Source organism: Aplidium turbinatum, chromosome 17, assembly GCF_918807975.1.
Source record: "Aplidium turbinatum chromosome 17, kaAplTurb1.1, whole genome shotgun sequence".
Lineage (NCBI taxonomy): Eukaryota > Metazoa > Chordata > Ascidiacea > Aplousobranchia > Polyclinidae > Aplidium > Aplidium turbinatum.
Genome location: NC_137488.1, coordinates 13,912,274 through 14,163,338, shown reverse-complemented (window position 1 = coordinate 14,163,338; position 251,065 = coordinate 13,912,274). Strand labels below are relative to the sequence as shown.

The 251,065-nt window shown below is 37.6% G+C and overlaps 12 protein-coding genes, 1 long non-coding RNA gene and 1 other non-coding gene across 15 annotated transcripts in view; 7 read left to right on the top strand and 7 right to left on the bottom strand.

The window, feature by feature from the left end:
* The first annotated feature begins 4,663 nt into the window (after positions 1-4,663).
* LOC145786627 (NADH dehydrogenase [ubiquinone] 1 beta subcomplex subunit 9-like) lies at positions 4,664-6,691 on the top strand. The gene is made up of 4 exons (XM_082598318.1): positions 4,664-4,788; positions 5,311-5,503; positions 5,873-6,028; positions 6,258-6,691. The coding sequence occupies exons 1-4, from the start codon at positions 4,670-4,672 to the stop codon at positions 6,393-6,395; spliced, it is 606 nt and encodes a 201-aa protein (XP_082454444.1). The 5' UTR covers positions 4,664-4,669; the 3' UTR covers positions 6,396-6,691.
* Positions 6,692-8,146: 1,455 nt separating this feature from the next.
* On the bottom strand, positions 8,147-15,445 carry LOC145786217 (interferon regulatory factor 5-like). The gene is made up of 7 exons (XM_082597862.1): positions 15,266-15,445; positions 14,180-14,375; positions 13,185-13,283; positions 12,656-12,735; positions 11,909-12,215; positions 11,522-11,632; positions 8,147-10,866 (listed from the first exon to the last, which is right to left on the bottom strand). The coding sequence occupies exons 1-7, from the start codon at positions 15,443-15,445 to the stop codon at positions 10,229-10,231; spliced, it is 1,611 nt and encodes a 536-aa protein (XP_082453988.1). The 3' UTR covers positions 8,147-10,228.
* A 21,188-nt stretch (positions 15,446-36,633) lies between these two features.
* On the top strand, positions 36,634-72,138 carry LOC145786216 (E3 ubiquitin-protein ligase HECW2-like). Its single transcript, XM_082597861.1, has 31 exons — positions 36,634-36,730; positions 39,692-39,855; positions 40,491-40,630; positions 41,304-41,386; positions 41,740-41,922; positions 42,890-43,006; positions 43,331-43,433; positions 43,598-44,333; positions 50,238-50,333; positions 50,796-50,999; positions 53,132-53,249; positions 53,863-54,046; positions 54,882-54,931; positions 55,416-55,656; positions 55,777-55,931; positions 58,228-58,433; positions 58,749-58,870; positions 60,052-60,165; positions 63,284-63,329; positions 63,699-63,926; positions 65,632-65,759; positions 66,212-66,287; positions 66,851-66,935; positions 67,290-67,404; positions 67,500-67,625; positions 68,641-68,781; positions 69,070-69,298; positions 69,796-69,929; positions 70,169-70,296; positions 70,735-70,933; positions 71,634-72,138. Exons 1-31 carry the CDS (start codon positions 36,658-36,660, stop codon positions 71,743-71,745), a joined length of 4,836 nt encoding a protein of 1,611 aa, XP_082453987.1. The 5' UTR covers positions 36,634-36,657; the 3' UTR covers positions 71,746-72,138.
* Positions 72,139-76,965: 4,827 nt separating this feature from the next.
* Positions 76,966-91,583, top strand: LOC145786215 (uncharacterized). Its single transcript, XM_082597860.1, has 5 exons — positions 76,966-77,063; positions 77,357-77,501; positions 87,815-87,886; positions 90,817-90,927; positions 91,473-91,583. Exons 2-5 carry the CDS (start codon positions 77,409-77,411, stop codon positions 91,581-91,583), a joined length of 387 nt encoding a protein of 128 aa, XP_082453986.1. The 5' UTR covers positions 76,966-77,063; positions 77,357-77,408.
* A 7,028-nt stretch (positions 91,584-98,611) lies between these two features.
* Positions 98,612-115,810, bottom strand: LOC145786127 (DNA-directed RNA polymerase III subunit RPC2-like). The gene is made up of 24 exons (XM_082597778.1): positions 115,660-115,810; positions 114,425-114,599; positions 112,760-112,916; positions 109,648-109,771; positions 109,090-109,284; positions 108,482-108,586; positions 108,102-108,266; positions 107,510-107,620; positions 106,820-106,981; positions 106,278-106,485; positions 105,753-105,863; positions 105,375-105,573; positions 104,680-104,853; positions 103,679-103,806; positions 103,374-103,438; positions 102,853-102,997; positions 102,388-102,569; positions 101,834-101,950; positions 101,235-101,343; positions 100,650-100,790; positions 100,030-100,159; positions 99,701-99,814; positions 99,313-99,442; positions 98,612-98,898 (listed from the first exon to the last, which is right to left on the bottom strand). Exons 1-24 carry the CDS (start codon positions 115,741-115,743, stop codon positions 98,722-98,724), a joined length of 3,408 nt encoding a protein of 1,135 aa, XP_082453904.1. The 5' UTR covers positions 115,744-115,810; the 3' UTR covers positions 98,612-98,721.
* A 6,312-nt stretch (positions 115,811-122,122) lies between these two features.
* Positions 122,123-128,626, top strand: LOC145786677 (protein O-mannose kinase-like). The gene is made up of 6 exons (XM_082598388.1): positions 122,123-122,233; positions 125,109-125,336; positions 125,685-125,845; positions 126,457-126,626; positions 127,742-127,890; positions 128,066-128,626. The coding sequence occupies exons 1-6, from the start codon at positions 122,132-122,134 to the stop codon at positions 128,462-128,464; spliced, it is 1,209 nt and encodes a 402-aa protein (XP_082454514.1). The 5' UTR covers positions 122,123-122,131; the 3' UTR covers positions 128,465-128,626.
* A 29-nt stretch (positions 128,627-128,655) lies between these two features.
* LOC145786678 (uncharacterized) lies at positions 128,656-134,065 on the bottom strand. The gene is made up of 5 exons (XM_082598389.1): positions 133,942-134,065; positions 133,266-133,472; positions 132,543-132,652; positions 131,801-131,966; positions 128,656-130,019 (listed from the first exon to the last, which is right to left on the bottom strand). The coding sequence occupies exons 1-5, from the start codon at positions 134,038-134,040 to the stop codon at positions 129,600-129,602; spliced, it is 1,002 nt and encodes a 333-aa protein (XP_082454515.1). The 5' UTR covers positions 134,041-134,065; the 3' UTR covers positions 128,656-129,599.
* Positions 134,066-136,636: 2,571 nt separating this feature from the next.
* On the bottom strand, positions 136,637-136,821 carry LOC145787035 (U2 spliceosomal RNA). Its single transcript, XR_014291355.1, has one exon. It is a non-coding gene; the product is annotated as a U2 spliceosomal RNA (small nuclear RNA).
* A 616-nt stretch (positions 136,822-137,437) lies between these two features.
* On the bottom strand, positions 137,438-143,539 carry LOC145786394 (MAP3K12-binding inhibitory protein 1-like). Its single transcript, XM_082598040.1, has 7 exons — positions 143,425-143,539; positions 142,322-142,435; positions 141,367-141,447; positions 140,733-140,827; positions 139,030-139,100; positions 138,462-138,626; positions 137,438-138,041 (listed from the first exon to the last, which is right to left on the bottom strand). The coding sequence occupies exons 1-7, from the start codon at positions 143,482-143,484 to the stop codon at positions 137,815-137,817; spliced, it is 813 nt and encodes a 270-aa protein (XP_082454166.1). The 5' UTR covers positions 143,485-143,539; the 3' UTR covers positions 137,438-137,814.
* Positions 143,505-145,630, bottom strand: LOC145786395 (proteasome subunit beta type-3-like). The gene has a single exon (XM_082598041.1). It carries the CDS (start codon positions 145,515-145,517, stop codon positions 144,900-144,902), a length of 618 nt encoding a protein of 205 aa, XP_082454167.1. The 5' UTR covers positions 145,518-145,630; the 3' UTR covers positions 143,505-144,899.
* A 15,772-nt stretch (positions 145,631-161,402) lies between these two features.
* LOC145786214 (52 kDa repressor of the inhibitor of the protein kinase-like) lies at positions 161,403-162,704 on the top strand. The gene has a single exon (XM_082597859.1). It carries the CDS (start codon positions 161,403-161,405, stop codon positions 162,702-162,704), a length of 1,302 nt encoding a protein of 433 aa, XP_082453985.1.
* Positions 162,705-166,740: 4,036 nt separating this feature from the next.
* Positions 166,741-198,195, top strand: LOC145786730 (cysteine-rich motor neuron 1 protein-like). Its single transcript, XM_082598457.1, has 17 exons — positions 166,741-166,832; positions 168,061-168,206; positions 171,375-171,536; positions 181,324-181,569; positions 181,914-182,040; positions 186,271-186,392; positions 186,820-187,023; positions 187,734-187,886; positions 189,688-189,813; positions 190,145-190,295; positions 190,703-190,827; positions 191,014-191,238; positions 191,712-191,921; positions 192,177-192,303; positions 192,413-192,495; positions 192,772-193,139; positions 193,573-198,195. The coding sequence occupies exons 2-17, from the start codon at positions 168,107-168,109 to the stop codon at positions 193,720-193,722; spliced, it is 2,679 nt and encodes an 892-aa protein (XP_082454583.1). The 5' UTR covers positions 166,741-166,832; positions 168,061-168,106; the 3' UTR covers positions 193,723-198,195.
* Positions 198,196-213,283: 15,088 nt separating this feature from the next.
* Positions 213,284-226,952, bottom strand: LOC145786737 (uncharacterized). The gene is made up of 3 exons (XR_014291311.1): positions 226,860-226,952; positions 216,156-216,363; positions 213,284-215,042 (listed from the first exon to the last, which is right to left on the bottom strand). It is a non-coding gene; the product is annotated as an uncharacterized LOC145786737 (long non-coding RNA).
* A 19,853-nt stretch (positions 226,953-246,805) lies between these two features.
* Positions 246,806-251,065, top strand: part of LOC145786909 (uncharacterized) — a 24,631-nt gene continuing 20,371 nt past the window's right edge. For both annotated transcript variants that reach the window (XM_082598649.1, XM_082598648.1), the window contains exons 1-8: positions 246,806-247,278; positions 247,914-248,045; positions 248,404-248,505; positions 248,847-248,924; positions 249,131-249,238; positions 249,384-250,328; positions 250,480-250,614; positions 251,062-251,065. The exon at positions 251,062-251,065 is cut by the window's right edge and continues 176 nt beyond it. In XM_082598649.1, the coding sequence (XP_082454775.1) occupies positions 246,831-247,278; positions 247,914-248,045; positions 248,404-248,505; positions 248,847-248,924; positions 249,131-249,238; positions 249,384-250,328; positions 250,480-250,614; positions 251,062-251,065 (1,952 nt within the window). In that variant the 5' untranslated portion in view covers positions 246,806-246,830. The remainder of the gene's footprint in view (positions 247,279-247,913; positions 248,046-248,403; positions 248,506-248,846; positions 248,925-249,130; positions 249,239-249,383; positions 250,329-250,479; positions 250,615-251,061) is intronic.

Genomic DNA, 251,065 nt, shown 5'->3' with positions numbered 1-251,065 from the left:
ATTAATTACGTTACAAAAAATTAAAAAAAAAAGACGCCGACGAGAATTTGCTCAACTCGTTCAATGCAAAAACGTAGTGTAGCGTAGCCTAGTGCCGTGGAAGTCTATCACTGAAAGGAGCACAAAGGTTTTATGGGTGACACAAAATTAAAAAAAAAATATTTAACCTAGTTCTATTAACAATGATTTCAAATACTGTAAAACTATATTGTTTTCTCAAAATATGTAAGCTACGATAAGCTGAAACAGAACCAAGAAAGTTAGCGCCAAAATAAAACTTTTTTTCCTCTTAATTTTTTTTGTTTCAATAAAGCACACCGAAACCTCAAACCTCTTTCAAAAGAATAGGACTCAAGGCAACGACACGGCCATTTTGTTTGAAACCAAAGATTTGTTCATTTTGAAATGTTTTGTTTTGCTTCAACGCTAAATTTTTGGCCTAATCCAATTTTTAAAAAAAGAGATTTTTTTTCGTTCTGAATTTTCAGTTCAATTCAGTTGTTTTTATTTCTGACTATCACAGCAAAAACACGTCAACATAGCAATTAAGGTATAGAAAAAACTAGAAGCGACAAAGCGCGAACGTTAAAACGTGCTTGAGACCGAAATAAGTTGGCCTATTAAGTTGAAAGAAAATTGGCACGGTCGCAACACCTTCAGAAAATTTTAAGATAAAAAATCAAATAATAACTAAAAACCAAACTTAAAACAACAATATATATTCAGAGAAGCTATTTTGATAGATAGGCTACGTAGCCATGGGTGGCTTACATTTAATGTTTAAGGGCAGAAACTAGGGATTGCCGAAACTAAGCTTTAGACTTGTAAAGGTCTCGTCTGTAAAATAGTGACCAGACCGCAGGCACATGACAAGGTAGGCTACCCTCCATGAATCCTATCTGGCGACCACAGTGATCTTTTCTGAAATTTGCAAAATAAAACACTCGGCTATTAAAATAAAGTAGGCCTATCAATAAGCTATATGAACTATAAACCGTGAGTAGGCCTATCTAGAAAGAAAGTTTTAGGGGGGGGAAAACAAGTTTTGGGAGGCAAACATCATTCCACATGCATTAGCCTACAACGTTGTAATAGTATTATGACCTTTTTTGAAGGGAGGGGGTGAAGATATTTGGGAGGGTGGGGTGATTGCCTCCTATCAAGGCTACGTTTCTGACACTATTATGTTGCTACTCACTATTTTTATACAAGCTATTGTTGGCCTGGGCAATTTCAAACCGACAGTCTCAGCTAGGCTATCATGCAAGCAACAATCAACAAAGTAGCATAGGCTAGCCTAGGCTACTTCAGTTATGTTATTTCACAAAAACTGCCACTTCTGAAGTTACAATTACAATAATAAAAATAAAGTCGGTGAGACCCGCCAGTCAATTTTTTAACACAGCTGTTTGTAGTAAGGCTGTGCCGACTGCAACTGCAGTCGGCCATGTTATTGCTTTTTAGCCTATAACATAAGCTGTAGCCTACGTAGCCTAATCCAGTTTTGCACCAGCCTACGGCCGAAACGTAACTGCAAGAAAGCAAACTTAGATAACTCAGTTGGATCTGCGCCGGACTTTGTAAACGCAAAACCGTAAAGATCAAGCTGCGCTAAATTAACTTGCTGGGTGTTCATCTGAGCACAACCCATTTAAAGAAAATCTCTCCCTTCAACTGCAACGAGTGGGAAGAATAAATTTTTCAGACAACCCATCAACCAGAAAAACTTCACTCAGTCAATCTCAATGCCCGGACCTGCTTCAGCGATACAACTACAAAATAATATGCCTCTACCCTTTGCAAGCATCTAGCCCTCGATAGGCCTACTGCCATGTTCCAACTTCCAAATAGGCTTTTTTAGACCTTCTGAATATTTCAGAAAAAAAAGAGAAAGAATTGAAAGATGTTTTAGTATTAAGAATTAAATTTAAAACCATAACTTGTAAATAAATAAAAATTTAAGTGCAAAAAGTGCTTTTTTTAATTTATTGCAAACTAAACATTTTTCGTAAACAGAACAAAATGGCTGAGAGTATTTTGGTTGTTGATTATAATCAGTTCAACTTACAAAAGTTTTTTTGAAAGTGTAACGGCAACATTAATTTCAAGGAGAGTTTCCAAAGGTGATATAAAAGTTTTCAATCAACCTGATTCTGCTGCAGGCCAGTGACTACCGTATGTGTGGTATAACTGTACCACTTCATCTGAAGTCGGGATATTAATTTCAGTTTTTTTGGTATAATCTAGACCAGGGTGGGCAAAGTTGTTCAAAGAAAGAGCCGATTACGGATGAACCATAAATACCGTACCAGCGAGCCGCAAAATCAGTTGACACAAAATAACATAACAGCAATAAAAACACAATGATTGTTCATCCATATCAGTTTCATACTTGACTCGCTAATTTCTGAAAATTTGGACGATAAGTTGTTAATGCTGTGCGAATTAATTCTTTTAAGTGTTCATTTTGAAGTTAGGTAAAAGTACGGTACCGTACGTATATTCATAAAACACAGCTTGTGAAGTTATGAATGAACCTCAAGACTTCAGACTGCTAAAATGCTAGGCAGCGCCAGCACAGCACATAAAAATAAATCATACCTAGCGTAATTTTTGGTCTCCAAATTTCATGCTTATAGGCTCAATAATAATGTCCACCGCGGTAGCTCAGTTGGTTAATGTGTGACTTCTGGAACAAAGAAGCTTCAAGATCAAGCCGTGCTGGTTTGGACTCTTCGGGTGTGCGCTTGAGCAACGCACGTTATGGACTGCTCTCCATTCAGCGGCATTTAATGGATGGAATAATTCCCCGGCAACAAGACTTCAACAATCGGAAACTTCACTTTGTCAATCTCAGTGACCGGGCCTGTGTCAGTGATTAAAAGCCTGTACAAGTATGCAAAACTGCCAGGATTAAGCACTGCGAGAAGCTTTTCCAGTCCGAGGATAAAGATTCAATCATCATCATCACTTTAATGCTAATTTCTTCCTAGAACAGACTGAGTGCTCTGATCAGGTCAAATTGAGGTTTTCCAACTTCCAATTGTTGTTGACTGAACGCAAAATGAGCCAGGACAGGAGAGGCACAATGTTGCTAATTGCAACGTCACAATTGCATTGTTTAACAATGGCTACATTAAAAGAGAGACTCCTTTTTGATCTTTGAATTGTATTACAGTAGGCGCAAATTAGATTTTGAAGAAAGTGTAAGTCACAAATTTTAATTTTCAATAAACGATTTTTGTACCCCTATCAATGTGGTGCCCATGGCTTGAGCCATGACTGCCATACTTTAGGTATGCCACTGCTTGGTTGACAGCACGAGATAACATATTTATATATATTGTATAATCTCAATTTTTTTGTAATATTACGATTCAATACAAGAGCCACAAAATTTATATTAAATCCAATTAGGGTGCAACCTAATTCGTACCATGAACATTGAACAATTTGTACCGCCAGTTCGTACCTTGAAAAGATCGAGAAAAATTTTTTAAAAAAGCTGAAATCGCTGATCGCAGTTTCCGCAAACATTTGACACACACAAACAAACTGAAAAGATCCAGAGAAAAAAAATAGAACATCACTGATCGCAGTTTCCGTTTTTCCGCAAACATTTTATAATTTCCAGTAATGATCCTAAGAGTTTGCCGAAGTCGCTGATCGCAGTTTCCGCAAACATTTTAAAAGGAGGGTTAGGGTTGATCGGAGTTTCCGCAACCATTTTAAAAGGGTTAGAGTGTTTCTGCAAACAAACTAAAAAGATCGAGAGAAAAAAATAGAACAAAGCCGAAGTCGCTGATCGCAGTTTCCGCAAACATTTTAAAATTTCCGGTAATGATTCTAAGAGTTTGCCGAAGTCGCTGCTCGCAGTTTCCGTAAACATTTTAAAAAGGTTAAGGTTGATCGAAGTTTCCGCAAACATTTTAAAAGGGTTAGGGTTGATCGGAGTTTCCGCAAACAATTTGAAATTTCTGGTAATAATCATACGCGTTTTTATTTGTTTGCGGAAACTGCGATCAGCGACTTCGGCTTTTTTTAATTTTTTCTCTCAATCTTTTCAAGGTACGAACTGACGGTATGAATTGTTCATGGTACGAATTAGGTTGCATCCTACAACCCTGCTAGGATGCAACCTAATTAGCATAACTTCGCCACAGACTGGATAGCCACATTGACAAAAACCATAATGTATACTTGGTGTATTTTGTTGGAACAGCAGCGTTGGCCATTGTTATGTAGTAGTGGTGGTGAAAGCATTTATAAGAGAGTGATGCTGATTTGTATTTTCTCCATTAGTTTTGTCATACTTAGTTATTTTTCTTGCATTTGAGGCCGCCGCAGGATATGTTATTAAATCCAAGCTCAGCAGCCAATGGATCATGTGTTTATCAAGCGCTTTTAGGTCCACATATCTACTCTTGGGTCAGTATATACAGGACATTGGTAGATTATGTGATATGCTGATTGAAAATCTGAGCCACATGCACAAGATGGTGAGTCGGCGAGGCCCCATTGAAACATGTTACTATACTTCTTAGTTAATACGGCAGCAGTGATCTTAATTGTTTGTTTTAGAGTTCCAAAATTATTTGGATTTCAAACTCAAAAAAAGAGCAGTGCATTTTTTGTTACATTTTGTTTTTTCATTTACAGAAAAGATAGGATGGCAAATGTTGTTCCTGCTGGGAGTTTGTACAAATTTCTTTCACATAAGCGAAAAGTTTTAGCATTGTACAAGAAATCAATGCGTCATCTTGAAAATCATTGCTTTCCTTCTGGACGGTAATATTTGCTTATGATTTTTATGAACAGTGAATAACCCAGTTAATAAGTTTAGGATGAAAAGTTTCTCCGCACGATTTATGACAAACCTTCACAAACCTATCAAGCAAAGAATCTGATTACTTTAAGCCACATGGTTTAAGCCTATCTTTAAGCCTATACTTTAAGCCTATCATCTGATTACTTTAAGCCACATGGTACAGTATAGTCAGTATATGCATCATTCCTCTGCTATTAGTTGAAGGATCATAACAATTTATTTCACACCAGTTAGGTGCAAAGTAGCATCATCAAGGCAGATATTTTTATCATTAGCATTAAAAATATACAGAGCATACAAAATGATATTACACTTTTTGTGCTATTTTCCATCTTACTTTTTCAATGTATGAAAATATCTGCACTTTGCAGAAACATTTTGAGACTGAAGATGCTATTGTAGCGAAATCGACTCCTCATCGTTAAAATGAGGCTGGTTAACTGCTGTTGTGTCATTAGCAATACATCATACACACTTTGCAGAAACGTATATGCATATGAACGCACGCTTCTTCGGGAGAGATTTAATCGTTACAAAGATGAACCTGACTTCACAAAAGCTACACAGCTTCTTCGATTAGGTGAAGAAGAGTTCTGGGAAAATCAATACCCCAATCCATATGTCTTTCCCAATGAACCAGATGGTGTTGTATATCAAAGATACTGGTCCAATCAGGTATATATGCTTCTACTCAAGTTTGAATGAACAACCAATATTTTTATGGATAAATGAGGATGTAGACGTCATCGCCTAGCGGCTAGCCCTATACCAATGTAGGACAGTGATGAATGGATAGATGTTTATTGGTGATTGGCAAACACGGGTAGTTTTCTTGGCTGAGATAAAATCAAAATTTCTGGGTGTAATTTTGAGAGTTCAAGTTAGCATGCATTAGTTGCATTACAGAAAACATTTTTGGAATAATGTTAAACAACATCCATTTACCTGGCACGTTTTATTTGTTGAAATAGTAACTCATAGTAAAAATCTTGCAGTTGTTACCATGATCCTTGTTTGATATTCCTTCAATAAATCTTGTTTTAGCTTCCAGAAACATTGTTAGATGATTGGGAGCCTGAGACCAAGGCTATGTTTCCTGATTATTTCACCAACCGTGAGAAGTGGTACAAAATACGGAGGAAAACCTGGTCTGAAGAAATGACATGGCTGCAAGAATGGGACAGGAAGAATGAAGAAGCGGTAAGCAACTTAAGAACCCTTTGAGATCTCTGATGTTTTAAAGGCATAGCTGGGCATTACGTAAAATGCAGGGAAGTATCCCAGACAGCAAATCAACCATTTTTTACATTGATTCAACGTCTGTCAATGCAAAAATGGTTAATTTGCTGTCTGGGCAATAAGCTCAGTTGTTGTTTCTATGCTCGCCAATGAATGTTGCATTGCGCTTACTCGAATAATTTGTGTCTAGAATGTACCACTCAGTGATGCTCTGCCTGCAGCTAAGGAAAAGGATGGATATCCTCCGTTTTGGTGGAAGACAGTTACAAGACCACTTGAAAGACCGAAACTCATGGACTGGTGGCCTAATAACGACGATGCGTTTTAATTTTGCGTTTCTCCAAAATTATATGAATTTTATTGTGTTTTTTTTGCATTTCAAAAGTCTTTTGACTCCACGCGGCTTGGTCATGGTAAAACTCTGCTAAACATAATCTTTTGTAATCACTTTTGTTTCCAACTTCAGATTCGATTTGTACTTGTTGGCAAATTATTTCTGATTGAAAATGTACCGAATTTGCTTGTAGACCACGCAATGACTGTCAGCAAGGATCAACAGTATACCAGCGTTGGCAGAACATGTTGCTTCGAACCTGTGAAAAATGAATGTCTTGAATCTTTGCATTTCTGCGTAATTGATTGAGAGCTCAGCTAGGTAGCATGCCGTTGCCTTTTGTAGCGACTGAGTTGCAAAACACGTGTTAAGTTCGTTTATCAACTGTCTCTTCGCCGGTCGGCAGGTTGTTTGCCATGTCATGTTTTCCCAAGAAACAAAAGTCAGATAGCCTTGACTGAGAGAATGCTGGCAAAGCGTATTTCTAAATTTATTTCGCAATGTAGCATCGGTGCTGCAACGAACCAGTGTCAAAACCAAGTCAGTTTCGCTACACTGCCTCTTTTATTCAGGTGTAGGTAAAAGCAATTACTTTTATTGCAATTTTTGACATGGCTTAGTTGGCCTACCCTTTACCAGCATTGTGCTTGAGTATGTTTCCGACAGTATTCAACAATTCATTGGCAATGCAGTCCCCAGAGGACACGATTTATTTTGTCAAGTAATAATTTGTAAGTTACTAAAAAGAATTATTTGGTTTTGGTAAAACTCATCATCATCATCAACCAATTTTGATTATACAGGCCATGAATTAATCCTCATGTCGAGGGTGTGGCCTGTCTGTCGAGAACGAAGTCTTCCCCTCCACACCTCATTTATTGGGTTGGCAGAGTCCATGTTCAGGGCTACAAAGTCACGTTTTGCAAGTTCTTCCCAAGAAAGTTTCAATGGTCTACCTTGACCCCGCTGTGCTGCGATGTTGACACATCTGACCTGTGAGATCCAGCTTGAGCTGCGCTCAACGTGACCAAGCCATCTCAGTCTGCCTAATTGGAGGACTTCACTGATGTCTTTTAATTTGAGCTTTAATAGCAGAGTCTCAAACTGGATATAGTCTTCAGGTTTTAGGCAGGTCCATCTTACCATCAAACTGTCAAACAATTATTTTGTAGCTCTTTTCGTATACAATTATGCAATTTTTATGTACCAGTATCCACTCAGTGAAGTAGACGGAACGAAGAGCTTTTTCAATTTCGAAAATTTTTTCACTCGAAATAAACATCGAAGGCCTGATAAAATTAACCATGGCATTCTTATGAAGTTTCAACCAAGGCTCAGAAACATTTACGCGCATTGTCTGACAGAACAAAGCTTCAGCACTGAATCATAAGCGGACGAAAGCAAGGTTTTTGTATTTTCGTTGCGATGCAGAGGACCGACCTTCATTGTTGGGCTGGGTAAAAAGGGCTACAAAACAACCTGGTAGACCAATCATTGGTTTCCATATTGAAAAGAAGCAATCGTGATAGGCAATAGTTGCCACTCAGACGGAAACAAGTCAACCACTGCCTGTATTGGGAGTTGGGACTGGTCAAAACGAAAATGCTTTGACGTAAAATTATCTGTTTTTGCTTCATTTTATAAGAGAAGCAATTTAGTTGCGAATTCAACAAAGACGATTTTCCAGTTACTCAATTTTATGAGAACTACAATAGTTCGCTTCGTTGCAAAAGGAATTGCGTTAAAGAAGTTCGTTTCGAATGAAAAAAAGATCGTTTCGAACATCTCCTTCTTGCAGACATAATAAGTAGCCGATACAAGTTTTGTCAAACAGAAAAAAAGGCTGCTGCGAAAACCGTAAAACCAATCAGCATAACTTCGCCACAGACTGGATAGCCACATTGACAAAAACCATAATACTCGGTGTATTTTGTTGGAACAGCAGCATTGGTCATTGTTATGTAATAGTGGTGGTGAAAGCATTTATAAGGGAGTGATGCTGATTATGGTTACTAACCATTCGAACAATGACAGCAAGTTTATGACTAGGTGCTCATATTATTATGCAACGTGGGCCTACCTACAAAGTATGAACACAGATTTACACAACCAGGCTGGAATTACACCGGGACTGTTTCCAAATCTGGTACACGTCTGGCTTTAATCAAATACACATAATCTGAGTAGCAGAATTGCTAGTAGAAGCCTTGGAAAAGAATAAATTTCAAATATTTCGGCTACTAACAAAAAAATCGTGGCAAGCGCAGCAAAGAAAAAATATACATTACAAGCCGGTAGCCGAGCTACGATATGACGAAAAAGCACAAACTATAACGTACATAACGGCTATGTCTTTGAAACACGCACATGTAAAAACTTAGCTTACAGTACGTTTTCGGACATGCGTTGAGGCAGTCGTGATTCACCCAAAATGCCATTATTTGGCTAGTATTATGACTGCATTTTATAGGCAAGAAAACACCCAATACAATTTTTAAAAAAAACTACAAATTTGCAATTGATTTGCTCTCCAATAACTTCACTGTTAATAGTATTCTAATATTTTGTGATAACGAGGAAAACAACAGTCTAGTACTGAAAAATTCATATGACACATTAGCGTTTGATATCACAGCTACTTATAAAACGTGGGAAAATTAACAAAAACATCTTCACTTCATCTGTGTTCACACACAATACGTTGGGATTCTGTAAACCATTTCATCAACAGGGGTGGTGGAATCAAGCAGCTGAAGTGTTAAATCAATACATGTTTACAATTCCTTTCAAAATTGGAACGAGAAAAATAAAATGCTCTTGCAACGTTATAATTTTAGAATGAAAAAAATCCATTTTGAGGTAGATTGAATTTACACAGCGCGACCTTAAAACGGGAACATCTATAAATCCAGGGTTAGAAACTCAAGCTGCATCAAGAGGGTCATCAAGTAGCTCAAGCTATCGGCAGAACAAGGACTTATATAATGCCGGTTGTGACGACAAATGCATAAAGAATATGTATAGTATGATTTCAAAATAATAATAATGTCGAAACTGGATTGCTTGCGGTATTACCTAAGGTCGCAGCAGGCTATTAGTTGGTTTATGAACCTTCACTGGTGGATCTTTCAACCGGCTGACGGCAGTTTAACCGCTTTAATTCTAGATGATATTTAGCATTGCGGTGAAAGACAAGACATGGCGGTAGCTACCCAGAAACCACTCAGACTGAAAAATGACGGATTTTGCTGTCTGGACATTGATCCTGTTGATGTAAGTTACTGTATACAGCGGTTTCAAGGCCAGAGTTTCTAATCCTGAAGTTGTAGATCACTGTCTTAAAACAATGAGTCAATTTTATGATTGCATGAACCTAGTTTTAAAGACATGTTTTCTTAATTTTCAGAAACAAGCCCAGTCAAAAATATTCTGGTTATCTGTTGTCATAAAATCAGTTTAAAAATTCACGTTTCAAAAGTGGCTGACAAATGAAATAATATTGTAACCACTACTAGCCGTTCAGGCTGACTGAGCGGTAGGTATTGTGGAAAAGCGTACCGATACTTTCACTTGAAAATGCAGCAGCAATCATAGTGTTAAAGATATCCACCTTGTCGTACAGGAAATGTTATTAATTGATAAAGCATTGATTTTTTGAAGCAATTCATAAATAGTGTCAACGAAAATACAGCAGTTTCATGTCTTAAAGTAAAAAATATGGTGTTTTGTTGAGTTTATAAAGCGAACCTAACGCAATGTCACTAAGTCGAAAGTTGGTTTCGTGATCTGGGCCAGATGTGTGCGGAGCGCACGTCATTGTCACGTGATCAGGGCAAATCCGGGTTAAAAAGTCTGAGCACATTGTCCAACATCACATCGTCCATGTTTTCAGAAATTCTTTGCAGCATTGTTTCTGCTGCTTTCGGTATAAGGGTTAAGGCAACGAAAACCCGGTTGTGGCGATGCTTAATCTTTTTACCAAAAGCCAAGTTAATTTCATGGTTCGGTTTCGGGGAGCCGTCGATCAAAAACCGGTGCCAATCTCTCAAGAAGTTCTTGTACGAAAACAAAACAGTCTCACTGTTTCTCGGCATAAGGAGCGGTTCGAGATCGGCATCCACCTCTCCGTACGCGGTGAAGGCATAAACCCGACTCATACAGAGCCTCTTCGATCGCAGTGTGTATTGGCTATCAGATTTAACAATAAGTCCCGCGTCTATGTTCTTCAGAACTGTGTATAGGGAGTTTCCCGGGGGGACTTTCGACTCGGGGAGCGTGATAGGGGTCCGAGCGAAGTCTTCAATTAGCTCCTTCCTCGGTTGAAATCGCTCGATGAAGTTTTTCTGCACAGTGTGATTTCCATAGTGAATTCTGTACCCGTAGCTCATGTCGTTGAGCAATACATTTTCCAACACCTTCCGGGTTTCGTAGCGAGCGTGCATTACGTAAGTGAAAAGTTCTTCAGCTAAACATAAAGTCAATGTCATGAAAATAGTACTTTTGTGCGATCTGATCACCGACATAAAACACAAATATCACACCATATCCATCCACCAATATCAACAACATTTACCTTGTAAAACATTCCAAATTTTAAATTTTTGATGCAGTTGGCCCTCGACCATTCGCGGTTTCAACTATTCTCGTTTTTGTTGTTGTCGGGATTTAACGTTACAATTAGGTCTAGTTTTAAGACATTTTAAAGTACAATTACGACACATAATTTTGAATTGAAATTTGTACTTTGAAAACACGTGTACAAACTCGTATTCTTTGCTATAGGAAGCGCTTCGTGACCAAAATAAGCAGTCACACAGCATTTTACGACGGTTCCAAGTATTCCTGGTACGGCTCGGCCTTTAACCCTCGCGAATATCGGGAGCCGGATCGGAGAGTCTACTGCACTTAACAATTTTGTAGCACCAAGTGTTTCAATAGATATTGCCATTAAAATACTTACTGGTATTTTTTTCATAGAACAAGTAACTTTGAACTGGGGCAAAAATATTAAATTTGTCAGCCAAGGACTAAACTTTCCAGTTCAGTAAAGGATACAACAATGTATTTAACTTAAAAACTAGCAATTATAAACAAGGAAGGGGTTTCCTACTAGCACTCACGTGGAATCTTCAGCTCCATCAAAACATCAACCACGGAGGGAGCTAACTTCTTGACCGGAGCTGCAACTTCTGCGCAAGCATCTGAGTCGCTAATTTCACACTGCAATGGATCTACACATAAGTAGATTCTGTAAAATAGCTGGGACACATATTATATATACAATTATACATACACATAGGTTATATACATCGTTTTAGAGATCGTGGTTGTATGAAGTCACTTCAAAGCCGATAAGTTTAATGTGAAATCGTGTTTGTTGATATCCCGCACTTCATCGTAAATACACCTCAAAAGTTTGATACAATCTATTGCTTACAGCAAAGCAGAAGACAACTCCTAGCTAGGCAGACGATCAGCAAATTTGACGAAACGTTTAGGCATTTTACCTTCGGCCAACTGGGCAGCATCTAAAAGCATTTGAAAGCCATGCAAGTTGTTTGAAAGGGATGGCTCTGAGTCCAGACTTGGAGGTTCTTGCTTTATTTCAGTTTGTGTCGCAATAGCTGAGTTCTGGAATTTGTCTTCTGTGTTCACTATGACATTTATACACGCTCCCAGACCATTCACGGTCGCGTTCATTTCTTGTGGCTCTTTTGCTTCTTCAAAAGCAGCAGGTTCAAAAAGAAATTCAGCATCCGGGACTTCTGAGCAGTCTTCTGGAACAGTTTGTGTTGATATTGTCCTCATTGTACCCTGGAAAAGACGAATTAAAACTTAGCGGTTGAATCTGGTATCACAAGATTATGTAAGATAGCAGACCAAACGCAAACTCAAATGAAAAATAAAGTAAACAATATCACACCAAATCAGAAGAATCGGTTTACTTAAATACAGAGCTTTCGCCACACAAGGGTGGCTTCATCAGTATAAACTGCAACAATAATAAAGAATGATATACTATTAAAATGATTATAATATTTAATGAAAGTATAAGCTTGTAAATAACGATTTAGAGAACAAATATTTCTTATGACAAGCAAAAACAATTTACAATCGCAAAAAGGATTGTCAATACATACTTTTCTTCCTTTTTGGCCAGTTTACATAAAAGACACTGTTTAAAAAAATTGTAGTTGATCACCAGTAACGTGACAAGAATGAATTTTGTACGCCAAAGAAAACTATTTTCTTACATTTTCAACTTTACATTTCTCAGATTTCAACGCGGTGGACTTTGCTGAACTATCCCTTTTTCTGATTTTAGCAGGTCTTCCTAAATGCATGACAAAATGTTTCAGTACCGACCTAAGTCTTTTTGCATCGATATTGCACAAATGCACAAACATAAAATTCGGTCGTCCATGCTTCAAATAAATTCCCATTTGAGTCCTTGTCGTTTTCAGCTCACAAGATGCTACAACTGTAATTCAGGATCAGTGCAACAGCCATCGAATTAACAAATACAGGCTTCCGCCAGCAGCGGCAGCATGATCAGTTAAAGATGATGATGATGATTCAAACAGAAAGGTCGAAATCGGAAATAATCAGTGCAAAGCACCGAGTTGTTTTGCGTTTATGTATCAACAAAACAAATGCTCAATTCCGAAAGCGTGTGATTCAACATAGCCATGCTTGGGTATGCAATTTGCGCTGAAAAAGGCAAAGATATTCTAACTCTAATAGGTGACGCGGATTCACATTGCAATTGCAGCATACAGCTACCTCTGCCATGGTATACAGCTTCCCCATTAACAGTTGTTGCAAGTCTGAGTGTTGCTTTCAATGCCTGTTTCTTCTGTACGTGAAGGGCTTTTCGCTTGGCTGCAAAGTCACAATTTAGTTTTCATACATATTAAAATTTAGTGTACTTTGCTGTGCATGCAAAGAAATATAACAACACATGTTTAAAAATATAAACCATCTAACTCTATGAGAATCTTTCAAAGTTGCCTCACAAAGCAGAAAAAATTTACTGAAAACCGGTGGTAAAACCGTTAGTAGTATGAAAAGTATGATCCAAGTTCTTCAAACGTGCTTTCAGTACTGCAGATTCACAACATGTCTTAAAAGTTAAAAAGTAACTACGTGATATTATAAAAACAATCATATTTCAGTTCAAAACAAACTGCACTCTTCTAGGAAAAGTCCTAAATTTTATAGGTGGAAAGTTGTATCTGTTGAAAGAAGCACCGAGCAAGAAATGTAGACTTGGATTGAAAGGATTACAGATTCCAAGAGATAAATTAGATAATCACCATTTGTAAATCACATAAATGTAACACAACTAAGTATTGACTTTATTTATCCATCTAACATTCTCCGTTGTCCGCTTACTGACAGTTTGAATAAATGTTTTAAAAAAAATATTTTCTCTTCTTTAATTGCCTACAGCAGGTGACATGAGCTTTCGTAAGATTACCAGGCTGCAGTAAAAGATGAGGAAATGTATATAACTTTTCAAAACTTTAATCAGACTGTTAGTGTTAGCAACAAACGGCAATACCTCAAAATAATCAGGATTAACCTCTTGAAAACGTTTTATTTCAGTCATAGAAGAAAAACATAAATAAAGTAAGTAATCTAATTATTATGTTTTTTCATACAAATTTTAATTCAAAATGTAAAATGTAAAAATATTTTGACACAGAATTAGAGAACCCTTCATTTTCTTCTTCCTTTATCATTTGTTTTTAATATTGAGGAAATTAAACGCTTACACATGCTTTCTTCGGGTGAAAGTATTCTGTACACTTTGTAATTTCCCATCTGCAGCCCCAGTTGATGGCTCCCTTCCACTTCTTCAATTTCAACACATTTTCTCAAAATGGTGCGAAAGTTACTCTTGATTTGGCTATAAGACTGCTCCATTTTCCCAGAGGAACTTACACTTTTCCCTCTATGGATGGCCCAGGCCTGAAAAAGTCATCTTATAAAAAGTGTAGCTCTGCCTACGCCACAAACTATGGATGTAATTTGGAAGTTTTGACAATCCAATTTGCCAAAATGTGATCACTGAATCTCAAATCAATGCAAAACTCCTAACTTTACGTTTAAAAAATGGCTAATTTTTTCCAATTGCCAGTGTTGCCAGATGCTTTTTGGATATCCAGCACAAGTGTTAAAATGTGGCCCGTTATTTAAATGATAGAAATAGCACAAAAGTAACTCAAAACCACACAAAATATACAAAGACTATAGTTGCTAACAAATACTGAAACTATCAACTTATACCAGCGATTTTGGCAACTAACAGATCAGTCTTCAGTCAAAGTTTAAGCTGGGCGTTGTCATATATAAAGGTCGCCATGGCTGACAACAACAGCCAAAAACGTGAATAGAAATTATTATCAGCTCAAGTTATCTGATATGTGCTCATGATCCTTCAAATGTGATGCTAATCTCAATATTTGATATAATTTATGTCAAAGTTGATTGTTGCCTATAATTTAACGATTATTCTGTAATTACAAAGTCTTAGTTTTAACATTACATTCTCAGAAATAATTAAAATATTTTTGTTTTGTTTCAAAAATCATCATAAACCTTACCGTACTACTAAAAACAATGCTACTTGTTTTTACCCATTAATTGGTTTTGTTTGCAATTGCTGCCGTCCATTTTAAGCACATTATCATTAACCTAAAAGTTACAATAGATAGTACTGACACCACAAAAATAGTGACCAATACCAGGCATAACGCAGAGAGCCATTTCAAATAAAATCACCGGAGACCATGAAATATATAACTATTAAAATGCAATACTGGATTTCACTAATATGCAGCATTTTTCACAAACCATACCTGAAATATCTTGTGGTGTTCTTCCCACATCGGATAGTTCACTTTGGTCCATGGGATCTTAAACATAGTCATCTGTTCGCCATCCACCCATTCTAATCCAAGATATTTCCCGCTTGATATTTGTGTCATAAGCCACGGACCAAATTGCAGATGCATAGAAGGTGGCATGTTCAGAGCCATTGTGAAAAGTTTATATACAATACAGAAAAAAAATCAAAGTTAATAATTAAATTGAGAAACCGCTGCATTGTAATAAGAATAAAAAATGGTAAAGTGCTAAAAAACGTAAGTTTTCTGGACTCAGTCAAATGCAAAGTTTTAAACACCATCATAGAAAAGACATCCAGAAACACTTAGCGAACTGTAATTGGTAGTCACAATCAATTGTCTTTCTGAAAATTATTCCTCAAAAGCAAAAAAAAATATATTTTTACAGCAGTTATAAAATGTATCCAGCACAAATTTTATAGTGTCATTGAACGATTAAAATAATATAAAAGCTTCTATAACTTTAAAAAAAGTTCAAAATTTAAAAAAATTCCCTTTGTTTCAAAGACTATTGCTAAAACCAAAGCAGTAAAACATCTTTTAACAAGCTCGTGCTTAACGCTAATAAAATATATAAAAAACGATAAAGTTATTCTTAATCTATGTGCCATTTACAAAAATCTGATTCAATCACGATTATAGTACATATTATGATATTTTAGTTATTCAATCTTTCGAGCATTCATGGAAGATTGATAAATGGGATGAGCTTCAAATGTAGAACATGAGAGGGTATTGTAGCTGATGTGATGAAATGTACGAGAGGCATGTGAAATTGGGATGCGATGATACAGAAGTTGTTACGAAGTTCTGTTATCTTGGAGATATGTTTGTAATAGATAATTGCACCAGAAGAGCAGTGACGGCAAGGATACATGTGGGTTGGAAAAAGGAAAAAAATTGTTAAGCACACTTTGTGGCAGAATGCTTGCTCGTGTATTGAAAAGAAAGTTGTACAAAGAGTGTGTAAGAAGCGTAATGTGTTATGGAAGTGAATGCTTGGTGATAAAGAGGGCAGATATTTGGCAAATGCAAACGACAGAAATGAGGATGGCTTGTATGATGTGTGGCAAGACACTTCTCAACAAATTTAAAAATGATATCTTGAGCAAGTGGACTGATGTTGAGAATATTAAAGAGTATATACTTGCACGGTTATCGTCTGAGATGGGTTGACATCTTGAACGAACGGATGAGAACAATGTGACACAGCAAGTTTGGAATAAGGTAGTGACAAGAAAAATGGGAAAAGGAAGAGATGACATGACAAAAAAACCTGAAAATTGAAGATGCCAACAATAGAGAGAGATGGAGGGGTTGCTGCAGATAACTGGTTGACCCTGATGTTTCAGGATGAAGATCAGGCTTATTTGAATCAAAACGAATAATGATAAATTAATTAGTTATATCAGCGTGGTCCAACTACCGGCCCGCGGACCGCAAAAATTTTGGGAGCTGGTATACCAGTCCAACCGCCCCCCCTTGGCAACTCATGACAAAAAGGAATTGACCAAAACATGTGGATTGAAGTGTGTGAACAGTAAAGCAAAGGTAAAGTAGTTTCACCCTATATGTTTGGTTGAGTCCTGTCTTTGTCATGAGTTACCAAGGGGGGGGACTTGTATACCAGCTCCAAATTTTGCAGCCCGCGAGCTTTCAGTATTGATTTAATTTGTATTTATGTTGCAGAAAGTAATTTCAGTTAGAACAAGTATACCGTAGCATTTGGATAAAAAGTGTCAAAAATTTAATTCAAAGTTGTAGACAGCAGGGCCTAATGTATTTACTTGATTGTAAGCCGCGCTTGATTGTAAGCCGCCTTTGATTGTAAGCCGCATGTGATTGTGTTAAAAATTTAATGTAAGCCGCCCTTGAATGTAAGCCGCAAATACTGTTTACACGCAAAGCTGAAACTGTTTACTGTTAAGTACCATAAATAAAACTGACAACTCCCTTTTTTCTTTCGAATGCACGTCATAAATGCATGTGACCATTTAAAATGCACGTCACAGCTTCACAATTGTCGGCATCAGACAACGCAGTACGGCAAAACATCTATGGCAAAGTCGACAAGGAAAAAGGCAAAAAGAAAAAATGTAAGCTGCCCTTGATTGTAAGCCGCCCTTGAATTTAAGCCGCAAACATGGAAAAAAAACTTTATAAGCCGTGGCTTACAATCAAGTAAATACGGTATACTGTTTCAACCTATACGATGAAGAACCTATCAGGTCTCGTCAGCACAAATGGGCTTCTTAAAGACTGATATGTATCTAGTGTTCCAGACGTGTTTGTTTCCTTTAGGTATTCATTTCTTTGGTCTTTGGAAGGAAATACTATCATTTCTTCAAACAGAACAATTGGGTGAAACACAAATGTACCAAACTCAATTATGCGACAAAAACTTCCTGTGCAATCTTGCTTTCCTTACAGACATGACAATGCACTTGAATGTGTTAAACCTAAATTTGCAGGGGCGAAATCAAACTCCTTCACATTTAGTTGGGCACATTGAAGCTTTCCAGAGGAAACTGCACCTTTTTGCTATATGCTTGAAAATTAACAATCTTTCACACTTTGATTCTTTGCATTATGAAGTGGAATGCTTCCGTTTTGTGAAAGTTATTAAGGATTTATCTTGTGAATTTGAGAATAGATTTAAAGATTTTGACAGATTAAAACCTAATCTCCATTTGTATAACAATCTTATGGATGTTAATGTGGAAACACAGCTACCAGAACTTCAGCTCGAACTCTGCGAGCTTCAGTGCAACCAATTCTTTTTGTCAAAGAAAAATGAAACCTCAAAGTGCTTCTGGAAATAAGTCAGCAAGGATAGATTTCCCAAACTGAACAATTTTGAATTAAAAATGCACTCAATGTTTGGAAGCACATACATGTGTGAGAGTACATTTTCTAGAATGAAGCAAGTCAAGTCTAAAAACAGAAATCGAATCATAGACGAAACACTGGAAGATAGTCTCCGACTTGCTACCAGCACTAACATTGAAATTGATGTAGAAACGATAGTATCAGAGAAACCTCGATCACAGGCATCTCACTGATAAAGATTTGCAATAAATTTCTATTTGCTATTGTTTCACAATTTCGATTACACACTCACTATCATTTTATTGGAAATGGCTCGCAAGTTGTCACGTTTTTGTAAAGTGGCCCGTAAGTCAAAAGTAGTTGGACCACGCTGAGTTATATACTTCAGGTCTAATAACAATGTGTAATGCGTATGTGCAAAACTATTATCATACCGTACATGTTATGTTTTTCAGTTTAATAAGTCAATGCTTTCTACCTAAAAGTTTGTATTCAACAATAAAAAACAAAAAGCATAATTTGAAAAATGTATTATACTCGTACAAACACTGCAATAAAAAAAACTACTGTATTACTTAAAAAGCAATTGCGCAGCACCTAAATTGTCAATCCAAGAATAAGAATTCAAACCCAACAAACAAGTAATGCCCAGTTCCATGATTTAGCTGGCTTTGTCTACATTGTACAAGCAGCAATTATGATTTTTCAAAAATAATTTTGAGAATTGCTAGCTGTATTATTGAGCCTGTTTTTTTATGCACAGAAACTACTCTTAAAAACACAATCTGTCTGTTGTTTTTATTACTTTAATTTTTTAGTAAAATTTCAAAATAAGTGTAGCGAGTCATTAGACATTGATAGACTTTTACTATATCACTATCTATAGGTATCTACAAAGTAACTTACATAAGAGCTTCTCGAATTTATTTTTATTGTGATGCCGTTTTAAAAAATAAATTTTCATGTGACCCCATATCAATTTGACAATGTACTAAAGAAAGTTAAGACTAAACACTGTAGACTCACTTTTAATTTGTTAAAAGCCCCTACAAGTACCAACCCAAAGTTTTTGAGGAGAATTAATTTAGACCGTCTTCTCTTGTGTTGTCACTAAATATCAGGATACCTGTTGGTTAGCCACTGTTTGGTGTAATGATGTTATCATTAATAAAGACTAGGCTCTTCATACCATGAGGTGGCATGCACAGCAGCCAATCCTTTGATCATGTGGGCTGCTGTATGCATTTCACCACACTCACACAGCACTCTCATCCAAGCCCCAATGCAGCATGTCTAAACCATGGCGTCCCTCACCAGTACTGGTAAGTAAACCGTTATTCTTTGATGACTTAAGTCTACAGAGGCAATGACCCAACTGGTTTTTAGATGGATACTCAAATACTTGAAGTGGAAATGTGCTACCTGACCATGATTCACACCATGCTGCAAGGCTGCAAGTTTATCAGAGCATTCACCAGAGACTGCCAAAAAGTCTTGTGCATTGAGTACCGTACAAATGGCTTTCTTGATTTTAATCCCTGCTTCGGTGTTTTTATCAATGTGGTTGCACGTTGCAGATGGCTGAGGTTTTAGACTTTACGAGCAAGTACCCCACATGGTCATCCCCACAATTACCAACATGGGAAACTAAACTTGCTACAACTTTCACTATACAAACAAAATTTAGATCCTGATAAAAAAAAGTGTGCTATCCGCAGTCTTATGGTCTGGTTTAATTTTTTCCAGTTAACTTGGAAATAACCAAAGATCAAAATTTAAACCAAGCATTCACTTTAGGCTACTACTGAAACAAGTAGACTAATATTATCATCAAACCTGAATCTAAAATTATTATTTATTTGCATCACAGTTGCACACTTTAAAATAATCATGTCAATCGACAGCTTTGTTAATTAATATTTTTCTGTTAAAAACATAATCTTGCATAACTTACATATTGGAAATTATCAACCGCGCATCGAATCTTTGTAGATTGGTTAAGAAGTTACCTATTGTTCTAAAAGTAGCAGATATAATTCAACGTACAAGGGAAAACACCTGAAAGAAGAGAAAATGAACAAAAGTCGCCCATTTTGTTCATAGTTCTTATACGGGAATTTCCCGCAGCATGAAGCGTTGATTGGTTGAAATGTTCCAATGTTACGATTTGGCAGGGGCTCAAAATAATTTTTTTATTATGTTATTGCTATTATTAGTATTTTTGTAAAGTAGTAATTAAGTTTGTGAATTAAATTTTTGTGCCACCGAGAATAACTTCTTCACATCATTGAGCGCCCATCCAAAGATCAAGCGGTGCTGGTTGACGGTTGTGGCTATTGGCTCTCGGGTTGTGCGCTCAAGCAAAGCATTTCAGAACTGCTCTACATTCAGCGGTAGGCTACCAAGTGCATGAAAAAATTTTCCGGCAACAGCACTTCAACAACCGAAAGCTCCACTCTGTCAATCTCGGTAACCAGGCCTGGGTCAGTGGTTCAAAGGCTCTACTACAAGTATGCCAAACTGCCAAGATTGAGCTATCAAAGAAGCTTTTGTCAGATCAAATCATTCAATCAATTGTATGAACTGGAAAGTATGTAAATTTGCAACTGGGCCAACCTTTTTCCTCATTTAGCCTACCTATAACAAAAAAAAAGGATAGCCTGGCTCAAGATCACGCGGCGCTGGGTCGACTCTCGGGTTGTGTGCTTGAGCAACGCTTTTCAGGATTGCTTTCCATTCAGCGGCACCTAATGGATGGAATAATTCCCCGGCAACAACACTTCAACAATCGAAAACTTCACTTTATCAATCTTGGTATCAGGCCCTGCGTCAAAAGCTTCTACAGGTAGGCTATGCGAAACTCCCAGGAATAACCAAGACTTTTGGCTTTGTCAGTCCGAGGATAAAGATTCAAAACCAACCAACCAGCTTTGGTAGCACCACATAAATTATCAAATAAAATACTCAAAAGATTGTTGCATAAAAGCTCTATCCATATTCAAGTCATGCTATGTATTGGGGGCATCTGACTTGGGTAGCTAATTATGTGGTTGATTGTAGGCTGTCATTAAAATGTTTGTTTTTTGCAGATTGTCAGAGCTTGAACTGCTCTGCCTTTGTGTAGGCCCTATTGTATGTTTTCCTTTTGCTGTGCTGCATTTAGCCTATCCAATGTCTGTTTAAATGTTTGAGTGGCAGCTGACTTTAATGACTTTTTGCTGCCAGCCATCCTTTGTTTAGTCTATTATGTTTTGTAGGTGAGTTTGTTTTTTTTTTTTGCCAACGAAACAAACACACTAAATTGAACTATAATCCTACGCTACTCGCTATTGTTGCTGAGATCAATTTATTTCTACGGAAAATCTGTAAATAGCCTCGTCTTTGTGGTAGCCACTTTAACAAGTCGAAATTCTGCCACTGAAAATGACTAGAATGAAACCGCCAACCAATCATAAGCTACGGTTTAAGTGACGTAAAAAATGGCGAAAAGAAGATGATGGAAAGCAAATTAAGTGATGGATTTTTTTGTCAGCTGGTTGGCTTAGGGGTTAGGGCTAGAAAGTAGTCATTTCATTGACGCGGGTTCGATTCCCACCACTGCTATTGCTCTTTTTCTTCTGTAAATACCAAATAAAATTCAAAACAAGTATTAACTCTCTGGCTGAGTGCTAGAAGGGTCACAATTGGACGATAGCCTCTTATAACATGTTCTGATTGGTTGGCGGTTGCATTGTAGTCATTCGCAGTGGCAGAATTTCGACTTGTTAAAGTGGCTACCAGTCTTTGTAGGCTACTGTATCCTATAGGCTATGTTTCTCGGCAGCCGATTGTGGGCTACTGGTAAGTTTTCAGCCTTGTGCTGATAACCGGGAAGAGCGCTTATTTCTTCACTACGGTACTGTGGCCTATTATAAATCTATCTCTTTTAACTTCAATATGTGTGTAACAAATAACAATAGGTACGATAATTGTGATTTGTTTTTATGATTGTTGTTAGGTTAAGTCGTCCTTGCATTGTTTCAACAATTGACCCTCAATCTTCAGTTGTTTTAAGAATAAGCAAGCGACTGATTCTCCAACTGTTGTAGTTTATCTAGCCTACTTGTTATAAGTGTTAGGTTGGTAGGCGTGTCTAATTTATCGGTATACAGGCTACCTTGGATCATTTTTGCATGCACTTTTAATAAAACCATTACAAGTTTTGCACCTTTCTCTTTTGTTGGTTTTGTTTCCGAATTATATTTTCATAACATGGGGAGGAAGACAAGCACCTTCACGTGATCTCCCCCCCCCCCCCCCCCCGTCAGTAACATACGAAACGTATGCGAAACGAAGCTTGTCAAGCAAGAGCTAACGAGACTGTTCAGAGCAGGGTGGGTAGGGGAATGTCCTTTTCAAGGCACGGCAGTGCTCGCACTGTCGAAAAGTACCGACGACTCACCGTACTGCAGCTGAACACCGAGGGCATCACGGCCAGCAAGCTCAGCATCATCGAGCACCTGGCCACCAAGCCCTCATCATCCTCCTCCAGGAGACCCACTGCACATCTGTGGATAAGTTGGTACTAACCAACTTCACACTCGCAGGCGCAACCTGCAGCAGGAAACACGGCCTCATCACGTTTGTCCATGACCGGCTGAGCTGGTCCTTTGTTGATCAATCCCAGGCTCAATCGAAGATCGAGTGGCTTTGTGTAGATATAGCAGGCTACAACATCGTCAATTTCTACAAGCCCCCACCTACGCGGATAACATCAACAACAATCCCAGTGTTTCCGCACCCCAGCCTCTACTCTGGCGACTTTAACTGCCACCACACTGACTGGGGCTACAACTCCATCAACAACGACGGAGAAAGTCTGGCCGCTTGGGCAATCAACAACAACCTCGCCCTCTTATACGACCCTAAGGGCGCAGCGAGCTTCCTCTCCGGTCGTTATAACACTGGCACGAACCCAGACCTCGCTTTCGCAAGTGTTGATCGCCAGCCGATGATCGCCAGCCGGACAGACGTGTGCTAGAGAAGTTCCAAGGTCTTAACATAGACCCTCGCTTATCAAGTCCCCCTTGCTCGCCACACCTATTCCGAGCAAGCCTGTCAAGCGATGGAACTTCAGAAAGACCGATTGGGAATACTACAGCTTACTCACAAACGAAGCTACGCAGTACCTCCCATCCCCACACACCATCAAAGTGGACCAGGGGTTCCCAACCGGGGGTACGAGATTGAACATCAAGGGGTACGAAGATCCTTGGGCCACAGAGCAACTTTTCAAACAGATTTCACAGTGACACGAGTCACAGAATTTTTCAATCTTTTTGTGCCGAAATCGGAAATCAACACGACATTCTGCTGTACCACAATGAAGTAAGGTGGCTATCTCGAGGTCGAGTGATGTCACGATTTTTTAAACTTCAAGAAACAATCAAGTTGTATTTACAACATCGAAATTCTAATCTAGCTGCCTCACATGAAAGTGATGAATTCGTTCAAAGCGTGGCTTATATTTCTGATGTCATGCATCTCCTAAACAAGCTAAACCTGTCGCTTTAAGGTCAACAGATAAATGTGGTTATAGCTTGTGAAAAAATTCAAGCTTCCAAGCTAAAACTATCTCTGTGGTCACGAAGAATTGAAAATGTAAACCTTGCTAATTTTCATTCTCTTGATAAAATTGCAAATAACTTTTTGGTGCAAAATGTCAAAAATGAAATTAAATGAAATTATTTCCCATTTAAAGATGCTGGTTGATTCTTTCGATGGTTACTTTTCTGCTGTTGAATTGAATTATTCCCAGCATTGGATTATAGCCTAAATCCATTTCTTTTTGATTTAACAAAAATGTCGGACGAGGATAATTTGAAGAAGAACATCGTCGAAATGAAAAGCCACCAAAAATTGAAACTGCTTTTTGACAAATCAAAGAAGATTTTTGGTGTGTTGCTACGAAAGCCTTCCCAAGTCTTGCTATGGAAGCCATGACAGTGTTAATTCTCTTCTCAACAACTTATTGCTGTAAAAGTGACTTTTCGACCATGATGTAGGCTACATCAAGAATAAGTAGGCTACAGAAATCGTCTGCAACTGGAAGATGATTTACGCGTTGCCTTGAGTAAAATCGAAACATCACTTGAGCGAATTTGATCAATGAAGCAGCAACAAATATCTCACTGAGAAGTGACAATAAAATAACTGACATTTAATTTCTTTTTGTACTTTTTGCGTGAAATACCGATTTAACGTTTAACGTTTAATAGTTTACTATAAAAGCAATTTAATTTAGCAATATATGTCTGAAAAATTCAATCAGAATTTTTGGGGGTACGAAGAATGCTCTGACCTGACAAAGGGGTACGAGCAGAAAAAAAGGTTGGGAACCCCTGAAGTAGACGAAGCCTACCAGGACTTCTGTAATACAATCATATCTGCGGCAAAAGACTCCATCCTGCAAGGTCGACGGAAAAATTATAAACTTATACCTTGCTGGGATGTGGAGTGCGACAGGCTCTACCGCGATTTTTTCCGTTACCCCAGGGCACCGCCACGTCCAACTCAGCAACAGCCCTGCTGGCAAGATTGGATTCCAAGAGGAAGGAGCGCTGGACAGAAGCCATCGACTCAATCGACTTCACGCACTCCAGGGAGTCCAGCCACACAGCATGGAGTACACTCAACAGCATCACTGTCAGATCACGTGCCTCTCTCGTCGCCAATGCCCCATTTCAGCAAATGCCATCGCCTCACAACTTGTGAAAGATGGAGTGCACAGAACGAGAGACCGTGAATCAGACAAGTCCGTCCTCAAGGAAATGACGGACTTCTGGAAGGTCCCAGCACCTGTCGAGGGCAACATCTCTAGTGAGTTTACCCCAGAGGAATTTTCCTCCGCCCTCCAGCACCAAAAGTCAGGCAAATCCTCAGGCCTTGACCACCTATGCCCGGAACTAATACTTCAAGCTGCCTCCAATATGAGGTCCTGGTTAAAAGACGTCCTTTCCTGCTGCTTGCGTCACCTGCGCATCCCAAGAATCTGGAGAAGAGCTCTAGTAGTTGCAGTCCCAAAGTCGAAGAAGCCCCCAGGGAATCCGAGAAGCTACCGTCCCATCTCTCTGCTCTGTATCCCTTTTAAGATACTCGAGAGACTTATCTACGCCCGTGTCGAACCGATAATAGACCCTCAGCTCCCTCGGGAACAAGCCGGCTTTCGCCACGAAAGATCAACGGAAAAAAAGAAGGCTGGCGCCGTGTTTACAATACTGTAAACGGCTGCCTACAATACGGTATGGCACAGCGGCCTTACCTACAAACTACTCCGTCTCCTTCCTGACAGGAACATGGTCGATCATCAACAGTATCATAGCCGATGCGGCCTTTGATGAACTAGATGCTCAGTTCGTAAATTTTTCCAGTGTTCCCTTTGTCGCGCAGTGTCCCAAAGTGTTCTTGGTTGGCTGATTGATGTATTGAAATTGGATATAAATGTTGTTCGTTGTCTGCCACGAGCACGTTTCCCGAGAAGGCGGCCGCTTAGACAGAGATTTTTGAAATCTTCTTTTCTGATAATGTGACCGAGAAATTTGAGTTGCCTTTGAGTTATGTTGTTCAATAGTTCCTTGTCTTGATGTACCTGGTTTAAAACTTCTGCATTTGTGATGTGATCAGTATATGAAATCCTGAGCATTCTCCTGTAAAACCACATTTCAGCTGCTTCAATGTTACGCCTAGTTTCTGTGTTGAAGGTCCATGTTTCACAACCATACTGGAGAACAGAATACACTAACACTTTGAGAAGTTGCACCTTCAGAAGAATAGAAAGCTTGCGATCCAATAGAATAGGTCGTAGTCTATTAAAAGCGTCTTTAGCTAGGCCTATTCTTCTTCGTATCTCTCTCTTACATCGTGCGTCCGCTGTCAAGAGAGAACCAAGGTAGTTGAAAGAAGACACTTGTTCAATTGTGTTGTCTCCCTGGTGAAGTACAAAGTGGGGTTCAGGACTTTGTTTGGAGATAGTCATGCATTTTGTTTTTTTGTCATTAATTTCAATTCCATATTTTGCACTGATGTCTGAAGATATGATTATGGAACTTGTGCAAAACCGCAGCTTTACTCTTTCCACCGGTAGCGGCCGACGAAGTAGACTACATCGACTCAGGAACGGCGTCCCACAGGGATCTGTCCTAGCTCCCCACCTCTTCAACATTTACATCTATGACTTGCCTGACACCATCCCCAAGAAGTAGCCTATGCTTACGCAGACGACCTGGCTCTCCTACATCCAGCCAGAAATTGGCAGTCAATGGAGAGGAGCCTAAGCCAGGACATGTCAACTATATCAACATATCTCCAGAAATGAAAGCTAAAGCTCAGCAAGGCAAAGACAGTGTAGGCGGCCTTCCATCCAAACAACAAGGAAGCAAAACGTGAGATCTACATTACCACCAATGACGTATGCAGACATATGCAGACGTATGCAGACGTATGCAGACGTATGCAGTGCGTATGCAGACGTATGCAGACGTATGCAGACGTATGCAGACGTATGCAGACGTATGCAGACGTATGCAGACGTATGCAGACGTATGCAGACGACATGCAGACGTATGCAGACGTATGCAGACATGTGCAGATGGGGCCTGGCACCCTCACCGGGATGCGAGTGTGATGCCACAGACCAGACAGTAGACCATGTCGTCCATGACTGCCCAATCCACCAACCACCACATGGAACGCTTGGACTGAAGGCCCTGTTCCCGACAATTATTCACCAAATCAAACGTCATATAAAACCGTTATGGTCTACTTAACCTAGCTGGCATCTTACGTCATGGAAATTGCTAGAAAATGTCCAAATATTGCACCATCGGTCGTAAGACCTGATGAAATATTGCATTAGCCGCTTGAACACCTGTTCGAATGACTTCATAATTGTCTTTCATTATTGCGTCACAGTTACTGTCTACGTGCATTTGAGATATCGCAAATTATTCTGGTCATTCGTAAAATTGTTTGTTGGAAGTCAGTCGCAAGTTTAACTGTTTGCTTGGTGCTTGCTAGCTGGACAAATTTTCCGTCTTTTATCCAAGTAATCTGTTCTGTAGTGACAGTTTTAGAGGCGTACGGTGTTGCGTCCCATTTTCGATAGCCGCGGGCTAATTTTACAGGAATACACTTTTGAATAGACGTTTCAAAAGAGTGTTTATTTTTCGGTCATTACATGCAGACGAACGGATTTGGGAATCTTATGTTACAATTTTCCCACGAAGAGATTATGGTTTACCGCTGTGACCATAAATAATAAAAGACGTTTTTTTAGCTGGTAGGCCAAGAAGCACTAGAAGCACATAAAAAAATAAAAGACGTGGCTTGTTAGCTGGTAGGCCAAGAAGCACTTGAAGCACATAAAAAATAAAAGACGCTGTTGTCAGTTGGAACTTAGAAGCACAAAGAATAATAAAGAAGATCTTGTTGGTTGGTAGTCTACAGAAGCAAAGAAAATTGGAGACATTTCTTCTCGGTTGGTAGGCTACTGAAGAACTTTAAGCTAAAAAGTGAAGACATTTCTTCTCAGTTTGGTACTGAAGAAAAATAACTTTGACATTCATTGGCAAGAAAGAAGATTGAAGACAATCCATCTGTGCTTGAAGATTCAAGTGAACGAATCCAAGCAAGTTTTGTGGACTTTTGGACTTCATATACTCGTACAGCTACGGTATCGTGCATTTAAATTCTTTTTTGTATTTTACGGTCTTTGCAGTTAAGTTTTTTATAACTTAATTTTGTGTGTTTGTGTAACGTAATTTTTTTAATTGTTAATTTAGCCCCAACACTTAATATGTCTACACTCGGTGGCGACAGGGACTCGACCGCCGTCGACTCGACTGAGTTTAAGCCTGATGGTGTTCTTTGCGGTCGGGCAGGCCATTCTGGGGAGGGACCCAGTAACGATGAGGCTAAGTCAGTTCGAGAGGCCCGGCATCTTAGACGGGATATTTTGACTCAAATTGGGGAACTTTCTGTAGCCCTAGGTTCTTTGAGTGATAAGCAGGAACTGTTAATTTTTAGATCTAAGTTCTCTACTTTGGAAGAGGATTTACGGCATTTCCACGCTCTTTTGACTAAAATTTTTAACTCTGCAATCTTGGCAGAACTTCGTGATAGGGTAGATCCCGAATTTAACTCGTTAAAAAATAACTTCGAACAAAAAGAAAGTGAGTTCTCCGAAATGTTGGATGCTGACATACATCCTGAGGATAGCGCCTCAAATGTAAGCACTAGGAGGTCTAAGAGTTCGTCTCGGATAGTTGCACAAATTAACCTACAGCTAAGACGAGAGGAGCTCCAGATACAAGCTGAGGCCGAAGCAAGAGCTGCTGAGGCCATCGCGAGAGCTGAGGCCATACGAGCTGAGGCCGCCGCGAGAGCTGAGGCCGACGCGAGAGCTGCTGAGGCCGCCGCGAGAGCTGCTGAGGCCGTACGAGCAGAGGCCGCCGCGAGAGCTGAGGCCGAAGCGAGAGCTGCTGAGGCCGCCGCGAAAGCCGAAGCTAGAGCTTCTGAGTTCGCACTCAAAGACGCACAGTTGAGGGCTGAACAACGTAAAGACGTAGTTTTAGCTGAATATCGTTCAGAGTTGGGCTCCCGGCGTAGCTCTAAGAAGGGATCTTCTAGGCATTCCAGAAGTGAACATCAATCTCGGTTAAATTTAGATAACCTTTTCCAGACACCTGTTCAATCCGTAAGTGGTCCAGTCCAATCCACACGGTTTCCAGCTGTTTCAGGAGGTCTCGGGGCCGCGGCTAAGGGTCTTCCGAAGGCTGTAGAGCCAAGGCCTGCGAATTACAATGGAACTCCTCCCCCAGAGCGTACAGGTCACGGGGCCGCCATTAGCAGTAATGCTTTGCCCTCTTCACAGTTTTCTGCGCCGCTAGGTTTTAATCGCCCAGCTACACGTAATTTGGGTGGTTGTGAAAGGCGTGTCGGGTCTACTGATTTTAACGTTTGTGAGGATCTTGATCGTGCTGTGCACGTGACTGAGCCCCCTCAGCCTCTTAAGGGATATAGCTTGTCTTCTCCCGCTAAATCGAGTTCTCAACAACAGGATTGCTTTTTTGAATACCAAAATAGTAGGACGTTTTTCGATAAGGCGGCCTTGATTGATTACGATGGTAATAATATGCCATTTATCTTCTTTAAAAATCGTGTTACGGCCTTAATGGCAGCTTCGCCCTTTAAACGAACTCGTTTGACTTTGTTACAAGCAGCTTGTGTTAGAACAGCTGCGCAAACGATTGCTAATTTGGTTTCCGACACTCCTGGCTTGTCAGAGGAAGACAGGATAGAAATGTCATTAGCTCGTTGTCTCAACGTTTTGGAGTTCGTGGAGGTCTTTTCGCCGAACCGGAAATTAGGAAGTACCGCTATGGTAGCAAATTGACTTCGATCTCTTCCAGTGATTTGAAAGAGTTTAAAGATGAATTGTCGCAGTGTCTGCTTTACGCGCAAGCTTATGGTCAGCGTGACAAATTGGAAGGACGTTTTGTTTTGGATTTGGCTAAGCGACTCCCGTTTGACGCTAAGCAGCGTTATCTTGACTTTTTAGGTGATCAGTATGGCGGTACTGATGAGCCTACTTTTCAGAGTTTGTTTGATTTTGTAGTACGGGAGGAAACGCGCAAGTCGACTGATTTTAGCATTATGCTAATGGGCGATTCTGGTGAGTCGCAGCATTTTAAAAAGTTTGGCAAAGGAAAATTGCCTTCTTGTCCGGTTAGGCAGACGTCGGTAAAACCCCATCATAATGTGATGTTAGGGAGTTCGCAGTACTCGACTGCTGTTGGCGCACCGCGCGGTGGTGAAGCCAGACGTAAAAACCTACCGGCATGCATTTGTTGTTCGTCACGTGGTCAAGTTGAATATCATTTTTTGTCTAATTGTAAAGAATTTTTGCGCTTGACACCTAAAGGTCGGAGAGATGTCATTGTGAAAGCTGGCAAATGCTTGAATTGTTTGCGCCAGCATATGGTTAGGGATTGCGTTCATGCAAACAACTGTCGTAAGTGTGTCCCTAACAACGATAGGAAACACTATTTTCTTCTGCATGATTTTTATGTGACGTCACGTGATTCTCTCGATTCGATTGGCAAAGATGATGTTGGTGCCAGAGTTCCTGTGCGTAATGTTAAGATTGGAAATGTTAAAGCAGCCTTTAACCGCATTACTGCTGCTCGTGTTTTGAATCCAATAACTGGCAAATCGAAGTTGGTGTATTGTCAGCATGATCCTGGTTCGCAGTTGACGTTTGTTTCGAGTGATTTGGTGTGCGAACTTGGCGTTAAACCGTATGATAAAGCGTCGTTTAAAATGGACACTTTGGCTGGTCAGAAACCTACTTGTGCTAACCTTGTCAAACTCAACATCCAGTCGTTAGAGACAGATGAACTGTTTTGTGATATAACCTCGGTGGTTAACCCAGCTTGGGCTGACGATGTTAAAACTTTACCACATAAGCAGGATTTAAGTAGTTTCCGTCATTTTCATGACGTGAATATGTTTCATTTGAATGATTGTAGTACTGTAGAGTGTAGATGTACTGATTGGCAACGACAACGCTTATTTGATGTGTGCTAAAGAAGAGCGTGTTGGTGAGAATCGTAGTGAACCACATGCTTTGCTCACTCCTCTCGGTTGGTTGGCTTGTGGTGGTAAGTCACCCTTAGATGAAAGCGTTGCTAACGTGTGCAGAGTGCAAACGTCTTCAGAGTCGGATGTCATCTCTAGCTTTCAGCGTAAAATTGAGTCTCGTGATATGGAAATAGCAGACCTGAATAAAGTCATTCAGGATTTGACCTTGCAAAATGAAACCTGTGAATTGTCTCGCAATGATATTTTGGCTAGAGAACTTGTTGAACCGAATATTGAGTTGAAAGATGGTCGATTTGAGATACCTGTACCGTTGAAGGAAGATATTGATTTACCTAACAATTTTGTGTTGGCGTCAGATAGAGCTGCTGCTTTAAGGAAGAAGGCTTTAAAACAACCTGAACTTCGTGATTTCCTTACTGACATCATGAAAGATCTTAAATCTAATGGCTATATTGAGCGTGCTGGTGAAGCAGAAAATGTAAAAGGATTTGAATGGTATTTACCATACTTTGTGACGTCACAATTAAAAAACGTATTGCTTACGATGGCAAGTCTGAATTTCGAGGAACTTATGTTAATGATGTAATGTTTTCGTGTCTTGATTTGTTAAACACTCTGGCAGATCTCTTGGCTAGATTTCGGCTGAGTAGATTTGGTTTCGTGGCCGATATGACTAAGTACTTTTTTCACATTTTGGACTCTTCAATTCGTAAGCCCAATTTCATTGAACTGCTTACGTACACAAGCAGTGCTGTTCGGATCGTGAATGAACGCCTTTTGGTACCTTTGAGTGACGACCCTAGGGATTTTACTGTCATCACTCCTGCCTCACTTTTGACCCCATACTTAGACCCATACTGTGCTGTTGGGCAACCACATGATCGTGACCAACTAAGAAGGGATTATCGGTTCAATTTGTCACTTTCTCAGCAGTTTGGGAGCAAATGGATAGATATTTACTTGCCAGGGCTTCAGGGCCGGAAAAAATGGTTAAAAATGGCCGAGAATTTGGAGCCTGGTCAACTTGTAGTGGTGGGTTCTCTCCAAGACATTGGTAAACGTGGGAAGTATCAACTTGGGAGGGTGCTTGAGGTGGTCCCACAAATAAGGAAAGGGAAGCCTGTGGTTCGTAGAGCTAAAGTTGCCGTCTGCAACTATGATGAGAGTACGGGGAAAGTGAAAGTAGACTACGTGTTGAGGGATATTTCATGCCTCGCCCCCGTAAAGAACACCTAAGTGTTAGGGTTTGAGCCTGGTTTTGTCTGCGGTGGCCGACCCTTGTCTGAGCCCAGAACAGTCGGTTATTATCGCAACCATTGTATATAGCGTCATTTAGCATGTACCTATGGTACCACTTTCATGTATCGTCGTGTTTATTCTTATTGTTGTTCATTCTTTGCATGCCCTTTGTATTTGCGTATTAACTTAAACGTGAGTGATTCAAACAATTTGTGTATCGTGTGTTTTATTCATTGGCTCACAATTGTCGTCAATTCTTTTTTAGTTATGCCATGTCAGACTGTCATAACTAGGGGTCGCTATGTTCCCGACAATTATTCACCAAATCAAACGTCATATAAAACCGTTGTGGTCTACTTAACCTAGCTGGCATCTTACGTCATGGAAATTGCTAGAAAATGTCCAAATATTGCACCATCGGTCGTAAGACCTGATGAAATATTGCATTAGCCGCTTGAACACCTGTTCGAATGACTTCATAATTGTCTTTCATTATTGCGTCACAGTTACTGTCTACGTGCATTTGAGATATCGCAAATTATTCTGGTCATTCGTAAAATTGTTTGTTGGAAGTCAGTCGCAAGTTTAACTGTTTGCTTGGTGCTTGCTAGCTGGACAAATTTTCCGTCTTTTATCCAAGTAATCTGTTCTGTAGTGATAGTTTTAGAGGCGTACGGTGTTGCGTCCCATTTTCGATAGCCGCGGGCTAATTTTACAGGAATACACTTTTGAATAGACGTTTCAAAAGAGTGTTTATTTTTTGGTCATTACATGCAGACGAACGGATTTGGGAATCTTATGTTACAATTTTCCCACGAAGAGATTATGGTTTACCGCTGTGACCAGGCCCTGGATGACGAGACTGTCAAGTGGCTGATGACCTCATGCCCAAACGTAGGCTCTAGTCCGGAAGAAAACAGCTCATACGACGAACGACGAAGAAGAATAACATGGTTTCTTTTGCATTCCTATAAAGAAAAATAAAGTAAAATTGAAGTAAAATCTAAAATCTGCACATCAGATGACGATCAGCTTGTCACGTAGGCCTAGGCTAGAGGCCTTAAAACTTCTTCATATTTTAAATTGAGTAGGCTAATTAATTGCACCAAAACTAGCCTACCAAACGGCATAGCAAACTGAGAGTGAATTTAAGTGAGATCTGTAAGATTATGACGTCGCTGGTCACAGCGGTAAACCATAATTTCTTCGTGGGAAAATTGTAACTTAAAGTTCCCGGATCCTTTCGTCTGCATATAATGACCGAAGAAACACACACTTGAACTTCTTTTCAAAAAGTGTATTTCTGTAAAAATTAGCCCACGGCTACCGAAAACGAGGGGGTGCAACGCGTACACCACTGAAAACTGTCACTACAGAACAGATTACTTGGATAAAAGACGGAACCTTTGTCCAGCTAGCAAGCACTAAGCCAACAGTTAAATGTGCGGCCAACTTTCAAACAATCATTTTACGAATGACCAGAATAGATATCAATATCTCAAATTCACGTAGAAAGTAACTGTGACGCAATAAATGAAAGACAATTATGAAGTCATTCCAACAGGTGTTTAAAGCTGATGTAATATTTCCTGTTTAAACAGGCCCAAACAGGCCCAAACAGGTTTGACACAATTCTTATGAACGCTGGTGCAATTTTGGCACATGCTTTAGGAATTTCCATGACGTAATATTCAGTAGACTTGAACGGTTTTTATATGACGTTTGATTTGGTGAAAATTGTCGGGAACAGTCGCATCACGAGTTATTTGATTATTCATTGTGAAATGTCTTTGTGTTAAGCTTACTTAGCATTATTTTAGTAACGTTAAAATTATGGTTGATTTTTGTTACGGCTGTTAGTTCAATTGTCCTATCTGCTGAGTCAAGTTTGTTTCTTAAGTAAAAGTAATTAACAGCTTAGGCCCAGTGGTTATCTTATAGAATTTTTGGCGTTTTGGAATCCAACTGTCCTTATTATTTGTAACCCTTGTAGTCTGTCATTCTTTGTTTGTGGTAAAAATAATTTAAATTCTAATTGCCAGTTGCTTATAGCTTGTTCAGAATGCTCATCACCACATCTCCACATGCACAAATATCGGGGTAACTTTGTTACTTTGTTTAATTTCCATACACTTTTTAGCGATGCATATTTTAAACCTTTTGGTGTTGCCACCTTTTTCTTTTGTTGGTGCCAAATTCGTCTGTTAACTTAAACGTTTTTTTCATTTTGCGCCAGCAAGGAGAAATAAAAATTCAATTGAATACTTAATACTTCACACATTTTTGTGGCTGCATAATTTAAAAAAAAAGATAAGTGTAGCGTTTTTAGCCAGTTTGCTAGTAATTTTTGAGCTTTATTACAGTAAAGCTTGCAAAATTGCTAAAAAATCTGTCATTGTTCAATTTTTATCAAATTGCTAAATGCTATCGAGATAAGTGGCGGTATTTATCAACTACCGCCATCTGCTATGTTGTTGGTCGGTGTTTCTAATTTTTTTTCCGTTTTTTTTGCAGAAATATTCTAATTTTAATTTCCGCCGGATATTAAAACCATTTTTTGCCGGAAAAACATCGTCAGGTTAAGAAAGGAAACTGTTATGGAGATCGCCTTGGAACTTAGCCAACAAAATTAGCTTTGGAAAAATATTCCAATTTTAAAAGAGTTGAGGACGAAATATAGGCTGATCATATCTTGTTGCTGAAAAAAAAAACGGTAGAAGGGTGTAGGACTGTAGGAGACCCAATAATGCAATACGTACAAAGTATAAACAATAAAACATGCAAATAAATAAATAACTGACCGCATTGAGAGTTGAATTAACCGCATATGACTGCAACCAAGTCCCTTATCACCAACAGGGCTGAACGATTTAACAAGATAAAAATGTAATTTTAAATTATATTCGAAACATTAATGATGTTTTTCTTACATTGTTAAGACAGATGTTTGTCAACATTAACATTAGCTAGGCTTCTTCAGGCTGTGGCTATATTTACAGTTTTACACTATTGATTGATTGATTGAATCTTTATTCTCGGATTGGGAAAGCTTCTTGCAGAGCTATAGCTTCTCATATAGTGTAATAATAATAGCCTCAATAGTGTTGCCAGATAAGGAATTGTGCCCTAATTTGAGAAAAGTTTAAAGCTGTTGAAAATAAATATTTGGAAGTGGCTACATTTACGGCGCCGTAAATACAGCCGTTCCATGCCTTTTTTTTAAGCTTTACGTCGCTTTTACTGCGCATGCGCGCTGGTGCGTGTTTTTTCTTCTTTCTCGAAATAACAAATGAAAAAAAGTGCATATATAACTTCTAAATTCAACCGCTTTTGCCAAGTGAATCTGTGGCGCGTGCGATTTTTGTCTGGCTCGTACTCCCAAGGATATGAGTTCGATACCACCAAGAGGTGATTCTTTTTTTAAACTAAATTCGAACCCGAAGTGACTCAATCGTTAGGCTACGCATTTTTGTGGCCGTTCAGTTTGTTTTTAGTTCTGACCATCACAACGAAAAAACAGTAGCCTATATATATACGACAAACATAGCAGAGGTCTAGAAAAAGGTAGAAGCGACAAAACGCGGACGTTAAAGTGTGCATGATAGCAAAGCTGGACAATCAGTTTAAAATATGGCACGGTCGTAGCACCTAACAATTTTATGAATTTAGATTTTTTTTTTACTCATATTAATTGTTAAAGAAAAAAACTCACTAGCCTTTTTTTTTCTCTTTGTTCTCAATTTATAAAATTTTTATTAAAGGTGTTGCGACCGTGCCATATTTTGAACTGATTGTCTTGCTTTGGTATCATGCACGCTAGCCTATAACGTCCGCATTTTGTCGCTTCTACCTTACTCTGCTATGTTTGTCATACATTGTTTTTTTGTTGTGATGGTCAGAACTAAAAACAAACTAAACTGAACGGCCACAAAAATGCGTAGCTCAACAATTGAGTCACTTCGGGTTTGAATTTAGTTTAAAAAAAGAAACACCTCTTGGTGGTATCGAACTCATATCCTTGGAAGTACGAGCCAGACAAAGATCACACGCGCAACAGATTCACTTGGCAAAAGCGGTTGAATTTAGAAGTTATATATGTACTTTTTTCATTTGTTCTTTTGAGAAAGAAGAAAAAATACGCACCAGTGCGCAATCGCGCATGCGCAGTAAAAGCGACGTAAAGATTAAAAAAAAAGGCATGGAACGGCTGCATTTACGGCGCCGTAAATGTAGCCACTTCCTAAAAATTTGTATTTTGAATTTTTTTTTAGTCCTGGGGAAAGATCAAAACCCTAATCTTATTCCTAACTCTGACCCTTACATTAACCTTTCCTAATTTATCCTAACTTTGGCAACACCTGATTGTAACCATGGCATTAAGTGTGGAAAAATAGCCACTTCAATTTTTAAAATGATCTGGTTTGGTTCACTTGTTGTAAAACTTTATTTATCTTCTTTGCAAGCCATGAAATATGTTGCTTTCTACAGAAGCACCTCTTTTTTTTCTTCTAAATGGGAACTGCCTATAAAACCTGTTTAAAATTGCATATCTTGCATACACCAGACTTAGGTGAACACCAATCATGATATATATTTGTAATAATATATTTTGAATTGATGGTGGAAAATTTGTTGATATGTTAGTCATGCCTTCAACACAAGAAGAAAACAATTCTTACAGGGATAGCTACTTGTCTTTTGCCATTACAGGTACGGTAATATAACTACATTATAACGCTGTGAAATGTTAATGGCTGCTAGTTAATATCGAAGCAGTAGCATTATTTATACAGTTACAATTAATTGGAAAATAGCGTTAGGCGAGTTATTGTAATTAGTAACATTGATATAAAGCAGTGCACATATCTTTCAGTTTCTTTTATAATATCGTATAGTAAATACTCGAGTATAGGCTCACCTCATGTAAAGGTCAACCTCTATTTTTTGCTGAAAATTGGTGACATTTGTATTCCCATGTAAAAGTTGACTAGCTTATTTTTTTGCACTGTTATTCTGTAGTTCATTTAATTAAATTGACAATGGCATGCAGTGAGGAAATTTCAAAGTAGAGCAACTTAAGCTGCCCCAACCAACACAGTGTTACTAACAGCCGATAAACCACAAGCACAAAACAGAAATATCACAGTTGGCTACCGGTAAATAGTCGCCAACTACTAGGTTATTTATTGCAATAAAAAGTAAACCATATGTATAAATAATACGCACAATTTAAAACGAAGTCTTCCGCTGTGAGATCAATTATGATTCAACAGAACGGGTTGTTTTGTCATCAGATGCACAAGTAACTTGTAAACAGCAACGTTTAATAGTACAGTAGTAACCTACTTAACCAATTTTGAATTATTATATATATTATATGTGATGTTTTAGACACAAAAATTGAGCAACCTACTGTAAATAAATGTTGATAACGGCAAAGTGCTTTACATATCTTGTTAAAGCTTTGGTAGAGAGTTTGCTTTGTTGAACCATAGAGAAATAAAACAGTAACTTTAGCGGGTTTAGCATAGCCTACTTTATTTCACACAAAATATAACATAATTAAATAAAATAAACTCAAACGTTTTCGACACGTACGTGTGTCCTCATCAGGAATTAAATCTGCAATACCGTACATAAAATGAAAAATCGTAAGATAAATTTGACTATGCACTGTAACTGTAATGACACTCTGGACTGAAAGCACAAACTGAACAAATGATACAACAGTACAACAATAGTTTGTTTCAACAGATAGATGGCGTCACCATGGGTTCCCCATTGGGCCCAACAATGGCAAACTTTTTCTTGGCACACATCGAAACCAAAATATTTGAATTTTATCGGGATTTTTATCCCAAACTGTATTTACGTTATGTTGATAATATTTTCGCCATTTTTGATGATGATGAATCGTGCTCAAAATTTTTGAACCTTTTGAATTCGCAACATAAAAATATCGAATTTACACTTGAAAAATCCAATGATACCATCGCTTTTTTAGATGTTGAAATTGAAATTAAACACAATTCATTTGACACCTGGATTTGGCGAAAACGTACCAACACTGGCTTGCTTTTAAATTATAACGCTCTATGCCCTAGGAAATGGAAATCTGGTTTAATCTTGTGTCTGTTATCTCGTGCTCATTTGGTGTGTTCTGATGATCAGTTGTTTCAGAAAGAAATCAAGAAATTAAAAAACATGTTTTATTTAAATGGATATCCTTCTCACTTTTTCAATAAAGTCTTAAACACCTTCATGGCTGATGAACCAAAAGACACGCCTGAAGAAGTAGATTTTAGTTATTTCATTAATATACTCTATCTAGGAAAAGATTCAACAATTTTTGCGAAAAACCTAGCTAAACTAAAAAGAAAATTTCATGTGACATTCATCCTGTGTATAAAACATTTAAAGTGCACCAATATTTTCAATTGAAGTCGCCTACCCCCTTTGCTCTTTCTTCAAATGTTGTGTATAAATTTAGTTGTTTGCGTGACGCAAACCAGACATACATTGGTATGTCAACCAGACATTTGTTGACAAGGGCCGGGGAGCACTTAAACCCAAACCTAACAACTAAAAGTGCAATTAAAGAGCACATCGCCTCTTGTGAAACGTGCACTGACAATGTCTCGATCGACCAATTTAAAATCATCTCTTGAGGCAGATCTGATTTTCAGACTAAGATCATGGAAGCCTTAAGAATCAAACGTAACAATCCATCTCTCAACCGGCAGTTATTTGCTTGTGGCTCATCGTTCCTTTTGTGTGTGTTCTAATTGTTTTGTCCAATGCCTGTAGTCTACACCTCACGTGATCTGTTTCCCACCACATAATTTACTCGCAATCATTCTCGTATCATTTGTTCAGTTTGTGCTTTCAGTCCAGAGTGTCGTTACAGTTACAGTGCATAGTCAAATTTATCTTACAATTTTTCATTTTATGTATTGCAGATTTAATTCCTGATGAGGACACACGTACGTGTCGAAAACGTTTGAGTTTATTTTATTTTAATTATGTTATATTTTGTGTGAAATAAAGTATGCTAAACCCGCTAAAGTTACTATGTTTTATATCTTGTTGTCGTGACAAAAAATGTCATGGCAGTCTTGTCGCACATTTTACTGGCTTAGTTTTGTTTGAAATCAATGGCTTTGTTCTTTTACAGCAGCACTCTTTCAACTGTTTTAATAATAGGAACAGTAGGAACACTCATATGAAAAATTATACTTTTCATGTTGTGCCACTGGACACGCTGTTGTAATGTCGACAGACATTGAGTTAATGCAAAATATGGTTGCTTTGCTGACTGATTTTGGTAATTAACAGACTGTTAGATATTTGCACGGCACTTTTTTTGCTCAAGCAATTCATTATTTTGTTTGATCATTTCGGCAATTGCTGACGCCAACCAAAAGCGAGTGCTAAGAAGTCCTGCAAAGGAGCCGTAATGGAGACAAAACGTTGTCTCGTGTGTAGGTCGACCCCTGCTTTTTGAGGTGAAAATCACTTGCAAAACTCTCGACTCATACTCGAGTATACAAGGTACCAGTAGTTCTAATTCTTTAAAACATAATAAATAGGTTTGGCAGTTTTATTGTTTCATCACTACAGCAATGATATAGGTACCCAAGAAAAAAAGTTGATTAATAAATATCTTAATAGGTTTGTGTGGATTTAATCTAAAAAGAGGCGTGTTTTCAAATCCTGATCCATATGTCAAACTACGTGTACTACCTGGTGCTAATTGCAAAAAGCTTGCCCACCATAAGCAGAGGCATGTTACAAAGCAAGTGGAAGGAACAACGAATCCAACATGGAAAGAACAAGTAATGCCAGATTTTTCTTTATATATATTTATATTACTTCAAGAAGTTGAAATTTATTGCATTTTTTAAATATTTTCAGATTCCTGATGAGGGCTTAGGTTAAGCCGAAAACGTTCGATTGTTAAAATTATTTGTAAATATGTAAAATATATCATATTGTTGTAATGCTCAACCCTGTGGTATTATTGTGTCTTGCCTGTCTTTGGTACAAGAAAGCAAACTCTCTCCCGAAACTATATATTAATTAAAGTTATTAATATACTGTATGATATAAGACTTATATATATTGCTGTTGTTTTATGCATTACTTCACTCTTCAGCCTATCTTATTTTTCATTTGTCACCATCTATAAAACATATAATATATACTTTAATTTTTGGTTTAAGTGTACTCATGCAAAGAAAGTGTGTTTTGCTTTGAACATACCATGGTACGTACCAGTAGTTATTGACAGCAGATTGTTGTTTACAAAGAAATGTGATTGTTCTGTAACATATTATGAAACTCGATTTGAAATGTAGAAATATCATTTATGAAGTGCATTTTTATGTAGGCTATTGAATTTAAATCTTATCATTTATAGACACAAGACAAAGCAATTGGCATAGCACTATAATGTTAATTTTTTTTTCAGTTTTATATTCAAGTTTTACGTTCGGATATAATTGAACTAGAGGTGAAAGATCGATTTGATCGATCTCGACCAGTTTTACGCCGATTTCTTGGAAAATTAGATGTGCCTGTTGTTGACATTTTGGAACGCTTAAACTGCTGGTAACTTTGCAAACTTCTCTTTACATAGCAGCAATCAAATAAAACTAATTTATTTTTAACAGTTTCTTATCTTGTGAGTTCTATAAAAATGTTTATTGTCTTCATCAATATGAGTTTTTGAAGTTGATGATTTAGTTTTGCCACCTCATGTTGATGGTGTTTTACTGACTACATTGAGAGATACTGGAGAGCAGCCAGTGTTGAGTTTTTTTATCCGACAAACAGATTATGAAAGTAAAGACAATATGGTTATTGAGTGGTGAAACAGCATTAGCAATTTCGTCATAGAAGCATCTCACATATGAGTAACATACTAATTGTGGAATATTTTTCTTCAATCTTAGAAGGCTCTTCAGATGCTTTTTCAAACTGGCTGTTTTAATTCACTTTTAGATTTGGAATTAAAAGGGAAATTGTACAAAGATTGAGGTGGCAAACCTAATGCTTCCTACAATCACCTGACATACGTATCTTGCAATACAAAAATTAATATTGATTTAAGTCAGTTTGATCATGTTTAACTACCTACACTACAGCAGACATGCACAGTTTTACAAAAGGGTCATTGCATTGATCATGCTCTATATCTAAAGATGGTTGAACCTACTCAAGTAAGAATAGGTCGATTTGTATTCTATGTACAGCACCTGTAAATTGTTTTCCTCTGATACAGTGAGCAAAGGTACACAGGAGCATTGACCAAACGAACTCCTCTTGATCAAACTTCTGGAAGTCTTTCCTTTTTTGTTGGTGATGGTAAGTTTGTTGTACTCTGCTAGCTCTTTGTATTGTTGATCATTGTCACTGTGACTGATTCACCTGATTCTTAACTAGTTATTCAGACTTTTCTTCAATGTGAAAATGTAACTGATTTTGTTTTTGTGCTGTATTTTTAGATCAATCATGATTACAGCATTCTGTGGATGTAAATTTTAACACATAATTTGTTTTTTGTCATATTTGTTTATTTTACTGTCAAGACAAAAATAATAACATCACTCTTTTTAATGAACTTAAAGTATTTTTTCACAAAATTAACCTCTATATGCAATTTTAACCATGATGTACAACTACGTGCCACTTGTCTTTTCAATGTGCGTTGTGTGTAGGACGATCTTCTTTATTTGGTTCTTATCCATATGGTGGAATATCCAATGGCTATAGCGGCCTACACAGAGAAAGCGTTTCGTCCAGTGAATCAAGTACAGTTGGTGCTACAAATCCAAGCTTTGATGATGCCTTGCAACATGAGAACATGCTCAATGCACTTGAAGCTTGTATAAATACTGAAGGTTTGCATTTGCTTTAATTACCAATTATTTTGAAAACTTTTATGGGGAAATTGTTGCAAGAAAGATAGGCTTATGATAGCTTTCTAGTTGGGCTGTAAATAGACATTACCCAGGAACAAGAACAGACCAAATGTTTCACAAATTTTTGAGAAGTAGGCTAGTTGTTTTTTCAGGGTCTGCTACTATTCGGTGAGTCTGATTCGGTGAGTTCCTAACCCCTAACCCTAAAACGGCAATGATAATTAGGCTACGGTACCCGATAATTTAAAAAAAAATTGAAAAAATCCCCCGTTAAAGGATCGGGCTCACCGAAACGAGCCATTCCGGTTTTTTCAAAAATGTCTACATCTTTACTTGGCCTGTGTCACATACAATAATCGCAACAACTTGGTAGTTTTAAATTATAAGCTTTTGTGCTAATGATTTTGTACCAGTGTTCCTTAAATCATAGGCCTAGCTTCTTTCAGGTCATAACTTACAACCTAAAAGCTGTCTGCATTACACGAAAGGCCATAAGCTCGTGTAGCTTGTAAAGCTATTACAGTGTTTTGCAATTGCCTAAGTTACTCAGAATAGAAATACGTTTGACTGCCAGGAGGTGAGAATACGTAAACTAGTACCTGCAGTTTTTAAAATTTTGACCATGACTGATCAAAACTTACAAGCTGTGAGTTACAACAATAACACATTTAACAACATTCCAATTTGGAATGCTTCACTTTGGTTAACTAATGCTTAACTTAGTAACATTAAACCTTCATAGTTTAGAAGACTATGCTATTACAAAACTACATTCCCAAATCTACAATTTTTGTGTTATGTTTTACTTTTGAACATAGTTTACTGATGATTTTGATATTAGTATCAGATATATAAGTTGTCTGAGTCACGCATGGCAGCCAATCCATTCCTTTTTGATGAAATATGCCAATTTCATGGCTCATTTTTCCCATTTTTCTTTGATCAGTTTACAATGCCAATTCCGTCAGAGCCACTGCACCAAACTGCTATTTTTACGACTTTGTTGAAGACGTTCCATCTTATTTGTTTCCCTTGTTCAGAGGCTACTATCCCAAGAGAAAGGGTATTTCCCTGGGTATTTGGTGCCCATTTCTTTCAAGCTGTTCTCTTCACTACCAATTGTACATCCCTTTGCCTATGTTTGGTTCAATTGTGTTGATTTTGTATTATTAACTCGATCAAGTTCCGTATCTTATTTCTGCATTTCATTTTTTTAAACACCAGTTTCATCTGAGAATGGATTGCGTGCTCTTTGCAGCATTTAAGATCAATGCACCTGTCTAAGTGTCTGAGCTATAAATAAAATCTTGTTAATAATATATGAGCTTAATTATTTAAAGTTTATGCTTACAACAATAAACCGTTTATCCAATACAACTTTGTTAAGATGAATCTGCCGAAGCTGAAACAATCTCCGTCAACACCCCACTCGGTGAACCCCTGGAAGTCCAACCAGAGCTTGCCAATGGAGAAGCTGCGAGAATTGAAAGGTTGGTTGATGACATCCGTTTTTTGATAAATTGTATTGTCAGTTATAACAACAGGTTTTTGACACATGCTTGCTATGGTTGATAAGTTTTTATTTTTTTAAGATTTTACACATTGATAATATCATTTAAACCTGTTTGAGCAATTATTTTTGCATTTTCTTTAGTGAATTGCCAACGACGCCATTATCGGGTAGTGATGATCCTGCTGGTAATGGCAATGGCGTTACAACTGATGAAGATATAAACGGGGACAGCGCAGAAGCCGAGTCAGAGGCAGTGGTATCTATGTCGAGCCACAAACCTGACGCTACCGGCGACCACTCTCCAACAGCTGAGATGCAGAATGGTGCATTCTCGGATACGCCATTGACCGACTCTATTTCCAACAATGATTCAAGATCGACGAACGACAGCACAACTCAAAGCTTACCAGACGTTGCTATTAGTTCAGAAAGCAATCATTCCAATGCTGTTGATGCCCAAGCGACTTTAAAAAAAGAAGCTCACACCATAGCTGAGCCTCTGGAGTGCAAGGGGACAGATTTTTCGCATACTAACGAAAACAACTCACTACAAACGAATGCTAACATGCAAGCTGGTGCCCAACCTGAGATAAGCGATGAACAAGAGTCCCATTTGCTTTCAACGGCTCACACTGCTAGTAGTGCTGCCAGCTCTAGTGTGGATCATACGAGCGAACAATCACACAGCACAGAGGCTCAAACGACTTGTTTTTCTGCATGTCCAATTGCTCATGAAAACCATTCCTCCACAGCCCAAACTGCCATTAAGACCAAGACCGACAAAGAAACTCTGCTCAACCTGTTAGAGTTTGTTGCTTCAACTGAAAAAATCCGATTAAATAGTGGAGCACCCAATCAAACGGAACGCTTAGTTGAGGTGAGATTTTTTCCGGCTTTTAAACGTGCATCCTTTTCCTTAGTTTTCTTACTATAGCTCCTCATATTTTATTACGGCTTGATGGTAAACTTTCGTTTTATTATACTCATAGACTTGCGAAAAATAAATTTCCATACCAGAGACTTTCACATTTTTTTGTTTTGTTGCACTATTAAAATAAAATCATAAGCAAACAAACACACATAACAACACGGCATTTGGTATGATATAAAAGAAAACGAAAATTATAAACATTTTCGGCTATAGTATAAAGCATTCATCTGAAATGTTTGAACCATTTTTCTGCTCATAGTTTGTATTATTTAGCCTTTTTTGAGCAATGTTCATCAGTTTTTTAAACGGCTTGACAAGGGATAGATGGATGGCCGAAAACGTTTGCAAGTTTTGTTTTCTTATGGTAAATGCCGTGTTGCTCGTTGTTTTGTTTGCTCATAGTTTAAAAAATTAGCCTCTAACAAAATGATGCAATAAACATTAATCATGTTCAGTTGTAATTTAAACTAGAGATACGACCTATTATGGCTGTTGGATACATTGCAGCTTGTGCAAAGCGGTATTGAATCATGCAGCCATGTCACGTAGTTCTTCTGGCAATCTGGTGTCTAAACAGCAGTGCATACTCTTCAAAGTAGAACTTGAAATTCAGCCATGTACTCTTGCAATATAGTTTTTGTTCCGTCTTGCACTCTTGCAATATAGTTTTTGTTCCGTCTTGCATGCAATCCTTGTCGAGTCCAATTGCTAGAAAAAGTCTCGCGTTTTAGGAAAAAATTAGATCACTAAATAAAAACAACGTGTCAAGTTGGGCTATAACATTGTTTGTTCGCTTTGTCGTAGCAAAGGATTTTTCTTTGAGCTTGGGAAACGAAGTGGTTGATATGACTTTTCGTTTTTCCCAGTAGTTGTTTGTGCCTTTACACTGTTTTGTTTGTTTAAGTTTGAAATGGGCTTGTTATTTGACTCAGCGTTTCGCTTATGTGCTTCGCTAAATCATACCAACGAGTTAATTATTTGCGTTTCATAAAGTGCTGATCAATTAGTTTGTTTTTCTATGTGAGCAATATCGTCTGTAGTAGTCTGTGCCAGAAAGATGTAGATTTCCTTTGAAACAGTATGTATGTTCTTTTTGCAACCGTGATTTTGCCTTAGCCGCCACGAGTTTCCCCTGGGGCCATATATAACTGCATTTGTTTAAATGCCAACTCGATTCACGTTTGCTAATCAGAAAATAACGCAGTTCAATGAAAGATTTCTTATTTATTCGTCCGGTAAACTCGTCATGTTTATAATCTAGGCATTGTGGTCAGTCTGTTGTTTTCAAATCTCTGTGGTTTCGAGGTAGTTTGCCGTTGCGTGTTTTTCTGTAGCTTCGGTTTGCTGTTATCCGTTGAGGGTCCACGTCTTTTAGGCGCTGACAGGTAGGCGCTGGTCTAATAGGCGCGCACACTGTGGCGTCTGGATATTTAGGTGCGGAGCACTGTGGCGCCCGTTCATTTAGGTGCTATTCCTAGTAAAGTCTGTAGATTGTATCAGCTTGGCAGGTAGGGGCGTAGGGCAATGCTTTTCACACAAAATATTATATTGAACAGGAAAATATATTGTTTTGTTAATGCGTGTGCGTTGTTGGTCATGGCTTCAGTGAGTGAAGTTGCTTAAACCGCCAATGCTTTTTCACACAAAATGTTATATTCAACAGAAAAAATATATGGGTGAAGCTGCTTAAACCGGGAATGATTTTCACACAAATTGTTATATTGAAGAGAAAAATATGTCATGGCTTCAGTGAGTGAAGCTGCTTAAACCGGCAATGATTTTCACACAAAATGTTATATTGAACAGAAAAATATGTTATGGCTTCCGTGAGTGAAGCTGCTTAAACCGGCAATGATTTTCACATTAAATGTTATCTTGAACAGAAAAATATGTTGTTTTTTTAATGCGCGTGTTCAGCATTTATTTCTTGTTAGTCCAGGTTTGCGTCGGCGAAAGCTTTATCAATAAATTATTCAAGTTTCCGAACATGTATGAGTTCACTTTTAGTTAGGTCAAATAATAACTAAACATCAGAAAAAAATGTACCGTAGCCTGTATTCAACCGGGCGGTAGGCTTAAGTGAAGAGTAACTTAGTTTTCCGTCAAAACCCCGACTAGGTTTAATAACGAGCGAAGTCCCACCATTATGCTTGCAACTTGTAGCCAAGGTGTAGCCTATATGCTCTGTAGAAATGTATTCATGTGAACAGTAGTAGAGCGTCTTACGCGTTCTCGTCACATGGCCAATCCATCCCGAACAAAAGTAATTGCGAAAGATAACAGATTAAGTAAAGTTCCATCTGGCTGCAACTTGTGTTCAGGATGCATTGCAAATGTCCTGTAGAAATGTGCTAATATCAAGAGTAGTAGAGCGTTTTCACGCACCTCAACTCCACACGATCTATCCGTCTCAAGTAGAAGTAATTATTAAAGGTAACAGATTGCACAAAGCTGCGCCTTTAAACCGGCAACTTCTACTCCAGAAGTACGTGTCCTGTGGAGATCAGGTGGTCTGCTGGTCTAATTGCCCTGCATATAAGCCGATGTTGGATCTGAGCACTTCATTTGCACCGAAAAGTTTGGTAAGTTTGCCACATCATAAAGCAAAGATTGATATGGCAGCTTCGACTATTTCAAGTTCACGTAATCGTGAAAAAATTACTGCTGATGGCTTCATGTATACGTTGCAGTGTTTGATTGCGCATTTTTCGTATTTATTAATTGTTTAATAAAAATCTTCATCCTTCCACCTCGTGTAGCCAACCTTCTCAAACAAAAGAGCTTGCTGTGGCTTCTTTGCTGTAGCCTAGGCTACTTGCAAAGTCAGGCACTACACACTAAAATTTTAACCACCCGCTTCAATATAGACTAAGGTATGATTTTTTTACTGATGTTTAGTGTAGTTATTATTTGACTTAACTCTTTCGCAACCACCGAGGTCAAGACGTTTAATCTAAATAACCAGACATTTTTCACACAAATCTGTTGTATTTACGCCGTAAAAACATCTCATGTGATCGACGTAGACGCACAATCTTGACATCAAATGAAAGCATACATCTTCAGCTATCCGAAGATGCAAAGCTTTGCAATAAAATTTAAAACATTCAATGTACGACTAGCAACTTTCCATACGGTGTTTTTTCTAATTTCTAAAAAAATTAAAAATTGGCAGAAAAGTGTACTTCATTATAATCTTTACTACCCAAGCATGATAAAATAATTTGAAAATATATGTAGTTTAATCGAATGCCAAAACAATTCTGCACATGAGAAAAATTTTACTTCATTTCTGCGCGCAATGCTTTAGGACAGTGGTTCTTAACCTTTTTTCTATCAAGCCCCCCTTCAATAATGGTCATGAGCCTCGCGCCCCCCTAGACTTTAAATAAGTATCATACCAAAAAAATTGCATTTTTGTCTGTTTATTGTACACATCAGTAAGATACTTGACACTGCTTCTTAGTAACTAGATTTTTGATGCGAGGTTTAACTCCAAAGAATGAACAACGTAAGTCTCCTTCAACTCTCAACCTGTTTCTGTACTTGGTCTTGATCGCAACGAGAGCAGAAAATGCAGCTTCACAAAGATACGTGGATCCAAACATTGTTAGAATTCGAAAAGCCCTAGTTGCGATAAGAGGGTAAACAGGAAGGTAATTGGCCCAGAACGTCTCAAGTTCCAGTTCTTTGAAGTCTTCTTTAGCTGTGAAGTTGAACTTCATCTCAAGAAACTCCTCTTGTCCTTCTTCGAAAATATCAACTACTTTGCATTGAAACGGGTTTCTGATGAACTTCCAGGTTTCACGCTTCTCATCCAGATCTGGAAAGTATTTGATGAACTCCGCTTTCAATTCATTAAGATGGATTTCTATTTGTTTCTTCAACTCAGACTTAAAGTTACCATCTTTGAGAGCAGAATCCAAGTTACTGAAGCTCGCTGGATTTCCTTGTTCAATTCGACTCTTCCAGAGGTCAAGTTTAGCTATAAAAGTTCAAATGATGTCATGATGCTTAATGATGTTGATGTTTTTCCCTTGAAGCTAAAGGTTGAGAGTATTCAATGCTTTGCAGATAAATACAATAAAATACAAAATATGACAAACAGCATAGGTCCTAGGACATTAAAGTAATTAAAAAAAATTGAAATTGTTGTAGAGCTCGCGCCCCCCCTGAGAGAGGCTTCACGCCCCCCTGGGGGGGCGCGCCCCCCCGGTTAAGAACCACTGCTTTAGGAGGTACAGCAAAATAATTATGGAGAAAATTTGGAAAATTTTAAGCAAAAAGTTTACGTAATTTAGCCTACAGTCTTTTTGATCGAGAAACATTTTGTGTGAAAAGCATTGCCGGTTTAAGCAGCTTCACTCACGGAAGCCATGATATAATTTTCTGGCAAGCTGCCATGCTGATACAATCTACATACTTTACTAGGAATAGCACCTAAATGACCGGGCGCCACAGTGCTCCGCACCTAAATATCCAGACGCCACAGTGTGCGCGCCTATTAGACCAGCGCCTAACTGTCAGCGCCTAAAAGACTTGCTCCCTCCGTTGACAAGGCTTCACCATGTTTCTTTTCTTCTGCGGGACGTAGCTACTTGCGTTGTTGGCATGACAACAATGTCATCCTAGAATAGAAATGTCACCTTGCAGCATTAACCAGTAATTGCCATATTGTCACATCAGCAAATATCAAAATAAAGAAAAAAAGGTGAAGTCTATTTTTGGCAATTTTGCTACCTAATCCGTAAGATATTCTGGTGTGGAGAAAGGCAACGTGCAAGGTTTAGCTTGCCGCCACCTTTCTATTTCCTTCAGCTCTGCCGACCTGCGCAATGCGCATGTTAGCTCTTAAATACATTAAAGCCGCAGGGTTTTTAACTCAAAAGTCATGGGACCGTTACAGAAGCGCTTTTTAATGCCTCGAAAAAGATTGCTTAAAGTCAAAAATGTAGACACACCAAGCCGATACCGTATTTTTGAAACTTTTTTTTTAGTAACGAGTAGCTTTTTCAAGCAATTAAAAATTTGGATCTTTATTGCTGCATAGAGTAAATTTGCATTTCTCTGAAAATTCTTCAAGATAAAGTACAATTTGACCACAGTAAAAAAATCTGATTTAAACACCGCATCGGGATTTCTAGAAGACTATTAGGAATCCTTAGGCCCACACAACCCTCCCATAGCAGGGAAATCTCTGCTTTGAATGAACTAAAAGCACCTCATGTTGTGTTTGGCACCGATTGCCATAGCTTTAGCCTATGATGTTGTTCTCTCTTGAAGATGTCAAGATTTGAAATGACGGTACTAGTCACATAGAATTGATTATCACTTGTCTTTAATCCAGCCAAGTTAAGTTGTCATTTTGGTAACTTTTTATTCCTTTTTTTCTGACCGGGGAAGCGTGATTACCAGATCGTACAATCTTCGTGATAGCTTGCTAAGTGCTTTTGTGTTTGGTGGAAAAATTTAAGTAATGAGGTCTGTTTGAGAAGAAAATCCATCTTGAAAAATATACTCGTACATTTGGATTGCTTGAGCATGCAGTACGTGTGGAAGCTTATAATAATAATCAAAAGCTAAATTTTATGTTAAAGTGAGTTGTGTTGGCTTATAGTCCGTTCGTACAGGTCATATGACTTTTTTAAAGCTCAAAGAATTCGACAGGGTTTTGAGACAGAGTATAATGCTTTTTCTTGTTCAAATATTTCCTTGTTTAGGCTATTCATTACTTCTTCCCAACTGCACTATTCAACATCCTCAATAAGCTTTGACTTCAAAATTTCCCAATTTTTTGGAATTGTTCTATTGTATTGTAGCGGAAGTATTGAAATGTTATAATTTACACAGGTGGAAATTATTGTTCGCCGAAACGACCGAAATAGTCACATTGGGATTTACCTGCTAGGCGGTTGCGAATCTCAACACCTTATTTTACGAAAGATGGTATGTTGATAAAATTTCAATATGTTACATTTCAACATTTGATTTGTGATAAACTTTGTTTGCCAAAATATCTACCAACAAGCAAATCAGCTATTTTTACATTGATTTAACATTTGCAAAAATGAAAAGGGGCTGGCTGTTAGCTGGGTGAGAGACCGATGCAGCAATGATCCAAAGTAAAGCGAACATGTAGCTAACAGTTTTTTGCTGTCAAAACGTTATCAAAATATCAAGTTTTGTTCACTGCGTGTAGTTTCTATGACACCATTGCTGTTGTGGAGCAGGAATGACAACCAGCAATTTAAGCTCAAATTACCACCTTCCCTTATGTTATAATCATTCACAGATTTTGGGTAAATCTTATTGAAGTAACTACATCGAACACGCTTTCCATATAGCAATCAAACCCATATTTACGCGGTTTCGATTGAAAGTATTTACATGGAGTTTCTGATGTTTTAGGGAATATACATAACTCGCGTTGAGCCCCAGTCACCTGCTGACCTTGCTGGGATAAAAGTCCACGATCGACTTCTTTGCATCAACAACTTATCGATCTTAAAGACATCCCACTCCTCCGTGGAGAAGGCTCTCAAGTCCGCCGGATGTAACTTCAGAATCACAGTCGAAAGAAAAACTATGTTCCAAAACACGTCATCTGCGCAGGTATGTAGCATTGGAGATGATCATTTGACAAAACAAAGTGTGAAACCAATGGTAAAACTTGAATTCGATAAACATAGTGTGTTTTCTTTGTGATGCTTTCATCAGATTGTTTTGGTTTGAGACACGTACTGCATGTACACATTGATTTTACATTTTGAAGGTGCGCTTATAATTAGCCAGAATACTTGATGCGTAAACCATCACAACAAGGGATTTTATCTGAACTTCCCCCGATTATGGAAAACGTTAATTTATACACTGAGTTCGGTTTCAAAAACACTGAAGATGAATGCAATTTAGGTTTTCGAAACGTTTGCTGAACATGAATATAGTATCTACATTTTGGGCTTTTTTTTTATTAGAGCGCGGTTTGTCTGGTAGAAATATCGTGTTTTGAAAGTCGTTTGATTGAGTTAGAAGTGCCACTGCCAAGTGTCATTTTGCTTTCGTAAGCTTGCTTTGTTAACTTTCTCACAATGTAAACCTATTGCAACGGACTGTAAACTAAATTGCGTTTTTCTTTGTATTTGTCTTGTTGAACTGTTGTAATTTACTTGATGGATGATATACGATCATGTATTTCTTGATTTTTGTACCAGTATATTATTGGAAATAGTGGCAGAACGGGTCTGCTACTATTCGGTGAGTCCGATTCGGTGAGTCCGATTCAGTGAGTCCGATTCGGTGAGTTCCTAACCTCTAACCCCAAACCCCTAACCCTAAAACGGCAATGATAATTAGGCTACGGTCCCCAATAATTAAAAAAAAAAATTGAAAAAATCCCCCGTTAAGGGATCGGACTCACCGAATCAGACTCACCGAATCGGACTCACCGAATCGGACTCACCGAAACGGGCTATTCCGGGCAGAACACCGTTTAAGGTTTAGGCTTGCAGCTTTTGATTTTAATATTATGTAACCATCTATTTAAAATAGAATTTTTATGCGTGTTGATTAGATAACATCGGTGTTTGCTTTATATGTTCGTTTTATACGTATTTTTCAAACTTTCTTTTTCACATGTGCTAGCTGAAGATGCTATTACTATAGCGAAATCGACTCTTAAAATGAATTACACTAAGTTGTGAAAATTCTTTTCTTGATCTTAAGCATTGGCGTCATTTTTTGTTCTCTCATTAAAATCAGAAACAGAGATACGAGATTTTGATAAGTTAGTCCATCGCAATCTAACAGAAACAACATAGAAAGCACACACTTTCACTCTGTTAATGATTGATCTCATTCTGTGGGGGTTTTGCTGTGCAACAATGCCTGTTGGATAATGCACATAAAAGATACCTTTCAGCAAGTTTATTTTTCAAAAGTATTTTTTGCCAAATTATACCCTTAATACCGTTATAAGACAGAGCATTTGATTTTTTATATTGTCATTCTGATTCTGATACACATTTACAGATTTCAGCATGTAGTGTGGCTCAGTCACGTTTCAAAGTGTTCGCCTGTTCGGTTGTACAATTACATTTCTTTTTGTCTGATACAATGTCTTTCCAAGTTCTAAGTTGGTACAAAAGCTTGATCGACGTTGACTCAATGTTGAAAAGATCCGATTTTCTGGCTAGGTTCTAGTTGGGTAGAACCATTTAAGCAACCGTAATAACCCCTTGAAAGTGCAAACCACAAAATTATGCAAAATTAAAGGAGAGACATGTAACTTTTTGAATTTAAAGTTTATATCTAATTGTCAGTAAATGGTCGTCTGACTGCAACATAACAAGTTGCGTACACTTAGATGTTATGTTTATTTGTGTTGCAGTAGGTAATTTACGTGGTGATGTTGAAGCATTGGTGAAGCATTGCACCCATTCAGTACATCCGTCTCTTTTTACATTCCAGTAAATCAGTTCATTTTTTACATTGAGTCAACATCACGTCTGCAGACGTTGAATCAATGTAAAAATGAACTGGTTGCCAAGTTGGAAAATTTCCATTTTAGTTTCTTAGTATGTAAAAATGATTCATCGTATCAGTGCCTTGAAACGCTCAAGAATTATTGTCCTCAACATATGGCATGCATGTGGTACGCGGAGTACTGGTACAGTACGTTTGAATTGAACATGCTGATTTTCTTTGTCAATTTGCTGCAAGTTTTATTTTTTGATTTTTCATTACAGTCTTCTTCCTCGTCCAATCCCATTGGTGCTATATTCCGAAGAAGGTCCTCGCTTCCTGTCTCTCTTTCGAAAACCAGACTAACTTCTTCCCATAACTCTCCTATGCATCTTTCGTCAGGTAAGCAAACTCCACATCCATAGAAATTGCTATTTTTGCATCTTTTGACGACGTTGAAACGATGTAACAAAAGCAATTTTGCTGGTTGAAGCAACGAAGGGTTTTAGTAACTTACTCAATAAGTTATTTTTGTTTGAGTCAACTATTCACACGGTTGTTTCAAAAACAAAATTTTCCCATTTATTAACAATGGATTTTACAAGTGAAATTGAAACAAACTTTCCAAACGAAAATTGAAACAAAAATACATAGAAAAGATGTAAGAGGTTTGTTGTTTACAAATTAAACTTGTGGAACTGAACTAATTGAGCAGTATCCGATTGCAGCATGTGATTAACAAATTGTGCTGCATTTGAAGGTGAATAATTTATTATCTGTTAAGAAAGATGGCACTAATTGATAATGAACTGGTCAATCCACTACTAGTCATCAAATAGAAGAAACAATTCGGCATTTTGGATGTGTGGGTTGTTTTTTGCTTTGAGCTGATGGTTGTAATTCATTTGATTGCTTTTTTTTTTACAAAGAACCGCAACACAGCGTTTATCTTGTACGCTGCAGACAACCGCAAAAAAGAGTTGCATTTAACTTTTTTGCCGTAAAACAATCACAGGGCTGACACTGACGAGCTTTCCCGCCCGATCAACAGCAGCTTTCATAGAAGATGAAACGAACAAGAACAAGTTGCAAAAACGTACTCCAGCAAATTACCTAACAACTACAGACGAGGGAGTGTCTTTACCCCAAGGGTCCCGTTTGACAGGAAGCACCATACGACGACCGAGGATCACAAGCCGGTAATAACAAGCTGGCAGCCAGAAAGAGTTTCTTTTTTACGTCGTTACAAGATCACAAGGCGTTGGAACGATGTAAAAAGGCGACTTTTGCATACTGGTTGATCATTGTGTGGTGTCATTGCTAGCACCGCTAGGGTATTTTACCATTTCTTGCTTTATCAATTCAATGTATGTATCGGTATTGATGCCCAGGTAAACACTTAGAAAGTGCAACAAATCACTCAAATTTAGCATAAACAAAAGTTATGACTATTTTCACGGTAAACAGTAATAACATTTTACACAGCCACAACCACCTACACAAAGACAAGAAAGGACGTTTATTTGACGCAATTTGCCACTCTCACAAATCATACAACGCCTCAGTTGACACTTCCCGGTTAATTTCAGCAAAACAATTCCTCATCCATGCAAAAAAGAAACTTTGATAAGATTTGGTTGAGTTTGCAAGAACCTAAATTTTAACTACTGTGATAACGATCTGCACCACATGCGTGAGTTGTCGTGTCTTGACAAGGATGTTCAGTTCGTTGCACTGTGATGACAACATTATGCTGATAATTCCATCGTTAAATTGCATGGATGTGGTTACACACGCGGTGTATTGCCAGCTAAAATAGTTGTTTGGTTTTCGTCGCTTCAATGTGAACATGGTGGGAAAGACAAGTTATATTCACATCTGATTAATGTGCCAGAATTTCATGGTGACAGCTTTTCGGCGGCGAACTGAAAACAGTCGTCGTCGCCGCGTCCAATGCATTTAACACGTGACTCTGTCTTCCCACGCTGTGACCGAGGTGCGAACAGTTTTTCAATCTTGATTTTATTTGAACAGTGACTCGTCAGACATGAACGACGAACCCTCACAGGAAGGGTTGCCGCCCGGTATGTACCTGTTGAATTTTGAGTTTCAAGATGTCTGAATTATTTAACATTGAAAGTTTTATGTTTTTGAGTTACCTTATGATAACGTCAGTTTACGGCGTTGTCAAGTGTACCTTCACAACGTTCCGTGAGAGTGGTGAGACACTGTGTGCCGTTAGGTGTTTCAAACATACATTGCTCCAAAATTTCTTCAGCGGCAAGTAGTTTTTTCTGCCAATTGACTGCTGCAACATGTTTAGTTCTTATGAATTATGAATATGCTGATTCATTTGCTTTGTCTTGTTTTTGCTTGGAATACGAAGTTGGTAATAGAGTTGGCCTAAACCAAATAAACCGACAGAAAAAGAATCGTAATTGGTGTTTTGCATAAATGCAACGAAACCCAACGCAGAATCATCACATGACGTTATTTGTTGGTCAACGCAAACGTTGACTTACAGAAATACAGTTCACTGTTTTGACTCAACGATTTTGCAAATTTTAGACTGGGAAGCTTGCAGGGACAGACATGGCCGGGTATTTTACATAGACCACACCAATCATGAGACTCAGATGGAGCGTCCACAGTTCACCCAGCCAGGCAGCTCTAAAGACTCAGTTTCTCCCCCAGAGAGTGACGGTGCACTTTTGGAGGCCATGCCTCCCACAGCGACGTCAAAACTGCAGCGTCAAAGGCGCTACAACTCCGTGAAAAACGACCACAACTATGAAAGAGTCATGCGGAGGTGTGTGAACTTAACCATCAAAGTACAATTTACAAATTTTAGCCCCACTTTTAACCGTGTTGTGTCACATATTCACTTTTTTGCCTCGCTGAGTATCATAACTTGCACCGTTGCTGACAGATATCAAAGTATAAAGAGGGTCATGAGACACCATCGTGTAATAGACGAACCTGCATCTGATGGCATCAGCCGTGCTTCTGGAGAAGGCAGAGACTCTCCTGGCCCTAGTGGGTCATCTCAAGCTGCCGTGGCCACCACCTCACCTCCAACTCCAGGTAAGAAATCACAGGCTCAGAGGGTATGATGTGAAAGATGAAAGTTTATTTTTTTGCAAAACAGTTTAAAAGGTCAGGTTTTCCGTGAAAGCGGAAAACTTTCGATTTGATTTGTCGTTTGTTTACATTAAACTTAAATGTCAAGTCGTGCCATGTGTCTCAGTTTCTTGCTTGGGCTACAGCAAAGCTAACTCTCTTTTGTAAAGCCTAAGCTAGTTGTATACTGTGTTGCTGCTCACTTGCTGGCTTATATTTCTTTCCGCTCAAAGAAGAAACATTCACGACACGTATACTGTATATGCAACATAAATGCGACAAAAATGCGTTTACTTTGTAAAGAGCACGCTTAAGAGCAAGTCTACCTCCAGCCCTCCACACTATATGTAAAGTCATGGATTTCTACAGAAATAAATAACTATGCTACTGCGCCAACTAGAAGCGAATTGCAGAAACCGTTTCGTAAAATGTGTTATCAAGGAACGTAAGCGTAAGGCTCAAGTGCGGTGATCTCGACTATGCGTTTTTAGACTTTGAGGTTTTGAATGGCCTATTAAAGGTTGGTTTAACCTTCGCGATAAATTTCGTGCACATTCAAAAAGGTTTCTAGATTGGATAGTTTTCCTCTATGATTAATGGTTATAATCAGATTATGAGCTACTACCTTTCTTTTTTATGATTATTTTGGAGAGTTTTTGCAAATTATATTTGTCAAGTCAATGACGAAAGAAAAAGAATTGAATAGATAAGAAAAAAAGGATTTTCGAAAACAGAAAAACATATTCATAAATCGGTTTGGTTGGTCTTCGAGCACGTTTTTCCCATCAAATACTCATCATATGTCAAATCAGCTATTTGAGTTGTATGCAATTTTATTTAATGATTATTTACGTCCTAGTTTTCTAAACGTAACATCAACTAGCTCATAGCGGTTGCATCAGCGCTTCGTACACAATTTTCTTTCTGTTCTGGAATGTGGACCTTACATGCAGTTCAAAAATACTTGATCAAATTTAACGCTCCGTTGAAGCACGAGCTGTTTTTAGTTCCATCATCAAGGGTTGCTACGTTTAATTTCATTACCAATCCTTGCATTTGGTTCATCTATCCAATGATTCATAATAATTTTAAGCTTTTGTGCTGCTGAACAAGGACCATAGTTTGTATCTTTCTCAGCAAATCAGTCCTTTTTAACGTTGCTTTAACGTATGCAGACGTTAAATCAATGTTAAAAAAGACTAATTTGCTGGCAGGGTTAAGATGGGGTAAGCTCCTGTGAAACCGAGTCACAATGTGAATGGTTTGAGCACTTGGCTCAAATTAGCAGCAGGAAGTTGTAAGGCTGATCGCCAACATTGCGCCATGCTGCTGTTGTTGCACTGCAACAAATAACGTGATTGCCTAATTTGTTTGCTTCCGAAACAATTGCTGCTGACTTTTCAGCAATAAGCTCCATCTCACCACAAAAGGACAGCGTTCAAATTTCAATGTCTTGCTTTCAAACCACACTAACAAGAAGCTTCAGCAGCATTTATTAGCTTTCATGCTCAAGCTATGATCGACGGTTAACTTAACGTGTTTAGATTTGTTGAAAAGGAGCGATCTTCCTGGCGTCAGCACTACCTGACTACTCACTATAGAACAGCGAGCATTGTGATTCGCTAACCATACCGGTGTAGCCTCCACACTAGCCATCAAGACTTTTCCAAAAACATGTGTTGTTATTTTTTTTCCGTATAGTTTTAGTGGAAAGCAAAAGTTTACGCAAGCCTCTCACTTTGACTGGTGGTGTTGGCCATGCAATTCGTATGCTGATTTCATCAATTTATTTTTATTGCATCTTACGAGAAACATGCATTCTTTGGTAAACTTTCCACTACTCTTTGGCCGAGTGGTGAGAACGCTTACGCCACGCTCGAAAGGATGTCGGTTTAACACCACACCAGAGCACGTGGTTGTGTTTCGGCAACATACTTAACAACATACCAAAGTAACCAGGAGCAGTTGAATCAATGGCTACATGTCCCTTTTTTACTGTTTCTGGTCGCATTTTGCGTTGTGTGATTCGCAGTGCACTGTCTTGGGTCGCAGGTAACGTAAAATAAAACTGCTGTTATTTTAATATTTTATATCAGTTTGTGGGGAAAGACGTTCACGTGGAGCAAGTCTAGCATTCTCTAAAATAGACGAGATTGTCTTTTTTGCCTTCACTCGTTTAAAACATCCAGTAAGCTTAATCCTAGATTCGTTAAAAATCCAAATGCCTTTATTAAACGCATTACTTGCTTTATTTCTGCAGAAACTAAGCCAAAAATACTTCTACGTAAAGATGCGATACGCAAGTCTTCCCCCAGTCATTCGGCCAAGCCCCAAGCGGCGAGTTCAAGCGCTACCACTCAGGAAGCCAGCTCACAAAGCAACCCTCAAAGCGAAGCTTTGACTAAAACACCTGGCTTTTGCTTCATTAATCACCCTGAGTTTGTCATGAAGATAAGCACTAACGAGGCGAGTATAGACGTGTTTTCTTTTTCTTCACGCACAACCGTGATGTTTTTAATTTCGTTAAATAATAATTGAACAACAGTTTGACTAATTTTTTTTTACCAAGATCTAAACTAATTTTTAAAGTTACATGTGCACCAAGTTATTGAGGGAGGTGCAGTGGTTAAAAAATCTTAAATCCTTTACATAAATTTTATCCAAACGACTTTCCGAGTTAATTACCACCACTATTAGCGTAATTGTTTAATTATGCGTCAATAGGGTTTAAAATATGTTTTGATCTCAATTTCTGACACACTCACTATCTTCCCTTTTTAGGAAGCATACAACTTGTACATGTCAAGTTCCAGCATCAAATACATGATCGCCAAGATCAACAGAGACAAAAGCCACTTTTTTGAGTACCAACATAACAAGGATCTGGTGAAATTCATAAATTGGTAGGTTTTGATGCCGTAATCAATTTTGATTCAACGTATTCATTCAGTTACTACTTTCTAAAAACCTCTACAGTAGGGTGTTTCATTTTTTCCACACTTTTAAAATTAAAAACGTTCGGGTTTGCGTATGATGGGATTTTGGACACTGATTTGAAAAATGTAATTTTTATTCCATTATGACGTCATTTAGATGTGGCACCGCGTGGTCGAAACTCGTGTGGGGCTAAAAATAGGGCATTTTCCGTAACTCGGTAACGGAATATGGTAGAGAGACGAAATTGGTGTCAAAATGCGCAGAAGGGCGCTTTCCTATACCTTCTTAAGAGACTTCATTGCCGTATCTTCCTCGCAAAGCGAATTATATAAAAAAAAAAACGATATTTCGCATGCACATTGAGGTGTTGCTATAAGTTCAGTTTTTTCCGTCAGTAGAGCTGTTGCTGCAAATTTACCTTGCATTACTACTACAAAGCTAAGAAAAGTAAAAATAATGAAAGTTGAGAATGAGACCCATTTGGCTAACTTGGAAAGTTCCGACGAAGACGAAACAAGGGCCGTTTTCTTATACCTTCTTAAGAGACTTCATTGCCGTATCTTCTCCACAAAACGAATTATATCAAAAAAAACGTTTTTTTTTTAGTTTTAGTTTTTTTTTAGTTTTAGTTTTTTTTTATAACGTTTTTTTTTTCAAAAAACGTTTTAGAGTCTACAGCCTGTTTTACCTTTATATGCAAAAATAATAAATCGGAAATACTTGAAAATAGTATTAATGGCATTTTACTGATTTATTTGCATATTTTTCATGACCTTCTGCTTCTGATGATCCCCAGCAGGGATGAAACAGGATATAGAGGTTTTTAAAAAGTAGTCACTGAGTTTGATGTAATTTGCTCTGCTTGGCTTTTTTGCTTGGCATTGAGAACTTTTTGTGGTATTAATAGCATTTATTGTTTATTCATCTTTTGCCATTGAACGACGCAATTTGCATGAATCTTTACACTTATTGTTCAATGCTAAATGACTCAGACAGCAAATCAGTCGTTTTTTTACGTTTTGCTTTTGGGTGATGGCAATAATTGAGTATTTTTTTGGTTTAAGACATTGTCACAACGTCTAGGGACGAAGAAATGATAAAAAATGCCAATTCTTGCTCGTCGGATAATGATATCTTTTCGTTCCAGTTTCCGGGATACTTCAAAGCCTCTGCCGAAAGGCTGGGAAATGAAGACGGACACCAAGGGAAGTTCATATTTCGTGGACCACAATCTCCGTCTAACCACTTTCTTTGATCCAAGGTTAGTTGTCCCTCTCTTAAAAAACGTAAAACTATTTTAATTTACGTTCGTTTTCGGTCATTAATTTGCCCTGATAAAGAATTTACCTTCCCCGTATCCCAGCCAGCAAATCAATGTTTTTTTTACATTGATTCAACGTCTGCAGACGTTAAATCAATGTAAGAAAGGACAGATTTGCTGTCTGGGATACCCCCTTGCTTCAACTTGCCGAAATCGAAACATTTTTAAAGTCTGCAGTGACTTGAATAATTTTACGCCTGACAACATTGTCCCAATGCTAAAGCAACATTGTCGTTTGCGTATGAATTTCCCCCTGTGTTTATCTAGTTCTTCTTAATTCTTGTACAAATATACCCACTCGACGTATCTTTGTTTTTCTTTTTACTTGAGTAAGTTTACACTTTTCAACCATTAATAAATAATAGTCAGCGAGCGACACACATGTGTGTTGGATAGGGTAGCCAGTTGTTGATGTATGGCTGATGCCAGACAGTGTCCGCAGACGTTGAATCAAAGTAAAAAACGACTGATTTGCTGTCTGGGATAAACAAAAATTAACTTCAAAAAGAACTTTTCTCCCCAACTCGTGAGTGATTGAAATTGTCACTCTGACGTTTGTTTACACAAATTACAGACGATCAATTAATGCGATTTGATTTAGTGATAATAAACGTAAAAAAAACGTAGTTCCCGGTGTTTTATCATTGCAATCACACTGATAACAGAACAGCGGCTTGTCAGGTATGATTACAACATCTTCCAAAATGTCTCGGCCAGACAAAAATAGCCAAATTTTACATCATTGCAACTTCGATATACGTTGCTGTGTTGTTACAACCGAATTATCATTGATAAGCCCAGTCGTTGCCAAAGTGGGTTTTGTAAAAAAAAACAAAAAAACGAAGGCTCTCGCCAGATGTGGTTCCGCGAAGACATGGCCACCTGGAGATGCGGCCTGATTTGTCACATTTTGAAGATTTTGATTACCGCTACTACTAGTGTCTGACTGACATTTTATGAGATTTTTTTTCTTTTTGCTGTGTCGTAATAATATGAAAGCTTTTTGTGGCCTTGGGAAAGCAGTAGAAAATGAGAAAAAGTAAGTTGAAAAGCGCTCAATCAGACTGTTGTTGAGAAAGTAATAGTCTCGCTGAAATTTTCGAAATTAAATTGTCTTTGTTTTTCAACATCTGATGATGTTAAAACCCATTGTGTCATCTGGGGAAGACAGAAAAGAAGGCGTAAAAATATAATTTTTAGAAAAATTCATTCAAACAATCGCCAAAAGTTGGAAAAATCTGCCAAATGTGACAGATCTGGCCGTATCTCTAGGTAGCCATGGCGAAGAATATAAAGTTCCTACATGCTGTAGCCATGTAGCCTACTACCAAACCCACGTCTCATATGCCCATGCTCGACTTGTAAGACAATAACAAGTTGCCCACCTCGATTTACTGAGCACTATCTGAGGGGAGATGCGCTATTTGCTATGATCTTGCTTTTCATTATTTCCTGTGATAGTTTTTGTGGGTCATTGAAACTTTATTGTATTATTTCCGCACTGTGTCGTCTGCATAGCTCCAGCAAAGCGTGTCAACTGTTACAAGGTGGCGACGTTTTGCCTGATCAGTTGCGTATGTGTGCCACAATCCAGACAGCAAATCAGTTGGTTTTTACATTGATTCAACGTCTGCAGATGTTGAATCAATGTAAAAAAAACGACTGATTTGCTATTTGGTAAGGCATTCGTTGCTTCACTCGCGGAAATATTTGGTAACAAAATTATTCACGCAAAAGTGGGATAGTTGACTGTCAAAATGTCGTATTTGGATGAGAATAACTTTCTTGAATGGAGAAGAGAATGTACATTTCTGTCTACGGGCTTCAGCTTTTTTAAAATCGCTGTACCGGTACTGATTTTCCACTCTGAACCCTCACAGTCTTTGGCCAGTTCACTTGTCATGCCCAGAATCGCCGTGTCGCCCACCCGACCATACTCAGACGCTTCTAATTTGTAATTTTCCTGAAGTAGTCATATCTTCCTTTCTGAAAACCAGAGCTGTGGAGTCGGGTGAAAAATAAACGATTCCGACTCCTCGGTTTGTAACTGGCCGACTCCGCACACCCCAGACGCAAATCAATCATTTTTTACATTGATTAAACGTCTGCGTCTGCAAAATGTAAAAAACGGTTGATTTGCTGTCTGGGACGCCACAAACTCTTCGACTCCACAGCCTTGCCTGAGACATGTCTAAACCGTCGCTTTTAACTAATTCTTTGACAAAAATTCCGTTTGTTCGAAAGCTAGAATGTGGAAAAGTTTCTAAAACTTGTGCATTTTCCTGATGCCGCCACTGCCACTGCACGATATGAAAGAACTATCCATTTTTCAAACTCAAAACAAAATGACATCAGTCGCAAGAACTACAACTCTGAACGTTAGATGTTAAGATAAAAGATTACAGCCGCTATTCTCTTTTTCATGTTCAGACAATTAACAGAACTTCCAAGACAATGTTGCCAGTCAGCAAACACAGTTTCTTGATTTTCTGCCTGGGTTGTCAGTCAACGTTATCACCTGGAGTTTCAATTGTTTTACTGAATCATTTACAGAGTGAGATTTTTTACTTGGTATCATTCGCGATAGGCAACAGCAGCAATCTACGAACGTTTAATAGATCCTGTCAATTGAAAGCAAAGTCTTTGATATTTAGTCTAAAAATTGAAGAATTTGAGATATTATTCAGTTGTGCCAAAGCTGTTGCCCGAAGCAGCGACACATTTACGCACATGAAGGTTTTTTCCGATATATCTGTTGCCAGGCTGAGGGTTTAATTTAAAGCATAGCTTTATAAACAACGAGTTTTTTTTTCATTTGTGTGGTGTAAAAATGTAATGCACTAACAGAGTTCAAGTCCAAGACCCTTAAATTTAACGTCTCCAGTCGTTACAGGGTCGATGAAAGTGAAGTAGATTACAATTTTGACAATTTCTAATCAGCGCAAAGCCTGGGAGCGTTGAAGAAATGCAGATGACAACTGTGTTCTTTGAACATCTGTTGCTATCGGCAACTAATCAATGAACTCCATACGTTAAACTGACGTTCTCCTACATTTAGGCTTCCGTTTTACGAAGAAGCAACGTCGTCGTCGACGCAGTCACAGGTAAATTCCTTTTTTTTCAAAGCCAGCAAATCAGTTCTTTTACTGATTTTCTGGCTTGTTAAGATTTGTTATGGTTTTGGTACCCCGGCTAGCAAGTTGCGTTATTTTTACATTTATTCAATCTATATAAACATTAAATAATGTGAAAAAAACGTTATTTTTCTAACAGAAGTGTCTTCAAATTTTTCTCTGTCACTCAAGCAACGGTGTTTTAAAATTTGATTAAAAATGTCCATGATCTGAAAAATCATAAAAGATGATAAGAATGTCTAACGACGTTAAAACAATGTAAATATAGAACTTGTGTCGGCAATCTCAGTCTTCTGCTTCTTAATCATTTGCTTATGGAGTGCGCTTTGTATTTATTAGCCTGGCTCTTCTACATCGACGGAGACTACTGATGGAGAACGCTTGCCGGTGCAGTCCCCGTTGCCTGGCGACGCCCCCTCCGTGGCTCGTAGACCTGACAACACCCTGTCCGCACGGTCCAGCGTGATAGGCGAACCTTTAGCAAGCGAACTCTCACTCACGACGTCTGCGGGATTGGAGAATCTCACCGTTGAAGAAGAGAACATTGTAACTTACAATGAGAAAGTGGTGAGTATTTTTGAAAGGAATCGAGCTCAAGATAATTGCTTTAGCTTTCAAACCTCCCTGTATGGTCGTATGAAGAAGGTGTTCAACGTTCAAGAGACACCGGTTCGACTCATCCTGGGAGCGTGCCACATTGTCGTTACCGCCAGTGAATGGCATGCTTGAAGGTGGACACGAAGATTAGCTTTCTTGCTTTCTATATCATTTAATCCACATGTTCAACTTTACAAGCTTGAATATAACAGAAAATTTAAACAGGCTAAAGAGTTTTCATTATGCACTTTTTGTGTAACAATTTTTCCAAAACTGTGTAACTTCATTATAAATGCATGTACGAATTTAACACGCCAAGGGTACATTTTATCTCCTTCTCTATTTAATATGAGCTAGAGCTAGACAGAAATGGTCATGAGGAGAGCAGGGTTGAATAATTCCAATATAGGAGTGAAAATCGGTGGCAGAATTATAAACAACTTGAGATATGCAGATGACACTACCCTTTTGTTCGAGAACGCACAAGATCTTGAAGACTTAATCATCAAAGTGAAAAGGAAAGTGAAAGGGCTGGATTGAAACTCAACATCAAAAAAACAAAAATTATAACAACTGGTAAAGCAGATAACATAAATATCAAGATCGAAAATCAAGAAATTGAAACAGTGAATGAATTCACATTTCTAGGCTCAAAAATAAGCTGGGACTCTAATAACTCACCAGAGATAAGGAGAAGAATAGCGCTGGGAAGAGATGCATTTGTTGGAATGAATAGCATTTGGAAGAGCAAGGATATAAAATTAGAAACAAAAAAGAAGCTGATCAAAACTATTATATTCCCAATTGCAACTTACGGATGCGAAACATGGACAATGAACAAAACAGACAGAAGAAAGATTGACGCATTTGAATTGTTGTGTTGGAGAAGATTACTGCGTGTTCCTTGGACACTGGACAGCCAAAATAACAAATGAGAAAATTCTCGAACAAATTAAACCGGACATATCCCTAGAAGCTAGAATCGTCAGGCAGAAACTTTCATATTTTGGCCACATAATGAGAAGCAAATCAATGGAAAAAGACATCATCCTTGGTTTGGTCAGCGGAGGAAGAGGAAGGGGGCGCCCAAAAACAAGATGGCTTGACACAATTGTAAATGACAGTGTTATGGGAGTGCATGAATTGAAGGAGGCTGCGTGGGATCGAGAGATGTGGAGAAAGATGACGTATAGACATAGAGTGACCGAGAGTCGTAAACGACTGAATGGATGAAGATGAAGAACGAATTTAAACCCAAAGCCAATCTTAATTAATAGTTATGCAGGCGTTGAAACGGTGGAAGAATTACTCCATTTAACGAAGAAAGATGTATGTTTTAGCCAGAAGACCCAGCCCTTATTTAACATTGTTGTTTCAACCTTTCCTGGCACCGACAGAGGTAAACGTGAGCAACCAATAACGCGAAATAAAATCAACCAGATCGTGAAGACCTTCAATAAACGGCCTACAAACGTTGAATCAATGCAAAAAGGACTGATTCACTGACTGGCCCAGACAACAAAATCTGTTGTTTTTACAATGATACAACGTCTGCAGACGTTGACTCAATGCAAAAAGCGACATTGCTGTCGCTGTGGCTTTTAAGGCGGTAAAAAGCGATTTTCCTGTCTGGGAGAAGCGATCATTTGCGGGTGTTTGTAAACCCTATTTTCAGGTTGCCTTTCTGAAGCAACCCAATATCATGGACATTCTCAAGGAGCGATACCCAGCTGTTGCTACAAGTCAGTCGCTCAAACACAAGATCAACACCATACGAACTGATGAACTGTCAGCTTTGGAAAGGTAAACATTTTGCTTGCTTTGTCAATACCATTTCAAACGCAGTTAGGTTAGCTTGTACTGCCCAGTTTTTGATCTTAATGACAGACTTATTAATGTATTGCTATTTGATTTTACTGATTTGGAAATAAAAGTATTCCAATTATACCTGAAAAAATATACTTACGGCATTAAAATATACTTAGTATTTACGGCGTAGTGTCTTGCTTTTAGTTGGGCCTAAGGTGGGAGCCCTTAAATCTACTTTGGACAAAACTGTCGCTCACTTAACTTACTCAGCAATCAAAACCGGCTCATTTTGCATTGATAGAATGTCATCAGGCGTCGTATCATTGTAAAAAGAGTTACTTTATCTTGCTGTGAAAACGTAGAAAGTTGTGGTATCCTTGTCCACCGGGACTTCTAACACGGGAGCTGTTGATTGACTCAAACTGAACGCGGTTTCTTATCGTCAGGTACGGAAACAGCATGCAGCTCAATATCATGCTGAGTTTGTTCGAGAGTGAGATTATGACGTTTGTTGTCCCTCAGGTGAGTGACGTCTGTTCCATTGCCGGTCATGGGCGTAGGTGACGGGTTTATATTCTTCCTGCCATTCGTATTCGATCAATGAATTGCTTTGTATTCATTCTTTGCTAAGTTACGTTAAATCGCTGCAACAGTGTTGGTTTTTCCAGCCGGCAATCGGGCATACCGTATTTACAGTAGTGGTGAATTTTCAAATTATTATTATTATAACACGTTGCTAACACGTCTAATCACCTGCTTTTCTGATTGAAGTTGCTACACCATTTTATATCAACACTTTATAAGCTAAAATAACATTTTCCTGCGCATGACTGGTATTCACCTTTTCTGTACTTTGAAGGTTTCAATGTGTGTGTGTGTGTGTGTGTGCGTGTGTGTGTGTGTATTTTTTATATAATATTTTCGTGCATTTGTATTTTAAATTCTATCTATCTAATCTTTGACTACAAAAATATAGTTTTAAAATTTTCTGCTAAATGATGACGTTATGTTCTGGCGGTACACCATTGGGAGAGGTTACATAGACCAACTTTACGAAAGTGATCAGTGTTGCTTGTACATTGCAGGAGCAACACGCGTCAGTGTTGGCTGAACGGCACACACTTGCAGACAGCCACACCCCGAGGAATAATTCACCAAGTTCTTCACCAGGTATTCATGGAATTACGGCTACTTTAACATCCCAGACAGTAAAATCCGTCAGTTTTGGTGTCTGGGATTAACGCTTCTCCGCTTTCGTATTGTCACGTTAGGTATCAGAGTACCCGTTGCTTAGCGATTGTTTGGAATCTTCATCCATAGAAGTCAAGTCGTTTATACCATGGTGTGGTTTTTCTGTAGCGCAAGCCATGACTTACTATTGTTCTTGATTCCGTGCTCGAAATGTCGTAATATAAACGGACTTTGGGTGCATCTTCTGAGTTATATAGATCTACTGTTTTTAGCGGCTTGTATATCAGCTGATGTTGAAAGCAGTGCTCAAGTAAAGTTTTTATTCTCATGCAGCTATCGGCCGCATGCGGGCCGCTACCCCCCTCCTACGCAACTTCGACTCCAAACTGAGAAACTTTTACCGAAAACTAGAACAGAAAGGATACGGGCAAGGTCCTGGAAAAATCAAGTGAGTTTCTTTCGAATTTGTTTTAAGCGTAATGCGAATCTCACTGATTGTATTTCATTTTTCCGCTGTATTTAATTGTAAATATTTATTCTCAGATTGTCCATTCATCGTGAAACTTTGTTAGAAGAAGCATTCCGAAAGGTCATGGCTTTTGAACGAAAAGAATTACAGAGAAATAAGCTCTTCATCTCCTTTGTCGGAGAAGAAGGTCTGGATTACAGGTATATGGGCCAAAAGTTATGATATTGACATGATGCTTTGATGACCTTAATATATAAATACTAGAGTAAACTTGACTCTGTTTTGGATATTTTGTCCAACCTCCGTCAGTATTCACACAGTTGTTGAACTAGTTAAAGTCATACTAAAGGAAAAACCCAACTTGGCGATTTTCCACGTTCTTTGTGTTTAACATGCTACCATAAAACAATTTTGAAAAAAATTTGGCCCCATTGCGGTCTGATCACCATTTCACGCGTGCTTTTGTCTGAGCTTTCAAAACGGGAATGGGCTTGAAAAGCGAAGCGTGCGATTATGCAGTCTACGTCACCGGCGACTAGCAATCAGCTGATCGGGCAAGAGTTTTTACTGCGTGAGTTTCAAATGGCAGATCTTGTTCTTCAAACAGTAAATCAACCTCTTTCACATAGATTTAACGTATTCAGGCCTTCAATCAATGTAAAAAAAAGCAAGTTTTTGAAGGCAAATTCTACAAAGGCATGTGAAACGATTTCAGCTAGGCAATTCAGAAGGCGTGGAGTAATCAGCATTTTTTACATGGATTCAACGTGTCCAGGCCTTGAATCAATGTGAAAATTCTTGGAACGCAACACCTCTGAACTTTCCAACCAACGCGCGAAAAGACTTTTGATATCGCTACAGCTACTGCTAGTCGCTGGTGACGTATTCTCGAGCAGTTTTTCCACTTCTTGATCATTTTGCAAAAAAATAAATGAAACACTGGAGTTTGCGCCTTGCCAGCGCCATTGAAAACAATTTTTTTTCATTAATTTTTTATGAAATGTATTCTTGAGTGTTCAGTTTACGCATTTTAATGCTTAATTCCCGTTTGAAATTTTCATTTAGTAGGCCTTTAATACTTCTGTTAATCGAGTAGCAGCTGTATTGTAGTTTTTCATATAAAAATGTATATTTTTCAAGCATTACTCGTGTTTTATTTTTTTTATGAGACTACAGAATGCTTTGGCATTAATAAAATTCCGGTCTTCATTGCAGTGGCCCTTCTCGAGAGTTCTTCTTCCTCATATCACGAGAGCTGTTCAATCCCTATTATGGTTTATTCGAATATTCCGCTGTGGACACATACACTGTACAAATCAACCCACTGTCTGCCTTTGTTGATCACCCGAGAGAATGGTGAGTTTATCGTTTCGTTATCCAGCCTGCAAACCAGTATTTTTTTTACACTGATTTAACGTCTGCAGACGTTTTTCTGGTGGTTGCCACTTAAATGTTTGTCTATGTCGTTCGATTTTCCACCGAAACACTTTTTTATCTTTAATTCATTTTACTGTTGAAAGCGAATTTTAAAGTTTTTTCACCACAACATTCTTAGATCGTAAACCGACATAATTTGGCACTCATCCAAATAAAAAAAAAAAATGACTTGAGTGGTTATTGAACTAAGGTCTTTCGTTCTCTTAGGTTTCGCTTCGCCGGTCGCATCATCGGCCTGTGTCTCATCCATCACTGCCTACTCGACGCCTTCTTCACCCGGCCGCTGTACAAGATGCTGCTCCGATCTCGATGTGACCTGTCTGATCTCCGCTACGTTGACGAACAGTTCTACCAGTCCATGGTCTGGATGCGAGATAATGACATCACGGACATTCTTGACTTGACGTTTTCTGTCGACGAGGAAATGTTTGGGAAGGTGGGCACAGAAAAGATCGAGCTCACAAAGCCATACGGGCCGTCGTAGCTAATGCTTTCTACAATAAAATAAAGTGCACAAAAAAATCAGTAACCACATCTGTGTAGCCTCCTCTAGCCAGTGGATAGTCAATCCACTCTAGAAAATGTTTCTCAGTAGTTGTATGTGTCGCGAGAACTGACAGCTTTCGATCCACTTGGTACTGTGTAGTGGTCTAATTAAGCCTTTGTGGCATCAATCAGCAGTGCTGCTGCCAGCCTCATGGCCGAAACATCGGTGTCCAAACCTTGGTATGCTTGGGTGCCGAAAAACAATTATTTTCTGTTTTATTTGTCTAGATGTGGATTCAAAATTATTTCACCATCTTTTTTGGTTTGCGTGTGTTGATAGGTCAAGCTGGGCAACTCTGATGACTCCGGATAATGACCCTTGTCAGCAAAAATTGATGAAGGATCAACTTTTGTGTTCTCCTTATATGACTGCAACTTTGTTTTCAGATCGAAGAGATCGATTTGAAACCGAATGGCAAGAATGTAGTAGTGACCGAAAAGAACAAGAAAGAATATATAGATCGGATGGTGAAGTGGAGAATTACACGAGGAACCAGCGATCAAACCAATATGTTGATCAGGTTGCGTTTGCTGACGTTACTTTGATGTTTTTTTTTCTTTCAATTTGCCATTTAATTCTTTTGCATTTGAATTAACCTTTATGACAAAAAATTACAGTCGTTTTCGGCCATACATCTAGCACTCGTCAACAATTCCAACTTACGCTATTTTGGTTTCTTTTATCATGTTAAAGACCTTGTTGTTGCTTATAGTTTGAATCAGTAACTTCTCCACCAAAACGGTTGCTGACTATTTGCAGAGGATTCAACGAAGTAATCGATCTCCGTTACGTTTCCGTGTTTGACGCGCAAGAGCTCGAGCTGGTCATTTGCGGGACGGCTGAGATTGATCTCAAAGACTGGAGACAACACACAGAATACAGAGGAGGTGTGGTGATGTTGAAAAGAATTTTCACCTCCAAATCATACTCATAAATTCTGTCCTGCTATGATGCCATCACATTTTATCACATTTGTGAAAATACATCTCCGAACCAAAATTTGGTGTGGCTTGACGTTTATTCTGTGTGGTTTCAATGTATTGTATATTGAGTAGAGGAAGAAGCTTTTTCGGTCATTTTAAAAATTCAGAATCGACTTTTTTGTGAAGCATTCTTTTTTTTAATTTGTTTAACTAAAGAAAGCATGCCTTTCTTTGTGAAACCCTGAAGCATTGCACAAGCGAAGTATAGCAAACAGTTTTCCAATCTTCAACAACCCAGACATCAAATCAACCGCTTTTTATATTCTGAAGTCGTTGAATCAATGTAAAAAATGATTGATTTGCTGTCAGGAAAGCCATCACATTCAACAATGGCCACTTTAGGTTACTACGACCTACACCCGGTAATCCAGTGGTTCTGGCTGGCAATTGAGAAGTTCGACAACGAGCGCAGGTTACGATTGCTTCAATTCGTCACTGGCACCAGCAGCATCCCATACGAAGGATTCGCTGCCTTGAGGGGACCCAACGGCCCAAAGAGATTCTGCATCGAGAAATGGGGCAAAGGAGACTGCTTGCCAAGGTAATTTGGGGTATACGTGAATAAAGTTCCATCTGTAAGTTATACTTCAATTTTTTTTTTTTTTTTTTGCAGTGGAAACTTCTGGTGGATATTTCTTACTGTTTTTTGCATGTCAGAAATAAAAATCTTTGATTTTGCTTAAAATAATTACTACGGCAAGTTGGAAATGTTGCAAGCATTTTCATAAGTTACAACCATTTCCCCTGGCCAACGTGCAGAAAAACGTTGAATTTGAAAAAAAAATGTTTCTCCTGTTTCAAGCGTCTTTTCAGACAAAAGATCGATTTTCAAACAACCGATATATTGCCTCACATAGTTTCGTGTTGCTGTGAACGTGTTTGCATTGAGCAACACAGACTGAGTTGCCGTGAGGTTACATGTAAACTGATTGCACCTTACAACTAATTTACATCATTCGTCAAAAGCTAGTGCAAACTGCTACTACCACAGCGAACTCGCAGCATCAGGCTAAAACTGGTCATTTGTATCTGCATTTGTGAAGCAAACAACGATCATGCTGCTAAAAGCGAAACCAACACCAGTTTGTTGTAATTTTTGCATTAGGACTAAACGACGCATTCTTTTTTCTATGCTCTTCATGAATGTCAAAGAGTTTTTAAGCAGATTCTTGTTTCTAGTTCAGAAAGCTCGAACACAACCAGCGTCATGGCTTTATGTGGATTGTTGATATTTTTTACAGAGCTCATACCTGTTTCAACCGGATCGATCTGCCTCCGTACCGCACGTTCGCAACGTTGTGGGAGAAGCTGGTCATCGCAGTTGAAGAGACCAGCACCTTTGCCATTGAGTGATCCTGCTTTGCAAATTTATGCATTTTTACTTTAAAAGTTCCTTTAAATTGATTGCTCTTTCATAGTACAATATAAGATGTCTCATTTCTATCAATGTCCAACTTTTTGCCAAATTACTACTTAACTGGTGTAAGATTAAATTAGCCTACGATGGAAGCGTACCTAAGCCTGATTAAGTTTTGATGAAGAATCAAATGAAGTTTAAAATCGAAAAAAAGTGATACCAAATCGTTTATACCTAGACACCAAAATCCCTCGTTTATACGTTAATTCTGCGAATCAATGTAAAAATGACGTATTTTGCTGTCTGGCTGAGGAAAGATTTTGACCGTGACTCCAAAGTTTGTGTGTTTTTTCACATATGTGGTCACAGGTGTCCGACGTTTTCTTCGTAAACAATTCTTCGTAAACAATTCTTCGTAAACAATTCTTCGTAAATAATTCTTCGTAAAATTAATTCTTTGTAAAACAATTCTTCCCAAAGCATTTATTCGTGCATGCAATTGAGATTTGATGTATACGAAGAAATGCTGTACGAAAAATTCTTTTACGGATTTCATTTCACCAACAACTGTTTACGAACAATTGTTTTACGAAGAATTGCTTACGAAGAATTGCTTTACGAAGAATTGTTTACGAAGAATTCGCCTATAACCGTGGTCACAAGGATAACAAAATTATGGCCATTCAAATCCGTGCCTTTGCATTGTCACTTCTGTGCCAAAAATGAGTGTTTAATTATAATTTCTATTACCAGCTCCACTCGTATATACCATTTGTGTTTTCAACGCTACGATTTCGCATTGCTATGACTCCTCTATTTTTTTAACTTCAAAAAATCTGTTGAGTTCCTGAGTTAAATTAGAAATTTTTTGTTTCTTTTGCTGAATCATTTCCCCTACGGAAGATTTGAACACACAAAACGTCAAGCTGAGTTTCATCCAATCATTATCCTGCACAGTTTCAAAACCTCAAGTCTACGTCGCCATGACTGAGAACCCATGGCCTGTTGAGAAGGAGCGATCTTCCTGGCGTCAGCACTACCTGACTACTCACTATAAAACAGCGAGCATTGTATTTCGCTAACCATACCGGTGTAGCCTCCACACTAGCCATCAAGACTTTTCCAAAAACATGTGTTTCTCCCCTTTTTTCAAAAAAAGCTTGCTGATGGCTTCATTTTTTCCATCAAATTCGTCGGCTGCATATCCGAGTGGTGAAAGCTATGGTTCCGCACTCGAAAGGGCGCCGGTTCGACACCGTTCAAGAGCATGCGGCTGTGTCTTTGGCAAGATACTTATTGGCATGCCGGAAGGTGGACACGAAGATTGGCTTCCTTGCCTTTCCATCATCATAATCCATCGTCGGTTTGTTCCCCACTAGTGGGGATGGCCGATTGTTTCCGCGCAGCAATTGTTTTAATCCCTTTTCTCCATTTCACCCTGTCCCTTGCATCTTCCTCCTTCAGTCCGACTTTTATAAATTCATCCTTCACTTGTCCTTTCCACGTTCTTCTTGGACGACCGCGTTTCCTCTTCCCATCCACCTTTAGATCTAGTGCCTTTCTAAGAAAACTTCCTTCCTCCCTCCTTATCACATGTCCATACCATCTTACTCCATTTGCCCTTGCCAGTTGGTCTATGGTCTCTCTCATCTCTAGCATATCCAACAATTCTTCAGTCCTTTTTTTCCCTTGTTTTCACCCCGCACATTGCTCTCACCATTGACCTTTCCGTTCTGCTCAGGATTGCCAGTTCACTCTCTTTCAATACCCATGTCTCGCTACCATATAGCATTGCAGGCCGCACACAGCTCCGATATACTTTTCCTTTCATCCACTTAATCAAGTCCTTACCACCAGGCGTAAACTTGGATATGACAAGAAAATTCAAATTAGCTTTATTCTATATATCGTTGTGGCATATCCGCCCAGACAGCAAAATCCGACATTTTTACATTGATTCAACGTCTGCAGACGTTGACATGTAAAAATGTCGGATTTTGTTGTCTGGGCGGTTATCCCATTAAATTCTGTTGTAAATCAGACCGTTGTAAAGCCCAACAACAGGCTGCAGCAAGAATTAAATTCCTCTATCGTGATTATTTTATCTATATCAAACAAGCTGCAATCATAACTCGACAGATAACATGGTGGTGGGCTTGGTGCTATCTCGTTCAGTGAAAATTGCCTTTTTTGACATCGTTTCAAGATGTAGCGGCGTTAAAACGATTCAAAAAATGGTAAATTTTATGGTTTGACGTCGATCGATGCAAGTTCGGTCTGCATTAATATTGCCGCCTTTCATGTCTAATGCTGCAGAAAATGTTTAAAGGAGACAGTTTCTTTTCTGACAATTGTCACTTGACAATTTGAAGCGTTTTTTTTGTAGTTTTCTTACGTTTCGTACACCAGGCCAACATACATCCTCGATGTAAAAACCGTACAAAAAATCATGGTGACGTCATATAGCTGAAAGACTGTGAAAGTAATTGTAACATTTTATTCTTCCTGAGGATGCGCGTTGTCGGAACATGCAAAACGTTAGCTTAGTAATAAACAATTAAACATACTTCATTATGCCTAGTGTTTTGTTTTGGAAATCAGATAAATATCTTCAAAAGCGAATTTTGTGCGTTGCACGTTGATCGCAGATAAACTATTTTATGAACTCTATTTCGAACGTTCAACCATGAAGCACAGTAAAGCCATAGCCTATGTTTTCTTGACTATTTCTTCGTTTGACGATTTCGAACAACTTTAGGCAAATTCAAATTACTAAAGTTTTATGGACTAAAATCTCAAAATTCTAATCATCTCCCTAAGTAGCAAAGTCGTTATGTTTGACATTTCCAGACCTTGAAACGTTGTAACAATAGCAGCATTCGCTGTCTGGGGCTGTCAGACACTTGGGTCTCCACTACCTTACGGAACAAAACCCAACTTTCTGTAGAAAGACCGTTTTTTGAAGGTATTACAATGTAAGGTTTTGCAGGTGTACAATTGTTGCTGTTTTTTTTTTTGAACGAGTGTTATTTTTTTCAATTGAATGCAGAACAAAATCTCGCTGTACTTAACTAACCCCGGTCGATAAATTGGTAGTTTATTTTCATTAAAAGTTGCACTTTTAACGTCTTTCTGACGTTCTGTTGAAAAGACGTGTCTTGTTTCGTTTAACCTTTGAACTCTCGTGTGAAGCATAAAGTTTGTCAGTTTCTGAAAGGGTTCAATCAGTCAGTTTGTGCTTGAACGTCTAATTTGTATTATTTTTGAGCCGATTAATAAAGGTCAGAATCGTCTGAATCCAGCCAGCAGATCAGTCCCTTCTAACATTGATAAAAAATGAACCCTTTTCTGATAAGAATACTGGTTTGCTGACTGGCAACATTACACGACATGTTTATGTGAGAGAAGTCATTTTTACCTGTGGTGCAATTCATCATCATTTGCATCGATGCAAAATCGACGCTGAGCGATATGACATAACAACTTAGTGCGCGCTTTTCTGTCTGTTGTACATTGCTTCTAAATTCTGTACAAGAACAATGATCTTTAACAATTCATTTTTGTTATTCGTTTTGACCAAATATTGTGAGGGTTTTTGTTTTTCGCTCTTTGTTACTTGTCAATGTTATTTCTGCCAGTGCCGGTCTTTCGGGTGTGCAAACCGTGCGATCGCACAGGGCCCGCAATTTACTCAGAAAATGCAGTAATTTTTGTCATTTTCAATGGAAGAAAATCGATTCACAAGCAAGTAGGCTACCGATATCCTTGAAGTCAGTGGCGGCTTTAGGAATTAGCAACAAGAAAACAAGGAGACTCAGCTTTATTTCCGAAAAATGCCAAAGAAAACATGATCTTATCCTTTTGCTGTGCCACCGGACAGCACCATTTTACAGTTAACATTCATACCCAAATTTTTGTTGAACATGTGCTCAGAATGCACTAAATTCAAAGTAATTTTTCAAAATTTTCTGGGGGAGGCCCCCAGACTCCATTCCGCTGGGTGTTGCCTTCGGCGAACACGCCGTCAGGCTTCGCCCGCCGGCCATCAACCCCCCCTTCCCTTTCAAAATACTTAGCTACGCTACTGAATTAGATCATTGTCATTGGGGCCCGCAAAGCACATTCCGCACAGGGCCCGAAATACCCTAAGACCGGTACTGTTTCTACACAGCAAAATTTGTCATTTTTACACTGATGCAACGTCTGCAGACGTCAACTCAGATTCAACGTCTGCAGACGTTGAATCAATGTAAATAGGAAGATCTGCTGAATGGGCAGTTTGTTGCGTTACGTACAGTCATGTGAAACTTTGTCAAAAAGAAAAGTTTTCCAGTTGATTTCCAGCCGTAATGACACGAGTGTTGTTTGTCTTATTGTATTTTCATTTCCCTCCGGTTTTCAATGTAAATTTTTACACGTTGACACATTGCAAAATGTTGCTGCCTCATCGCATACTTATTCTGTTGTGAAAATGTTTTGTTTCTAATCGGCTTTGTCTTGGAACCAAAGCAAAGAAAAGAAATGTTCTAATCAGTTCAGTTTGTTTTTATTTCTGACCATCACAACGAAAAACAATATATGACAAACATAGCAGAGGTCTAGAAAAGGGTAGAAGCGACAAAACGCGGCCAAAGCAGGACAATCTGTTTAAAATATGGTACGGTCGCAACACCTCAAGACACAATCAACAACTGGCTGTCTTAACAATATGAAGTGGTAAACTGTAGCCCATTTGATTCGAACTGGAACTTTGATAGCGGACGGCTTCACTGGGCCAGTGATATATTGCGTTAGGGGCCCTGATACTTTTCGTCTTTACTTTTATGAAAAACGGCTACGGTACTCATTTAACTGCTAGGTTAACGTTGGGACAGTACATTACGGGACACGCAACTCTGCTTTTTCGGCAACATTAGAAAGGTCAATTGCCAGTTTGATAATTTTTTTGCATCTTGCTACAAGCTTGCTTTCAACAACACCAAAAAACATAGTCAAGTTACTTAAAAACTAACTTCATCACTTTTATACAACCCATAAAAAGTACATTTTGTAAATCAGAAAAACCTTTACTCTTGTGTTGCGGACAAGCGAAAAGCGGATGTAGTTTCGCATCCCTATGGTCGAAAATCCCTTGGTGTAGGCTACGTAAAAAAGTGGTAGCTGATCAATTGACGGAAAGTCAGGTTAGTGTAGCTTCGTCCAATATTGCTCGATAGCTACCATGCATTCCATTTGGTGACACTAATATTCAAGAACGGAGTTTGTACCACATTCGCAGGCCGATGAGGTAGTCAAAGTACACTGACAGAACGAGGTAAACAGTGTAGAAATCTATATCAATCATTGTAGCCCAATATCGTAACGTGGAAACACTGTACGGGAACTCGGGTAGGCTACTGCAGGAAGCATGCAAAAGTAAACATCCTGAAAAGGCGAGCATCCGTTTTTGTTGATACCCCACCATTTGAAGCACGCCACTGTAGTTGCGCGGTTTTGTAGAAGCAGAGCGACGAAGGATTTAGTAAAAATAAATTTTAGCAAATGAATTAATAGCCTAAGTTGCATTTTGGCACAGTAGCCTACAGTTGAGTATCTGCTTACTTCTAGATTTCAAATTGTGCACTCGAACAAAGGTGTGACTTTACCTGAACAAGTGAACATGGATCAAACAGCTAAAGTGATGGCTAACAACTTTGCTGTGCACTACTACAATAAAATGAAAAATAACATAAAGGAACTGTCTGATCTTTATGTAAGTAACTTATATCTTGTTATCTTTTGCATAAGTTTGCTAGTTTAGGTGCATTATTCATTGTAACTTAAATTGTTCAGTTAAGCATTAGACTTATTTTTCCGAATGGAGTAAATGAAATGTTACAGTCACAGAGCCGGAGGGGAAAAGGAAGACTGAACAAGTGGCCTCAATACCGAGCTCATATAGGCTATGTAGCCTAACTTATTTTGTTTTAAAAAATCTTCTCACTCGCTTCGCTTCAGGGTTGCCAGACTGAAATTTGCAAAAAAGGCCAAACTCACCAAGAAAAAAGGCCAACTTAAGGCCAAATAGGTAGAAAAAAGGCCAAAAATAAGCCAAACTCAAACAAGGTAAAATAAGCATTGTAATCAGTAAGGCGATGTGAAATTTGAATGGACAAAATCGAATTATCACACAGGGTGACTACTGTTGTGTAGAGTATTTTTGTGAAGTTTTATGCAATAAAATCCAGTATCCGTAAACATGTAAGCGTTTTAAGGTTAGTATTTTCTAATTCTTGCAAGGTGATTCCACAAAAAATACTATCACAACGCATCAATCCACGTGATCCAGATAGCGCGCTCTGAATGGCTAGTTAGGGAAAACGCGTTGTGTGCCGCACACACGCGCGCGCGAGCGATTGCTGTCTGCTGCTGAGAGATTTATACCTTGAGATGCTGAATTGCTGATTATTATTGAAGATAAGGCTGCAAAATTCAGATAAGAAGTTGTGTTCAGCCGAAATGTTTGCTATGATTTTATGCTTGGTTGTTAAATAATCATTCAGGCTTCAGTTCAAAGTTAGTTTAGGCTAGGTTTTCCAAATTATGTAAAGTAGGCCTAAGAGGCAGTGTCTGTAATTATCAGGTCTTCTGGAATAAGAACTGCTTATTCAGGTGAAGTTGCTGTTTGTGGTTCTGTATTTTTTATATGTAGCTTTGAGAATGACACTAATAAAGTTCATAGTATTACGGAAGGCTCAGACAACTAAGTTTTCAGCAATTAAATTCTTAGTTCTGTGTACCGTACTGTAAGTGGGCTATGTTTTTTTTCTTCAAAAAATACATTAATCTCTTCACATATTATCTTTAGTTCATAAAGCTGACCTTGTTGTGGGTAGCATTGTTAACTGTTAAATCATGCCTAAAAGTTCTAAAAAGAGAGTAAGAAGCATGGAAAGCTCTTCTGTCATTGGACCCTCCAAGGAGCTTGCCACTGCTGATTTACCAACACTACGATATGTTCTTGCATTCTGTACTTTGTTAAAGGTGATACTCAAGTACTTTATTACTGCAAGTTTTTCTCTGACTGGGTTTAATTAAGCTTGGTAGTGACATAAAACATAGACCAACTCGTATATCTTCGTATGGATAAAGGGTAGTTGTTAAAAATACTAACATATAGCTTGCATGAATGAACAGTACACATAGGCTACAATAACCAACTAGAAGACACTTTTCAAAACCTTAATGTGTTGAAATAATTAATTGCACGTTTACAGAGACAGAGCACTCATAAGGAATTAATTTTTCAGGAAGCTGGAAAAAAGCTAACTATTCTCTTTTCAAATGAAGATCGCATTCCTAAAACAATTGAGGTTTCTCCTCTCCCAACGTTATTGTAGAGTAGAAGCACTGTTATACCAAATTGGGCCTCTTGACAAAAGGACAACGAAAACGCTTCAAAAGAGAGTTAACAAAAAGGTAAGTACTTACATACGGTATCTTTTCAAACTTTTTTGTCTAGTAATTTTCTATGAAATGTAAGGCTTTTATAAGTATATTCTTTGGTAACAGGGTCATGCATAGACATGTCCCATGTTGTGTACTGGGGTTGGTCTGTTGTTGCCATTGACATGGCTCTTCTACCAATATTTGTTGAATGGAGCCATATGAGAAGGAGAATGGGTTACTGCCAATTCTACAACCCCACTTCACCATTGCAGATGTAGTTCAAACAACTCTAGATAGTAGGTGGTTTAAGGATTTTTCGATTTCCTAAAGCATTTCCTCGTGGGAAAGTAATTCAGATGTTCTGATTTCTATATCTGTAAAGGCAGGCTTGTGCTTTCACTAAAGCTAGTCGTGCTATAGCGAGAAGATTTTTCTTGACTATCACTGATTTTTACTGCCATTTGTCCGAAAGAGTATTATTTGTTATGTTTGGCATATAGCCTATTGTTTTTCGTTGTGATAGTCAGAAATAAAAACAAACTGAACTGATTTACATGGATTATTTTGTGTTCTTTACATTTATCATTCACACAAAAAACTTGTTTTTCAAGAGCCTCAAACAACAGCGAGGAGATGATTTCGCTGCAGCAAAGAAGTCACAAGTGATAGAGGAAGAGAACTGAAAGAAACAGCAGTTTTCTGCAGCAATTGATGAAGAAATTGACTCTCCTTTCGAACCAGCTGCACCTGGTACATCTGAATGTAACAATGCTCCGGTATTCAGTGATGACCCTGCTCTGCGATCTTTTTCTGTGAACATGTTACAAAATATTCGCAAAGGCAGTAACTCTTGTGATGTTTCTGTCCGCAATTTTACCCAACCAAAATTAAATTTGGATGCCAACTCACTGTTCTCTTTGATTGGGACCATGCCACGCTTACTGAGTCTATCCTTACTTCACACTTGACCATGGATGAACTAAAGGGTTTGATAAACACAAAGTTTGAATACCCTCATTTTCCTGCCCATACTCAGGCTGTGCAGCGTCTCATTGGGAAGTCACAAACGACTGTGGAAGTGTTGCTGGCCATCAACGACGGGATGGTTTCATTCGGGCGAGAATTGCTTCGCGTAGGGTCTTGCCGAAAGCAGACACGAAATCTGACTTTCTTTCATTGGCTGCAGTATAATGTTTTGATATTCACCACTGTTTCTTGTTCATTGTCTTTATTCTTCATTCGTTTGTGCACGTTTTACAAGCACATATAAAGTTGGTTGGTTGATGTGTAAGCTACCATTGGAGAGTTGCAGTTACTATATCTGTCAAAAAACAAATGTAAATCGGCGAAAACAATCGAATATTAATGCAGTGCGTTGTGTGATTATGTAATACATATTACTACAACAAAACCAAAGTGTCATCTTATGCACAGTGCATTCCTACTCTTGCCATAGAAGTGAAAAAGGCTTTAATATCATCAGTTTTTGCTGACCAAGCAAAAATAGGGTTGCCAGGTGATTGTTTAATATCTTACCGTACACCGCCAGACTTTACCTAAAAGGGCAACTAGCAGTCGCATCATATGTAATTATTGTTGTGGTTGTTAAAGTTGGAAATTTTTACAATTTAAAAAAGATAAACAAAGTTTTTTCTTCAAAAAAATTGTACCTGGCAACTCTGTGCTGGCAACAAATGCCAAAGACAAAATCGACTACATGTTTAAGGTTACTGAATATTTTTGCGTGAAATTTTACAGAAATACTCTACATAGCAATAGTCACCCTGTGTGATAATTCGATTTTTGATTTTTTAAAATTTTTTGATTTTCACATCGCCTTAGTAATCAGGGTTGTCAGACTGTGAAAAGGTCTTAATGCCAAAATAATACAAGAAAAAAGACCAAAACAAGGAAAATATTAGATAAAAAAGGCTAAATGGATATTTACCTGTTTATATTAAAAATAATGAAATATACATAGTTACATATATTTAACAAATTTACTTATATTTTATTGGATTATTGAAGAATTTCTTCTGAATAGTTGGTTTTTTGATGAAATATACAAATTCTCACTGTTGTGCAATTCAATCATATTTGGGGTGCACTTGAAGTTTTTGCAACACATTTTTTGGTCCAACAGGTGAGAACGAATTCTTATGACAACTTCCAATAGTTGAATTTGTGTTCTGTTTCTAGGTTTTGTTTTTACAGCAATAACTAGTGAAAATGTTACCATGATACTTCTTCACATCACCAATGTGATCAATTGAGCACGCTATGGTTAAACTAAGATCCATTTCTGCTATTTTTTCTGAATCAGTGATTTCATGGACAAATTTAGTGAGAGAACTTTAAGAGGAGTTTGGTAGCCTATTTTATTTAGGTGTTTCTTGGTTTTTTCATGTGTTGAAATGTTGCTTAAATAAAATAACTTAAATACTTAAATAACTTAAATAACAATAACTATACGTGCTCCATTTTTCTTGACTTGAGTAAAGCATTTGACACTGTTGATCATGGAATTTTATTGAACAAATTGTATTGTTATGGTTTGCGTGGAAAAATATGGAACTTGATGAAGTCTTATTTAACCAACAGACAACAATGCACCAAACTTAACTCATTATCATCAAACTTTTCGACGGTCAAATGCGGCATCCCCCAAGGGTCAGTCCTTGGTCCTTTGTTATTTTTATTATATGTAAACGATCTACCTACTGCGTCCTCTTTCATGACCACTCTTTTTGCGGATGACACCAGCCTAAACATGACACACCATAATTTGACTTGCCTAGAACAACAAGCCAATGAAGAAATAAAAAAGATTGATGTATGGATGAGAACTAATAAATTATCGATTAATTACACTAAAACTAATTTTATGATCATTTGTAGAAATCCTCCTGTTGCAAAATCGTTCTCTCTCACCTTAAACGGCCAAAGCATTAACAAAACTGATCAAGTAAAATATCTTGGAGTAACGATGGACCACAGATTGAACTGGAACGCCCATATATCTGACCTTTGCACAAAATTGAGTAAAGTATGTGGCATTGCTTACAAAATCAGATACTATGTCCCAATATCCACATTACGGTTAATTTACTTTTCATTATTTCAATCAAATCTTCAATATTCAATAATTAATTGGGGTAGGGCCAACAAAACGTTAATACACAAGGTAGAAGTGATTCAGAACAAATTTATTAGAGCCTGTTTGTTTGGTGACAGGAAAACCTCGACGACCTACATGTACAGCAAATTTCAGGTATTAAAAGTGTGTGACCTTGCAAAGCTGGCATATGCACAGTTCATGTTCAAGTACGAAAATAATTTTTTGCCAGCATGTTTCTCTGGCTACTTTGTTAAACTAGACGACATACATCAACATGATACAAGACATAAGGCTAAAACCAGATTTTTTCTTCCCAGGTTTGAAACAAACTTTGGCAAAAAAACACTCCATTTCTTGTGTGTGCAAGTGTGGAGTGAAATTTCACACGATATAAAAGATTTACCGTTCCAATGCTTTAAAAAAAATGTCAAAAACCAACTGTTACATGAATATACATGCGTACCTTAAGTGCTCAATACAAAGGATAACTTACCTTTACAGTATATCATCATATCGTACTTATTAATCTTTGTTCTCTATAGTTAGTATCAAATTGCCCTGTTTTTGTATGCTTTACATAAAAATTGTTGCAATTCGGTGGTGGTATTCACGTTTTTCCCCGTTATTTCAAGAAAACTTTCGCAAGTGCTGTAGCCTATTATAGCACACAATCACTTATTGGTCGTTGGTTAATTCTTGGTCGCTGGTTTGAATCTTCATCCTCGGCTTACTCAGTTTGAGGATGCAGATTCAAACCAACAGCAGTTGTTTTTCAATTTCAGTGGCGAACCTTTTTATTCAATGAAGTAGTGTGCCTGCCTCTGCACACTATTGTGTATGAATGTGTAGTTAGATTTACTGTGACGGGGTGGTGGCTGACTAGATGACTGCTTATGGTCTTTCGCTACCATCCTGATTGCGCCATAATCTAACCAACAGTTGTACAATGCATTGTTTTGACAACTACATTTTACTCTGATTGTTTGTTAATATATGGCGCTGTTAAAACAAAATAAATTGACTTGACTTGACTTGACTTGCTTAGCTTTGGCAATATATGCACCCTGCTTGCACATTACACAGTACTCGGCTGGCAAGCCGGCGGTTGTGTTAGACCAGTGGTAGTGGGGGACCGGCAAACTTTTAAAAAAAAATTCGCGGACCGGCAACCAAAGATCGTAGTGAATAGAATGAATTTTGGGACGTTTTGTTAACCAAAGTTGTCGTTGCACACCATAATGTAAGGTTTTAGCAGATGATTTGTATTCAGGACAAAAATTGGAATAAAACGGCAATCAAATCAACTCAAACAGAAAAATGTCAATCCATTTGCATACAAAATCAATGTCAGTGGAAAAATTTCCTTCTGGTACGCTGCCAGTAGCCTATGTGAGGAAGACGAGATATCAAAGAAGTTTCTAAATCACGTAGCTCTGTTTCGGCATCCAGGCGATTTCTTTGCTTTGTTATTAAAGCTAGAGATGGAAAAAAATTGTCGTAGTTGAAACAATTACCATCAATTCGATGGCACGAATTCGTTTGCAAGAGGTATCCAAAAGTGTTACAATGATGTTTTTCAAATCTTGACTGCAAAGTAGAAGCACAACATATTGTAATTCAATCAGACTTTCTTTTTCATGAAGATTAAGGTCGCATGTGTTGACATCATTCATCGATCCATGGATTGTTTATCTAAAAGTTTCCATGTCGAGGATCTTCATTCTTCATGTTACGCAAAATGATCGTCAAAATTGTTAGCCAACTCTTTCAAGTGTTGACTCACAATGCTCAGCACCTCTTTGTACTTTTTTCACCACTCCATTTTACCAGCATTTTCCACAGCAAATCGGCTTGTATTCATTCTATTCCGAAGCGCAAATTTCCGCATAGTCTTTGAAAAACAAGATCTTTGCTTTCTCAAACTCCGGTTTTGGCAAATTTCCATTGCAGGCCTGACTATCCCGGAACTTCAAATCTATTTAATTCCAAATTTTCGTCTCCAACGACTTTAAAATTTTTTAAAATCAAGGACAAAATCCCCCATTTGGTTATGTATGTCTGTGTTTCAAAACTTTTTGAAAAGTACGCGCAATTGGTCACAAAAACATTATCAACGGCATAGAATTAGGCCATCAAAAAGTTCACCTTTATTATCAAACAATTTTACGTGGAGATATGTCAGTTTTACAGCTGTGCATATTTCACAGTGCAATCACAATTTTACAATATGCTAATGACTTCACATTAAAATAAGCTCTGCAGAAAGTAAAATCTTCTGCGGACCGGCAAAATAATTACACTGACCGGCACCGGTCCGCGGAGCGGCGGTTGAGAACCACTGTGTTAGACTACCGATCGATTGAAACGTGAACACGTTACGTTTCTGTATAGGCTACCTACTTTTGAGCGTTGACATTATACTGTAATTCCAAAATAATATCTATAACATTCATATTTATCGATATTTTATGAATTGTACCAGATTTTAATAAATTGTAGCAAAAAAAATTCTGAAATTAGCCCAAAAGGTAGCAAGTATAAAAGGACTGTAGCAGATGAGTTATAATCCGCTACAGTGGTGACATCTGGCACCACTGGCTGCCTTAGCGGGTGAGCGCAGTCTGACTCGGCGCCGGCGTCACAATACGACTATTAAACAAGCATAGAACATGTATTGAACAATGGTGAATATGATTTCATCTGGTAAGGTTACGATATATGAGAAATATTGATTATTATGCATTTTGAAGAGTAGATTTTAAAAAAAGCCAAATTTAAGGCTAAATCTAGAAAAGGCCAAATCTGGAAAAAGGCCAAACGTATAATTTCTGAGGCCAACAGACTTTAAAAAAGGCCAAATTCGAGAAATTTGGCCTTAAAAAGGCCAATCTGGCCACCCTGCTTCGCTTGCTCAATCCATCACTTTTTATTAATTCAATCAGCGGTATTGAGTTTGCCGTTAATGTTCGCATCCGCCTTGGCACCAGTAAATTTAGGGGTAGGCTAGGCCCAGGACTGTGAAGTTGGAGGGATTTTGGTGTGTCCGGAGTCGGAGTCGTTCTTTTAATGTCAACAGGCACTTTGGCATTATTGAGTAGCTCCTTTTTTGTTTCATTTCAGCCCTCCTACATCTGCCATTAAACCTTTTCTTTGGGTGACACCATGGCTACCTTGCCAGATGACGCCTGAGGTGTCTTTCTCGGCCGCTGTGAAGAATAGAATGTGAACTTCGAAACTATAGCAGCCAATCTTGTCATTGTTGCAACGCACCAAAAATTCTGGTGATGCGTAGGGTTTTTTTTAAAAACTTTTTTTACTGCAAGCCGACGTCATAAGTTAGGCCTATAAGATATCAAAAACGTCAACCGTCAAAGTCAAATCAACCGTCAACGGTTGATTTTTTGAACTTTTATTTGTCACATGGCGCTAGAGCAGCGTTTCTTAACCGGGGGTGCTAGCACCCCTTGGAGGTGCTGGAATAGACTGTAGGGAGTGCTAAATGCATGCAGTATAATAGCCTACTAAAAAATACCATTTTATTTTTCTGCGTTTTTTCATCTTTCTGCCAGTATCAGCAGTTGTCATATCAGTGATTGCTGTTTCGAAGTAGCCTACATGGTTTGCTGTTATTGTAGTCATCTCCCAGTCAAGTACTCAAATTGATCTTGAGTAGATTGTGCGAACTTACCTGGTGGGTGCTTTGTTGTAATATTGTTGCTCACCTCTCGCTTCTAGAAACCACCATGGAAAAATACTTTCCCACAAATCACCATATCCAGAGTGGAAACAGCAGCCCTTTTTGGCAGACATGAGTGATGATAATAGACTAAAGGAGGAGCTGATTGACATGCAGGTGAATCAGAGTTGTCAGACAAAATTTCGTCTTTCCGCTTGCTGATTTCTGGTGTGATCAGTTGACAGCATATCCTGCATTGGCACGAGCAACACTGGAATTGATCGTTCCATTTCCGACTATACCTACTTGTGTGAAAAGGCGTTTTCCACTATGCTCCAAATAAAAACAAAGGAATCGCCTTCAACATGGATTGCTCCACGATATGAGAGTGGTTTTGACCAACACGAAGCCTCGAATAGAGAAATTGGTCACACATAAGCAACAATAGAAATCCCATTGATACATGTGTAACTAGTTACCCAGCTGGGTAACTTAAGTATGCTTAAGTTTGTCCATGTTCTTTCACTATTCTCGGGTTTTTCTATTTCTTTTATCACTAATGACGACAGTAGTTTTGAAGATTAAACACAATGATCAATTTGTACATCGCTTTCCTTTCAATAGTGCAGGCCAAAGTTTAATAGCGGCGCCGAAATTTTGACATGGTTTTTGATCGCTGGCGATATATTTTGTATTTTTTTGTCGCCTAACAAACTGTGCTATTGTTGAGAGTTGATTCACTTATATATGATTTTAATTGAATTTCTGTTGGTGAATGAAAGTCAAATACCAAATCCGGAATCAACTTCGTTAAAACAACTGCACAGTTTGTTAAACAACAAGAGACTTCATTACAAAATATATCACCAGCGATCTGAAGGCATGTCAAAATTTCGGCCTCTGCTAAACTTTTGGACGGCACTGTAGTAATCACATGTCAACAATAGTTAGGGGGTGCTAGACTGGTCAGGCCTGTTTACAGGGGTGCTAGAGTCAGAAAAGGTTAAGAAACGCTGCGCTAGAGTATTAGGCTACTTCCCGATTCCATTGATGTTGCACTGGTCATTCTAGGCTCACCAGAAGAGATTGTACAGCACTGCAGACAGTCAAAAAGTTTTCAATTTGATTTGGGAAAGGTGTTTGGGCCTAGGTCAAACATTTGCTGATTGCTGCAATCTGAAAAGCGGTTTTGGTCTAATTTTTAGTGCAGAAATAGGAATAGCAATCTTCTTACCTGTGCCATTTCAGTTTTTGAGTTTGAGCAAATATTAGCCTGTTTTTTGTTTTTGAAATTCGTGTTTCAGGTAATATTCGTGGTTTAGGGAAATCACTATACTAGACTAAATTCTTATTTTACTTTTTGGTGGCAGAAGTGGCTATTTTACCACCAGAAAGCTGAAGTGGGCCCGGTACCCAGAAGGAGGCCCGGTACTTCACCGTCTGACGGCTGAAATGGATGTTTTAACCTATGATGGCAATTCCTTCAGATCTGATTATATTAGGATCTTGATAATGTTTGAAGTCGCGGAGAATTTTTTAAATCCAGGCCCCTTAAATATTCCGGGCCCGCGTCCAAAAGTACCACCTAGACCCCCCTGTCAACGTCCCTGTGTGTAGGTTAAAATTCAACGAATGCAGCATCAAAAAACTTAAATAAAATTAAAAAATCACATACCTCCTGTACCTAGCCTACGTCGGAAAATCGGCTATAAAAAAGAATTGGTAGGCTATGATCTTTTATAATAAACTGCATAGGCTTTTATTCAGCATAGACTATGACTTGGCTACTGTAAAAAGGAGGCCTAGTTGGTCTTACACTACTAATCAAGCTTAATATTTATAGGTAGATCAATCGTACATGTCCTTCGAAGGAGAGCTATTTTACGGCAAAGAAAACATTATGAAAAAGCTTACTGTATGTAGGTTAAGCTTAGTTTTTATTTAACATGTAGGCTATCATAGTCAGGACAGAGAAAATTTTTGTTAAATGGGTTTGGTTTATCTAGATAGAAAGCACAGATAGGAATAAAAAATGCAGAAACAAATTTAAAATACCAGAAACTGCTTCAATTCGTGGCACAGACAGGGCCGAATTTAGCTGATGGGGGGCCGGGGCACTTTTAGATCGGGAGCCCCCATGCAAAAAAATTTTCGCGCCTGCGGCGCGAAAACTGCGGAGCGAAAAAATACCTCTTCGTATACAGTAGCATTAATCCACCACTGCACAGCATTTTGTAGGGACTTCAAAGGCTGAAAGAAAAAAAAATAACACAAAATCACATTCTTCCACGTAGGGGGGGGCCTTTAAAAGTCGGGGGGCCCGGGGCACCTGCACCCTCTGCCCCCCCTAAATGCGGGCCTGGGCACAGAGGGTGGAAAAAAGGCTATAAGTCAAGTTTTTAAAACTTTTACAAAGCAGGCGTTCAGTTGTTTTAGGTGTTTTGAGCGCTGCAATTTTTGCTTATTGCTTACCATCAGGCTAGTTTAGCTTAATAAGTTATAAGTTTACTTATAAAATTGACAATATAATTACCCTATTCTATCTCTTTCAACCTTAAAAGAAACAACCGAAGTCATCATACACGTATGCTCTCGACTAACCTTTAAATAAGGCATATGCAGCTAATAAGGCCCGGCCAGTAATAAGGCCCACCCCCTGGATCTCCGTTGTTACAAACCTTTTAAACAAAATTGGAAGCTCTGATTGGTGCTATGGTGAATTGAGACTAACTGGTAAAGTTTCATAGCCTAAAGTTGAGAACTTTTTGAGTTACGGAAAGTTGAAGTTTGGGGGGACTGAAATTGAGTGGTTTTATTAATTTAGACATATTTTAGACTGTTCTGCAGTTAACAAACCGCTTTGACTTCCGTTTTTTTGCATTTTATGTGAAAGATATGTACATGCTGATGCAGTAAAACCAATAAATTTGAACTTTTTTTCTAATTAAAGCAAGACTGATAATGATGATCAGACTAAGCTAATTTTTGTAATGAGGCCCATGGGCCCCTGGGGTAACGTTGTGCACCCCTGGTTAAGAAAGTGAGGGTTAAAGACTTGAGTGACCTAAAAATTCTTGTTACACCATTAATCCAATTTGTTATTGCAATGGAAATATCATAATTTCAGAATCAAAATACTTTATCATCCCTACCATATCTAAAAACACCATGTCAATTTTTAAAAAATGGAGCATGGAGCGGGGGAAGGAATAGTTGTTTCTGTGTATTTAATTATTAGATATGTGCCTGTGTTGTTGATTAGAATTTGTTTTGTGTTGTTGTTATAGTGAAAATACACCTTTTCCATCACTTTTGGTGCTAATTCAAACCGGGCCTTATTCACAACACGTGCATCTAATAAGGCCCGCTTGAGATTTTTTTAAATTTTTTAATATTTTACAACCCCTTTTACTTAGAAACTTGTTTTATAGATATGTTGTTTAGATAGACCCAAAGTATCCTCGTTCCAAGTTTCGTTCAAAATTATGCAGTATTTATAAAAATATTGAGGTTTGAAAATTAGCGGGCCTTATTAGCTGCAGGTGCCTTATGTTATGTTGGTGGCAAGTAGCCTAATAGCCTAACCTGCCTACGACTAGTATACCATATCCCAGCAAACATTGTACCTCGGCCCAACGTAGTGTGACAGTTGGTAAAATAGTGCTCCTCTATTGACCCAACGTATCTTGCACCATTCGTCGCAGTTGGGCCAACTTATTTTAAAATCTTTTGGCCAACGTAAAAAAATTAAAGGGTTACCGTAGTTCGCCCGCAAATAATGACGTTGGCCCAACGTTCTGTACAACTGCACACCAACATTGGCGAGAACGACTTCCTAATTCTACTTTTTTGGCATTTTCATTGTCCTATTACAATTGTAAAAGGAATACCATGAAGCAAACTTAAACAATTCTTCGAAGGTATCTTCAATTAAAATATTTCAAAAGTTGGCAAAATTACACTACCCTCAGCCAACCCGAACAACCGTCAGCCAACGTTCAGCCAAGTAAAAATGTTTACTGGAATAGTAGCCTACTGTCACGTTGTGGTCAACCTTAATAAGCTTATCTTAACTTAAGCTTTTATCCGATAACGCAGTACAGGCTATTACATAATCATCTAGTCTGCTGTTTCCAATCTTGCATCACATTTAGCCAGAGATGTACGACTGTACGTATACGCCGCTTATTCTACGCCGTATACTTGCGGCGTAGACTTTTTGTTTACGTTAACGCTTACGGCCACATTATTTTGGATAGTTGTCGCTTGAGGCTACGCCGTAAAGTTTTCGCGGTTTTTTAGCGTATAGCGTCAACGTATACTTTTTAATGTCTTTTTTCGTTACAACACGCCAATACCTTCCAGCGCTGCAGTTGAAAGAATGTTTTCAATAGGCGAAGACGTATTGGAACCAAAACGCAGCAAAATGTCAAATGAACACTTTCCGACGCTTGTGTTTCTTCGTGGAAATTCAAAATAAAACTTGTTTGTCTCGAGTGGTTTAGACCGTGTGAATGTTTGGCACCTAGCAAACAAAATGAGTTTACGCTAGTGTATGCGCTGACGCCGCCACTTTTTTTACAAGTTACGTTGACGCATACGGCGTATGGCTTTTCGAACATTTGCGTTTACGCTGACGGCGTTAATATTTTTTGTATACGCGTACATCAATGCATTTAGCATGTTGCGAACACCCGTGCTCTCGCAGGGGATCGAAATAATAGCCTTCAAACCGTCGGTCAGATGACTTTACCATTCTTCTTCACTGCTTAGTCGCCAAGAACCATTTCTCTAATTTAATCCAATAAATCAAAATAAACATGCTTTCTAATATTCACTTGACAGAATTTACCATTCACCAACATTGCGCATACCACCACAACTGTAGATGCCCAGCCGTTGTTGGGTGACGCAGGTGAAGTATGTGCAGTGGTCCTAGTTAACGGACAAGTTAAGGTAGGCACTTTATTTGTAGACGTTTACTATAGAACAACTGCAATTTAAAAACTAGTAGGGCTAATTTGATAGATCGATTGTGAAAACGTTTATCCTCGGACCGAAAAAACTCTTGCAGAGCTTAATCCTGAGAGTATCGCATAGCCTACTTGTAGAGGCTTTAAACCAATGGCTTGGTCAAAGAGTTTGACAAAGTGAAGTTTCCACTTTTTGTTAAAGACTTGAAGTGATGTGGTCTGTGAATTATTCACTTGGTGCCACTGAATGGAGAGATGTCATTGGCATGCGTTGCTCAAGCGCATATTCCGAGAAGCGAAGAGGTTCAATGTGTTTTTGCCGTTTCATCTTTCATAAATTCGGGCGCTTAATCACCTGTTGAAACTGTTACCGGTATGTTATTTTAAAATGTTAAAAATTACAATAGGCTACCTGGCTATCAGTAATGTTCGTCGGAAAATTCATAAAGTTTGATAATGGCTTTGAGTAGTCTATTTACAAGTCTCGTGGTTTGACAATTTGTGATACCGTACTCATTATTTTTTCAGACTGATGATGATGCTCCTCACGGATTTTCACAATGCTTCACCTTGAGGACACAAGATAAGCATTGCTACATACTCAACGACATTTTCCGCTTAAATTTGCATCACGCTTAATACAATATCTGCCCAACTCTGAGCTACCTTGTGGTGTAACGTATTGTATATGTAGAAATAAAATGAACTAGGCTTAATAGGCTATAGTAGCCTATAGGCTATTATTAAAACTTTTAAACAGATTTTATGCTTCTTTTGTTCTACAAATTTATTGCCAGTTAATTCCTACGCGACGTCCTAACTTGATATACAATATAAACCAAAGTTGGATGGCCTACACTGTATAAATTTATGAAACAAGTTTCACATTTCTTGTTCAGTCATAGTACTTTCGATGGATGTTTGTCAAATCATCACTACTGTGTTTAGGGTGGTTGAATCAGGGCCGTAGCCAGACCGCAGAGCAAGGGGGGCCAATTTTTTTTAGAGGGGGGCCGAAAAAATTGAATCATTAATTGTAGCTGTTGCTCGAGAATGTTGGGATTTTTCCAGGGGGGCGAAATTTTTTTAGGTAGGGGGGGCCGGGCCCCCCCCCCTGGTCCCCGGATGGCTACGGGCCTGGGTTGAATATACTCCTCACGTTCACGCAACGTGTGAGCGTATCTGTGAAAGCAAAGAAGGTCGAACAAACTGATATTAGTTACCTTCTGGTGACGCACTTGCTAATGATGTTGTAATCGTCGTTGTCGTGTGAGCCTCTGGGGCCGAGGGTCTATCCTTTTACCACCCCAGAGTCACGATGTTCCCAGACTACACTGGAAGGCTACTTGAGAGCAGCCAGTCTTTGGTTTCATCATCCATGACACGCAGACCTTCCCCTCCCTTTAGGAGGCTTGAAGATGGTACAGTCATTGATGATGTGGTCTGCGGTCTGTTGCTGGGCACCACATTCACAGGAGGAGGAAGATGTCATTCCCCATTGGTACATGGTTGAACATCACATTCACAGGAGGAGATATGTTGTAGTCATAGCAGCCTAAATGTATGATGTAAACTCCATGGAGTTATAAACTATTTTCAGTGTTGTACGCGTCAATGAAGTAAATTGGCTGCCTCAGTGTTAGCGCGAATTTCCGACACACGCCCTCTCTCCGACGCCGACTCTACAAAGACGGGCATTTGTGCGTCTCAACCGTCTTCGTTCGGACGTCGAGATTTCCGCTCAACCATGTACCAATGGGGCATGACATCTTCCTCCTCCTGTGTATGTGGTGCCGAGCAACAGACCGCAGACCACCCATCAATGACTGTACCATCTTCAAGCCTCCTAAAAGGAGGGGAAGGTCTGCGTGTCATGAATAATGAAACCAAAGACTAGCTGCTCTCTAGTAGCCTTCCAGTGTAGTCTGGGAACATCGTGAATCTGGGGTGGTAAAAGGATAGACCCTCGACCCCAGAGGCTCAAACGACGATACTGTGTTATAGAAAGCCCATATCATGCTGAAGAGAGAGATACGTCTCCTACAAGACAGCAGTTGTGAACTGAGCAAACGACAACTGAGCAAGTAACAACTGAGCTAGCAACATTTCAGCAAGTGGTTGAAGTTGGTAAAAAATGAAACTGAGCAAGTAACAACACAGCAAGCCATAACTTTGCATGTCACAAGTCAGCAAAATGAATTTGACAAGCAATGACCAAGCACCTACGACGTATATTTGCTGTTATATTGCAAGTGGTAGCCTAACCTACTCTTTGTAGTTTTCGGAAAAAAAAAAATTAGAAGTAGCCGATTGTGTGCAAGGAGAAAATTAATAGAAAATCCTATTGTTAAGAACTTACTATCACATTATTATTTTAAAATCTTGTGTCCCTGAGAGGATTTGATGATCTGATTATTATCTGAGATAAGCCATAAATTACAACATTGCTACAAATTACAAGGATCAACGATGTAAAAAAAACAAAAACTAGATATGTAGTTCTTCAACATTTCGGAGCAGCGTAAAAACATTTTCTCAACTTAAACTTGAAGCAATATATTTCTGCAAATTTTTTTTGGAGAAAAAGGTCGTCTTCAAGTTGACAACTTACGGCTTACTGAGACCGGGACGAGTGCAATATGACGTCATTCCATATCGCACTCCACCTGATCTTGGCATACACGTACATGGTGAAAGCTTTTTTACTTGTCGTTATTCAAAAAATCATTCTCATCACAAGTTTAGCATATTTGTAAAATAATTGATACAGGGTTTCATTCAGAATTTCTTTCAATTACCTACAAGCTACTTTCGTTCTGCAAAGTTGTTTTGTTTTCATTTTCAGTGTTACTGAATGAAATTCAAACAGTAAACTAGAAACAAAAAATAGAAAAATTTAAACATTATAATTGATTTATAATTTAATGTATTTTAACGTTATTATTAGGCTATATATTAATATTGATAGATTATAAAACAGTAATAAATTTATAATTTTGTACAAACATAATAATTCAATTATAAAATTGACTTAATGAGACTAAATAGCACTGAAGATGAGATCAGGTTAGTTTGTGAAAGGTTTGTAGAAGATGAGTTTAGAATATACACTTTGGGATTTTTATCGTTTGATTAAATTGGCTAGGTGTTGCAGCTGTGTTGCTTCTTCGTTTTGTTCCAATTTACAACTTTATTTTACAAAATACATTTTACACCAGAAAATATAGAAGAATTGAATTAATTGCTGTTTCTAATTTTTACATGTTATGGCAGGCCATGTTCAAATTTGTCTTGTCCCTGATTTTACATCCAGTTTTGATTGGTGAAGTTTTCATAAACAGGATAAGTCGCTGATTTCGTTTGATGATAGTCATAACATTCTCAGGTCGGGACAAGTGCAATACTATAACACCACAAGTCTTTCACTTGATCCAACTAGAAAATACTACTCAAAATTTCTTTTACGCTAATCAGATTTATTTCATATTTTGACTTGGAATCAATAATTAGTAGGCTACTAGGTCTTTAAAAAATCTCTTAACTAGACTTCTTATTATGACCCGCTGGTGAAACTGTCAGAACTATATGCTGTTCAGAGAGGCTTTCACAATTTGAGGATTATTTTTGATATAGCACTTTGGTGTTCATCTTGGTACAGCTTATCTACAAACTTATACAATTCTTCTTCAATGTTGCTGAACGTAAATTTTATATTAATACAAAATAGGATCTTATAGGCTTTTTGGCAACATTGTCACTTGCCATAAGGGTCTGTATTATTAAAAGTAAATTTTACGTGGAAATTGTTCGCGTACCTTCATAAACAGCACCTCACTCTTGCTTCTCAAACTAGCTGTGTTATTGTGCAACGGTTATTCTTTGGTTTAAACTTAAATTTGGTAACAAGGCGAAGTTTTTGACCAATCAGAAAGCATCTGTGAACCAATGTAACTAAGGACTCTTGATCCGTTACTCTTTGCAACGTAGTAAAAGAAATCGTGTCAAGTTACGTACTCTTTTTCAAGACTGTATTTCAGACGTTGATTACAGTTTTGTACAGTTTGGCTTGTCAAGATTTCTATTCAGTGATTCAGCATATGGTTTGTGTCTGTTTAACGTCTGGCATAAGTAAAGTGATGTAAATGAGTTTTAATTAGTCATTTTGTACTACGTGATTGCTTTCTTTCTGTCTTGTCTCTTATTAAAACAGATGAAAGAAAATAATAGGCGGGAAACAGTTTCTTTGGAACTGAAGTAAGACAAAAGAAAGTTATCTTCTTGCGTTGTCTTCATTCGCTTGTGATATCATCTTACCAGTTTATCGCGTCAATTTGAAGGAACTTGACACCACTCTTTACTCAGTTCTCAGGCTTATCAGTGCAAGCAATATTGTCTGGACCAATTAAAAAGTCAAAACAATTCTCACAAAACTTCCTTAATGATCAATCTCTAAAAGGTTTGACATATTTACGCTAAGCCAAACAATCATTCTTTACAATTAAAATTGTGAAATTCAGTTGCTTAAAAGCATTGTGTATAGTTAAACACAATATAACAGTTCGTTAATATTCGTTAACTTTTGAAAATTCTTGAAATTCTTCTACTGATGTTAATACACACCAGCGACAACACCACTGTCTGCAGCAGGGGGGGGGGGGGCAATCTTTTTGCATGCGCTGGCCCAATGAAATAGTGATAATGCGGAGGCGTCCACAGTAATGTTCATCCAATAACAAAGAGTAGGCAAACTTAACGTCAAGTAATTTAACTCGTATTAGTTCAATATGAAACCTATTTCAGCGTCCCTTAAGCTCCCTTACATTTAGGCTACAGAGATACAGTATCTTCAATTCATTCGTCTTGTAACTATCCATAGAAAAGCTGGTAGTTGAAAATAATGGCTTTTTCTCTGAACAAACGATCTCTGCAACTGCCATTAAGTATTCCTTTATAAATTCTCCTTCCACACACGTCCTTTGCTATCAGCTTTGATACTGCGTAACTCGGTTGAATATTTCTTTTCACCTTCTGAGCCCATCCTTGTAAAAAATAAAAACTGTTGTTGGAAAGCTTTTGCTAGTCTACAAACTTTATCTTTTTTGATCTTCTGCCCACTCAGCACAACTCTATGAGACAATTCTAATGCACACACAGTTTGTAATGCAATTTTACAATACGAATTTTAATCACATAATCACTACATCTACACGTTCATAGAACTAACCACTACGTCTGTTGGCATACCAATATCAGTGTTTGGTAGTTGAAAAAGTCTTTCGTAGCCAAAAAAACACGTTGGCACATATAAGCATAAATTGCATCTGGCCGACGAGGAAAAGCATTGATTTTTGATGCACTCCCGGCCCAGATATATGGATCAGTTATGAATGTTGTCGCGGGCCGCACAAAAGCTGCACGCGGGCCGTAGGTTGCCCACTGCTGGTCTACAGATTTGGAGGGGAAAACACAATCTCTTTCAAAATTAAAATATATGCTAGTAGGCCTGAGCGAGTTGGGATAAGTTACAAATCTTTGCTTGCTGATATGTGCATGAGTTTCAAGCGCTAAATCAATGATTCACAACTGGGCTCAGTGGCGTAGCTAGGGGGGCGGCACTTTCAGACTACGATTTTTGATTTTGATTATAATCTGATTAAAAAGCGCATTTCATTTTCACATGCTTTTTCTTGAAGGCGTTGAATTCAATTGTGCTTCATATCCCCTTTTTCTTGAAGGAGCGGAAAAATCTGAATCTGCTCCGGGCGGCACATTCCCTAGCTACGCCACTGACTGGGCTTCAAAGATTCTTTGGGAATCAATGTAAGATTTCAAGGGGCTCAGGAATGCAATTAGGCCCGACTAAAAGTTTAGTAGGCCTAGCCGCCTAAAATGAACAACTTTAGTGAAACTATCAAAAACTTGGGAAATAAAAATGATTAATTTGATTTGGCATTCAAAGAATTGTGTACGAAACTAGGCTACTTTTCATTTAAATATTGTTTTAGATAAATCTTTAAAATGTTTTATTGGACTCTTTGCATCTGAATATGACAGAACAACCTATGAAAAACCTTTTGTAACCTCGATGGCATTGCTAAAACTTTGCAAAACAAGTAAAAGCTGATTCAGAAACTATTATTATTCGACAGAATGAAGTCTCCGCTTGTTGTTGCTTGTGAATTATTTCATTCGCTTGGTGCCGTTGAATGGAAACCTATTTACTCAAACCTACAGAGTTGAACCAGCGTTTCTTGATTTTGCCATTTATTTGTTCAGAAAGTAGGGCGATTATTATCCAACAGAGTTGTATGGGCAACACTTGGGATAACCGTGCAGTAGAATTTGTTTCATTTATTCAAATTGTCACTTGTAGAATTCTGACATTTTGTGTCTACATTCCAATTTGCCCAACATGTCACGTTTCCTGGAAATCTTTTGTTTGGCTGATTAGTCATTTGCAGACTTGATACCAACATTTCAGCAGGAGTTGCAACAACCTATTCGGTTACCCGCCGAACGAGCAGAGACTGTAGGTGAATTTTTATAATTCAGTAAAATATTTTATGGCCCGTTCAAATGCATATTATACTGTAGGCTCACAGCCTACCGAATAACCTACTGCTAGTCAGAAGCTGATTTAAGGAAATTAAACGTGATTACATGCCACTCATTAATCGAGAAAACGCAAATTCCAAAACAACAACTGAATTAACATATCCCGGTGAGTATAAAGGTAGCCTAGGTTTAAGTCTAGGAAATACAGTAGCTTACTTTAGTCAAAAAGAAAGCTGTTGGAACGCCGTCAAAATCCTAGCCCAGATAACAAAACCCGTCATTTTTACATTGATTCAACGTCTGCACAAGTTGAATCAATGTAAAAACGACGGATTTTAGGGTAGCCTACTAGTCAACTACTTGAAATTGAACTAATTTAAGACTGAATCAGAACTTAGACGTAATAGGTCGTAGCGTTGACAGGGGTTCAGGGGGGTACGGTACTTTTGGACCCGGGATAATTTTAGGGGCCCGGGAACCTGAAGAAACCACCGCGTATTCTATGGATATAGTGCGTTTTTTTATGAATGTCTTTATTTGGGGCCTGAAAATGTTATTGGTACCGGGCCCAAATTACCCTCTTGACTGGCCTGCTGATAGGTTACAAGCGTAAGTGGATGGTATACACTATACTTGTTAGCGGTCAGCCCAGGCCTAGGTACGGCTCACTTTTTCTTTTATATAAATCAAGGCAAGGCCAGTTTTAAACATCACCAGCCTAACTTTGTTTTGAAGCTATTAAGTAGGTTAAATAGCCTCAAACTAAACACACGAAATACAAAAGTCCGAGGCAATTACATGATGTCCATGTAGACCTAATCAAAACACAAAATTTAGATTAGACCAACAAGCAAGTAGTGAGAAGTATAATAGGTTAAGCTGGCTGGATTTTACGTTCAAGTATCCTTTATACGCAGTTTAAAAGTCGATACAGTTTAATACATCAGACAAAAATTCAAGCTATCTTAATTCATTAACTTGCGGGGCATGTGCAATTGCGAGGTTTGGATTTCGTGAAAAGCTGCTCAGTACGAAAAACCTTTCCCTCAAAAACTGTACTGTAAACAAACATTGGCTAGATTCCAACGAAACAAAAATAAACGCTTCTGAGAAAAGAATCCCGTAAAATGTATTCTTCAATAGAAAACTGATTGCAGAGTTCATAAATAAAAATATGATTGAAAAGCAAAATTTCAAGATTTTCAGACCACGGGGAGCTTAGTTAGTCTTCGTTATAGGCTTTTAATTTTAAACGCGGTACAATGTTCATTGAAGTCAGCTCTTGAAACAATAACTTGCAGGCGTAGGGTATCTTGAGGGAAGCTACGTTGCGAGAGGATCTGCAAAACTGGCACCAGCCGTCGTACCCAAGGAGACCACACACCCCACAAACATCCACCTGAGAAAGAAAAATTTTACATGTTCACAAGAAGCAAATGTTAACCAAAAATAGTTCCAAATTTTTCCAAAGAAAATCACATTGTACGATATCAAGCCGTGTGGTTGCAGTAGTCAATAGACGCTTTGGAATAATCCCAATAAAACTCTTTTTGTTGTGGAATCTAGTTTATTATGGTGCTATTTTATTCGTATAGTTTATAATTGCACCGTACTACTCTCGCATTAGATAAAATAAAAGTGCTCTCTCTCATGCAACTGTTTGTTGCTTATAATTGTAAGTCCAGTAGACAGTGAGTGTTTTATTTATAGTTAAAAAGTAACATGTGAATGTATTAAGATTAAAAATGTAAGTTTTATGTCGTCAAAAGATCCTGGCGACCGAAGACAGTCCCCATCAAAACCACGCGCCTACCTCAAATTGATCACTTGAAATCATGAGTCTTTCCAATAGCAACATGCTTGCTCCGTAACCAATCAAACAATCTCGTTCCATTTCACCCAATCGTAGACCTCCATCACGGGCACGCCCTTCTGTCGGTTGTCTGTTGACCAATAGGAATTGGACGTTGATAAAAATGTAATAGATTAAACTCAATCTAAGCTCCTGACTTCGCTTTTAGTCTCTAACAAGACTTAATCGGATAAAGCCACCCCTTCTCAGGACTTCCACTGAACTTAGAACACAGGTCAAAATTTCTTTCTATGGCAGAAAATTTATACTGTATTACGTTGATTAAATGTCAGCAAACGTGAGCCAATGTCAAAAAAGAACATTTTCCAGTTGGAGTGTCACATCTCACCTGGTTAATACTGTGATCGGTCCTCTTGCTCTTGCGTGCATTTTATCGAGCACCATATGTTTTAGCTTCTGATAGTACACAGGCCCGTGGTAGATATACGCCTCTAGGGGTTCACTGCAAAATCATATACGGGTAATAATCTTTCATGTATGTGTATGGTGAGGACCAAAGTTACCTTTTCTTACCTTTCTCTCGTTGCTGAGTTTGTCCAACAAATATGGATTTGAAAATCCAACAAGACTATGACAAACACCATCACAGGACACAAATATAACATCATTAAACGCTTTTTTGAAGTAATTATCTATGTTTACTCAAATTTAACTCACCCAGTGATCCCAGAGGTGAGACAATCTTTGCCGGCATAATTATAGCCGTGGTCGATTAGAATCTGGGAGAGGTCTTCCACTTTATCGCCACCGAATGCTGTGCCGTAGTGGAATTTGCCTTCAATTGCACCTGGAAGAATTTGTATTACTCAAAGAGTATGAAAGAATATATAACCTGTAGGGCGTGTAGGCATACGAAATTGGATAGTTATTAGGATAAACGCAACCAGCAAAAGTTGCCTTTTCAGGTTTTAACGTCGCTAGGCGTCTTTTACTGGTTGGGTGTCAAGAGACTTTAAAAAACATGACACAATCTGCAAGGCAAACATTTCAGCAAGCCGAGGATGCCTTTAGAAACGCTAGAAGACTATACTATGTCCCTTCGCCGCTTCCTGTTGTTGTGATCGCAGTGTGTTGTATCCCAGAGAGAAAAATCAATCATTTTTACATTGATTCAACATCTGCAAACGCCCACGTATGATGTTGTCGTAATGGGCACAAAATAAAAACATAACCCAAACAGAAAAATCCATCAATTTTGATAAATCAACGCCTTTTTCATAAATCGATACAAAAATGACGGATTTTACTGTCTGGGGAGATTGCTTGCTCAGAACTACCTGCTTTGCTACCAAGCAGCTCCATAAGTTTACCGACGGTCATTCTGGACGGATAACCATGAGGATTCATGATCACATCCGGACATATTCCCTGGTCGTTGAACGGCATGTCCTCCTGCTGAGCGATGAATCCAGTCACTCCTGGAAGAATCATATTTGAGTAGCATCACTTTGACAACTCGAACAGTGTCAAGATTACATGTTTGAACTAAATGATCCAAAGTGAGTAAAAAAAGATACCAAAATAATTTGAAGTTAAATAACGATTGCACAACGGCTTCTGCGTAATTTGGATGTGAAAGCACAGTGGTGGAGCAAGCTAAATAATATTTAACCTAAAGTTTAGAAAGCCTAAAGTTTAGAAAATGTAACGTTATAGACGTCATACCTCTTGATGAGATAAATAATATTTAACAGTAAAAGCAGTGCATGGCGTTGATGGATATTTAGTAAATATCCATCAACGCCATGCGCTGCTTTTACTGTATATCAGCAACAAAACACTTAGTCAACCAGCAATTCCCATAATTAGTGAACACGCCGTGACATTTCCTTTTGGTTTGCGGCTCAAATAATACAACTGACCTTTTTGTCCGTGCCTGCTGCTGAACTTGTCACCCAGCTCTGGACGTCTTGTCTGACGTAGCAACAACTTGATGAGGTAAGCTTCCTCATTGTTGGACGACACCATGGCCTTGAAATGAATAATGTCAATGTTAAACCAACTGAACTCGACTTCCGATGCAAGTCCGCTTACATGGAAGACGCCGAAAGCATTGCATCGCTTTGTTTCGATCCAAATTATCGACCAACTTTGCAAGAATAACGTTACTTGATGAAACTAAGCTAGGATTATAGTTTGCCTTAGGACAAAAAATATTAAACCAGTCTCAATGTCGGGTGTTCAATTTTTGGTCAGTGTCAATGCGAAAACAATAGTTTTGAGAATTCAGACACTTTGGTTGTTTTTTGCATTTGAAGCATTTCCAATTTTAAAATGACTTGGACGATGAAAAAAGTTGAAATTGTGGCACCTTGATAGATCAGCACCACAAAAAAAAACATGAAGATTTCTTTTTGCAAAAAGTTTCCAAAGTGACGATACACAAAGTATTGAGCATTAAAGCGAGCTCCTAGAAGAAGTATTCTAAAATGCTTTACTAAGGTACAGTCATACTACAAACCTTTTCTATCATAGACGGTATGGGACCACGGTACGAGATGGGTGTGTCTTGGTAAGATGGAGTCTGATCCTTACTTATCACGCTCGTCTGTACAGGGCAACTCTTGTTGACTAGAACCTGAAAAAATAGCTTTGTTCAGAATTCTGGAATGTACGTCAGTTTGACTTCAAATCAATGCTACAACTAGTTGGCCTCTAATTCAATCTTCGCGTCAACTTTTAGAAACACAATGCTGATACGTGACCTAGGGGAAACGCGTTGGCTTGTCGTTCAAAGCTACATCGGTTTGACAACCAACGAAAGTACATGGGCGTGTTTTGACAAAAACTAATCAAAACCTTAAAGGTGGATACGAAAATAGGGTCGTTCACCTGACATGCGAAATCTCTTCATATCCGCTGCTTTACAACAGCTGAAACGTACGTGGTGGTATCTAAGAGCCCGGGATGGTCGTTACAAGAAATCCTCTCATAATTAATAATAAGCCGCTTATCGAAACGTTTCATGTGGTTCAATGTTAAGTAACTCGATTGACGTTCAACGATAAAAGTTACCTGTTTCGGCTCGACCCTCATGCCAGGCATGGCTATCCCATCGGCATCCAATGCGTTGTGGCGGGGGATGGGTTGCTTGGTGTCCGCGTTCAAAAGCGGCCCCATAATCTTGTCGCATGTCTGGTTGGCATAGCGCTTCATCACACACTTCTGGTTGCGGTAGACCAAACAGCGACCGTATCCTGGGGAAGACGAAAGAGTCTTCGAACAATTTACTTCATAAAAAAAGAATCAGGGGATCCTAGTGAATTGGTAAACCTGGGGTAACTTGACTTACAACAACGTAGTTCATTTGTACATTGATTCAACGTCGGCAAGCGTTGAAGCAATGTAAATAAGATTAATTTCGACCTTATAACCCGTTAGAAGTGTACTTAAGTGCCATGATAAAGCATCAAAGAAAGCTTTCTTGGTTGAAAGGATAGCCTTCTCTGAGCTGATCAATTAATAAAATCAGCACATCACCTCTGTCCACTGACGCTTTATTGAGAACCAAAGCATCCTCGATGTCATAACCGCTGTAGCTCATCACCGCTATCACAGCGTTTTGTCCAGCAGGGAGTTTTTCAAAGTTGATCAGTTCAATCGTACGAGATTTGACTAAAGGCGCCTGAAATGTAAAGAATGCTCGGGTAAGCGAGCTGTTGCCGTTGCAAAAAGAATCTTTCAGCTTGTTATATCGAATCAAAATAGAAAAATGAAAAACGCTACAATGGTGAAAGTTATTGATTATTGAGTACAAGTGTTCTCATTCTTAATTGCCTACATTGGCCGGCTGTATAACCGAGTGGTGAGAGCCCTGAAACTGCAATCGAAAGGGCGCCGGTTCGACACCGCTCAAGAGCATGTGTCTGTGGCAAGACACTTAAAGCATGCCTGAAGGTAGACACGAAGATTGGCTTCCTTGCCTTCCCGTCCACTTAATCTAAAGCTTCAAAGTAGAAGACGAACTAAAGTACGAGAACCACGGCAATCGCTGCGCTCACCTGCGGATAAACAAGTAAGTACATCAAGGTATCGATCCTTTGCTGCTGGTTGTAGCCGATGGTACCTGAAAGAGAAAATGTTTACTTTCATTTGCGAAATCAGTCGTTTTTGACATCGATTCGACGTATGCTGATGCTAAATTAACATGATAAACGATAGTAATTGTGCATGTGGAGATAGTTCTGTTCAATTCTAACGATCAAAACGTGATGGAAACCAAACTGAAATGAATGAGTTTTGCCAGCAAAAGTACTTGGTATGCAATTCATCCCAAAAGTGAACCTTTCATTAAACCCCAACTTACCCATGGCCTGCTTTCCCATGGCGCACTGGTATGTATTACGTGGAGATTGATTGTGGTGAGGGTAGGGGATCAATCCTGCGCATACTCCCAATAGAGTAAAGGGTTCAATCTCCAAGTGAGTGCTTTTCCTGATTTTTTATATAGTAGACATTACTTTAAAAGTAAAGATTTGACATTTTAGCAAGTCAGCGATAGCATTTGAACGATAAAGAATCTGGAAGCAGCATGGCAACAACATGAACAACGAAGCTGTATTTAAAAAAAGTCACAGCTTAGTGCCATGCCATACATTTTAAACAGATCAATACGTTTTGTCTGAATTAGTATATCACGAACTTCTTACGACACGGTACGTTAATTTGCAATTTTTGTACAAATAATGAACATTAATATAGAGATAAGGTAACTAATGGGCTACTAAAAGCAATTTTTAGAAATGTTTGCAAAAAAAATTGGACCTAAAATGGTAACTCCACTAAAATATAAGAGCAACGGTAACGTGTGTCTAGGCCAGAGGTTTTCAACCTTTTTGGTGGAACGGAACCCAATGAAACATTCCAAAACTCGAGGAATCCCTGTTCAACAATTTAATTGCCTTATGCAAAAAACATCATTTGATTAATAAAATTAAATTAAAATACTTATGTTCCGATTTATTTATTTATTTACAATAAAAATACAAACTGTAAAAAATTATATTTATTTTCTCATAAAAAATTCAATGAGAAACTTGAGCCTGGTGTTTCTTGCACTAGTGTTTAATATTGGGCCGTATGTTTGACAAACACACACGAAGTTCATCTTCCACAGACAGCAATTGTGCTCGCTTCTTGTGCTTGATGATTATATTTAAACAATATGCATATAATAATAAAATAGACTCTCGGATTTGAATGTAAACTTGCGGAACCCCTAGACTTACTGGCGGAACCTTTGGGTTCCGCGGAACCCTGGTTGAAAACCACTGGTCTAGGCTAAGTAAGATGTTTTATAGGACCTACTTGTTAATGCATTGCTCATTCAAGCCAATGTTGCAGTCATTTTCTTCGTTCACGTCGAGAAATTCAACTAAACCAGCACGAAGAAAATCCTCGAAAGAATATAAACCACATTTCAAGTCTTCGATGTGCTTAGCCGTAACCAAGGGCTTTCCCTTTTCCACAATGATATAAGGTCTGAAAAATAATTTTGTTTCACCATACTTCAAAAACCAATTAGAACATAACCTGCCTGGATTGGCTCCAAGCTTATGGTTGAAAGTTTGGGTTAGCAGACAGGACTTCAGTGAAAAAAAGGTAGTTCCAACATTGGCATTCCTCATCATTCAGTTTCAAAAGGAAAATTAAACTGAGAAAAAAATGTCATTCATATTTGAGGATGAAGACAAGGTGGTAACAACCATACAGAACGTTTCTGAAGTTGAACGCTTTATGTAAAAAATATCCTCTAAGGTAATTATTCAGCGAGAACAAGAAAAAATTAATTATGTGACGTCACTTCAAAAATATCATGTCAAAGTGTGCCACTAGACCAAATGGAAACGTAAATTAAATGAATTAAAGCAAGCATTATACTTGACAAACACGCATTTCAAAAATTGGGTAATCCCTCGTAAAAATAAATGTCATGAAAGCATCTTAAGTTTACGGTAGATTGGCGTAATGTCGTTAAATGAAACAAAAATCAACATAAAAACCTGCATAGTCTCCCGCCATCCGATGACACATACACCGTCCGGTGCGCCCTGTTGGTCGACACTGATATGAAGTCGTTTAAGTATCCGTGCCTGCGCATCAACCGGAGTGTGGATACCAGACACTGAGGATCACGGGTCACGCCAATCACGTTCCCATTAAGGAAAACTATGTAGGAAAGCTCAGAATGGATCTCCTCGCCTGTAACGACCATTGATTTTAATAAAATTAACAAAAATATAATACTCACGAAATAACTTGCATTTAATTAGAAACAAAAAGCAAACAGAACAAAATATGTGATTTATATTAAGTTATTTGACTTTTTTTCGGTATATTTTCCTTAGGAAAGGCTTGTGAAACGCGTTATTATATCTCACCACTGAGCATGTATATATCCTCCACTCCTATGTTCAGGAGGAGCCGAATAGTTGGCTCTTCATCAACATCCACGGTGATGTGCGTCATCAGAGCTAGGTTTTTGACCAGTCCTGGCAATGTTAAATATACGTTAAAAGATGAGTCCCATACTTGATCCAAGCATAGGGGATGAGAAGATATGGTTCTCATTATACTAAGCCTTCGGCACTAACGAGAGTAGGGTGGCCAGTTCCATTCTCTCGGCCGCCTTTCCTTCAGCAACTACGCCTACCCAATTTATTACACCCTGGGTAGAGGTGAGCGGTGTTTGTCAACAACCAGCATAAGCCGGGAGTCAAACCAGAATTGCATGATTGGAAAGGTAGCGCCTTACACGCTGCGCCATCCCACCGCATACGTTAAAACGATGCGTTTATTCAAATTACACAAAACTGGGCCCAATTGGAAAACTAAGAAAATATCTCCTGAAACACTCAGTTCTTCTGACATCTGCAAAACTTGTAATCTAAAATTTAGCATCTCACCACAAGCCTCTCCTTCAGGGGTGTCGGAAGGGCACAGCATCCCCCATTGGGATGGCTGCAAAGATCGCGGCCCACTGACTTTCCGGGTCTTTTCAAACTGCGACTGAATCCTGGTCATCATGCCAAGAGCAGATATGTAGGAGAGACGAGTCAGGACCTGCGTTACACCTTTCCGTTCCATCTTGAACCTCTTCACCACCCAGTTTCCCTGTTGACAACGAAGGTCCCATAGCTTTTCAATCCAAAACGACTTCTTTTGTCTACCACAGGCGTTGAGCCATGTTTATATCACCAAAACGAAAGAAAGGAATGACATAAATGTCCAATGTTTCAAGTTTAAATTGTTTCACAGTGCCACAACATTTATTTTACAATGTACGATGCCTTTTGGTAATGGACAACAGGAAACGGACACCTTCCACAATTCACACAACGCCAACTTGATGAGCGAACTTCGTTATCCGCAATCAATCGTGCGCCGACAATCCCACAGTTTCAAAACCTTCACAAGCCTTAGACTTAGTTCATGCAAACGAACGTACCGTCGATATGGCGTTGACCAGTGAGGTAGTGATGAGATCCTGTCGCATGTGACGCACCACATCAAACTGGGCTGCTCTGGGTTTTGGAATCGTCAAGTCGGCAATCTTCTTCAATTCGGAATTAAATCGCTTGAACAAATCCTCGAACAATAGTGATACCAACTGAAGAAAAGGGTGAGCGATTTATGAGAAAAATAACATAGAGTATGTGTTATTGCAATGTGGAAGTAATCAAGGTGGCATACGATCGTTTGCAAATATCAATGCAACATTTTTTAAAAGTGTCCATGCAGTGCTACGCAAGATCAATTGAGGACTTCAGTTTGAAAATACTTTAAATCACAAAAAAGAGCTTTTGGGGAAAGGAGGGTTAAAGTTTTGTAAAGTCTGCTGAAGTTATTGTGACAAAATCAAACTGTTTAAAAATTAAACTATTAAATGGAAAACGATTTGACCAATAAACGACACAGTTTTAGCGGACACTCAAAATGGTACTTTTACATCTTAAACACAGTGTTTTTTTTTAAATGATAAAAGTTGATATGGGCCAATATTGATGTGACCACCCAGACAGCAAGTCAGTCGTTTTTTACATTGATTCAACGTCTGCAGACGTTGAATCAATGTAAAAAGCGACCGACTTGCACTCTGGGTAAGCGCTGACGCTATGTACAACCAATTGTTTCTTACTCCGCCTGCCAGCTCCATCCTCTTGTTGCCATAGTAATCCCTGTCGTCAACAGAGAGCTGTCCGAGTTGTGTGCGGATAACACGACGTATCATCAGAGCCAAGTACACAGCCTGCAAGTAGCGACATGTGGCAGTCGGTATAATGGTATATGCTGTTGTGGCTATCAATCGGTTAAACATTGGATAAAAATGACGTAAGAAACTAAAGTAGGCATGTATTGCAAAAATAGTACTACGTCCCGCGCCCCCAGAGCTATACTGGTTTTCAAGTCAGCAGCCCACACTCTAGGGTGCATCATTTCTCCCTCACTTCAGAAATTCAACATGTGCCATCGAAAAATGGTGATCATTCCAGCCAGGTCAGATTCAACCAAAAATAAGGGGTTCACCGGCCTCCCCCTACCACCACAAACGAGCTTCCACACGAGAGGGTCTACGTGAGAGAGTGCAAGAGTAATTACAAAAGAAAGTAATAAAGAAAAATGACTTACAAACACAACGGTTTTGGTGAACATGAGTTACTAAACTAAAGCACTTGGACAAGTAGCATGAAAATTACAGTATGCAGAAATCGTTGCAGAATATTATTTACCTTGGAGTGATAATTCCACTCAACCACAGGCACGTGAGCGAGCAGTGTGGTCGCCAGCCAATCTCTTGCTTCATCTGTGCGTGAGCGTCTTATCGCTCCCCACGGACCCGGTTTGCGACGTATCTTGCTACCGACGTAACGTGACGCTTGCAGTTGCGTGAAGATCTGATCACGTGACAAGAAACTTGCGTCAAGTAGCGCGTAATCACAAAAGACGTTTTTTGCCACCACGTTTTTTTATAGAATATTTTGTAGAAAACATCCCTTTCATGCTTTTTATGTCGTACACTGCCAATGCAATTTCTAAGAAATGCAACTTTCGTGAAGGTAAAAACTTTATATTACGAAAGATAAAGGACGTTCAACATGACAAAAGTCACCTCCAATTTATGGCATTCTTCAATGGACGGCGCAAATAACGACATCACTTTTTCGTCGGTTCCGATCAGTTGCATTATGGCTTGGTCACTTTCAACGCCCATTGCCTAAACAAAATTTTTAGAAGATTGTAATAATACAAGTTGGACGTCTTTGAACAGTCCAAAATTGGCTTGTATACATTTATCCTTGCTGGTCAGCAGAAGCGAATCTAGATCAATTTCGGGAGGGGGGCACCAAACTTCAGACAAAGCACGATGCAAAAGTTGAGGTTCGAAAAAGCAAAGATATTAGTTGGGGATTTGGGGGCCCTTTGAAAATTTAGACAAGTTTACTTTGCTTTGGTTGCTTTTTCTGACCCAATTATGATTCTTTCATGTACGACACACACATTGCATTTTTGAGCATAATCATCAAAGTTAGATTTCCATAAAAAAAAGGACTTATATCTTTTTCGTTTTTTTGTAGGGGGGTTGTAATCTATTGCTCTCCTTCAATCCGCGACTGCTGGTCAGCACACTGTATGCAAGTAAGCCCACTGACTAACTGAAAATAATGCAACAAAAAAAACTTTGAAAAGAAATATACTAATATCGATACTTGCACGTACTTTGAAAAGGACACAGATGGCCATATCTTCGCTAAGAGCGTTCTGCTGGAGGTAGAAGCGACCCTTCTTTTGCAGGACGTTGACACGTGTCTTTTTCTCATGCGTGGAGCTGTGAACGGAACAGGCACAGAATCCTTTCCTATCCCGCTCAACAATCATTCTGTTTTTTGACATTTGCTCTTGAATCAAGATCACCTTTAAATAAAAGTAAAATAATATTTAATAAAAATTAAAAGGAAAAAACTGATCTTGGAGGATAGAAAACATGGGGCAATTTGTTTGCATGTGATCGTGTACAATGATAAAATTAGCTTAATAATAATACACCCTCCACAGTAAACAGGAGTAAGCCCGAATTTATTTACAAAGTTTCACTTACGTCCCTTGTCAAGGTTACTACCGCACTTGTAAATACAAAGATTGCTAATTTTTATCACAAACCATTAGAATTGATAAATAAATAAAAAATCAGTCCAAGTAAAAAGTCTTTGTTTTGATGTTGTGTTGTTCAAAAACATACCAGCACAATAACAGTTGAAATAGAAAGCTAGATCTTACTTTTTCTACGCCTTTTGAAACAAAATATCCACCAGGGTCATGCGGACATTCGTTAAGCTTAGCAAGTTCAGCGGGACTTTTGCCATAGAGAATGCAATTTGAGCTTCGGAGCATAATTGGCATTCTACAAACAATGATGCATTGTATTCATTTATATCATAGGCCTACCAAAACGTTAAATATTGTATAGAATAACTTAACCATAAAGTAACTTTCTAAAACTAAAGGTTAATTGTTTCTGTGAAAATTAGCAGTAAAGTTTGTACTAATGCAAACTTGCACCACCATACCATAAATCTATGTTTTGCACAGATCAGGCCAAGCATACCATGGGTGAGAAGATTAGGATACGGTATACAAAATACAAGAACAGCTTATAAAATCCATCATGGACCAGTACTAGTAGATGTCAAATTTTATTAGCAGTGTTTCTAATGTGTTCACTGACTCTTACTTAAAATCTATCCTATTCCTAACTATATTGAATTTAAAATACCGATGGGTTTATTAAAGGGCGGGGAAACCCAAATTCACTTTTTGCGAGTTTTTTGTTTCAGCGTGATGTCATTGTGTACAACATGCGTTTTAGCAATAAAAAAGTCCAAATTTTGTTGCCCTCGTCTCGCTAAGGCCGCTTTTGTTTGATACCCGTTTGCGAGGTCTCGTTGCGCATCAAGCTGTAATTCTGTTCGCTGTGACGTCACAAGGTACATATAGTTGTGGCCAAAAATTTAAGACCAGACTTGATTTATGACAATTTTTGCATTACTTCAAAATACTGCATCATATATTGTTTCAGTTGCATCATCTTTATGCATCATCTTATATCTGATGCAGTATTTTGAAGTAATGCAAAAATCGTCATAAATCAAGTCTGGTCTTAAACTTTTGGCCACAACTATATGTACCTTGTGACGTCACAGCGAACAGAATCACAGCTTGATGCGCAACGAGACCTCGCAAACGGGTATCAAACAAAAGCGGCCTTAGCGAGACGAGGGCAACAAAATTTGGACTTTTTTATTGCTAAAACGCATGTTGTACACAATGACATCACGCTGAAACAAAAAACTCGCAAAGTTAATTTGGGTTTCCCCGCCCTTTAAGTGGCAACCATTGCACAATACATACACAATCTCAAAAATGAAAACAAAGAAATGTCAGTAATTATACGGTCAGCTACTACTCGGAGAATCCGATTCAGAGAAAGCCTTTTATCCACAGCAGCATCTGTTTATTCAAAGAAATTAGCTTATAATAGATGTTAACCAAGTAAAGTGTCAGCGAAAAAGTCTCAACTGAAGAGAAAAAAAAACAGTTAGAAATGACGTGTCATGATTAACAATAGAGGTTAACTATATAAACTCTCAGCCAAAAAAGCAGTGGTTAAACTGTAAGTAAAGTGTCAGCAAAAAGGTCTCAACTAAAGTCTCGGCAAGAAAAAAATAAACAGTTATCAAATGTTAAATGGCCTTTGAAACTACCGTGCCAGTAGGCCGGCTTCCAAAATCCAACATTTCTCCATTTCATCGGTATTTCAAATGTTTTTCTCTTCACTGGCATTTGTAATATTTTTTCATTAAGGGAAAGTATGAGCGTGGCTGTCAACCTATAAAAACTCGGACTAGCTCTACACCTCGTGAGAAGTAGTGCATTTAAATACAACTGCAAATATGTTTCAGGTCCTTGTTTGCGTTGTTTGCACACATGAAGCAAAAATTTGTTTCGATGTTCAATCAACCTCGTCTTGAGCCACTTGGTCTAGCACTTATATTATACTTGTTGCAGTCCCTCTTGCCAGCTTTGCTAATAACAAAAATTAGAGCTCGACCGATATCACTTTTGCCGATACCAATATTTATAAAATGTTTAGGCCGATACCGATATATAGGCTATCAACTACGAAAAATTTGTTACCAACAAAGTCGTCGTCGTGTGAGCGTCTGGGGCCGAGGGTCTATCCTTTTTCCACCCCAGATTCACGATGTTCCCGGACTACACTGGAAGGCTACTAGAGAGTTATTAAGCAACAAGTTATTTAGCAACAAACCAGTCCAAGAAAGTTTATTCATTGGTTGCTGTAATGGAAAAATCATTCTTAACACTAATCACAAAAAAACGCCAAATAAAAAAAAAACAACCAAATGCAATGCTGTTTTGTGTTCAATTCAATGATCAAAGTTCAACAGTTTCAAATTGTAGTTCAAAAAAATAGTTTCTCAGCATTCATGCCAAGAAGAGAACATCTTTTGTAATCGTAAATCAGTCGAACACAACACTCACGACAGGAGTTTCTGCTAGAATTCGCACAAAGACCGGTGTCACCGCCACTAGCCCGCCAAACAGAAGCAAAACCAGGCAGCACCAATTAAATAGTCGGCTACAAGAGCGCCCTTGCACGTGCACAAAACAAGACATTTGAAAGCATAAAAATGGATTGTGTGCAGCCGCGTGCATGTAATCAAAACGAGAAAGTTTAAATGTGCTCTTTACAAGCACATTTGAGCAACTTGTGTTTCTTCTAAAGGCATCAATGACTGGTTTTGAGTGTGCTTTTGCTGGCCGATGCTTATCGGCAAAAAATAGCCGATACAATATATCGGCTGCTTCTGATATCCGCCGATAAATATCGGCTGACCGATATATCGGTCGAGCTCTAACAAAATTACAGCAACTTGAAAGCTACCTTATACAGCCTAAGCTTCCAAAAACAATACTAATTTTGATCAAGCACAGCACTGATTGCGTATTAGTATTGAATTATATAGTTACTTGGACACCAAAATTACTTGGAAATGATTGCTAGTTTGTCTTAGGGTGTCTCCGAAATGGGATTTCTCCAAATTGGATTCGCTGAAATGGGCAATTTCAGCAATTATATATATCACAAAATATATCACATTTTATCAACCTGCCAATTAGATTCGTTGAAATGGGCAATTTCAGCAATTATATCACAAAATATATCACATTTTATCAACCTGCCAATTGGATTCACTGAAATGGGCAATTTCAGCAATTATATATATCACAAAATATATCACATTTTTCAACCTGCCAATTGGATTCGCTGAAATGGGCAATTTCAGCAATCATATCACATTTTATCTACCTGCCAATTGGAAGAGCTTTACGAATAATTCGTTGTTGTCCTCTGGTGTACTCAATATCAACAGTAATTGGTGCAGAGTACGTCATATCTCTCAGCCGACACTCATGAGGAGAAACCGGTCTTGTAACATTGAAGCTTTCTTCGAAATCCGGCATACCTTGAATAAATACGATCAACAGTTTAACTTAGAAAAAGAGGCTTTATACCAGGGCTTCCCAAACTTTTTTGCTCGCAACCCCTTTTAATCTCCTAAAATGTTTCGCGGCCCCTTACGATTAAAGCGACGAACAGTGCGAAATATACGTTTGTGATATTTATTGAAAAGCTTACATCAAACGAAAACCAAACACAATTTACCGGCACTCAGTTCAGTTTGTTTTTATTTATTTTTGACCATCACAAAGAAGCCTATGGGTAGCCTACTGGAAACAAAACAAAAAAGCAAACACATTTATTCAGTGTGATGGGTGTGACTGCTGCCTTCTGCTACAAAGCAAGTCCACCCGTCGCTCACTGTTAGTTAAAGCTGGTCTCAAGACGGTTTCAATGTTGTTTAGGTTGGAATGGTAGGCGAAGTGAGAACATTTCAGATAAATCATTTTGACATTTTGGTTTCCAGATGTTCAATTTTTTGATGAAGGCATCACTTTTAGATTTTAATGAAAAATATTGATGTTTACTCCTAGAAGGGACAAATTATGTTCGTTCAGTTTTTCAAGCGAATCTGACATAATTTCAAAAGCTAGATGTAGTAGTAGTCCAGGATTTTTTGGTGCATGTTTTTCTACAGGGAGCATGCCCTTGGTTACCCCCAACCTCTATTTAACGACCGGAGTTGTCTTGATGACCGAATGCCTCTGAAAATGACCGAAACCGAAAAATCACGATTTCGGTTTTCAACGTTAATTGGCTACCGTAGCCATTTTAAAGCTTTGACTTTTGAAAGCCACCTCACTTCATGATGCAATAAAAGAGTTTTTAACTCCGATTCCATTTCACCTCATAAATTTTCAAAAATACGGGCAGCCTATTGAGTGCGCAACTCTTAATAAAGTCAATAGGCTAACTGTCACAACATCTCGCACAGAAGTGTAATATGCAGTACCTTGTGCAAATTGGTATACTCTCTGCGACCCCTGAAGTTAGTTACGCGACCCCTTAGGAGGTCGTGACCCCCAGTTTGGGAAGCCCTGCTTTATACCACAAACAAGCAAATTACATAAAGGTTTCTGTGGTATTCCTGTTAAGCAAGAGAGTACAGGTCAACACATCCCGTTGAGTGTCATCAAAAATAAAAATTACGGTACCGGTAAGAGATTAAGTAATTGGTCATAGGCTAGCAAGATAGAATCAATTTACCACCTTCTGCAAAATACAAATAGAAGAAAACTGCCTTGACAACATTGGTGAAAAGTTATAAACTAATCCATAATGCAAACAATAAGTGATGATTTTAAAGTAATAACAAGAGATACCAACAAATTCTGACAATTAATAATTAGCAACATTATTAACATTGGCAATTTTTTGTGCATACAGTACTATAAACAACTTTCACATAAAAGGGTTTGCCTATGTGTTTAAGACAAAGTAAGCAAACCACTTGTGTTACCGTATGTTTAATATTTAATAGTCGGTCATTAAAATTTTAATTTAATATCTTACCAACATGTATATCCAAATATTCAAGGTACCAATTGGGATCAGCATCACTAACCACCTTTTTGTTGGCTTTTACAATGTTCTTTATGTCCACATTTATAAAGTAGTTGAATGAATCTATGTGTTGTTTGACCAATCCCTTGACTTTGAGAAACTCGGGCAGTAACAACCATTTGTCCTTTAAGAGAAATCAAATTTAGGAAACTAATAAAAAAAAGGCAGTGGCTATTTGACCGGCTCCGGTCTTTAAATCTGAAACACTATTTGACCGGTCATGACGTCACTACATAAGCGCTTTTTTCTTTTTCTCTTTCAAAGCAACAGACGAGAAGCGCCGATATAAGTTCTAACTTCAACACGTATTCTTCAACTCAGTCCGTGGCGGGTGCGATACGTCTCCGGCTGCCAATCTAGAGGGGATGAGTTCGATACTATCTGGAAGCATTCTTTTTTTTCATTTTTTTTTTATCTAAATTTTGACCCGAAGCTCATTTTTGTGGTCAATTTTTAATTTGAGTAGCCTACAGCCCATTTTTTATGTCTTTTCAAATGTGAGTAATAATGTTAGAGTTTTTTTAATTTGCTGGAATTTGAGAATTTCTCTTGGTAATTTTCCGATCGTCATAAGTGAACGTGTGTTGCCGAACAACCCTACATTTTTCTCTCAAGTTAGTTATATACAATACTTCTTTAAAAAATGGTTTTACCATTATCATTTCTTTTAAAAGAAGTATTGTATATAACTAACTTGAGAACTATACTTGAGAACTATTAACTAACTTGGACTGTAGGCTACTCAAATTAAAAATTGACCACATAAATGCGCTTCGGGTCAAAATTTAGATAAAAAAAAAATGAAAAAAAGAATGCTTCCGGATAGTATCGAACTCACCCCTCTAGATTGGCAGCCGGAGACGAACCCTACGCGCCACGAACTGAGTTGAAGAATACGTGTTGAATTTAGAACTTATGTCGGCGCTTCTCGTCTTTTGCTTTGAAAGAGAAAAAGAAAAAAGTGCTTATGCAGTGACGCCATGACCGGTCAAATAGTGTTTCAGATTCAAAGACCGGAGCCGGTCAAATAGCCACTGCCTAAAAAAAAATTGAAAAGTTTAAAACAAAAACAAGGCATGCCGGTATGAGTTATATTATGCATAACTTAGATACAGTAGGCTATCATTCCAATTATAGCGCTTTATCATGATAGATTATCTAAAAATTTATTATATTTCACTTGCCTTAATTGATGGCACAGGTTTTAGGTCATCATTGATTGTTTTTTTATCTTCGACAGAACTGTTGAAGTTGCCAGAATCTTTCATATCTCAATTTATCTTGTGATTTATCTTGAAAACCAACCTTCACATTCTTTCTCCTACTGTCGATTAGTCATCAGGACTAATAGAAGTTACATTGTAAAGTTAAGAAAAGAAATTAATAGATTTTTTCTCTACAGTCTAAACCTTCAAAACATTTGGCTAGGCTCACTCACAACAGTATTCCTTAGTATTATTCATATATCAACTTTTGGAGCTGGTATACAAGTCCCCCCCTTGGTACGGTAACTCATAACAAAGACAGGACTCAACCAAACATATAGGGTGAAACTACTTTACCTTTGCTTTACTGTTCACACACTTCAATCCACATGTTTTGGTCAATTCCACTTTGTCATGAGTTGCCAAGGGGGGGGGACTTGTATACCAGCTCCCAATTTTTTCTTAGTAATGCTAGTATTATTCACGGTAAGTGTGGCCAACAATTGAACTGTCATTTCTACGTCAACATTTCAGCACATTAGACATTCACATGCACCTATTTTCATTCACATCAAAACTTTGTGCAGGATTACGTATCGTATACCGTACCCAATCTGGAAACTGTAAACGCATTGCAGCATCTTGAATCTTGATTTATATTTTCATTTTTCATGCATGCATGTTGCTTAGTGTTGCCAGATGTCATTTGCCTAAGAACGAATTTGCCTGTTACCCCTTCTAAGCTACAATCTCTTTCACATTGTAAAATCATTACAATTTTTGTCCGCCCCGTTAGCTCAGTAGTTACGCGCCCGGCTCAAGATCACGCGGCGCTAGTTCGGCTCTCGGGGTGTTTGCTTCAGCAACGCATTTCAAGACCGCTCTCCATTCAGCGGCACCGAGTGAATGGAAAAATTCCTAACAACAACACTTCAACAATCGGAAAAGTCACTCTGCTAATCTCGATAACCGGCCCTGCGTCTACAAGTATGCGAAACTACCAGGAATAACATAACTCAAGTTATAACTAAAATCAAGTGCCTACCTGAAATAACCTATCAAGGTTTTTTCAGTCCGATGATAACGATTCAAAACCAACCAACCATGTTTTTAGATTGTTTAAAATATCCAGATGTGGATGCCCCCGGTGAATATAAGGTGTTCAAAAAGAAATTGTCGGCACATTCTCTAATTGAACTGTTTTTGCACCAGATTGTAACGTTTTAATCGCAAAATGTTTCAATGGGTCCTGCAGAATCGACATTCTGTGTAGGCTATGTGGACCAGACTTCAAGACTCACGACCAATCTACCAACCTTGAAATGGAAATACCAATTACTCAGCTCTTCATTGCAACATATTCAAATGACTGCAGCATCTGGATGTAATAATGTTATTGAAGCAACTACAGTATCTCCTGTTGGGAGTAAACAGAGGTGGGCAGTAGCGCGCTACTTTTTTGGTAAAAGTAGCGGTAGCGGCGCTACTTTTTAGTTGGAGTAGCGGCTGCAGTAGCGACGCTATTTTTTTTCCAAAGTAGCGGTAGCGGGAGAGGCGCTACTTTTTTTCAGTCGGACTCCCGCTACCGCTACTTTTTAATTTAAAGTGAAAAAAATGCTCGTTTTTTGGTCAATACTGGCGTTTTTCTGGTCAATACTGGCAAAGTTTCGATGTTGTGGGAATCTCGTTTTCTGGTGTGGAGCTGCGATCCTGCGATCAAGGTATGAAATCGATAATGTTCATTTTAATTTTAATAATAGCCGAAGTAAAGTTGTATATGGTTTATAGAATATAGACTACATTCAGTGAGCATTGCCTCATCAGTCATCACCTATGCTAAGATGTCCAAAAATAAGGTTTTATCATATTGTTTAAAGTAAAACTGTTGACAAATGGTTAGCTAAGATATTTGTTGCTGATAAAATTTTCTTACACGATGGTTTTTGTTAAAAGAAATCATAACAAGGCAATTTTGATGCCAATTCAGTTGTCATCAGCAAGATTCAGCCATTCAATTTTCATCAGCCCTGCTTACAACTTAAAAGTTACAACATAGTTTATCTTATTTCTAAAGAGCTCATTTATTTCTAGCTGACGTCAACTTTTTCGGCGAATATCTCCGTGTGATGAAGCCTATCTGTCAGGCTTTAGACATTCTCCAGGGCGAGTCCAAGGCGTATTACGGAGTCTTGTTTCCAACCATTACAATTTGCGTGAAGAAGTTGACCGAGATCAGTGATCTTGTGACCTGTGAGGAGTTGAGAGTGAAAGTCCTTGAAGGGGTGAAGAAACGATTCAACAAGTGCTTCAACGACATGAAATGCGTTATAGCATCGTGTCTTCATCCCTCCTTCAAGACGTCGTGGCTACAAGTTATGCACTACGTTTCCACGGATGATGCTGACGCACTGCGAGAAAAAGTCAAGACAGATGTAATTCGACTGTTGCGGGAGATATCAAGCCAGGTTGATACCGAGAAGAGTGACACCAACACCAGTCATGACTCCGAGGATGAACTTTTTGGTGTGTTGGCGCCATCCCGTGAAACGTCGGTGCAAAAGGAAACAGCAATTGTGGACGCCTTTTTTCGGACAGGAGCAAGTCCTTGAGCTTTTCGAATAGGCCTACCGAGTTAAAACATCTGTTCATTACATACAACACCCCCATTCCTTTCAGTGCTGCGGTAGAGAGACTTTTCTCTGTTGGAAAAGATGTGCTTAAGCCAAAGCGGGCAGGACTTAGTGACTCTCATTTTGAAATGGTCGTGTTTTTGAAAGATGCGTAACAATAAATTTCCCTTAGAATGTGTTTTTTATAACGACGTTAAAATGACAGTGTAAACTGTAAACGAATGATAACATTCGTTTTCAAGGTCATTTTTGCGTCACTATAGGGACTTGAAGAGTGTTTCCTAGTGTCATTTTAGACAAAAGTAGCGGAAGAAGTAGCGGTAGCGCGCGCTACTTTGGTCCGAGTAGCGGTAGCGGGTAGCGCGCTACTTTTGTAAGTTGGTAGCGGGTAGCGATAGCACGCGCTATTTTGGTCCAAGTAGCGGTAGCGAGTAGCGCGCTACTTTAAAAGTAGCGGGTGCCCACCTCTACATCTTACTGCCCTGTGCAAAAAGGCCTGCTTTTTTGATGATGCTTTGTAGGTAAAGTAGCATTGCCATGTTTCTTGTTAGTAGGTCTTTTCTTGCTTTTTTTCCAAGGGCTTCAAAATTTTTCTAATTACAATTTTTTGTTTAAACAACTTTGAACTTTTCTTTAAATGGCCACAGATTGGAAGTTGGGACATAAATCTTCATTTGGCAACACTTTCAAAACAAAATTAACACAGAGTTGCCCCTTGCTTTTTATCGTATTCCCATGCATGGTTTGTTGGTTTTGAATCTTTGTCCTCGGTCTGACAAAGGCTTGATTGATTATTCCTGGTAGTTTCGTATACTTGTAGAGGCTTTTGACGCAGGGCCGGTTACCGAGATTGTCAGAGTGAAGTTTTCCGATTGTTGAAGTGTTGTTGCCGGGGAATTATTCCATTCCCTAGGTGCCGCTGAATGGAGAGCAGTCCTGAAATGCGTTGCTCAAGCGCACACCCCGAGATTCGAACTTGCACCGCGTGATCTTGAGCCGGACGCGTAACCACAAGCTAACGTATAGCAGTCATGCGTGACATATGACATCACTGATGTTTGAAACCACCTCCAAGGCAGCAAATCAGTCGTTTTTTACACTGATTCAATGTCTACAGACGTTCAATGTCTACAGACAAAAAAGGACTGGTTTGCTGTCTGGGCTGTTCGCAGCCAAAGATTTTTTTTTCAAAACAAAATCAAGTGCCTACCTGTAAATTACACTGGACAACAATTGTTTTGAAAAATAATGTTTAGGCCTATTATAATTTTAGAGTGTTTTTGCAATGTCATAGGCCTAAATTATAGGCTGCTGAAATATGGTTTATCAGAAGAATGTTGAAGACTAGTTGGAAAAAATAGAAAAGTAATGACGAAGTTCTGAAATAGGCAACAAAAAAAGAGATTAATAAGAACAGTTAGAAAGTGCCAGATCGAATTTGTAGGTTATATTGACGAACATGGAGATTTGGAAAAATTAGCACTACTGGGCATGATAGGCTACAAGGAAAATGAAGCCGGGGTCGGTAAAGATTAACTTATTTAAACAGCTTGAACAGAGGCGCCGGAAGCGGGGAGGGGGGCAGGGGGGCGCAATTTTTTGTGGATGGGGGTAGGAGGGCAATGGTGCCCATTTAAGGTCATGTAAGGTACTGCCTTTGTCCTGCAGTGGAACAAAAATGGCTGACAATGATGATGATGATGATGAAGGTAGCCTACTGCACATTTTGCAATACAATATAACATTTCAGCTATTAGCTTTTAGACTAATTATAATCTTTCATTTTTGTCTCAAAATAATATTCACGACACAAAATTCTGTATCACAGTAGGCCTAGGTTAGCCTACATCATTATAACATAGAACGATGCCCTTCCCTGTCTTTATTCTTTGTACAGCCTACCGGACACTTGTATCATTATAGGCTACTCGATAATGAGCTGATAGATGAGCATTATCGCTATATCTTATTCTAAAATTTTAAAAAATTGGCCTTTCAGCAACAAAAAATCCCTTTTATCATAATCCTGCCCCCCCCTCCCCCAGTCAAAAATCGTTTCGGCGCCCCCTGAGCTTGAACCAATGGGCCACAAACACAATAGGCTAATCATAGCCTACTACCGACTTTATAAGGATGTCAAATGACAGAGAAGTTTGGAAGACAGTGGTCGCCAACGTCTGCATCAGATCAGGCACAAAAACAATCATTCGAAGCTTCGTCAAGAAGAAATCATTCTGTCTCTTGGCCGACGGGCACTGAAGCCTTATAACCACCTTCACCACAAGATCTCTGCTCCTCCAAACGAGCACCCCCGTCGACTGAAATCAAGACATCCATTGGTGCCAGGCGCTCAACTTCTGATCAACGAAGCTGATAAACAAGATATCTCGATCTGCGGCTACTTGGGCGGACCATAAATGGAATTCCGAATGGAAGACAAGTGCCACCAGACTTCATTTGTTTATCTCCGACGCCGAAACACGCCCCATCGGCCTGACACTACAAGACAGGCATGGGTGCACCTCAACCGTCTCCGTACGGGCGTTAGGCTTTTCCGCTCCATTCGTCAATGGAGAATGTTCCCTTCCTCCGACTGTGAATGTGGTGCCGAGGATCAGACCGCAGACCACATCATCAATGACTGTACCATCTCCAAGCCACCTAACCGAGTGGAAGGTCTGCGCGTCATGGATGATAAAACCAAATACTGGCTGCTCTCTAGTAGCCTTCCAGTGTAGTCCGGGAACATCGTGAATCCGGGGTGATAAAAGGATAGAAAAAGATAGATCCTCGATCCCAGAGACTCACATGACGACGACACAGTCCGAGAGTCGAACCAGCGTCGTTTGATTTTGCTGCTTTATAAAAAGTCAGGCACTCAACCAACTGAGCTATGGGGGCAAACGTTTCCATTCCAACATGACATAGATTGGAGCAGGATTTCCCAGACTATGAGTCTCGACCACAACAGTGTCGCAAATCGTTACTTAATGGCTAAAAAATTAAAATTAGGCCTACATTTAGAAGTTGACGCTGGAAACTGCCTACCAAGGTGCCGCAAAGAAAATTATTTTTTGAAATGGAGTCGCACAATGAAAAAGTTTGAGATAGGCTACCCTGGTTTAGAGCATGACATGCTTGGCAAAGGTAGGCTAAAGGACAACTGCTGTTAAGATAGTCAAGCAAGTGCGAACCAAGACAAATTCGGCTAGGGCTTTTCAAACACAACATAAAAGCTCATTACATAGTTCATAAATCATTGTTAAAAATAAATAAATTGTCTACACATGTAGGAGCATAAGAAAAAAAATGATAATACAGAATAGAGCTTTTGGTGTCGTCAATGTGAGGTGGAGCATCTTTGGTAGCGTGAGTGAGAGACAGAGTGTCTTTGGTAGGCAGTATTTTCTTTTGAATGAAAAAAATACATTTTGCAGAGTAGCCTAGCCAAGCATTAAGTTAAAACTTTAGTAGGCCCGCAACCACATTAATTTCAAGAGTGAAGTTATGTCCCTGCATTCAATCCTACACTTTTCTAATTTTACAGTAGATGCGTTTTAAAACTAAGTAATGGCCTCGGGCAATCATGACCGTTTTCATACGAAGCCAAAGCTGCTGTGCATCTTGTTAGGTTGTGTGCCTGATCTATAAACTACAAATGTTACCAACAAGTTTTAAACAATTGTTTCAAAAAATGTAGGCAAAGTCAAAACGACGAGATGCGTTTAATAAAAAAATCCAAAAATCATCAGAAGAATCATACTTCTGAAAATAAAACTTTACATTATGCGATGGTGATTTTATGTGGATTTGCAATATTTATGTGCATCAAGTGGAGAAAGTTAGCTTATAGTTCAAGATTCAAAGATAACAGTCTTCTTCAGCGTGTCCATGAACTTGATAAACATTTGTCGGAACTAGAGGTAAGTTGTAGTTTCTATTACCCTAATCTAAGTTACTGTAGCCTATGTCAGCCTTTTTGAAGAAATAAGATATAATACTTTAACTTCAAAAATGGTCCATAAAATTATGAGCAGCAGCCAGGACAAAGGGTCTAGGCTTTGGGCGTTCTATTGGACCTAAACCTAGGATGATTTTAGAATACCAGAACCTTTTTCAGGAAGACCGGAAACTTGAACAACACAGCACGGCATATTATTTTTGTATGGTGCATTTGCACCCAGTCGATTTTGTTTTTTAGATAACTTTGCTTTTTAGAAGAAAACTACCTCCTTCTATGACGACTCAGGCAATTAGTATTCTTCATTGGTACGGTATATTATATTTTTTTAAGACTTTTTTGTCGTAGGCTATCCAAGATTATTGAAGATACAAATTAAGTGGACTGAAAGGCAAGGAAGCCAATCCTCGTGTACACCCTCCGACATTTCTTTGAGACATAATGACTCTGGTTTACAAGGCCAGGTTTGCAATAGGGTATGCAAGGTGTCAGAACTTGCACCCCAATTTGTGTGTGCCAAAAGTCTCAGTACGGCAACGCGAGATGACGACGACTATGCTTTTTTTGCGAAATGTTTGAAGATGGTGACGATATGTGAGTGATCTATTCAGAGTTAGTTTTCTGCTCCAAGGTACAGTATGTAGAGTCTGGGCAAAATTACACAATCTTGTCGTCAGGGGCGCCGGAACGATTTTTGACTGGACTGGGGGGGCAAGATTACGAAAAAAGGGCACTTTTTTTAACTAAAAGGCCAATTTTTTTTCAAGTTTTAAGATAAGTTATAGCGACAATGCTAATCTATCAGCTCACTAAGTATTGAGTAATGATAGCCTACAAGTGTCCGGTATACAAAGAAGGGCATCATCCTATATTATAATGATGTCACCTACTGTCAAGCCTTAAAGCAGCCTGCGGCCATGGCCGCTAAGTAGTGCTTGAATGACCGCCGGTGCTACCTCCTCAATCGGCCAAGTTTGGTCTCTTCTAGCCAATTATTTATTTTCGCAATAGAATTATCGTGGATTAAATGTCGAAAATATGTAGTATCAAAAAGTGAAGCAAAATTAGGTCAGCCCGTCATAATCGCCACTGTTGTATTGTGTGGGAATATTTGTTATTGATGGAATATATCCATCTGCGATCACCAGCGCTGTAAGTCTTGTTTGTAATTCCCGACGTTTATTTTAACAAAGTCTTAATCCGAAGTGCTAATTTACATCGGCTGGTAATATTGTAGTTTTTATGTCGATTCGATGTTGTCGGACATTGAATCGTTGTTAAAAAGGAGAACTAGGTTAGTTGACATCCGAGGGGAAAACATTTTTTGATCATATTTTGCAAAAATTATGCTTCTTTTAGTAATGTCTTTCACATCATTAAAATACTTATTACCTTGCCGGCGTCAACACATGTCGAACGTTGTTTTTCGTTGCTAAAAAGAATTCTAGGGGAGTGGTGAACTTCTTTAAAATCAGCCACATTGGAGACACTCGTGCGAGTGTCGGTAGATGGTCCCGCAGTACTGGATTACAATCCCGATAAAGCAGTTATTGCGTGGTGCAACGATTCTATTGTAGGACGTCGCCCAGGCCCAGACTTCAACAACGCTAAGTGATCATTTTAGCATTGTTGCAAGTTTAATGCTATTTACTTGTGCTATCGTTGTTTTTATTTTGTATTTTGGCCTCCAAGCACGCAGATCTGGCCGCCGAGAAGGAGCTCCGTGTAGGCCACGATGGCTGCCGAAAAAAAACGAGTTTTAAGGCCTGAAACTGTGTTGCAAAATTTTGTGCCGTACATATTATTTTGAGGCAAAAAGGAAATATTATACTTAGGCTAAAAGCGAATAGCACAAATTGTTATATTGCAAAATGTGCAGTAGCTTACATAACTTTAAAAGGGCACCATTGCCTCCCCTGCTCCTCCATCTGCAGAAAAATTGAGGGCAGGGGGGGTATCCGCCCCCCATGCCCTCCCGCTTCCGGCGCCCTTGCTTGTTGTTGATGGTCTCTTTCAAGTCTAGTTTTGCCTCCCTGTTGTTGAGATGGAAGGCAGTCTTTACAGTTTTGCTTTAGCTGAGCTTCAATTTCAATTGATAGAGACATCCTTGTATAGTAGCAATGCCTTGGTTCAACGTCATCTCAAATGATTGCCAGTCTTTTGTAGAGTGCAAAATAGCCAGGTCATCAGCATATGCATATTAGTAAAGTAGACTACTTGTCGGATGTGGTATAGGCCTAGGCTATGGCAGAGCGTGAGTATAGTTGTTGCAGAGAAAAGGTGCCAGGACTAATTTTTGTGAGACACCGTATTTGAGACGTCGCAGTCACTGAGTTTTCCGTTTCCGTTGGTAAGGGTAAAACTACTATTGTGGACAAGTTCCATGATCATTTTGATCATGGATCTGTCCTGGAGGAGACTAGTTGGTAAAGCAAGCCACTGTGCACAATGTGTCATAGGCTACTGTCAGATCAACCAACACAACCCCTGCTAACGTTCGGTACCCGGTCATTTGGTCGACAGGACGTTTGGTCGACAGACATTTGGTCGACAGGACGTTTGGTCGACAGGACGTTAGGTCAACAAAACGATTTATTTTAGGGTTAGGGTTAGTTAACTAACCATAACCCTAATCTAACCCTGACTCTAACCCTAACCCTAACCCTAAAATAAATCGTTCTGTCGACCTAACGTCCTGTCGACCAAACGTCCTGTCGACCAAATGTCTGTCGACCAAACGACCGTGCACCCTAACGTTCCAGGCCAAAAAAAACTTTTATTGATCCGAACAAAACCATAATTTATATTTTTTTCATTTTCTTATCTTTACTTGACAGATGCGTCATGCTTCATTAGAACTTGACCAAACTTCGGTAAGAAAGAATGCTGGAAAAAGCAAATCGCAGTCCAACGAAGAAAAAATGTTAAATTTAAAATTGCCTTGCCCTAAAGGAGAATTTCAATTGCCTGGAATGAAACAGTGTCATTACATCTTAGAGTGCAACGACATTTACTCCGATGATCTTACAATGGGAGTCTATTTTGAAACAGGAAAAACAAAAAAGGTAGCTACGGTACCAAAATCAATTCTTTCTAAAACGTACCCTTACTTTACAATCAGTGATAACATCAAAAACAATGTAAAGTTGATTAAATTACGTGATTTAATTTAGTTCTCAGTTTTCGCTGCAAATGTGTGCCTTTCTGGTTAAATGATGCAGGATTTACTGAGGCAGCCACGTTAGTATTTGCTTATGCTGCTGCACGCAGTATCTCGATAATCCTCTTTGCACCAAATTAGAAATCGTTAGTTGACTCACTGGAAATAATTAGGCTCAGAAAAGAGTAGGTTACGCATTTTTTTATTTTGAATTACTGTACAAATAAATTTAAAACCTACTTCTGGATTTTAGCTACAACGAGGCACATGGAAAGGTCATGATGTTGCTCTCCACCATCCTGTTATGCAAAAAGGAAAGTCACGCATATTAGATTTTCATGAAGCAGCAAATCATCTACTGGAAATGAACAGTCCATACACAATTCAACTGGTTGGGTTTTGCAACGTTTCAAAGTACATTTAAGCCTCTTCTTTTCTTTAAAAAATTTCTACAGCAAATTGGGTATTTTAAACTCCTACTGTAATAAGTGACTTGACAGTTTTATGGACTGTTAAATGAAGTTTGTAACAATTAGCGTACACGGCATAATTACTAAATGAGTACGGTACTTTTATGGGGTCTAGTCGGTAGTCAGTTATACAGCAGTTCTGATAACTACCGGATTCAATAACTTTATCGTTTGCATCTTCTCAACCAGCTTGAAAGATCAAGAGGTTCTACCTTTCATTATACTTGGAAACAATATCATTAGGGTTGACTAAATGTTAGGCGGATGTCTAGCAACCATTGTGTTAATCACGCAGACTACAAATTCCATGTGGGTTGTTGATGATATAGATTGCGGTCTGTTACTCGTGTCACATTTATAGATTGCAGACCGAACGTTTTCGTTACGAAACCAGAACCTCCGGTTGTGTAACTAAAATTCCAGGGTCGAGCTCCAGCTGAAAACCCCCGGTAGCTAATCGAAATTGATGGTGTAGTGGGGCAAGGTTATCGATGCCAGAAAATCAGACGATGAGTGGTGCTTGGTATTTATATTTACTGTTTATATTCACTGCAGAAGTGCAACTGAATATGGAAGATCTTATATTGTCACTGATTATTACAAAAACCATGATCTCAACCGCTTCATTAAAACACAAACCCATAGAAAAAGCGACGCTGCAGCCAGATTGCGATTAGCTATTTCTTACCTCAAAGTTCTGCTTTTCCTTCATACATCTTCTGGTGGTAAGTGATATGTTTCTATCAGTACAAGCAGTATAAAATATCTGAAGATTCTTGCAAATAAATTTTAAGTTTACAGTTTGAAAGCTAATAGGTTACTGCAAAAATGATCTCCAAAAAATAGTTTAGTTTCACATAGCCTAAAGACTAGGCTATAGACCTGAGTTTGGACCGAGATAGTTCCAATAACCTTTTTTGACAATCGAGCAAAATGATTTACTATTGGCTATGTCACTCCAATGTAGCCAAAGTGAAGGAGGGCTGAGTAGGACTCCAATCTTACTCTCAGGACCCAATAACAACCCAGACAGCAAACCCCTTCCTGTTTATATTAATTTGACGTTTGTAGACGATGTATCAACGCAAAAAAGACGAATATTGCTGTCTGGGAAGTCGCGACACTGTAGGTCAGGCGTTCTTAAACTGGGGTCCGTGGACCCCCAAGGGGTACGCGGACTAGTTTTAGGGGGCCCCATGAAGACCCAATGGAAATCTTAGTGTATAATTCCAAAAATGGAATAAATTTTTCAAAAGAAAAAAGATTAAGTTGAAACAACTATCCTATCAGCCCTATCGAAGACGAAGCCACAATTTTATGTTTTTGTTGAAGACAAACAGCAGCATTTTTCACATTAATGAAATTAAATCAAAGATATTGAAAAACAATCTGCATTCGCTATTTCTTAAATTTAATAAAACATAAATCTTGTTACCAATTCATTTTAATTCTATTGCGTTATGTCCAATTCATGCTGGTCAAAAAAGTTTCTCGAACTAGGCCACAAAGGGGTCCACGCAAACCAATTTTTTTTTTAAGGGGTCCGCGATAAAAAAAAGTTTAAAAACCCCCGCTGTAAGTGAAGCACAGTAGCCTCCAGAGAGAGCACAATACGGAGGATACAATACATCATATTGCATTCAGCTTACGAACACTCGCTTATCTTTTTTTACAATAGCATTTACTATGCCGTTCATAACATGTTTTAACATTTGAAAAAATAACGCTTTCGATAAAAATTGGCGTTCGGATAAAAATGCGTTCTACTGTGCAGCTGTGCAGTGTGATCATTGCAACTACCTCAATCAAAAATAGATTAAAAATTTGGCTTTGATGACAGGTCCGAGAATTATGTGCGATTCTAACAACTTGGCTGAGACGTTGAAGCAGTACGTGGTAACTTTTGACCAACAAGTGCTTTTAGCAGACCTTGATGATCTTCCATTGGTTGATAAAGAGAAAAATTCGTCGGCTCAATGCAAGCATCAGGTACCAATTTGCTATGACGACCTTATAAAATACAGCTACAACGTTTTATTAATGTAACTATCTTATTATTACAAGCACTAGTGCAAGTCTGAAGTAGCCTAAGGTATCCAGCAAGGTTCCGTTTTGTTTTTTCAAAGCTAAAAAACAACTATTTTAGTTATTTTTGTTTTCTCAGGATGTGCTTGCTAAGAGAACGGACGTTGAGAGATCGTTTCTTGCTCCGGAACAAGAGAAAGCTATCTTCCAATACTTGCCTGAAAGCCCATTCTCCAAACGGTGGAACCAAGGCATATCTGGCAAAAATCAACCGAATGTTTTAGATTCTCAAGGCAGATTACCTCCATCTCTTGATGAAAAAGTTGATATATTTAAAATACCTAACGTCACTGAAGCTATTTTATTATTGAAAGCTCCTTACTCAATAGAAAAAGATCCTTATCAAAAGATAGGCTTGGAAATGTGGAAATCATTAGAAACAATTCATTTGCGCTGCAAGAACAAAACACCGTCTCTTCGACCAACTGTGATTGAAGTTTTAACTAGTTACAATAAGATACTTGATGCTGTGTCTTGAGTGCAACAAAACATGAATTGTGTTTTATTTAATTATTTTGTTTTAAATTGCCATTTCAACGCGGTGCCAACTTAATATTACCGATATTCATATTTTTATGGGCGTGAGAGCTGCTGAAAAGAAAGCAATAACATTAATTTTTGTAAAGTACGTATATCACTACATATTATTTCACGCGCAATGTACAGCTGACAATGTTAGTTTACTACGTATTGTGTAAGATATAGCCTACTGTAATAACCTGTGCTCTCCTACCGCTATATTGTACTTCACTTGAAGTCAATAATTATACATTATACAATATGTCAATATCTTACAATCTTACATCGTTTTGATATTGTTTCCACAGCTGCCATAGCGAATAACTAGGAAAATGAATGTAAATTGACAGAAATTTTATTTCTAATTTAAATCCCGAATTTCACACGTTTTAGAATCGGATTCAATTTCTCTGGCGATAAAGCGCCACACAGTTTGCACATGGAGGTTCAAAAAAAACTTTTGTTCAAAGACCACCACTGGTCTTTGGTTAAACCCAGTGGTTTCCATCGCAAAAATAGGTTTTCTTGAAGTCGAAAAACATACATGGGATTTACTGTGTGCTTGCTCAGACCAATAACGACAACATAGGCTACACTTTGTGAATGGTTACTCCAATAGATAACCCAGCTATTTTAAAAAAATGACCCACTTTGACCACAAGCACTCTTCCACTGTAAAATTTTAACGATAAATTTATCGCATTGAAGTGGCAACAATCAAAGCTAGAGAATATTCTTACAAATTTTGAATGGAAACGCTAGGCTTCAACAACCAACCTCTATCATAGTCGATCAGTGGTCAAATATAATTAAACACGGCTTTGCCAGATAAACATTTAATTAAATCGCAAATCATTTGTCAACAATTAATTGCTTGCCTAAACTTAAACGCCAGTCAACATTGAAATCGACTGTTTCTGGAAGTAATGATGGTAGGCTACTGTTAAACCATCTCTTGTAACAACATTCTTCCTTTTTGGAAACGTTTTATTCTTTACCAGCTTTGCAGTTGTTTCACGTTTTTCTTTATCTTGCACAGGAGATGTGGTGCAGCGTCAATTGCACAGAACTTTTGTGCTGTGGATTATTTGTTTTCACGTCAAGAAAGATGGAAGTAAATTGTCTACCACAGGGTCCTCGGCACCTTTGGCTGATAAAAGTTTACTTAGTTTAAGGCGATCTTGCTTAATTTTGTAACAATAAACCCAAGGTGCGTCTCGCTGTCTGTCACGTACCACTAAACCATTTGTTACCGCTATTTTTGCTGAATCAAGTCTTTCGTTGGAAAATGGTGATACAAAATTACTGGCATACGGTGACCGTTTCCTTCCACTGCCATTATCATTGACTGCATCTTTGAAAACTTGATCTAGCGCACTATCTTCTCCGGGTGTTTCAATGTCAAAGTGGTCCACTGCTTCGGCCGCTGGTGTGTTAAAGTGAATAGCAGATTTTCTTGACGGTGAATCAGGTTTGAAATCTGGCGAAAGCTCCAACTGATTGCCAGAAGAAATCTATGAAAAACAATTTCAAAAAATGCAAAATTTGTCAAGCAAATAACAAGTTGATATGACCCTATAAAGCAGATGCAGTGCTAAGTCACAAATGGGTTAATTTAGCAAAACACTACGTAGGCCGCAGCCCACAGTCTCATAATTTTATATCCGAGATCGGGAAACCACGGCACGCAGGCCGGATCCGGTCTACTATACAAAATCATGCGGCTATAAATTACAGTAATTATACAATCAACCAAGTGGTAGGCCTATAGTATATAGCCTAATTTACTTGATGGATAAATAATATATATTTCTATTAATAACAACAATATTATGACGACAATAACAACCGAAAAAGTTCATGTCAGATCTTGCGGAATGAGTGAATTCCTTGCCGCATGAAAAATATATAAACTAGGCCTAACTGCGCTTTCATTATGCTCTGGAAATAAGAACGTAGAGCGATTCAGAATGTAAATTTTGACTGGTTGGTACCGAGGTTGAGAAGTAAGCCCAAGCTGCAATTTGGACAAAGTTATCCGAACATGCAGCTTTTCCAAAATACACCACTAAAGTTAGGATCAGTGATGAGTACCGGTGATGCAAAAATGCACTTTCACCGATATGATTCTGTATAATAATTAATAAGCATAGCCGCTTGAACAATGTTAAAAGAAAATCTACGCAAAGTTATTTGTGCATAAAATAATTCGACTGTAAGGTGAACTTTTAGTCGTAGGCTACGTATTGTCAGGGAATCACTATGTCTTGTGTACGGATAAATGTCTTGTTTATTGTCTTGTGTTGCTTCTTTGTGTCAACTGTGTTGGTGATTGAAGATTCAATTGTTCTAATAGGTCGGATAATGTTACTTTTACTTGTTTGAGGCGTGATTACGAAACTTAATACGCATAGTTTGTTGAAGATACCAACACCAATGCACGTTCTTAAGAATAAGATAAATAGGTTGCTTCCAAGACACTGTAGGCCTATTCAATAAATGGTGAAATATTTGAGGCACGTTTTGAAATCACCAGAGGCTATTGCCACGTTTTCATCAAAACATGTTTTTAATATCTCAATTTCATTTTATTTATAAAAAAAACTTTATTTAACTTAAAATTTAATTTTATTTATAAAATAAACTTTATTTAACTTAAAATTTAATTTTATTTATAAAATAAACTTTATTTAACTTAAAATTTAATTTTATTTATAAAATAAACTTTATTTAACTTAAAATTTTATTTTATTTATAAAATAAACTTTATTTAACTTAAAATTTAATTTTATTTATAAAATAAACTTTATTTAACTTAAAATTTAATTTTATTTATAGGCAAATTTTATTTATGTGCAAACTAATTATCATGGCAGTGACAACGCTATAAAGAAAAAAATAATCATTGCATCGGCCTGATGCTAAGTTTCAAAAAAAAAAAAAAAGATAAAACTTGACGGATAACATTCATTTTGGCTTGTAGGCGACAAAGCGACTTGGAAGACCAAGGTTTCAAAAGTTTTTATAAGATAAAACACTCACAATCATCGATCAATAGTTTATTTGTCACAAACAAGAACGTAATAGGCTACATGTTTTGAGGTATGCAATTAATATACACATCACACAAAGCAAAAGTTGCACAAGTTCCCATAATGGCATGGAGACAACGAGACGACCATACGGTCTACTAGTCAATTGCCACCCTAATCATCATTACAGACCAAAATATTTGATTTCCTAAAGTTAAGTCGATATCGAAAATTACAAGTTTTGATTTAAGTACGAACAGCACCTGTCTTCTGACGCCGTAATTTTTCGAATTTCCACCTCTCAGTAACCTTGGGGTTGCAGGGAGACTTCGCCCCTTCAGTATTTCTGATTGTGACATCTCCCATTCTTTCCAGGTGGTTGAGCGCAACCCGCGTGGCGATCGTCCCGTGACAAATGCATTGTTGTAACTGAAAAATAACAGTAGCCTACATACGAAATGTTTTGTGTTTTTTGCATTCAACTTTATAATCTCAATTTAAAGTGGTAGTAACTGATTTAGCAAGCCCTTTCAAAGTATAGCGAAGCTATAAATGGGATACAGTAAAGCAGTGAAAGTTTCTATCATGAAAGTTAAATTTTAGTTGTTATAAAATTGTAGGCTAATTATTAATTACAAAACACACAAAATTGGTCGATTTTTGATTAGCAATTTCATTGTGGGAAAAAATGCACTCTAGATTAATTGCCAAGTAGAGCAAATACACTTACTACAAACCAAGTAGAGCAATTAATTTTCGTAGGATAGCCTACCCTACTCTATGATTATTATTGATTACGTCATAAAAAAAAATTTGAGAAACTTGAGCAAGATTTCAGTCATAAAAGAGATGTTTCTTTGATTGTTTCTGAATTTCACATTCAGAAAAACTAAAAAACCTATTTAAAATAATAAAATTATTTTTGCTACGGTACTAAAAATTGGTCGACCACTGAATTATTTTTTGATTTAATTCCAACAGTTGTCATCTTTTGCATCTGCTTACCGATTAAAATTAGAATCGTTCTCTTCTGGTGTCATTGACTTATGCTCAAAAGTGCTTGCATCAAACCCAACAACTTTTGCCATCATTTTTCGACTTTGAGGTAGTTTTTCCTGTAAGAGAAAATATACCTTTCAGAAGGTCCAACAACCCCCACAGTTTGTTTGATAGGTTACCTTAACAAGCTACTCTGCCAAACAAACATATTATAAAAACATTTTACACAATTTTTCCAACAGCGTAAGCTTAAAAACAATGTAGAGTACAGGAAAAGGGTGACAAATTAAAAAAAAGGGCGAAGTTAGCCCGCTTTACAATAAACTCGATATCATTGGGCCTACTAAGTTTTCAACACAGCAAACACACATAGCCTGCATAGCAGGCTAAGAGAGTGGTGCACTTCACATCATGACAGACGAGGCTAGCAAAAATTAATCTGCCAAATGCCCAAGGCATACACTAAATTACCGTACGATTTTTTTTTATCAAATTGACAAATGTAGCCTACCAACATGCCTGATAAAAACATAGTTTTCAGCTACATTTTGCGCAAGACAATTATCTAGGTCTAGGACTTAGGCAAGTGTAGGCTATGCGTTGTACAAATATGCATAGGCCTAGGCTACAACTACGCACTCTTGATCTTAATTATTATGGTTGTAGGCTATTTATTCCAGCCTTGATACCCAGGCAATAGCAATATCATTGTCTACAGAAATACTCCACCTGAGCACTTGGCAAATACGTCATGTTTGTAGGAGCCGGCACCGACTTTTGATATCGAACTATTTCGCTACTTGGTTTGTAGCCGATGTTGTAACTGGTCAATTCATGAACTGGGGGAATGCTGCGATGCAGTGCTGATCGCGAAGATGAATCTTTGCTTGTTGAAAGACGATTATGCTCTTTGAAGCTTGAGTGTGTATCCGGTTTCTAAATTAATCCCACAAATGCTAAAGTTATGCTAAGCGATTTCTAAACACATCCCAATAATTAAATATTGTCAAGTTTTCTGTGTTGACTGATAAACATTCTGGTGAACAGTCTGTTGAAGGGATAGTCTAACTTATAGGCTATCCAGTCCACGAAAACCGTGTTTGCCACTTTATAAGTTATAATCACTTATAAACTTTGCTTGTTAGCCTACAGTTTATTCTTGTAGTCATACCGGTACAATTTAATTTTAAAGTTAACTCAAGCAAACAAATTTAACATCTTTTGGTAAAACTTAGCTTTGCAACAGTTCAGTAGCCTACCAATAATTGTTTGAAATTTCATAAAAAACTACGTAGAAACCCGAAATCGTAGCCTATTACCGTAGCTATTGTTTACTCTTCAACCAACTTAAAACCATAGCCTATTAAAAATGCATAGTTTGTTTTAAAAGATACCATACTCTTACCTGAACAATTGCTTCTTTCATGCTTACTCCTGGCCTTGATGGACCACTTGTTTTCATTCGACTATTCGCCGTGGCAGGATGACTTTTAGTACTAGCCATTTAACTTTGGTTCAACAACAATTCGTTCGGGTACCATAAACAGAATTGTAGTTTGAAACAATGCCTGCGCTACATGTCCATCCCCTCAGGTAAGTGTCATACACTATTAAGTTACGAAAAAAGTTTATTACCTTGATCACAATTGCGCCACTAAGCAAATTACTTATTTTTTCTTAAGTACGCGCCATGGCGCCACACTGTTTGATCATAAAAATTCTTATCGTTGGACTGAAAAAGCCTCTAAAAGCATATTCGTGACAGTTTTGCACACTTTGAAACACTGGTAGGCTACAGGTCCAGTGACAAAGTTGGCAAAGTAATTTTTCCGCTTGTTGTTGAAGTCCGCACCGTTAGCTCAATGGTTACTCGCTCGGCTCAAGATCACGCGGCGTTGGTTCGACTCTCGGGGTGTGCGCTTGAGCAACGCATTTCAGGACCACTCTCCCTTCAGCGGCACCTAGGGAATGGAATAATTCCCCGGCAACAACGTTTCAACAATCGAAAACTTCACTCTGCCAATCTTGGTAACCGGCCCTGCATCAAAAGCCTCTTCAAGCAGGCCTATGCAAAACTACCAGGAATAGCCAGTCAAGGTTTTGGAAGTCCGAGGCTAAAGATACAAAAACCAACCAGTCGCTTGTGAATTATTATCTTATCCCCTAGATGCGTCTGAACTGAAAGTTGTCCTTGAAGAACTTCACCCAAGCCACCGATTGTTTAATTACACCATATTTCTTGTTTTAAGGAATTCGTGTTTATCTCGTGAGATATCGTATTAATCACAGAGTCTTGAAACCGCCTAATAAAAAAGATTTGAATCAAAAAAATAGTGGGAAACAAGCTGAACTTCATGTTCAACTTCGCTTGTTATTACCAAGACAGCTGCGGTGCATAGCTATGGCACTATCTCCGCCTAGGGATGACCTAACCCTCGACATTTAAACCGAATCTTACCTGCTGCAACAGTTAGTTCAAGGACTTGTGGGACAGTATGAACAAATACGGTTTTTACGTGCTATGACATATTGGGTCTTGACTCTTATGCTTGAGAATAACCGAGACGATTGAAATAGAAAACGCCGGTTGAAAAGCAATGCGTGTATGAGACAATTCCAGGGACAATTCATAAGCTCTTTTGAGTCAAAGTTTCAAGGTCTTATTCGCTTCTAAAATGATTTTATCGGTACCCATTTAATTACTGTACCGGTATTATAATTTCCACTAATTGTCACAATCAATGCGCAAAGCCTAGCGGCGGGCTACTTTGTATCTTGACCGAACGTGCTGTTTTGATTGTAAAATTTTTATGCGATATGTTATTATCGGTTACTGACCTGTAGTGACTTCTGATTGCGAAATCTTTATTATGTAATGTATTTCCAGAACATTCATTCAGAACAAACCTGGAATGTTCTTTTGTTTTTCACAATTGCCAAATGTCGTTTGTCATAAGGATGTTTACTAGTAGATCTGTGATTGCGAAATCTTTATTATGTAACGTACTTTCTAGAACCTTCTACCCTACGTGACAATCTGGAAGCTTCTTTAAACTTGCTTGCTTACGTTTAGTGCAACGTGACAGAACAATGAATCCTTATGATGTAACATTACGTAACCTTCTCGAAGTTACTAGACCGAACAACCTTCTATAAATAGTGGTGTAATTTGCGTAAATGATTATTGATGGATATTATTATCATGAGAGTTGTGGATTGGTAATAGGTGCAGAGATTATTGTTGATTGAGAGTTAAAGCAATTGAATACAAGTAGATGAGAATTGGTGCTGATATAAATTGTGTTCGAAATTAGAGTTATTTGAGAAGCCGTTCGTTAAAGTCCTTCAAGAATTTTCATTATCATTTCACCAGTAGAACTATTCGACATTTAATTGACTGCCTTTCGGTAATATCCCATTAAACTACGTCATTGAACCTTTCCAAGTCTCTTTCCTGGTAAGAGATAGAAAGAAACCGTGACACTAATATACTGCTGCTCTGCTTTCGTTTCTTAGTACGCAAGCAGTCGTATATAAATGAACAAGTTTGATTGATAACTGCAGTTTTTTCTACAATAGACCATGGCGGCAATTCCCTACCTACTCTTTCTTGAACACCGCTCCACGGGATTGGGCTACGTAGGCTACCACATAGGTTATTACTGCAGTTAAGGGCTATTCATTATTCAAACACAGTAAAATGTTGTTTTTACTACTTTCTTGTATGACGTATTTTAAACAACGCAATATGACAATTTCTCCCTGATGTATAATATTTGAAATTGAGTGGCGTAGCGGTCAGTGGAGTGGTGCCTCACTCTACCGGCCCGCGTTCAATACTCGGTGCGTCACGGGAAGCCTCACTTAACTCTTAATTGCACGTCTTAACGTCTTAAACCTGCCTTAACGTCTTAATCTGCACGTCTTAAACCATTATGGTTTTGCCACCTTTTCCTTTTGTTGGTTTTGTTACTGTATTTCTTTTTCACAATATCATTTCTTTTGTATTCTGACAAAGAAAAATAAATTGAATTGAAAAACTCTAATAATATCAGCACAACATAAAATGTGGTTATTCGTTAGCAGCGGCCATTATTTTTTTTATGTGGGCCGAAACCGGAGGTACTGCAATACCGGGACAACCCGTGGGTGCGACAAAGCGAGCTTTGAATCGACAACCCGTCTTCAAGCATACATTTAGTACAATAGCCCAGCGATGCTGGGCGTCCCAGGTATTAAACTGAGAACAAATACTACACTTGATCTTAGCTCTTGAGACAGGGATATCTAAAAAAGGGGATACGAAGGCTTTTATTACGTGTGACAATAGAAGGGCTTTTGTTTATCGTAAATAATCTTTGTATATCGTAAAATGACAATTGGCACCGATAGTAGTTTAATAAATCTTGTTATGATAACTTGCATTGCGCTATTAGAATCAGGCCTGGATATTCACAGCATGCTCATAGTTGCTTGTTAATTCAACTACCCATATACTTGCTTTACATCTAGCCTCCTGCAAAGGCTTTGTTATAAAAAACAGCTTACTGGTAACTTTTCGACTGTCTTTGTAAACAAGTATTCTTTAAATATACTCTAGGTAACATTTGCTAACTGTCTTCTGTAGGTCATTGTACCAGCTGCACTACAAAACTTTCTACGATTTTAAAAAGAACCAAATGATTAAAGCACTACAAACTACCGCCCTGGTAGTGTCATGAAAACAAGACAATCGCTGCGAGCCTTCATATCCCCTTGTCTAGATATCCCTGTCTTGACAGCCGAGAAGCGAAGTTCGAAAGAAAGCTCATACGACGAAGAAGCGGCCATTATTCAATAAACCTTACCGATACCATCGCCTTTCTTCCGAGAAACCACATACAGCAACAACCCACGCATAATGAAACGAAATAATTTAATTCATTGGAGAAAATATTCACACTGGCCCTACAAAGCAGTTAAAAAGGAACCTCTCATGCTTAATTGCTTATAAACAAAAGTTCATCCACTAGTCGTCTCTTGGTGTACTTAGAGCTGGCAATTCTGCAAAACGATAACATAGCTGATGTGGTAAAACGCATATCAGGAAGTTCACCATTAAATCTTCATTCACACAATTGAGAAGTTGAAGATGCAGAAACAACTCGCAATTTGCCGACGTGTGTTTGCCGTGTGAGAAATGAAATGACGCGAAAAAGGTTACGCGTCACCTTTAGATCCCTGGTATCAGCACCACAGTAAAAAATAAGGATATATTAGTTTTTGTTCCACCGCACAGCTATCCAGGTTTAAATTTTTTACTCAAAAGCTTTTGTTTTAAATGCCTGATTCTATCGTCTATATCAACGAGGCTGGCGTGCTGGTGTTCGTCAGAATTCGATCTTCGACCAAGCAATGACGTCTGGTTTGAATTGTCGTGGAAATATTCGGGAGACCGTGATTCCAGTTCCAGCATTCTTTCTTCAAGCACTTTCAAACGAGAGTAAACGTCTTTTGGAACAGAGGCTGAAAAAATATATCCCAGCTGGCATATCAGTCCGTCAATGTAAAAAAGACCGATTTGGAAAAAAAAGCATTCACTTGCAAGGTGAGATTCTGTCAAATCATTTGATTCTTCGTTAAAAGAAACCTTGTCACAACGTGTTTGTGTTTAACATAGGCTAAAACGCACAAAGGTATCCTACATTTTGTAAAGTTTTCTTTCATTAATGTAATGTTAATAGTGAGTGAACGTATTTTATTCTTTAAGTTAAAACTAGGGATGATAAAGTCAAACGTGTCTTAAAATCAGTACTTTTCTCATTGCATAGTTGCAGTAAAAGAAAAAAACAGTAAAAGTTTATAAAATACACCACCTATAAAGTATATCCAACTTAACAAGTATACATGAATTCTAGTTAGTGGCAAACAAATCCGACAACTCACTTTTATTTAATCTTAGGTGTGTTTCTAAATTCATCAACCGTTCTTGAGTGCTGGGCGGACAAGCTGTCTGAGCATCTAGACTTGGTTCTGACTTGACAGAGGCGCACCACCGGCCTTGGGAGTTGATTTGAGTTTGAGGACCTTCAATGTTCCTTACGCGGTTCACTGCAGCAAGAATAGAATGGAAGTGTATGGTGGAGAAGAAATTGAAACATTTCCTGTCGTTTGTCCTTACTGAGTAGCCTACTCCTGTGGAACAATCGCAGTCGTGTTTGTCACTTCTTACCAGCTAACAAATCCGTCTTTTTTTGCACTAATTCAATGTTTACAGACGTTAGATCAATGCAAAAAGGTGACTGGTTTCCCATCTAGAACGCCCCTGCGGCTGTTTACGCTATTCTGGACTGGAATTTCATTAAGTCAAACCATGGCCGTCAAACATAAAATTTAAATCTGATTCCCAGTGGTAAAAACGTAGATTTTTGAAAGTGAAGTCAATCTACGCTGTGTGTTCAGGGTCCACCTTCAAACACATCATTTAGCATCTTAAAAAGATATTTTTGCATACCTTGCATGTGTGTACGATTGGAAGCTCTTCTTCTGTAGAGAGCATGCGTTCTTGCACAACCAGTCTGCGGCCTGCAAAAAAGAAGAGTTTATTTTTGAATAAACTAATTCGAGCAAAGTGTGGCTTTCCGCAGTTTCCAAGTAATACATTGTCGAATAATAATCCATCAAACTCGTGTAATAATGTAGTATCTAATGCTGCCGAATCGTCGAAAAAAAACAAAAAACAGTAGGGTAGGTGCGGGACCCATGGGACAGATTTTTTTATTTGTTAATAACGACTCCCACATAAATGCTACGTCGCCATTTTTTCATAGTTTGTAGATCCACAGACATACGAGGTATGATGTAAAAATTATTGAAATGCAATAATTAGTTATTGAGTTATTCAACATTTTATCAATGTTGTTGGTTGTCCCATGGGTCCCATGCCTATGGGACCGATGGGACAGTGTTATGGGACCGATGGGACATATCTAAAATTGCTCAAAAGAAGTACAAAAAATGATTTTATGAACTGAAATTGGTTATTCACATTAAAAGTGAAAAATCAACATGAAAAGTCAAGTTCCTTTGTCAATGTTAGTAAGCAATTGCAATATCCATGTGTAGATTGTCTATACAGATGAAACAATCATTGAGAAACGTAGAATGCCGCTTAGGCGTGTTGTTATATTAACTGGTTGTGGCAAGGATTATTTTTTCTATATCTTTTGAGAAATTGAGGTAACATTCTCATTGTTTGGAAAGACAAATTAAAATGCCTATTTAAAATGCCCTTGTTCCATCGGTCCCGCAATCAGCAATTTTGAGAAATATTTTTCTGCTGTCCATTCTGTTGACATCTGAAACTCCATTAGTATCACAAACCTTGCTTCTTATATCACTGATTTAAAACAACTTTATTGTCAATCATTGTTATTTCTGATATTTTCCACAGATTTTTTTAATCCTATAGCTACAATTTATTTTAGGGTCTTAAAATTAATATTTTACCGCCATTGTTTACACAGTTGAGCTAGATCCTACTCCTTTCACGTGCACAACCTGAGATACATATTTCGTGTCCAAAATCAATATTGCCAAAAAATATTCACTGGAGGGCAAGATATCGCGCTGTCCCTGCGGTCCCCGTGTCCCATCGGTCCCGCACTTCCCCTACTATAGTTTTTTTTCCTCATGACTACTCTAGACAAGTTCAAGTTCTTTTAACTCCCATATCACAGCAACTTGTAGATTTTCGTTTGTTTGAAATTGCATGCCACGCACGCCCTTTCAATGTCGCGTTTGTACACAAATAATGGGCAGAACGATTTTTCGGTTCGATGCAACTTTGCAATTTCTACAAAATATCAAAAACCTTGATTTTTCGAATACGGTAATAGGAATATTCAGGGCAATGCTTGCCAGTAAAATCCCATTTAAATGCAACTGAAGCTCATTGTGCAAGAAATGTTAGCAACCACCATCAGACTTAAAATCGAAAACCTTGGAAGTGTTAAAAGACATTTTAAAAATGCATTACGAGAAAAGAAAGTGTCACTGCAGGTGCAGGCAACTGGTCAAGCTTGATGTTTCAGGATGAAGACCAGGCTTCTTTGAGGCAAAATGGAGAGAGAATTGAACTGGTGCAAGCAACAAAACCACACTAGAGAAAGCTTTCTATTTGTTTTCAACTAAAACTCGTAAAATTATAATTCTTACACATCTTCGCCGCTTCTAAGGAAAAATTCTTGTATGTTTTGGTCATCCACAGCGTTCTGAGCGTGTGAAATGAAAGCTTCTATACGTTGATCTAACTGCAATCAACATCATTAATTCACGAAAGACTTTGATGAGAAATAAAAATAAAACAATCACAACTGTAAGCTATGCAACAAGAAGTGCTTATAATGTTAAAGTAATTTTACAGCTAAATAGCTGGTGCATTTAAAACGTAAAGTGGTTAAAAAAATAACAACTTTTCAATCCGAACAATGTTATTCTTTCTCATTTTGATGCTGCTCACAGAGTTAATATGATATCGTTTAAAAATCTCTTAAAATGTCTGTTTAAGATTTATTTCTGGCGGATCAAATGGAGTTTAACATTATACAGAGCTTGTTTTTTCAAATTAAAAAAGTATTTTTGCGGACTTTATGACATTCATCAAATAACGTCAGAGATACATCCAGAACTTAGCATATCAACCGTTTTTTTACATTGATGCAACGTGTCCAGACATTGAATCAACATAAAAAACTGTTGATTTGCTGTCTGGAAATACGCTGCGAAAGTCCAACAGGAAAGCTTTACAACTTTAACGATCCCACATGCTTTACAATATTGTTCATGTTACCTGTGCCTTTGGTACTGTGATCTGTATCATATCTTTATCAAAGCACACCTTTGGCTTTTCAACGACAGTATCAGCTTTTTCCTGTATAAATATACTGTTGTAATAGCAGCTCAGAAACGTAAGATTTTTAAAAGCCACATTTTCTTTTCTTAACTACTGATGAGTGATGAGATGGTATAAACTGTAGCCTAACGACCTAAAAACACAGGCAATGCCAATTTGCAAATCTATAACATTAACAACGATTAGAAGCCGGTGCAATTTTGTTTTTAAAAATGTAATTTATATCGCTTCGAAAAATAGTTTTAAGAATGCAAAGTGTGATTACTGAATCTTAAATCATTGCAAAACTGCAAAACTTCTAGTTTCAGGTTAAAAAAACGACATTTCTAGATTTTCCTGTCACCGGTGTTGTCAAATGTTCTTTAGACTTCCAACACAAGTGGCAAAATGCAGTCCAATATTTGCATGATAAACATAGCGCAAAGTAGCTCAAAAACATATAAAATATGATAGCCTACACATTCGCGATTTTGACTTCTATCGTCACAGATCAGCCTCTAATTACATTGAAGTTTGCCTGTTGGCATGGCCTGTTTATGTATGTAGAGTAGATCAACATGGTAAAAACAAACTACGCTGATGAGTGATGGTATATCGCTAATTACTAATGGGAGGAAATATTGCTCATTAAGACTGTTTGGAAATGAGAAGGATTATGTCTCCATGAAGATTGAAGGGTTGGTCCTTGTGGTGTCAGAATCAGGTATTTCTGGTCCGACTTCACAGTTTTGTGTTTTTACTTGTGGAATAAAGGTGCCAGAAGAATTTTTGGGTCTTTCTTACCTGACTCCATGCCTACTTTCAATATATATATTTGCAATCGCAAATATCATATTGAAAAATAGCAGTAATATTCTAAGTCTATATATAGTAAATATACAATTTTATCTACCTGGAGAGACCGAGACAGCTCCTTAACAACAGTTGGAAAGTTCTTTGGCAAATTGAGATTTTCAAAATTGTTTGCATCACTGGAGATTTTCAAAATATCACACGTGAGGTTTGCCTGGAATCGTAAAGCAGATGAAAGTAAGCTTCAGTTTGATTTTAATTACCAACAAAAGCAGATTTTGACGCTGGTAGTTGTATTACATGAAAGGATAAAATCACAAACGAAGATGTACTATTTAGAATGCAAATCAATATAGAAATTCTAAAAACAAATAAAACAAGAAAATTGATGTATTTTGGCCATATGATTTGCAATAATTCTATTCAAAGACAACTGGTGGAAAGAATAGCAAATGGAAAACGAAATAAGGGCACACCAACAAGGATTCGGACTAATGATATCAAAGACTGTTCAGGCTTTGCTTACAAAACTAGTCAACAGCAACTTTTTAATCAAAAATGGCTTTGAGTGTCCCTCAACACACTTTTGGTGCTGGTTTCAGTCGATGCTGTTTTACTAGCAAATCAAGTGCTTAAAATATTACATTTTCTATTGTTAAATTTCGACCTATAACAGTTGGGAAAGGTAGATTTCATCATGTTTTTGTTGTTGTTGTTGTTGTTTCAGTCCATTGCTACAGCACACCAGTATTGTGAAGTTTTAAAATGACAATTTATGGGATATTTAAAAAAACAACAACAAAAAAAGTTTTGCTTATTCATTGATAATATCACACCCTAAAACAGACTATGGTCTTCGTGTTTTAGTGGATTTGTCTAATGGATAATATTTAGCAGTATTATCCATCAGACAAATCCAATAAAACATGAAGAAGAAGATCCCATTGTGATCACACTTTAACTCACAAATTTTAGGCAATGTTGTCAGCCCGGCAAAGTTGTGCTGTTTTACAGTACTAAAATGAAAAATGTCATAAAGCAAATATTTTTAAATCTGAAAAGGATTAAAAACACAACTGCTAATCTGGAATCAGCACAAAATTCACTTTGAAAAGTTTGCCTGTATCTCTGGTTGAAAAGTTTAGCATAAATTGGATGAATAAAGTTATTACCAACCCGAAACAAGACATGTTTTTTACTTACCTTAGTTGCAAAGTTATCTAAAATCACAATGACTTCTTTTAGCAGAACAATGTCATCCATCTTTAATTAGCTAATACTAACTTCAAAAATACAAAAACCAAAATTTACACATTAGTCTTTACAACAAATAACCAGGGTCAAAAATCTCAAATGATTGGTGAAACTTCAATGTTGGATTTAAAACATATCACAAAAAATGTGGCTATCAGCAACGTTTCAATCACAGAAATATCAATAACAGAAATATCACAAGTTTCAATAGGAGCAAGCAAGCGATTTACAGACTATTCTCTCAGCATATATTGTTATTTACTATGATGGTTGATGAATTGCTTTTGCTAGGGTCTTGTGTAGACGATAGTAAAATCTTTACCAGCTCAATAAAAAACCCAAAAGTATTTTCAAACCATGAAAAGTATTCATAAGCTAAGCAATAAGCATCATATTCATCTTTTGTTTGTCATTAATAATTATATTACTCAGAGTAATATAATTATTATTTACTCATACTAGCCTACACATGCTTAACTGAAATTATTTCCAGGATGTAGCAGCACTTTTAAAGGTAAGTAACTAATTGATAAAAAAACATTTTCAGATTAATTGCGACAAAAATAAAGAGCAAGAAAACAAAAATTAAATTTTAAAGAAACATATCAAGTTGTCGCTGCATGCAAAGCTTGCTTTTAAAACCCGAAATTTATTTCTGTGTTACATTTCATGGTCGATTCGCTGAAAGCAACAGAACTGAAAACTGGTAAAATTTTAGCAATATGTCAGAAATTATTATTTAGCTAAGGTGGTATATATATGTGATACTGTGTGTACTTAGAAACAAGCAATTTACAAATCATGCATGTGGTAAAACTTCCAATGCCATCAAGTTAGCTACGATACCGATACTGTGCATTCAAACGTTGTACTGTAGATAAAAATTTCATTTTTAAGAGTATAAGCATTGCAAGAACAAATAAACCAGTTTAATTAGGTTCCCAGGTCTGCTTTGAGAATGCTGAACAACATGTATGCTCTATAGTATCTATGCGTCATGTAATTTGCACTTTACTCTCATAATGATGCAAATTGACTCTTACTATGTCTTTTAATTTGCTATTTTACACATACTGTATTGGAATTTGAACTTTTCTGATTTTATTTTGTAAATTGCCTATTTCCCTTTGCACTTTATAAACAAATAAGATTTTTATGCTATTGACAACAGTGCCAACTTATGATTTCCACTTTCCAGAACACATCAAAAAAATTGAACAAAATAAGGAATTATCATATTTTAAAAATCAAGTTTAAACAATGCATTGATGCAAAAGGTTATGATACAGCATTAGAAATCAATTTCTTGTTTTTTACTATCTCCAGAATGAAAAGTTGCAATTAAAATAACATGTGAACAAATTCCTTGCTACATTGCTGTTAAGTGAATACACCACATACAATCTACAATTACTAGAAATTCATTAGTCCATTCTTGCTTTAAGTTTTCGTGTAGTAACTTTATCAGCTTCAATCACATGAACAACTGCACCCCAACCAGACCCCGCATCACGATCTACAGAGTTAAGCAGTGCTTGAGAAATGCATTCAAACAACTCGTCAGGTTCCATGTTAGGTCGCCACAAAGCCTCACACATTCCATACAACTGTATGGAACATGTTCCTGTTACAACAAAATCTTCTGGTTCCATTGCACATCCAATTAAGTCACATGAAGCTATAAATGGTTGAGATGTTTTTGGATCTAAACCAGCAATAACAGGTTCAATAAAATATGGGCCGAAACGCTTTTCATACAATAAGTTTGACACAACACTGAGAAAAGTCTTCGGAGACATAGGTCTGTTTTCTCTCAGTTCATACAACTTTAACTTAAATCGAAGTTTTTGTGCAACTGTTTGTACATCAGTGGCAAGACCAGTAAGTCCAATGTACAATCGGTCATTCATTGGGAATATCTTCTCAAAATCCATTCCAACAGTTTGTGCTTGAATGCCAAACCGCAAGTCAGAAGCAATTGCAACACAGCCCTTTCCTTTCATGGCTATAGCAGCCCCTCCATTATATGACATTATAGACATGTTGATGTTTAAATTAGTTTGACAATACACAAACTTTAAACACTTATTTTCTACACCTACAATGTTGAGAAGTTGCAACAACGACTTTGGCCTGGTATCAAAGAATTGTTTTATATGCACTGATTTTAACAATCATTCTTTTAATATATATTACCAGAAACACTTAACAATATTTTAACATACGGTACTGCAATGATATATAAAATAAATATAATTATATATACTACATATGTACTGAAAAGTTTGGGTGTTCATTAGGACAATTTATCATTTCCAGCACTAGTTAAAACATTCATCTGAAAAGTAAGTGAAGCAATAAATCAACCTGTTTGTCGTTGCTTTTATTTTTATCAGATGAACGTTGCAACTAGTGCTAAAAACGACGTACAAAATATATATAACAAATATGCAATATAATACAGAAGGCTAGAATCTGCCTAACTAGATGCTTTGTTTAACTTAACATTGTTTCTCTGGTCCATCACACCGTTTATGCTTTTGCATAAAACCAGGATAAGTTAGGCTACTCAATTGGACTACTAAATAACTTGATGTTTCATCTGATCACCATTTATACACTTTTTTACAAGCGAAATTTCTCAACAAGTTTAGTATGTAACTGAAAGTCATTCTGCACTTCCAAGGTGCTAATGGATTTGCAATGATATTCTTGGCAGTTAGTTTCCACATAGTTTATTTGCTTCTACGAAAAGCCCTGGTACAGTGCACGAAAGGGCATTAGGTCATTCAATACGGATGCAACCTAGTTCACACCCTGGACAGTTCGTACCCTAAAAAAATTGAGAAAAAAAATTAAAAAAAGCCGAAGTCGCTGATTGCGCTGAAATTAAGTAGGCCTAGATGAGAAAGGTAGAGAAGTCAATCTTTGCATTTACCTTCAGGTATGCCATATTTGTCTGACTAAAGACATAGCCGCAGGCGCATACTGTGAAGCTGTATTGAATGGGTGCAACCATGGCCACCTGGAGATGCGGCCTGATTTGTCACATTTTGCATATTTTGATTACAGGTACTGCTAGTGCTTGACTGACATTTTTTGAGATGAGTAATTTTTTTATAAGACAAGAAATGGTGTGTAATGCCATCTCTCAGATTTTTACAATTTTTGAATATGTGAAATAGAATGTATATACAAGGACAACAAAAAAAAAATTATCAAAATCAGAGTTGTACTTTTCAAGATGTCGCACATTAAAAATATATGATTTTTAATTGTCACGCCTGAGCGATTTCATTGATTTTTCTTTTTTCTCAAGATCTAGTAGTAGGAATACAGTGAAAATTGGTTTTCTACCATTTTCGGGGTCAAGGAATTCAAAAATGTTGTCCTTGAAATGATTAACACAAACAAAATATCAAAAAATTTGACTTTAAATTTTTTTAAGCACGCTACCACCAGGAGGCGCCCCAGGAATGGTGACAAGTAAAATCAATTTTTTTTTTTTGAAAATCAATCTTCGTTGATGTGCCATTCCAGTAAACATAAGGAAAACAAGGCCCCAGCTTGTTTTAAGGTGCTATAATGCAGAAATAATAATGATAGTAAAAAAAAAAAAAAAAATCCAGTGCCGCATCACCACAGCAAAAAATGGTAAAACACTAATTACAGATAAACATAATAGACCATATGTAAGATTCACACACACATAAGGACAAACACTACTACACAGTCTGATTACATACATATTTCCAATTAACATTTTTATATAGGTAGCTTGTAAAATTGACCTCTTGTTTGTGTTCAAGCTTTATTTTTACTGCAAAAAGTTTCTTGAGCAGATAACAACCTTATAAAACAACTATATTCAAATTAATAAGTTACAAAATGCAAATATGCACTTACTGTATTTCTAAAGTACATTTCAGGTTACAAATTAGCATGAGCTGTAGGCCTAAATCAGACATAAGTGTGTTGTCCTGACTTTCTTGATTAGGAGCATGACAGTCTAACCGGTGTTCTCTTCTAACTGCTTGCCGAAACTTCATCTTGTTTTGAAGCTCAGTTTTTCCAATCCTTTGAAGTTCTTTATTTTTTACTTGTAATTATTTTCTATTATATGAATTTCAAAAACCTCATCAGTACATGTTTACCTCAGTTGATAGTCATTTATAACTTCTCTTTACATTCGAATTGCTGCCATGTAATTCATTTCATCTTGAGTGAGTTTGTACTGCCTCCCATTGATTGTTGTTGGAACTTGCAGTTTCAGCAAAGTGCTATCCAATGGAACCCAACAAGAATCCTCTGGTATTTGCCATTGGCCAGTAAAACATCTGTGAAAGACCAATGGTGAAAGCTTCTTGTCCCATTGACAGTTTGTCCCTTGATATATCTATCTTGTAGTAGACTGCGTGTTTCTTCAATATCCGCTTTAAGAAGGAGACAAAAAGTTATCTTAGGCATTGTGTGAGAGCAGTGGTTGTATGCTGCTTCAGCAGATAAAATTTTGTTGGATGGAGATGCAGTAAGACTAGCGTTGGTCAGCTTTCGCTTCACACTACCCCCAATTCGGTCACAAGGTGACTTTCCGTGACTTCTGGCAAAGAAGGACCAAGATGCTTTTATGCCAAAGTCTGAGTGATGGTATGTCAGGTTCAGAAAGTTTTTGAAGTTTTTATACTGTCCACCACAGCCATCAGAGAAGTACTCAATATGTGTTAGTTGAGGATGTTGAAGTTTCAAATGTGTAATAAGATGTTTCTGTAGGTTGTACACAAATGATGTATCAGGTGTTAAATCATCAGACATGAAACACAAGGATTGCTCTCTGACTTGAAATATTGTTGAATCAATGTCACGAGTATAAACTGCAATGGGGTGAATTGTGCATTGTTCCTTGCACCAGTGATAACTTTGGATTTCATTTTGAACTACAAATTCATAATTTTCTGCAAAGTCTGTCAAAACAATTGCTTCATGTGGCTCCAATGTCAATTTTTGTCATTTCAAATAGTTAGCTTGTGACTTTGCAATATAAGAATGTGCTGTCAGCTTGTTGATTGCAGCAATAGTATCTTCAATGAGTTCCTCCTTAATATATACCATTGTTTTCAAATCTGATCGGTCAGTAGAAGTCCATTGTTCTACCAAAAAGGTCTCAGTCTCATCATATGTAGTCAAATTATCAAATAATTTACGTTTCAAAGCAGCCAAACCAGGACAACTTGGACAGCGATTGTTTGTCACTTCACATACAAGAACACTCATCATTTCTTTGCTTGGCAGACCACATGCTGAGGCCAAGAGCTCTGCGTTTTGATGCATGCGACAAACACATACATTGTGAGTTCCAGAAGCTCCTGGTGAAACACACCATTTAGGTTTTAAAGACCAAAATTTGGAAAAACTAATTTTCAGTGTTGGATTTTGCTCTCTAAAGATATTGTAAAGTTCCCAGCCTGACCCTAGTAACAACCATTTTTGATGATAAACATTTTTTTGTATGCTTACTTTGTCCTTCATGCCTGGCAACATACGAGATGTTTCATCAGTTTCAAAAAAATCCAAAAATTTTTGTTGTATCTCAGCTGGAGTACCAATTCTTTGTTTTCGATCATGCCGACCCAAAATTCCTTCTTTTTCAATATTTCTAGCTTTGTAGATTGAGTACGTGGAGCAACCAAAATAAGTTGATTCTTTTTCAGCAGACCAAGACTGAGGAATTAGGGTCAGAATTTGTAATTTGTCAGAAAACTTTTTTGTGTTGTGAAATTTAATCTTTAATTTTGCTATGAGACTGTTTAAATCCATGCTGTCATGTATATAGTTTTTTAACTTTGTCTCTTAGTTCAAGGTCTTGGGAGTTTGCTGTCTCTAGATCATTGGGATTCAAGCCAGACACTACAACAAATTGTGACGTTAGCTTTCTCTTGCATTTTTGCAATTTTTTGGGAACATACTATTAGTTTTTGATGCTTGGGTTTGCTGTGCAATGGCACCAGTGGAGATTCATTCAATAGTGCGAAACTGTCATTTAAGTTTGCTGTAGATGCTTCCTTTTCTGCATTGAGAACTGCACTTTGAAGTTCCTTTGTGATTGGAGATGCACTCGACTCACCTTCAAAAATGCTACTATCAAAATCAATTGCCATGTTTCCTGGTTTGGTGAAACAGCGGCTGCAAAGCTTTTGTCCTGGAACAACATTTAAGTTTCCAAAACTTCTCAGTTTTTTTGCCAATTCAAGCCCAATTGTGCGTCTACTCTGAGGAAGAGGTTTTGAAGATGCATCAACCTCATGTATTTCAAAAATGTTGCAGCATTTTTTTTAATTTATCAGAGAATTTTTTTTTAATTGCCGCATTTCATGATGTGCACAAATCACAGCATCATCAGTTCTGTCCACACCAGACCTCCACCATAGTAGCTCCTGATCTTCTTCTGACAACTCCTTTACTAGCTTCACTTCATTTTCTACCTCATCTATCTTATCTTCCACATTGCACCATTCTTTCCAAATATTTCAAAAATAGCACTTGTCATTTGATCTTAACATTTTAACTGTAATCTTAAATTAATATTGCAAATATATTTTTCATTAATAATTGCTTAGTTAGTGTACACTCTTTATCTTCTCAACCTCTCAGTTTAACAATAACTTCTTTTTTGCTGGAATCCAAACGGACATCGACAATCATTAATCATTTTTAAAGCATTTTCTAGAATGAGCTCTTTATTATCTGCTATGCAAGTTCTGCAGCTCTTCTTATCTCATAATGATCATTGTTTCCCAAAGGTGCATTCTCTGTTTGAAGCATAATGTTAATGCCAAGCAAGTCAGGTAGATACAGTCTATCTTAGAAGTCTTTCTAATTACCAAGTTACAATCTAACAGCTTATTGACTTGACTACATTGTTAACTGGGCTGAGTGAGACTCAACTCAAAGTAGGTTAAAGATGTGCATTACCAGTATATTTAAATGCTTTAGCTGTTCATGCAAATAACTTTAATTGTTGACCTTTTGCTTATCTATACTCACAGCTGAAAATTGAAAATGGTTTAACTTGCAAATATGTTGTCAGCACACAAAACAAAGGCATATATTTCCATGTATCAGTAGGCTGCACTTTAGAATTGAGTTCAAAATATACCCTGAACTCAACAGGCTTGGGGCACCTGAAAACAAGCTGGGGCCTAGTTTTCCTTATGTTTACTGGAATAGCACATCAATAAAGAATAACTTACAAAAAAAAAGTTATGATTTTACTAGTCACCATTCTTAGGGCGCCCTCTGGTGGTAGCCTACTTAAAAAAATTTAAATTCAAACTTTTCGATATTTTCTTTGTTGCAATCATTTCAGAGACAACATTTTTGAATTCCTTGACTCCTAAAATGGTAGATCACCAATTTTCACTGTTCTCCTACTACTAGATCTTAAGAAATAAGAAAAAACAATGAAATCGCTCATGCGTGACAATTAAAAAACACAAATTTTTAATGAGTGACATCTCGAGAAATACAACTCGGATTTTGATAATTTTTTTTTTATTCAGCTCCCATATACATTGTCTTTTACATATGTGGAAATCATAAAAATCTGAGAGGTGGCATTACAAAATCCTCATAAAATTTCTTGTCTTATAAAAAAATGACTCAGATGTTTTTACTTTTTGCGGTGTCCTAATGACAAAAAACTTTTTTGTTGCCTTGGGGAAGCAGTAGTAAATGAGAAAAAGTAAGTTGAAAAACGCAAAATCAGACTGTTATTGAAAATTAACAGTCTGACTAAAATCTTCGAAATCAAATTTTCTTTGTTTTTCAACATGTAAGGATGTTAAAACCTATTGTATCATCTGGGGAAAAGAGCAAAGAAAGCGTAAAATCTAATTTTTAGAAAAGTTTATTTAAACGTTCGCCCAAAGTTAGAAAAACCTGGAAATTTCTGCAAAATGTGACAAATCAGGCCGTATCTTTAGGTGGCCATGGTTGCACCCATTCAATACAGCTTCACAGTATGCGCCTGCGGCTATGTCTTTAGTCAGACAAATATGGCATACCTGAAGGTAAATGCAAAGATTGACTTCTCTACCTTTCTCATCTAGGCCTACTTAATTTAAATCTTCAATCAACATGCATAAACCTGAATGGTCAGTGAATATGACAATCACAAACTGCATGATGCACTGGCCTCAAATGTTACCAACAATAAAGTGCGCTACTCATCTACAATAGTAGAATAACTTTTTTCGTGCTGATATAGTCCACCAAAAAGCAACAACCATCATCAAGCAGAGTCATACAACACATGCACCTACGTCCTACGCTCAGGCTGCAGTGCCTGCACCTTGCCTTGCCATGACTGGTAAAATTGGAAATTGGAAACCAACTCAGTGCCAGAGTTGCCAATCTGTCTTTACCAAAAAAAGCCAGACCTAATCATAAAAAAAGCCTAAAAAAAGCCAGCAAATATCTGCAAAAGCTAAAAAAGGCCAATTAGTAATCATTAAACATACACATATAAAAAATGTACAACCAAATAATGTTCCACCGAACTTTGACTTCAGCGACAACGCAGAAACATAGTCAATGAAAAGACAAGCAACTAGAAAATTTTCTCGCTTCGGCTTCAAAACGACATTCGGTCGGACACTACACTGTACAATCAAATATAAGGTAGAAAATACTGCTCATCAGAGTCATCGGTAAAATAGAATTTAGTGACTAACCTACTGGGATGGCTAACTTACCACGACCCACGCATTTAGTACTGCGAAATGACTACACAAAGTTAACCAAACCAAAGTGCCAAACAATCAATGAAATACTATCACTAGTCATTGAAAAACATTTAGGTCAGGATTCAGAAAAATGCTGAAAAACTCAATGAAACTCACACCGATTGACCCTGACAGAATTTTTTTTCTAAAAAAAATCGAGAATGAAAAAATTAGGCCAAAAAAAGCCAATATTGTGTTGCCTTTTTATGAATCTGAAAAATAATGAAAGAAACACGAAAAAATACCAGAAAAAGCCTGATTAAAAAAAGGCTTAGGCCTAGAGAGTTAAAAAACAGTCACATTTTCAAAGTCTGGCTTCAAAAAAGACAAATTGGCAACTCTGATTAATGTTGCCAGACGCCGTCGAAAGAGTTTTTTTCGCAACAGGTTCATTATGTATTTCCATTCTAAATTGTGAGAGATAAGAAAACCTATACATTTTCGGAAAGCTTAGACCACGAGGAATCTGAAAAACGTTGATCACATTTGATGAGATGTCCGCATGGCCACCATTTTGAGGCCACCGTAAATTATACATCTTGCTCTATCTCGACTCTCACTAAACCTAGGGATGCGTCTAATGCATACCGCATCTTTTAATATTAATCCTCGTTTTAGGAAACTTTTTAAAAGTCAAAGCCAACATCAAGTTTTGCATTAAATCGCATTTCTTTTGTTGCAGCCTTGAACAAAGTTTAGGTTTCCAATTTGACCCCCATGCTGAAAAAAGGTGAAAACCACTGACTTAGACTTACATCTAAAAAATCTCGAAAGTATACAATAAAAGCAAAAAAGTTTAACGAATATCAGCAAACAGATTATTAATATTTGACTAAATATAATTAATCTGCTTAGCTGTCGCGTAAAAGACCAATAAATAGGCTGCACTAGCCTACAACGGCTATTGTCAGTAGGATTGAAAACTGAAAAAACATTTAAAACTAAAATGTTTTGGCGTTTATGTTGAAACAATCTAGGTCAGAGGTTCTCAAACTGTAAGTCGCGACGCACTGCAGCTTGATTTCAATTTTTAAAAGCTTACACAATAATTCCGCTTTATAGCCTATCTACACTTAATTGCCAGAATAAAACGCTCACAGATATTAGGCTACTATCCTCTGACATGTGCACGAAAAAACTTTTCAAAAAGCATTGCAACGCTGACGTAGCCAGCACAAATTTTGGGCGGAGAATAATTATTTTGTAGGCTACATGTTACTGTGAGTAAGCCCGGCAACGAGTCAGTGAAGGCGGAGCACCCACAGGGGTGTCTGGGGGCTCTCCCCCATGAACACTTGAAAACATGTCTTAACTTAGAATTACGCATTCTAAGAGTACTGACAGCCTACATCAATAGTAAAACTTTGTCAAATGATGCCGTCACAGAGTGCAAAATTTTTACATAAAATATTTTTGGGGAGGCAATTGCCCCCTTTGGCATTCCCTGACTACGCCCCCGGAAGGATCCAAATTGCCCCCTTTGCCATTCCCTGACTACGCCCCTTGAAGGAATGCAAACAGTGTTGTTGAAAATTCATATTATGCAATTCATATTAAAATTTTAGCCTGAACAGGGATACATTTTTTCTCATGTAAATTTTAAATTAATAAACAACCTACAATAATTTATCTTCTTTAATTTATCATTTTCTATATTTTTAGTCTAGTCTAGTCTAATCTATCATTTTCTAATTCTTCACCAGTTAATCTTGTACAACGCTTAACTCAAACTTTTCTGAATAAAATTGCCCGGTTATTGTTTTTGATTAACATTCTCGTACTGAGATCCCTGACTGAGATAGTTTCATTAAGAGCTTAATCCTGGCTGTTTCACTTACTTCTAGTTGTAGAGGGTTTGAGCTACTGACGCAAACCCAGTCACCGATGTCTACAGAGTAAAGTCTGGCTTGCTGAAACAGAGATGACTTATAAATAAGTCTTGATAAGTCATCCATGGTTGAAGTGTTATCTCTGAATTATTCCACTCTCTGGGTGCCGCTAAAGTCCTGCAAAGTCCTTCAAAGCACTGGTTCAAGGCTTTCAAGGTTCAAGGTTCAAGGCTATAGCCTAACACCCCGAGTGCCGAACCAGCGCTTCCTGGCCTTGCGTTTTTTCGAACACAAACGCGGGAGCTTATTTGCTTATTTAGTTAAGTAATGTTTATCTAAGAGCAAGTATTATTTTGCTAACTTTTGAGGTACCGTAGGCTACTGGTAAGTGTATAGGCCTATTTTCATATTGCAGGTAAAAAGTTTGTTTACCCCGTTAGCTCAGTGGTTACGCGCCCGATTCACGATCACGGTGCGCCAGTTCGGCTCTCGGGGTGTGTCCTTGAGGAACGCATTTCAGCACGCCTCTCCATTTAGCGGCACCTAGTGAATGGAATAATTTCCCGGCAACAAACGTTCAACAACTATCGGAACCCTCACTCTGTCAATCTCGGTAACGTCCTGTCCTGCGTCAGTGGTTCTATAATTATGTGAAACTGCCAGGAATAACCTATCAAAGTTTTTGTCAGTCCTAGGATAAAGATGCCAAACCAAACTAAAGTATTTAACTTATTGCTTGGTTACACCAGCTTTATCCTTTTTATTTCACGAAGTTCATTCCGAAGTGTTAACAAATCTATTCGCAAATTCTTGTGTTGTTGTTGATGATAAAAACAGTAGTATAAATTTTCGACATATTTGGTAATTTGTTAATTTTTCAATAAATTATAGGCCTATAAGTTTTCAATCCTTGATGATTTTATTTTCTTGATATGTTCAGCATCCTAGTTGGTGGATCCTCGTATAACTTTTAATTCTTCATTACATGGGCAAATTGGAACAGAGCTTGAATAATATCAACGTCTGCTTTATTACTCATTTTTGGTTAGTTTGTAGGCTTTTTGATAGACTACATGTTACAAGTTCTACTAAATTTTAATTTTAGGCTTTGTTGTTATTGTGATCACGATCCAACTAGGCTGTATTGACACTTGAGACTATACACTCCGAAGACCTAGTATAACTTTAAACTTACCCATTTTAAAATATTTTTCTACTGGTTTGATAGATACTGATTGACGAGAAACCGGCATCACTTTCCAACTGATTGCGTTGAAAATTATGAAAACATTTTAAATCAGAATGTAGAATTTCATACAAAATTACGAACGCCACAGCATATCTTTGTGTGTGTTCGTTCCAAGCCGCACGCGATGCTTCACACACGAATAGTTGGAAAGAATGCACGCGACAAAACAAAGAAGGTTGAGAGTTGAGACGTGAAAAGCTTTTTCTCTAGATTCTTGTTCCAGAAAACACAATTCAGAAGATTCGTAGCTTGGCTGGGAAATTGGCATAGCAAGACAGAGTTTAGAAAAACTATTGCAAAGTGATAGATCCACACGGCTTTAGGTGTAAAATTAATATTATTGCTCTTGTAAAGTTTGCTGAGGAATAATTTTGCCACCTTGATGAGTTCACTGAGGTGCAATACAACTGGAACAATTTAAGTTGTCTATTTGGTAAAGAGTTTAAACTGTTCTAGTAATTTCATTAAAATCTCGATGTTTAAAAGAATCACAGAATTTTTAAGTTGTCTATTTTAAGCGGATAATTTCAAGATTGTTGCTGAGTTGGAATGGACGTCAGAAGAAAGTAAATTTTTTTAAATTTAAATGCTTCAAAACATAGTGTAACTCTGTGCATTTGCTGAAAAAGACAGCGGTTTATTAAGAATCACAAAAATTTTGTCACCCTAGATTAAGAATTTCTATAGAAATTAAGCATTCCTGTAGAGTAGACTTAATAGATATGTAATTTAACAGCAAGGGCTCCACCATTCTAATTGAGAATAATTATTTGTGGTCCCATGATTACATTGATTTAAAGTCTTGGCAGCGACGAATAAAAGACACACTGTTGGGTCATTTTCAAACTAGGGGACAATTTTAGCAATAAAAACCTTTTGTTCTTACGCTTATGCTCACAGTGTTTGTTTTGATAGCTCAAAATTATTTCTTGATGGGATCTAGTCCAGACAATTTTACCACCATAACTAGCCAACTATACCACAACTGAATGTATGTTTCGCAACAGTTTTGCACAAAGATTTTGTTGGACCAGTCCGTCTGCAGACGTTGAATAAATGCAAAAAGGACGGAATTTATCAGCTGGAAAGATACCCACTGGCTAAAATGCTTTGTGCTAATAGCCGTGAGCAGTTTTTCTAATCACTAAGAAGCTAATGACGTAATTGCACTGCAGCGTCTGATAAAATATAACAACTATAAATCACTGAACGCTTATGAGGATTACTGTTGGCGTTTCTATAAACTCCTTGGTGACATAACTGAGTAAATATTTGTGATAGATTTTCGTTGCTTGAACTTTCTCCACTATCCAGCTCGAGTGGTCGCTTGCTGGTTATATGATTGGTTTCATTAAGCCACGATTATTAAGAATTAGCAATAAGTGCGGCTGCGATATATTTCAAGTGTTGCTTTTTTTCGAATACGTTTTTAATCTTTTTTGCAATGATTGAAGGCCAGGCTGGCTTCACTTACCGTTTGTAAGCTACCACTTCAATACGACGGTTGGCAGGGGCGGCGCCAGCCAAAAATGAGTGGGGTGGACAAAAATATTTCGAGGTAAAATGCTACCGTACAATATGGTCACTAAGATTACCGATTGCGAAGTGATTCACTGCAGCTCGGTTGTAAAATTTATTGAAAAATAAACAAAGGAAATTGAAAGGGGGCAAAAGCTGGTTTTCCATTGAGCGCACTCTAAATTATGAACAAAAGAATAGAATGGGGCCAAACGCTCCCATACATTTCCTATGAGGTCTATGGAATTGCCGACTACGACCAGGGGCGCCGGAACGATTTTTGACTGGGGGGGGCAAGATTACGAAAAAAGGGCACTTTTGTTTACTAAAAGGCCAATTTTTTTTCAAGTTTTATGATAAGATATAGCGATAATGCTCATCTATCAGCTCATTATGTATTGAGTAATGATAGCCTACAAGTGTCCGGTATACAAAGAAGGGCATCATGCTATGTTATAATGATGTAACCTACTGTCAAGCCTTAAAGCAGTCTGCGGCCATAGCCGCTAAGTAGTGCTTGAATGACAGCCGGTGCTACCTCCTCAATCGGCCAAGTTTGGCCGCCAGTCTTTTCTAACCAATTATTTAATTTCGCAATAGAATGATTGTGGACTAACTGTCGAAAACATGTAGTATCAAAGAGTGACGCAAAATTAGGTCAGCGCGTCATAATCGCCACTGTTGCATTGTGCGGGAATATTTGTTATTGATGGAATATATCCATCTGCGATCACCAGCGCTGTAGGCTAAGTCCTGTTTGTAATTCCCGACGTTTATTTTAACAAAGTCTTAATCCGAAGTGCTAATTTACGTCGGCTGGCAATATTGTCGTTTTTATGTCGACTCGATGTTGTCGGACGTTGAATCGTTGTTAAAAAGAAGAACTAGATTAGTTGACGTCCGAGGGAAAAATATTTTTTGATCATATTTTGCAAAAATTATGCTTCTTTTAGTAATGTCCTTCACATCATTGAAATACTTATTTTATTACCTTGCCGTCATCGTCAACACATGTCGAACGTTGCTTTTCGTTGCTAAAAAGAATTCTAGGGTAGTGGCGAACCTTTAAAATCAGCCACATTGGAGACACTTCAGTGGCGTAGCTAGGGAATGTGCCGCCCGGGGCGGATTCAGATTTTTCCGCCCCTTCAAGAAAAAGCATGTGAAAATGAAATACGTTTTTTTATCAGATTATAATCAAAATCAAAAATCGTAGTCTGAAAGTGACGCCCCCCTCGCCCTGCCCTAGCTAAGCCACTGAGACACTCGTGCGAGTGTCGTTAGATGGTCCGCAGTACTGGATTACAATCCCGATAAAGCAGTTATTGCGTGGTGCAACGATTCTATTGTAGGACGTCGCCCAGGCCCAGACTTCAACAACGCTAAGTGATCATTTTAGCATTGTTGCAAGTTTAATTCTATTTACTTGTGCCATCGTTATTTTTATTTTGTATTTTGGCCTTCAAGCACGCAGATTTGGCCGCCGAGAAGGAGCTCCCGGTAGGCCACGATGGCTGCCAAAGAAAAACGAGTTTTAAGGCCTGTACTGTGTTGCAAAATTTGTGCCGTAAATATTATTTTGAGGCAAAAATGAAAGATTATAATTAGGCTAAAAGCGAATAGCAGAAATTGTTATATTGCAAAATGTGCAGTAGTTTACATGACATTAAAAGGACACCATTGCCCCCCCTGCCCCCCGCTTCCGGCGCCCCTGACTACGACCTTGATGTTAGCAAGCTTGTCGTTATTTTATGTCATGGAGTTGCTGCAATGATAGGCGGCCTCATAAAAATTTATTGGGTGGCCCCTTAAACAGAATTTAAAAAAAACTTAGCTATTACCCAATCATACCCATAGCTATAGGTTAAGAATCACTGCACTAAAGTTTTATTTTGCGCTCGCAGGTTAGCTTAAAAGCTTCCACCAATTTTTGAAGATCAGTGTTATCGGCAATGTCTCGCTCACTGCTGATCTGCACCAGATGTTCAAGTCTTTGTGATGACACGGCAGGTCGCAGATAATTGTTTATTGTCTTAACTTTGCTGTGGATACGTTCACAAGACGCCACAGTCATGGGCAAAGTAGCAAAAATTTGAAACAAATCGCTGTACAAATGATTTAAGATCGTTTTGTCCACACAATTTCAAAAGTGAAGGCAAACACAATTAACCACGCGGTCTTGATCAATCCACTTTGGTGCTTTTTAAATTCTAGTTTCCACTTGTGACAATTATAGCTGATCTCAAAAAAGGAAGATCCTATTGCTGCCCAACCTGATTTTCATCGAAATTATAGAATTTGACTAAATATTCAACTTTAGACAAATTTGATGGAGACATGTGCGTGAAATAAAATGCAGCTGCATTTGACATTAATTCACATGCTTGATTCGAGTAACGCTTTTTAAGTTCATTTAACATTCTGTCAAAGGGTAAAGAAAAATCTCTTCTCAACTTTTCTGTAATGGATTCTGATTCACTCCACGGAAGACTGTTGCAACCTATCAATAATATCTGACCATCTCGGAAATGGTTTGGTGGGTAGCGGCATCGCTTAGCCGGCGTGGTGGTTTCACTGGTTTGATTTCTATCCGCAAACAGCGATGAGTTGAAAACCAATTTGTTAAAATCTTCCTCTGAACGCAGTGAGTCAAATGCTCTTGTCAAGTCGTTGATAGCAGCAACCCCAGTGGTGAGATCCATTTCTTCACTTTTTAAATAATCTGAAGCCTGTTTATTTAACGAAAAGCATTTATGAGGAATAAGACTAGCAGTAACAAATTCAGTTTGCTTGATGCGGAACAACAAACCAGTAGCTACACCATTACCTTTGTTTGACATTTGTTGGAACATTGACAGCAGTGCTGGATATAGGCTACATTAATAACAACATCCAGATCATCTAAACCTGCAGACCATCTGGTAGCCTATCAGATAACGAGTGTAATGTAATTTTTCCAGACATGATTCCCTCCTTTTTCAAATGCTCTTTATACAAAAAATGTCAGTTGGGAGAACAATCCATAAAGTGGTAGATGTTACCAATTGTTTCAAAAATTGTTTTGACTGTCGCTAGTCGCTACGTTTTCAACACTGTGCTCAAGCACAAAATTTAATCGGTGTGCAAAACAATGAAAATATACCGACAGTTTGGCACCCGCTGCAACTAGGTGTTGCTGTACACCTTCATCCTTGCCTGACATGTTGGTGGCCCCATCAAAACCTTTGCCTATTAGGTCTTACAAAGCTTGTGTCTCAGCTGTGATAAAAGCCATCACCTCAAAATGGTAAAATTAGACTACAATCAATCAATACAACAGATCGATAACAATGAAGATTCTTCATTTCTTCTTCAAAAGTGAGAAAAACTAACTGGTAAAGGTGATCAGGTACTATGACACTTCCTCAAATGGGCGATCAACCTAACACAGGAAGCAATCATTAAGAAATATTTTTTTAAATGTGAAAATATTTTTTTTTTCGTTTTGATCCAGTTGTGCTGATGAATCCTATAGGAAGAAAACCGGTTCCACAACATAAATTATATTATATTAAAAAAAATTTTGAAATACTATTGTGAGTGTTAACCTGGTCAAATGGTTTAAGGTTTAGACTTGAAAAAAACTATTGATTTATTTTCATTTCTTCTTATGTCAATGCTGCAAAAGTAATTCATACGTAAGAAGTTGAAATTAATTTATGACGCAGTCACTAGGCCCCCCTAACCCCCTGCATACACCCCCCAAGTTTTCTAATCGGATCTCGACGAATTACAAAATTGACCTTAAATAGGAGTGGGGTGGACATGTCCACCCCAGTCCACCCCGTGGCGCCGCTACTGAGCCTACTCCACCCAGTGCAGGATTAAGGTGGATGCTATTGATGCTGCAGCATTAGGCCCATTCCTGAAATAGGCCCAGACGAAAACAGACGTGAATTTTCCGGACGCTGAACAGTTTTCCTTTGCTTAATTAACCCACAAATAATTCTTATTATGAAATTTGTAGTCCGACTTTTGCACGCCTAGGCACAGTGTTACGCCTAGGCACGTAAGATAAAGCAAGATTTTGGCATAGACTACTTATTTAAGATGAAAAATTATAACACTTTTCGAGCTGTTTCAGGGCCCTTCATTACTTCAGCCGCAGATAAGATGCACGGCTTTATTAACTCTTCCCCAATCGTGTATGCTTTTTTTGGTTTTAACTATTCGTAGAGAAACTAGATAGGATTCATGAAGAAAGGATTTTTCGGTAGTCGTCATCTTTTCATTTGCTTTTTTTAATCGTTCATATCAGAGAATATTCGTCCAAAATATTCAAGTGGCTTGCCTTCAAGATTGTTGTGCTTTGAATGAAAGTGACGAACAACTTTAGAAGGTTTCATAACGTCATTTGGCAGAATTTGGGAGCACACCAAACATTAGGGCCGTGACGATTGCTCACTACCCGGAACTATGGTAAAACCAAGCTCCAAGTATTTTTATTGTATTGCCTGACAAATTTCCCTTTTCGTTTCTTACTTCCCTCTGTGACACTCAACTTATCTGCATATGCCCTTTCTGAAGGAAAATGGCTTGGATGTTACTAACTGCAGAGGCCAGTCGTATGACAATGCGTCAAACATGTCAGGACGGTACAACGGTGTCCAGGCAATTGTGAAGCGAGAATGTAAATATGCTGCTTTTATTCCATGCTGCAACCACAGTTTAAACCTGGTAGGAGACCAGGCTGTTAATAGCTGCGCTGGCTGTACCAGGTTTTTTCATTTTGTCAATGGACTATACGTTTTCCTGTCTGAATCGACATATCGCTGGCAGAAACTGAAGAATCGCTGCACATTAACGCTCAAAGGTTTGTCTGGAACCCGATGGTGTGAACGTGCAGATGCTGTCAAAGCGCTAGTAGAAGGGTGGAAGAGCATTCAAGAAGTCCTGGATGAGCTTGCGGCAGATAAGGAGCAGAAGGCCGATACGAGAAACCAGGCCGACGGATTTTCGCGCAGGATGGACGAACTTGAGACAGCAGTTATGGCGACTGCCTGGAACGATATCCTATGCCGTCTCAACAGTACGAGCATTAGCCTCCAAGACCCTACAGTCAGTCTGAATACGGCAACTAGTTTATTGGCATCACTGGTCGACACGATTCAATTTGCACGGGACAGATTTGACGTGTATGAGCAGATGGCGATCGAAAAGGTTCCTCACGGCGAATACAAGGCTGAAGAACGTCGAGGCCGTAAGCGAAAGCGAATGCCTGATGAAGGAGCTGCAAACGAAGAAAACCTCACCCCTAGGGAAACATTCAAAACCCATATATATCTGGTCATGATCGACAGACTGTTAGCTGAACTGGAAAAGCGAATGAAGGCGTATGAGGATATATCTACAACATTCGGATTTCTTTCGGAGCTAACGTCATTGAGCATAAAGCAGATCGAGAATAAAGCTCAAAATCTCGTTTCCTCGTATCCAGATGACTTGGAAGACACGCTGGTGGCTGAGCTCATACAGTTTGCTGCATTTATGCGCACCCAGAAATCGGTGAGTGTGAACGAGTCAGCAGAGCTTACCATGTACAAGCTTTTGTCGTCGTTGAACCTTTCTCAAACATTTCCAAACGTCGAGATTGCTTTGCGCATCTATCTGTGCTTGATGGTGTCTAATGCCTCCGGCGAGCGGAGCTTCTCAAAACTGGGAATAGTCAAAGGAGAGCTGCGGTCCTCGATGAGGGAGGAAAGGCTAAACATGCTGGCGCTTATGAGCATTGAACATGAGGTGCTGAGCAGCCTTGACTGCACTGACATGATCGAAGATTTCGCGCTTGCTAAGGCTCGAAAAACAGTAGTATAAGTAAGCAGCACTAGCGCAGCATTGACAATATGCCAACGTTAAGTTGATCTGGATTAGCCTTTTCTTCATTAACTCCGCTTTTCAGGCAATATTGGTATTGAATTGTGTTGGTGTTACATAGCCTGATGTTACTCTCGAGTTTTTACGATAACACGTCGTTATTATTGTTCATGTTCATTAAAATTTGGCTGACTGCGTCGAAAGCAATAAAGGCTCTTTGGTCGGTCTGATTACGCGTGTACGGTGGAGTCAGAGTGTCGAATGCATATGTACCAATGCCTAGAAAAAATAAGCCTGTTTTTGCGCTGCAGCATCAGGCCCAGTTTCGTCTTAATCCGGCCCTGACTCCACCCAAACTCTGAATACGGCACCATTTCTTTTGAAATAGGTAATTCTTTTTGCACTGCTCCGACTGCGGAAAAACTATCAGTGGCTGAATCCGGCCAGATTTAACAACAAATTCGCGATTATCGCTGTGTATCACTTCAGGCAGCGGATCCCTTTCAGACAATTCGATAAATAGAGACAGCAATATTCCAATTACGGTACGTCTTCGAGCCAAATAAAATTGACCTTCACTTAAACTTAACTCATAAATGATTACTGATTTAAGATTTTGACTTCTGAGGGTGGCCATCGACTCTTTCCATTAATTCTTATATTTTGATTGTTACGTCACAATTACTGAACAAAACAAAAAAACGTGGCGAACTGGCAAACACCACAAAAGCTTGTGTCTCCGCTGTGACGTGACAAAAGCCATCACCTCAAAATGGTAAAATTAAACTACAATCATTAATCAATACAACAGAGCGATAACAATGAAGATTCTTCATTTCTTCGTATAAGTCAATGCTGCAAAAGTAATAGAAATTCATAGGCTACGTAAGAAGTTGAAATTAATTTATGACGCTGTCACTAGGCCCCCCTAACCCCCCGCATACACTCCCCCAAGTTTTCTCATCGGATCTCAACGAATTACAAAATTGACTCTAAATAGGAGCGGGGTGGACATGTCCACCCCAGTCCACCCCGTGGCGCCGCTACTGACCCTAGTGGTGAGATCCATTTCTTCACTTTTTAAATAATCTGAAGCCTGTTTACTTAGCGAAAAGCATTTATGAGGAATAAGACTAGCAGTAGCAAATTCAGTTTGCTTGATGCGAAACAACAAACCAGTAGCTTCACCATTACCTTCGTTTGACATTTGTTGGAACATTGACAGCAGTGCTGGATATAACCTACATTAATAACCCATCCACATCATCTGAACGTGCAGACCATCTATACGTAGCCTATCAGATAACGAGTGCAATGTAATTTTTCTAGACGTGATTCCCTCCTTTTTCAAATGCTCTTTAAAGAAAAAAATGTCTCTTGGGAGAACAGTCCATAAAGTGGTAGATGTTACCAATTGTTTCAAAAATTGTTTTGACTGTCGCTACGTTTTCAACACTGTGCCCAAGCACAAGATTTAATCGGCGTGCAAAGCAATGAAAATATACCGACAGTTTGGCACCCGCTGCAACTAGGTGTTGCTGTACACCTTCATCCTTTCCTGACATGTTGGTGGCCCCATCAAAACCTTTGCCTATTAGGTCTTACAAAGCTTATGTCTTAGCTGTGATAAAAGCCATCACCTCAAAATGATAAAATTAGACTAGCCTACAATCAATCAATACAACAGAGCGATAACAATGAAGATTCTTCATTTCTTCGTATGTCAATGCTGTAAAAGTAATTCATACGTAAGAAGTTGAAATTAATTTATGACGTAGTCACTAGGCACCCCTAACCCCCTGCATACACCCCCAAGTTTTCTCATCGGATCTCGACGAATTACAAAATTGACCCTAAATAGGAGTGGGGTGGACATGTCCACCCCAGTCCACCCCGTGGCGCCGCTACTGACGGTTGGTGTAACCTGGTTCATTTCTTTTTCTTTTAAAACGTTCTGTGGAAAATGACCAGACCGACACTCAGCAGTTCATTTGCAATACGAATCAAAATTATTTTACAAAATGAAACTTTTTTCTCGAAAGGAGGAAGCTAAACCTTTTACTGCTGACTGTACAACGGTTGTGTAAGCAGCAAGCACACGGTTCTTTTCTGAGTTGATTACTTCATTAAAATGCCCAATTGATCATTTATTTTACCTTTATTCGATTTCATATATGCTTTAACAAGAAAAGTTTTAGTACAACGTTAAAAATGCCAGCCATAACATACCAGTTTAGAATATATGAAGTAAAAATTAATTTTACTTGGTTTCTACAATGGTGCAAAAGACGCTTGCTTTTCAATAAGTCGAACTTGGTTCGGCTCTCAAGGAACTGGCCACCTTACTCTCGTGAGTGCCGAAGACTTAAAATAATGAAAACTTTATCGGATTTTCTAAGATTAAGCAACTGAATACCAGACTTTGTGGGTTATTGTGATACGGTACATCAGTATAGTCGTTGAAGTAGCATGAATACGCACAGTCGTACAAACATCATTATAATTAAGGAGCAGCTTTGGTTTATGTATTCTTTATGCATGTGTTAAACCACGGTTACAAAAGCATGATGCATTTAAAAATGTATTCACAGCTGTGCGAAAAAGTTAGTGGTTTAATCGTAGGATTGAAAGGCTTTTTGTAAGAGTCAGTCGCATGTTTGGATTTTCTTTTATCGCAAAATATGTCAAATACTTTCTTGCAAAACCCAGTATAACCTACGTGCAATCTCGGATTGTGGTCATTTCCCTTTTTGGAATTGTAGGCTATCTGTAAGCGAAGTCTTTCAATAGAGCTTACTGGAGAACCGGCATTAATTGTGGTAAACCGCTTTTTTATATTTTGATTTGTCAAGAACTGAACTTGAAATTTAGTTTGAACGGGGCGGTATTATCAACTTAATCAAACACTGATACATAAGTAAACGTTAGAGTTGCATAAAAACAACCCTTTTGTAAGTGGTGTGCTACACACCTGTTTTTGTATTTATTTAACCATTGAGGTTTGTATTCATGTGTTTGAATACTAGTGATAAAAATGAGTGGGTAGCTCATGTTTAAAAGAGATAGTAATTTAAAAAAATGTTACTTGTGAAGAGGCCAACCCCCTGGCAAAGTAATATGAAAACTGGGTCCCTGTTTTGCTCACACTTTACGATAAAAAGGCACAGACATCAGTTTATTCCTATCTTTGGCATAAACATCAGTTTCAATCCTCAGTGATTTTCCATTGTTGTAAATGTCATGAGACGCGGAATGCAAATGTCATAAGAGTCTAATACAAAATAATAAATTTTTGATTATGGTCAATGGTCATATATCAGCAAAGTCTCTTCATTGACACTTAACAGCACTTATCATCATCATCATCAGCATGATGCTTGCTTTTTATTGAGTGATTAATTTCTACTTGCCAGCTTTTCTGACATTGATGATGACGAAAACGTTTGAAGTTGTAAATTAGGTTTAGTTTAAATATGCTTAAACAGATATCAAGAATCAAGAAATATCAAACTAACTGACAATCAAGCTTTCTAAAAATTTGAAAAAAACATACTAAAATTGAAATGCAAAGCTTGCACTACTGTAATCAAAGTATTTTTACATGTGCCTTGAGCGTGACCATTATTTTCAAGACAATTATGTCTTGCTTTTTACCGCATCTTGTTTTTGTGTATTGGTGAGACTTACAACATCTTTTCTCGCAGACACTAGAATTAACTTATATGATTGACGGGAATTAGAGTCCGTGAGACTGATTTGAGCTCATTAGTTTTGTCGCAAATTTATCTGCAAGAGTGACAGCCGAACGATTTACATCGCAACTTCAAAGAAGAAGACTTATCAGCTACAGAATAATACAAATTGACATCAATCGGTAGTCGTCACAGTCACTCCATTGTTTGTGAACGCAAAGTGCTGGTACTTTTTGAAAATAGACTGGCGGTTTGTATGACAGTGCAGAACTAAAAAAATGGAAAAATCCAGTAGATATTTATTGATTTTCTCCGCTGTAATAGTTGTACTGATGCTACAGCTACAAGCTGTGACTTCGCTGTCTTGTTTACCCTGTGACCCAGCTTCTTGCCCCACTTTGAGATGTCCTGGAGGAACTGCAAAAGACCCATGTGGGTAAGTATTAAGCCAAACCTGTGCTTTCTATTCAAAATTAATTGCAAAAGTTTGCAGTAAAGTGCTGCCATTTATTTTTCAATGACGTGTTAAAAATTGATTATTGAGAACACTATTTTTCCAGAGTAAACGTTAAAAATTGTATAGATTCCATTTATACATGCGACTTCCTTATAGACACTACGCAAGAAGATGATTTTATAAGTGAGAGTCAAATTTAGTTTCTCAGGTTAAGGGAAGCGGTAACACTTGCTTTGTTATCTCAATGTAGGCTAATTTTTATTCAAGAGTAAAATTTTATTTCTGTTCAGTGGGGCTTAAAACGCAATGCGAAATTTGTATCATTCTGCAATTTGCGAACGCCACTGAATTTCCATGTTTGATTATCCGGAATGTAGTTTCTAATTGATGTTTATTTTTATCAATACAACTTGACATACATTCACAGGGTATTGACAGCTTCAGAACCAGAAGCCCTGTTTCTCAATAAGGTTCACGTAGTCTGATGTAGCTTTTATGGATTATTTTATATTCGGTTCATCCAACGTTACCCAAAGCTAACTGTACTGGAACAATGTTGCGTTTTGTGTCTTGAAAGTAAACTCATCTTGTTTGTGAACTTTTACTGCTTCGGAAAATGAAAAGGCATAACGTAATGTCGCCCCCAGCTATTTGAAAGCCTCTACTGTTGGCACTTTTTCAGAGAATACTACGCCGAGACAAAAGGTTCATTACAAGATTACATCTGGTTCTCTACTTATCATGTGAATTGCTACTAAAGTCACATTTTGTAGCTTATTTGATATGTATGCTCATGGCCGTTGAAAAGATAATTTGGGCCGGTACCAATGAGATCCTCAGACCACAAATCAAAATACTTCTAAGAAAAACTCCCTGTATTCGAAGAATACACGGTGTTTTCTTTGGAATGGATACGGGCCCCTAAAATCATCTTGGGCTTGGGTCCAAAAATGCCCCTGGACTTCCCTGTCAACGCTTCTGTGTATGCTGAAAGCTTGACTGCAGCACTTCAAAAATGCTTGGGTTTTGCTTTTGTTGAGCCGAAACGTTCGAGTATCAAAACTATTTGTAAACGTGTAAAATATGTTCTTATCGTGCTGAACCCTGTTGTATTGTTGTGCCTTTCCTGTCTGTGGTACAAAAAAGCGAACTCTCCCCGAAATTATATTAAATATTTAATACAACAAGGTTAATGTTTCATTTGCAGGTGTTGTCAAGTGTGCGCAAAGCAACGACAGGATTTATGTGGTGGAATGTTTGAAATCAACGGCCATTGTGATAAGAACCTGACTTGTGTTATCCAGCCTAACCACGGCGATTTATTAACAGGGAGCGAGGTTGGGATATGCAAACGTAAGAAACCATTTATTATTATCATTCACAGCATTTTAACTTCAACGTCTTCAATCGGAGTTTCTATTTGCCTTTGTCAATCGCTGACTGGCAACACTTTAAAAAAGCGTGTGATGGTTTTTCAAGTAAAGTAAGCATTGAAACCATTGCGTCGTATGTTCCACTTCAGAATTGGTGTTGCGTATCACTTTCCTTGGGTTTGCGTGTGATGGTAGTTGTTACCTTGTTAAAGAAAAATTTGAGCAGACATGTTAAACGTGGTTGATTCAAAAGGTAGCCTAAAGGCAGCCCGCAAAAACTGTCTTTTTTGCAGCGTTTAAACGTCGCCAAACGATGATAAGAGAGCACTTTTTGCCAGATGGGAAGACAGCGAATTATTTTACGAATCCGGAAGTGGCTGTCTCTTTCAGAGACATGACGTCACATTTTCGCTTATTTCAATGGATTCGGCGGTTGGACTTGGCATTTGTTGTGCAAACTGAAAAATGCTGTAGGCCTACTGTAGTTGCTGCAGTAATAGAAAGTATACTTTTTGCTTAGTTAAATTGCGAAAAGCATGCTGCTGTTAGTATTTGCTATAGATTAAATTGTAATGAACTTTAATAGGCCTTTCTGGAGTTATAAATAAAACTTAAATTACAATCAATTTTCAGGCCGATTGCCTTGCAATCAAACTAAAAATTTCGATTTTCTTTAGCAATGATAATAATTTATTTCACACCAGTTGGTTGTAAAATAGCGTCAATAAGCAATATCCATAACTGCCCATTTTCAGCCAATTCTTGCATTTTTTATGGAAGTTTTGGATTTTCCTTTGCATAAACGACGTTTCTGTTTCACATCATACGTCTTTGATGCAAATTATGTGCAAATCCAAGAGTTGAGGCATATATTAGATATTTCATTTGCTATGCAAATGACATACAACAAACGAAAATATATTTTAAACATTACCAGATAAAAATCAATTAAAGCTTCTGGTAACTTTTGGCTGCGATGATGTCGATTAAAAACAGAAATGTTTCTCTGCAGCAGGAAACGAAACCTGAGTTTTAACTCTGCTTTAGATGAGTGATAGTGTTTTTTGGTGATGTACAGCGGACAGCACGTAAAAATAGCTTAAGACAACATTGTTCACTTTGTTGTTTTTTTTGTTTTTTTTTTCTCAATTACAATAGCGCTTTTCAGTCTACATATCTGATGATGTTGTGAATGTACATTTCAAATTATAAACGTTCAGCTAATGCTTATTCAATGGCATGTTTTTACCGAAAGCTGTTTTGTTCACACACACAACAGCGCATTGATATGCCTTGAGAACACATTTAACTCTTTTCATTCAAAGCTTGCTCAGATTAGGTTTTCTTTTTGTCTTTGTCAATGAATGTCCTCGAGTGTTGATCTTAAGGGAAACCTGATGACAACTGGAAGACGAATAGTCGACAATTTTGTTTCCCATAATACAACTGACATCTGGGAACTAAAAGAAGTGCATCTTTTTCATTATGTTGATAAACGATACCGTGATGCAGCTCATGTGCTGAATATTGAACTTGACGAACTACTGAATACTCCAACTCACTTTTTGTGACCTAATTATGGTTTTACGTTTACCAAGCTCTAGCTCATTTTGATATGATTCTCAACCGTTTTATCACGAAAGACAAAGTGCGACAAAAATAAAAAGTGATTAATAATTTAATTTGATATGAAGAACTTCCGTTTTGACTTGCGGATATCGGCTAGCCTGTAATGATAGAGACTTCTATTCAACTTTCAAGTGAATGACCAGTAATCGTTACTTACTCAAGTAATTCTGTACTCTAATCCAAATGTATTTTAATAGCTTCTTAATGATTTCTCTTGGCCGGCCATCATTATTGTTGTCTTTGTAACTGTGTGCTTTTATGATTTCTTGAGTCATGTCTTCAGTCAAAAGAGTAAAGGAAATGTTTTTGTTCTCGATTTTGTAAGTTATGTTGAACTGATACTTGTCAGGGCAGCTAAATTGACACATAAGATGTTTCGATTGTGCGTTATCGCGTATCATTTTCCTAAAAGACTGTTTTTTTTAACAAACATCGTCTGTTTTCTTTTCATTGCCCTTTAGTCGGTTTCACCTTTACACTCATTTTTCACTAGACATCAACGTGTGAAAAGCCCTGTAGCTGTAGCCTACTTGGTGGAAATGTCTATAGTTCTTGATTTCTGCTATAGTAGGCGCCATCAGTGTCAGCATTGGGAAATGGAAATTAAAACCCTGGTTATATGACATGTTCAAATATATACATTCCAATAACTATGAAAATTCGTACAGTATAATATTGTACGGTTCTATTTTTTGATATGTTATTATAGTTGTACCTACTGCGAAAAGAACTGTTAATTTCTAGCTAAAGCGTTTCCAATGCCATTGCAAGACTTCCTGTGTGGGCAGCAGTTGTGCTGATCGGAACAGAGGTTTATTTTGACAACAAGTTTCTTGCTTCGAATTACAAAATGGGATGCTTTGGTCTTCCGATTTTCTCGTCTCATTTTTTTGCTTTCATTTGAAACACCCTCAGTAGCTTTTCGTTTCGTACGCTTGGTCGGATAGCTTTACCTAGCAGATTATCCAGCAAGGCCGATACCGCAAAATATGCACTACGTAGTGCTTAAATATAGCTTTTTAGTTGCAGAGTTTCTGTGTTAAGTTAGCTTTGAAAACAAAGTAATTGATTTCAGATTAACATCACTCAAATTACAAAGTGCAACCCAGTATTGTCTTTTGTTTGATAAATACGCTCAACATTCCATTCTGACAAACAAAAACTTCTACTTTTTACATTTTAATGTCGCCAGACAATGCAAAAAGAAACAACTTTTGCTAGCTCGGATTAGTTCAACTAACTTGACGGCAAGGATTAAAACAAAAGGCTGTTATCAACAAACGATGCACATTTCTTGCTAAGTCTTGGACGTTTAATGTGCAGGTTACATCTCATTCTGATATACAGTAAATATTAGACGTTTATATCAGGAAGGCAAATTCTTGAAACGAGTCCACTGATGAAATTTATTGGCGAACTGATACAAGATATAAGCATGGGGCAGTTGTCAGGCCTGCGTGTTTGAATGGTTTTCCAACTAAAAGGCACAACATTTAAAAAGCTTACTGTTTAATTTCAGCCACACATTTCCTCACTTCTTCCGACATCTGTCATCAAACATCTTATCTCGGATGTAACTTGGTGAATCAAAAGTGTGAATGTGGATCGCAAGTGGCGTGTTCGAGCCCTTTCCAATATCAAACTCGTGATCAATGTAACCGACAAAGAGTCGCTAGCACGGGTAAGTAGCTGCAGTTGGTGATTGTTCAAGATGTGCAGTTATTATGATTTTAATATAATAAAATAGAAATGCTTTTTTGCATGTTAGCCTATTGCCCCAGTAAGAAAATCGATCTTTTTTGCGGTGTGGCCTACTCAATACAAAAAGTTTGGTTTGCGGACTGGGTTTCTGTTCATGTTTAAAATAAAGCAGCTCCGCCTGATTGTTACACGGGCACGGTTTCCTCACAATTTAAACAAAAACATGGTTATGAATGATGTTCTGTGTTATGATCAGGAGTTAGCTTACTGTGGAGTACACAGAGTCGTTGAGATGATAACTTGGACCCGGTAAGGGGTTACGGAACCCTAAAATCATCTAGAGTCCGGGTTCAAAAGTACCCCCTGGACACCCCTGTCAACGCTACTGGGAATACAGTTGTCATTTTCCACCAACCAGAACTCTTTCTAGACTGATTTTGCGTTGATCGAAAGATAATTTCTGAGTCTTTCACCATGTGGATAGTACATGGTACATTACCAAGTTATTTTCTAAACAGAGGTGAAACAATTTGCCAACTATGAAATTAAATTGTTTTCACGTTTATCTATGAAAGTAATTGCGTTGACGTATACTTTTATTCCACTTTGTTGTTACAGTGTAACCACTGTTTTTAGTTTAATGACAGTCGTAGAAATGTGGAATTTTTCATTAACGCATTCTTGAGCAAGACATAATTGTATAATTGAACATTTTGCTCTATTACGACACTGTGCCGCAGGCTTATGTTGAATGAATAACTTGATGGGATCTTTCTCCTTGCTTACCGTAGATTATACAGTAGAATGAATGACGAGGAAAAATATTGCAGTGCATCATACAGTATGTGAGAAAGAAAAAATTGTTAAAAATATCACCTCACTCACTTAAATTGCAATCCCCATCCAATACTTTATCTGAACTTTATGATATCAAAAAACCTGTTACCAGGGCCTTTGAGATGATACTTTGGACCCGGTACCGATGAGATTCTCCAGCCCCAGATCAAGATTTTTCTGCGAAAAACGCACTACTCTATATCCTAAGAATATGCGGTAGCTTCTTCAGGTTTTCGGCCCGGGCCTAGGTCTTAAAGTATCCCCTGGACCCCCCTGTCAACGCTACTGCCTGCTACCCACATCGCTTGCATGTCCAGCATTCTCTGCGCAGATTGGAACTGCAAATGTTCTTCAAGTTTCAATAAGTACGACATGTAGGAAATTCTGTTGGATGTTTGGTGAATCTAATATAGCATGTCAAGCAGTAATCATTGACAGAAACTGTTTCTTTCTGTAGACTGTCATTCTTGATAAAAATGAAAGCAACAAAATACCGCTTTGACAACTTGCTTTGCTTGCTAAAATTGTTACTGTATGTTAAACCAGCCACGTGCTTTGCAAAATGTGACTCATGATAAAAACGGAGACTGTCCAGTAGGTTTTCATCAGGGGCTCTATCCACTTTTATAATTCGGGGGGTGATTTATAGACAGTGGGCTAAAATCGTGTTAGTCATTCCAAACCACTTCAATAAGTGTGGGGGGGGGGGTGATCACCCCCTCACCCCCCCTTGGATACAGCCCATGGTTTTCATAAACCACACGTTCCATTCAATGATTTTTCTGCACCATGAAACGTTAAAACATGATTGGTTTTCCAACTCACCAACCCAAGGAATACTAAATGCCTTGTTAGCCTGTGACTTGTCTTCTTGCGTGCTGATGTCAATCCAACCTTAATCTATCTTGCAAATGTGTAGCTTTAATAGCCTTTCATTGATAACATTGTACAGTGAAAGGGGTTACTTTTGTTCTCAGGGATCTTTTGAAGTGGAGAGTCCTATAAATCAGCAGTTGTGAACTGAGCTAGCGGCAATTGAGCTAGCGGCAACTGAGCAAGTGGCAACTGAGCTAGCAACATTTGAGCAAGTAGCTGGAGTTGGTAAATGATGAAACTGTGAATGTAATAACTGAGCAAGCCGAAAGTTGACCTGTCACAAGTCAGAAAATTCAGTTTAGTAACCAATGACCAAGCAAATCCGACTTGAGCACGTAAATTTCATTTGCTGGCTTGGCAGTAGCTGAAATGTACTTGCTGAGTTGTGAAGCACTTTCTGAGTTGTTGCATGCCGAGTGGTCCGACGACCGTTAAAGTGATGTTTAACTTAGCAAGATTATGAATGAGTCTGAAACTTTTGAGCTGAAAGGTCTCAAAATGGCATAAGAAGATCAATTTTGTCAACTGCAGTTTTTTGCCTGTTTACTGTTACATCGTTGCATGTTTCTTTTTTGAGAAGTTGAAATAGTTAAATAGACGTACTTCAATGGAATAGTTAAATGAGAAGTTAAAAAAGTTAAATTTTCAGTTAAAATAGTTTTTAATTAATCGAAACTAGTGGTGAAATTTGGCATAACTCTCAGAATGAGTCAAACATTGTGTGGTTCGAGAAACAATCAGGAATCAGCTATAGCCTACAAATATTGTTGTTTGAAATCTACGAGCGTAAATCACTTGAGTTGAATATTGTTTGCCATGTCAATATTTTTTGTTATTCTCCGACTTTCTTGTTTTGCAAGTCGTACTGGTTTTGTGTGACAGTTTACGCCAAGCTATGGAAGCAGTTAGATCTGCTGACTGCAAAACATCCTGTATTTCGTCTGTTGAATGTGACAATGCCGAGCAATTCAACTGCACAGTGTTGTGCAATTAAACATTTTTCTCAGCAATCTTTGCGCGTAAATCGAGGCTTGAATTCATTGGTCTATTGCTGTAAAAATCTCACCAATTTTTAAATACCAAAACAGTTGAAATCTTATTAAGTTGTTCATTATTTACTGTTGGTAAATTATGTTTAGCTTACATCTTGGTTGCGTAATTGACTTGGAGAAATCCCAAGGAATGTTTGACGTGCGTGGGTTGTAGAACACCAGCTTCAGAAAAGCGCTTATAGAAGTGTTAATGGTTTTGAACCAGAAGAGTAGTTGCAAACAGTGATAACCTTGAGTTTGGCCGGTTTGTCGCATCATCTCAGCACGTGAAACTTTTTCAAAGTTCACATTCAAAAACTCGTGCAATGCCACAAATGTTCCTATCACTTTTGATGATTTTGGATCGAAAGCAGTTATCAGCATCTTCCCAGAAAGCAAATGCCGTCATTTTGACATTGTTTCAACGTCTGCAGACGTTCTCTAACGTTGTAGTGATGACTATTAAGCGTGTACCGTGACGAACAAGCATACAAACCAAAGACGACTGAGCACATTCCACACATCTGGCCTCCGTAGAGCCGGAATCCAAGCAGTTGCGTGCGATTGCTAAAGGTCGCAAGCTCGCGGGGGTGAAAGTCCTTTTCGCGAACAGTCGGCATGACAGGTTTATAAATCTCTGTTTACCATTAGCAGAGTTTCAACAAAATGAATTTCTGTTTTGGATAAATTTTCTTTTGATCAAGAATGGCAGTTGTGTTTTAAAAATACAGTAGTGAATAACCTTAAGTTTACGCAATCATCTGAATATGTTGTAGTTTCAACATTTTACTACAATAATACGTAGTGCACTGTTCTGTCAATCACTGTGCTATAAACCACAAGATTTGCACGCAACGTTCTTGAATTAGAAAGTCATCGTTTTGTAGATGTTCTTGTTTGAAAGGTGAAGAGTGCCACTTTAAGGTCATAACTTGTATTGCCATTCCCTTTAACACCATGCTGTGATTCTGGTCAGTGTAAGTGACGGATGTTTAATTTTGAAAGTGAACTGATTATTATTATAAGCCGTAAGAATTCTTATTGTTTACATTGCTATGAATGTGACTTCGATTGCGTACAGGATCCTGTTATAAATTAACCGAATGACGTTTTCACCTTTGGACCAGTCTATGAGAAATTCAAAGTGTGTGGCCCGTTGTAGACAACAATACGTCTTTTAATGTTAGATTGACGTGATATTTGACAATTGTTAAAAAGGATTGGTTGTCGACTGTCGTGACTTATCTTGCGTAGTCTAATCTCAAGTTGTACGTTTCCCCAGGTGATCTTACTTCATTTTTTGTGTTAGGGCTAGGCATTTCCGAAACAGGTTTTGTCTCCTACTTACCGGACTGTACATAAGTAGCGCCGTCTGAACCAGAAAAAGTGGCCCCTTTTCAACTTCGTTATGCGTTGAAACGACGTAACAAGGCAATGTTGCTGGGTGAGGTAGCAACATTGAGACAATCAAACCATTTCTTTTTATGAACTTTTTAGATTTCTAAATTCTATATCAAGAAGCATAATCTATATCTATTTTAGTAAGCACCTTCTGACGATTCCGCAAAGGGTGAAACAGGCTGTGAAGGTTACTTTGATAATAGTGATTCAATTTGCTTGAATTAGCTCTGCTTAACATTGCGCTTGCCATTGAACACATTTTTGTGGTATCAATACCAGTTATCGTAGTCTATATCATTGTGTTTCAGTCAGTTTTGTTGCTACAAACATATTATGAAATTTGGGAAAAAGTAGCAAGCAAACCACCTTCTTGAGTGTATCCCTGTTGTGATCAGACTATTGTCTTCGATATGTTCTGAACTTCTGACTGTGTGTTTTAACAGCTTTAACAACTTGTTTTTCTTTTAATTGAAATTTGCTGCGTCTCTTTCACGTGTGTCCAAAGGCTGATTGTATGTTCAATATTGCATATAGAATCTTTTAAACAACACTATAAAAACATTTTACTTGAATAACCCTCTCGTTTCCAAATGGAAAAAAATGTCTATGTATTATTTGTCCCTGGTCGCTGGCTGTTGAGTTTCCTGAATATCTTGAGATGGAGTTATTATCAATTGTTTTTAATGACGTTACCCATGAACGGATTATGTCGATCTAATTGTATTAATATTAAAGTTTATACGTATTGCTAATTGTGAACCTTTGTATGTGCTTCACGTAGTGATTATACATTTTAATGAATTGATGCTATTGCTGTTGCTTGATGACAGGCAGCAACTCGACTAGAAAGCCGCAAGGTTATTCGGTGCTGCCAGTCCTTTCTCCGTTATTTAATATGGGTTCTATTGTGTAACTGCTCGATTTTTCTCGTGTTGAAAGGACAATTAAAAAACATTTCTCTCTCCCAATAGCCCCGTTAAATCAGTTGGTTAGCGCGTGGCTTCTAGCAACGCATTCTAAGGACTGCTCTCCAATCTCCATTCAGTGGCACCTAAAGGATCTAGTAACATCCCAGCAACAACATTTCAACAATCAGAAAACTTCACTCTATCAATCTCGGTAACCGGTCCTGCGTCACATGCCTCTACAAGTATGATAAACTACCAGGAATAACTTATCAAGGCTTTCTCAGTCTGAGGATAAAAATTCAAAACAAACCAAATCATAGTATAGCTGTCCAAAAAATGTTTACCTTTTTAGCTCCAGCTTTTTTGCACTCTGCAATGCCTGATGCAGATTTATCTGTAGATTTCCATCACGCATTGAAGCGGTGATCTGATAATGAAATTTTCTACGGTTCGAGAAAAAGTTTTCTCTGCCTATAAAACGTTGAATGGTAGTTTAATTAATTATTTCTGAAAGTTCCTTGGTTTCATATTATCTTTTATAATCAGCATTGAAATGTCTAAATTTATACTACGTTCATTTAGCGAGCAAAATCAAAATTCTCTGATAGTGGTATCTGATATAAAGTTGATGATTTACAGCAAATCAAACGTTTTTTACATGAATCAGCGTTTTCAGACGTTGAATCAATGTAAAAAAGCGGTTGATTTGTTGTCTGGGTTGGCACACTTTCGCACAAGTGTTGGTAGAATTCGCCAACAACATACAGCAACGCGATTGAGAATTTTTTGCAGCTGTTTAAAGTTAACAAAATTCTTCACACTAGCTCATAATGTTTACGGCATTTGTCATTAATTTTATGGTTTTGTGATGTTTTAAAGGTTTTATTTTTGTGAGCGGTTGTTGTTCAAAGTTTGCGTCACAGTCTGACTGATTGGATTCATTCCGAACAGTGCTATCTTACAATCGTACGTGAAGCCTATTTCTAGAGTGCAAGTGTGCAAGAATATAGTTGTCGCTTAGATTGCTTCCTGTTTTCCACAGCAATGATCTAACGCTCCTTTTCGAGCCATCGTAATGCTTTACTGGTCTTGCTTGTTTGGAGATAATGTACATTATGCACTCTGTGTAGAACCATATGGTAGAACCATGGCGACCCTATACAGATCGCCATGGGTAGAACTTACTGGGCTGTAAATGCATTGATTTGAGCAGAAAAAAATCAACATAGCGTCCACTTGCCTTTGTCTAAGTACAGAACGGATTTCAGTTGAAATACGACAGTGAATGAACTGCACTAATGATCCGCCTCCGAACTGACAATTTCATTGCCTCGTAAACGATTCAAGCGTTTATTTTTTTATTAGCTTTTTGTTTAGTATCGGCGTGACTTCGTGACTACAAGGTCACGACCACTGTACATAAAAATTTAAACTAGATTTTTATGAATTACAACTTTCCTAACAAAACGCCGTTAAATATTGGCTAAGAATATTTGAATAATATTGAAACTACGTCATCTCAAAGTCAAATATTTAGGGGTTGTCAAAGCAGTTGGTCTTTTGATAAAATCTTTGCAGCTGTGCATAAAGAATAATAAGTGTCAAAAATAAAAACTTAACGTTACGTCAGATACTAAATGGACCCAAGCGAGCATATTTACTGAGAGTTATAAGAAGCTTAGCATGTTTTGTCAATAAATATTTAAAAGTGTAACTTCACTAGGCGATTATGCTACCAATCCGTCATAACGTCTGCAGACGTTAAATCAATATGTGATACTATATGATTCTTTAGCATTTCTTTCAACAATGTATTTTTCTTATAGGCTTGAAAAGGGCTATATGACTAGCCGAAAACGTTCGCTTGTTGTTTTTTGTTTTTATAATGTTCAATGTAGTGTTGTTGCTTAGTTATGTTGTCTGTTTATGGTTTAAAAGAGTTACCTCTCTACCCAAATTGTATTAAATCAATATAAAAATGATGGATTTTGCTGTCTGGAGGGTTCCAACTGCGCGCTGTATCTGTAATCACTGTACTTGTCATTACCAATTTGTTTCACTTTTAAGTTTTTGTGGAGGTTTTGCTTTTTTTGGCCTTAATGTTCGCGCTTTGTCGCTTCTGCCTTTTGGTGTTGGTGGTTATTTCACTACAAATGAAGATAACAAATTGTTATCCCAACATTCGTTGTCGTTCTGATGGCAGTCTATTATGGGCCCTCGATTCTGAAGAGAACTGTAGCATAAAACAGCTGATTTCACAAGACATGGATGATTGCTTTGTTGAAAAAAAAAGTATGGTTTTGCGAATGTGTTCTTGAGCTTTTGGTTTATCATTATATTTTGCTTTAAAATGCCTTATCTTCTGTTTTGAGTGGATTAAAATACATCCATTCTTTCGCATGGCTTGCTTATTCAAACACGTTTTTTCTAATTTGACGTTTTCAGACTCACATATATGCAAATTAGAAAATTACATTTTTGTTTGTATTGTAAAGTATTTTGCTCATTACTTTTTAGAAAAGTTAAGTTTTTCTATTTCTGACCAACTTACACTTTTGGTTAGAAGGGCATACCATGGTTTTCAACCTTTTTGGGATTAAATTGAAACAACCTGATTTTTGAAACAATTGGTATTGAGTAGAATCAAGCTTTTACACTTAGTTAGTAAGACTTGTTGAGACTAATTTATCCCACAAATCAAATTAGATTCAAAATAGAAGGATTTGCTGTCTTGACAAAACTTTATTTTCCGAGAGAATATTTTGAAGTTTATGACAATTCGCAGACGCCGTTTCGATAATGATCGGATCGGTGCGCAATGTTCTCGAAAATTCTGATTCGTCGTTACGTCTGTTTAGAGAAACTGGAGGGATCACCGACGCATCAAAAAACTTATTTTTTGATTCAATAGCGACGACAATGCTCCACCTCAAGCTATGTGGGACTTCCTTCGTGGTATCAGGCACGATTTTCCAATGGACCCCTAATTCCCTAAACTGTTGTTTTTGAGTTATTTGCTTTTATAAAAATAAGTTTTTTCATTCAGTTAAAATCTACATGACACCGATTCGGCTTGTCTTGAAACAGCAAAGTAGTAAACATTAGCTGGAATTTTTAGGTTGCTCGTTATGAATGGGTCAGTATCATCTTCGGCAACGCTTCCAAACCAGTGGGCCAGTGCCACTAGAATGCCACTAATTTTTTTGTTAAGTTTTCTTTCGGCGTTGTAAAAGTGCTCATTTTAGCACTTCTTTTTGTTTGCAATACAATTAATTCGCAAGGAGTGGCACTTGAAATTTAAATCGAAATTAATTCCAAGTTGGAATTTTTGTGAATTATTGATTTGTTTTTGTAAAGGGCTTCAACCCTACCACGCTCACTTAACCTTTCTATTCTATTTTGGGGATCTTTTAATGGAACACCTTTCAAACACTTAGCTTGTGTCAACTTGTTCAAGATTCTTTGTCAACAAATTCCACATTCGAGTGCAATGGTTCTGTCACTGAAGCATGTGATTTTATAATCCACTAATGAGACAGGGTGTTATATAGATTTTTGAGAATATGATGTTGAAAAACGTATTTTCCAGAAAAAGCGAAAAGTTTCAACGTTCTTACGCTTTATCCCTTGCAAGGTTTGTATCCCAAACTTACAGGCCACAATGTCTTAAATCTTTTTCTTGACTTTTCTACATCAAAAGTGTGGTGTTTGATTTTCTATTAAAATTTGTTTCCAGAGTATCTGGTGTTTTAGTTCACTTTGATTACTGACTTTCTTGAGTATTTGTTGTGAAGATCATGTTAGCTCCAGCAAAAGTTTTACCTCGCCAGAATAAGCAGACCGCATGTTGGAAACGGCAAAAAAACAGAAAAATATGTTTTTGTGTCTGACTTACATTAAATTATGATGTTTTTTGTTAGTTGAAGATACTTTTTGTTAAAAAGCTATGTTATTTTATTTTTATTTTTCGTTGGTATAACACTGCCATTCGCTGACTCAAACCAAAAGCAATGTATATATATTCCAATTTGGGCATGTATCATTCAGTATTATCCATTTTGTCATGAGTTTAAACAAATTTTGTTTTCCTTAAAATAACATATTTTCGACTTGACTTTATGTTATTTTAATATAAACTAAAAAAATATCATCCCTGATCAAACTTCAATTTCCAAGCTTGAAAAAATCTATACTTCAGAGCTGACAAGTTTCGGAAAGTCTCTCATAACGCACCCACCTATTGATCTATTAATAGATAACCGAGTCACTCAAAAATTCCCATTGAAAAGAACAAGGACTTCAACTTGACATTTTTCCGCGGTATTGCACATGGAGTGCTGCCATCTTGCATGAAAACTTGACTGGATTTGCTTCAGCGCAGCTTTGCCAGATGTTGTCTTAAGGAACAACAAGGTATATGTGCGACAAAAGCATAATCGCATATCCACACCCTGGTCCATCTTTTGCCACAACACCTGGACAACATCGAGCCTCACTTGAAAAGCACGTTCAAGCTCAAAAATCTCATGCGTCAGTAATTCACAGTTGGTTAAAAAAAAACAACAAATGATTTCTTTTGGCAATTTTATTCCAATTTTACCCAAAAAACTTAGTGTCAATATGTCACCAGATGACATCAACGGTTTGATTAGCCGACAGTAAGTTTATATTTGTTACATTTTTGATCTAACAAAAAAAAACATTCAATTTTCAGGTAAAAGTGAAAAATGTAAGCGAGTGAGGTGTCGCGTTCGACAATCAAGAAATTGCCCTCAGGATTCGATTTTGATCGAGGGTTCTGTTCCCCCCGGTGAATGTTGCCCCTCTCCTAGCCGTTGCGAATGCAAAGCTGAAAAGTGTACATACAACTTGTGCCCTCCGAATACACGAAGACAACTCGTCAGTTCTGGAAAAAACCAGCCCGGTTCTTGCTGCGATATCTATCAGTGCATTCCACAAGGTAACCTTAGTTTTGTTTCAGCAAACATCATCAACCAACGTGTTAGTAGTCAAGCATTTCTTCAACATTAAAACGCAAAATACTTTGTCACTGTCATACTTTTAAAGGTAGGAGTAGGTTTTGTCGCCAGTTACAAGATCTATTTACCTTTTTCACTTAAAAAGGTATCCATGCACGTTTAAAACCTGACAAGCTTTTGTCACATTTTATTCGTTGATTGGCGTGTTGGTATATTACATGTTGTGCCTACACATTATTGCCCGGGATACCTTTGCACGAGTAAAGTCAAGTTGGACCTGGACAAAAGGAACATACGGATTAAAATTTTCTGCATTGAATTTCAGCAACCGATGCCGATTGCTCTGACGTGGATTGTGCTATTCAATCTCTGAGTTCTATATCTTGTCCATCCGACAGCATAGCTGTACGAGATCCATTTCCGAGCAACCCGTGCTGTCCTGGCAAGCCAATGTAGGTGTTTTTTTTTTTATCAGCATACAACAAATTTAAAACGATTGAGCTGTCATTTAGTAGGCTATAAGTTGTGAAGATTGATTTATGTTGCTGTTGTGACTTTGTAACTGAAAAGAAATTAGGACATTGAAGCTATCCGTAGGCTATCACTATTATAGTGAAGCATTTCCAGCATCCCTGTGTTGATATTTTCCATACATTGGAAATGCTCGCATTGTACGTATTTGAAAGAAACTGCTTGCATTTCATAAATAGTATCGCTCACCGCATGTTTAACGTTAATACGCTAATTCTCTCAACTCTTGGAGCATAAACACTTTTACAAAACATTGCGAGTTAAAAGTTTTTACTTTTGCATCATCTTACAAAACTTTAATGTTGTTTCAAAGACAATCTCATGTTTTGTCTTCCTGGTGGCTAACTATGCAGAAAAGTAACCTCAGCTGTCCGGGTTGTGGGCTCTTATCAGAACCTATTCGTAGCATTTGTTTGATGTCTAAAGCCTGAAATCGTACACCGCTTTTTGAGATAAAGATGTTAGACCCACCGCGTTTCATTTCTAAACACAATGCCGAATTGACACGCAACTTCTTGACAGATTTAAAGCTAATGGCATGCTTGACGTTGTTTCAATGTAACCATATTTTAATTGAACGTAAAATGCTTCAGACATCAAAAACAACCGGAATAAACTAAAACATCTTATCTGGTCTAAGGGCATATAATAAAAGCTTTCTTTGATCCTTTGTGTGTGTTATCACATTATGACCTCGTCAGCTTACCCAACAGCATTGGGTGATTTATCAAATCTTTTCATTTGGAACGTATGTTTAGCTCTCTCTGATCCCAGTACATTATGAACTTGTTAAAGGATAAACACGATGGGTGGTTAATGCGATGCTAAATAAATGGTGTCATGTGGGACGTGGGTGCTAACAATCCACCACTCAAGATTCCCGAGCTCATTTTGAAATGAAATGTGAATATGAGCTCATTCACAAAGTGAAGAATTCTCATGGTGATGTGATCATGTCTGAAAAAGTTGCATTTATGTTCATATAATTTACTTCATTACGGTTTGACATTTTTCCCTAATATCAGTAAAGTGCATGTACAAAAATACAACAAAAGTACCGTATTTTAAGTTTGCGATGATCTACAAGTGTTGCATGGCAACTTGTCTGTTATCATGCATCATTTGAAACCTTGTCGTCAGTGATCGAGTTTGTGCCGATGTGCAAACACAGTGCAAAGTGAACACATCGTGTTACACAAATGTTTTTTTTAACGTGCAAGTTTTATTTAAAAAAATTAGTATTGCTATAGTGTGAGGTGTTTCGCCATTTGTCGCCTACCCTGTACAGCCTGTGGCAGACCGCATGGCCAGCCTTAAACGTGTGACAGCACTGAGGTTAAACATAGATTAGGCTGAACGCCAAAATGATGATCATGACGCAATGTTGCCACACGTAGGGATTTTGGAACATCTGTAGGTAGTAGGGGATCCCTACGGGATTTTTTACAATTATTGCGCTTTTCATTTTGACACTCACAATTAGCAAAGCAAAAGTTAACATTAAAAAATAATCAGATTCAGTCACCATTAGTTCACAATAAGTCACCACCACCGTTATCACAATTAGCCACCAAGGGGACAATTGCCCCCCTCCATCCGAAATAGTTTGATTCAATATTTCACTCTCTGTTACAGCATCATTTAACAAAGTTTTACTATTGATGTAGGCTAAAAATATTGTTAGAATGAGCAATTCTAAGGTATTTTATTCAAGATTTTCTGGAGAAAGACCCAATCCCCCCGGCGAGTCCTTCGCCTTTGATGACTCGCTCGTTTCCGGGCTCACTCACATGTGGGGCTCACTCACACAAAAATACTCATTTGAACCCTCCGAAGTTTTTTTGCTGGCTACCCCCTGAATAGATGTGACCAACAGTCTATTGTTTTTTGTTGTTGTAAATAAGTGGTTCAATTAAACGTGGCCGATTAAGCTGGTTTAATTGTAACTTATCAAGCTAAAGTCCTACTTGTTTTGTTATGTTGCCATTGACTAATCAGTGATAAAGTTTGCGTATGGACATGTGGATAGTTTTAAATGACGCTTGTAGGGATTTAGTGATTTTTTGTGTGGCAACACTGCCATGACGGAATGCGAGTCGATGATAGTTAGCTGGTTCAGTCTCTTCTTGAATATTTTTGATCGGAGATGATGAGAAAAAATTTCTATGATCTATTTGAATCGTTCCTAAAAGATTTACAAAGTTTCTATCAACCTAATATATTTATTCTTCCCTTTGTGATATAGAATTCACTTATTTATTTTGGTCATCGTGCATCATGAGTGATGGATAATAATGCAGCGCTAAATCGTGCGCTATAGGTAGGCTATAGTGCTGGTGGAGGTAGATCTATCATCTCACACCATGGTGTGGTAGACCTCACGCTATAGTAGCATCAGAAAACATATTAAAAGTGGTACTGTTCCGTGTCCATATATTTTGTTAAAGGAATGACCAGTTCTGTTTTTGGAAAGTAATTGATAACATTTTTTAAACTCAATCAGTAATTGTCGTTAACAGCGTTTCTTTGTATATTCAAACGCAAATCGTCAAGCATTTTCAGTAGAAAATGTTAAGACAAATGTGCAGGTGGAATCACAATGAGGTTTAAACATAAATTCCTTATCGTTGCGAGTGCCCCAGCATATCAAGTTGAGAGCTGTGGTGCCTGTTCTTCAACAATAGACCTTTGTGCTTCAAGCGAACTGTAGCCGCGTTTGGCACAATGTCTGCAAATTCACGTTCAGACTAATCAAGTAGAAGCCAGATTGACGCATGTTGTGTGTCAAGTAAACCAACTGTCGATAGTCATCAGTGTCCTGATTATTTGAAGGATAATGGTAGCAGATAACGCAAAACTTTTTCGTTGGTTTGTGCTCGCAAATTGTGAGCGAAATTCCTCTACAGATATGCGGAAACTTTCTATTTTTAAACAAGTGGCTTGTTCGTTTTCTGTGTTCACATTCTGTGACCAAATATATTTTGTCGTCTAACTCTAAAACTAAGCTAGATTGCGTTGTTCACGATTGACGGCTTATGCGCCTTGTCCTACATTCCTTCACAAAGTGGCCGATTTTCTTCTGGCACTCATGTAGTAACGGAAGAAGAATAAAGTTGATGGCACCACAGCATAGTTTCCCAAACGCTTTGTGTTTTGCAGGAAAAATAAAAGATGCAAAACGTGAAAAAGTAAAACATTAAACGTAAGCTTGGGTTGTGTGTCTCCCGGAAATGGATACAATTTGTTTTGTTTCTTCTACAAGCTATTGTATTTTTACTCAGCTTTGAGGTACTATTAATAATGTGGACCAGAAATAGATAAAGTTTAGATGATAATGAAAGATCACGCACTCTCTTTTCTCCCTTTTTGGCTCGTGGATGGGTTTTTCTTTGTTTGTCAGCACATTGTCGTAGTCTTCACTATTTAGTTTGTTTATGGTGCTAAAATGCATCTAAACATTCCCTTTCTAGTCTATATAAGGTCGTGGAATTAAGTTTGCATTGTAGATTATTTGTTACGCGTTTTCGGGATTGTTTAGAACTTGGCATTGTATTTTCTACGGTTTGGTAAGGTGGGGCCCATTTAGAAAAAAAATTGTCGAAAATCGCGTGACACGCTTTGTTTGCGCTTCGAGGTCTTTCTGCTAATGGTTGCAACAATTGTAAAAAACGATCGATTTTGCTTTCTCAAAATGTATTTTTAATATTATGTGTTTGAAGTTGAAAGAAAGCAGATACTCACCCAGAGATATTACTTTTCCTCAAAATGCGTTGTAGAAATATTAAGGTACTGTTTTCATTATTGAAAGGTTTGATGAGTGTGGATTTCAGATGTAATGACCAGTGCTCATTCAGCAAGAGAAATTGCCATTCTTACATTGCTTGAACGTTTTACGATGAATGAATGCCGAATGGGCAGTCAACAGCAAAGTGTTTGCGTTTGGTCTTCCTGTGACTGAATAGCCGACTTCTCATCTTGCAGAAAAGTCGCTTTCACCATTCTATTTGTGGCTTTACAATCATTCATTGAAAAGACCCTTCAGTTTTGACAATAAGCTTAAAATCTATTTTATTTTTCGGAAAAAAGCAGCAAACGCTAAATTGATGATCTTGAATTGTATTTGAGTTCAACTTTGTGTTTCTTCATGTCAGATGCCAATGTCGTGAGCAGCAATGTCGGCGTCCGAAGTGTTCCGGCAACAAACAACTAGAAGTCGCCTACCGTGGAAACCGACAGCCAGGCTCGTGTTGCGACGAGTACACATGCACCAACGGTAACAAGACTTAAATATTACGTTTACTCAATGTTCAACGTCTTTTGAAGCTTGATTCTTGCGAGATAAGGATATACCGTAGTTCATCAAAGGTCGCACCAACTATGATGATTTTTCGTAACACTTTCAATATTTTAGCTGCTGGGATGTCAATTTGGCGACACGTAATCACTTTACGTTTTCTCAATCAACAATTTTGGCTTGTGACTGGTAGACCGTCATTAAAGTTTTTATTTACGTATACGCGAAGTTCAACAAGTCTACAAATGGACTTATTTTGTCACTTGATGAACTGAAAATTGGTGTCTGCGGTTAAGTGTGATCCCTACCTGATTAATTGTCGCATGAAGCGTGATAACTGATAACTCTTCCACGAGTATACTATAATGTTTACACGAAGTGTAAAAGCGTTAATTTTATGTCTTAGATATTGTCATGGTTGGATGCAGCGTGAACGGAACACGATTTGGACATGGGTCCACTTACAAGAGAGGCAAATGTCGTTTGTGCGAGTGTAAAATGGGGATCAGTTCTTGTGGGCCTATTGTTTGCCCCGACCTGAGTACATGCACCCGAGTGACTATGAACAAAGATGACTGCTGTCCAACTTGTTTGGATGAAAATGGAAAAGGTGCAAAATTAACCGTTTTTAAATTGGCCGTGTTGCAAAAAGCAGTGTTGTGTTACCATGAATTTTTTCTGCCATAGTTCAATAATTTTAATGTATGAAGCTGTAGGCCTATATTTGCCTAATTGCTCACAATGCGCCAACTCTCTTTCATTCGAGACAGATGTTTGCTAGTGAACAGCCCCTTTTTTGTTACAATTTCTTTCTTGCACTTGAGAGATTGGAATATAATGTACGATATCAGCATTCAGCTACTGCTACAGCTACACTTCAACTGATCCATCAGAACTAAAAAGCCAAGGTTGCTCAATGCTCAGTCATTGATACATAATTAATAAATATTATACATTTCTTCTTAGGAGCAAATTGGTTGGAACGCCTCGTTAATCTGATAAAAAAAATAAAGATTCCAAAATGTAGATGCTAAACTCATGTTCAGCAAACGTTTCGAAAAGTATACTGTCTTCATCTTTACCCTATAAATGCTACTTACATGTATAGGGTGAAGATGCTGACAGTATACTTTTCGAAACGTCTGCTGAACATGAGTTTAAAGTAGTAATCTACATTTTGGGTTCTTTTGTTTTGTTCTGCAAGTATTCCCCATTGCAAAGATTACGCTTCATATGTGCTTTTCAAATCAACATCGGAATGTCTTTGGAATAAACCGATCAACAACTCAAATTGGTAGAGAGTATTTTTGTTCAATTTAGATCATCCCTCTCCAGTTGAACCGTATGCTTTGTGTACGAGTGAAGACAATCTTCGTACCTACGAGGTGGGCGAAACCTGGTCCACTGATCCATGTACCCATTGTACGTGCTCTGAAGGAGGAGTCACTAGATGCATTGCTTCGTTTTGCCAAGGTAATCATGAGTTTATAAAAGGTTTAACAGACGTTGATTCAATGTTAAAGAAAATATTTTACCAGCTGGGATTGACCACTTTTTGACATACGGTTTGTAGGCTGTCAATTACGAATCCTTGCAATCTTTGAAAAGCAGGACGTAGCTCTTGAAAAACTCATGAATATTTAAATACCATTCAGGGAACTGCGTCTTCCTCTTGAGTATTATCAAAACAATTTGTTTTTTTTTAAATTGATTTGGTAATAAGATTTTTGTTTGCGTAATTAAACCTTTCTGAATTGCTAACGTTAATGCGTTTACGCTAATAGCTCTGGTCGTCAGATTGGCAGCCTTGTGTAGAACTAGAAGCTTTAATTATAGCAGGTATGCTGAACTCTTTGTAATCAGAAAATGTGGTGATCAATGAATTTGTGGCTGTGCTAGATACAGATTACAGACGTGTACGTTTACTATCCCAACGATCGTTTGTGCATGTTTTACCTATTGCAAGGTTACAGCATCTTCCCTGTGTTCATTAGCGTAGACTTACTAATGCTCTTACATAACATGGTAGCCTACTTATCTTTTTGCTTAGAACTCGTTATGTACAAAAAGTAAAAACTGTAATGAAAGTAGAGTTTTGATAGTTTTGAAAAATATGTGACGCGTTTATGAGTGAACTGATGCTTCGTTTTGTAAATATCCTACTATAAGCGAAACAGAGGACGTTTTGACATTGATTCATACCAAACGTAGTTCCTCTTTTTCGCATTCTAAGTAGCGCTAGTCGTATCGGAAGATTTCATTACAGTCCTTAGCTGAATTTTTAAGTTTACGGGATGACAGCGAAAGAACACGTTGTGGTATTTTGTCTCTACCCGAGAACCTTAGCCTGCTCAACGTCTTACGATGATTTGCGCTTAATTTGTACTTTGTGAACTTGTGTATTTTGTGATACTTGTGCTGATAAAACTATCTGGATTACAGTTTATTGCTCAAACTTCATCTTGTTGGACATTACCGATATCTTTCTCAAAAATCCGCTAATCTTTTGCAGTTTTTTCGTTTTTTTTTGCGCCAACTATCAAACTCAAGCTCAACTTTATTTAAAAAAACTCATCTTTTGTTGAAAAAAGCAGAAGAATTTGTTTTACGAAAATACTTTAACAATGCGTAAGACAATCCTCAAGTTTACAAATTGGCACCTTAGTTTCTCAATTAAAGGTTGCTCAGAGGCATATGCTTCAAGCAAAAACGTATAACCAACAATCTTTTGCTTTTTTAAAGCTTCAATATTGCTGAATAATAATCGTTGTTGCTTGTCCGATGCTAGTGTAGTCTGCAAACCTGAACTGCTTCACGGCAACTACGATAAAATGAAAATTTGTTGTCAGCTGATATAATTACCTTTAAAAGAATCAAATAAAATATCAGTAGCTACATGATATGCATAAAAAAAACAACTCAAATTCATGAAGTCAGTGAAGCCAAAATGTTTATATATTTGAGGAAAGGTTGGTTTTAACCAACCTACTCCGTAGCGTAGACAGTTGGTTTGCATATCCCTTTGCTTTCAATACCAGCTTGGATCAATACAAAACTTTAAAATGTTTCGATTGTAATAAAAAAAATGAAGAGTCCAAAATGTAAATACTAAACTCATTTTCAACAAACTTGGTAGTAATTTTTTTTTACAAATTTGCTCTTAAGGTTTCAACTGTGTTCTTGCGAAAAATGGTAACAACTTGGAATAAAACTCACCAACAAGCACACGTTGTGTGTGTGTACTAACATCACATTATATTGCTTTGTTTTACAGAACCTGTTATGGTAACTGCCATTCCAACATGCCCAAGTCCCAGCAGCTGTTCACTAACTGATCTTGATTGCCATTATGGCTTCGAGGATGATGATCAGGGTTGCCACATTTGTCAATGTAAAGCCGGTTAGTGAAGATTTGAAAATTCCTTCTTGTTCTGATGGTCTCGGTAACATTACTGTCAAAGCAAGGATATGTTGTTTTTTTTTAAATGCAAGAGAGATTACTCTTGCCTTGCATTGTAACTGAACCAGAACGCTTGCTTCACGTTTGCTTTCTGCTGTATTTCATTTCCGCTTCGAACGCGATTAGATTATTGTTTTGTTTCTGAGAAGATAAGATGATGATAATAATATTTTTCATTGAATAGCGGGCACTATGTTGTTGCCAGGCTTACAATTCTGATTTACATTCATCCTGTCCAGCTATGTTAAAATCATTACGATGTGATATTTAGATGTTGAAGGGTGCGCTGCACTGACTGAGTGCGATTCCCTTTGCCCAATGGGGTTTGTGGTGGACAAGTCAGGTTGTGACATCTGCCAGTGCAGACAAAAGAAATGCAAAGAAATGACTTCATGCAGAAAGCAATGTCCTTTCGGATACAAGTAAGCTCCAGAAATTATTCAAGAATTGATTTGTACACTGCTCGAAGCTGCTGTATGGGTCAGACGATGAGCACTGCAGCTTGAAGCAATGTCAAACCATATCTCCGGTCTGCAGAAATTATTGAAGAGAACGATGACTTTTTTTTATAATTAAAGTCAGATTGAATAATCATGTTGTTGCCTCGTAAAGAATTAAAGACAATTACTATAACTGACATTTAAGAGTTTCTTGTACGTCACATTGAGGTATGAGAGAATATGCCAACTTTGATGGTAGGGTAGGCTAAGAGTGGTCCCACACTGAGTTAACGGTCGTCAGGTATCAAACAATTCATATTTTTTTCAATTGAAATGTCTGTGTAACCGTAAGTATTAAGAGAATACAAGCTAACAAGTCGACTGTTCAGACTGAACAAGAAAGGCTGTGATCGATGCAAATGCCGCCGCTGCCCACCTATTAGCTCATGTGACAAGGACTGTGAGTTTGGATTGGCTGAAAACAAGTACGGCTGCCCCATATGCAAATGCAAAGGTAAATAATGTTCATCTTTCTAAAGCGGTCTACTGCAGAACACTTTTTGAATGGCATGTTGCATGTTGTATTGTTTAATGGTTTAAGAAAAAAAGGACTTAAAGTTTTCAGAGTTTGAACAATGCCCATAAACGCCCGCTTCAACAAAGTGCAATTGGCTTTCAAGTTGCAAAATTTTGTTTTCAGCTTCACCTTCTATTAACATCAGCACGTCCATGGAAAGTTCACTTGGCCAGTCATGTAATGACGTACAAAGCGGAGGCCGTCGCGATGATGGCGAAAGCTGGAGCAGCGATTGCAGCATGTGCGTGTGCCGCAGTGGTGACGTGTTGTGTGACGTCATGAAATGCCCCATTCCTCACTGCACCAACCCCGTGTTTGAACCCGGCTCCTGTTGTTCCACTTGTCCAGGTAAAAAATAATTACCTTTATTAAAGAAGTTCTTGATTACTTCGAATTATAAAAGTAGTGTTTATGGAAATATATTGTAAGATATACAATAATACTAGTAAAGTTATTATTGAATATTGTACAGTAATGGATTTTACTGTCTCTACTACCCAGAATTACCTGGCCAATATAGCTGTGATTTTGTTAGCCACAGAGATTCTATATTTTTTACAATGTTGTCAAATTGTATATTATAATGACACCCCACTGGAGAACCAGGTTGTTATTGGTTTACAAACTCAACCAAGAATTTAATGGTTATTCCTCTTGTTTATGTTGACAGATTAACTTCAAATGATAAGTAAAGTCCACTGTTAGCTTTAAAATCTATGGTTAGATATATGCACTACTTTGCTATGTTGGGTGAGTGCTCGCAAGAACTTTTTACTCAAGTTATAATGATGCAATGAAGCTGAATAGTTTGTTTATCACAGATGACGAAACAGACTCCTTTCTCTATCCACGATCGCTCTCGTGCAGAGAAACCGATGATTGGTTTGTTGAAGGTGAAAGCTGGAATGTTGATCAATGCACGTCATGTACGTGTCATCATGGTCACGTGATGTGCACATCGAAAGTTTGTCCTCCTACTCCTTGTAAAAGTCCTGTGTTTGATGAAGATTCTTGTTGTTCTAAGTGTCCAGGTAATGAAATGTTAATGTACAACGTTCAACGAATATCAGAATGGAAATAAACACATAAAACATTTTGTGAATGTAATTTTATGACATTCAAAACTTAAAATAAACTTTATATTTTGATTACACAACTCAACTACGATTAATTAATTCACACTCAAAGAGCTGCACGCACACAATGTATCTACTTTTTTATATATTGCAACGTAAATTGGTAAAATGCATCACAATCTGTACATACAATATCTTGAAATATTTTAGAAACATCGAACACTTCGTCGCGAAAAGCCAAAAGTTGCCAAAACGACGCAGGAACTATTTACGAACATGGGAGTGCATTCCACATCGATCACTGCACTAGTTGCTTGTGTTTGAATGGAGTCATCAAGTAAGTGCATTGTGAAATAAAGCCTATATTTTTCATAGTTCACCTTTCTTTAGAAATTCATCTATATTTGGGTTCCATCACACGTTCATTCAACTTGAAATATTTTCAGGTGCTTTGGTACGGAATGTCCTCAAGCATTGCCTTGTGAAAACCCGGTTTTGAAAAAAGGAATGTGTTGTCCACAGTGCCTAGGTAACGTTTGCATTATTACTAATATAAGCTACTGTCTGTATAGGTTGATTTGAAAACATAGGTAATACCACCGTGACAAGTAGAATATTTTTTACAGTTTGGCTATGTCACCTTCGCGTTGCGTCATATCTTCAAGCAAAGATATGACGCCTGTTTACAAAAAAAAATTATAGATAAATGCCAGTTGACTGCTAATCTTTCCAGAAGCAAATAATTATTATCATGTTAGCATTATCACCTTTCTTTAATAAATAACAATATTATGACATTTTTCAGGAGATACACCATCTTCTCGATCTTGCAATGATAATGGGAAGATTCTGGAGCACTCGAAAGAGTGGAATAAGACCTCGGACGGATGCACAAAGTGTTCCTGTGTCAATGGATTGGTGAAATGCAATTCACCTAAATGTGATCCTATTCCCAAGAATTGCCGACGAATTTATCGCCGCCATGGATCCTGCTGTGAGGAATGCATTTTGGAAGAGAAGGATTCTCCCATTGTGATCTGCTACGGTCCAGGAAAATCTACAACGGACGTAGTCCCGATAGCCGTAGGAGTCGGGCTCTCATGTATTCTGATAGCAACTCTTATCTTATTGGGAATTTGCATTAAAAGACGCTGCGTGCACTCAGGAAGCAAAGTAAGATGTTATTTTAAGCTGTCTATTTTACATTTAAAAATTCACGTCTTTTCATAAACGAAGCTCTTTGGCAAGAAAATCGTAAGGTTTGTTGGTGCTTTTTGCCTCTATATTTGTTCGTTATGTATTTGACTTGTAATATTGAAAAACAATTTTTTTTCTCTAATAACTGTCAGTACCAGAAAGTGTTTATGTTAATAATTTATAACTACAATACATGTTTCAGTTGAACGACAGTAGATCGAAACGACAGCAGACATTTTTATTACGGGAAAAATGTTGTTTGCGCCACTTTACAAAACAAAACCTTTTTTGCGAAATTTGATACATATAGTTCGATGAACGACTCGTAAAAATTCAATCTTACAACTTCTTTTTGCTACAAAACAACGTTAAAAAGCAGTAGACTAATGTTTATTTTTTAATATTTCAGTACACACGTGGATCTCCGACGACAGAGGCTAGCCTAAATCATACTGCAAATAAATCTTCAAGCCTCCGATCCGGTTCTACGGGAACCGAGAGAACCAACATGGTCTCTAGTTCTTCGGAGGACGAAAGAACATTTAGAGGAGAGCAATGATGTCCTGTTTTATTTGTGAGATCTTTCAATTGTGATGTCAAATGGGCGTTCTGCTGTTGGGGTGATACATCTATGTTCCGCTTAATATCCCGGATGGTGCTTTTACAATATCTAACGCCAGCAGCAGAGTTTACTCGATGGGAGACGAAACGTAGCTGACAAACAAGTTTAGCGTATTTTTTTTTACCACACATTGAATCAATGCCGAAGGGCTTGATTTTGTGAGATGTGATATTCCACCATATATTGAGCGATAACCTGAAATTACGTACAATAGGGCCTATATGGTTTATTTACGTACAGCATGGCCACCTGGAGATGCGGCCTGATTTGTCACATTTTGCAAATTTTGATTACAGCTACTGTTAATGCTTGACTAACATTTTTTGAGATGTTTTTACTTTTTGCGGTTTCCTAATGACATAAAACTTTTTGTTGCCTTTGGGAAGCAGTAGCAAATGAGAAAAAGTAAGTTGAAAAACGCTAAATCAGACTGTTATTGAAAAATTAACAGTCTGACTAAAATCTTCGAAATCAAATTTTCTTTGTTTTTCAACATGTGAGGATGTTAAAACCTATTGTGTCATCTGGGGAAAAGAGTAAAGAAAGCGTAAAAATCTAATTTTTAGAAAAAATTATTTAACCCTCTGTCTACCGAAAAAAAATATGCAAGTTTTACCGTTGGGGTCCATTGGACCCCAAATTTTAAAGTACTTGTTTTGAGCAAAAAAAAATCAGCTCCGATGATGAAATTAAAGCTCAATAGGAAAGGACGTAACAGACTACAACAATCATAACTTTAAAACACTGTTGAAAAACCAAAAATACTCGAAATTTAAGAAACAAGTCATACAGTAGACCTTGCACAAAGCAAACTGATACGGAATTGGTCTAATTCTTGAGCAATGGCCACGCTATTGAGAGATTTGGCTAAAAAATGCATATTAGGCCTGCATATTAGTTCACAAGAATTATTGTGAGTTTATATATTATTGAGTATATATATTATATATTCATTGCAAATGAATTGCGAGTGTTTTTGGCAAACGTTGAGTTTGCAAGTAGAACAGAATTGTCTGCACTTTTGATGTTTGTGTATTTCGAAATAATAGCATCTAGCCTTCTTTGCTGTTACCGCCTGATCTTCAACAGCTGTTTCTTTTAATTTGTTGCGGGTTTAGATGTCTTGTTGATATTGAAGACGAAGCTGGTAATCCAGCAAACTCTTTTCCTAGTCGGATCTAAAAGTTTATTCTCTTTCATGCATGCATGCTTCAGTGTTGTGCTGCTATTTTTGCCTTGTAATTGATGCCATATCACAAAAGCATCGATAGCAGTGACATCGATCATATTGTAAAATAGAGCTATCAGCCATCTTCTCGTCATTCTTTTAGAAGTGTATTTCCTAACCATTCTGTCAATAGTGTCGACTACTCTTGTAGTGCTGTTATAATACAAGATTACTTCGAATGCAGCAGGCTTGGGGTCCGTTGGACCCCACGGTACAAGATGCTATTATTTTTTTCTAGGCTACCAACTTTTGTTTCAGATCAATAATTATTATATTGTCCTAAAGATCAAGCAAAGCTGTGAAAAGTCAAAGTATGTCAATATCGTATCTGCTATATGTCCTGAGAAATCGTAGAACAAAATTTGTTTTGGGGTCCATTGGACCCCACGGTAGACAGAGGGTTAAACGTTCGCCCAAAGTTAAAAAAAACCTGGAAATTTCTACAAAATGTGACAAATCAGGCCGTATCTTTAGGTGGCCATGCGTACAGTAATGCTTTTGTGATTTCTATATTTATTCAAGCAGAAGTGGGTTTCAGCAGACGATGTAGGAAAAAAAGAGAGATAACCTTGCTTGTTTCTTTTTAAGAAAGAAGAAGAAAAAAAAGCTATCTTTCATGGGGTAGGTTTCGTTTTGGAGCGTTTAGGGGCCGTAGCCTCCAGAAAATTTCGACAATTTGCCTTTTAACAAAAAACAGCTTTTGACACAAGTGTTTTTATATTTTTTACATTGTTTTCTTTGTTTATCTGATTTCTTGGGATGCCCTTGCCCGTGTTTCCTTGCTTCTTTAAAAAAGATCCAAGTTTAAATCTTCTTGTGTTCGCTGTTTTGGTCATTCCAAATAACTTTTTGTTTTATTCTGATGGACCTAAAGGTGATTTTCAGCCGCTTTTGAATGTACAAAACGAATTAGCTTGCTTTACAAACAAACGTTAGACTACTGTTCAGTAGTTTGTACAACCTTTCATTATTTTGTTGTTTGTACAAAACGTTGCAGAACCAAATCCGTCACGCAATGCATGCACCCTGAAACCTCTGCATTACCTTCTGATGTGTAGCCTATGAATTACATCGTTTAGGTTTGATATGAGTTTCTGCAACGTTGATTTTAGCATTTTAAAAGCCAGTTTTAGAGCTGACTAAGGTTTAAAATCTGCAGATTGTCATGACTTGTAATTAATTTTAGACATTTTTTTGCTTTTGTGTATCTTTAATTTGGATGCTTTAATTTATTTCAAGACTTGTATGTTATTATGTAATGTTGGTGTCAACTGTCAAGTACGCTAATCAAGTGTTTTTCTGATTTGCAAATCGCTTAAATTCAGTTGCTCTATCGTCAAGAGAAGTTGCTTTTCCTACAATTACGAAACGTTTTTTAACGTTGACTTAGTGATCAATTATATTGAAGAGGTGTTTGCAAAGACAACTCTGCACTGGTCAGTGCCGCATAATTTAGTGTCAAGCTGGGGATAATGAAAATAATTAAACAACACAAAAATAGCAGCATTTTGTGTAGTTTCTTGTCTCGCTTTTGCACCTACCATCAGTGTTGAAGTGCTTGGTATTGGCTGATTGAAAAGAAGGTTTAAAACACTTTTCAAACCTTTTTGGACACAAGAAAACATTTATCACACAAAGGCTTCACTGACCAAATGGTCAATGGTCATTAGGCAATTTTGCATTGCGTAATCACTAGGGCCATTTTTATATGACCTTAAAAAATCAATAATATGACTTTATTTTTTGGAAAATATGACTTTATGTAAAAATCGTTTATTTTTACATACGAACAACGTCACTCACGGAACTAAAGAGTAAAACATACGCAACATAACAGTAATACACATCCATTTTTATTTTAAACCACTGTTGTAGTACAGTTTCATGTAGTGTGGAATATTAGAGTCTTTAAAGTTACAATTTGGATGTAAAAATGACTTTAGTATGGAAAATGAGCGCTCCACAGACGCTGACGTGGGTTGACACTTCTGCAGTTTTGCATAAAGCGCTGGTGAAATGTCTTGTCTTTGTAGCTCCATAATTTGTTTCACATCGTTTTTGTCTAATCGCTTCTTAATGTAATTTTTGAGCTCAAGCGGATCTTTTCCGAAATCAAGGGCATTTAGATCAGCATGGGCCTCTTTGATGGTGTACGTACAACTTTCCATTTTGAGTATTAAGTTGACCTCAATGTGTGACCTCATAAAATATAGGTCTGTGACTGTAAGTGTTATGTAGGCTAATCCTACAGTTTGCCTTCGTTCAATCAGAAATTGCCTTACTTTCTTAGTGCTTAATTGCTTCACCGCTTAAATTGGTATTTTTTATTTAAAGTATACAACGGTATGACTTTATAACTCAAAAATATGACTATATAACTTAAAAAGCTGATATATGACCTAACCAGGAAAATATGACTTTATATGACTTCATAACTTTTTTAATATACCTCATAGGGATGCGGTTTTTGCGTTAAATTTGATTTCACGACTTACTGATGCATAGAAAAAAATATGACTTTAATGACTTTAAATGGCCCTAGTAATCACTTACCTGCCAACCAAGTAATTTTAAAATTTCTGGTTGCTTCCAGAAGTGTTAAAACGCTTATGAAGCATTCCAATTTTCACTCACATGTAAAGTGAGAGTGAGACTACACACAAGAAAAAGCTTTCGAAAATCACGCAAGTTTGAAAAAGTCATGTATTATTTATCAAATTCTTTCAGACGGTTAAAAACATGGTATTTTTGAAAACCATTTAAGTTAAAGACAATTCTTAAAGATCTTTTGCTGCTCACCCGTATACGAAGGAATGATACCAGTATTTATGTACCACTGTGACCTAACGACAGTATGTCGTCAACTAATTTTGATACTACATTACATAACGTTATATTGACGTACAAACGGTTTGTCTTTTGTAACCACCTGTTCGCGTGTGTGTGATTTTGAAATGCAGCTAGTCCAACTGCTAAAAATCTGCCATCACATTTATTCAATGTTCCGTATTGTTGAATGACGGTAAAAACGAAATTATTTCATCTTACAAGTTTCTTTATTGAATCTACTCGATTTTTCTGGCAAAACTAGTAGCTATGTCTGTGTGTTTTTTGCTTCTGTAACATTAGTTTTCACCTATTTTTAACTTTGATGTCAATAAAAGAAAAACTTCTTGTGTAAATGTGTTATATTTTGCAGTGCTATATGAGAAAGCATGAGCTCTGGCTTGTGCATTTATTTAGAACGTCATTTAGTATCCATTAAGACTTACCACTTAGTTACCAGTATTGTGGAAAATATCAACAACAATACGGCAGATTGCATTAACTTGTACATACTCTGGCAAGATGGGTGAAAGTATCCAAATGTGGTTCCTTGCGTACCACAAATGGAAAAATCCCACGCTGCATTACTTATATAGTGTTAAGGTGTACATGTCTGGTGTACGATTTACTGCACTGAGGAGACCTTAAGGTCGAAACAGTGACGTCCTGTCTGCAGTTACATGGCTGACTATGTGCACACTGAGTCGTTTACTTTCGATGAGATCTTTTTCCAGAAACTGCTGCTTATGGTGCTTGGGTGTGAATCTCTAACTTGCTGCGCACTCCCTGAGAGCCGAACCAGTGCCGCTTAATCCTGATTAGGCGCTTAACCACTGAGCTAACGGCGCAGACTATTGAGCCCACCTCTTGTCATTGGTCTATAAATTAAAAATCGGGAGAAGATGAATAGACTAGGTCTAGATGCAAAATTTGTGGTTGATGTGAAACGGGAAAATTGCAAGATAAGAGCGCATTGGATCGATCACTAGCCAAAGGAAGGATCCGCAGCTCAGACATTAGTCCTCCCTTATGAGGAGCTTGCTTCTTGAACAGTTGTTTAAAAATAGGCCTACCATATTTTCATCACCCAAAAAGAGGACATATTTAGTAAGCAAGTAAAATGCCAGTGGATTTTTACGTTTAAACAATATTTACATCTTAATTCTTAGGTGATTATAGGCTTAGGTGACAAATAAAAAACATAACATATTTATTTGTTAGATTCAGTCAATGAACATTTTGATGTTCATTTGATTTTCTCCACAGAAAACATGCATTTTGAGTCATAGCTTATTGCAGATGAAGAATTGCTAGATTTTTAACAATTCATTAAAAAAATCTATAGTTCTGCAATATTTGAACTATTCTGTCCATTTTCTAATGTGCCATCCTTTAAACAAAGCTAATGCAAGCTAGCTATCAGTTTTAAGACGCCTTTGCATTAGCTTTGGTATAGATCGAACAGTTTAACATCATCAATGCCAACATTTTTCTCTGACAGATACTTCCAATCTTCCACACACCGCTAAAAAGCGCTATTCTATTGTTTGGTGTAAGACAGCATAAGCACTAAGCATCCAATCAAAGGATGTGAACTCGGAAAATGAAATTAGTGATCTATTCATCCAAATAGGCAACACAAGAGTCGAACAATAGAAATACATCTGACATGGCCATCGAGTAACACTTCTTTTGTTTGCCACAGAAATAAATGTATCCACAGCAAGTAATGCATTGTCAACTTCAAAGCCAATAAACACTTTTCTTAAACAAGGATAGCCTACTTCTGCCACAGCTCACAGAAAACATACTTTTCCTTTTTGGTATCGTTGCTTAGATTTATTTAGCTTTTCCCAAGGTCACATAAAAATAAAACTTTGTTGAAAATGATAGCAATGCAAAACAGAGGACATTTGAGCATTTTCAAGTGTCCTCGGAGGACAATTCATTTTTTATGAAAAAAGAGGACAAATCCTTCTAAAAGAGGACATATGGTAGCCCTATTTAAAAATCAAAGGCAAAGACACTAGGCGTTTTCTTATTGGTGAAGAACTGTTTTATGATTGGTGGAATCACTGATTTCCTTTTTAAAGTTTGTTGGTTAAGCTTTGTTTGCAAAGCCCATGCACGACGTTTTCTTGCAAAAACGCGAACAAACTTGTATTGTGGTAGGTCTACCTTCAACTGGTTCACATGCGATTTTCTTGAGCGACTGTCAGTCGGTCACTTTCTGATCATTTTCCCTAAAAAATAAGAGTGTTGTTGTGAAAGAAAAAAAGTCGCTATAGCGAGATTTCACCGGCATCCAATCGATCTTGGCCCGCAAGAGTTTACATGCTATAAATTTAAGCTAACGTTACATATTGACATAAAGCAAACACCAACAGAATAAAATTAAACGGTTTGAAAACTTGTCATTTTAGTGGTCAGCATATTAAATAACTTAACAAACTGCTTACTTCATTGTGCTTATTGTTTTTCTAAAATAAACTTCAGCAAATTTGTAACAATGGTACTCAGTAGGCCTAACCATAATTCGAATGTTTGCAAAGATTTCTGAGCGATTTGCCAAGTATCCTAGCCTACTCAAGCTTACGAATGTTCAGCGTAAAATATATCGTTTCACTTCGAATTTACATTTTTCTTTTGAAGAATTTTGTTTCGATCAAAAAAGGATTGCTTCCAACAGCCCTAAGAAATAATAATCTTATGAGACTAATCCAGGGGTTCCCAATACAATAAGGCTTAGCTTATTAAAGGTCCCGTAAATAAAAAAGCGTTTCTGATTTATTTGTAATAACTTACACTTGTAAAAATTAACAATTTACTCACATTGACACCAATCGTAGGCTAAATGCACCTAAAGTATATTTGTGATATTCAACAACGCTTGAAGCGGTTATTGTCTTATCAAAAAGATCTTTATTGTTTTAATGTTTAGCTTTACTATTTATTGCTTACTAAAATGTGTGGCTGCATTGCTCATTTCTTCCTAGAGTATGCCTTTGTCTGTTTGATCCAAATGTGAAAAAGTGCTGACGTCATATAGTTAAACTATCAACTTCAAATGTATTATGACGTCACAAAAAGCTTAAAAGTACTATAAGAAATTTTTAATATTTTTTTTCTTATCCCGAATGCGTTACATTAGAGCGAGTTTATCTCAATCTAATTTGTTCGGTGTATTCTATTTGCAACTGCAATGGAAAGTCTTCGAAATCAGCCTACTCAAGAAGAGTATTTAGCATGCTTTCAGCATGGCTATCCTCTTGATGGCATAAAATTGGGGCGAGAAACATCAGCCCGAGTTTTTAAGGCCACTCCGACACTTCGAGTCGTGAAAGAGAATCTGCGTTTGCAGCAAACTCTAGCTCTGGATTCGAAAACGGAGGTATGTTTAAATGTATCAACATCAGCTTTTAATATTTATAATAATAAATAAATTGTGCTTATAGGCTAACAACAAACATATGTGTAAATATTATCCTTGTAAGTTACAGGCACTATGAATTATAAATGTTGTTGATAAATATGCTGTGCGTCTTTGCTTAAAGCACTACAGTATACAATAGACCTTTTTAATTGGAAATTGTTTACAGGTGGCCGTTAAGATCCTTTACGTGGATGTTGGGCATGAAGAACTTGCTTCGCTTGCCCATAGCATTCCACGGGAAATAGCTACAAGCTATGAGTTGTTTGGTTGCCCACGAGCGGTGCGTCTTGCATGTTATGTTTTAGCTTACCGGTACTGCAATGTGTATTAAATATCAGCACAGCTGCGACAGTTCAAAATTTTTTGTCGATAACCTCATCTAGGCTAGACCCACTTGGGCACTGAGCAGGGGCGCCGGAACGATTTTTGACTGGGGGGGCAAGATTACAAAAAAAGGGCACTTTTGTTTACAAAAGGGCCAATTTTTTTTCAAGTTTTAAGATAAGATATAGCGATAATGCTAATCTATCAGCTCACAATGTATTGAGTAGTGATAGCCTACAAGTGTCCGGTATACAAAGAAGGGCATCATGCTATGTTATAATGGTGTAACCTACTGTCAAGCCTTAAAGCAGCCTGCGGCCATGGCCGCAAAGTAGTGTTTGAATGACCGCCGGTGCTACCTCTTCAATCGGCCAAGTTTGGCCGCCGGTCTCTTCTAGCCAATTATTTAATTTCGCAATAGAATGATCGTGGATTAACTGTCGAAAAGTATCAAAGAGTGACGCAAAATTAGGTCAGCGCGTTATAATCGCCACTGCTGCATTGTATATTTGTTATTGATGGAATATATTCATCTGCGATCACCAGCGCTGTCAGTCTTGTTTGTAATTCCCGACGTTTATTTTAACAAAGTCTTAATCCGAAGTGCTAATTTACATCGGCTGGCAATATTGTCGTTTTTATGTCGATTCGATGTTGTCGGACATTGAATCGTAGTTAAAAAGGAGAACTAGGTTAGTTGACATCCGAGGGGAAACATTTTTGGATCATATTTTGCAAAATTCTTGCTTCTTTTAGTAATGTCCTTTCTAATCATTGAAATACTTATTTTATTACCTTGACGTCATCGTCAACACATGTCGAACGTTGTTTTTCGTTGCTAAACAGAATTCTAGGGGAGTGGCGAACTTCTTTAAAATCTTGCCACATTGAAATCAAGCCACATTGGAGACACTCGTGCGAGTGTCGTTAGATGGTCCCGCAGTACTGGATTACAATCCCGATAAAGCAGTTATTGCGTAGTGCAACGATTCTATTGTAGGACGTCGCCCAGGCCCAGACTCCAACCACGCTAAGTGATCATTTTAGCATTGTTGCAAGTTTAATTCTATTTACTTGTGATATCGTTATTTGTATTTTGGCCTCCAAGCACGCAGATTTAGCTGCCGAGAAGGAGCTCCCCCGGTAGGGCACGACGGCTGCCGAAAAAAAAACGAGTTTTAAGGCCTGTAGGCTACTGTGTTGCAAAATTTTTTGCCGTAAATATTATTTTGAGGCAAAAATGAAAGATTATAATTAGGCTAAAAGCGAATAGCAGAAATTGTTATATTGAAAAATGTGCAGTAGCTCACATGACTTTAAAAGGGCACTATTGCCCCCCCCCTGCCCCTCCATCTGCAGAAAAATTGAGGGCAGGGGGGGCGGATGCCCGCTTCCGGCGCCCCCGCTTCCGGCGCCCCTGGCACTGAGCCGGTGAAGCTTTCCGAAAATGAACATCTAACAAAGATAATTTTATTTTGATACTGTTGGTTTCTCAAGTCACTAAATCGGCCCTTTTACGTTAATTCAACGTCCACTTTGATTGATTTACTCATATTAATTCAACTTTTGTCTTCAAACGTAATATCAATGCGAAAACAAGGTGAACTTTTCTTTGCAGATAAACATCTTTGATGTTTTCGTGGCATACAAACGCGTTTTCATTGTTTCTGAACTTGCTGAACTTGGTGACCTAGAAAGAGAATTACGTCTTCGCAACATCTGTTCAACATCCGTGGACACTGGTTGCGGAACAATGGATGAGGCCGAAGCAAGATATTTCTTCGGCGAAATTGTAAAGGGCGTGCGTGACATGCACACACGCGACATTGCTCACTGGTAAGTTTAATCACTACGTTTAGTTCAGTTGTTGCAGCAGGTAGTCTAGCTAGAGAAGTGTGGAATTTTTGCCAATAAAGTCTTGAAAAGAGGGAAAAGTTTTTGTCTGTTTGAAAAAAAGGTAAAGGTGGTCCCATGCTTGATTCAAGTGTCGGGTATGAGAAAATAAGGTTCTCATTGTACTAATAACTAAGCATGATCTGTTACTTTTAGCACTATAGAGGTAAAAACAGTTTATTTCTACATGTTGGACTCTGTGATTTTTGTTTAAATAATTCTAATGGATCATTAAAATAGGCAGTTCTAGTTTTGTATGACACCTGGAAGTTAAGAGGTTTTGGAAATCGTCGTAAACTTATTTTGCTTGTCGCTTGATTAGGGCGGTGCTTTTGAACTTGGGATTGATTTAGGGAAGGGGAGGGGGCGAAATATTACGAAGAGGCCCAGAAATTAAGGAAACACGGCGTATGCTGTGGAGTCGTATTATTTTTATCAAAGGTGGTTTGTTTGGGTCCCCGCCCTTCTATTTGGTACTGGGCCCAAATATCTTATCAACGGTGCTAGACATAACTTATGTCATGTTTGATGAATGAAAAAAAGCACAAAACGGCGTCATACAATATTTGAACTCAATTTAATGACGTGGCCTACATTATTGCAGTGACATCAAGCCTGAAAGCATCTTCATAACATCTGAAAACATCGTAAAATTGGGAGACTTTGGCACGTCCATTGTGCCTGCTGAATGTGTGACAAGGCCAAATTCGGTGTCGTCATCGAAGTCACAAAGTTCAGAGAGTCTTTCTCGATATTTACGTCACCCAGCTTTTACTGGATGTCCCAGCTACGCGGCACCAGAAGTTCTTACTGACACCAAAGAACCAAAAACCTTGAAAGATGCCAAGGCTATGGACGCATGGAGTTTGTAAGTGAAATGACAGACACAGTTATTGATTGCTTGCCATAGATTTTGTGGAGTAAAATAACTAGAGCCTCATACCAAGATGACAAACTTAGATGTAGAGAGTCAATGGGTCATAATTTTTGTGAATTTCGCACTTTTGGCGGAACATATGAGCAGAGGGGATAAAGATTTTACCAAGAAAGAGGTAGGCTATGAACTTCTCCTTTATGTCTCGTTTTGTTACGCCCCTGCAATTTCTGTTTACGATAAACTCTACTGCTATTTCCTATGCTTTACTATCCTACAATATCTAGAAAGTTATATTGTGGCTTATTAGTTTAAGCTATAAAATGTTAAGAAAGAAACTACTTTGATACAAGCAGTTTTGTTATCTCGTCCAGGCTGACGCGCAGTGATTGAAGATTCAGTGGACGGGAAGGCAAGGAAGCCACTGTTTGTGTTCACCTTATGCCTTTAAGTGTCCTGCCAAAAACACATCTACATGCTCTTGAACGGCGTCGAACGGGCGCCCTATTGAATGTCGTTCCAGGCCTCTCACCACTCGGCTCTGCAACCGACGCCTGTAATTAAATTATGACATTGCACTAAAAACCAATTGTTTGCTATAGTTTAAAAATACTAATGTTTTATACATTACAGGGGAGTGCTTCTCTTTACCATGGTGATTGGAAAGTTACCTTTTCCTGGTGAAACTGCTGCGAAAGTACTGGAATCTTGCATGAAGTTCTTTCATGGAGAGAGAAAGCTGCCCTTTACTGAAACAGCTTCTGACGGTAAACTTAGATCGAGCAGGCTTTAATCTTTACTGATATTATTGAGTTTGTATTGTACAATTATTAATTTAGTACAATTATTATTAATACAGAGCTATCATTCATGTATTGACCGACAGAACTAACCTACCTCAGCAATTAAGTTGTATGGATAAACCATATTTTTAAAATTTTCTAATCAAGGGATACTGTGACTGGAATGGGCCGATAATGCAAATTCGATTTTGCGCATTATTGGGACATATTACTGTTCGCCATCGCTACATTTGATACAGTATTCGATAAGCCAGAAATAAGTTACTTCGTGAGATATAATTTAGTTTGTGTGTAAACAACGAATTGCTTATGTTATCATTTCAAAATAAAAAATGTCACCATCCGACAAACAACTTTTCAATTTATTCTTTTTTTTTTTAATAAATTTAGTTTTTTTTAAAGATTTTCGGAACTTAATCCTTTCTTTGCTGGATGAGGACCCTGAAAAACGTGCTCTTGTGAATGTACTTTTGCACTACGACTGGATGAACAAGCCAGCAAGACTTCCTCGTAACTTTCACAAGGTAAAGTAATTGCAATTTAATTTAATTGTTGGAATGGTCATACAGTGTTTTAAAAGTAGGCTACCGTAACAGATAATATTAACAACGGAAGGAGACAAAAAAGGTAGGCTACTGGACTTGGTATCTTACAGACTTTTTTTAATTCTGGCTTTCGTTAAAGTAGAGTACAAACATAGAAAGTAGGCTATAGTCTGCTTTATCCTACAACACACGTACAACGAATGGAAAAGTACTCCTGGCCTAAGAAGGTTCAGTCGCTGGAAAAGGACGGGGGTAATCCACGTGGACGGTCAAAGAAGATGTGGTGTCATAGAGATCTCCGAAAGGGGAATTCTTGTGGTGGTCAACGTTCAAAACAGGAGTGCATGGAAAGCCGCCATTAGCCGGATCCAATGTTGCTGACGTCCAAATCTCTAGCCTACCCCAATACAGAGCTAAAGGACGTAGCCTACTAACTAACTAACCCTTAATCGTTACCAGTTACCTCTATAGGCTACTGCCAATGTAACTTATTAATTCGTTTCATTTTCATTCAATATTTAGATGGAGGCTATTGATAAAAGCTTCATTCAGAATTGTTCAAGAACATAGTAACTTCTAGGGCTATCAGTGAATAGGCCACAGCTTTAGTTACTTGTTTGGAACAAATGTATTTCGTTACAAATAATACGTTTTGGTGAAGAATTTTCTTTTGTTTTGCAAAATAAAAAGATTTTATTCTTGTGAGCTCGAAGCTAAACAGAATATTACAATGCAGAGTATCAATAAATGCAGCATAGATTTGCGTCATGTTCTTTGGAAAATTATTGATTGTTTACGCCAGGGGTCACCAAACTACGGCCCGCGAACTGATTTCATACGGCCCGCCACGTGCTGCGGAAATGGCAGCTGTAGTGTAAAATGCCCTGTAGTGTATCACAGCAGGGGATAACTTTTCCAGCAACATTTCGATTTTCATCACAACTTTGCTATTCCACCGCTGACTTTGTTATTTCTTGTGCTCAATTCAAGTCAATGGAGATTCTAAATAGTTGTATATCTTTTCGCAATTTGCATCCGGCCCGCAGCTGTTAATCTCGCAGCAATCCGGCCTTCAGAGAAAAAAGTTTGGTGACCCCTGGTTTAGGCGTGTTCTAATCTAAACGACATTATTTTTTGCTTGATTTTATTTCGTTTCGAACCAAGTTTTTAGTGAGGAATCTCGTTTTGCATTTTCTTTTAATAAAGTTAACTACAACAATACAACTGAAAGCTTGCTTCAAATCATACTGACATATAGGCTATAACCCAATAAAATCCTGCAATAAGCTATTTTAGTATTTTCCACTTCTTTTTTCAAAGAAATTGTTCTACAATTTTCTGTGAACCACAATATAAAAAAATTCAGAGAAATACGTCATTACCGTAGGCTCCGTAGCCTATCGCCAAACATATCACACAAAAACAACGAAAATAAAATACAGGAATACAAACCAATTTATTTTCATACTTTGTAAGCCAGTTCAATCATAAGCAGCTAAAAGCGATTTCGATCAGCTAGATCATCTTCAGTTAAGCTTATTCAAATAGCTTAAATAGAACAACGTTCTAAATCGATTTTTAGCTGTTTATGATTGAACTGACTCGTGATGAAATAAATTCGTTTGTATTACAACCGAGTCGTTCATGTCAAGCAATGTTGTGGCCTGTGGGTTTGACATCTGTCAGAAGATATTTTATTGATAAAATACAAGAAACACTATATTCCATGTTCGATTTAGATTTACAGTATATAACTATAAAACATTTAAAGGAGTGACAATAAAATACGTGAAACAATTTCCTGATTGGCTATCCGTTGATAGTATTCATGACAACTAGGCTACCCAGCAACAGCTGTAATGCCTGATTGGCTATGGCTCAACAGTAGCTTTATGACAGCTACCCTGAAACGTATTGCCTGAGTGGTGACAATATCTTCATAGTTTTGTTGAAATCTGATTGGCTACTGCTTAATATCACTCATGACAACTCGGCAGCTCAGTAACAATCCATCTGATTAGCAACTTGTTGGTCTTGACTACCACGCAGGCTCGTGTTACTTGATTGGCTTCATTTTTAGGACTCATGGCAACCACGTAGAAACCTATTTCCTGATTGGCTACATTTTTATGACTCATGGTAACCACGTAGAAACCTATTTCCTGATTGGCTACATTTTTATGACACTAATGGTAACGAGGCAGAAACGTGTTACTTCATTGGCTACATTTTTGACAGCTACGCAAAAACGTGTTACCTGATTGGCTATATTTTACGGTAACTATGCGGGTACTAATCACGTGACTGGTTTACAAATAAAATCAATTGTGACGAATTTTCACATCACTGAAGTAACCAAGTGAAACTTTTATAATAGAACAAAAAATAGACTTGTTATGAATCCGTATGCGGCCGAAGAAAGAATACAGTACTTTATATTTTTCGAAGCATGAAATCTCATTACACGATATTGTATCGAAGCACTGCTCTATTTTTACGTGCGACAGTTACTGAAAGAAACAAACAATATTTTCAATAAATTTTAATCGTAGTTTCCTTGGCAATTATATTTCCATGACTTCAATTTATTGGACAAAAAATAGGCTGGGTTCTGATGTAAAAATGCTTTATATGACGTCACAAAGCACGGAAAATTTAATTGAACTGCGGCAGTTTGCGTTGTGACTTGTGTCGAACTTGTTTCTGTCGTTATAGCAGTATTTTCACACTTTTCTCTCTCAAACAAAACAAAAAAATACACATAGTTATAATACACGATTTACAATTCATATTATGATAAGATGGTGAAAACATGACAAGGATCGGCTAACTTATCAGTATCGAGCTCACAAAATCGAAATTTTAAAGGGCCACATATAGTGTATGCTATTTGACATTCTAACATCAAATTCAGTTTGTATTGTCTAATAAACTCCACAGCCTGTTTTACCTTTACATCATCAGAAGCTTCTTATTCAAATAGACATTTTAACATGTAAAATGAGTATAGTAGAAAGAAAAGGCGTTATAACGAAATCAAGCAATCAACGTTTTTGAATTAAAACAGATGTTTTACCCGGTCCTCAAGGTTAGACTTAAACATCATAACCCGACACTATGCTTTCTAGAATTGGGGCGGCCTTGCAGATTGAAACAACCCAGGAGTTTAGAAATTAAAGACATGGGTCCTTGGCTCTTTCAGGCGGTAAAAATTCGCATATGTTGATTCAAAGTACACGTATCTCTAGAAAAGGTTTTCTGCACAAATACAGGACAACACTGGACGCCTGCGTGGGTCACAGTCAAGCGGCCGCACTGACTATCGCTGCATCACTGTAGAAAGTGCTCAACCAATGCAAGCAATACAATGCATGTGAAATGCTGTCCCCCACCATCTTTTTAAAGTGTGATGCACCTCATGTTTTAAATCAACATTTTATTTTTCGTCATTTAGGGGTCCAGCACCAAAAATAAAGTAACAGCCTATACGGTATATGATATGTCAACACAACAAGCGCAAAACAAGTGACAACACTGTTTAACGTTTAAAATATGAATTAGTAATTGTTTTGCAATTAGCGCGGCAGTGTGTACCTAAAACACCAGGAAAACAAAACAGGGATAAACACAATATAGAACTAATGGAGTGAAACTTTGATTCTGCAGCCTTCTACTCGTGATGAAGTTTAAACACTTATCATTGTGTGCTAAGTACAAAAGTGTTTACGGACATAAATATTGAAATTATCTACATTTAACTGCCTCCTAACTCTTTGACTTTGGGCTACTTTTTAAAAATGGAATTAATGACGCGGCTGGTCAGTTTAGGCAGCACTTTATAAAAAAATACATTAATTGGTTTAGTATTAGCGTGGTTAGCCTATGCAGTACATCACAGCTTGATATAAACTAAATGTGAGCTTTAATAATAAAACGTTTTTTTAGTTTTCTTGAAAAATAGATATTATGCAGTGACATGTTTTCATTTATATTTTCAGAGAAGCGCAAGAAAACGGGCACTTCGCCAAGTGCACGATGACCAGCGTACGTAATAATTAAACATTTCTTTAAAATCTTGAACTTATAAAAAGATTTTAGTTTATTTATGTGTTGGTAAGTTATCTGTAATCAATCATCAGAAATTTGTTAATCATAGCTTCGACATGTTGCAGGTTACGTGCGTGGAACCTACGTCCGTAGTTATTTGTACCAAAGATCGAAGCTTCTACATGAAGTCTTTGGAAGCGCCAAGGCAAACTTGAGAATAACACGAGATCTCTCTGGCATTCGTGTCTGCATTCCACCGAAGGCTTCAGTCGTTGTGCAAGCTTTTAGTCAAAAGGAGCTTTGGAGATTGCTTCCCGACTCCAAACTCAATCTCTTTGACGAGAGGGCAGGAATTGGTAAAGTTGTCTACGATTTATCGCCGTACAACGATTGGAAAAAGGGAAATCCTGAATTCGCTTCGGAGGAGGGCAAATGGAACACGATCAGTATGTTGCCGGTAGAAGAAGACTCAGAGGGGGCAGTCAGCACCGATGACGAGGTAATGTAATGGATACTGCTGTTACTCAACGACTTTCAATAGCTCAAATTCAAGACTTCAATAAGCATTGTGTTTATTGTAAGTTATACTACCGTTACTATAACTCACATTTACGGCAAAGTTAGATCTTGTATATCATTTAAATATTTTTAGGAATTGATATCCCAATATCCTTGCATTGGCATTACAAAAGCGGCCAAGAAAACCATCACTGATTGCCTGATGAAGAAGTCATCTGGCAGCAATTGTATCTCTTCACCACCATCAGTGCGAAAGCCCTTGATCCCACAAGCACCCAAAACTGTAGAGGAACCATCAAACAAAAGCGAAGGGGAAACATCACAAAACAAAGGTGTTGTGGCTCAAGCACGCAAGCGGAAATTCCAAGGCAAGCCATTTATTAGAATTAATTGTTTTAATTGATAAAAAAAATGTTTTAGAAGAAATGAAGTGGTGCAGAATTGTTGGTAAAAAAATAAGATAAACATTTAAATGCCCTTGTTGCTTGTCTGCAATGCCTAACTTTAGACACTTTGCTATAAAATATTTACCTATAGTTTATGCTTCAGACTCCAACAACTTATTCAAGAAAGCTTTATTGACTCAGCAGCGTAGATCTGGTAAGTTTGAATTTTCTTGACAATTTGTTTGCGGTGTGTTGATTTTTGTCATTGCTACAACTACAGTTCTTCACCATACATTTTGTAGGTAAATGTGTTGTAACTTTGTCACCGCACCTTAAAGCTAATTATCGAAACGAGTTGGAAAGAATCCACGGATACGTTGAGGCTGAAGTTTTGTTCATTCGCTTGACTTGTGCACTGTGCAGGGATGCGTAATTTTGTGTAAAAATGTAGTTTTTGCATGCTATACTACTTTTCACTCGATAAAACAATATGAATAAAAAAGTAATTGAAATTACACTCTACACAGCGTACTAGCATTTTTGTAACTATCATTAGGTCTTCTCAACGAACCAGATTCAAGTGCTGTAAGTACAAGCGAGTCGGAATTGTCATCCAGTGACTGCACAGAGTCAGTGTATCAATCCATCCATGGCAGTAACTCGGGTAAAACCAAGTTCTTTCAAATTGTTTTTCTGCATTTAACCACAACTCAAATTCAGTATGTAATAAAAACTGTCTGGTAATCCTAAAGTTGTCATTTTTCAAAAGCTATTGCTTTTTCATAAAGTTGTTAGTAGGCTATAAAAAGATGTATGGGAGATATAGAACAAATGAAGAACTTCCTGTGTTTCAAAGCCTTCTTTTGTTAAAATGCCTGAAAGTGCTATTGTGGACGTTTTGTATTCATAACACTATTTACTACTTGTGAAATGTATTGCAAGTAGTTCCTACAGTATGTATCGGAATGGCCCGTTTCGGTGAGTTCTCTATTCGGTGAGAGCCTTTTTCGGAGAGTTCCCTATTCGGTGATTTTTTTTAAAATATTGGGTACCGTAGGCTAATTATCATTGCCGTTTCAGGGTTAAGGGTTAGGCTTAGGGTCTTATTTCAACGTTTAGCGACGTTAAAACGATGTAAAAGCGGCAATGATAATAAGGCTACGGTACCCGATAATTTAAAAAAAAGTCAAAAAATCACCGAATAGGGAACTCTCCGAAAAAGGCTCTCACCTAATCGGACTCACCGAATAGTAGCAGACCCGTATATATAAGCTAACCAAAGGCCAACAAAAACACGGGTTATTACATTGCTTTTATTTATAAAAGACAATCAATGGAACACTGGCTCGGACATTGATAGCATACCGGAGGATGAACCCTCGACTGAGAGTGCTTTTCAGTTTGGTAAGAATAAGCATGCACTCTAAAATCTATTCTTTAGTAGACTAAAAAATTGGCATTGCCTATGCTGCAGTATTTCGAGAAAACCTGCAAGAAAAAGTCTTAGACGAAACGCAAAAGTAATGTTGCAACAGAAAAAAAGGAACCCAGTGCCAGGTCAATATCACAGCCATGGACGGCTATTTTTATTTTGCGCGTTGGCCAGCGTAAAGGATTTCGCACATTGTTTTAAGATAGTGTTAAATATACACTGAGACACTTTAGGATGTCTTTCGCTTACTAAACATTGTTTAAGAGTATAACTTTCTTTTTTTAGTGGATGAATCAATGACACCAGATTCTGAGCGCATTCCCATACCGCGATGTCCCAAGTTTCATGGAGTTAATAAGGCCAAACAACGTGGTTGGTTATTTGTAACATAGTGACAGCACAACAGTATGCTATGATGCAAGAATAGTTTCCAGGAAACTGCCATATTTGCTCCTAAACTACTGTATGTCCATTTCAGATTAAGCTAAATAGCTGTGTTTAAAGTGTAATACCGAAGTAAAACGCAAGTTTTATTAAGCTCTCCAATATACATTGTAACAAGTTTCCATCTTCTATCCATACTTTTCGCCTACTTCTGAAAGACGATTAGCAGTTGGATTTAGCCTACCACTCATTTTTTCTATTGCACCAATGCACATGTTTACATGAATTTAGCGTATGAGAATTGGAAAAGAAACATAATTAAGTCCCAATTAGCCCCTATTTGGGATAACCTGTGCCATTGAAAAATTTTTATAAAGTAAATTACTTCCATAACCGTTATTCCTCAAACTTTCATTATGTCTTATTATGGATCATTTCTGTAAATAGCCTACAGCCAACTTTTTTAACAGGGCGAGCACGCGTCGCCAAAGGTACCTATGCAACTGGGTACATATCCGACTTGGAAACCAGAGATCGAGGCCATGGTTAGTGTTATCGATTCTGTAATGGCCTTCAAAGTTAGCTTTATGATTTACTATAACATTTTAAATTTTTGTAAAATATACACGGTGATGTTAAAAGCAATGTTTAAAAATATATTATAGGCCAATCAAAACTCTACAAAGTAAGTTAATGCTTTTCTTTAAAGATGTTAGTGGTTCGTCTGACTTGGAGAGTTTGTCATTCCGTGATAACAACTCAAATGAACAGCCTCGTCAAGTCAAGAAAAAACGCGTTCCCAAATTCCATATTGCCGCTAAAGGTAAATCCTTATTATTTCATAAAATAACGTTGCTCCACATTTCAGCTGAAACAAAACTGTATGTGTATAGACAAATTCATCTGAAACAATTTAATGACGACAGAAAACTTATAGAGCATATAATCGGAATACTTGGACTATATGATTCATCCGAGGCTGTCAATGCCTGGATCAGGCAAAGACAATTGAAGATGCAGATGAAATAATGTCCACAAAAAAATGTGTTTAGCTTTGCGCTTTACAGGAATGCAAGTATAAGTGAATCTACTTGAAACATAAATTGGTTTCATTCAAGGTACAGATCTGCGTGAATTTGGCAATCAAGAATTGGGTCATACAATGAATTCAGACAGGACGACTGCTATTGGTGGTAAGTTTTGCCGTCACAACAGTGTCCTCAGTACTTTTATATTGTGCATCTCTATATGTTATATTTTTGTGTTATACTACATCAGTTTGCAACAAAAATGTTCAAACTTGAATCTCATAGTCATACCCATTAAAGCCCAGACGATATCATAAAAAATAGTTTAATATAACACAGAATTGTTTAAACTCAAGGCAGTTAGAATCACCGTAAATGCTTTATGTAGCATTTTAGTGGACCTTCAAACGTAAACTTCCGTACAACAAAATTTAAATTTCTGTATGTTTCAAATGAAAACATAGGCTAAAGTTCCTATCGAAATGAACAGGCAATAACGTCCGTTGCTTTCCTCATACATGAGGCCATTCTTGTTCTTTTTAAGCACCAACTTTCTAAGAAGTTACAAACACGTCAAAGCGCTTGCTTGATGCAGTTCAAGAATCTTTAAATGTTTATTGTCTTTTTCTTCAACTGTTATAATCTTTGTTAAATTAAGATGGTTCAACATCGGATGAACTGGATTTGCGTACGGACTCTGAAAACGAAAATCTCTCTCCAGCTTATCGCCAAAAAGATGCAAGAAAGCGAGAATTTCGCAAGAAAATTTCGAAGGCCAATCTTGCATCACAGCCTGGTAAATTATAACCTTTTCTTTACTGTCGATAACTCCACATCTCTAAGACAATTTAAATTTTAAGGATACTGGCAGGTCTATCTTTAAAGACAAATTTCGTTGATTGCCAAAGCATCGTGTTTGGTTTGTACTCCGCATACTAACAAAGATTTTACAATTTTTATGGAAAAATTTATGAAGGATCCTTCAAAATTAACTGTATTGCTTCAATCAGCGTTAAAAAATATACTACGATTGCTTCTGTCCTACTTACAATATAGCAATGTACGAATCAACTCAGTAAACTATGCTTCCATCAAAACATCGGAAGCGTTTATCCATGCTTGTGTGCAACAGAGGGAGTCGACAAATTATAACCTTTATTTGTTTGATGTGACACTAACACTAACAGCATTAATGTATCAATAACAGATTACAAAGCATTGACATTTGACAACGTATCTTGTGATTTTAGGCCCAAATCAGATCAGATGCACTAAAAAACTGGCTGTTGAATGTCAATCTGACTCTGACAGTTCATTTGTTACTATAGGTAAGCTTCTTTGTCTTGTTTTGGTATAGTTTAGCATAACAATCATTTTGCAGATTTAATACTTCTGTACTTTGATTTAACATCAAGATACTTCCGCAATCATTTTGAAATACAGTACACCAAGAATCATGTAAAAATACTCTTATTGCAATACTTGATTTTGTTTTTAAGACTCCTTCTGTCAAGACATTGACTTTTGCACTGAGTCTGCGAAAAATAAGGAGTATCAGAAAAATCTTCAACAAATGATTGATTCATACAAAAAGAAAGGTCTGACTGGGAAAAATAACAACTACCACGACAACCTGAAAGGTATCAGTCTACAGCTTTCAGTTGGTGTAGCTTTATGCTCTTTGACTTATGGCCACAAATAAGTTAATTAGGAACATTGTTTTAAAAGGTCTTCGCTTCAAAACAGCAATCTAATAGCTTCAAAAATATTTAAAAAATGACTGAAATTGAAGCTAACAGCTTATATCTTGCTTGAAAAGATCGAATGTGTTCGATACGCTGATTCAATTTCAAGTTGTTTCGGCATTATACTCTGCAGCAAAAAAATTTGAACGCCCAGTTTGAACTGAACTTTTTTATGGAATTACATCTTTTTTCAAACTTGATGTTATGATAATTTTAATGAATGAACACAATAAACTATTGCACTAGGTACAGACGGAAAACTGATTTCTGTTGAATTTGGAGATCTTGAACCGGAAGATCCAAAAGCCTTTGCAGGTAAGAGCATTACTTTTCTAAACTTCAACCATGTGAGACTAAGTTACGAAACGTTGAATACAACAGAATTAAAACCAAAGCACAATTGCTAGGGAACTGTTAAAACGTATCTTTTACCAAAAATATACATAACATGGGAATGATAGAAAAGTTAACATAGGAAATTGAGTTAATTAAGCGCTACTTATAAGGTTGCATGTTGGATAACAATCATCAGGCGCAACACAGAAAAGCAAAGTTAACATAATTAAAATTAATTAAAAATAGAATGCATATCTACATTAATCTTATAATGTTAACTACACTTAAAATCATTCCTTAATTTCTGAAGTTTGAACTTTTGTAGTTTTAGTAAAGCAACGATCCACGGTGTGTTAAGTAAGTTTTATTTGCAGGACGCTTATTTTTTTCTAGTCAAAATATCACAATGACAACAACTAGAGATTGAAATATTCGAAGTCGTCATAAAACTTGAAACAATATTAGCTACATTTTTCTTTGCAAAAATATGTTCTAAAATTTATAAATACACTATATACTTCTTGTTAAAATTTAGGTATGGTTGCAATAACGTTAACACAACTTTACCTGTCTGTGCTTTGATGGTAAAGTTCACACTCCACAACTTATTAACCACATGATTATGTTTTGTTTTAAGATTTTTTCAGCTCAGAAGATCCAGACTTTTTGTCGGATTCGGCAAGCGAATACGATACTTTAGATGAAGTTGATATTCTCTGGAAGGAAAGTGGATTGGTTGTTGAAGCTGAGGACACAAAGGATTCCCCGACCAGACCTACGTTCGTTCAAAATGAAAAAGGTATATAGTCTAACCATTAAATTGCAAGCTTTCCTTGTTTATCTAATACAATATTACGAGTAAACACATGTCTTTTAATAATAAAAAGTTCTTTTCAGATAGTTCAGTTTCAATTGAGAAAAAAAGATATGTAGGCCTATGAGTTTTTAAATGCAGACCATAGTCTGGTAGGCTACTGCATCTACCTAATTTAATTTCCAGCTGAAATCAATTTAAAAACGAGAGTAAGGTTAGAACTGATAAAGTTTAAAAATACAAACGCCCAACCAACAGCAAAGAAAGAAAACATGCATTAGAAAATAGTTCGTTTTTGTGGTTTATACCTAAAACCAATAAACACTCAATGATGTCAAAACTTATCGATGCAATGTTTTACATTACAAGGAGCTGCAGACGTTGTTGATAAGAAAAATCTTCAAACAACACTTCTGGATGTTGGTGGATTTTCTGGCAATACTTCCAATCTAACGTCCCAAAATGTTGAGCAAAAATCCAAATCACAATCTACAACTGTTTGCATTCCTCCACTTAAAATTTCCGAACCAGTAATTCCAAAGGCTGGTGAATGTACAAGCAAGACACAAATATCAACTTTACCAAGTATTGGAGATCTTCCTAGCAAAAGCATCAAGCTTGCACCTCTGAATCTTAATGAGCACTCTGGCAAGGCTCTCAAGCTTTTAAAACAGAAAGTTGGCAAACTTCCTGGCACTACAAGCGCATCTTCAAAGAGCGAAGGATTTTCTGGCAAAAATCCGAAAGTTCTTTTGAACACTTTGTCTGTTCCATCTGATAACTCTTCCAAACCGATACTTCCGAATGTTGACGAGTTTACTGGCAAAACTCCAAAACAAATACTTCAAAAGTCTGATAAATGCGCGAAAGGCATTTCCACAAAACCACTTTCAGGTGGTAAGTTTTCTGGAAAAATGTCTAAGCAAACAAACAAGATTGGTGGTTTAGCTGGCAAGACCAGCCAATCAGATACACAAGTTTGCAGTACTTCGCATATCCCCACTAAAACCTCGGCTAGTGAAGGTGGTATGATGTACTACGAGCTTTCTCAAACAGAATCCCAAAGCGCTGACCTGTTGTCTGGCAACACTGGCCATGAAAAGCTTCGAAGAATTGATGATATCCATGACAATGCAACTCAGTTGACACCGGTAAATTGTGAAAATCTACCTGGCAAGATTTCGCAAACATCATTTCTTGATAATGTTTCAAGAAAACCATCGGTGCTAACTTCCCATATGATCAATACATGCTCTGGCAACATGTCAAAGATCGCATCGAAAAATAATATCAAAAATCGAAGCAAGGAAGATCAACCAATCTTCAAAGTATTTGAAAATAAAAGTATGTACAGACTGTTTTGCTTCCGATAAAATTATATAGCCTAGGCCTACAGAAAGTAGAACTTCTTGAAAAAAGTCGTCACGCAATACTTAAATGTGTTCCTTGGTCGTTGAATAGAAAAAAATATGTAAAACATCAGACAAGCACAGTTTTAGCCACATTAGCTTGAAATATATCTATTTCTTGTCGCCATTAATGCAAAAATTATGCAATTAAATTGCGAAAAAGGTTATTAGTTGCTTTAATAATATATCCCCTCTGTGTTACTATTGTAAGCTTATTCTCTAATCTAATTTTTTTTTAAATTGTAGAAATGTGCTTGTTTGATAGAATTATACAAAACATGTTCTTCACAGATGACTTTAATTTTGCAGAATTTGACGTTTGCACTAAATCTGAAAGTGAAAGTTCATCCTCAAAAAAGCATCAGCTAACCGTTGATGAAAAGAGAGGCATTGTCTCTGTTAAAAAGAGAAGAGGAAACTTAGCATCGAGATCGCAAAAAGTAAACTTTCTACTTAGCGACCCTCGTCCAGAAAAACAAAGCGGAAGTAACACCAAATCGGACTTTGAGGATACAGAAGATTCGTATGGTAATTCCCAATCAGATCATTTTTTATGAAAACTAAGTCTGAGTCTGTGTAGGCTATAATTTAGCATTATTGTGAAAGCCAATGTTTAAATAACGTTTTTTTGCAGACGAATTCAGTATCGATGAATTGGATTTCCGTACTGAGTCCGAAGGCGAAAACATACCAGCCAAAAAGAAACAGCTAGCATCTGTCCAAATCGATGCAGCTCCGACTAAAAAGGAAGAGACTATTGCTTCAACTTTGAAGCAGTCTCCTTCAAGTTACACTGATAATAAATTTGACTTTTCTCGTGAGCAACAAAGCAAAAATGTCGTAAAAAATGACACGGAGATAGCTTATGATTCACCAGGTAAGTTTTATTTTTATTTTTTTATAGCATTGATTATATCATTGAAATAAACTCACTACCTATGTTTAATAAAATATTGCAGTAAATTCATTATTGGCCATGTATTGTGTAGAAGACTCTATTGCGGAAGAATTGGATTTCCATTCGGAATCCGATATTGAGATCACATCTATAGATGTGCTCGGCAGCGACCGAACTGTTCATCCAATTGAACAAAAAGAAAATGCGGATAAGACTGAACCTCTTTGTAAGGATCAGTGCAAAGTTACAGTGAACTCTGACAAGAAAGGAGTTCCTGATTCATCTGGTAATTTTATGTTTCAATTTGATTTTTTGATCATACTTCGTGTAAAAAAAGCTAGGACTGATTTATTTTTCAAAGCAATTTATTTATTAGTTTATTTTTTATGCAGATGACTCTATTCTAGAAGAGTTGGAGTTTCGTACCGAATCCGAGTGCGAAAAAATATCACTGAAACACCATCAGCTCATACTCGATAATAAAAAAACTGCTGCAGTCGAACAAGACAATACTTGCTCAACATCGGGTAAAAATTACCGTTATGTCATAAAACATGCTAGCGTGAAAAAACTTTCGATTTATTCGTATTTTTTTTTTAGTTCAAGTGCTTCCATGCACAGAAGCATCTTTAAGTATATACTCCTTTCTACTTTTATCGAAGTGCTTGCTTAACAGTGGCCTGTAAATGAGTCCATAATAAGACTGTAAATGAGGCCTGTAAATTTTGCAGATGAGTCCATTTCAGAAGAACTAGACTTTTGCACTGAATCTGAAGAGGAGATAAACCCTACACAAAAGCATCCAGAGGTGGCTGAAAAACAAAAGACATGTGTTCCAGCTGAGATGAGAAAAGATGCTTATCTGACTGCTCCTCCAAGCGAAGACAATGAAGACCTTTGCTTTGATTCTGATGGAGACCTTTTTACTGCTGGTAGGATATCTAACCCTATAAAAAAAATTATCAAAAAACAACATTTACGTAAATGTTTGGAATTTTAGACATTGATTCAATTTCTTTCAGTTTTCGAAGAAATTGAAGGGGCAACTGAAGCAGAAAATGGCAATTTATCCATGGAAGAGGAAAGAAAAAGTATGCTTCAAGAATACGAAGCAAACATTCAATTAGAAAAGCAAAGAGTGCTAGGACAAGGATCAAATAATGCAGCAGGTGACCAGAAACATAATCTAATTGAACAAAAAGAGTGGTTCGTATCGAGGCTTGTTGTGGATTGGACACCTCTCAGAATTTATGTCAATTTCTGTAAAATTTGCAGCGAGATACGTTTTTGAGGACTATGACTTCTCCACTGACTCCGAAAGAGGAAAGTCACCTTGTGACAAGGATCAGCCAACAATCGATGACAAAACAGCTGAAGTTTCAGACACTGGCACGGCAAAAATGTCCAATGGTAATAAAACAGACGTTTGTTTGTAATAAGAATCCTTAGCATATTAAGTGATGTTCACTACAATTGAAATAAAAATACAGCATATGAAAAATACGAAAAAAATACACTATCCAGTGTACAGCTAATATGATGAAAATTTATAAAACAAAGTTTACAAGAAATGCCTACCACTGACGATATACCGGGTATCAGTGGAGTATAAAGATAGTTACAAGTTTATTAATGGTTTGTGAAACTACCAGGAATAACCTATCAAAGACTTTGTTAGTCCAAGGATAAAGATTCAAAACGAAACCAAGCTAGAGGCTTTTCTCAAATAGCCAAATATGAAAATAAATATTACTATCAATGCGTAGTTGACGAAAAGTTTTTCTGTCCAAGAAAAAATGTAGTAGGTTACGAATCAAGTACGTGTTAAAATCTCCACTACACACTTGTTGAACGCAAATACTTTTTATAGACGAATTATCGGTACCTACCCATGAAAAACCGCGTACCAAAATTACCACGTCAGTGACCAAGTCCGATGCTGGAGTTTTTGCTAAAACTGACGCGGTGGAAGTAAACAGTGCTGAGAGACACTCCAGCAACAGTTCAAACTCCGCATCCCCGATTGTTGATGAAGTTATATGCAAGATTGAAGAATCAACAGAAAGAAATGTTTCGTCTGGTAATATTTTATTTCTTCTTGAAAGTTTTATAGCTTTGTAGAAACACAGAAAACAAACACGTCTTTAATTAAATCTTGCAATCAACGCATTAATGGACTTTATCTATGTGTGTCAAATTTTCTCACTACCCCATAAAGCGTGTACATGAAAGAGACATGTTTTATCCAGATGATTCTATCTTGGAAGACATATGCAATGAATCAGACAATGAAAAATCATTGCCAGACTCCTTGAATGAGCACCATCTGACATTTGATGTGCACAAAAGTGATGCTCCACCTAAAGAGAGTAAGGAAGTTTTTTTCTGAATATGTCTCCAATCGCATACAAAAATAGTTTCTGCTCAGATTCTGCTAACACACACAATGCACAGATACTCTAGATAAACTTTATATTTTACAATAACTCCATTTCCATGGTAGTTATTGATCAACTTAAACAGTTGATTGAATTTGTGACATAATACCACAGATTCTTCCATTTCGGAAGAAATTGCCGTATTGACGGAGAGTGGAAGCTGTTCTCTGGATGAGCAAGACCTAATGCATGATAAAGATGCAGAAAATCGGCTGCTAAAAAAGAAGCAATCGAGTAGAGAACAAAGAATGCCACTTGTTGAGTTTGCAACAAGCAGCAGTGAGTTGAATATGTCACCGTTGAAATAAGTTTAAGTGATCTAAAAAATTTAAAAAAAATCTCAAAGTATTAAAGCTTCATAAAGCTCTTTGTTTAGTAATTCAGAGCATTGGTAAAATGATAACAAACTTGTGTACGTGTATGGCGCATTTTTCAAATGTATAAACGAGCAGGTGATGAAATGTATGATGGTTCATAACTCATAAAAACTACGGATAACATGTGTTCTTCCCTGTGCACTGTTCAAATCGCAATAATTGAATGTAAAATTAGTACATTTACTGTACAAGTCTTTTTCACAGATGCTGCAGCTTTTGCTGACAGTTCTCGGGAGGTGGTGGTCGAATCTGCATCTAAAGTAGATAAATCATTACAAAGCCCAAACGTCAACAAAAGATCAAAGAAAATCAAAAATCAGAAACCTATTGTCAGCAGAATTGCCAAATCGGCACCTTTAAAAAGTGATAACTCTGTACGAAAAGGTACCAAGTCAGCTCCTTCGAAAACGGTTCGAACCTTAGCCAAGATTGCTAAATCTCCATGTCAAAATGAGAGTGGATTTCCAAACATCAAATCTCAATTGCAACCTCAAGATGAAGATGGATTTTTCGGCGATGCGGCACCTCAGAACACTAATGAACTCTCAGGCAAAAAAGCTAAATTAGTATCCCAAACTACTGATGGGTGTCTTGGCTCGGAAACTAAACCACAATTTTACGATGTGGATGTTGATTCAGTTTCAAGTAAGACTTCGTCTATAACTGATTGTAGATTGAATCAGTATTTTGTAAGACTGTTGGTAATGTTCCCTAGTTTAGGGTTGCCATACCGTCCGGAAAATTCCGGACATGTCCGGAATTTAGGGTTAAATTTTGTGTCCGGGAGGAATTTAAAAAAATGCTCAAATGTCCGGAATTTTATGATGGGCGTTTTGGGGGAATTACAATTGCGGGAATAATCCTGTAAATTAGGGGTGTCCTAGAAAAATCGCTCAGCCAGCTCATTTTACTGCATCTGCAATCGTACTGTGCACACTGCCAATCCAGAACATTGTTATTTCGTACCGTGTGCATTTTTTTAACTACAAGGTTGTACGGAATTATGATGTAACAGAGCGTTTTCCTTATCAATGATGTTTACCACTTAGAAGTCAGTGTTACCATTTTAGTCTTTTTAAAACCAAATCTGTTTTTTGCAGCCGTTTGGTTTATTTTTTTCGCTTTGGTTTATTATTTTTTTTAATTTTTTTTTATTTTTTGGTTTATAATTTGTTTTTTTTTAACATACTTTACGTCAGGTATTCGGTTCGTTGCAGTGATTATTTCACTCGAACAAATTTTTTAGTCTATTTCTGCTATAGTTATTCAATATTTTGACTGGAGGAAAGGTGAATTGCAATCAAAATTGATTGAGTTTACAAACAAGGCAAACGAGACTGCCGACACAATAGCCACTTATGTAAAAGACACCTTAGAAAAAAAGATGCTTTTGAAAAAATGTGTGGCATTTACAGGAGACAACTGCAATACTATGTTTGTAGGACTTAGGCGTAATGAGCAAGGAAACAATGTGTTTGCAAAGTTGAAGAAAATGTTAAACCCCTCATTGATTGGGGTTGGCTGTTCAGCACACGTTTTGAACAATTGTATCCATCATGGGGCTGAAAGAATAAACATCGATATTGAAAATAATATCAATAAGATATATCAATATTTTTCTATTTACACAAATTAGAACTCAACAACTGAAAGAATACTGTAAATTTGTAAATTGTGAATACAAGAGACTTCTCTCTCATAGCAAGACTCGCTGGCTCTCCTTGTTTCCTGGAATTTCAAGATTGTTAGAAATGTTTTCACCCCTGAAGTCCTACTTTTTGTCACAAAAACATCCACCAATAGTTATTAAACGGTTCTTTGATAATGAAATGAGCGAGTTATACCTTTGGCATATGCACTCACTAATGTCCGTGTTTCATGGACGTATTCAAGTAGTTGAGAGAGAAAACAATTCCGTTGCAGAAGTGCTAGAAAATTTGGAGCTGGTTCATAAGGTGCTTGTGGAAGGAAGAATGAAAACTTTATGTCCTTGAAAGTTAAAAGGCTTTTAGTTGAAAAAAGAGAAGAGGGATATGAAGATGAATCACAAGATGAATGTAACAATTTTCTTTCCGAAGTTGCAAACCTCTATGAGAGATGCTTGGAGTACCTGTGCAAATGGATGAAACCAATGGAAGTGTTTGCTTGTTTCAAATAGATGACCTTAAACGAGATACCAAGTTGGAAGGATGTAGAGCCTTGCCTGGAATATCTCATTGGTAATGGGGTTGATGTGGACGATGCAAGTGCTTTGACCAAATCTGTAACTTGAAGCAGTTTGTGGAAAGTTACCTACAGGACGAAGAATTTATTAAATTGCCAACGCATAAGAAATGGTGCAAATATTTCGATCAGTCTACGAACATCACATGCCACTCAGAAATTACATATATTGATTTCCATTAAGGATATGCTAGGGGATCTCCTGACTAAGAAGCAGCGGGCCAGCGATTCTCCATCAAGTATCAATTAATCATTCTTTATTACAAAATACAGTAGCCTACATGGAAAATCAGCAGAGCCCTATTGGCATATGCATTTCGCTCTAACTTTAGAGCATCTTTAGTGCCTAAAACGCAAACATAAGAAAGCAAAACCTAAAAACTGTCACTAAATAAATAAATAAATGAATCTGCAGTAGCCTAAGATACTGACCAAGACTAACTGCCAAAACTAACTGGTAGAATACTGCGTAAATATTAACTGGCTGCGTAAAATATTTCACTCTGAAAATTTAAGGATTGTTCAGTTTTTCTTTGCTTTTACATCCCACAATGCCAATGTAGAGAGACTCCTTTCACTGATGCAAAGTCAGTGGACTAAAGAAAGAAACAAGTTGAGCGTTGCGACTATGAAAGGCATATTGACTCTTCAATATAATTTCAAAGATATGTGCTGTAGTGAATTTTTCTCATTTTTGAAATCACGCAAGGCCCTATTGAAGAGAATTAGATCTTCAGAAAAATATGCATGGTCAAAAGAGTTAATTTGTAGTGACTTGACTTACAAGCGTGTCTTTAATTTGTTTTAAGCATGTAATTGCTGTTCTTCCTTTTTCGGCACAACCTAATTCTCATTATTATTTTTCACTCTGAAGTTGAGATTTTTTTCAGTGACGGTCCGTAGCTATATTTAGAGAGTGCTTACCCTGCCTGGTGTGAGATTCTGCTCGTGACAGAAGACAATACTTTTCATTTCGGTAGCTGGCGCTTTAGCATGTGTATCGTACAACGTTTGCAGCTTTAGCATTTCGGTAGCGCATATATATGGTCTCATGTAAATAGTCATGCGCTGTCCGGAATTTTGCTTTTTCAAATATGGTAACCCTACCCTAGTTGTAGTCGATTAATCCTAAACCATGTTTTCATAATAGTTTGCTTGCTCCATAATTCTTATTGGTTTCTGGTGATCAACTTAATTTAACTGTTAGTCAATTTATTTAACATCTGCATTCTGCATTGATTTTAAACGCACAAGATTTTTTGTTTATAATAAACCTACGGTAAGTTATTTGGTAATCCACCACGGATAGACTGATAGCCTTACCCAGACCTCTAAAATTTACAATTATATATATGCTTAATCAAATAGATGGAAAGGTTAAAACAAAACTTACAAAGTTGGTATAATATTGCAATGTATTTAGATGCCTCTATCGATGAAGAATTGAGCTTTTGTGCTGAGGCAGAAACTAAAAAATCTTCTGATGTTGCTGCAGTCAAGGAAGATGAAGTTTTAAATGTAGATTCAGGTAAATGTAAAGAACAAGATGAATATCGTTTTGACAAGAATGTAGCACGTACCGTATGTGTTTTTTTTTTGTAAACTGTTGATGAAAAATACGAACTTATTTGAGACTGTTACTTATAAGTTATGAGTTATATACTGTGCGTAGGTTGTGTACGGTACTGAATAATGCCTTTTCCTACTACACACAATTAAGGCTTGTTTTTTGTTTTGAAGAAATTGCTTTAACAACTGAACTAAAAAAGAAAAATTCGTCAGCGGATCTGCATGAGTTGATGCAGGATGAAGATGGGCATCTTTCATCAGAAGAAAAGCCTGCACCTAGCAACGGTCTTGTCAAAGGTAACAGTGAATGAACCAATTTATTTTAGTTTGAATGCTTGTTGATTTTCAGGGTATGCAGTAAAAAAGTGATATCAAGCTATTCAGCAATAAAAACAAACGTAACCTTTCAACTGCACTTGGTTTGCTACAATTAATCATGTAACTTCATTTAGCAGACGAGCCAACTAGCTATGGTGCTGAACGCGTTATTCAGCAACCAACGACGATAAAGCACGACCATCAGAATCATTCTGATGATGATCAATCAGAAGATTTGTCAATGCAACTTCTGAAATCGAAAGCAACACCAACTTTGGTGACACATCTCTCCTTTAGTGCACCATTGCAACCTGACGTTGGTAGTTCATCATTAATGAAAATAAAAGGTACTGAAATTGCTGGACACTTAAAATTTACGAGCTTTTAAACTGTGTTAAATTATTGTTTTAAAATCTAACACAAACTGAGTATTAAGCAATACCAAAGTAGCGCCAGAATAAATTTATACCGTTAAGTTTTTTTCTTACTGCACTTCACTAAAACACAGTTTATGAAAACAAGTGATAACTTTTAACATAGAACGTCTCAGGAGCAAAACGGTTGGAAAGCCTGGTTAACCTAATTAAAACAGAGCCCAAAATGTAGCCTAAATACAAAACTCATGTTCAGCAAACGTTTCGAAAGCTTGACTGTTTTCATCTTTAGTGTTATTGAACTTGTTATTTGCAGAACCACGTCAACCAGTCGTTATATCGAACGATCTGATTGAATTGTCGAAAAGTAGTGTACGTGACAACTGCTTTCAGCTAATAACTGATAAAAGTCCAGACTCATACAGCGATTTGACTATTGCAAATGTTGGCGAAGTTGATTGGGCATCAAAGCCAAGATGTGATGACGATTTTAAATCACCACCATACTCAGAAGAAACTACATCGTCAGAAGAACGGATGTACTACTTAGGTACAAAAATCGACTAACAAATTTTTACTACAAAGCAACTATAGGTAGCCTACCACCATTTTACCGGTAGGTCGACGTGATGTCTATACATCTTATAACCTTTCCATACCAAGCGTTTTCTTAATAGGGGCATCGTGTTGGGTTCTTCGCTATAACAATCATCACAGATAATGATTTTTTATTCATTTATAGGAGGTCTTGCAGAAGAACTACGCCGTCGCAAAGACGGTACATATTACAGCAATAACAAGCGTACTCAAACAAAAGATGATGCAAGTAAAGGTATTTGCTAATAAATTACCTTCATAAAATCTTTCTTTTTTGCAATGATTTCCCTACCAAGATTGTAAGCTAACCTAGCTGAATTTAAATGCCCTTTTCTTGTGCAGCAACCTAAAATTGATATATGTTTTATTGAATCCTGCTTTTGTTGTTATTTTTATTCACCCAGCACCAAAACTATTGTGAATTTCTCACCAAGTAGTCTAGGCCTACTACTGAAATGAATCATTCAGATATGAACTTTGAGATAAGATAGATAACAATGGTCATGAAATGAATGGCATGTGAATACCAATGAGGTACTGTACTTTCTCCTGCATCTTCAACTTTTATTAGTACGTACAGTAGCCTACCAAAATAAACGAAGTACAGAAACAAAGTTGCCACAAATAGCTACTGGTTTTCAGTTACGGTACAGCATATTATTCTCCGCAAAGATACCAAAACATCTAGACCTAGCAAACAGTTGAAATCACGTCCATTTTTGGCCTAGCTTATTGCATGGTTTAGCCTAGGTTAGGAGGGATAACGTTCGGGTTTTGCTGCTTGAAACAAACTGTACCCAACGGATTAGAAAGTTTATTTAGATCAGAAATAAAACCTCGCTGCAATTCTTACAACCAATCACTCTCAAAACGCTACCGTAATACTAGGTTACGTTGCTGACACTATTGTAACAAATACCCTTGACCAATTACCAGTCTCACTATTCCTCAACTCTCGCTACTCAGCGAGCCTATACGCCTATGTGGTAAACTAACTATTTTGTTAACAATCTATCGAGGAATGAATGACTCGGTCGGCGCAGCACTCCGGCCTCAATCAGTAGCACAGATTTGTTAGTTTTCAATAACACAATAGCTTTTGTCACGTCATAAAATATGTAGTTTCAGTGTTAATCTGCCACGTTGACAATTCAGCACATTAATTCATACCCGCCTATTGCTAATAAAAATGTTCAGTAGGTTTCCTGTAGCAAGCATTTTATACGGTACTGTATTTCCAAATCGGAGCAACATTTATGTGACTTTTCATACCTCACATAGATCTTGGAAAGGCCAATGATTACATCACTTTCGGATCTGGTTACTGATAGCTATAATTTTCTGCCTTAACTTAACTGATTTACGATTTTTTTTACGACAAAGCTTAAAAAGGTTCCATTTTTACAACTATTTTCAAGGTGGTTCTCCAGAAGCAGAAAGCAGCACTGCTTCCGAAATTGAACTATTGCGAAAAAACCAAGAAGAGCAAATGTGCAATGCCCATTTGGAGAAATGCTTCCCAAATAGCCAGGGCAGTGAAGATTCTGAGATTAAACAAATTTTGGGTGGACCCGTCAGAACAGAGTCTTTGTGCTCTAACAGTAAATCTTTAGATTTTTTTTATTTGTACAGCAGCTCATACTAAACTTAGCTTATTGTCTTTGTAGCTTTAGTTTTGTAAACGTAATGACACATTGTAGGATACGTTGTTTTGCGTGTAATCAGGCCCGGATTTAGGGGGGCAGAGGGGGCAGGTGCCCCGGGCCCCCCGACTTTTGAAGGGCCCCCCTACGTGGAAAAAATGTTGTGTTATGTGTTATTTTTTCTTCCTTTCAGCCTTTGAAGTTTCTGCAAAATGCTGTGCAGTGCTGGATTGATGCTACCGTAGACGCAGAGGCAGTTTTTCGCGCCGTAGGCGCGAAAAATTTTTTTGCAGGGGGGCCCCCCGATCTAAAAGTGCCCCGGGCCCCCCATCAGCTAAATCCGGCCCTGCGTGTAATCACTAACCAGCATGAGATATTTTGAATATTGAGTTTATAATTTGTTTTTTCTTGAATCGCATCTTGCTTTATGGCTAAATAATGTGACAATCTTGTGATAGCCTTTTGTTAGTGAAGTTACCAGAACACCATGCTATAGTAGGCTTGTACTGTGGAACTATCTCTTAGTTTCTGATTGACTGATGTTACACCTAATTTTCTTTTTACAGAAACTTGGGTGATTTCACGAGGTAATAAAAATGCCGATGCGGGAGAAGCAGTAGAAGAAGTCAGCAGGCTATCAATTGGTAATTGTGCTGTTATAATTACACTAATATTTTCGAAGTGATTGTGATATAGGCCTAAGCATTTTCACTTGCTACAGCATGAACATTGAACAAGCTTACAGTTGCAGAAGTGTAAGAAACCTTGTTTCAAACAGGTTACATTTTTTGTGATTTATAAAATTAGATGGATCTGTCAATGCACCTTTTTTATGAAAAATTATTACCAACTAATTATATTTAAGCTTTAGTGACAGAGTTTAAAACAAAAATGTGTACAGTTTTTTTTACAAAAAAAAATGCTTTCTATAGAGCAAGAATTGCAATAAATGTATAAAACGGCCTCTTGGCCTTTACAACAGCCTTGTTCTAAGCGAGGTTAAACACTTTTCAAGCTCATTAGAATCAATAAGGAAGATAACTGGTGTTTCACAGATACTCTCACCTACGAATTATCAGCCCCTGATAGTTTGTCCATCCATTTAAGTCAAGAAGATCTTGCTTGCGATTCTGCAGATGAGATGATCCCATCTGATGAATTGTTACAAATGGAACAAAACAGCTCTCAAGAATCGAACACCTTCGACTTATCTCAAAATATCAAGGACATATACGTTTCTGCAAAGGAGTACCAAAAGTTTCCAGTTGTTGAAGGTAAAATACTGCTCCATGCCGTATTGCCGTAGGCTATAGCTATAGCATATTTGAAAATGTCACAATTTAGCCTACCCTCCTGCTAAAATTCTGCTTCATTTCCACATTGATGATAATGATAGGCTTACAAGCTACAAAGTTTAGTGTAAATAAAAACAATAGCATTACCGGTATGTCTTTATTTACATAGCAGAAGAGCATTCTTCACTTAATGGGTCACCGCCTATTTTCGAACCATGGAAAACCGGTGAAGATTGCGGTGAATTGTTACAAGAAGAATCCATCAATGAATTGGAAATTTCCAAGAAAAACAAAAGTTCTTTCAACGACGCTAACGATAATCCTGAAGTCGGAGAATCGTTTTCTACATTTGCTATAGCTCGAACTTTAGTACAAAACAAGCAAGATGAATTTACAGACGGTGAGTATAAACTGTATTGACTGTTTTCAATACTGTGCTCATATTTTTCATTGATAATATAAAATTTTAAGCCCCCACACTTAGGCTACATAAATGATATTGATTATAATGATATAAGATTTTATCAACGTTTGAACAGATCATAGCAGTTGTGTTTGCCTATGCGGTTACACATAGATTAGGTCTGTCGCTAACTTGTGTAGACTTAACAGATATTTTTCTTCGTGATTTAAATGGCATAAAAGCTTCATTTTATATTTTCTTTCAACAGATGAATTTTTCGAACAAGTTCTTAGCCAGGAACATCCTCAGATGCTTTCCAAGAGTAGCTCCCCAGCAAGAGATTTTGCCCGATCCTTTCAAAGCCTACAAGATAATAACTTGGATATCTCTCAGACTGATGATGACAAACAAGATGCTGATGACACAACAGATGGTAATTGGAATATAATTCCTCATAAATTGCTTTAGCCTACCATGCTTGTTTCTTTTCGGTTAATGTTGAAAGAATTATTTTATTTTGGAGTTTTTTATGCAAGAAAAGTAAGTTTCCTGGTTTGTGAGTTCATATATTAATGCAAATTTCAAACTGTAAACCCTAAAAAATGTGATCATTTCTATAAAAATCCTCTTCAGTACCTTTAAGTTCACATTCATTTATGTCTCATGCGCATTATTGTTACTGTGTGTAGAAGAATGTTCGTCCTTCGATGAATCGGTTGTGTTGCTTGACCAGAAGAAAAGTGGCATTTGTGAAGACCGCCTCGTCTTGATTGGCGAAGATGACTTCTATGAACCTACCGACATCTCTGAAAATTCTGCTATTCAAAATAAAAGCAGTTTCATGGAGTGTGCAAACTCGGGTGTTAAAATGAAAGAATCCTTTTCTGCACTGGCCATAGCTCGTGTTTCACAACAAAGCAAAGAAAAAGAAATATCTGACGGTGATTAAATAACTTAGCCTTAGTTTCGCATTTTTGTTAGGTGTTTTATGGAACTTTTTGGACTGTTGAAGGCATCTGAGGATGTCTGTATTCGTGGCTTATGCAAGGGTGTGATTTAGAGAGTGCGACAGAGCCTATCACTTGACCAGTAGCATACAGTTCTTGCATAGCTATAGTAATCGACTATTTATAGGCCTAATGTATTTTATCATTGAAACAGATGAGTTCTATGCGCAAATACAAGAACTTGAACGTTCGGCTCCGCTGTCAAACCATAGCTCCCAACCCAAGACTGCTGTTCAATCCCCACAAGTTTTTCCAAACATTAGCCAACATGTGCCGAACAACAGTGATCTACAGAATAACGAAAGAAATGTAAAAGGTATAAGGCCAATTTTATTTAAAAAGATAGTTTTGCATCTTTGTTTTACTTAAAAAGTATTAAACAGTCTGGTTTTTGGTTGATTTTGCGTTTCGAGGCTTCAAGCTGAATTAATTGTGGTCTGCTTAATCTACAACACACATGCCTTGCTTTAAGCAATTTTATCATTCCATAGCACAGTAATCGTGGTTGCTTACACAAAGAAACTAATTTCTTACCTGGAAATCTGGAATGTTCTTAGAAATGGAGGGATGGGTGAAATTTCCTGAAGACGAAAGTGGAATTCCGGATGGTTGCCAGAGATTAATTCACCAGAGCTACCAGCCGGAGCTGAAAAGCGTTCCTAAGAGTGTCATTAACAAACGGAGCTCGGGCAATAATGCCAAACAGAAAACTAAGATGAAGCTGTCTTTTACAACACTGGCAGTAACACGTGCTTCCACATCTAATGACGAAAAGGATGTTACGGACGGTAATAGCAAACAGTTTCCCTGAATCATTTGTTGTGTTCAATGTGAGTTTGTGCTTTACTGGTTTAATTTCCAGTACGTAATTTATTTTTAATATGTTAACGGAAATCCCAAATAGGGTGGAATCGGACACTTTTTATTCAAGTTGAGTGAATAATTTTTTTTAACATGTAATGTGGTGACTTCTGACAATAGTACTATTGAATATAACTTACATACAATATCTTGAATCACTTGGGTATGATCGCATATATCGAGTTTAGGTTTAAAGTAAATTTTTTTCTCATATACAAAAAAGAAAACTATTACAACAGATGAATTCTTTGATCAAATGATTGAACACGAACACACTTTGAAGAGTTCAAATGCACACTCACCGACTTTTACTCAAGCTTGTGGCTTGCTGCAAAGTCAAGACTTATGTTCAACATGTGACAATAATCAGTTTATTGATGATGGGAGTACTACAAGCGGTAAGAGAACGTCCATATTTGTATAAACATGTGCCTACCCATAGCACTGTGTAAGAACAATCTTTGAACCTTAAGTTTTGTTATTAGTCCTTCAGTCTAGCGCTATTTAATCGTCGCAAAAGTTATAGGCTACATGTTTTTTCCTTGGCGATTTTCTGAGGACCACATTTGATACACCTTACAAAGTATCACGACTTAAAATCTTATTTAGTTTAACTATATCTAATATGTCCACTCATACTGCAAACGACTTAAATTTTCTTTCAAGTAGCCTAATAAAGCAATGGTCTATAAATATTTTGTAGATAAACTTGTTGGACATGGAAACAATGAATTTGTTTGTCAAGTTATGTCTGGGCCACCAATGCTTGAAACTAACAATATCGAAAGAAATAACACTTTGCATCCAAGCAATCCATTTTTTGGGCCAAATTATCTACCAGGCTCGTTGAATTCAGCTGAAACAAAACTTTACTGCAGCGATGTTACAATCACTAAAGACCCATTTTCACGGTATACTGTGAACCCAATCTGTGAACCAAGCTGTAGTGCTAACCAGATTTCAAACAGAGCATACCTTGGTTTGAAAATCAACGAAGGTGAAAAGATCGCTCATCCAAATTCAACCAGTGCACTCTTTAGCCCGAGCTGTCAAGCGCAGATGGCAGCTAAACAAATCGGCAAAGGCACAAATCCATTTTTTTTAGCTTCTGTAGTGGATGATAGCATTCCTTCCACTGAAAACCTTAACAAAGAGGTGGAAGTGTTAAACAACCCATTTTACAGTCCAAACCATAAAGCATTTAAGACGTCTTCAGCTGAAAAACAACGTTCACTCAACGACGTTGCAAGCAGTGAAAATCCATTTGTTCAGTTTACAAACAACCCATTTGTTGGAATAGACTCCAATAGACCTCAAACAACCTCAAACGAAATTGATTTTGGTGATCGCTGGTTTCTAACCGCTTCAAATCCAACAGACAACACTCTTGTTCAGAACGAGGAAGAGTCGCAGCTTTCGACTAACCCATTTCTTGACCCAACATTTGACACAAGCGAGATGCTGATTGAAAAAATGCGTCTTGCTGACGACTTTGTTGAAAGTGAAAACAAATTCTACATAAGCGTAGAACAAGCCGACTTTTCGACCAATCCCTTTTTTGACCCAAAATGTCACACATTCAGAAAAGTCCAAGCTCCAGATGGATCTTATGTTGTTGAAGTCACTTTCCAAAAAACGAACGATCAGAATAACACCGACACGAATACAGATGCTAATCCATTCAACAATGATGTTAGTGGGTTAGGGTGTTCAATTGGTATGAATGATTTAACTCATTCTCAAGATGGCCAAAAATCACAAGGAAGGAAAGTTAATAAAACTACATCCCACGCCCAGACTTGTGCCCAAGATAGGAAAACAATTAAAAAAAGTGAGAGTTTTTCTAGCTCCTTTCTTGAGCAATCTCCAAAACAAGTTCTGACAAAAGGCACAACAAGTCATGAAAGCAAAAATCTTCCTTCTAACAAGGTCGAAATCGAGGGCCTCAAATACGACTCTTATAAAAATTACCATCCAGTCACTGTTCCAGCTGCTTCCTCTGCAGATAATTGTGAGGAAGAGCATGTGGATAATCATTTCAGTGAACTTCTTGCTTCCTGCCACAATGTTCCGCCAAGTTGTGACAAACTCCATCAAAAGCAGTTTGACACAGATATACAATGTGAGCCAACGCACACCATTCCATCCAAAAATTTTACTTTCCCTGATCCATCAACGAGCTTCGATACAAGCAGCAAAGATCCATTTTTCTCAGAGCCATCACTCAACGAAATAATTCCTTCCTCTGAAAGCGATGACAATCCTGACAATGGAAACGGAAACATGGAAGTGTTGAGCTCCAATGAAACTATTCTTCTGTCTCAGAATGACAAAAGTCGGAGTTCTGGAATTGCAGATACAGCTCAACAACTTTCTTGTTCAAGAATTCAACGTAATTCAGTATTTCTAACTGAAATTAACCTTCATCCCAGAAATCTTTTGAGAAGCAGAAATCCATTTGTCTCGAGTGCAGATTCTCTAGATGGGTCTGATTTTGGTTATCACTGGTTCCAAACCATTTCAAATCCACAAAACAACCAGCTTGTCCAGAATCAGGAAGAGTCGCAACGTTTGACTAGCCCATTTCTTGACCTTGACACCAGCGAGACGCCGATTAAGAAAATCCGTCGTCAGTCGCAGACTAGTGTCAAAGACAAAGCAACAATTCAGAAAAGGGAAATTTGTCCCAACTCTCTTCTTGAAGAATTTCCTGATGAGGTTTTAGCAAAAGATGCAACACGAAACGAACGCCAAGGCTGTCCTTTCACCCAGGTCAAAATTGAAGACACCAATAAAAAGTATTACGAAGATAACCATCAAAGCGGTGCTGCAGATAATTGCGAACCAGAGCATACAGATAATTCCAGTAAACATTTTGTTTCCTGTGACAATGTTTTGTCATGTCGCGATAAACTAAATCAACAGCAGTTTGACGCAAATACACAACGTGAGCAAGAGTCCATCATTCCATCCAAAGACATCAGTTTTGATGGTCCATCAACCAGTTTCGATACAGGCAGCGCAGATCTATTGTTTTCAGGTCCAACACTCAACGAAATGATTCCTTCCTCTGAAAGCAATGAAAATCCTGATGCTGATAAAATGTCAAATAACTCAAACGGCCCCCCAAACCATGAAGCATTTTTACAATCTTTGGCTGAAAAAGAACCTTCTCTCGATGATTTTATAAGCAGTAAAAATTCATCTCTTCAATCAACAACCCACTCATTTGCTGGAACAGAATTCAGCAGACGTCGAATGACTTCAAATGAAAGTAGTCATCAAAATGATGAAGATCAAGTTTATGTCATTGCTAAAGCAACCAGCCCAATACTTGATTCAAGTATTCAGGGTAACTCAGTATTTCTAACAGAAATTGACCCTTATTCGAGTGATGATATGAGCAACACAAACCCAATTGCTTCATTTACAAGCAACTACGATTTTGATTTTGGTGATCACCGCTTTCAAGACATTTCAAATCCAGAAGACAGCAATCTTGTTCAGAATGAGGAAGAGTCGCAACGTTCGACTAACCAATTTCTTGACCCAACGTTTGACACCAGCGAGATGCCGATTGAGAAAATGCATCGTGTTGACGACTTTGTTGAAAGTGAAAATAAGTTCTACACAAGCGTAGAACATGACTTTTCAACCAACCCCTTGTTTGATCCAAAATGTCACACATTCAAGACGGTTCAAGCCCCAGATGGGTCTTATCTTGTTGAAGTAACTTTGCATGATAAAGACGATCAAAAGGCTACAGAAAAGAATGTAAGTGCCAACCTGTGCAACAATGACGTTAGCGGGATGGGATGTACAAAAGTTGACACAGATGACTTAACCCATTCTCAAGATGGCAATATCATTCCAACACAAGTTGATGAAATTACTCCGTGTGTCCAAACTAGTGTTGAAGATAAGACATTATCTCAAGAAAGTGAGAGTGCTTCCAGTTCTTTGTTTAAACAATCATATGCCACCAGTCAAGAATGTCAAGATCTTGCATCTAACAAGGAAAAACTTGATGATACTAGTGACCATATTCATGAAAGCGATCATCAAAGTGGTGGTGATCCACTAGTCTCTACTGCAGATACATGTGAGCAAGAACTTGGAAATGGCATTCCAGTGGAAAATATTATTCCCCATGACAATATTCTACCAAATTGTGACGAAATTCCACACCAGCTGGCCAGCACTGAATTTGAGGAACACCCCACCCTTCCATTCGAAGATTCCACTCCCACTGGCCCATCAGCGAGTGCTGGTAAGAACGTATACATTATAGACATGTTCTAGTTAGAACGTCATCTATGGTAGTATTGATAGAATTGTTTTTAAGGATAATTCAATTTATACTTTTTCGCACGAAGTTTGTGAATTTTGCAGATCAATCACCGCCGCCGGGTGAAGTAAGATTATCACCATCGGACAAATTACGTGCTATCATTTCCGGTAACAGCGATAACTTCCAAATAATCTCAAAAGGTTAGAAGTTTTTCATATTTTAAGCAATTGAAAGTTTACACTATTATTCACGCTATTAACATTATGGTAATGGCATTAAACTTGAATATGAGATTTCAGCCAGGTTTGTTTTTGATGCTTGACAGAACTCTACATCAAAGTTGAGTGAGTGTATTGCATTATTTTTTAGCACTGGATAAAATTGTGATTGATTGGCTTTTGGAAGAAGCTCTGCTAGTAATTGAAGAAAGGAAAAATGAGCATATTGCATTTCTTGAGGTGCAGCCATCTTTGCTGAACAGCCATGACGAGAATTGTGACTATGATGGTAAGTTATAGGCAGACTGTCGTGTTCAGTGTTCTCTTGAACTTATTCATTCTATGTTTATTGAATATTGTCAAAGGGGAGCTTATTATTTAACTGATAAAACCATAAAAAATAATGCAAAGTTACTGGTGACAGTACAAGTACAAACTAAACTGAATACATCTGTCAAACATTTTACTTAATTTTTAGACGATTCTTTTCTGTTTGATGATTCGGCACTGACGGGTACTTCTAGTATACAAAGTTCCATCCAAACATTAGGTAGGATTGACTCAACAAAGCTTCTATTCTTCTTGTGATATTAACGTGTCTCGAACCAAAAAACTGCGGAAGTGACGACCTCGGACATTCCATAATATGTACTAGAAAACTTTACAAAGTTTTAAAAGTGTTAATTAGTCATATTCACTAGCGTACGCAGGGGGGGGGCATTGGGCCATGCCCCCCCCCCTTTAAAATGTTTTAGTAGTTAACGACGTAGATTAAGCCATTTAATATGTTTTGCATTGCTCTGTCAAAGCAATTAACAATATAGACTAAGCCAATACGAAAAAACATGGCCCAATCCACCTACCCCACCCCAGGTATGCCAATGTAGCATAGTGTTCTGTAAGCCTATTATAGTGAGAAAGAAATGGATAAAGTCTAAACTAAAACCATACTGGGATATCATGAAAACGTCTAGCTTTATTTCCGAAAAATGCCGAAGAAAACATGATCTTATCCTTTTGCTATGCCACCTGACAGCACCATTTTACAGGAATATTCATACCCACATTTTTGTTGAAAATGCTCTCAGAATGCACCAAATTCGAAGTAATTTTTCAAAATTTTCTGGGGGAGGCCCCCCAGACCCCCCGCCACTGGGTGTCGTTTAAGGCGAAAACGCCGTCGGGCTTCGCCCGCCGGCCGTAAAACTCCCCCTTTCAAAATTCCTGGTTACGCTACTCTCAATGGCCCCTCCCTTGAGAAAATCCTGCGTACGCCACTGGTCATATTGATTGTTTGGGTAGTCAAAATGATTATCGCACGTACACATTTGAGTGCTAACAATAAAGACTTTGCACAAACTGAACATCAGGTTGCAAATAAAAACACGAGAATTAAACAAATAAAAATAGCCTTTAACTTAAAAAAATAATTTATTTTTCAAAGGGGGTGCAGAAGTCGAGTTTGGTGCATCGAGTGAAAGCGTTAACCCTGAAAGTAATGAGGTAATGACTGAAGAACCAAGCAGCTCATTTAACCCTACACAGCCGTCTCAGCAGATGATTGATGCACAAAATATACTTTCTTTCAATGACACTCAAGATGCTTTGAGTTCCAATCCGTTTTGTGGCTCAAACCAGGATACTGGAACAAACCTACCACCGGTTCCACCAAATCTTCCCAGAAGCACAACCACTGGAAGGAAGCTATTTTTCAAGAAAAGATTTAACAAAGAAAGTGAGATGGCAGAAACACGTTCTGATGAAAATCAGACAAATGCCGTTTCTCCTAAAGATAAAAAAGAAGTCACAAAATCTTTATCTGATAAAAGCGAGAAGGGTGTTTTTCAACAGACAACTACCCGGAAGAGAAAACTCAGTGACGTGGATTATGAGGAGAATATTATAAAAACCAACAACAAATCACCAGAGAAAGAAATACCAAGTAACATTGAAACTGATGTTTCAATGGAAGGAAGTGGTATTAAATGCAAAGGGCCGTTTAATAAAAGTAAAACTGAGTCACAGAATGACGAAATTAAAGTGAAAACTGAAAAACAAACTTCGCTTGACAAATGCGATGAACAAAAAATTCCGCTTGACCAGGAAGATTCTCAAATGACATCTTCCAGTCTTCAGCTCTCACCGAAACCATTGTCTTCAAGTTAGTGCATTATTATATAATAACAGTTGGGTACAATTGAATATATTTGTGATATTTTTGAATTTAAACTAGTTGGATATGTTCCATTATATTTATCGACACTGTATGTGTGGGTTACCCGTGACAAGGTCTTCCTGGTACCACAAAAATGTAGTTTTGACATGTGTCGAAAACTTGGTTATGTCGTTAAGAAACGCACACAGGAATAAGTTCTTATTCCTTATCAATCACTTGCTCAAAGTCAACCACTGAGCACAAGGCTGGATACGACAATCATACTTATTGTCACAAACAACTTTGTTCACAATGATAAGGTAGGCTGCAGCTTATTGTTACTAGCACGCAATAAACGTTTTGCGTTTACATAGGATCTCAAGGCACCCATTTTGTTGAATTGGGCGATGATCATGAAGATGATGTTGGGGTTAGCCGATACCCATCGAACACATTGACAAAATGTGGGAACGAAAAGGAGAAGATTGAACAGAATGAGGCTTCTCTGGAGGGTATTGGAACAGTTCATGAAGGTCCTTCGTTTAGAATGCTACCAAAACCTCCGGCAATACCGTGCTGCAGTGAGTATTTCAACTGTGTGATCAGGGGTGTAACTATTAGTGAAACAAGAAGGCAACTTGATGTCTTTGCAAGCTAAAGGAAAAAATCTCACCGCTCTCTTTGGTTATTTTCTGAGTCAAAGGTGCGAGGTGTTTAATGTTCATAAGATTACTAGCTCAGTGGCCGAGGGATTTCACTTTGGCTCTGGTGCTGGTAGATCTGAGATCAATTCCAAGTCGAGCCATACCGCAAAATTTAAAAACGCTACCGATTGTGTTCTTGCTTGCATTACGCAGTGAGGATAAGTCGGGAATAATGTGATGACATCTTAAATCTGATACAAAATTTAAGATAAGCCCCGTCGCTAAAATACCTTAACAGTTGTAAAGCGATAGTAAATAAAACCAAAACATTATTATGTTCATCAGACTTGTTCTCAGTGAGCCTAACTTAACTAAACTTGCCTTGCTTGGAGCAAATCTTTTGCTGTTCCACTGATGAGTATGTGGTAAAACTAAGTTTAATGCAGTAAAATTATTGAATTGTTAAAGCTTTGAGTTATTTATAAATTGATCGTAAAGTGTGGAAGTTGCGTGATATGAGTTTCAACTTTTGATCACTTCATTTGTGTAACTTCTAATTCAAGGCAAGACCGCACCAGAGCAAGGTGAGGCTTCTCAAGTAAAAAGACCATCCAAGCGTCTGAAGCGATACACCAGAGCAAAGACGCTTTCGAAAGGCGAGTTCCTTTATCTTTGGTATTCTTCTGCGGTTTAATCAACGAGCGATTTATTTCGAATTTTACGTTTTCGTGATAGCACAACCGCAATGTTAATTTTGTCTCAACCAAAAAAGAATAATTCTTGTATCAGAATGAAACTTTCAAACTATACCTACTAGTAATATAAAAATTATGTGATTGTTGCAGACGACTTCATTCACGCGGCTGATGAAGAATGTCCAACGACTGAACGAGAAGACATAAGTTCAACAGTTACAAATGCACACTTGTCTGCAGATTCAGAAACATTTCCAACTCTTGGAGATAATAAATCTTCAGTGAAAGACAGCAGAAATGAACAGAACAAAGATTTGGTTTCTATTTATGAACGTGAGTTTAGAAATTGGTTCTTGAAGCAAGACTTTGTTTCTTTTATGAAATGAGACTTACGTGCTAAAAGCCAAATTCTAAATGTGTCATTTTTAGATACTTCCGAACCTCTCTCTCTCAAATCTGAACTAAAATCGAAAAAAGAAGATGTTGACCAGGTTGGTCCATCTAAAGATGACATTGACGACTTTACAAGCCAACATCTTATTGCTGTCGGTAGAGAACCTGAACGCTCTAATGACAAACCGGACGTCGACGACATCTTCGTATTGAGTCTCCAGACATCATCTTTTACGTCACGGCGTAAGTGCAACCTTTTACTATTATTATTTTAAATTTATGTAGCCTACCGTGGTCAGGCAACACTGACAATAGGCTAAGCTGCAAACCGCCAATCAAATTGTTTCTGATCATGACGGCAAATTTAGATAATGTTTGCTTGTTTTATAGCTGAAAGCGATGATGGAAAAGTCACAATAAATGAAAGCGTTGATCCTAACATGAGCAGCAAAAGAACTTTTGAAAACTGCGAATACACTGATATTAAAGTGATCTCGCTACAAAGCTCTACGTCAAGTGGTAAGTGTTTTAACATTTTTACAGCAACTTTTTTTAATTGTAGCCTACACTGATGTTTTCTATCTGCTATAAGGGTAAATTATATTTTATTAAAATCGATTTAACAATTAGCAAATTGATTGCGCTTTGAGAAGTTTCAATAGAATATGTTTACAAACACCCAGTCTAAGTTGTAAACTATTAATAGTTGTAGACTATAGTTTGAATGGATAGCTTGGTTTGTATTTCAGGTGAAGTCGAAAGTATAGAAGAAGAACCACCCGACTTCTACACTGAGACAAAAAAGAACTCTCAATGTGACAAATTTGAAACAAAGGGTAAAAACAATAGCCTATAAAATGACATCACCCTTTTTTTAATATGTCCTGAAATTTTAACCTGATGGACTTCAATAAAATAGTTGTTTTAATTGAATTAAATCAAGCTTCACTATTTTGCTTTTACTGTAAAATCCTTCCAATATCGAAATCCTTATAAATTATGTTTTAGTGAAGTTTCACATCCATATTTTTTTTCGTTTTTTTCTTCACGCATATTCATAAGAGGAAATTAATTACTTATTATCACTTCTTAATTTGTTTAGCAGAAAACTTGAGTCAGAAAATAGAATCATCTTTTGTGGAAACTAAAGAAGCTGTTGAAGAATGTGCGGATCAGCATCACACCTCTATTAGAGATGTGGTTGATGTTTCTGTCATCCAACCAGAACTTAAAACTGATTTTTCTGTCAACGAACGTGATGGCAAAGATATCAAAAAGGAATTTTTACATCACTCAAAATCTTTTACTTCTTCATCCAGTAAGTTCATCAGCCTTATTAACCTATTGTAAAAAATAGCTTTGCAAATTTCAGTCTATTAGTTCTTTGGAATTACTGAGAGATTAAACACAACGTAAGAAGTGAGCGATTCATCAAGAATGCATCATTTTCTTGGAGTTTTTTTTACAAGTAGCATCAAGATAGAGAAACAATAACTAGGCCTCTTACTAATTACCGCACTTAGTTCATTGTTACACACTTCCCGGCATAAGCATGGTTCAAAGGACACACCTTAACCTTAGCTTTGTATTATCATAGATTGCACAGTTTGAATAAACTTGCAATGAGTGCAATTTGGTCGAAAAGTAGAAAAACATTTAAGAACGTGTGTGATATGCACAGAGACAACCTCTAATTGCAGGTGAAGCTGTGTCAAAAGACAAATCGCTTTCCTTCAACGTGAAGAAACACGCCAAGCCTCTAAAGCGATATTCAAGACAAAAAACGTTATCCAGAGGTTTGTGTTTGCATTATGGTCTCGACAATTGATGTCATAAGTTTTTAAACATGCTGATTTGAAAGCAATGAGTGAACTTTTTCTAATATGAAACAAATTTCTGTTTACGATAGATAACTTCTTTGGTGATGAGTCCGATGAGGAAGACTCAGATGCCGATTCATCGAAAAAAAAACCACCGAATGATTTTCAGAAGCAGATGCCAGTCGCTGACAATAAACAATCCACCCCAAAAAGTTTTTGGAATGAAAAGGAAACGCATTTACCTTCAAGTGACGAAGGTTACTATATGCTATACAGAGTATACATAACATCTGAACAAACACCGTCGAACCATGTTACTTTTAAGAATTTAAAATAGTTTTTTTTTTTAATTAAGCCCATATACCCAAAGTTATTTTATTATTTTTGTAGACTATTTGGCAAAATACGACCAGTCAACATTTACTTCTATATCAACCAACGAAGTCGTAGATTTCAACAGCACCAACAACGATAAGGAAGAATGTGAATCTGGACATACAGAGCAGGGTACAGTAGATATACAAAAGCTTAAATTTAATTGAGTTTTATTTTCTTTGTCGGAATTCAACAGTAATGATGATGTTCAAAAAAGAGTACGGCAACAAAAGGTGGTAAAACCACGCAAGTATAAAACATGAATAAATTGAATATGATGTAGATTCAGAGGTCGCCAAACCTGACAAATAGCCATTCTGCTGCAAACATTTTATTGCATAACTAAACGAGTTTTGTTTTTGGACAGATGTAAGCAGCATTCAAGTAACTGATTGCAGCAGTGGCTTGGAGAGTGATTATGAGAATTCAGGTGATCAATGCATCTCAGACGGCAACGATCCTGATATATCTGACAACACTTATGAACATTCAAATTCAGATGATCTCTTCAGACCAATTTCAAGCACACTCCCTCCAGTACATCATAGTAAGTTTTATAGAAGCCACCATAAGCTGAACAGATGATGGTAATGTATATAATCATGATAACCTACCTCATCAATACACAAAGGCATTTATTTTTTAGGTAAATTTTGTGTGTTACACAAGCCAACTCTCAGTATTGTTTACAATTCAGGTGCTGTGTCTGTGGAAGAGATGCCCTGCTCAAAAGATGCAACATTGAAACCAAGATCAACTCTTGCATTTGAAAGTAAAAAACTTAGACTTTGTCTCTAAGATAAACAACGTAGTCTAATTAAAGCTTTTGATTCTTTCCCAATTGTATTTTGTTATCTCATTGTGTTCAAGTCTTTGCTAACTTTGCTTCTTATTTTGGTTTAAGTTTGATTATGTTTTGATGCAGTCTCCGTCAACCGCTGGGTTGATGGACTTGTGGAAAAACAAATTAAAGAGTGCTTGGTGAAGAGAAAAAAGCGATGTGACGCTCGCTTTAAGTCTGATAGCGCACATGTGATCGAGCAAATGATAACTACGATTGTCAAACAATCTGATGCTCCTGTTGTTCAAAATACAACTGAAAAAACTTTCACGAACAACTCTGTTGACGCTCAACCAAAACCATCTTGTCGTGAGTCGTTGTTGAGCGTGTTAACATACTTCAGTTAGATTAGTGTAATATGGTAATACTAAAGGCTTGGAAGTGATGTTTACTGTTTTGTGTGTATTCTATTTGCTTGAGATCATGACAAGCTCTCTAATTTCAATTGTTTATGAATTGGATTTCAGTAACAATTTTTACACTTTTGAAAGAACTCATGGGTAGGAGTAGATATTTAACGTTTGATGAATTAATAATTTTCCATAAGCTATCAATCCAAGGTCTTACCAGAAGTCATATTTTACAGCACCTGATGAGCACACAACAATTACGACTGATTCAGAACTTCTCGAAAAAACACCTAATTTTCCAATGCACGTATCTCAAATGGTTGAGAAAAAGCCTTTGATAAACATCAGTTGGAATGACGACAGAAGCAGTGCTGGTAGATATTTTATATATTTGCAATAAGACTTCAGATGATATTAGTTACATTGATGTTTTTTCAATCGTACTTGCTTCATCCGATACAAGCAAATGCACAAAGTTTAAAATCACTGAAGTTCTGGCGTTTCAATTTCGTGTAGGAGTAGCAGTCTGATAACGCCATTGCTTTTTAAACCAGGCATACCATCCTTAGCATCGTTCTCAGAATTACAAGAAGATCAAAAATGGAGCAAAAGCATTGACGATGTCCAAGAGAACTGCCAAGGTACGGAAGAGAATGTAATAACCAGTTGCTTGGTTGCAATGACGTACAATTACAGGCCAAAGCAAACAGTAGGCTACTAGAATCTTTTGGTAATTACGCCTAAACATTAAACAGTGATTAATGTCACAGTTGTAGTAAACTCGTAAATATATTCATGCAGATAATCCTTCGTATGTAGTTGCCAATGAAAGCATTGCAACTCCCTCTGAAAAAGGTGCTAATTTTGGAATGTTGATGCAGCAAGCAGACAACAGCAGCTTATATGTAGAACAATCACGTGGGAATGATTGCGATGCTTGTAAGTGCACGACAATTGAACGTAATATCAATCAGATTGCACGTGCTCTGGATTTTTTGACAGTAACTAAAAACTGCATTCTATAAAATTCATGTACGGTACACTATATCTCCACATTGGTATTTCCTAGCCTCTTTAGCCTACATATTTTTTCACTCTACTGGAATGTTGGTAGCGTATACCATCTGGTGAGAATTTCACATCATTTTTATATTGTGCTAATGGTAGTCTGTTGCATCAAGACACAAATTGTCAAGCATATTGCATTCACAGTGCAGTCATTGATAAAATACTACATTAATTGTTACAGACACAAATCTTAAAGAAGATAAGATAGACAGTGAGGCTAAAGAAACACCAGAGGCAGAAAGTCAGGTTCAAAACACGCCCTGTAGTGGGACCTTAGTTGAAGAGGAAAGTATAGGTGATGCAGATAGTGCAGATGGAAAGGTAGAGGTTGAAAGCGAAACACAAGAAAACAACGTTGAAGAACAAGCCAAACAGCTTAGTCTTGAAGCAAGAGGTCCGGTTGTGGAAGAAAATGTTGATAGTAGTTCTTCCATTTTCTCTTTTGCAAGGCCGGTTTCTTCTGGAGATTACATGGATGGACATGAATGTTTTTCCTCATTGGATGAGGTAACAAGTGATGAAGAGGAACCAGAAAAGGTTTATGTTAGTTTTGTTCAGTTTTTGAATACATCTTTGAACAACTGTTTTGACATGCATTCAGAAACAAATTCAGAGTCAGAAGAAGACTCACAGCCAAACCTAATACAATTCCTTGCAATGACGATGTTCATTGATACCGAAACAAAACATGTTGCGCTTGCTTCTGACGGTCACCATGAAATTGTTCAAGAAAAAATAAAACGAAGTTATGCACGACGCAAACTTCCTCAAAAACAAACGTCGGACACTGCTTTAAGTAATATTGCAAAAAGCTTTAACAGACGTCGTTTACTTGCTGTCGAGAGAATTAAAGAAACATACATTGAACGTCGAGTGTCCACACCAAATTTTGATTTCATGGATGGCACCGAAAGGGGCAGTTCAGGAGAGCAACTTTCTCAAACATCAAAACGTAAAGGCAAAGAAACCGTTGGAAGTGGCCGTAAATGCAAATCCAATATAATCGCTACTCAGAGCCCTTCAGCATTGAAGCAAGATACTGAAATGTTTGATACCAAAAGGGGCAGTTCAGGAGAGCAACTTTCTCAAACATCAAAAAGTAAAGATGAACAAGCGGTTGAAAGTGGCCTTCATAAATGCAAATCCAGCAAGCTCGCTACTCAGAGCCATGCAGCATTGAAAAAAGATTCTGAAATGTTTGATAGCAAAAGAGTCAGTTCAGGAGAGCAGCTTTCTCAAACATCAAAAAGTGAAGATGAAGAAGCGGTTGGAAGTGGCCTCCATAAATGCAAATCCAGCGAGCTCGCTACTCAGAGCTCTTCAGCATTAAAACAAGATTCTGAAATGTTTGATAGCAAAAGAGTCAGTTCAGGAGAGCAACTTTCTCAAACATCAAAAAGTGAAGATGAAGAAGCCGTTGGAAGTAGCCTTCATAAATGCAAATTCAGCAAGCTCGCTACTCAGAGCCTTCCAGATTTGAAGCCAAATTCTAAAGTGTTTGAGCAAGATAAAAGTGCCATTTCCATGGAAAATTTGCTCATAGTTTCCAATATCGATGTTGAATTGGAAGAAAATCCTTTAGTATCTGGTGCAAGCTCACAAATTTCGTTTCGACAGGATGATTACAAAATATTTTTCCAAGACGAAATGATGCATATACCTTCTCCAAATTTGCAGATGAACGAGGATAATGTATCCATGATCACTCAACATCAATTTCTGGATTCAGATGAAACTGATTCATCTACTCAAGAACAAAGCATTGGGTATAGAAGTTGTTCAGCAGTAAAGACTAATGAAAGTACTTCAAACACATCTCTTCAGCAACGTTTGGAAGATTTGGATGAAGATTTAGCACAAACAAGCAAAGAACAAAATACAGCACCAGATGGAAAATTGATTTTGATAAACACTTCAGAGTCAGCTCCCGGCCTATCAACAAATGATAATGCAAATGGATTGCTGATCCCTGAGGCCAACGATAAAACAACCGTAAACCAGAAGGAAGATTCTGCTTTTGACAAAAATAAAAAAGTTTCAAAAAAGCGAAAGGAGCAGATTGTTCTGTCCATTTCTCAGGATGGACAAATTTCAGTATTAGAAAAAAGTCAATCAGACAGCGAAGAAAGGTCTGAACATTCATCCGACAGTACCACTCTTTTTGGTATGTCTAGTATGAATAACGTTCTTTTTGAATTTGATGGTCAAACGATTACAGAAGATACCAAAATTATAATAAACGAAAGAGAGGACTTTGCAAAACAAAATGACAACAGTTCATTGCACCAAAGTAAATCCACTCCAGTGTCTTTGTGTGAGGAACAAACAAAAGCAATACCGAGCACTTGTAAACAGAAACGTAATATGTTACAAGTCGAAGAAAAAAAATCCGCTTTTTCCAGGGTTAACGAAAAACCTTTTTTGTCTCAACGTTCTCAAATGATGACAAGTTTGAAAATACCCGGCATAAAACAAACAAGCGACCTCAATTTGGCCTCAACAAGCCTCGGTCATCAAAACGACAACCCCGAAGAAACTCAAGCTGACGTCCCCGCAGATAACGCTTTTGGCTCAAGTGTAGACGGGCCACGGAAATCTCCAGAAGCAAAAACATGTAAGTCGTCTTGAACATCATTTGTGTAGAATGTAAGATTTTATGTAACTTATTGAACTGTTATACTTGTGTAAGTCTACAAACACACACAATGATATATCAAGTGTAGTTGTTATTCACCAAAAACCTTCACAAGCTGTTTCACCCTTATTGGGATCATCAGTAGGTTCTTGTTTAACTGTAATCTATATTAGAAGAAAGATTGTGAAAATGAGCAAAATGTTTCAGTTTGGCTATATCTTGTTATCTACCTTGTAACAGTCCTTCACCGCTTCAGCGATTAGCCTCCTAAATAATGTAGTTGAATGAGTTTCGCTTTTAGCAGCATGATCGTTGCTTACTTCACAGTGTAGATTCAAACGATCTGTTATAGCCTGATGCTGCGGGTTCTAGTATGACTAGGGAACTGTGTTCCGAAAGCTAGTGTAATTTGATATTGCCAAAAAGAACCCGCAGCATCAGGCTATAACAGATCGTTTGAATCTACACTGTGAAGTAAGCTCCTAAATAATCTTCGTACCCATGCATACCAACCACATAACAAATCCTGTTTCAGATTCGTTGAGCATATTCGAAATGAAGAACAACATCGCCATATCTTAACATAAGCTTGAAATAAAATTTATTTTCTACAGGCAAACCAACCTTGTCGCCTGCCAACTATCCAGACTGGATCGAAGAACTGGAAAGAAAAAGTAGGAAAATGAAAGAGTTAACAAACAAGATGGCTCGCTTGCCTCCAATCACTGGAAAACATTTGGAATGTGGTAATGATGATCGTCTTTGCTACTTGAAGCTTAAATATAATTGCTGCTGAAAAACGCTTGCTACATTGCAAAACTAAACGTAATCTAGCCTAGCTTAGCTTCCAATCAGCAGAAATGCTCCTTAGGAGAACCTTGTTTTGAGTGGTACTGATTGATGGTAGAAACGTTTGTATACGTTGAGGATAGAAAAATTATCTTGTCACTTACTCAGGTATTGGTGCTTTAAACTCATTAAAAAAGCACGAGCTATCTCAGTCTTTGACTGGTCTTGCGTAGGGCTGGTTGTCTACGTAAACATACTTGTGCAAGTGAACAAGTTTGTGTTTCTAAATATCAATTTTGTGATGTATGTTGTTAGAAAAAGAAGCTCTTAAAGAGGAAGAAGATGAAGAGTACACAGAATTCGTGGACCAGATACAAAAGGCACGTGGCCGTGTTAACGAATGGTTTGAACAGAACGGTAAGTAATATAAAAACGAGTATCAATTTGCTGTTAATGTTCTGTATTCTTAGCATTTTTGACAAGGTAATTTAAATTCCCATTTACTTTGTTCTGTCTATTGGTAAATGTTTTCATACTCTTTAGTCAAACGTACTTTAGATACAAGCGACTTGTTTTAGCATCAGGCTAAAACAGGTCCTTTGATATCTACACTTGTGAAGTAAGCAACCATCATGCTGCTAAATGCGAAACTCAATCTATTGTACTTTAGATATTTAATCAATTTTTTACACGTTTTCATTCCATAGTTACTTTAGACAAGCTTAATTTTTCGATTATTGGTTTGCTTTCATCTGCAGAGGATTTCTTTTCTTCACTGATTGTATCAGACAACTATCCATCGATGTCTAATGTGGAAAATTTGTCAAATTCTGAAGGTTAGCAAGTGTGACTTTTTGACATTAATTTTATGATATGATCGGATTACACTGAAGTCACTGCATATTTTCCTCAGCAATGATATTGCTCATAATATTTTATAAACTAAAAAAGGATCAATTTGTTTAAATTTCAACGTTCATGTAAGCTGAGAGGCAATTTTGATAAAAAAACAAACAGAATGAAGTTAAACCTTCCGTATTAGGTGATCAAGAAGGAAAGGCATTGGACAAAATGGAAGTCAGTGAGGCCTATGAACTAGAGCCTAACCAAAGACGTCTTTCTACTGTCATCTCACAGTCGAGCAGTGTTGGTGAGTTCTTTTTTCACTCTATGCATTTTGCTTTCATTTAACATTCCCAAAGAAAGGTCTCAAAGAGTTTAATAACTCTAAGAAGGGTTGCTAGAAAATAATAAAATCTTGGCTTATCACCCTAAAATAAACTGTATTTTTTTAGATCCTGTATTGTTTGAGAAGACAAATCAAGAGGACATTGCATTGCTCGAGGAAACAGGGGCACAGGGTGTTTCAACGAACACCAACAATTCAGCCCAACCACCAGGGAGGAAAAGTTTTACATCAACATCAGCGATCGCCATAACTGATGAAAATCTTGGAGATTTTGAAGAAAATGAAATAAACAACATTTGTCAAGGAAAACATGCAATTGAGACCCAGAAGAAATTGACAGAAGTGCAGGAGAATGGAGACGACCTCACAGTGGAAACAAATGAATCAGAAAATGTGACGGTCGAAGAGCAAACATTGGATAAGAATCTAACAGAAAATACAACTGAACTACACAACCTCAAGACAACAAGTGGAATGCTTGAAAAATCAAAAGATGAAGAGCAAGAAAAAACTGTGGAAGACGGAACTGAATCGCCCAAAACAACTGAGGAGTTGAATAAAACCGGAGAAAATGAAATCAGTAAAGAAGTTGAAGAAAGAAATGAAGCTAAGGTGACGTTTGGAATTAAGGATACGAACATCATTGCAAAATACAACAAGGAAGACGAAACGTCCAAGAAAACTGAAATTAAAAAAGTTTCTAAAGAAGATCAGAGAGATCAGGGGAACTCATCTGTACAGGGGAAAGAAAAATACGAGATTGACGAAACGACAGAAATGGATGACACAGACAATGCAGTTGAGAATCGGTTGTTAAGAAAAACAAACGATATCTCTGGAAAAACTGAAACAGTTGCAATAGAAAGTGCAAACGAAAAAAGTCCAATTAAAAAACCGTCCGGGGAATTACATCAATGGATTGTGAATGTTCTCCCAGAGACCATGGCCTCCAAAGGCGAAACTTCTAAGCAAATGAAAACTTTGGAATTGAGCCAAGAGGATGAAATTGCGAGTGTTCTCGAACAAATGATTGAAGAAGTGTCCAAAAAAGGTAAGATCAAAAGCCTTATAAAGGTATTTGTTTTACAGTATAAGCAATAATTGTTGGTTGATCAAATGATCAGTCTTTTGTCAATATGATTCTTGTTAAGAGTTTGCTTTGCGGTGTAGTGTTTAACTTAATGAATGCATTAAATGTACAGTAGAAACGAGCAGCAAAGAGCAACGCTCCACCAAGTTGGAGCAAAACCCCAACGTAAATCCGAGCATAGCTGGTATGGACAGAATAACGAAAAAGGTACGCAAGATCAACAAGGGAGTCTTAGAAATAACTGCAGGTAAGATTTGTCTAGAGGTTCTCATTAAAAAGATTGTTTAAACGTCTTTCACTGTTCCTATGTTTCACTATCCTGTAATTTTTTAAGCTGCTTTTGCTGCTAATACAAGTCTTTATCGAGCGCTGTAACCCCGTAACGCCTTGTGGGGAGTAGGTTGAGTGTTTGTGAAAAAACTAACAAAAGAATACTTTTAATTGACCCTTTATAGCCCATTCTTGCAAATCTGCAACATGTTGTACTACTAATTTTTCTTTGTTGGTTGGGTTACACTATGTCAACATAAAAATTTTAACATTTGATTTGTATATTTGGCCGCTACGTGGTCTAAATTTAATTTTGAGTTGTGGATTAGGTTTCTTTTTAAGCTCTGTTTTTTTAGTCGTGGCAGTATTCTTTTAACATGATAGTGTCCAAGCAATAAAACTAACTATCAACGTCTTCGCTCAGCCGT

Excerpts from the sequence above, each read along its gene's own strand:
- LOC145786627 (XM_082598318.1), top strand. The coding sequence starts at position 4,670 with ATGGCAAATGTTGTTCCTGCTGGGAGTTTGTACAAATTTCTTTCACAT. Across the intron at positions 4,789-5,310 it reads CATTGCTTTCCTTCTGGACG|AAACGTATATGCATATGAAC; the intron begins GTAATATTTGCT and ends CACACTTTGCAG. Across the intron at positions 6,029-6,257 it reads ACAGGAAGAATGAAGAAGCG|AATGTACCACTCAGTGATGC; the intron begins GTAAGCAACTTA and ends ATTTGTGTCTAG.
- LOC145786217 (XM_082597862.1), bottom strand. The coding sequence starts at position 15,445 with ATGGCTCTGAACATGCCACCTTCTATGCATCTGCAATTTGGTCCGTGG. Across the intron at positions 12,736-13,184 it reads AGCTGTATACCATGGCAGAG|GAAGACCTGCTAAAATCAGA; the intron begins GTAGCTGTATGC and ends TCATGCATTTAG. Across the intron at positions 11,633-11,908 it reads TGCTGCCCAGTTGGCCGAAG|ATCCATTGCAGTGTGAAATT; the intron begins GTAAAATGCCTA and ends ACTTATGTGTAG.
- LOC145786216 (XM_082597861.1), top strand. The coding sequence starts at position 36,658 with ATGTTAGTCATGCCTTCAACACAAGAAGAAAACAATTCTTACAGGGAT. Across the intron at positions 69,930-70,168 it reads CAAACCAATATGTTGATCAG|AGGATTCAACGAAGTAATCG; the intron begins GTTGCGTTTGCT and ends GACTATTTGCAG. Across the intron at positions 70,297-70,734 it reads ACACACAGAATACAGAGGAG|GTTACTACGACCTACACCCG; the intron begins GTGTGGTGATGT and ends TGGCCACTTTAG.
- LOC145786215 (XM_082597860.1), top strand. The coding sequence starts at position 77,409 with ATGGATCAAACAGCTAAAGTGATGGCTAACAACTTTGCTGTGCACTAC. Across the intron at positions 77,502-87,814 it reads AGGAACTGTCTGATCTTTAT|GTAGATCAATCGTACATGTC; the intron begins GTAAGTAACTTA and ends TAATATTTATAG. Across the intron at positions 87,887-90,816 it reads ACATTATGAAAAAGCTTACT|AATTTACCATTCACCAACAT; the intron begins GTATGTAGGTTA and ends TTCACTTGACAG.
- LOC145786127 (XM_082597778.1), bottom strand. The coding sequence starts at position 115,743 with ATGAAAGATTCTGGCAACTTCAACAGTTCTGTCGAAGATAAAAAAACA. Across the intron at positions 103,439-103,678 it reads CATGGGAAAGCAGGCCATGG|GTACCATCGGCTACAACCAG; the intron begins GTAAGTTGGGGT and ends TTTCTCTTTCAG. Across the intron at positions 102,570-102,852 it reads TAAAGCGTCAGTGGACAGAG|GATACGGTCGCTGTTTGGTC; the intron begins GTGATGTGCTGA and ends CGTCTTCCCCAG.
- LOC145786677 (XM_082598388.1), top strand. The coding sequence starts at position 122,132 with ATGTGCATCAAGTGGAGAAAGTTAGCTTATAGTTCAAGATTCAAAGAT. Across the intron at positions 125,846-126,456 it reads GGGTTTTGCAACGTTTCAAA|AAGTGCAACTGAATATGGAA; the intron begins GTACATTTAAGC and ends TATTCACTGCAG. Across the intron at positions 127,891-128,065 it reads CGGCTCAATGCAAGCATCAG|GATGTGCTTGCTAAGAGAAC; the intron begins GTACCAATTTGC and ends TTGTTTTCTCAG.
- LOC145786678 (XM_082598389.1), bottom strand. The coding sequence starts at position 134,040 with ATGGCTAGTACTAAAAGTCATCCTGCCACGGCGAATAGTCGAATGAAA. Across the intron at positions 133,473-133,941 it reads TGAAAGAAGCAATTGTTCAG|AAACCGGATACACACTCAAG; the intron begins GTAAGAGTATGG and ends GGATTAATTTAG. Across the intron at positions 132,653-133,265 it reads CGTATTTGCCAAGTGCTCAG|GAAAAACTACCTCAAAGTCG; the intron begins GTGGAGTATTTC and ends TTTCTCTTACAG.
- LOC145786394 (XM_082598040.1), bottom strand. The coding sequence starts at position 143,484 with ATGGATGACATTGTTCTGCTAAAAGAAGTCATTGTGATTTTAGATAAC. Across the intron at positions 141,448-142,321 it reads AGCTGTCTCGGTCTCTCCAG|GAAAAAGCTGATACTGTCGT; the intron begins GTAGATAAAATT and ends ATATTTATACAG. Across the intron at positions 140,828-141,366 it reads TCACAGTACCAAAGGCACAG|TTAGATCAACGTATAGAAGC; the intron begins GTAACATGAACA and ends TGTTGATTGCAG.
- LOC145786395 (XM_082598041.1), bottom strand. The coding sequence starts at position 145,517 with ATGTCTATAATGTCATATAATGGAGGGGCTGCTATAGCCATGAAAGGA.
- LOC145786214 (XM_082597859.1), top strand. The coding sequence starts at position 161,403 with ATGCCCTTTCTGAAGGAAAATGGCTTGGATGTTACTAACTGCAGAGGC.
- LOC145786730 (XM_082598457.1), top strand. The coding sequence starts at position 168,107 with ATGTTTGAAATCAACGGCCATTGTGATAAGAACCTGACTTGTGTTATC. Across the intron at positions 168,207-171,374 it reads CGAGGTTGGGATATGCAAAC|CCACACATTTCCTCACTTCT; the intron begins GTAAGAAACCAT and ends GTTTAATTTCAG. Across the intron at positions 186,393-186,819 it reads CGAGTACACATGCACCAACG|ATATTGTCATGGTTGGATGC; the intron begins GTAACAAGACTT and ends TTTATGTCTTAG.